This window comes from Ovis canadensis, chromosome 5 (assembly GCF_042477335.2).
Source record: "Ovis canadensis isolate MfBH-ARS-UI-01 breed Bighorn chromosome 5, ARS-UI_OviCan_v2, whole genome shotgun sequence".
Classification (NCBI taxonomy): domain Eukaryota; kingdom Metazoa; phylum Chordata; class Mammalia; order Artiodactyla; family Bovidae; genus Ovis; species Ovis canadensis.
Window position 1 is genome coordinate 100838742 of NC_091249.1, and position 288358 is coordinate 101127099.

The 288358-nt window shown below is 39.7% G+C and overlaps 1 protein-coding gene and 1 long non-coding RNA gene across 26 annotated transcripts; both read right to left on the minus strand.

Annotated features, from left to right (window-relative positions):
* Positions 1–30843: 30843 nt before the first annotated feature.
* On the minus strand, positions 30844–41132 carry LOC138440496 (uncharacterized). Its single transcript, XR_011257056.1, has 2 exons — positions 38182–41132; positions 30844–31543 (listed from the first exon to the last, which is right to left on the minus strand). It is a non-coding gene; the product is annotated as an uncharacterized lncRNA (long non-coding RNA).
* Positions 41133–49115: 7983 nt separating this feature from the next.
* On the minus strand, positions 49116–227395 carry MEF2C (myocyte enhancer factor 2C). Of its 25 annotated transcripts, XM_069590096.1 has the most exons (12): positions 227166–227369; positions 210193–210279; positions 151310–151505; positions 130378–130581; positions 94095–94154; positions 93814–93951; positions 83773–83959; positions 81620–81667; positions 63693–63865; positions 61143–61272; positions 60157–60292; positions 49116–53813 (listed from the first exon to the last, which is right to left on the minus strand). In XM_069590096.1, the coding sequence occupies exons 3-12, from the start codon at positions 151361–151363 to the stop codon at positions 53492–53494; spliced, it is 1452 nt and encodes a 483-aa protein (XP_069446197.1). In that variant the 5' UTR covers positions 151364–151505; positions 210193–210279; positions 227166–227369; the 3' UTR covers positions 49116–53491. The 25 variants fall into 25 exon arrangements, with proteins under 25 accessions (XP_069446197.1, XP_069446180.1, XP_069446181.1 ...); XM_069590079.1 differs by lacking the exon at positions 93814–93951 and having other exon boundaries at positions 49116–53717; positions 94011–94154; positions 227166–227395; XM_069590080.1 differs by lacking the exon at positions 93814–93951 and having other exon boundaries at positions 49116–53717; positions 94011–94154; positions 151310–151502; positions 227166–227374.
* Positions 227396–288358: the final 60963 nt, after the last annotated feature.

Below are 288358 nucleotides of genomic sequence, written 5' to 3' on the forward strand. Positions count from 1 at the left end.
CTTAAGTCAAAACCCCACCAAATGTCAGTTATTTTTAGAATATCTCTTTGCTTTCTATATGTCTGGGTGGGGGTTGGTGAAAGTAGAGAGATGAAATGCATGTATGTCTGTGTGTGTATCACCACATTTGTGTGGATTTGCAAATGAATATAACTATGCTGCCACATTTAACAATTAAATGCATTTTTACAACCCAAGTAACTAGCATTAAAGCCAAGACACTGAACATCTGAGATGCTTCTACAATTAGAAGCTATAGAATATACTGTCTTAAAACAGCATCTTCTGTGGCAATGCCACATAGTCATATCAACTAACTCCAAGACTGGCCCCTTGCCTGTCACATATATTGTAGATCATTTGAGGGCGCCCCAAAGTGAATTTATCCAACATAATGATTATGGACAGTCTGTTCACTAGCTAATTAAATATTTTACCTCTCCATCATCTTTCAAGGTATGAAGAAATAAAAAATACATAGCAAGACTTAACACTGAGCACCTGGTTATTCTGAATATTGCCAAGGTTTATCATATTCATTTCAAAAACTGTATTACTATCTAGGATGTGAGAGAAGTTGAAACAATTGTGCTATTCTAAAGATTCCCAGCAATTTCTGCCACACATTGTTATGTGCAACTGTTAACACCTACATGCTTTTCAAAAAGCTATTTAGCTGAGTTACAGAATACCTTTTTGAAATCTATATTGAAGGATATACTGAATTCATATGGCTTGCCTACTCATTCTCTAATAAATTCCCATTAATGACCAGTAGATTGGGACGTGATTGTCATGCTTGTTTTCTAATCTTTTTATAGGTCTCCAGATGGCTGAAACATGAATTGAAACATCCTGGTTTTCTTGGGAATAAACAATCTCTGCTTAAGTTAAAAGTGGAAAGTTATGATTTTCCACATATTTAGATCAGAATTATGTTATTCCATAAATGCAAATACATCAGGTTTGCCACTAATACGTAGAACACCTCTCTGAATCCTATTCAGACCTCTGCAGAGTATATAAAGAAATTGGCCTATCACTGAAATCCTTTTTTAATATTGAGTTTGTATGATTCTCATGAATGTAAACCACAGTCCACTAATATAGTCAAGACTACCATTTTCCACATACAAGCCATTTAATTTATAGTGATCTGTACAGTTCAGGCCAGGTACTTGACTGGCTTACTTTCTAATAAAAGTGTCCTATTATTTCTTCTGTACACTGAGTTTCTTTTTTATTAGCAGTTAAGGTTATATTTGCATTATCCTTAATATATAATATAGACAGGAATACCTATCAGGAGAAAACTGCACATATGGAAACTTATATATTTCTGGAATTGTTTCTATCACAAGAATTGGGAGATATGCAATACAGTACAGGTCTGCCACCCAGTAAATAATATCCTATTTCTATTTTGTACATCACTTTAATTTATCAAATGTAAAATTTTAAATTACCTTTGGTTGGTTGGATTGTCTATTCATTTTATGCTTCTTTGTAGTCTCATCTGAAAAACAGTCAAGAAAACAAATGATCACAGTTTTATATATATATACACATATATATATAAAATCATGCCTAGATACAGTTTCATTTAAAGTATTGCAATTACCACAATTCCTTAAAATGCCTAGAGATTCCAGAAAACCCCAGTATAATATATCCTGTGCTTCAGCACCCACAGGGTTAAATATGCTAATTTGCATTTAAATGGAGACATGCATGATAATGGCAATGCAAAATATGCAGAATCTGGAGGGGTTTGGGAAATTAATTTTTTTCTTTTATTTTTAGCTTAGAAGAAAGAGGGACTCTTAAGAAACATTTGGGATTTGAACACTGTAACCTGCCATACAAAGGAGGAGGGAGAGTTCTTCCATGCAAGAATTTAAAGATTGGAACAAAGTCATATTTTTTAAATGTTTAAGGCATTGAATTTCCAGGCCTTTCAAACAATGGGAATCCCTGGATAAATATCTAATCCATTAGAAAGATGCAAATAGTTTACTGTAAGGCCACAGCACGGTGAGATGTGCATTCATATCTATGGCTCCTGATTGGCTATTTCCTCCAATAAATCAATGAATAATGTAAAACCTGATTGCTGTAAAGTGGTGGATTTTTAAATTCCCTTCCCCCACCCCCCACAACTCAATATTCAAGAAGTCTTACACTCCCCAATATAGGTGCTTTTCTTTTATGATTTTTCTAAAATGCTTATTGTTATTTTGGAGAGGTGGGGTGGGGCTACTGGTTTTGCAAAATGAAAGTACAGCGCTGGTTCAATTATGCTGACTACGGGAGCTCATCTCTCTAGACAGCGCCCTAATTACTGGTGCCAAGGTGGGGAAGGAGTGTGGCTGGCAGAGGTAGGCACCACCGATAGGAGGAAAGGGGATCCGACGCCACGGTTCTAGGCCCAAGGCAGCCACAGCGTCCAAAGTGACCCCGGCCGTGGCCGTGACTTGACAGGGCCTCCGGACTAACTTCTGATCAATTCCACTGCTGCCCTGACCCCTCAAGACAAGTTCCCCATTCAAATACCGCGGGTACATTTGCAAGAGAAAACGTCTCAGAAGCTAATGCAAATACACTGCCTGGGTTCCCACCGCCCCGGGTTCCCGCAGACAATTCCAAGCCCAGGAAGGGCTCCTTCCTCAGCGAGGTCTGGGCTTGGAGCAAACCGCAGAGACCCGGCTTTCGCTCAGACACCAGAAAAGTCAGAAGCTGAAACGTTCCAAAGTAACCGCGATGGTTGCATTTTGATGACTCTGAACTTGGGATAACCCTGCAAAGCGGCCTCTCGCTTCCCTAAATCCAAAAGGCCCGAGGGAAATGGGAAGTGGAAATCCACCGGTTCTAGTTAGCCACTGTGCCTAAGTTTCCGCCAGAATCCAATCAGACCCTCACTTCATTGCCAGGTAATTGCAACTTTGAGGTGGTTAAAAGAATTATTCAAAACTCGAATCCTGAACCCAGGAACGAAAAAAAAAAATTGCACTTGGCTCTAGGCGTAAGAGGGAAAAGTCCCACTATCGACAACACAAAATTACATACAACATTCCCCTTTCCACGGCGAAAAATTTCCTGGCATTCTTCTTCATTGGACTGGGAGGGGGGCGCGGGGGTGGTCAAGCCACTGCATAATTAAGTCCCGGCTCAGACAACTCACGAGATCAACAGGTTTCGCATCCGAGACACACAATCAATTAGCTAAAGCAAAGCCCCGGACTGGCCCTCGGAGCGGCCCGCAGCGAGGCTCTGCGGGCCCCGCGACTCGCGGGCGAGGCAAGGAGCGCGGGCGCCGGGCCGCGGCAGGCACGCTGGCCCCGCGCCGCCGGCCGAGTTGCCGCCTGCGGGCCGCCGCGATACTCACTCTCTCTCTTGGCTGCGCCAGGCAGTGTTGCCCCCCAATCCAGCTGGGTAGGAATCGAGGCGCCGGCCAGGAGACAAGATCCAGAGTCACAGGGCAGCCGCAGTACGCAAACAGGCTCCTTTCCGCGTCTCCAAAAAAAAGAAAAAAAAATTTTTTTTTCAGACCATCCCTCTCCTTAGCACATTTAAAACTGCCGCTCAATTCCACACGGTGATTCTTGCTTGATTGCGTCTAAAATAGTTTAAACGGATCTTTCCTTGTGGGGGGGAGAGAGAAAGGCGCAAAAGACGAAGAAGGAAAAAAAAGCCAACTTTTCCCCCCCACACCAGGCACTTGCTCCCTGAGCCTCGGAGTGGAGAGTGAAGTGGTGTGTGCGAGGCTCGGCAAGTTTTTGGGGGGGCTGTCCAAGGTCTAGTCCAGCCCCCTCTGCCGAGGAGGACGTGCTCTGAAACTCAACCAATTTCCCCACTGCTTTTGTTACTGATGAACTGAGGCCCTATTGTTCATCCATTGCCACGGTCTTTTTCAGTCCCCACACTACGTTCTGCGTTGCCAGAGATAATGAATTTGCACCCAAACCTCTCATAGTCCCCTCCTGACAGACGGAACAAATTAGAAATGTCTCGTCTGAAGGAGGCAATGGCTACATTTTCCTATTGTAGGAAGCAAAGCACACATTTCTTTGGAAACTTCTTTTGCCTTTCCTACCTTTTATTTCCTTCTCTCTCTTTTTTTTTTTCCTCCAGTTTTTTCCCCCCTCTTGATTTCTTTAGATGCTTCTAAAATGGATAACCCTGTTTTGTTTTCCCAATGCACCATTTACGTAACTTGTGGATCTTTTCTATCTTCCTTCCTTCTTTCCTCTTCTTCTAAGGACTCCTTTGCAATTTTATTTACAAACTTGGAGAATGACCTTTTGACTTGCAGACTTTTTTGTTTAAAGAAAGGTCTTTTGGTTCAAGTCCCCCTTTCCTCCTCCCCCTCTTTTTGTTGTGGACCTTAAATGTGTTTGGCTACAGACAGCAATACATTATAAGGATTTTTATTCTTTAAACTTCAAAGCTATTCAAAAGGTACCAGGGAAGCTCCATAGGGGTTAGCTATTTGAGGGGGAAGAAAGTGTGTGTGTGTGTGTGTGTTCCAGGGAAAGAGGCTGAGAGATGTGGGAGGGTGTGGGTGGGAGTATGCAGGGAGAGAAGGGTGGGAGCCTGGAAGGGAAGGTGGGCTTCCTGAGACTCGAGCCGGGATGCTGTCAGGGGTGTAGGCGCGAGAGGGAGGTGCAAGGAGCCGCCTCACCGAGGGCTGCTTGCACCCCTGGGCCTGTTCGCGCGCCCCGGCCGCCCGCAGCCTGGGCGCGGGGATCTGCGCGCGCGGGCGCCTGTTCCGAGCCTGCGCGCGTGCGACAAGGGGGCGGGAGGGGGGCTGTAAAAATTCAGACGAGTGGCCCGTATGTAAATGTGGCCCAAGGGGGAGCGGGGAGGAGGTAATGAGAACCGCGGGCGCGTAGCCCAGCCGGCGGCCCCCAGCTTTCCCGCCAAGTGCAGCCGGAGGACAGACAGCCATGCGTGTCCTTGGCGGGAGGGCCCCCGCCCGCCGCGCGTGCCCGCCCCCGCGCACACGCACACGCTCCCAGAGCCGGCGTGGGGCCCGGTGGCCACGAGCATGTCAAGAAAACAAAGCTAGGGCTGCGAGAGGTGGAACGAAGAAACGGCAGCCTCGGCGGCCCAGGGCCGGACTAGGAAGCCGGTTCCGCGGCCTCCGGTGCCGCTCCGGCCTCGCCAGCCCGGAACCCAGGCCCTCCGTCCCCGGCACCGTACCGCCCCAGCCCCCGCAGAGGCCGAGGACCATTTCTTAGCGGCCTAGGAGAGGGCGGCGGGCGGAGGCGGGGGCGGATGTGCGCCGGGAGGTGCCGGCGGCCCCCCGCTGGGAGCGCGGGCACGCACCCGCGGGCGCGCGAGGCCGTAGTCTGGAGTCTGAAGGCCTCCCTGCCGCGTTGCCGCTAGCCGCTCCCTCCTCGCGGAGGCCGCCGAGCTCCAAGTGAAAAGTCTACCAGACTAAATCCCGCAAGACTACGCCCCGGCCTGCGGCCACCGACTCGCTCGCACCTCAAGCTCCCCCTCCCCAGACAATGTAAGGGCCTGGCCGTACCGAGACAGCCTTCTCTGATCCACAACACCAACACCCCGCCCCCTTAAGATGGGCGTCACTCGAACTCCAGCCCCGGAGCGCTGGCCTAGATGGCTCCGAAGATAAGTCCCGGAGGTGGCCGTGGAGAGACGCTGGTCTCTCGCTTTTCTGGCTCACAGCGCCTGCCTCGGTGCTCACTAGCCCAAGCACCTCCCCAAAACACACACACACACACACACACACACACACACGACACTCCCATCACATTATAAAACGCACGCTCCAGGCAAGGCTGTTAATGAAGCCAACACGCTTAATGAGTGCACAGGTAAACAGGTACCGAAACGAGAAGCCCCCACCAGTCGGCTGGGCGATTTACCTCTCCCTACTGGAAACACGTGTAGTTTATCGTGTTTTAGGAGTGATTTGCTCTTGTCTGAGGTCTCCCCCTCCTCTTCTTGTGGAAAGAAGCCAAAAAAAAAAAAAAAAATTCATGTTCCATTGTCAGAATCTTCTTTGTGATAAGCTACCCGAACATTGGTTTAAAAGCCTTGGGGAATTTGATTTGGTCTGTTATCTGTTGGTTTGGGTTTGTTGTTTTGGGGGTGTGCTGTTTTTCTGGGGGAAGCAAGAGAACGTGTATTTGGTGGGGCTGGAGGTGTAGGACCAGAGCCTGCGGTGCGGCCTGAAGGCTGGCGAGGCTGGAAGCCGAGCTGTGGAGAAAGAAGGCGGCCGTTCGTCCTCCCCCGGGGCCGACACGCGGGCTCCCCGGGCCCCCTCGGGTCTTGGATCTGCCACCGCCGTGGCCGCCGCCCCGTGCTAGCGGGCTCCGCCGGCCGCCGCTCCGTGTTTTCCCCCATCCCGGCTTCACGTTCAAGGTTTAGCTGCGAGGTCACGTCCATTGACGTCAGCTCCCTGTCTCCCTCTACGTCCGGCTACATTTACATACATCAAGGAAATTAGGGCATTAAAAAAATATGCAAATCCTGCGCGAAGAGGAGCCCGTGCATTCCTGGCGCGATCGCCTTTTATTGAAGCTTTTAATTAAAGGGGCCAGTTGGCGAGCCCCTGAAACAACCGCCAAAACCCCCAAAAGAGAAAAATAAACGCTGTAGCCTTCGGGAACGGTTGTTTCGGCTCCTGTTCTGTGGGCGGCTGAGGACCGCCGGCTGCCCGGCTCGGAGAAGAACAGGTTAGAGGAGGCAGCTCCAGCCCATGCATAATCAGGGCTCCGCGGCGCCTCCATTCTTTCCTCCTCCTCCTCCTCCTCCTCCTCCTCCTCTCCTCCACCTCTCCTCCTCCTCCCACTCCTGTTGGTTCCAGCGTGTATTATTTTTAATACTGATGCATATGTAAAGATATATTTGCATTTTTTTAATTCGTGAAAAGTTCAGGTTTATCGTTTTATTGATTCTCTCCCCCACTTTTTTTTTCTTTTTTGGTTATCTTCTGTCTCTCTGTCTCTCTTGTCCCTTTCTGTCTGTATTTTTTGGCAAGTGTCTGCGGCTTTCTCTTGCTAGATGATATGTACAGTTGCCTTCCTGCTTCTGTTTATTTAAAGCTCCGTATATGCACACCTGTCATGTATGTAATGCCAGCTGCATAACCTCCTGGTTTGGCCATAAAAGAAAAGACACCTTTTTTTTTCCCCCTGACATATCCCCTTGATCGGCTGTACTGCCCATCGCTCAAGGCTCAAAGTTGGATTGTCTAATTAACTTCATATTAGCAAAACAGTTTGGGCCAATGCATTTGACACAATGTATCTATAAAAGAAAGTGACTCCGAAGATGTCTAAAGAATTCTTGTGCTGATTAACTGAGAGGTATAGCATTCACCGCCCTATTGCTTTCTAGCATTTATTGCCCCCCCCCCAAAAAAAAAAAACCTTAAAATGTGTAGAAACAGCTACCGACAGCCTTCTGCAAGGAAGACATTTTCAACCATGTTGTATGTTGTACCTTTTCTGCTTCATTCAGAATTTACTGTTTCATTTTTATCTTAATATGACTGGAAACAAGGCATATTACCTTGATCGAAAAGCATCCTTAGTTCCTGACTTTGGAATGAAAACAAATAAAACAGTTTACTATATTAAGCCAGTTGATTTTTCCTAAAATATACAGGCCTTGAGTTAGATTTCAAGCAGTGGAAGTCTTATTTATAGGGTTGGATTTTTCATTCTGGCAATATGTCTATTCAGCACAATGGCTTCTGAAAAATAATATCTGTATAAAGTCCACTTAAAAAATTTCCCCAAAGCTATCATTTTAAGAAGACTGAATCCATAATTGCATAGCCACAAAGAATAGCAAAAGGCACGCATGCAGCTTATTCAATTAAACAAGTCCGAGTACATGCACAGGTAATTAGTTTTCTTATGAATGACTTACCTGCACAGATACTCAGGGTAAGACTTACCCTCTCCAATGGCTTTCATGTATAAATATTCATATGTGTTTCCACCCATTTTAAACCTACAGTTCTATGCCATCTTTCATGTTAGACTATCCAGCGTCCATTTTAGCACCCTTAATTCTTAAGGTATTTCCAGCCTTACCCCTGGCTGTAGTTTTTCCAAGCCTATACCAAAGTGCTCATATGATATGTCACCCAATAAAAAGTGGTCAGATGGCTACACGTAAAACATTTAAAAACGGAGATGCACTAATCCTTTAGGTTTCTCCTTGCTTTGCCATTTTTAGCAAGATTACGGTTTCCTAAAGTACATTTTCAACACATTTTATGAATAATTGCAGGTATTCCACAACTGGTTGCAGAATTGCCAGTTTCTTGGGGGAGGGGTGGGGGGCACCAGGCTGAGTGAAACAATTCCGCAGGTTAAGTGTCTCTTCGAGTTTGGCTGCAATTCAATCGTGCGCGGCAGTTTGTTCCTACCTGGACTCTGGCACATACCTGCCCGCCTTTATGCAGGGATCAGGACAAACGTATCAGCCACGCCGCAGGGCATACAGTGGCGGTGCATGTATTTAGATGGTGGTAGCAAGGAATGTGTGCATGGAGGGATGTCAGTGCGTGCATCTGTGTACAGATGCGCGCGTGTGTGTGTGCACGCGCGTGCGCGCGCGCGCGCGCTATGTGACAAGGGACACAGAGAGGTACACCTCTTATCTCTGATCTCTCCGTAATCTCCTTTTCTGCTTCTAATCTCCCTTATTGGCGCATGGTAGGAACCTGAAGCCTCTGAACCGTCGCCGTCACTGCCGTGAGCGCGCTGTGGCTTACCCCAGGGGCCGGCGGCTCGGTGGCTCGCTGGTTCGGTGGATGTCGTGGTGAAGGGTGGGTCGCGCCGCTGCCGCTGCCACCGCGGGTCCGGGTGCTCTGTCCCAGCCCGGCAGCGGAGCGCGCGGTGCCGGAGCCCCCTCCCACCCCGCCCTCACCCCCCATCCTCCCCTCCCCTCTGCGCCTCCTCTCCTCCCCGCTCCCCCCCCCCCCGCCCGCCCCGTATTACCATATGGAGGCCGAGTCCTGCGAATCACAGCAGCAGCGGGCGGTATTTGAATAAGCCCCGCAACCTGCACAGACCCCTACTCTGCCGCGGGCAGCGTGCCCAGCACCGAGGGCCAACACTCCGGCCGGTAACCTGTCAGTGGCTGACACCTCCGCAAAGTGCCCCGGGCGCGCGGGAGGGAGGGTCTTGGGCCTCCCACTTGCTACTTTCCTGTTAACTTGGCTGATAGGATCAGACAATAAATAAGGGAGGGGGGAGACAGAGATACACGCGGAAAAATGGGGGGGGGGTGTGTGGAGGGGAAGTGGAGAAGGGAGAGGAAAGAAGAGGCGTTAGGGGGAAGGGGCGAGAGACAGGAGCTGAGAAAAGGGGGGGAGAGCTCAAAGGGTTGAGTGAAAGAGGGAGTAAAATGGGGAGGGAGTGGGAAAACGATGGGAGGGGGAGAGAGGCCCAAATATCCGAATTTGGACTTTCCGAGCTAAAAATACCACCTCACTGAACTTCGCAACCTCCAATTAGACACGTGTCTCCCCCTCCCACGTCACCGAATGATTAATTTACCATCTCAATCAGAAATAATTATTTAGAATTGTATAACAGATCTAGGATTTAACGAAAGGAGCCAATTTGGTGAAACACAGCACAAGGCATGCCATTTAAAGATGATGTTGGCCACCTCACATTAAAATTTTAAGGCTTCCTTTGAAGACTCAGACACTTGCCCAGCCTTGTCTTCTGAGGTGGCGAGAACGAGGCCCAGAGGCAGGAACAAGATGTTTTCCGAAATGTTTTGGACTTTGAGAATTTTTCTTTCTTTCTCTTTGGCATTTCATTGTTACGTTTTTTCTTCTACACGAATCGATTGCGTTTACCAAAATAAATTTTAAAATGTAGACAAAGTGTGGGTCTTTTAAATTTTTTACCGCAATATATCCCCACATCTTAACTGAGGATATGATTTTAAACATTGGTTTAAATACATAGCCAGTTCTATTTTGCATACTAATTCTTTCAATAACTTGACATTCCGAACATAGCGTTTTCAATACGGTTTTCCCCCTCCCTATCTTCAAATCAGAGCAGTGATTTCCCAGTACAAAATGATTGTAATCATAATAAAATCTCCAGTCACCTAGAGGATGTACCCATTGTAAATGTCCCTCTCGGTATTCGGAAGCCAACCCCCCCCCCCACACACACACACCTTGTTTTAACACACATACACACACAAACGCTTCTGATTAATAAACCCTCACGCGGCACACGGAGGCCGAAGGCAAGGAGCCGCAGAATGCCGAGGAAGGGCGCAGAATTCTCAACACTTAGAATTTCAATACAGATTCCAAAGACCTGCTAACTGCTAGGTTTCCGAAGGGGAATAATACTTGGCAAGCAGTGCTTTCGGAGAAGACGAGTACCTCCAAATACTGACTCCTTCCTGGGGCCGGGGAGGGAGGGCGGTCGCAATTACCCCGCATTTCTGCGTACAGACATGCGTTAAAGATGGGTATAGGTAGGGAGCTCACGCATGTGGCCAGGCCCAGGTTTCTTTCTTTTTTCAAGGCGATAAACGGAAACCAATCCACTCGTTCTGTGGCTAGCTCCCACGAAGCTGGGATTTCAAGCCTCTTGTTTATTTTTAAAGCCAGTGGGGAGCCCCAGCTGAAAGCCCGGCCTGGGATTTTCACCAGCGAGGTCCCATTGCACGTGGAAAGAAGAGAAAGGAGGGAGAGCTGGTGGCTTCGAGCCGCTTCCGTCGGGGCCTCGCGTTTCGCCTCCTTCGGAGCCCTCTCTTCTTTCTCTCCCCCGAAGGCGCTCCCTGAGGCCTGCCGGTGTCTCTGCGGTCATGGCCAGGTGAGCGAGCGGAAGGTCCCCGGGAGCGGGACGCAGCGGCCCTCTCCCGGGAGCTCTGGTGGGTCTGTGAACCCGCCCGGCTCGGAAGGCGGAATGGCTCGGGGGTCCAGAGCGGGGCTCCCGGCTCCGGCCAGCAGGGGGACAGCGACACCTACTGGCCGCACGGGCACCGCGTCGGGGCCGTCGGGGCGGCCCTGGGCGGCGGGTACCGGATGGCTTGGACTCCGGAGGCCGAAGACATCGGCGCCCCAGGCTCCGCCCCGCCCTCGAGGCCTCGCCTGTCCCCAGGGGAAGGCAAAGCCTCCGCTTCTAGAGAACCCTAAGGGGTGGGGGGCGTAGGATGCGCCTGCACCCTCGCGAGGGCAAATGAGCCCTTCAGGCGGAGGGTCTTTCTTCTAGGGAACCAGGGGGAACCCGCAGACACATTTGGCCACCGTCTCCCGGTTTTAGGAGACATCCAGGCGAGGCTGGGAGCCCTGACCTCTCCTGGGGTTCATGACCTGGGGCCTCTTCTCCACCGCCCCCGTTTCAGTGCTGACTCAAGATGGTTATCTTTGCAATTAGGAACCAAAGAGCGTTCATTAGCCTCCCTTAAGAAGGGAAACGTACGCGTCAAGAAAACGAACACACGCAGCGGCGGGCTTCAGGCAGGCGGCCCGGGCCGAGCCCGCCTGCCTGCTCGCCAGCTTCGGGGCCCCCCTCCGGCGCATCCTCACAGCCGCCGGCGATGGAGATTTGGTAGCTTTTCTTTACGAATGATCATCTTAATTACACCGGAAGTAAAGGCAAATTGGGGGGTGGCGGGGATATTTTCAAGACCTCCGGGCAGATGTTAGATACATCCTGCTAAATGGGAGTAGGAATGCTTCCAAGCGAATGTTAGCTTCGGTAGGAAAAGGTGGGAGAGGGTGCCAAGGAAAGGCGAGGCCCGAGGAAAACCTAGCCAAGGACGGGGGTGAAAAGAAACCAGATCGGGTATTGCAGATTGCCTTTTTCTCCTTAGTCTTTTTCTGCTCAAAGTAATAGCTATTTCCTCTGTAAAGATGTAGGTGGTCCCACAGTGTGTGGAGGAGGGGGCTATCTCAGGCTCTTGTTGTTCCCCAGATACCTCCGTTTCCCCTTTGAGCTCTAAGACTCACCTGGGCCTGAGAAACGTGAGTGTGATTCAGGTGTTAACTTCCTTAAACAATAAAATATATTCTTTCTCCTAGAAAGATTGGGCTTTTTGAACTGATTTGAATCCTTGAGATGTTTTTCCATTTAACATACTAGTCATTTAAAATTCCAGAATTTTTTTTTTTTTAACGACTTTTCATTTAAAGTTTGAGTTCATCTCGGAAGTTCTTTTCCTTAGCTTTAGATGCTGGTTGAAAATAGGGTGTGAAGTGTTTTGAGAAAAAGGGAAGGAGGGTCTTAGGGCTAAATTTTTGTCTGCATTCTCTACAGTTATAAAAGTTTTGATCATTCTCTTTTGTTTAAATACAATTGGAATCCCTTAGGGCCCCTAAAGGTCAAGAGTTTTAGATCAAGATTTCTGCTTAAAAAAAAAAAACAAAACTATAAAATGTTCATGGGGGCTGTTCTTCAACTTAGTTTTGCAAATATTTTTCTTTTTTAAAAATTTTTCTTCAAGTGTATCTGAACGTGTTCTGATAAGGTATGAATTCACATCCCACAGCAGGCCCTTAGCAGTATGTATGATGTACAAACAAGCCCATATTACTAATAATGAACAAAACAGAGCTATATTCTAATGGCATCTCTGTCAATGAATCCTCTACCCCACTGCATATCAAAGTCAACTTTTTCCTGGTACAATGGAAATCTTCATAGAACAGAAGATGATTACAGAAAAATTAAATTACACTAGGCACACAACAAGAAACTGTGAATCAAACCCATTTCAGAGGTATCTTTGGATACTGAAAGCACCTTGAAAAATGGAGAAGGTGAAAAATTTTCCTAAGAAACATTGTTTCTAGAATGTAGCTTTATTTATAACTTGAAAATCGGATCTAGAATGGCTTCTTATTGTTGTCTGATATTCTTTGGTTTCATTAGCTCTAAATAGTGTTGATTTAAGAAAATAGAAAAATAGAATTAAGTGTCAAAATAGAATTCGCTATACACCTAATCACCTCTGAAGCATAAGCTTGTTAAACCCTATTTAAAGGACTGTTTATTTTGAATAGAAAATTAGGCCAGTGAAATTGTTTCTTATTCACAAGAAATATGGATGTATGCATATTATGATATTACATGTGGCATTACCATAGTATTACATATATGATGAGTATATATAAAACTATATAAGCCATGGATATCCATGAATATTACAGTGGATTGGTACAGTGTGTGTGTGTGAAGTAAAGGTGGAGACAAGGCTTCTCATTCTGTTCAGGTCTTCCTTAATATATCTCTCCTTAAATTAGCAAGTAAATTAAGGGATGAAGACAGGCCAAACTGTCTTTAGACTGTGTCTGTGTTCCTTTGTCACACATGCCCTCCCTCTGGGCTCACTTTGGAGAGTGTGTGTGTGTGTGTGTACTTCCTTTCCTGCTTGTTGAGAAGCAAGAAGGAAGGAAGGGATGCCAGGATGGGATTATTGATCAGAAAGGCACATCATTACATGTAAAATGAGATGGAAATATTTGAAATCCTGCTACATGGTTATCTGGGGTGGGGGACTTGTGTGTGGTAGCAGGCAGGCTGGTGGCATAAATCACTTGGGGAGAGGGGAGAGGCTCCCAGCTCTCGGAGTGGCCTCCCTTTCAGCTTCGGTGAAACCTGCAGGGGCTCAATGACATTTGGCTTCAGGGAGTAGATATTCAAGGACACCTGTGTGCATCTGGTTGGAGACAGGAGTGTGTGTGTGTCTGTGTGTGTGTGTAGGAGGGAGTAGGGACGTCATAAAAAAATTCATTGGAAAAAAATACTGATCCTAAAATTCTACCATATCATCAACTGGAGTCAGGCACCCAGGTCACTAACATGTCCAGGTTCACTCATAGACTGCAGAACAGTATTTCTTTCGATGGTACAATATGGCTTCTTTCGTGTCTTTGGTTCTTTATGGTGCTTCCTTAGAGTGGGGCGAGGCTCTAGCCTCCCCCTCCTCTGTTCTCCATCCCCGAAAACAAACCATTCTACCACTTGAGCCATCTGCCGCAGGTGTAATGGATGGCAGGGGGCCGACCTAACCACACTTCAGTCTCTTCTAGGTCGTCACCGCTCTGCACCAAACAAATGAGTCCTGTTTCGCCACTAGGGTGCCGAGGTGGATGGTGGATGCCGGCCCCCGCCCCTGGCAGCGTTCAGCGCTTAGAAACCAGAGCCAGCTGACAACACACGAAACACACAGGCACAGAGAAAACGCCGAGCCAACGTGCGCTCCCTCCGCCCCCTCCCTCTGTTCTCTGTACCCGTGGAGGACATGAACACAGCCTTTATACATTTTAAAGCCCCTGCGACTTCCTCTGAATTCTTGGTTACTTACGACGGCCTTTCCTACAGCACATAGCCCCTGGTGTGGTGTGTGTGTGTGTGTGTGTGTGTGCGCGCGCGCGCGCGCGCAAATGTGCGTGTGTATTTAAAACGCTTATTGGTAGGTCATCAGCAGCTGATCAGACATAGTAATCCAATAATCTTTTTGAATGCATACAATTTTTCTTTAAAGGTAATTTTTTTTAAAGAAAAAAGGAAATCTCTCGATTTCCTGTCTAAGTCTTGGGGTCCCAGCTTCGGTTCCAGGCAACCACCGAGCTGCGCAGCCTCCGCCTCGCCAAACTTTCCCTTTCCAGGTTTGAGCGAGGCGCAAATGTTCACTTCATGACTGAGCGGGGGGCTGCTTTGCACGCGGGTGTGGGAGAGAGGGGAGCCGCGGGGACGCTCAGATAGGGAGGGGACTCGGGTAGCGGGAACACCCTCCCCCCCCAACCTCTCCCCACATCCCCCGCCACCCTCGCTTGGAACCCTGGCCGGACGCACAGGGGGCCTCGGGGCCGGAGCCGGGAGTCCAGCCTTCCCAGGCACACAGCACCCTTTTGACCCCGGCCCTCTGCTCGGATCCCTGCCCGCCGCACCTCACCCCGCTCGCCTGCTCGCCCCCACCCCCATTTGTATCCGCCTTCGAGTAGCCCCAGGTCACGGAGCCCGTCTCCCGGGCCTGGGCGATGGGCGGAGGCTGGACCCCGCCAGGAATCGAACTCCGCCGTCCCCCGAGTACTCACCTCGAGTAAGGCCCTGGCAAATGCTGGCCCCGAAGCGTCAAGTTTCCTCTCCCAGCCGCTATGCCAGATCCTCCTCCTGCCTGCTGCTCCTCTCCGAAAGCTCGCCTCTCCTTCTCTCCTCTCTCTCCTCTGTCACACACAAGGATTACTTGTGACTTTTAGAGGCAAAAGCTTGCTTATTCAGAGAGGAGAGGGAGGGGAGAGAGAAGGGAGGCGGGAGGGAGGGGAGAGAGGGGGAGACTGAAGTCGAAGGGGGATGGATGGAGGATGGAGAGGGGGTGGGGAATCGGAGGTAGTGAAGGCGTAGGTAGAGGGGGAGGAGGGAGGGGACGGGTAGGGTGGAGTAACCGAAGATGGGCTGGGATGGGACGGCGAGGAATAAATTGCTCCCCACCCAGCTGCAGTGCGACGCCCCCAGCGTCCCGGGGGAGCCGGTACGTCAGATCGCGGCCGGCTTTAGGCGGGGCGGTACAAAAGCGCCGCGGGACCCCCTTCTCGGGCTTCCACCCCGCCCGAGCGAGCGCCGGAGGCCGCTCCACGCTCCAGCGGTCCTCCGCCCGGACCAGGGTGGCTGTCTAAGGGCTCCAACGCTCCACGCAACTTAGATTTCCTTCCTGGGTTCCTGGCCACCCTCGCCCGCGTCTCAGACCAGAACTAAAAGCTCGCGGAGACCCCCGTGCGTCCTTAGCCTCCGGCGCCCACCTTAACCAGAGCCCCTGGGCCGGGCGCGCTCTCCCCGGCGGCTGCCGCACCGCCCAGGCTCGCTCAGCCTCAGTCAGCCCCGCGGCTCTGCTCACATTTGGGGTACCCCCTCAGCTAGTTATGAAGGAGGTGTATGTCTGTGTGTGTGTGTGTGCGTGCGCGCGCGTGTGTGTGCGCAGCGCGCAAGCTCCAGGCTAGAAAGAAGGTGACATCCGGGCACGAAAAAGTAGCTTCGGTCTCCTGCAGCTTAGAGCCCGGCCACCTAGTCCGGTCACATCCAGTACTTGAGATGACAGTCTTCGTCAAGGACCAAGGCAGTAGCTCACTGGATCATTTCAACTGAGTTTCTATACAACAAGGATTGTTTATAATCAGTACTATTAAATACGAAAATAGGCTTAAAAAAAATAAAGAATAGTTGCAGAGAAAGAAGGGGGTCGTTTTAGCAATGGTCAGGAACCAAGTGGTTGAAATGTTTTGTGGTTTGTTTTTTTTTTTTTTTTTTTACAAGAGCATCCATGATGGATAAAGGTGGAAGCTTCAGACTGGTACAAAACCAGTTCATTACGTGACGGGATTTTAAAAATAGGAGCATGCTTTTCGACATAGATGACACGTTAGTTCTCTGTTAACTGCATTAAGCCAGCCCCACGGAACGATTACCCGGCCGCTTTCAATGTGCAAACATGGGTATACTACAGAGGGTGTGCACAAGCGTTTGCAGAACTTTGTACACACACACACACACACACATTTATAAAGAGAAAAACAACACCAGCACCCTAAACTCATAAATACCTATATTTTCTCAAACAACTGTCCCTTAATATGGCAATTTCCCTCTGCATTTCCTTGCTGACCTGTAGATGCAACATTAGAGTTATAGAGTAGGCTACTCGGATCGACATAATTCTGCTTACATTTATCGTGGATGACACGTCATAAAATGCTAGAGGGGGAGGGGAAACCATGAGGGGTGTGGAGATGGCTTTTATTAACAATTATAGTCTCCCCTCGCTGTTTAATTTAAATAATAGAAATGATGTCACGGTAACCATCCTCCTTCTCCCAGTTCAGCGAAACCACTGGGATGGTCTGGTGAACAATGCATTGTACATTTGGTTAGGGGATGATTATTGCTGTAGAGTTATATAGACTCATCCTGTGGCCTTTAAAAAAAATTGCTGAACATTAACTTATTGGAACATTTGGCATGTTTTAGAGACCATTGACCTGCCACATCTTCTTCCAGAATAAGGATTATAAAACGCTGTGCCCACCATACTTGTGTTGGAAAATGAAACAAACGAAGCTGTTCTTTAAAAATTGTTAGTTGTAGGCAAACAAAAATATTTCCCATCATCAAAACGAGCCGGTGTGCAGCCTATTAAACAAGGAGCATATTTTACCAATCCGAAATGCAGTTTAAAAAATTCTTTCAGAGAGCGCCGATAGGAGGGGAAATAGGTAACATGGAGCCTCGTTCCCAGCCTGCACCCGCGGGTCGCTGGCCAGGAGCGCGCACTCGGCGCACAACGGTATCTCGGCCCTTGCGCACCCGCGCAGTTTGGGGCTGGGTTTCCGAGAACCAGTGCAATCTCCGTGGACCGCTACCCGTTTAGAAATGGGTATTCGTAGAAGGGGAACGGTCCAGGCTATAGTACTAGTGGCATGGTGGAGCTAGAACTCTTTTATTATTATTATTATTAAACAATTGCTTAATAATTAAACTGCTCTGGTTATTAAATACCATTTTGCCTCTTTCTCTGAAATTATTAGCCAGAGTTTGCTTCTAATGAGACCTTAAGATTGAGTTCTCTGGAAAAGGGGTGGGCCGCGACAAGGTGTACAGCTTTGAGGTGCAGAACAATTCATGTAAAAGAAAGTAATTGCTTATCTAAGTAAAAGAGGAAAAAAGAAACTTAGGGTTTAAATAAGGTTTATCAGTTTGCAAAACCTTTTTATATCTGAAACAGCGAACTTCATAAATTACACTCCTTTTCCTTTTCACCATATACCACCTCAGAGATTTCCTTTCTTGCTACTAAAATGCCCATGAAGATTTGAATTAGATACCCAGTAGCCCCAGCAATGTCTGGCCTGCCCCTTTTGAAGATTTGGGATTCTTTTTGAGGACTCAAGAAAAACCCCAAATCTGAAACTGGTTTGGTGGTGAGGTGACTTCACTGGGTTTATCAGTCTTTTAAGCACCGCATGATTAGACAGGGAAGGTAACTTGAAAATACAACCTGATTCTAGGCAAAATCATTTTGTCCTCTTGGCTTGAGAACATAGTTTTATCTCCAAGTTCCGCCCAGAAGCAGACGGCTGCATGTCAGGGCTGGTCCCTACCCAGATCACGACAGGATCTTCAGCTGGCAGATGAGATCCAGCAAATGGGATTCACGAAGAAACTCTTGTGCATTAAAAAAGGGGGGGTGGGGTGCTGCTTCCTGATTCTTTTTGCTGAGAGCTCCTGTGATAATAATCAATGGCTTTCACAGCATCAAGGAAAGTAAGAATTCACTACTAAATGGTTTTGAACATAATGTATCTAATGGGGCTAGTTTAAACTGTTTTTAAAAATCCCCCTATAGGTATTACTCTTCTCTCTGCTTATCTTTTACAAAGATTATCTAAAATCTCATTTATAGTCATTGCTGGGGTTGTGCTCCAATTTACAACACAGAGACACAGGGGCACTTTGGGGCTCATGTAAATATCAGTGTCAAGGGGCTGTCCGGTTTACCTGGCAGCTTTAGCTAATAAATGGGAGCTACTCCAGAAAAAGACCTGTTTTCATTTCTGTAGTTGCAACTAAAGTCTTTATGAATGTGAGTTTCTGGCTGAACTCAACAGCCCGGAATTAAAAGAGCTGGGATACATGCCCAAATCTGTAGATAACCACTTGGACACCCAGCCTCTGGCCACTGTCTTCAAGTTACTGTCATAATTTTCCAAGGCTTTGCTTTATAACCTTCATATCACCAGGGCTTCCCTGGTGGCTCAGATGGGAAAAGAATATGTCTGCAATGCGGAAGACCCAGGTTTGATCCCTGAGTCAGGAAGATCTCCTGGATAAGGGAGTGGCTAACCATTCCAGTACTCTTGCCTGGAGAATTCCATGGACGGAGGAGCCTGGCTACAGTCTATGGGGTTGCAAAGGGTCAGACATGACTGAGAGAGTAACACACACACACACACACACACACACACACATACACACACATCACCTTTAATGATATGAATTAGTCCTGTCGGGACTAAACGCACAGATTCAAATTTAGCCTTATAGTTGGTCACTTAAACATTACTCCCTATTTTATCATCCCAAATTCAGCATTTGGCTTTTTGTGTCTCAAACCCTTCCTTAGGTCTCTAAGGGTTCAAACCAGCCCTTAGGATTGAATTCCATGAAGGCAACTATTTGCCATCCACAAGTAAATTGAAGAGTTGGGGAGGGAGCTCAAATTTACCATTCGTAAATTTTCTTTCACTTCTGTCTAATAAAATGGAGGCTGACTGTATTAAATTCCCTCCACAGCTTACCAAAATTGATAATATGTTTTTGTTTTGTTTTGTTTTGTTTTTTAAGTCTAAGAAAGCGTCCCATGCTCTTGCATCTTAGGAAAGGTCGCGAACTGGCTCTTTTCGGATGACTTTTAGAGACCTGTGCCCGCAGTCGATCTCAGGCAAAGCTACCCAGACGAAGGGCGGAGCTCCGTGTCGCCTGCGAAGGTATTTTACCTAGACTCCTCTGCTTTTTGCATCCTAACGCACACTCAGCCACGCTCGCAGGATTGGCAGGCTAATAAAACTCGAAGAGTTTTGGGGTTGAACCCCACAGTTTCTCCCAGAGGGACTTTGGCCAGAGAGACAGCGGGAGCAACCAGCTCCACGCCCCTTGCGCCTGGACTACAGGCCCCCTCGAGGCTGCGGCGGGCGATGTCAGGTGAGCGGCTGGGGAAGGGGGGTGCTGGAGCCTCGTCCCAGCGTCCCCCACCCCCACCCTGGCCTGCCCCGGGCCCCTCTCCCGCAGCGCCTGGACCCGGAAGGCAATTCCTTTCGGTCTTTTCCTGCAAAAAACACCTGCTGCCGCGGATCAAGGACACCTGATACCAGACGTAAACAGAAAAAAGGGAAAAGGGAAAAGAGGAAACCCCACCGTTGTTAATTGCGTTCGGTTGGAATCCCCGCTGCCCGATCCATTACATAACGCCAGCTCAGCGGGACACCTGTGCGGATGCTGGCGCTGGACCCGGTACCGGCGGCGTCTCGGGCCTGGAACGTGGGCTCTGCCGCGCCCGGACAGGAGGCCAGGGGGAAAGGAACGAATTCCGGGCTGGAGGGGCGGCGCCTCGGTCTGGGGGATAGGTAGGGGCTGGGTCCTGGAAGGGAAACTCCAAGGGTGGCTCCCCAGTACATCCCGGACGCGGGGGAAAAAAATCAAAGCTGCGGTTTTGAGGATCCAGCGTCCTCAGGGGACGTCCTACGCCCCTTACTGCTCCAGGCTGGGGTGGGCTCCCTGGGGCGCCTCCTCTGGCCTCATTAGAGGCGAGCTACTCACCTGCTGCGGGGCCCTCACTGGCGGCCCGCGCCCCCCTCCTGGGTACTATTGTTGCCCATCTTGGGGGTCCTCACAGCGGGGCCTGAAAGGATGCACTTTTCCCTTAGGGCGGACAGGGGTTTCATTAATCGGCCATCCTTAAACCAACCCTAGAGAAACCCTATCCCGCAGTGAGGACGCGTCAGGTAACTCTCGTCTACAAATGAGCAGTTTGGGCAAACGGTGGTGAAAGCATTGAATCCTGCCCTCCCAGACACTGGCATGTCCAGGTCTTTGGGGTCTGCACCAATGCCTCCGTGAGAAAAGATCAGTCCCCAAACTGCCTGGATATCCACAATCCTCCTCCTCAGACCTGCTGCTTCCCGGCTAAGGCGAAAGACCACAGACCGTGAAAACTCCTCCGTCAGAACCCGTGTTAATGTTTCCGAGAGTTTTCTACAAAAGAATGACAAGCTCCCCTGGCGGACCCTTCCACCCGCCAGGACACCGTGTCAAAGGAATTTGCGTGGCGGTTTACAAATATCAAGAACTTGGACAGTACTATTGGAATAAATCTGGGCTTCCTTTCTTGCAGTTTTTAGGGATTTAGTTGAGGCCCTGGAGACGTGACTCAGTCTCCCCAGCCCATAGTGAAAAAATGCTTTGGGGGAATTGGTTGGGCTGGGGGGAAAGCTAGACCCCAAGCTCCGCGTGGGTCTTTTTTGAACAAACAAACAAACAAAAAAAACACGCTCACTCAGCATGAAGCAGGGACTTTCCCTGGACGTCGGCCGGCTGCCCCTTCCTCTCGAGTTAAAATTACCAAGATCGATTTCCTTGGGTCTTTCTCAACGCCCTCCCCGCCCCCATCGCCACTCCCGTTTCTGTTTCTTTCTTCTACCAATTTCCAAGACATCTGGACATTTGTGAAGGTACTCTACACCCTAAAAAAATATTCCTTTACATTCGTGTGCACCTAAGACGGTGTAGACCTGGGCCCCTCTCTCCGGTAGTTACCGAGTTGGAGAAATCCGCCCGGAGGCTCTGTGTGCTGGAGGCGCCAGAAGGCGCGCGGCCCAGCCTCCAAAAGCTGGCGCGCAGAGCCGGCCCCGCCGAACCTGCGCTCGCGGAGAACGTTATCCTCACAGCAAATTTTAGCAAAGCCCCACCGAACAAAAGTTAAAGCGTGACGGCACTATACCTTGCCCCGGGTTACTCAGGCGCCTGTCTCCCATTTTGGACATGCTGGACGTGTTGGGTTAGGGGAGGTTTGCTTGGGCTGGGTTTGGATTGCCTATATAAGCCCTGCCGGAGTACTGTACGGAGGAACGCGCCTTGATGGACTCGGGTGTTAATTAACGCGCGGCTAATTTGAGCTCCAGGAGCAGGAGGCGGCCGGCCGCGCGGCGAGCCGCGAGGGGCCAGTGACCTCTAGTGGACACGGCGGGATATGCAGCTCGGGCGAGTCCGCTTGTGAGGCTGGGTGGCAGAGAAAACTTCTGCCGGTGCGGATGCCGGGTCCCTCCGCGGAACCCAGAGACCAGGAGGGACATTAGTCCCCAAATTAAGGGAGAAAAGGCCCTCCGCTAGTGATGTCGAGCGAGCGAGGGTCTTAGCTCTTCTGATGTATCTGAAATCGAAACCCAATGCGGTTTAAGGCGCGCGCGCGCGCGCGCGCACACACACACACACACACACACACACACATTTATTTGCCATCCTTTTCGGCGGGGGAGGGAGAGCCTACAGAAGAGGTTTGAGAAATGGGCTTCAAGAACTTTGGTTCCTAAACCTAGAGGAAAACAAGGGTTTCAAAGCTCCGGGGGTCTTCAGCCAGGCAGGCAAAGGAGCCGAATGTGCTTCTGTAAACAAAGTTCATCAGTCCTCCTATGACCTATTCCTGCGTTTAAGAATAAAAATAAAGAAGACGCTTAGTTGTTTCAACAAGAGAAAAGCAAGAGAATAAATGATGTGTTGAACAGCCCATATGCCTCTGAGTTCACACCCTTCAGGCAAATAAGACAGCACCACACACAAAAAAACGAATAACAGTTAACACACCAGAGCCTTTTCACATAATAAAAATAAAGAAAAGGACCAGGAGGATAAAATGACCTCTTACCCTCCCACCCCCTTCATTTATTTTATCAGTCACTAAACTAATGCAGAAGTTGTTTTGGAAAAGATCGTCAGCGCATTGCGTGCGTCAAAAGCAAACCATAGGCCATAGTTATTCAGACCCAATGTCCCTTTTTCTGAATAAGTAGAATTCTGCATTTTCTCTTTCCCCTTTCCGCGCACACCGCAGCAGGACAGAGAAGCTGGAGAGGTCCCAAGAAAATACGGAGCTCAGGGGTCCCACCGTCTGGCAGTGGCTGAGTTCACCTCGCGGACCACCATGCTGCCCTGGCCCTTCCTGCCGGGTCCTGCCCTGAAGGCATTTGAGGATATTTTTAGTCTCGTTGCCCTCCCCCCACCCCACGCTCCCGACACCCCTCCCCGAGCCACTCTTCGCTCAAGGGCCGAAGCCAGAATTTCGAGCTGCTCGGAGAAGGGACTTGGAGATGACCCCCTCCCCCGCGAGTAGCCTCCGGCAGTTCGCGAGGTCCTCCCTCCCTCTGTGCCAGGCTTTCCATCGGGTACCCCAATCTGTCGTTAAGGACTGGGAGACAGAGATGGGGCACCCGGGGCATTGCCTCTTCCCAAACCCTGACCACAATCCGCTTGGGGCTGGTTTCACACCGCCCGGGATTGAGGCTTTGCGCCTGCAGCGCAGTGGTCGGGGGGGGGCGGGGGCACCCGCACGGACCGCAGCGAGCGCGTCTGGGCCCCCCGTCCGGGGACAGCAGTCCTAGGGAGGGGACGGCGGGGCCAGAGGGACTGTCACTCTTGGACTGTGGGCGAAGGAAGAGCAGCCCTGGGGACTGGGCTGGTGGAGGAGGGTAGAATGATTTCTCCGAACTTTCCCCTTCTCCCCTTTGCGCCTTCGGAAAGGTCCTGGAAGTAAGTCGCCGGGTCCCGAGGCAGGAAGAGCAAGGCCTCTCCCCGCAGGGCTGGGGCCGGCTCTCTGAGGGGCCTCGGGCCATGGGGAAGGGGCTAGCTCAGCTCCTCCAGGGGCGGGAGTTACCACCCCCTCCTTTCTCGGCCAGAGGTGTTGAGGGTCCCCCGCGAATTTGTCCCAGTGAGTGGGACCGTCCAGAGTCGGATGTCAGACCCAGGGTGCAGCAGTAGCTCCCTTCTGTGCAAGGCTGCCAAATCGCAGCGCTGGGGGATGCGGCGGAGGAGGGGTGCTGAGCCCCAACAGGGGAAGAAATGCGTAGTGAAAGGGAACCCGTGAGGGCCGAAGATTTCATTGCAGACCCGAGAGGAAGGCTCGAGAATTGTTAAGTGAAATAAGCATTTTAAGTCGCCAACATAAAACCTATCTTAAAACAAAAATGCAGCAATAACATAATAGATTTTAAGAGAGAAAAGCGAATTGTCGTAGTTTAAGAAATGATCTCTTCAGTCAAGTAACCAGGAAACACAACCAGGCTCCAACTTTTAAACGCCCAGACGTGACCCTCACAGCAAAGGCACTTCTGGCCGTGGGCGTTTGCCTCGACCTCCCTGCCACCTCGCCGCAGGAGTTCCCTGTAACTCCGGGGTAAGAAAAACCCAGCAGTTGGGGAATCAAAGAAAAATAAAAACTCGGCGAGCCCCAAGCAAGGACCGACTCGCGTTCCTGCCCCCAGGCGCTTAACCTGTGTGCCCCCCGGAAGCGGCGCAAGTCACTCTCAGCACCACGTGGGGCGCACAGAGCAGGCGCTGCTGCGGGCTGGCTCGGCAATCGCACACCTGAGGCCGAAGTTGGGGAGCTATGCCTAGCACTCCAAAACGGAGTCCAGCCCGACTTGGGCCCTTGTCAATTTGGGGACTTACCTTTGGCCGCGTAGCAGCCCTTTCACCCCTGCCATTAGAAGCCAAGGGAGCGCTCTCCTCACCGTACCCAAGGGTGCCATCTGCGCCCACCAGGCCCCTAGGGACCCCGCCTCAGGCCCCTAGGGACCCCGCCTTAGGTCCCAAAATGCCAGATTCACCTTTGCCGGGAACGCTCATAGGAGCCTTCCTCAGCCAACTTCTAAGTGGGCGCGGATGAGAAACAGCCTCACTCAGGCTTCTCTTGGAGAGGCCAAACAGCGAGCTTCGGGGGCTTGGCGTCGCCCTGACCCCTTCGCCACCCGGGTAGGGGCGGCGGGGCTGACATCCCGGTTTGCAATATCCTAGCGGCTTGGTAGCTGCTGTCAAAAGGGTCGCCCTCCTCTCAGAACGATTCCGGTGGTGGGTCTTTCCCCGCCCTAAGATTTAGGAAAGAATGGACTTGGATCATCGGCCCTTAGAACCTCTGAGAACTTGGCCAGCGAGTGGCCACCAAGTCACTGCTGGTCCTCCCAGGGTCGCTGGTGGGGATGGAGGGGTTTCAACTCAGGACCACCCGCCCCTCCCCAGCAACCGCGCGCCCTGCTGCCGCCGGGCTGGGAATCGGAGCGACCCATCAGTTTCACGTAGGAAATTTTTAGGGGATGGAGGGGAGGAGGGCAGTGCAAATCTGGAGTCTGAGATAAAGGTGGAGAGGGTGTCGCAGTCTCGGAACATCCGAGGCCTGGAGAGCCCCGAGGCCAAGTAGCAGGTGGGCACCGGGAACCGGGGCCCGGAGACCGCAGCCCCGCTGGCGCTCTGCGCTCGGATGGTGTTGGGAGCTTTCTCCCGGAGCCCGGCTATGAACGCTTTTTTCTTGGCTAGAGTTCTAGATTTTACGTGTGGAGTTGTTTTAAAAAATACGTTTGGACTATTTAAGCTATTCTGTAGATCAAAAAGAATCCGAAAAGACTAGCGGTCTTTTTTTTTTTTTTTTTCCTTCCCTCTGATCCGTTTCCTATTTTTCTTTCTCTGAAATTGCGAAATGTTAGCGTCTCCAGTACTCCTGCCTGGAAAATCCCATGGACGGAGGAGCCTGGTGGGCTGCAGTCCATGGGGTCGCTAAGGGTCGGACAAGACTGAGCAACTTCACTTTGACTTTTCACTTTCATGCATTAGAGAAGGAAATGGCAACCCACTCCAATGTTCTTGCCTGGAGAATCCCAGGGACGGGGGAGCCTGGTGGGCTGCCGTCTATGGGGTCGCACAGAGTTGGACAGGACTGAAGCGACTTTGCTGCAGCAGCAGCGTCTGGGTGGAGGGTAGGGACGAGGAAGGGATGGGAGACTGAGGCATGGGACGCGAGGTTTGGAAGCGTCTTTTTCATTACCGGTTTCACCCTCAACGTCTCTACCCTCAGCGACGACGACCACACGAGTCTATTTTGTAGAGCCTCCGGCAGGTTGGGAAAATCTTGGAACTCAAACCTCAGTTTCTTGGAACTTTTGAATGAGGGAGGCTCCCGAGTGCCTGTCTCGAACTTGAGGCTGGAGGGATGGCACCTTCGGAAACTTCCTGTACCCCTTTAACTCCCAGCCGTGAGGCTGCCACCTCACTGACCCTCCAGCCTCGTCCTGTTTCGTTTCGTCTCCCAGCTCTGGTCAGCCCATCCCTGGAGATGCTCCACCAGAGCCCCCTGAGTGAAGCTCCGCAGTGCGGTTCAGCAACACTTTAGGACTGCTCGGGGAAGACCGAGCTTTGGAATGAGCCTCCAGGTCGACCTGATTCTGGAGCTCGGGTGGGGCGCTGGGGGACTCCGGGCTCTCCCGGGACAAGCGCCCCTGTGTGCGGAGAAAGGCCCGGCGGTTAAGGAGGCCCTGAAGAGCGCCTCTGTGAGCGAGGGCGAGAGATCGACTCCTCCTGGCCTCAGTTTCCCCATCTGCTTTAGGTGAAATTTCAAGCTACTTAACTCTTACAAAAGTGATTCCCTCCACTTGTCCTCCACTAGCACTTGTCCGCTCGCTGCCCCACATCATATCATGATATATTTTTTTTAGGGTGAATTTAAAAGAACTAAAAAACCATGCATGTCAGGATTTATCTGCCCTTACACTTCTGTTGATGGATTTTTTTTTCAACTTAATTTTTATTTCTGTGGATTAAAAAAATATATATCTGGAAAGTAGCTTCTGAGCTAAAATAGTTACCATTTATTTAATAATTTTAAAGCAATAAGAATTGAGCTAAATGCTTTAGCTATTTTCCTCTCATGAAGTCTCACAGCCACCATGTCAGATAGCTTTTTTTCTTCTCTTCCTCCTTCCTTCCGATTTGAAAGTGGCAGTGCAGAGTCATTGACTGAGGAAGGCGCAGGAGCTCGTGAGTGGCAGTTTGAGTGTGCACACATGTACGAGTAGACACATGAGTGGAAGCTCTTAGCAGAGGCCAGCAGGGTTTTCAGATGAGGCCATATTCCTCCAACATTCTCCAGGACCCTCCAACGGTTGGATGGCTCTTGGCACCCACTACAAGGGAAGGCTGTGGTTTAGAAGTAGAAGCTGTGGGTAGCTCAGTGGAACCGACCTCCAGTTCAGAAAGCTTAAAACAGGCTTGTGGTCCCACACCATTCAGTGCTCTTCCCAGGGGCAGATTCAGACCCTGTGTGATGTTAATTCTGGGACTATCCCTTCTTAGTCAGTCCCGCATACCTCTGCCAGGAATGCAGAAAATAAACATTTTGCTACTCTCCCCGGTGGCTTATTTTTAAAATGTGAAGTTAGAATAGTGAAAGACGGAATGGAATGACAAAAAGAGGGAAATCAAGTACCAGAAATAAAGATTATAAAGGAGTAAATCCCTCAAAAGTTGTTGGTAATAATACCAACACAGACAGAAAATTAAGGAATAGTTTAATGAAATGTCAGGCTTTTAAACGTGTTTTCTATTTTATGAGTTTTGATATGGAGAATCTCTGTATTCAATGATTTTTTAAAATTTAGTGTATCTTTGTATTTTATGTATCTCATTTAAGACAAATGAGATAAAATTATATTCATCCTGTACGTCATGACATATGATAATCAGGTGTATTTTAAAAATTTTAAATAAAGGTGTCAAAATATGCATGGAAAGGATTCCTCTAGGGAGATTACGTACTTATTTAAATAAAGTCACTTCTCACAATATATTTGGATTCTTTTTCTTCCCTTCCTTTTCTACTCCTCTATCTTTTTCTCATACTTCTTTTCTTCTTCTCCTTTTCCCCTTCCACTACCAATTATCATTTTGCATTTAGAATCTATTTCTGATACACAGAAAATAAGCCTAATTTTTACTTCCAGTGGTATTTTTGAAAAAATATAACAGAAATATCTTCTGATTTCCAATTTGAATACTATTTCTAACTGCTGCAGATACTCAGAATGATATGTGTAATCTCAAACACAGTCTACAATGGCATTTTTTTTTAAAGATATTGCTTCACAGTTACAATAGACTTACTATTAGGTTAATGTTAAAATAGATGATACTATAATATTTAAAAATTAACATGTTAATGCTTCCATTGTGATGTATTTGGTGCTGCAACCACTTTTATGTTTTTAATTGGAGTATGGTTGCTTTACACTACTGAACAGTGTACAGCCTCTGCTGTACAGCAAAGTAAATCAGCCAGATGTATCCATATAGCCCCTCTTTTTTGGATTTCCTTCCCATTTAGGTCACCACAGAGCACCGAGAAGAGTTCCCTGTGCTATAGGTAGGTTCTCATGAGTTACCTATTTTATATTTAGCAGTGTATGTGTGCCAATCCCAATCTCCTGATTCATCCCACCCCACCTCCCGCTTTCCCCTTGGTGTCCATACGTTTGTTCTCTACATTTATGTCTCAATTTCTGCTTTGCAAATAAGATCATCTAGGCTTCCCTGGTGGCACAGATGGTAAAGAATCCACCTGCAGTGCAGGAGACTTGAGTTTGATCTGTGGGTTGGGAAGATCCCCTGGAAGAGGGCATAGCAACCCATTTCAGTGTCCTTGCCTGGAGAATCCTTATGGACAGAGGAGCCTGGTGGGTTACAGTCCACGGGATCACAAGGAGTTGGACACGACTGAGTGACTAAGCACAGTACTTACTATTTTTCTTGAGTCCACATATGGGTTAATATACAATATTTGTTTTTCTCTTTCTGGTTTCACTCTGTATGAATGTTTCTAGGTGTATTCATGTCTCTCTCTACAATAACACAATTTCATTCCTTCTATGACACAGTAATGTTCCATTATATATATGCACCACATCTTCTTTATCCGTTCCTCTGCTGATGGTCATTTAGGTGCTTCCATGTTCTGGCTATTGTAAATAGTGATGTGCAACCACTCTTAAGGAAATCACAAAGTCTTATGAGACACAATCAGCAGTGGACAGAATCACAACACATAGACAAGGACATTGTAATTTACCATAGCTCTAGGGGAAAACATTCATTTGCTCCGTAGTCTTACATATTCTGGGATTCCTTGATAGCTCTGTTGGTAAAGAATCCACCTGCAATGCAGGAGACCCTGGTTTGATTCCTGGGTTGAGAAGATCCACTGGAGAAGGGCTAGGCTACCCACTCCAGTCTTCTTGGGTTTCCCTTGTAGCTCAGCTGGTAAAGAATCTGCCTGCAATGTGGGAGACCTGGATTTGATCAGTGGGTTGGAAAGATGCCCTGGAGAAGGGAATGACTACCCACTCCAGTATTCTGGTCTGGAGAATTCCATGGACTGTATGCGGTCAGTCCATGGGGTTGCAAAGAGTTGAACATGACTGACTGACTTTCACTTCACTTTACTTACATATTCTATTGTAGCAAAGAAACAATTACACTTTCTTGCAAAAAATACTCTAGAACCGCTATTTAGAATGGCTGAAATTTTGAGTGTAAAGAAACTTTATCTTCATGTATTGAACTTTTCTTACTTTTCTTCTTCATTAGCCAAACTTAGTTTTCCTTTCTTCTAGTCCTTTAGGGTCCCACACTTTGCCTTCCAAGACAACAATTAGATCACATGATAAAATGAATCCATGTTAACGTGTTGATAATGGTAAATGAGTTGACGTTCACATCCTAGGCCGAAGTCCCTTCAAGTTTCCCAGTTCAGAGTTCAATTCTAATCAGTGTACTTGGAGGGAATACTTTTCCTTTTGCCATCTAACTTGGAGTGATGGGTGCCCAGTCAAACCACATAGGCCCTCTTTCCTAAGGCTGGGCTGTCTTCATGCTTAAACTCATCAGTATAATTACAGAGAAAGCCTCCTAGAGAAAGAACTGGAACAGACATCTCTGGAACATAAGACTGTTGTGCCCCAAAATGGCGAAGACGGGATTTGAATTTATATCATTTTCAAGACCAGCTTCTAATTCTCCGGCATTAATTTTAAGAGAGCATTCAATGACAATTTAAATTATTGGACTTGTGTGAGAAAGAAGACTGCTCTTTCCTAAGTTAACACTGCAGTCACCTTTCTGTCCCCCTTGCTCTTAGTCTTCACAGTTGCTGATGGACAAGGAGGCCTGGCGTGCTGTGATTCATGGGGTCACAAAGAGTCAGACACGACTGAGCGACTGGACTGAACTGGACTGAAGCTTGGAATACTGCCTCGAGAAATCAAGATGGCTACATCATTCTTACTGATTCTCAAGAAGCATTCCCAGGTAAAACCTACCCATCAGTCTTTTTCTGTCACATTCATATTTTTAAAAGAATCTATAACCTTTTTCCAGTGGTCATGTATGGATGTGAGAGTTGGACTGTGAAGAAAGCTGAGCGCCGAAGAATTGATGCTTTTGAACTGTGGTGTTGGAGAAGACTCTTGAGAGTCCCTTGGACTGGCAAGGAGATCCAACCAGTCCATTCTAAAGGAGATCAGTCCTGAGTGTTCTTCGGAAGGAATGATGCTAAAGCTGAAACTCCAGTACTTTGGCCACCTCATGCGAAGAGTTGACTCATTGGAAAAGACTCTGATGCTGGGAGGGATTGGGGGCAGGAGGAGAAGGGGACGACCGAGGATGAGATGGCTGGATGGCATCACTGACTTGATAGACGTGAGTCTGAGTGAACTCTGGGAGATGGTGATGGACAGGGAGGCCTGGCGTGCTATGATTCATGGGGAGGCAAAGAGTTGGACACGACTGAGCGACTGAACTGAACTGATGACCTTCTGAAAAAGTGTTGTTTCTCTGTTTATTTGCACTGTTTTCTTTGTCTACTTCCCTAGGCTAGACTATATACTGTAAGAGATCAGAGAATTTGCCTTTTTTACTCATCACATGACAGGCAACTCAGTAAATAGTGAATAAATTATTAAATATGTTTTTCTGCATTTTTAAATATGGTTTTTGGATGTCTCTATCATTGGCCATTCTTCACTATGATATCCACAAAAAATGGGCCTGTTGCTGGTTTGCTTTTTGAATAACACAACAAATTTCCTCACCCGAAACTAAGATGGTGTAGGTGGAGACAGAACCTGGTTTAGAAATTAATGCAGAGATGTAGCTAGTTGGAAAGCATACTTGCTATATAGGCCATGTCTCTAGAAGTCAACTTCATGTTGCAGGTAGATTATACAAACTATCAAGAATATATTAACTGTCATCTACTTGCATTCATTTATTCATAAATTCAGCAAACATCCATAGAATGGCTATTCTAAGGTTGGTGCTACCCATTTCAAAGACAGTTGACATAGTTCCTTCCCTGGCAGGTTAGAGCAGTAACTGGATAGCCACCATTCTTTAACTGCAGGGAAAATGAATTACAGTGCCTCTAGTCCTTTCTCCACTTGATTTCAGTCTCCTCTTCTTTAGACATTGTTTATATCGGGCTCCCCTTGTCCTTCAATCATTTACAGAAAAAGGATCTGATAAAGTTTCATGCAAAAGTTTCATACTGAAGTGTAAAAGACATCCATTGACTGTCTTCTAGGTATGTTTATACTGAATCCAATTAGAAAGGAAAGGGAAAGCTGTCTAATTATGGGCTTTTCAAACCAGAAAGGAAAACGTAGTTATTTTTAAAGCCAGTGTCCTTGAAATATTGCTTACTCTGCTTGTTCGTAAACTTTGAGAACTTAACATTGAACAGCAAAAGGATTTTTTGCTGTAAGATCTAACAGGTAAGTCTTCATGGATGTTTTTAAAACCAATGCTTTTGGAAGAGACTTTGAGTATGCTCCCTCCTTCTTTCCTTTCATCTCCTCCTCTCTCTCCTTTGGATCCTCTTTTCCTCTCGTTCTCACCATCCACATCTTGATCCTCCTCCTCATCTATTTTCGCTGTTTCTTCTGGAAATACAGAAAATATTGTTTAGAAAGTTGCTTCTCCTAAAACAAACAACCCCCACCACAAAATAGACAAATGAGCAAAGGGAAACACTACTGAACTATTTCCATAAATTATCCATGCCAAAGATATATTATGGAGAATTAATAGCTGACTTTACTACATTGACTTGTGATCATTTAATTCAAAATGTCATATAAAAACCCTCTGTGAAGGACAATAAGAGGTGTGGAAACTTTATCACTCAAGAGTGTTTAAAATCGTAACTTTGAACCTTGTCTACCTCCCTTCGGGCTGTTATAACAAAATACCACAGACTGGGTGGCTTATAGACAACAGAAATTTATTTTTCACTATTCTGGAGGCCTAAAAGTCCAAGATCAAGCAGATTCAATATCCGGGGAAGGCTCACTTCCTGGTTCATAGACTGTGATCTTTTCAGCTAATCCCATTCGTGAGAGTTCTGCCCTCATGACCTAATTAGCTCCTGAAGGCATCTCCTCCAAAGGATTAGATTTCAACTATAAATTCTGGGTGGATACAAACAGTCTACAGCAGCCTGTTGCCCTGTCTTTAATAATAATAGCTCTTTAGCTCTTTCCCTTTGAGGGTGATATCATGACCCCTCTCTTTTGGGAAGATTGGAGATAGTCACTTTTCTGTTCCACTAATACCTTTTTCAACCTTATAATAGTATCTCTAACAGCTCTCCTGATGCATTTTATTTTTCAGAACATGAATTGTCAGAGAAGCAGAGTGAAACATCTTTTTGAGCACTGTGGTCAAATTTCAGACATCTCTCCCTCTAGTTTGCCAACAGATTATATTCCTTCGTAGTTGATCTTTCAAAGTCTCCCATGTTATACACGCTAAACCTTTTATGTGTCCAGACATTTGGAGGTCATGTTCTATTCAGGCTTTGAAGGTGAACAAGATGGATAAACTGGGATGGGAGGAGGGTTGGTGTGGGGAGAGAGCCATGTTCAGACCTCAGTCAGCAGTGGCCGTGGAGGAGTTGCTTGTGAGGGACAGGCAATTCTGGGGATCTGTTCAGTTGCTGCCCTCTCTCCTTGGTCCCACTAGGAAACTAGTTAGTATCAACAGCAGTCTGTCCTAAGCCTAGGGACTTGAATTATTCATTAGTCAAGCGTAAATTATCATTTAGAGGCAGGTGACACACATGTTTTCTCGAACAATTATTATCACTAATCATCATTTTCCACAGTAATTTGTATGCTCTCATTATTAGCCCTTGATTTCTATGTAAATCCTTTTCATAAAACTGCCACAAGATGGAAGTTTTTTTTTTTTTTAATTGGCTCTCTTTACCTCTTGATATGTTTCTTGGCATTTTTGCACCCTCATCTGGCACTTGATGGTTGGGTTTTCAGATTAGGCTGACTGTTGACATGCCCAGATAAAACATTCTTTCATTGAGCATATTGCATTTGTAGGGGAAGCCACCTTCCTTCACCTTCTGCCATATTGTACCCACATTTTTTTTACATCAATTGTCCAAACATTGACTCTCACATTTTCCCCTTTTTGATTTTCATTGGGCACCATGTTTGACACTTTAACTACTTTTACTAGTTGTCCATGCCTTGTCACAAAGACCGAAGCTGACACAGGCTTTGCCTAAACAGTTGCCTTGAGTAAGTACATTTGCCATACGGATTTCCCCTTCAAATACTGTAGAGTATCTTGGAGAGTTTCCTGTTTCTTTTTTTTTATTATGGCTATATGATTTCTGGGACTTAAGTACTTGAAAAAAAACTATCTTTCCTTGTAACATTTATTTTATGTTTCCTAGATTCAATTTTTAAATAAGCTTCAGAAAGTGTTCTTGGAATTACTTAGTTTATAACAGCATGGGTCCCTATGGGGTTCATGAGGGAATGATAGAGATTTGCTTATAATTCCACCGGCTTGTGAAGCTCTACCCTGATCTAATATTTATATATGTCTTACCTTTAATATACAAGTCTTACCAGAATGAACCTCATTACACTGGTCAGGGGAGGGACAGATGCTCTAGAAAGGGTCAGTGCCTTTAGTTCCCAGAATGCATGGGTTAAGGCTCATAGACTCAGATCATCTCACTGAAGTTCTGGCTTCCTAACATATCAACTGGGTGACTTTGTGGCAAGTTACTTAACCCCTCTGTGCCTCAGTTTTTCCTCACCAGTAAAAACAGGTTTAGTGACTACACCTATTGCACAAGGTTGTTGTGAGGATTCCCTGAATTGAATGCAAAGCACTTAGTGTCTTGCATTTAGTAAGCACTTGCTAAGTGTCAGTTCTTATTATTACGGTGGCATGAATTTGTTTCTTGGAATAAGAAAGGGTAGAGTCTTGGTGAAATGGGTGCAGAAGTAAGATGGATTCTTTTAATCCCCAGAAGCTGGGTGAGAAGGCCTGAAGTAGAGGCATTCCCTGTAGAGAGCCGGCCTAGGTGGGGGTCTCCAAGAGAAAGGGCTGGGTGGCCCCAGCATCGTGGCAGCATCACTGCTATGTGCGTCGTGCCTGGCCCTTCACAAGTGTTCAGTACAAGTGCTCTGACTAAGGCACTCATGAAGCATTGCCTATTAAAGACTCAGAGGAGATGGAGATTTAATGAAGGGTTTAGTGTGTCTTTGAAAGTGAAAAAAAAGTGTTAGCCGCTCAATTATATCCAACTCTTTGTGACCCCATGGACTGCAGCCCACTAGGCCCCTCTGTCCATGGAATTCTCCAGGAATACTGGAGTGAAGTTGCCATTTCTTTCTCCAGGGGATCTTCCCGCCTCCTGGACTGAACCTGGGTCTCCTGCACTGCAGACAGTCACTTTGCTGTCTGAGCCACCAGAAGCCCCAAAGACATTCTGTGGCCTTAAGAGAGCTATGCTTTTCAGTACTCCTTTTTGGAACCAATGATATGATGACGCATTGCGTATGGACGTCTCTAGTTGGTTTCCTAGGTTAAAATACTATGCTCTCAGCTTTGAGATTTCCAGGCTCTTGCCTGCCACCTTCTTAATGCATTAAGCCTGTATTCTGGCTCATTGTTGAGTCTTGTCATTTTGGTCTGAGATGTAACTGCAGTGCTTCTACATGATCTTGACGGTGTCTTTACATAAAACACAAATTTTCTTAAGGACGAGAAGCAGCTACAAGATTAGTGATACCAAGACTGAAAAGTGAAGGTTTCCTCTTCAAGACCTATCCAAACAGTTGTCTGTGTCACCACACACAGGCATGTGTGCACATACAGACAGAGATACAGGCAGAGGAAAACACGGGGTAACTTTCTACATTGTTATGAAGCTTCCAGAAACACGAAGCCGAGCGGCTCACTATTACACCGAAGCAGAGTAGTGTCACAATACCAGCCTGCCCCTCCTCCTTCTGACATTTCTGCAGGAATAAGAGAGCTCCTGCTGTTCACCCAAGCTCTGAGTGAGAGGAGCATACACTAGGTATGCCTATAGGGATTCACATTCTAAGCTGGGTTAAAATAACTTCTCTGCCTCCGCACGGCAAATTAATTTTTCTGTGTAAACACAACAGAAAAACTCGTCATCCCAAATATGCAGTGTTTCACAGAACCTTAAATCATTTCTATCACAATTTAAAATTCAATTCCAGCATGGGGAATTGGGAAAAAAAAAAAGAAAAAAACTGGAAATAACCAGATAAAACAGAGCCATAAAGACAAAATCTAGACATCTAAACAGAAACAATAGCAACACAATCATTAATATATAGCAGGTGACATTTCCTTAACCTGATGCCTTTGTTTAGGGAAAAAAATGTTATTTAATTGAAGTAAAAGAAAATAACTTGCAGTATTTTGGATACTAAAAAGTCTTGCCTTTGGCAGTTATGTTTCCGTTCTTACTTTGCAGTATATATTTTATCTTTATCCAGAGATCTGCTTTGATGATATTGCTTATGATATGACCCACGTGTTTCAACTACTCCCATCATCCGAAAAACTTGGTTCATTTGGCGGAGGATGGCAGTAAACCAGCCAAGATGTCTAGTTGGATTCCTGTCCAGCGAGACTAGTTGACTTGGCTCTTGGCCACAGCAACAGATGATATTTCTAACTCTTTGTGACGTTCTAGTTTCAAACTGCCTTGACAACAAGGGCTATACTTTAGAAAAAGTATTTTGTTTTCTAAACCACCTCTACTATTGGTGTTCTGCACCCAGGATATAAAATCAATTTGTTTAGTGAAGGGATAACAAAGAGAGCTTCCCAGCCATCTCTCAGCCATGTCTTTTGGTCCCTCCTATTCAAGTCATCATCTTCCTCAATAAAGAAAAAACTTCATGGTCAAAGTCTGCATGAATTTATACTTGGTTACCCGAGAACTTTGTAAAAGTCAGGCCAAACTTTTTATTATGTTGGTTCTATTTCATAAATATATGTATTTGGTAATGGAAGAATAAGAAATTCAGCAGTCCACTGTTGCAAAATCCATAAAATTCACCATTAGAGCATACTGATCTGTAGGAAAAAAATGCAAATGAACACGTGATGACCTGTAATTGCTTCTTTCTCCAATTCCTATTTAAACTTCACGCTGATGTGTAATAACAGTGAACAAAATTATAAATTATCTAGATACTATCTGGTCTTTCAACTTAAGATTATTGAATATTCTAACTTGCTTTGACCACATTTTTTTAGACAACTTAACTCTGGCTTCTTTCTGTTAATCAATATGAATTCTTGTTAGTATGGCAGACATACTATATTTTTTAGAAAAATATTATTAAATTAGCTAGAATTCTCCCAGAAAGTTTCCTGAGAGGACTGTGTATAGTAAGATGTAACATACAGGAGACTGGATTTGTAAGTAGAATATAACTCCTGATACTTACATGATGTAGGTTATGTGTAAAGGGCTAGAAAGGAAGAACATGTTTCCATGGATTATTCATTCGTTTCTTGCAAAACTACATATTCCTCAACTATCTGTTCTTGATTAAGTTTATTTGGAAATTCGGCATAAATTAACTAGGAATGAGATAATATTAGCTACTCAAATAATGGATATGAAAAATGATACTAAGATAATAAAATTAGAAGACTACAAATAAAATGGGAAAATGTGATCTTTCTCCTTTAAAATTCAACTTAATTTTATGTTATTTTCACACATATAAAAGTACTTCCCTGGGGCTCAGAAGTTAAAGCGTCTGCCTGGAATGCGGGAGACCCAGGTTCGATCCATGGGTGGGGAAGATCCCCTGGAGAAGGAAATGACAGCCCACTCCAGTACTCTTGCCTGGAGAATCCCATGGAGGGAAGACCTGGTAGGCTACAGTCCATGGGGTTGCAAAGAGTCGGACACGACTGAGCTACTTCACTTCACTTCACACACATAAAAATAAACACAGTTGTATTAGAAGTCTTGTGTTTTGAGCATCAATGAAAATGTTGTGTCAGTGTACTCTTCTTTGATTGAGCTTAAGTCCGTATGTTTCAAAGACCTTGTTGAAGTTGGAAGATACTATATTTTTTAAATGATATATTAAAAATTGTTTTCAGTATAAAACACTTCAGATGTTAAAAAAGGCAGACAAAATAACAGAAATCATTATTACCATTATCCACATTAGGAAGACCTTATCTTTGGAAGACCTTATTTGCTTAATCTGTCTGTTTATAAAGAAAATAATAAAATGTTAGAAATCAGCTATCCTTCTATCTCCTAATCCCTTTTCTATTCCTTCTTCCCAGAGGTAACTGCTATCCAGAAGTTAGTATGTGTTTCTCCTGTGCAACAAAAAATTATTTTATTACATATTTGTATGTAAAAATTTGTTTTTTCTAAAAAAAAAAGTTAAGATTTTTTTCATGTTATTACATACAAACTAATTGTCCATTGATAGAAGAAACGAAAAACTGTGGTTTATCCTCACTAGGAATTGAATTAGAGATAAAAATGGATAAACTAGATCTGAATGTGTCAACGTACTAAGCTATTTTTAACCAGCTGAAAGAACTCGAGTTATGTAATACTTTATATTACTCATACTATACATTTTTTAATTCAATAAATAATTGTTGAGAGCTAATTCTATGCCAGGTACCATTCTAGCTACTTATGATGCCACAGTGAATAAAGCTGACGTAGCCTTTAGGCTAGATTGCCTCCTAGCACGTGTTATCAGTTAGGTCAGCCTACAGTCACTGTCGGGGGAAAGAAAGGTATCATACTCAGTAATAGTGACAGCAGGGAGGAGCCTAAATTTTCAAAATGTTTCAAATGCTTATTATATCTCTACATGTAGATCTTATTATTTCTATTAACAGATGAGGAAACACCAACCCAGAGCAGTTAAACAATTTTCCACAAAGCTCGTTACTGATCAAGAGGGTGCTCAGATTCATTTGCCTCAACGTTTGTAATCTTTTGACCCTCTCATGTTACTGCTTTAGCCAAGTCCGCAACACTGTAAATGAGACCAGAATGATTTAAGATGTTTCTTAATCCATAATAAGTTATATCTGATTCCTAAAGATTTAAAGTTTTGCATAATAAAAATAGCACAAGACCAAGACTGGACACTCTTTAAAATCTGGATGATAGTTTATAATGAAACGAATGTTGGTGGTTTTGTATTTCTGCCGCATACTTCCTTACCTGCTCACCTTTTTCACACGTAAGTATCTTTACATCCTTTTCTTTGTGTGAAGAAACATTGGGAGGTAATATAAGAACCACTCTTCTGAGTTACCTAGGAAAAATAGAGGAGTTAGAAAGTGACCTTATAATTCAGGCCCCAATACCTACTTTGTAGAATGATGATTTTAAAAGATTTTTTAATTGAAATACAATTGCTTTACAACGGTGTGTTAGTTTGAATGAGGATTTCTTATGCTGTTTCTGCCTGCCCTCCCACATCGACTAGCTGCTTGGCTGTGGTCAGCCTTGTGGTAGTGATAGACAAAAGAAGATAAGCAAAAGCCAAGATGGGGAGTCTTCGGTCTCACTGAGCTGATGTTCTAAGACAGATACCCACGAAGACAAAATCAAGACCCCTTTTCTGCTGTTTCATTGTATCAATCTGATTCATGTTCATGAACTATAGACACATTATTTCCGTGTATGTGTGTATGTGTGTCTATGTCAAGGCATGTGTGTAAGTACCAAACGTTATCAGTTACATGCATGTATTTGGTTAAATACATAAAAACAAAGTTCTTAATACTTCATGAAAAATATTTTATGTTTCAATGGTTTAGGATCTTTTTTTTTTCTTACTAAGTGTTGAGAAGAATGCAATGTCCTCCTACTGGTAGCTCCAGAATAATTAAGCAGATAGGCTTTGCACTTAATTTCGCTAAGTGCACCTCAAAATGCACCCAGGACTTTTATTTTCATTTCCATTGTCCCTTATTTAACCCTCAAGGGATGGGTAGAGGGACGGTCAGTTTTACAGAAAAATGGCTTAATATTACTGGTTGGATTGACAATCACTTTCGGTTCTACACATGCTGCAGCTTCAAATAGCTTCCCCTGGGGAATAACAAATGAAGTCTTTTTTTGGACAGTTTAGATACAAAAGGTAAATATTCTAACTTTCTTATTTTCTTTTATTTTCTGAGGTTCAACATTATATTAAGCATAAGTTGCTAAGAATATTGTATAGGAACCCTGAGTACCAAAATAGTCAAGTCATTTACTGTTCTGGAATACATAATGCTTTCATCCATGAAGCAGTCAATTTATTTGATGTGCACTGTTATATTACATCAGTCTAACATAATCATATTAATTTACCTCTTCCACTTTAGCATGTGTGATCATGATTAAGCTGAAGTTTGCCTCCCTTTATCTATGAATATTGTTAGTATTTGTCAATGAATATTGCGGGAAAAGTAGGTTCCAAATATTTAACAGAAAGAATAATTTTGAGCAGCTTATCTTAATTTGAATTGAAGCTGGATGAAGTATGATTATTTTTAAAATTACACATATATTTAAAAGTCTTTACTGAATTTTTTACAATGTTGCTTCTGCTTTTTATGTTCTGGTTATTTGGCCACGAGGCTTATGGCATCTTAGCTTCCCAGCCAGGGATTGAACCCACACCTCCTGCATTGGAAGGCGAAGTCTTAACCGTGAACCAACAGGAAAGTCCCTGACGTATGATTTTCTCTTACTACACCTCAACAGGAAGCACCGTGGAATGACAGCTCCCACTACTATTTTGTGTAAAATATTCCAAATATCAGATTTCTTTTCACATAGCATTCTTTAAATTGAGATAAAACTGGAGTGAAAAGCACAGATCTTAAATGTGCAGTTAGGTGAATTTTGACCGAGTATACCAATCACCCAGAAAGTCGCTTTGTGCCCCCCACCCACACAGTCAAACCCTGCTCTGATTTCTGTTACCACAGAAAGGTTCTGTCCGTGCTTGGTCTGCATATAAATAGAATCATACAGTGTAATCTCTTTTGTGCTCAGCTTCTTTCATCCAATTTAATCCTTGCAAACATTTTAATGAGTGATGTTTAAATAATTATGATCACAATCAGCACAATATCGGTTACATTCTGGTTTATCTAATAACTAGTTGTATATAATTTTCTAAATTCAGAAGTTCAGTGCATCCTGTCTCATATTTCTTGATTCTATATTTCACAGTAAGTTTCTCTTCTAGTCTCAGATTTTACAAAATGCATTATTAAAGCAGGAAGAAAACTAGTCTTTGGCAAAGTAGGCGAGCTCTCTAGCGCTAGTGTACATGTTCTCTTAATGTTGTCAGTATGTTTAAAGAGGATTCTGGAAAGAATGCATTGTTCAGGAAAAATAAACTGGTTTAAAAATTTTTTTCTTAATAAATGAACTCAGAGGAGAAATACCATCACTAACAGAGAGTTTAGGAGGAGATGTGAAGAAAAATATTTTCCTTTTATCTTAGTAGAACTCTGTGGTAGAGAATATGTTTTTTGATTTGGCCAGATAATTTAACATTTTAAAGGTAAAACTTTTGCATGCAAAGAACATACATAAACCAAGATAGTTAATTTGGAGGACAGGAAAGTGGGGTGGAAAAGTTAGATTATTTTCAGCCTTCTAATTCATACTTGGTAACTTAGCTGGTGAACTGGGAAATACTAGAAAGTATACGCTCCCTGTCATTTCAGTTTATGGTTATATAGGGAGAAGTTAGCAAGGTGACATGTTTTCTGTGTTCTAACACCATTGAGTCAGGTTGGTTGCCTGTTGAGAGCAGCATGGAATGACCACGAGCCAGGTTCAACAGAAATCCAGTCTCGATCCCTTGATTTTGCAGTCTTAAGATCAGATGGCTCAACAGGCTAGACAGATCAATCCTGAAGGTAATCAACCCTGACTGTTCTTGGAAGGACTGATGCTGAAGCTGAAGCTCCAATAATTTGACCACCTGATGTGAAGAGACGACTCACTGGAAAAGACCCTGATGCTGGGAAAGTGAAAGTGAAAGTGAAGTTGCTCAGTTGTGTCTGACTCTTTGCGCACCCATGGACTGTACCTGCCAGGCTCCTCCGTCCATGGGATTTTCCAGGCAAGAGTACTGGAGTGGGTTGCCATTTCCTTCTCCAGGGGATCTTCCGAACCCAGGGATCAAACCCAGGTCTCCTGCACTGCAGGCAGACTTTTTACCGTCTGAGCCATAAGGGAAGCTGGGAAAGATCAAAAGCAAAAGAAGAGGGTGGTAGAGGGTGAGATGGTTAGACAGCATCACCAACTCAATGGACGTGAATTTGAGCAAACTCTGGGAGATAGTGAAGGACAGGAAAGCCTGGTGTGCTTCAGTCCCTGGGGTCACAGAGAGTCAGATACAACTTAGCGACTGAACAACATAATTCTCGATTGGTCTGAGAAAATGAAATTTTATGGGATGAATTCTGAAGTCAGTTTTAAAACTGCAGGTAAGTGGCTGGAAAAAAGGCAACGAAAACCCAGATATTCTTAGGAAATAATATTTGTGATTTAATTATGGGGAGCTTGTGGCTTTAGTATGGCTTTTTGGTTGGCTAGAATAGTCAACAGATAAACAGAATTCTAATTTTTCCTCTTGGACATTCAGCTGAAGATGACAGCTGAAAGTTTCTGCACCCAAACAATCCTAAAGGCAAGTGTACCTGTCCTAACGTTTTGAAAACGGAAACTGAAAAACGCACTGGAATTTTCCAAGGGCCTCTTCAGTGAGTAGTGCTTTCGATAAATCCACTCTGTGTGGCATTTACTTTTGTTGGGAAAGCTTTTTATTTCTTTCTAAACTAAACCTTTTTATTTTTGAATATCAGTAGCACATTCATATAGTTCACACATCGAAACAATATTAAAAAGTCTATGTTGTTAAGTCTGATTCCCACCCTTGTCACTCCTTCCGTCTGAAGGACTTTGAAACTACTTTGTCGGTTTTCTTGTACTATATCCTTCCCGTGTTTCTTTGTGCAGATAGAAGAACATTGATGATTGTCTTTACCTGTCCAATTTTTCTCTGGAATCAGCATACCATATACTGTGCTATTATTGCTTTCTTAATCTAACAACATGTTCTGGAAATTTTCCACATCAGCACATGGAAGTTTTGCTTTATGTTTCCGGTGAGCTCCTGCTGTTGGGCTGTACCATGTAGGCCTGCGAGCTCTGTACTTGCCCAGCCTCAACATCTAAGAAAGAGTCTGGAGTCAGTGACACAGCCATCAGTGGTTTAATGGATGGGGGAGCTCACATGTCTGAAGCAAGGTTCTGGAGCAACACCCCATCTGTGTGGCACTGGGTGGGCACGACATGGCAGCTGTCTTTGCTCCCCAGTGGAAGGGTGGAGTTATCTGCTATGGGGGAAATTGACATCAGGTGGTAACTCATTGGTTACCAAAGAAACCAGCCAAGGAGCATGCTTCTTACTACCCCTTTGATAGGCTCTCAAGGTGGAGATGTTTGAATAAAGATTAAAGCAATCACCAGCTGGGACAGGAGCATGTATGGAGGCATTTACTGACCAGGCTCTACACTATCAGAGAATGACCTTCCCTCTTGACTCAGTGATGTCAGGTGAGCAGAGGTAGGTGAAGCAAGGACTGGTTGAGCAGAGGATGTACAGAGAGCAAGAGAACAGCTGTCTTGAGTGCTGCTGTATTCATTGTGTTGATGTATCACAATTCATTTAACCACTCCTTTGTGGATGGCAACTTCCCAATAGTTTAATCATGAATACTACACATATTGGGCTTCCTTGGTGGTCCAGTGGTTAAGAGTTTGCCTTGTAATGCGAGGGACACCAGTTCGATCCCTGGTCAGGGAAAATCCCACATGCCATGGGGCAACGGAAGCCGTACACTCTAGCTACCAAGCCTGCACGCCTGCAACAGGAGAAGACACTGCACTGAGAAGCCTGTGCACCTTAAGTGGAGAGCAGTCCCTGCTCACTAACTAGAGAAAGCCCACGTGCAGCAACTGAGAACCAGCACAGCCGGAAAGAAAATACACAAAAATTTAAAAATAAATAAATACCAGACACATAATCTTTTGCATTCAAAGAGGTTTGCATTGCCACGCAGGGCTCTTGTAGAGAGAAACGAGTATTCCACATGGAACATTCATGAAATAAATGCTTAAAGGAGGTAATTTTCTTCCTGTAACAATTACCTACAGAGTAGTCTCTGTGTTTTGATATATTTGGCACCACGAGTGGGAAGTTTGGGGATGAATACCTGCAAAGTGTTGCTGTCTCCATAGGTAGAGCGTGTGCTTTCGTCCTCAGCAAAGGGGTATATTAAATTGTTTTTGGGGAAAGAATGTGAGATTCCCAAGAAATAGAAGAGCACATTGTCATCATCATGGGAGAAATCAGAACTTTGTGGACTTCTTTTTACTATTATTTTACAGAATGTTTGTATTTTGAATAACTTTTAGGGTGAGTAAGGATCTTGACCTGTTCAGTGCTTAGCCCCTCAGTTCAGTTCAGTTCAGTTCAGTTCAGTTCAGTTCAGCTGCTCAGTCGTGTACGACTCTTTGTGACCCTATGAATTGCAGCATACCAGGCCTCCCTGTCCATCACCAACTCCAGAGTTCACTCAAACTCACATCCATCGAGTCGGTGATGCCATCCAGCCATCTCATCCTCTGTCATCCCCTTTTCTTCCTGCCCCCAACCTGATGCTCCCAGCATCAGAGTCTTTTCCAGTGAGTTAACTCTTTGAATGAGGTGGCCAAAGTACTGGAGTTTCAGCTTTAGCATCATTCCTTCCAAAGAACACCCAGGACTGATCCCCTTTAGAATGGACTAGTTGGATCTCCTTGCAGTCCAAGGGACTCTCAAGAGTCTTTTCCAACACCACAGTTCAAAAGCATCAATTCTTTGGCACTCAGCTTTCTTCACAGTCCAACTCTCACATCCATACGTGACCACTGGAAAAACCATAGCCTTGACTAGACGGACCTTTGTTGGCAAAGTAATGTCTCTGCTTTTGAATATACTATCTAGGTTGCTCATAACTTTTCTTCCAAGGAGTAAGTGTCTTTTAATTTCATGGCTGCAATCATCATCTGCAGTGATTTTGGAGACCCCCCAAAATAAAGTCTAACAGTGTTTCTACTGCTTCCCCATCTATTTCCAATGAAGTGATGGGACCAGATGCCATGATCTTAGTTTTCTGAATATTGAGCTTTAAGCCAACTCTTTCACTCTCCTCTTTCACTTCCCTCAAGAGGCTTTTTAGTTCCTCTTCACTTTCTGCCATAAAGGTAGTGTTACCTGCTGCTAAGTCACTTCAGTCGTGTCCAACTCTGTGTGACCCCACAGACGGCAGCCCACCAGGCTCCCCCGTCCCTGGGATTCTCCAGGCAAGAACACTGGAGTGGGTTGCCATTTCCTTCTTCAATGCATGAAAGTGAAAAGTGAACGTGAAGTCGCTCAGTCGTGTCCGACCCTCAGTGTCACCTAGGACAGTCTTAATTGGGCCTTGGAGCAACACTGGGACTTAAGTCTTAACTGAGAAAACTGACACTTGGAATTAGTAACTTGACAAATGCTACTTTAGCTTGTGAGGAGCAAAGCTAGTCTGATTCTCAACTGGGGAGACTAGACGACCTCTGGGAAAACAGCATCCAATGTCACTGAGCAGGTAAAACAAGAAAATGAAAGCCAATTTCACTGCAGAGAAGGTTCTCAACATCCACCATAACGAGTCTTGTCCTCATGCAGCAGTGCAGTTTATTTCCTCTGGTTGCCTGACTGTTGCAACCAGCAGGCACCTGTGCTTTCTTTGGGGTGGGGCGAGGGGCGGGGGCGCAAGGGAATTGACCTCGCACAAGAGGAAATAAACTGCACTGGTGCGTGAGGGCAAGACTCCTTAGGACAGATGCTCCTTCCTTTCAGCCTGACCTTTGTTCCAGTTACTAGATTCAAAGGGGACTAAGATTTCTATTTGGCCCAGAGCAGAGATTGGCTGTTAGAGATGGTTGCTTTAGAGCTGAGGTTCTTCCCCAAGTGTAAGCTGATCAAGACTGGGGTTGTGATGGAGCTAAGGATCTGGTAAGGCTATTGCTAAAACCAGAAACCACTTTATGGCCAGAAAATACGAACATTTTCCTACTTGTTTTCCTGACTATCAGTTGTGGTGACCCAAGGATGAAAGAGCAGATAAAACCAAGGAGGGTCTTGGAATACAGGGATGGAAAAACCAGACCCTTATGGTCCTTCCCTCCCCCATGCTGTAACTACTAATGGAACAGTATAACCTGTCTGCCCTCCTACCCCATAGGGAGAAGGTATTTGCCCTACTCTCCCCGCATCCAGTATGCATGCCTCATCCAATCAGCAAATGATCTGCAAGACCTGATCCTGCTCCTTGTACCCTGGGTATGAAAGTGGACTAAGGACCCCTGTTCAATGTTGGTTCTCCCTTGAGCTGGCCTGCTGTTCTAACAGTGTCTCTCACTCTAATAAACTTTACTTCCCTCTCATTCTGTCTCATGTCTGGAAATTCTTTTCCAACTCGCGCCTGGACCACGACATAACTCTCAGGCAGAGGTCCCCCAGGAAAGAGACTGTACCTAGAAGAGGAGAGGTTAAAAGAATAGCCTTATTTTTGATGATGGAGATATCAAATAGACACAGTGGGAATTCAAGGGAAACACACAGTGGGGAAGTGAGCTTGACTTTCCTCTCCCATCCCTGGATCTTGCTTCAGAGTCTGTCTGTAAGGATAACATGTAAAAAGAGACCGTAATAATATGTAAACAAAATGGAAAAAGGACTTCCTCAATTCACAAAGTGAAAACTCAGATGCTCTGTTTTAGGTCGATTTCATGTATCAAATTCAATAACTCTATTCAATCCAGACTCCCAAACATCATTGAAATAAAACGGCCACATCCAAATTGGACCCGTGGGACACAAAGCGTGATCCTCCAGGCTTTGGCTAGGGAGGTTCATGTTTGTGTTCTGCTCCCTTAGGTCTTTTCCAGTCTACAGACACAGACAGTTTCCACCTGGCCTTTCCCTTGACCCTTACCCTGCTAGCCCTTCATGTCTGCTCTCTTAACCACAAATATCGTAGATTAGTTTATGTTTGCTGCCAGAAATTGTTGCAGAGGAGAAGCCAATTCTGACTCCATGCTTCGACTTGCTTTTCGTTGCTTTTGTTATTACAATCATAGAGGATGGCTCGCCTCAGAGAATCCTGCCCTTCTGCCTGCCTGTTGCACTAAAGTGCCTTTGTCAGAAGCCTGTCCACCTATAGATGGCAGGAAGGGAGAAATTAACACAGCCCCTGCCTAAGGTTTCCATTCTAGATGCTTGTAAAATTAAAGGCCTTTTTACTTTGCTTCCTTACCTCCCTCATCTCTGATCTATAAAAGAACCTGGCATCCAGACCCTCAGAAGATGGTTTTTTCAAGGGGCTAGCCTGCCATCTTCTGGGTCAGCCAGCTCGCCTATTACAGTCTTTTCCTTGCCTCAACCCCTTGTCTGATTCATTGGCTTGTTGTTTGGCGAGCAGAGCAAGCTTAGACTCAGTAACAAAAATCTCACATCTGCTAGGCCAGCTCTTGTGGTCTCTCCTCTCTCCCAAACCACTGAGTTATTCTCAGATATCACCCTTCCTTGATTTTCTTCCTCTGGGACCGCAATAAAGCACTGGACACTGTCGAATGCTGATTTTTCTTTTCTTGAAACCTCTTCTTGCCTTGAGAGCACTTTTGGGTTTTCCTTCTAACTACATTTCTTGACCTTGTCCCTTCTCTGTAGGCCTCTCCTCTGCAACATTCCCTTCCAAGCCTACTTCTCCCCTCTCCCTTGCCCTTCCCCTTGACACTCATTCAAAGGCGTAGCCTTCACCATCACCTCCCTGTTAGTATCATCCGAAACTTTACTTTCAGATTAACTGAGATCAAGTCTATACCTACAAAATTCTCATATTCTTCTTGGATATCACTCAAACTCCACAGGCTGGAAACTTGAATTAATTACCTTCCTGGCAAAGCAATGACTTCTCCTTATCCAATTTGAACATTACTGGGCTCCTCAGCATTTAAGCATGAAACTATAAATTCCTTATCCATCATCACTCCTACCATAAACCTGATCATTTGCTCTACTTTAACAATTCCATCTCTTGTAATCTTTCATTTCTAAAATCCTAGACTTCTTAAAATTGCAATTGTATAATTGGACACCCAACCAACTCTTGCAGTGTTGTGGGAGCCTGCCTGCCTCTGTACACAGAGGGGAAGGAGAGAGCAAAGAAAGAGGCAGGCCACTTCAGGCGGGTGGGTGGCAAGTTTACTAAGTAAAGAAACTTACATAGCAGGCTTGTCTTGGGTGGCTGCAATACAAGTGAATCTCTGCACCCGCCCACCAGAACCTTCAAAGGGTTTTTTTTTTTTTTTTTGGCCATGCGGCTTGTGTGATCTTAGTTCCCTGACCAGGGAATGACGCTGGAACCGTGGCAGTGAAAGCACTGAGTCCTAACCACTAGATCACCAGGGAATTCCCTTAAAAGGTTAGATAGAGGCCTTAACTGGGTTCATCAATGTACTGTCCAGATGATCTCAACACCACCTTGCTCTCTCAAGGCTGGATTCTTGAAAACGGCCCCCACTGTGGGCAGAATGTACCTTCCAGGGACAGGGCAGGGGGTGAGGAGCTGCCCGAGTCCACCTCTCTGATCAACTAGTTGTTGTGACCTCTCCACAACCTCCTCCAACACCTACAGATACTATAAACAGGGTGGGCCACCATTCCTGCAAACTTATCTCCTGCTCTCCCATCCCTGTGCCGTGGTCCCTGCTATTTCCTCCTTGTAGGTCGCTCTCGTCCAGTAATTCCCAGGGCTCACTGCAAAGTGAAAATGTCCTTTCTTAAAGAGCAAGGACAAAGTGCCTCTCAAGCTACTACAATTCAAACTTTCCACGTTTGTCTCTGCGAATCGCCTCTGCTCACACCCATGCGCTATCGTCCTAAATGACCTCACTTACAAAACTGAAAGATTATCCAGATGGTGGCCACAGAAGCAAAGTGGAGGGCCACGTGGGACTGCAGAGGTCTTGGGCCCACAAAGCCACCCTGTCCTTCTCCATCCGGGCCTTCCTCCCACCCTACCCATTTTTTGTCTTTTAATCTCCTATTAGGTTCTAAGTTTATTAAGAGCAAGAGCTAATCTTCATTCATTCTGGAATCTGCCACATGAGTTACGCGTGTGCTGTGCTGTGCTGAGTTGTTCAGTTGTGCCTGACTTTATGCAATCCAATGGACTGTAGCCTGCCAGGCTCCTCTGTCCACTTAATTTCCCGGGCAAGAATACCAGGGTGGGTTGCCATGCCCTTCTCCAGCAGATCGTCCCAACTCAGGAATTGAACCTATGGTCTCTTGTATCTCCTGCGCTACAAGCAGGTTCTTTACCCAGGTGAGCCCCCTGGGAAGCCCCAGATTACATATTAATAGTTGCTTAATAAATGTTTGCTGACAATGGATAAAGAGAACAGTTCTAGAGTTGGCTGGCCAGTGCCTCCCTGACTTCCTTTTCAGTTCCTAAATTAATCTCTATGGTGATCTAAGGACATTTCCTGTAGAAATTATAATTAAGTTTCACCAATGGAGATACTTTATGGTTTCTAAAAATGGATGGATCCACTAATTCTCTCAAATACTGAGACAGATGCCTATGTTTCAACCGCTTTGGGTTAAAAACACTTTTCTGATGAAGAAAAATAAGTCTGGAAGTGCTTTAAACATGGGGTTGCCTTGCACAATGACTTTTGGAAAAGTCTGTGTATGTATTGAAGTAATTTATCAAAGATCATCAGGGGACTGATTTGATAACAAGTTCAATCACTTGATGAGAAACCCGAACTTCCCACACTAGGTGTATACCTGCATAACCCCAAGAGCAGAGATCCAATTCACATTCTCCGTCCCTGCAAAATACAAATGCCCTGGCTTTTGAGTATTTTGAGTTGAAGACTAGAAAGCTCACTTGTGCTTGTGGGAAAAGCTGCTTTAAGAAAACAAGAGAAAGTGCGATACATTTCAACAGCCAAACATTAAAAAAAAATGCACCACAGACACTGCATCACTAAGAAAGCCAGTAACTTTACTGAATTGTCTGCAAAATACAAATTATACCTTATTTCCAGCAGGAGAAACTTTTGAAAATTCCCCACTTTTATTCACTACAGACAGCTGAATTAAGTCCCTTGAGATACACAGATGTAGTTTAACTTAGTTATAACATCTTGTCATCTAGTGGCGACAAAGTCCAGCTTATGCCGCTGTGAGCCTCTATTTGAATATTTGTTGCAAATGCTTGTATGCCCTCATTTACAAGCTATTTTAATCACTGTCATTTAATGGAAACAAGTCCCCAGAAAAAGAAAAAGGAGAAAAATGATACAGCAAACCATCTGAAGCAATCCAAGTCCTATGCCTACAGTGACCCAGGGCGGCTTCGTTCAAAGAGAACACTGGTTCTGCATTCAAACCACAATGGGATCCGTCTCTTAGCTGACCTCTCTGAATTAAACTGAGGTATGGATCAATTTGAGGTATGAACAGGGAAGGCAAAATGCAATACTCGATTGTGGAAATAACCAAAATGGACAAATTTAATGTAGAAGATATGTGGCCTGGATTGCTCCACATCTTTGGTTAAAACATATTAAGGAAAGCCTTTAATTACATCTTGTAGTCTGAAGCATTCTAACAGACACCAGTATTCCATCAATCTTCAAAAGATCTGGAGTGGCAGGAAATTAATGCCATATATGTGACGACATCACAGCAGATGGCACGAACGGGAACAGATGAAGTATGCCATGCTTAGGCAACAGCCTTTATTGAGGGTTCAAGTGGCTGCTTCTTTAAAAAAAAAAACACCTTTTTTTTTTTTTGAAAGAAAGAAATACAAAGCATTTACTCTCTGGAAAAACAAACACAAGGATAAAGGGGGTGAAAAAAATGCTATCTCTAAATTAAAAGATGGGTATGTAGGAAAAATAAATACATAAAAGTGTGAGAGGGCAGACATTCTTTTAAAAAGTGTATTGGAATTTTAAAAAATCTTTAGTTAACTTTAAAATGATCTGAGGATGACAGGTATTTTTATATTCATCATTATAAAATGCTAAATTCCACCTTTGGGAAAAAATAAGCCATTTTACTAAAAAACACAATTTTAAAAAAGGTTGAAATGAACAGCCCTCCATGCACCAATGCATACAGGTTGTGCAGCTCGCAGATATTGCATCAGTGTTATCAGTATTTAAGCTTAATATTACCAAAAAATCTTCTAAAATAGGACTAGATATAACAATACTTGTAAGCTGTGTAAAATGCCACTTATGGTTCTTTTACTTGCAATGAAGAATGTTGCCTAAAATGTTGCTCTAGGATGGGTTATGCAAAATAATACTCCCTCAGGGCTCTGCCCTAAACTCCTGAATACAAAGGATTTACCATGATAAAAACCCAAAACCATACTAGCTTTGCAAATACAACAAATGGTAAATTACAGATAAGGGCAAAGATAGCAATGTTTACAGAAAGTGACTCATCACAATCAAAATTGTGCTTCTTCTCATTAAATCATCTTTAAAATATTCTCAGATTATCCCTTTGCCGTCTTGCCACCACTTTCTATGAATTCAGTGGTGGGAACAAGAGATGACTGGCATCCATTCTCAAGTGATTCTGTTCTTTCCATGTTCTTATAAAACTATTGTCAGACCTGCTATGAATAGCCAAGGCTTCTGCTGGTACTTGAGCTTACTTTATCTTCAGCATTTAGAAAATCACTTTTTCTTTGTTGCTGAGGCAAATTGCAGGTTAAAAAAATTAATATGGCTATTTTTTCATATTTTCACATAGTGACCCTTTCCCACCCAGTGGTAAGTTATTGATAAAGTGTTCAGAAATGACAAACAACATTTGTGACGTTTGCATATTTTATACACATCAAGTTGTAAGGATGGATTGTTAAGAATGGGATCAAGTCTATGGTGAGGAGAATGATTTTCCTTAGTTTTTTCCCCTGCGTGTGAATGTGTGTGTTTTTAGGGATGACTTTCTGTTTTTCCTCTGCATAAATGTTTTTCTTTTGTGTTTCATGGATACCTTGAGGAGTGGGATAGATGAAATGGTTGATAGAGTTTTTCTTGTTTGATTTAGTATATAAAAACGTTAGTACAAGGCAGGCTAGCATCCTATATGGATACAACCAAAGGTGCATTGTGGTCTAATTGTGGATTTCAGATCAAGTTAAGAAAAATATAGCCTCGTTAGTAAGGTCTCTTGGCTTTTGCCACCCAGTGGCAGCCTTTTACAAGGAGAAACACATAGCAACTACGCAAGAAAAAGAAAACAATGGATCAGAAATGCCCTACACCTGGTATAGAGTGTCAGTCTTACTGTCTCATCTTCTTTGCTGTGCATGTCAGTGTGTACGATTGGAGATGAATCGACAGATCTTCACATTCCAAGAGAAGGAAAAATCGTTCCTAGACTGAAATCTCTTTTAAACAATATATATCAACTTTTTTTTTTTTATGGCACTCACTTTTTAAAGGGTCTGAAAATTAATCCCTTATAGACGAATATTAGACAAGAGTCATCATTATTAAAAAAAAAAGGGACATAGAGAGGTTCTTTAATGGGATTTCTTGAAATGGCTATTAAATCTCTTTATTGAAGAAAAAATAGATGACATACATGCTTTATGCAGAAGTGACATTTGGGGGTCCTGACACATCGGGATTGTTCAACAGTCCTATATTGCTGACAAGATTGTGGAGGGTCAGTTAAAATAATTAAAAACGGATGACGAAGCAACTATCCCTTTTCCTGCTTCCTTCTTATCTAGCACCCAGTCTTTCACATTTTTCTTCTGTGGGAATTTATAACTCATGCATCAAGCAAACTCCATATCACTTGTTTCTAGGGCTATATTGGCAGGACATGTGCCCCGACACAGCTCTCTATTCTGGGCATATTTCTTAAAAGCATTATCAAATTCTAGGCTGAAAACCAACCAGAAAATTTAGGATACGGGCAAGTTTAGGGTATTTATTCACTTACTGAATTCCAAGATGCTTGGTGAAATGGTGAGATCAGAAAGGGGCCCTGCATTTGATAAAAATGCAAAAACAAAAACAAAAAAATAGCATGAAAGAAACTAATTAGTATATACAATGGAAGTCAGTTGACCCAATAGATTGCTAATGGATTAAAAACAATTTAGGGTGTTGCAATGTGATATGTTCTAATCCCACAGGTTATCCTTTTGACAGCTGACCTTGAACTTATAAAATGTATGCAGAGTCAAAGAAAACAGAAAGAAAATAGTTACTCAAATGTGCAACTGCACAAATATACCCCCCTCCCGCTATTAAGATAACAAAACTTCTGCTATTACCATAATATTATATATATTAGAAAGCTATACACAAGCATGTTAATTTCACAGATTTTTTAAAAGATTCTTAATATTTTATATAATTAGAAATACACATTTCAAAAACAAAACTTCTACAAAGAGAAAACAGTTATCTTGGTTAGCAAAGCATGGAGTTCCTCATGGCTTGGGTAGGGTAGTGCTTTCTATACAAAAAGTCCTTTTTGGTTTTTTTACAGGACTGTTTTAAAATATTAGCGAAGCTATCAAGGGGGAAAAAAACACATTTTGGCTTAAGTAAACTACAAAAAGCCACAAATGCTTTGCAAACTCTGTCTTACCTTTTATATGAAAATAAGCAAAATGTAATGTACATATTTTTATATTTTTATTTAATAAGAGATGCAGACCCAGATTTATTTATTTATTTAATTAAATACGTTAGCCCTCAAACTCCACATTTTTTAAAAATAGGTATGGTCCTCTTTTAATGGTCATCGATCCTTGTTTCATGAGTGCCATACGTCAAGGATGTGCCTGCAGGTTTGTGAGCATTCTCGGGGTGGGTATTAGGTGACCTGGTGTGTTCCTAACGTTTAACCGTGGCCACCCTTTGCCGGGTCTGTCCAAAAACATCTATACACTTTTCTATATGTTGCATAACAGCTGCTCTCTCTTTCAGTAAAGATCTGCCGCTTTTGGCAAATGTTTCCTTTTGTCTATTTACATGTAAATAACGTTGAACCTGCAACATGACACTATCTATTGTAACATACATTTTGCAAAGGAGCACAACAGTGAAAAGAAGTTAGCCTTAAAATCTATTTTGTACAAGTGTTCTGTTGTACAACTCAAGTGCTAAGCTTATCTCAGCATTTCTGTTTATCTTTATACTGTATCACTGAGGCAATTTAAAAGTACTTTTACAAAACAGAGTACCTGACTTTTTTTTTTTTTCCACACACAGCACATATAATGCATATCGACCCCCCTTCCCCATTAAGGTATAGCACACACACACACTGCAAGAAAAAAAAAAAAACTATTAAGTAATAATCTGATCATGTTGCCCATCCTTCAGAGAGTCGCATGCGCTTGACTGAGGGACTTTCCCTTTCGTCCGGCGAAGGTCTGGTGAGTCCAATGGGGGAGTGGAATTCGTTCCGGTGATCCTCTCGGTCGCTGCCGTCGTAGGAACTGCTACAGCTGCTCAAGCTGTCAACAGGAGATCTCCCCGCCTCGTGGCGCGTGTGTTGTGGGTATCTCGAAGGGGTGGTGGTACGGTCTCTAGGAGGAGAAACAGGTTCTGACTTGATGTTGAGGCTTTGAGTAGAAGGCAGGGAGAGATTTGAACTCTGAGATAAATGAGTGCTAGTGCAAGCTCTGTAGGAGGAAAGGAAACCCAGTTACAGATTGAGGAGGCCTGGAGCCCCCAGGAACTCACAATTACATAAAACATCAGCTTAAAGATTTGCAGCGACATCAGAGCATGCCCAGGGGAGGAGAGCCAGGTGCTTGAAAGCACTTGGGGGCATCGCCTTCTTCGAGCGATTGGGATGCTTTTGTTGATTTGCCTGGTAATAATGACTTCGTTTAACTGGTCCAGGCCTCTGAATGATACCTCTAGTCTCCCTAAATGTACAGGTTACAGCTTCAGGAAGCTCTTAACAAGACACCCTGGAAAAAGCATTTTCTATGTCTCTAGAATTTCTCCCCAGACTAGTTCCAAAATATCATCCAAGAGTTAACGATACAGGGTTTAGGTTCTGAATTAAGACTTCTTTGATTCAGTAATACCTGTGTTTGAAAATTACTGTAAATTGCTTACTAGGGATATAAATGTTTCCCTCATTTTAATACACACATTAAGTTGCCTAGTCTTCAGAAAAAGTGAAGAGAATTCAAATTTCAAATAAATAGAATCCATAAAATGCTACCCATAAGCATTTCTGATGAAAAGCTTGGGAGGGGGAAAAATGGGGAAGGAAATTTTCAGTACTGGCTTAAAAACACTCAGACTTCCTACCCCACTAAAACTGTTAAGAGAATCTGACTTTCTTCATGTTTTCTCAGTTACATGGGATGAAAATACTACACACAACTACCTGAATAAAACTATTGCTAGTCTCTCCCTGCTAAAGATACTAAGGAGACCACTCCTCTAATTTATTATTGTCATTAGTTGATGCATGTTGTAAAGAAGGATTTACTGTGGTTTTATGGTGTTTATAACCCTTAATCCCCCTTAATTTCAGGACAGCATAACTTGCCCTTCTTCCAAAATATGGGAGAATTTGATACTTGAGGTTGTGAAGGGAAAAGCATTAAGGCTTTAGGCATAGACTAGCAATCACAATGACTTTGATCAGTATAAACCATAGTAATACTGCTGACATCAATTTTAAGATGCTTGTATTGTTCTTATGTTCTAAGTGGACTGACATTCACGGCTAGAGTCAGTGTTAGTAGCCCATATTGTCAACATGGAGCAGACATCTCTTTTTCAGAGGAGAGTGGAGGTAAAGAATAGTCCATAGACATACCTATTTAAAACAAAGGAGAGCAAACCCACCTATGCATGCAGGTAACTATGTCACTTTCCAATGAAGAGAGTCAGATGGTATTCAGTACTAAAACTGTCATTGTAAGCAGTGAGAAAATGGGTATATATTTCAAAGGAAAAAGAGGAATAACTTGGGGCTTGGTTTTTCGGAGATGTGATTCAGGTTCAAGTTATAAAGAGATACAAAATTAGAAATGAGCTTATCTTTGAGTGATGTTTTATACAAAAGCACCACCTACTGGCAAAGAATTACTTTCCTACTCTTATTAACAGATGAGCTAATGTTGAGATTAACATAAAGGAGAATTGTTTGTTTCCTTAATAAGGCTTGCTTTCCTTTGCTTTTATAATCTTACAGAATCAAAGCAGTCTCAGCATTTGTATCAAGATACCACATGGAGTGTCATTTTCAATCACCTGTTTATACTTTTATTTATTTCTTGCTTTTATTTTATACTGTCTATTAGTATACTAATTCTCTAAGGGTTTTAATTAAATAATCTTTAAATAAAGAAGATATTGAAATGAGGGGAGAGAGCCTGTATTTCAAAAGGATCCATAGTGGTGAACTATTTTATCTTGGTTCAGAGTTACTTAATGATTCATTTTGATGTGAGAGGAAATCATCTTTTGATTTCTGGAAGAAAGAATTTTCCTGGCTCTGGATGAGAAAGACTATTTCACTAAAATTTAATTAAATGCTTCTACTATGAGTCACACAACTGTTTAATGATGAATGTCAATTAAGTGTCTGAAAATAAAGTGGCATATCAATAAATACTTTTGTCTGCCCTCTGACATTTAGATTGTGTCTTCACAGGCAGGGTGACATGAAAAATTAGAAAACAATATTTGGTAAGTTGAACCAGTATAAGCAGTTAATCTCAACAGACTGAGCAAAACATAATTGAAATGATATTTCTTTAACACAGCTTTTGGAAGCGGCTTTTTCTACTTATTCACTCTTCTCCCAAAGTCAGCTGGCTTGTAGAGATTTTGCTATATCTCTTCCTCAAAAAAGATACAATACTTATTGTTTATCCTTTTCTTCAAACAAACAGGCTAGTCTCCAAGATAAGATAAACTTAGTTGGTGGCATTTCATTTGACACTGAAAGCATTTATGAAGCATTTTGAGCAGTTCTGGGGACACTGAATTCACAGTAATGAATTATAAATGATATCTTAGGTTCAGCTTCATTATACTGTGCAATGGGATTCAGAACAGAATGATGTTTAATTGCCTAGTCTCCATTATCAAAGAAGTATGTTCTTGAAAAGAAAAAGGAACATTAACATCACTTAATGAGTACATCAAGGCTGTATATTGTCACCCTGCTTATCTAACTTCTATGCAGAGTACATCATGTGAAATGCCAGGCTGGATGAAGCACAAGCTGGAATCAAGACTGCTGAGAGAAATATCAATAACCTCAGATGTGCAGATGACACCACCCTTATAGCAGAAAGTAAAGAAGAACTAAAGAGCCTCTTAATAAAGGTAAAAGAGGAGAGTGAAAAAGTTGGCTTAAAACTCAACATTCAGAAAACTAAGATCATGGCACGTGGTCCCATCACTTCATGGCAAATAGATGGGGAAATAATGGAAACAGTGAGAGACTTTATTTTTTTGGGCTCCAAAATCACTGCAGATGGTGACTGCAGCCATGAAATTAAAAGACGCTTGTTCCTTGTAAGAAAAGCTATGACCAAGCTAGACAGCATATTAAAAAGCAGAGACATTACTTTGTCAACAAAAGTCCGTCTAGTCAAAGCTATGGCTTTTCCAGCAGTCATGTATGGATGTGAGAGTTGGACTATAAAGAAGCTGAACACCAAAGAATTGATGCTTTTAGACTATGGGGTTGGAGAAGACTCTTGAGAGTCCCCTGGTCTGCAAGGAGATCCAACCAGTCCATCTTAAAGGAAATCAGTCCTGAATATTCATTGGAAGGATTGATGCTGAAGCTGAAACTCCAATACTTTGGCCATGACTCACTGGAAAAAACCCTGATGCTGGGAAAGATTGAAGGCGGGAAGAGAAGGAGATGACAGAGGATTAGATGGTTGGATGGCATCACTGACTCGATGAACATGAGTCTGGGTAGCCTCCAAGAGTTGGTGATGGACAGGGAAGCCTGGTGTGCTACAGTCCATGGGGTCGCAAAGAGTCGGACACGACTGAGTGACTGAACTGAATTGAACATCACTTAGCTATACTAGACTCAGAGATAAGCATGTTGGTCTACTTGTTCTTGAGAATGCAGTTTTGATACAGATACAGATAACTGTGAGATACTTCCTATGTGTGGGTGATGAGGAGGTGCGTGGGAGACAGAAGCCAGATACGCAAGTTCCCACATCTAGCCCTGCTGTAGGATTCCAGCTACTGGAGAGGCCTTCCTTCCAGCTGGGAAAACACCTACCTTCCCCATGGTGTTCAGAAATGAAACATGACTGGAGAGCTTTGTTCAAATTTCTTACTGCCTCCGCCTGGAAATTAGACTATCCCACTGTATTTAACCTAACCCTTTAAAAATCGGCTTAAAGTCATCTCTCAGTGTGTACTGAATACCCACAATGATAAAGCATGATGATGGACATGCTTCTAGAAGATAGGTTGTCTTTGTTAGGTGGTAGGAGAAAAACACCAAAACATTTGAGGGTCATTTTCTCAAATATTAGTATGAGGATGACTTTTGCTAACCCTTGATAGCAAGTTCCTTCTAGTCTGCTCTATCCCTTGTATCTGGTCAGTTTATGCTGTTTTTCCAACTTGCTTAGATAAAATCAGATACTAGAGAGTGCTAACAGTATAGTTTTGAGGATTTAAAGGTATTTCCATGAGCAAAATACGAAGATCTCTTTCACAGTTTAAGTCTGAGAAAGAATCGTGGTGACCCTCTTGGGCTGTGGGGAATATCTGCTTTGGTGGGCTGAAAGATATTTTACTCTGCTTTGAACACTGTATCTACTAGAAAGAATGTGAATTCACCACACAAGTATTTGAGACTAGTTTGGCTTGGGAAAATATCAATTTTTCAAAAAGTGACTGACATTGTAAGGAATAAAGGTAGCTTATATAATTTATTTTACATAAATATTGTAACTTGGGATTTTTTTCTTTTTGAGTTTAAGATTTAATTGTGTGAGCATAGGCTAATCCATCTGAAAGAATCTCCGTTTGAAAACTACTCTGTGTGTGTGTATGAGTGTGCTGGTGGGGGGGATTTGAGGAAGGAAGGAAGGAAGGAAGGAAGGAAGGAAGGAAGGGAGCAGAGAAGAAAGGCAGGCAGGCCAAAATTAGAAGGCCTGGAAGGGGTATCTATTTGAGGGATAAGGGAAGTGATTAAGTGCAATACAAACATATAGACTAAATTCAGAGTCAACTCGTGCACCATGAGAATTGGTGTTGAAAGCAACCGGAACTAAACAAAATGCCCCATCCTTGACTGCTGTAATTCAGTTCCTCACTAGTCCAGGGCTGTCCCTTCTTTCTCATTTACTGAAGCTGCTATTAAGGGCAGCAGAGAATTAGATTCTTCCCATGTAGAATAAAATAAAATAAAATTCTCTTCCCAGAAGCGAATTAAAAAATTGTAAGGTAGTTAAAATACATAAATCCATGTATTGCTATGTAAAAATGCAAATTTTCAGGTGTTACTGAAAACAAAAGAAAGCCATATCAGAGAAAATAATATGACTTTTGACACATAATCTCTAAGGAGAGCTAGTCCTATAATGGATGAATTTTGTGAAAAACTGGAACGGGGACCTTTACTTTTGACAAAAAGCAATAAATGGTGGATTTACTGCTGAACCATAGAAACACAGTGCCGTGTGCATGACTTTAAGAATGCCTGTTGGTACGATGTACTTAGTGGCAATTGCCTGAAAAAGTTACTGCAATACATGTCTATGTGGATAGTTAAACATTTCTAGCAAAATTTAAATGTTATTCTAAAAAGAGATATTGTGTTCTTGATCAATATGTGATATATCTTCAAAGTTAATCTTTCAAGGAAGCAGAGCAACAGTGTCAAGAGAATTTATTTTATTTTTAGGTTAGAGTTTCAACAATAGTAATTAGTGAGGAAAATGCACATAAGCATGTGAAAGCTAGTGGGGCTGGAGAGGGGTAAGAGAAGCTCTGATATCAATCAGTAATTTTTATTCTAATCAGGATTTTATTCTCATTGTCTCCTTAGAATATGAACATAGAACTAGCTAACTATTTTAAACAAATGACTCAGCAGAAGGGTAAAAGTGGGGTAAACAAATAGCATTTTTCTAACATATAAAAATGGGTTATCTTTAAATATTTTATATCCTCCTTGTATTTTCTTTTGAAGATTAACTGAAGTTTTGGAGTTCTTAACCTGAAAGTCAAGTCTTTGGTTCATATTTTAAACTTAAAGATAAAACTAATGGTTTTATAAACAGTATTATTTGTGAATTTAGGGCTTTTTAAGATTTGAACCTTTCCATTGATAAATGACAGGAGTTACTTCTATAATATAGACATATCTCAAAAGTACCACAAGGGGGCAGAAAACAGACACCGTTTGACTTCAGAAAACAACCAAAACTATTTTTATACCCCAATTTAAATAATTAGTGTGTGTGTGTACATATACATATATGTATATTCATACAATATCTATGAATACACAACTATATTATGAGTATATTATAAATATATGAAGTCTGTATATCAGTGGAATAGGTGACCCTCTGAGTAATAGGCTAACTATGCTAATCACATTAAGAACTATGTGGTTTATGCGAAGCAAAAAAGACTCTCAAATAGTGCAAAAATTCAAAGAACTAATAACTGTAAATGTTTTCTTCTGTCCCATGTTAACTATGTGAAAGCTTAACTGAAGAGAACTTTACCACTGAGAGCAGTGGAAACAAATACAGCCTAAAACAACAGGAAAATAAAATGCCCTATTATCACAGAGCTTCCCCTCCTCATAAAGAAGAAAGAAAGTGATATTTAAGCCATGTGAAAGATATTAACCTGATAATTACTTTCAGATTTTGATCAAACAGAAACTCACATCCTCTAAAGGGACATTAGAGCACAAACTTAGAGGTTGCCATTTGTCACTTTAAAAACGCATTTATGAAAGTGTGTTACGAAAGAAGTAATATTGCTTACCCCAGCTGGCTGAGGGCGGACGGTGGCATGTTGTGTAGGTGCTGTTGTTGCCAGCCAGTTACTGACCCAAGATGAAGAGCGCTGGCGGTGTTAAAGCCAGAGAGAGACGACAGGTCTGCACTACTCAGAGAGTACTCTAGAGCAAGGACGAGAGCAGAAGGCAAAAGGATTAATTTGGAAGTTACCAAATGGAGAACAGGATGATCATTTTCAATCTTTAGAATATTCTAGTATTGAATGATACACTTTAAAAAAATTTGGGCAGGGAGGGAGATAAAACATTAGGGACAATTTTAATTCAAAAGAGATATATACTATGCACCAAAAAATTAAGTATTCCATGAAAACTTCAACATAGTACAGGAAGCAATTTCAGTTTATTAGAACTACGATCTGGCATCACAGGCAGGTATCTAGTATTTGATGATCTAGAAACATTTTTTAAACAATCCTGAGAAAGTGAGCTTTCTATTGTTCAGTCACTAAGTTGTGTCTGACTCTGTGATCCCATGGATTGCAACATGCCAGGCTTCCCTGTCCTTCACCGTCTACTAGAGTTTGCTCAAACTCATGTCCATTGAATTGGTGATGGCATCCAATCATCTCATCCTCTGTCCCCGCTTTCTCCTCCAGCCCTCCCATCTTTCCCAGCATCAGGGTCTTTTCCAATGAGTTAGCTCTGGCCGAAGTATTGGAGCTTCAGCTTCAGTATTACATAAAAAAAATAAAATAAAATAACAGCTCATTTTCCTTGAAATTGTTCTTCTATGTTGAATTCAGGTTGGGTTAACAAAACTTTTGGTCACTAAGAAAGAATCATGTGGATATTCACTTTGTCTTAGTAATGAATAGGTAATGGTATAATGATCTGAACACCACAGGTATTAAATAAAGCTTCCTAACAGACTAATAGGTAATATCATTTTCATTTTGCTTTTTAATAGAAAGTATTTAATGTATTATTTGAACATGGCAAAACTACTCACCGGTACCATATGTTGTTGAAATGGCTGATGGATATCCTCCCATCCCTTGTCCTGGTAAAGTAGGAGTTGCTACGGAAACCACTGGGGTAGCCAATGACTGAGCAGACTGGGAGTTATTTATCCTTTGATTCTTTTAAAGTAAATAAAAAGATATTATGGAATAGATTTTTTTAAAACTTAAAAACACTAGATTTCAGTATTAGTTTTGCACATAAAGCGATAAGTTGGTACAAATCTCATGAAATTAATCATTTAACATGTGTCTCTATGAACTCTGCCAACCCTATCATTTACAATCCTTCAAGAGACCAGCTGTTGCCATAGTAACCCATTACATCAGTATCTCCTAGGCAACTGAACTGGTAACAAGTTCCATAGCTTTATTCTGGGTAAAAACAGACTATGTTGAAAACTGATGAAATATGTATACTGTACTTCCATTGTTTCAGGTTTTATTCAAATGCAAATTGGAAAAAATTTAAAATCAACCACGATGGTTTTTATGTTCAGTTGTATATATAGCAAGAGCAGATGGGTAGAGGGTTCATGCCATATTTTGACCAGCAGGTGGTGCTCTGACCACTTTTTTTCAGATTCTTCTAAAACTTCCCTCAAACTAGATGGCAAAACAGCTAACGTGTATATTTAATTCCTTAGAGCAAGGAGATTAAATATTCATATACACTTAAATATCGTGAGAATTTAATTCTTAGAAAAATAAGTATTTTTGTGGCTTTAAATAACTGAGGACATTTGTTTGTTACAACTGTACTGTAAATTAAATCCAAAAATACACTGAAAACATGGCACTTCACTTACAGAGGGTAAAACAGAAAAATAGATAACCTGGTATTTCACCTGTAAGTGATACTTGAAATTATTTCTAAATAATCAATGTTGACACACACTGACTCTCCAAATCTCTCCTTGTTACTGCTGCCACCTCTCCACCTAACAGTTGCTTTGGGTTTTTCCTTGCATGTAGCACTGAAGGGATGCGCCCTCACCACTTACCAAGAGCAGGTCGACATCCTCAGACTGAGAGCATGGGGAAGGAGTTTTATTAATTAGTGTCTGTAAATATTTGTACTTGGGCAAAATCTTTTCAACAAAAGGAAAAGCATCTTCTGACAGGCATGACAGTTTAAACAGCTTTAAAACTCAGACTCTAAAGACAACTCCTTACAAAGATATTCTTTGTTTTCTTTAATGAGCTGTTTGTCTCCAACATGAAGACAATCTATCCAATTTTCAGCACAGGTCAGGGTTTCAACCATTATTATTTCACCACCACATTTTGAGGAAAAAAAAAAAAAAAGATGGTACTTTGAAAGTGCACTTGCTGGAGGAAGGGGGCAACTGCACCTGGCTAGCACTGACAGAGACCTGACCCACAGCTCATGGAATCCCTGGGAAAGCATCAGTTTTAAGGCACTTGGAATCAATCTGCTGATAGAGACAGCCTGCCATGTGTGGCCCAAACTGCTTGGTGATGGCCTGTGGGAGGTTTTATTTATTAGACCCATCCTTTTCCAAAGGGAATGTTGCATATTATGTGAATTTTGGGGGGTTGATATTCAAAATTAATCTGCACTGTGCCATAATAAACTAATCAGCTTGCAGGACCGTTTTACCCTGAAGCTTGCCACAGAGCAGAGAAAGAAAAAAAAAACGTGTTTGCAGAATGATCTAAATTTGTCTACTGAATCTTGGTTTTAAATGTTCTGTCGCTCTTAAGCAAAGCTAATTTGGAGAACAGGGATGTAAGTCTCTTTGTTGTTGAATTTGGGCCCACAGGATTATCTTTACCTTAGTCCTTCAGACCCAGGAGAAGGAAAAATGATAGCTTCCAGGGATATTACTTATATTTCATATTTATTCTTATAAGTGCCACAACTTTTTTTTTGATGGTAAATATAACCTTTGTTCTCAATTGCCTAGAATTTTAAGGCAATTTGTTTTTGAGAGGTAATTACTGGCATTAAACACATATTTGGAAAGGAGAACTGAGGTACTGCACAGGCATGTGATGTATTAAACATTATCACTGCAATATACCTAAGAGAAGAAATGCCAATTAACGGGAGAGAGTTCATTTAGAAATTATGAAAAAGATTTTTCACTGTCAGCACCTTAAGAGCATACTTATTTAGTTCAATCCTGTAAAAATCTTATGAAATACCTCACTCTGTGAGTTTGGTTCTACCAATGGTCAAATCATACATCCCATAAGCAGAGTACTAGGTAATGATTTTTTTTTCTAATTATAAATTGGGGGCCTTAAAAGGGAATGTTTTCTTTGCCCCAGAACAGCAGCCCGATAATGGAGTTTATTAGATGTTGGTTCTTTTTTTTTTTTTCCCATGGAAAAGGGAAAAGCAAACCAGTTACCAGAAATAATAGCTAAATCCAAACAGGGCTGCAGCAACAGCACTGACATGTTGATTTTCTGGGAACATGCAAGTAACCCATCAAGTCAGACAAATACAAAAACAGCAAAACGTATACAAAACACTATTAACATTTATTTAACATGGAATTTCACATTACCACTGATGGCATCGTATTCTTGCTGCCTGGTGGAATAAGAACTCGGAGGTCTGGTTTACGGTTATTCATCCCTAAATTCATGGGGGGAGGAGATTTCGCTTGCATATTCTTGTTCAAGTTACCAGGTGAGACCAGCAGACCTGGTGAGTTTCGGGGATTGCCATACCCGTTCCCTGTTAAAAGAAAACAATGAGAGCACTCAGGAAAAAAAAAATCCGGACTCACAAAATGTTTCTAGAGCATACACTACATGATACGATGAAGAAAGCATTAACAGGATGAAACAGTAACGTACATGGAAAGTTCACAGGATGACTGACAACCTCCTCAGGAGCAACCCAATCAGTTCTTTAATATGCCGCTGAAGGAAGATTAAAAACTCCTAATGAGAAGAAACCTAAGAGACATCAACTTGTCCGGAAGCCAGCATATACTTTTATTTGTCTATTTTTTTCTCTTAGAAAAAAGTTGGGACGAAAGTCAGACAGTCTTTCAGGGCCTAAGAAAAGCACTGAATTGGTCTTGAACTTTAATTGACTAGCTCAGCGGAGGCCTGGCTGGCATGACTCACTCTTTCGGTTCAACGATTTGGGTTTTATTTTGTGTGTCTGTGTGTCCTTAAGCGAGGAAAGGACACACCAGCGAGGCTGTAGTTTCTAGGACATGTGGGAGGCGCAGCAGCCTCTCACACGCTTCGCTCTTCAGTTCCCCTTTTCTCTGAGCGATTTCTCCCGATGGCTCTCGAGGCTCAGTGGACGAACCTGAAGCCCTGCTCTCTTGCTCACGGAGAACTTCAGAAAGCAGGACTCCTTCTCAGAGCTGAAAGGAGAGGGTGAAGCCTCCACTAAAGGGCCGATGCCCAGGGCACGGGAGTAGCCAGCGAGTGGGAACTGTCCTGAAAGGGTTTTCTTGGGTCTCTGATGCTTAGTTCTTCCCTTCCCACTAGCAGACAAACGGCTATCTGAAGGTGCCCATTTTTTCAGAACTCAAAATACACCGGCCCGTGACCGGCAGAGGTGCAGAGGCCGTCGATGCAACCTGAGCTGAACCGGAAGCCCCTGTTTCCTCCACCGTCTCTGACTGGAGGATCGGAGAAACCACCCAGGCCAATTCAACAGCCCTTGCTGGAAACCCAGCCAGCTGTTTTCTGGAGCTCCCTAAAGGAGACAGTCAAACCCCGTTGTTGCTGTCGCCATTATCATTATGGCAAAACCCCAGCCCCTATGACCCCAGGACGAATGATAACTGCTACGCTGTGGGGCAGCAGAGACAAGGCCCCGGTCCTCCAAGGCCCTTGCAGTCCTCTGTGGCAATCTGATATGGACGTGTACGAGACGCACACACCAAGATGGGGCAGCCTGGGGTGAGGTGCCACGGAGGAATCCAGATGAAGGGCTACTGGGTTCCCAGCAGGGAAGAGATTATCCGAACAAGATTCACGGGAGAGGCAAGAACTGACGTGGGTCCTGAAACAACAGAGGAGACAAAAAGATCTCTGGCCTTGTGACCGGGCACTAGGAGAAGGCCACGGTGGCGATTTATAGAGGACGGCCAGAGGCTCTGTGAGGATCCTGGTGAGAAGGGAACCCATGAGAGAAGAAGCAGAGATTCTGAAGGAATATGGAGGGCTGGGCTGTGGAGCTCACTGGAGGTTAGCCTGTGAATTCCAGGCTACGTGTCTTGGTTTTAAATGGTGGAAATGCAGACCCCTGAAGGCTGCAGAGCAGAGGGAACACAGGCCCTTAAGGGGACAGAGGTCTACTAGCACTGGGATATTTTAGGAAGGCCTGATAGTGTGATCCAGTCTGGAAATTTGTGATGACCCGAGCTACGGGGAGGAATTAGGAAGGCAAAGCCTTAGTATATTTCAGGAGATATTTCTGGGCACATCTTTTGAATTAGAATCTATTTGAGGTACACTGTTTTGGCTTTCCAAGTAGCTCAGTGGTAAAGAATCTGCCCACCAATGCAGGAGATGCAGGAGAGGTTTCGATCCCTGGGTCAGGAAGATCCCCTGGAGGAGGCCATGGCACCCCACTCCAGTATTCTTGCTTGTGAAATCCCATGGACAGAGGGGCCTGGCAGGCTACAGTACATGGGGTTGCAAAGAGTCGGACATGACTGAGCATGCACACACAACTTTAATAATGTTTAGAGCATACTGGTTCTTCATATCCCTTTCATTTTACTTGCCTTATTTTATGCATGAATAAACAGGCTGAATGTATAACAAATAACTACAAGATTAAATCTGTCAATTGGATTATGCATAACATTCTCCACCTTACTAGAGGAAAAACCCCACAAAATAAAACAAACAACCCCCTCCTGGCAAAACATATCAAGTATAAAGTAGCTGCTTAAGAAATGTTGGTTGAATTTGTATATAAGCTGCTCTTCTGTAATAAAACTTCAAGAAAATTAGCTATATTCTCTAAAGCCAACTAACAATGCCAAAAGCCAAGAAGAAATTTGCACAATTAATTTGGACGGTTTTCTGTGGCAAAAGTGATTACAAGAAACAAACACATTTACCTTTTTTGGCTAGGAGAAATACAAAGGGTATGTTCACGTAGAAAGACATTTGATAAAACAGAATGCTCAGAGGACTTTTATATTTAATGTGTCTTAGGGCTTTGGTTTTAATTAATAGATTCCATGGGATAAAAACGGAGTGAGAAAACCGAGACAAAGTTTGCACTCTTCTTTCCTGTCAGCCGAAGCTCAGACTGACAGATACGCTGAATGCCTATGTCACTTACCTATTAAGCCTGTGTGAGATCTGGTTTAAATAAACAATCAAATGGAAAATTAGCTGGGTAATTTCAAAAGAAAGGGGGGAAAAAAAAGTCAGTTAAGCAGTGCAATGAAGCTTGAACAGATCAGAAGAAAGTAAAACCCGGGCTTGGTAGATGCCGATACTGGTTTGCATGGAGGAGTTATTTTGCTAAAAGGAAGTAAAACCGCTTTATGAAATGTGTTGTCCTGTGATATGACGAGCACTGGGCCAGTGTGCGAAAATGGAAATGCTGCACGAAGCCTCTGAGAAAAGCTTTTTTTTTTATTAAGAAAAAAATTTTTTTTTCTAGAGTGAATTCTGAGAAATTCCAACAAAGCCTTTTGCCCACATTTTAAACAATGATTTGGGGCAGCAGTAGATGGGGGGCGGGGGGTGGAGATAAAAAGCAAACATATATTTTAGGTTTTCACCTAATAAATGACTTAAAACTTAAAAAAAAAGATTTGAAAAGCATTCTATTTTTCCTCTTGGAATATTTCCTCTTGTTCGGAAATTATGCCATTTTAGAAGATTAGTCACATATTTTAAGGTGTTTACATACTGAAGGTAAAATATTTTGAACCACGATGACACTTCTTAAATTCATATTTTTAGAGCATAAAAGTTATTTTTGAGAACAAATAAATTCTGCCTTTTACCGGTGAATTTCTGCTGTTTTTAGCATATTGTGCCAGCTAGCATTTTGGAGCCATATAATAACCATTTCTGTTTCCAGCCACCAAGTTGTTATTCTTTTGGCATAATATAGATTCAGGAATGTGAGGCTGTGGATCCTAAACCAGTGATATAGAAACCTATCATTTGAAAATCAATGATGAATACATTCGTGTGGTTTACTGCTAAGAAGAGCCTGCATTTAAACCGGCTCGGAAACTGTGGCCTCCTCCTCACTCCGGGCGCTGTGGCCTTCTGTTGAGGCTGGTGTCTTACCTTAAGATAAATTCACCCAACAGAACGGTCTCTTTCAAAGTCAGGGTCGGGAGGTGGGAAATGCTACCCTTCAATAAACTTCTGAGATATAGATTCCACCTTTCTTCATGCTACGTTTGAAAATTACCCTCTGCCTGGGACGATGATCAATTTGGATGGGGCTGCATGCAGATGTCACATTCCCCTGACCACTTAAAAGCACAAAAATTATAAAGCACGAGTGAATGGATTTCCTGATTACAGATTATAAGAAATGAAGAGCAGACCCAACTTTAGAGTTCGCCTGTTTTATAGTTTCATTTGATGAAAAATATTGTTTCACATAAAACAATTTGAGCATTCACAATACAATCTGTATCAAGGATAACAGAATCCACCTCGCTGGGTTACAAATTTCTAAACACTCATATTAAAACTAGTGTAAATATATAGAACTTCAAATGTGGTGTTAGCAGAAAAAAATTTTTTTCTCTCCAGTTAACTTGAAAACACTTGCTCTACTTTTTTTTTTCTTTTAATTGACTCCTATTTTAAGAAGTTGTAAATCCAAAGAACATATTTCTGGCTTATGATGTTGTGAGGAGGACACTTTGCCTTGTTTCACAGAGCTCAACTGAATGTGGAACTCTCTTTGAGCCCGACGTTTGGAAACTTTCTCCTATTTGGATGTTTAGACATTATGAGTCTTTTCACTTCATTTTTTTCCTCCTAGACTTTAAATTATAAATACAAGCATATAAAACTAATCAGCACAAAACAGAAACTAGTTCTCATGGACCAAGGTTAATCTTTTTCATCAGCACTATCTTTTCTGTAGTCACTCAAATCATCATCTTTGACTATTCCCCCCGCCTCTTTCAACTCCATATCCAATTAGTTACCAAATCTTGTCAATTTTTCTTCAAAAAGGCCTCTTTCCATTTTCACTGCCACCATTCTACATTAAGCTTTCACTGCCATCTGACTAGGTCTTTCCATAACCTGCTGTTTGGGGTTCCTGGTCTCTAGTTGAAGGGTTTTTCAGCAGGCCTTACAATGATGGGCTGTAGGAAGATTGCTCCTTGAAGCTGTGTGCAAACTTCCGTGCATATGTGTGATAATAAAGCTAATAAACACTCCCAAGATGTTCTATATAAAAAAATCTTTCTCTAGTGCCGCTTCTCTCAGGCTCCTTTTTCAGGTCACACTTAACTCTAGTGGCTCAGTGCCCTGGCTTGGCTCTCAGAGGGGGACACAGTTTGACCTGCCCTGTATATCTAACCTAACTTCCAATGGCCACGGCCAAGCTCACCATCCTCTGAATACATCTGAGTCTTTGCTCTAGCAGGTCAGTAACTGGCAGTGTTTGACTTCCTGTTTAACTCAAAATTCATTTTTAAGGATCAGCTAAGGCCCAGGGCTCTCATCATACCTTTCAGACAACCTCAGTCCACCTTGAACTCACTCTCCTCCCAAACTCTGTGCAATTAGAGGCTAATACTACACAGAACACTCATCTATTTGTGTTTCAAATCCTCACAAAACACATAGACAGATAATGCTGGAAAAATTAAAATTATTCAGAAACGGCACTACAAGTCAAATTATGAGGGGACATGGGATAAGAACTGAAAATGTAATGTGTAACTCGGTAATTTCAAACATCAAGGTGATGTCCAAGTACACCGCTGAGAGAAACTGCTTATCAACCACATAATATAAAAATCAGAAAATCATGCAAGTGCCCACCTACTAAATTTGTTAACAGAGAGCTAACTGAAGCTTTTTTTTTTCATCTGCTGCACCTGTTAATCATTTCCTAGCACATTACCTTAGTTAAATGTAAGCAGCAGAATCAAATAAAGTAGAACTTCCCCCTAACGAAGAAGAAAACTCGGAGACCCTGGATCTTTTCTTCCACACTGACAAGTGTCTACTGCCACGGGTTGCCTCTATGTCAAGAATTTCAGTAACAAGTTACTCACACAGAACTTTCTACCAAAAGATGGGTTGCATGCTTTCCTAGGAAAAAGAATGGTAGAAGGGTGGCAATTAAGAATGTACTGGATTTTACTAGATGGTTCAGAGACAGGCTTCCTGGAGAGAGGGAATTCATGATAGATCTCAGAGTCATGGCTGTGTTTGAGAAGGATGAGGATTCCTGTGAAGGCGAAATATAGGTCATTTCAGGGGATGCAGTTTTTGGAAGCTGGGAAAGTAGGCTTGGCTAACACAAGTCTCTTGGGTCATGCTAACTTTAATACCGGAGACTTGATACTAAACTTTTACTAAACTTTATACCATAGATAAAGAACAGCCAAAGTTGTTTATGAGTAGGAAGTGGCATCGTTAGCTGTGTGTCGAGAAAAAAGCAAGAGTGGCAGCAGAAAGGAGGCATTAAAGGGTGAGACTGTTGTGAGGGAGCTTAGTTAGGACGCATCTGCCAGGGAGCACATGAGGAATGAGGTCTGAGGGAAGCGGCAGCCTTGCAAGATTTACAAGGCAGATGGGGGATGAGGACAAAGGCGGATTAAGCAGATAAATGCAGTTCCTCGTCATGAGGTCTCCATTAGCGTTTCTTCAACTATACCGCGCCTTGGTTTTTCACACGCTAAGCAATGATTTCATTAGTGTGAGAGAGGCATAAAAGTCATCTGAATCAGAGACTCCCACATACTCTCCCGAGGCAGCCATCACCAACACGACCACGCAATATTAACAACGGCAAGCATTTTAGATGGTATGAATGACCAAGCGCATTAACAACATCATGCACGTAAGCATCATGTACATATCCACAATGCATACCCAGAACAGTACACGCGCCTACGCAGAGTGTTGGCTATTTCACACGGATATAAAGCACCTTTCATCCTCACAACAACAACCCTGTGAGGTGCTAAGAGTATCCTTGGGTTACATAAATAGAAAGCTGAAGAAAAGAAAGATCCCGTAACTTGCCCAACGGCAAACAGCTATCAACTGGTTAAGCCATGGTTTGAACCCAGCAGTGTGTCCAGAGCCCACGCTCTGAAGCACAACCCAGACCTGCTCCTTGGAACGGGGGCATACTCTGAGACTCTGAAAACCCTTCTCTATCCAATCTCACCCTAAAATTCCAGGAACACAAAGGAAGAGAGGAAACAAAGTGGGAGACCAGGGACATGAGACTCAAAGGGACCCCGAAGGGTCTTGCCTGCTGGTCCAGAGGTTAACACGCCATGCTCCCAACGCAGGGGGCCCAGGTCCGATCCCTGGTTGGAGAACTCGATCCCACATGCAGGAACCAAGAGTTTGCCCACCGAAACAAAGATCCCGTGGGCCACAACGAAGACCCGGCAGAGTCCAAATAAAACAAGTATTTTTTAAAAAGGGGCCTCCTAAGTCAGAGGTGATGTGGAACATAGTCAACTTGGGCGTCAAAAATAGCAATTCTGGTTCAAAAGACATTGGACTTACATAAGGGGCAATGTTCCAAACCATATTTCTAGTCTCCTTCTGGATAAATAAATATTTACAAATAGGAAATATTGGGTTTAGCTACACTAAGTGCCAGAGAAGCTGTTTAACTTTCAGTGTGCTATTTTGAGTGGATGATTAACTATGCTTTTAAAGGTAGATTCTGAAATATTTTAGTCAATAATCTTCTCCCCTGTAATAGAGGGTAAAGACGTTTACCTACTGACCATCTATTTAAGAGACCAGCTTCATCATCAAAACCACTCAACATGATAGGAAAATGCCCAGTATCTTATAGTATCCACTATTAGGTATCTGAAAAAGAATTTCTAATATATAGGTTATAGAAATTACTTTGTTTAGTACTTTGTTAATGGCATTTTATTTTTGGGAATTTGAAGCAAACTGCCACAGGAAAACATTAAGTTGAGCGTAGAGCTAAACCTCTGATGTATTGATTTTCTGTTTTTACTTCAGCCAAATGTTTTTCCCACTTAGGTTTCTTTTTTTTTTTTTCTTTCAACAGAACAATTCTGAAAACATTTATGGCATACAATCTTGTTAAACTAAAGATGTTATATATATAAAATAATGTTCACTAAAGTGAAGTGAAGGTTGCTCAGTCGTGTCCGACTCTTTGTGACTCCATGGACTATACAGTCCATGGAATTCTCCAGGTCAGAATACTGCAGTGGGTTAGCCTTTCCCTTCTTCAGGGGATCTTCTCAACCCAAGGATCGAATCTAGGTCTCCCGCATTGCAGGTGAATTCTTTACCAACTGAGTCACAAGGGAAGCCCAAGAATACTGGAGTGGGTAGCCTATCCCTTCTCCAGCAGATCTTCCTGACCCAGGAATCAAACTGGGGTCTCCTGCATTGCAGGCGGATGCTTTACCAACTGGGCTATTAGGGAAGCCCAATAATGTTCACTACTATCAAGTAATTTTACATTTGACCTTTAAAAAGTTTTAAGTTAGTTTCCAATGTCAAGACATTGTTTTGTGTCACAAATAAACCTACGTCTCTTCATCTATTTTAACTGTAAACGGTAAACTGGCTCATATAACCCACTGCTCTACTGTAAGCAACACACCTAAAATAGTTTTTAGTGGGAAAAACTGTGCCCTTCTAGTCTTCAGTCTTACATTCACTTTGCCCTGAATGCTTGAAATGCTGTTAAAAGCAACAGCTACTATAAGTTATCCAGCTGTTGTAAATCACAATCAGGTTTTGTTTTTTTTTTTTTTGAGGAGAAAGGAGATCTTTTTCATGGGATGGCTCTAAGGGAAAAGGCAACCACAAAACATTTAGAGGTCAGAAATCTGGGAATAATGAAAATTTCAATATGCCTACTGCAGAATGGGGGCAAATCAGATTTCTGATTCTTATCCAGCTAAAGACTCCTGATTACAGATTCTTAAAAGTAAAAATCAAGTCTCCACTCTATCTGGGGGTTTCTTAGGGAAACAATATAATAATGCATAATGTCAGACTGAGAAGAAACTCCTGTGAAACCTCAGTGTCTTTTGTGGTGTATTCTTAGAAAAATACCCCAAGAATACACCCAAGCCAAGACTATTCTTGGTTGTACCAGTTGGAGGGCAGCAGACATTTAAAAAGAGACTAGTCTCTTCGGCTTGACTAGGTCACTCTGATGATGAACTAGACCTTCATGAATTTCCCATTGACCCTACTCGTCCTTGATGTTTCTTGGTTCTGTTTAGAATCTTTTGAGAAATTAACAGTCCATCTGCCAACTAGAACTTTAAACATTCAGCACATACAGTAGCCTCTGGATTGTGAGGCAGAAGTAAAGAAATTTTACTGGGTACTAAGTTATTCTTCCAAAGACTGGAGTCTGTGTCATAAAGCAGCTTTGCGTTGGCAGACCACTCTCATTTCTTTCCTGAGAGTCATGTGGGTCAGGCATTCTCGTCCCGATTTTTGACAGATGAGGAAACTGAGGTTCCGGGAGTTTCTAAGGCTTGTCAGTAAGTGGGAGAGCTTTGATTTGAATCCAAAGCACAAGTTGCTTCCACTACATTATTACGAAAGCCAGATGTTTCAGATTTAGAATGCATCCATGAATCTTCCCTTCTCTCAGGATAAAGGCTCCATTTGCAAATAAGAAAAAAGTTGACAATCTGATGTTTCCAGGGCACAAAGACACACAAAATATCGTTCTGTTCTGAGGACTGTCTTACTGAAGGGATAGTTTTTCATTGCACCATAAAAATGAGATGGAACCTTGCTATCTTAAAAAAAAAAGTTCCACTTAACAATGAATGATAGATAGATTTATGACTCACTTAATTGTTCACTTCTTGCGATTTGGGGGCTGTCTCTTTGCTAAAAAATGAGGGGGTGTCTTCATTATTGACACAATTGCTCATTCTTTCAGTCATTTTTCTAAACAAAAATATTGAGACAGTTCAAATTAGAGAGAACGTGACAGAAGAGAAAGAATAATTACTTGTGGTTTTAACATTTACACAACTGCTGCAAACACATCAGAAGATGATAATGTTCGAACGAAACGTGTTGCACTGCACTGCGCTCCCTTTCTGTCTGGGATTTATTAATATCTCCTCTCTACTCCCACCGTCTAGGGTAGGGGCCGTGGCAGGCATCTGTCTTGGTGAAGCCTAGTAGAGCACTACTCATACCCTGCACATTTCATAAATATTACTGGGACTAGATTAAACCGAGCTTTATTTTTTTTTGCTTAGGAAGTCAAGAATATAGATAACTGTAATACTAACAAGAGCCAACATCTTTTAACAAGCACTTACTCTAGGCCAGAAAGTGTGCTCAATGCTGCCGTGTATCAATGATCTCATTTAATTTTCACCACAATCCTGCAACGTGGGGATTCACCGACTTTCCAAGGACAACATCTTCCCTAAAGTAACTTGAACATCACGTATTTTTCTTGGTTATTTTATTATTCTGAATATCTGCCTCTAAAGTATTTTTCCCAAATTACTGCATGAGCAAAACTTTTGCTCCAGGATTTTACAGTTTTCTCCGAGCTGCTTAATACCAAAGGTTTCCTTTACATGATTGTTATGTAAATTAATGTTATCATGTTTGAATAGGGAAATTGACCACAGATTTAGATTTACTATTATTACCATGGGCTGCCCAGGTGGCTCAGTGTTAAAGAATTCGCCTGCCAATTCATGAGACCCAGGAGACTTGGGTTCGATTGATCCCTGGGTCAGGAAGATTCCCCTGGAGGAGGAAATGGCAACCCACTCCAGTATTCTTGCCTGGAAAATCCCACAGACAGAGAAGCCTGGTGGGCTACAGTCCATGGGATCACAAAGAGTAGGATGTGACTGATAATATAATATTACTAGATCATCAAAACCTAATATAGCAGGGATTTTTTTCCCCCCTCTTACAGTACAAATACAACAACTCAGTTCTGTGTCATAACTAGAGATTGTAAGTGGAGTCTAAGGCCAAAAAATTGTGAAAGGAAGGCACAGTGTTTAATAAGACAGTTACCAAATAGATATTATGTTCAGTTACTATAGCTGAAATGGAGCAATAATGAACGAGCTGAGTGAATCCTTAATGGACACATCTGTAGACGACAAATTGAACCTATTTATACAAGGTTTTGGTGCAATACAGTTTCCTTTGTGTGATGCTCAGTTGCTTCAGTCAGGTACAACTCTTTCCAACTCTGTGGACGATAGCCCGCCAGGCTCCTCTGTCCATGGGATTCTCCAGGAAAGAATACTGGAGTGGGTAGCCATTCCCTTCTTCAGGGGATCCTCCCGATCCAGGGATCGAACCTGGGTCCCCTGCATCTCAGGCAGATTCTTTACCTCTGAGCCACAAGGGAAGCCCCTGAGTTTCCTTTCACATAAACTAAAGGAATATATTTGATCTTTCAAATATGAGACTTTCATGCCTGTACACTTAAAACTGAAATTCAAGTGAAACATACTATATAAGCCTAACTAAAATTTAAGACTGGCAAAGGTTTGTCTAAAAACAGCACATTATACTCTTGGCCGAAAGCTTTGAAGCCCCAAAAAGTCCCCAGTAGGTAAAACATTGATTTCCAAGAGGGGTTTTTTTAACCACATCCCTCCATCAGGATCAGCTGTCTATTGATGCAGTTTCATATCACTAATGATTTTGAAAAAAGCTTCTGTATTATCTCCAAATAAAATCTTATGGTGATGCCGAAAGCGGGAAAGAAAGAAACCAACACTATTCGAGGAAAAAAAAAATGCTGAGAGAAAAAAGGTAAGTGTTGACCAAAACAAATAATTTAGGGAGGAAATGTTAACTGCGTGAATCAATATTAAAAAGACCAAAATTTTATTATGAATCACACTCTTAGGTTAAATCAGTGGGATATGAGTGAAGAGACCAATTTTCACATTGCTTTACTGAATATAATAGAAAGGGGATAAACAGGATCCAATTTGCGAGGTCAGAAATCATTGACATACAAAAGGCTCTAAAATCTGCTGAAACACTCTCTGGGGAAGTTACAATTTGAAATTTTGTTTTTCCTTAAGAATTAATTCAAACCCCTACTTTCAAAGGGGCTGAAAGTAGATGGTGTCCTGACTTAGCCTGTAACATCCACTTGTCTTCTCTTCCATCTGCCTCTCTCATTTCAACATGGCCTCTACAGAATGGTGTCAAGGTACCACTTTATCTACAATCTGCCAGGTCTTGTATTTGGGAAGTGGACACTGGTTTTCTTGGCAGTGGCTGATTATCATGTGCTGTAGGTTATCCAACTAGAGGACAGTATTTTTTTTTCTTTTAATAAATCTAGATAACCTTGATTTGGGTTAAAAATATCACTGTCGCTGAATTGCATAGACAGTAATAAAGCAATGCTGTTGGATGTTTATTTATGTTTTGGGTGAACTCCCAAGGTAAAACTGAAAATGCGCTCAGAATTTTTATTCAGAACTGACACTAACATAATACTGCAAAAGAATCCAACTTAGCTTTTATTCACAGGCTGCTTAACAAATTTTTAAAAAGTAATATAAAATTACATTTTTATACCAACAAAAAAGTTTTGTTTGAGAGTAACTAAATGGTAATCTCCTTTTCTTGAATATTGATTCTGAAGTTGTGTTTTGTTAGGCAAAAAAAAGGTAAACTTGTCAAAGCCAATTCTCTTAAACTGAATTTTTAACCACTTCTCATCGATATTTTAAATCATTGAGTAAGAACTGCAGAGTAGTCTACTTGGTAGATAAGAAAGTCAGCCAAGAAAATTTTGATAAGTATTTTCAAAAACAGATAGTTCTAAAGCAATGGTATTGATATAGAATAATTAAACATTGTTATGAACTTTTCCTCTTCTCATTTAGTTCTATTTTATGATATGCTAAATTTTTCTTTTCCAATGCTAAATGAATTACAAAAATGTCATGTTGGTGGATTTTTATGATTATATGATCATAAGACATTACATGTATATGGACCCTAAAGACTTTTGTGTCTTATCCCTAATGTGAGTACTACATTCAGAAGCCCAAAGTATTGCCGAGTGGAGTCTTTTCAGAGTCTGGAAGCCAGGTCTCCTTCCTCAGCCACTGCTCAGTGGTTTATCCACAGCAGCACACTGCCACTACCAAGTCTCCATGTATTTAGCTGATACAAATTAAGCATTCCAGAAGTGACAATGCTTGACAACCAAATGCATAAAATAGTAAACAATTAACAATCAAAATAAGGAAACAGCTGTTAGTTTCTTTTTATATAAAATTATCTCTAATTTACAATAAATGCCAATTAAAATTATTAACCAATATACATAAATATCCTTTGCCTTATTGTCAAATAGCTATGTAGACTGTACAATTCTCCTGACTTTTCAAAGAGATGCCTAAAGGATTTTCTTTCTGCTCCTCGACCACCCCCCCTTTTTAAAAAAAAATCTCAATCAGGAAACAGTACATCCTTGAGCATACTGGTACTTTCAACTCAATAAAAAAGCAATTAGGTCATGAAAACAAAGGGCATCAATAAGAAAATGAATAATCCAACACAAGGCACTGCTGTGCTAACGATTAAACCTAATGAATACAGAAACTCAACTGAACTTGATCTTACACTCATCTGTAAGCACTAAGAGTAGCATGTTAAAAGCTTTAATGTACAGAGATATGACAAAATGTAATTTTAAAAGCAATGACTTTCAATTTTGGCTCTTGAAAGTAAAGGATTAAATAGTGGATGAATAACTGTCAACTGAAACCTACAAATGTCACTATTACTAACGTATCATAATGACTTGGTGCATATTTCTCTTACATCAAGAGTACAACCCCATCCTGTTTCTTCTTTATCACCTCTCACCTTCACGTATGAAAGGACTTCAACTTAAGCAATAAGATGTTCATTATTTCAAGAAGAAACCTGTGATGGTCAGAGGTACTCGCCTATGTTTTATTTTCTGATATATATCAGCCCTTCAGGTTTTCCATTAGGTAAGTTAAAGTTTGTTTCAAACTTTACTGGTTAATAGTGCTCAGCCATTTAATCAATGAATTCATTATTCATTATCTACAGTATCAGAAGATTATGTTATTTCTGTGAATTACAGATCAAGGGTATATATTTTTATATTGAAAATTACATTATTTCTTTGAAGTATTTTTTCTTTTTTCCACATAAACAGTATAAAAAATTTATGTCTAGAAGATCAAATTTTCCTTTATTCGGCTAACACGGACTTACTGAATATCTGCCATGTCCTCGCTCTTGTATCTTGAGCTGGGAATACTAACTGAAGAGACAGTTTGCCCCCAGAGGGAAGTGTCCAGGAGACAGATGCATGACCAGATAATGCAATTACAATGCAAGGAGATAAACAATGTAGGCAAGAGAGGTGCCTAATTCCTTCTGGAAGAGTCAGGAAAGGATTTCCTGAATGGTTGGACTGAATTCTGCAGGATGACAGGCAGTGCTCAGCAGCATGAAGTAGGAGAATGCTAAGAAAGCACACACAAAGGCAAGAAGCTGTGACGCTGTTTAGAAAGTGGAAGCATAATGCAGTTAAGAACACGCACTCTGGAGACAGACTGCCCGGGGTTCTATCCTGGGCCATTACTTAATCTCTCTGTGCCTTAGGTCCCCTGACTATAGAAAGGGCATAATATGGACATCTACATGAAAGGGCTGCTATGTAAATAAAAGTTTTTTTGGTGTGTAAATCACATAGTAAGAGCAATTTAGATGTTTGCTATCATTAGAGCTTGAGTGTGGGGTTCTTGATGGCAGTGGCAGAAAGTAAGAAGTTTGAAGACCAGAGGGTAGGGATGGGCCAGAGATAAGAGCGTGCGAGCATGCTGTTGCTTCAGTAGTGCCTGACTCTTTGTGACCCTATGGACTGTAGCTACCAGGCCCCACTGTCTATGGGATTCTCTAGGCAAGAATATGGAGTGGGTTGCCATGCCCTCCTTCAGAGGATCTTCCCGACCCAGGGATCGAACCCCCCACCTTTTATGTCTCCTGCATTGCAGGCAGATTCTTTACCGCAGAGCCACCAGGAAAGCCCATAGAGATAAGAGGCTCATGGTTAATTCTGAAAGAGCTGGGAAATCACTGCTGGAGTTTAAGCATCTGAATGATAACCTACAATGAGTTTAAGGCTTTGATAAAGACTAATGGGGAGTCTCGGAGAAGGCAATGGCAAGCCACTCCAGTACTCTTGCCCAGCAAATCCCATGGATGGAGGAGCCTGGTGGGCTGCAGTCCACAGGGTTGCTAGGAGTCGGACACGACTGAGCGACTTCACTTTCATGCGTTAGAGAAGGAAATGGCAACCCACTCCAGTGTTCTTGCCTGGAGAATCCCAGGGACGGGGAAGGCTGGTGGGCTACCGTCTCTGGCGTCGCACAGAGTTGGACATGACTGAAGTGACTTAGCAGCAGCAGCAGCAGCAATGGGGAGTCTGGAGTGGGATGCAATGTGAGGTCAGGAAATGAATTAGGGATCTTTGTAAATAGTTCTGGAGTGTTGCTATGAACCTGAACCAGGACAGTGAGATAGGAATGGAGAGAAAGGGGGTAGATTTAGGAAATACCTTGGAGACATTTGGTAAGTTGTTAAGACCTGATGACTCACTGGATGGTGGGATGAGGGACAGGTATAGTGCAGGGAGTGAGTGGATGCAAAAGATGCTATACTTTATGATTGAGCTGAGAGAGAAGGATGCTTACTTCTTTGGTCCCTTGGTTTTAAAGAAACACAATAAATACTGAATTTACTTCCTTTCCTCGTGAGACTATACTCTTTTTGCAAGTTGAGATGAGTAGATACTGAAGAAAATTGGACTGAAAAGGGTTTCCCAGGTGGACGCTAGTGGTAAAGAACCCATCTGCCAATGCAGGAGACAAACAAGATGCGGGTTCAATCCCTGGAAGAAGACACAGCAACCCACTCCAGTATTCTTGCCTGGAGAATCCCCACGGACAGAGAAGCCTGACCGGCCACAGCCCATAAGGTCGCAGAGTTGGACACTACTGAAGCAACTGAGCACGCACAGACTGAAAAATAATTTAACTTAACTGGAGAGTCCTGCCACTTGACCTCAGAGTTTCTAACTTTATCTGAGACCTTGAATTTCAATGACAATATTCAAAATTTGGAAGGTATCTTTTGGCCGTTTTGCTTTAGTTTTCTTTTCTGAAAATGCAGAGACATTCTGACTGGCCTTGTTTCCTTCGGTGTTATGTGATTCTCTGACATCACCACCAATATATTCACTCTGACATTTGATACAGGCTGGTGTGAGCAAGAAGGGGCAGACGGCTGAGTCTGTGGGCAGGACATAGCAGCTAAGCTTAACACTCAGTGGCATCTGCAACAGGTGTTCTGTGGAACCAGAGTTAGAAAGGGCTTCTTCCTCTATTTTTAAAAAGTGGGGAAGTAACTCTTTCATAACTATACAGAAACTGACTGTTATATGCTCACTAAAAGATACAATCATCAATATACAGTATTTATCATCATCAAAGTGGACCAACTGAGTGTTGTTTTTTTTAACTTCCTTCCATTTTTGACGTAGAAGATTCCTGAGTTATGGCGGCAGTCCTGAAGTTGGGGAATGAATTTGCTAAGCCTACAAGATGTTTTTAGTTCAATGACGTGATAGCCTATATGTGGCTAACTTTTATGTTTACAAGATTGAGTGTCTTCTTTCTCCCCAGAGGGCCATTTAACTTAGTGGACTGTCAGGGAATTGACAATGACAGTATAATTGAACAACACTTATTTTCAATATAGAATTCTAACGCATTTTAGCTATTAGGCAGTAACAAGAGGCCACGTCATCAAAGATGAGTACCCGTTCCCCAACTCCACATGCTTTTTCTATTAACTTTCATCACTGTTATTGGCTGTTCTCATGCAAGCAAGCAAACTGATGCATCAAGATACTGAATAAAATATCATAATATCTACACTACTCTTATTTACCTTTTTATTGGACTTTGAGACAACCCAGTTTTCAGCCCCACCACCCCCTCTAGCCATAGTGTCTGGCAGAGACTTGAATCCTTTGGTCTATAATTTTCAGGCTACAAATCCTGATTTTTTTTTTTTTTTTGAGGGGAAAAAAAAGAGCTCTTTGTTTCAATATCCAGCAAAATAGTATATTCAGTCTAATCATTAATCTGACTCTACCTAATCCTGAAAAGCTAGATAAAACAGGAAGTCAGGACCATTGATTCTGTCTGTTAACCCACTAGTTCTTACACTTTTTATTCATTACTTACTGAATTAATGAAGAGCCAATACCAGAAACAAGAAACATGACTCCCAAATGGACATATTTATAAACATGTTTCTATATGCCAATTTTTAATCTTCTTTCTTATAATTAATAGCCTATTATAGTCAAACCTGGCAAAATATTTTAATTTGGCTGTCCACAGATAGTTCAATAAACTTGAATTTTTTTGATATTTCAAACATAACCTTGTGTTATCATGCCTGCCTCCTGCTATTTTAAATGTACAGTATGTTTTACTGCAGGAATTACCATGGTTACTTGTTATGCCAATAGTGAACTGCAGTTAGCATTAGAAAGTATTGTGCTGTCTTACCTCTGCATTGGAAATGACATCGACATCTCAGTAATCACTATAATATGAATTAACACGGGACCCTGGAGAAATGTGACTCTGCGACCAATTGGCCACAATGCAAGAGGTTCTTAAACAGCTGAACTGTATTTAATGTGCTTTTTTGAGAGGTACACTGTGTTTATATTCTCTAAGAACTCATTTTAATCCCAAATGTGGTTTTATTTTAACACTATTGTTGAATGGTTATAATCTCACTCCTTCTTTTTCTTTACATATTCTCCTTTAGAAGTATACAAGTGTTCAGTACTTTGTGTAGAAAGTGATTCGCATTTAACGTGAAATAATTTACAAAGGACGTGACTTGTCAGGTTTGCTAAAGGTACTCTGGCGGCCACCAGAGATGGTACCTAGGATTAAACTGATTTGATCAGAACACCCAATTCTGCTTATGTTGACTAGCTGAAGCTTTATTATGGAAAGGTCTACTTAATAAACAGTCATCGCTGTTACTATCCAATCACTCCTGCTTCATCAAAATGCTTTAGAAATTCTTGGGGCCATTTTCCCATGTGTCTCCCTGATCTCTCAACTGTGGAAAAGATGCGCTTCTGTAGATCACAAAGTACAGGGCTGCTCAACAACGGCGCGCACTCCGGCACTGGGCCTCCACTCACCTGCACTGGTGCCTGCACCGGACGCGAGGTCTCCACCCATCAGACCACCTGTGGGCGAGAGAGGACCATCACAAGCAGCACAGCCAACAGCCCACGGGGCAGCGCGCTGCACCTCTAGCAACTGCAGTACTCTTAGGGTTCTCTCAAGAGTCCTAAATTTCTCAAGTGTTACCTAGGTCAGATGGCTGACATTTGTTTTACTGAGACATGCTGTGCTCAAACACTAAAAATACATTCCATCACTGACATTTTGCAGCATCTTTTTTCCTAAGAAAGATTACCTTTAAAAAAAATCTAGTCAAAAAATCTAGTCTTTGAATGGTCTCTAAATGCTTACTGTATTTTTACATTTAGTTTTCCTAAGATTGCATTTTCTAGAAAGTGAAGAGTAAAGTTTATTATATACTCAAATAACCGTATATCTGATGTTTAATTTTTTGTAAATATATTTTATACAATTAATTCTGTGCAATGCTAATTGCCTAGCACTTTGGTCGTTTCATGAATCTTCTAACAATGAATGACTTCCTTTACTACCTGAATCTTACTAATACAATAAAACAGGCTTTATTGGCCACAAATTTAGAGACATATGTTTATTCGCTGCTAGCTTAAGAAAGCAGGTTAAAATTCAGCAATCTGCATTTATGGGAGTTGGGATGTTTCAAAAAGACACTGAATATAATAATTAGTTTTACTTTTTAAGAAACAAAATTCAGCTAAAAGAACAGAATATCAGTGAGATTATTTTCTAATTGCTATTATTATTTGGTATTGGGTTTGGAATTAGAAGAAAATGTTCATTACATTTTAGGAAAGAGTTTATTATTTCCAACCAAATAAATATTTTGGAAATAAACCATGAGATGTTTTTAAAATAAATGAGCATGAGTTCATCAAATAGGAAATTCAACAGCATTTGAGTATGATCTAAAAGGAATACATATAGTTATTGAAAATGCTTATGATAAATTTCAACATATTCAGAAGTAGGGATAACAGCGTAAGTCCTTTATACATATCTCTCAGATTTAAGATTTATCAAGATTTTTTTAACATGGCTGATTGTATCCTCTACATGAAGTTTCTGTACTAAAAAGTAATATACATTTAATTCTAAGGCAGATATAAGCATTCTGAAGGAAAAATTCTTCTGTGGATAAATTACTTATAATAAAAAGTATGTCTGAGACATATTAAAATTCCCTATTAAGTGCTTTTTAAGAAATAAAATATAAATGTATAATGATTGGCTATACACAATGTAGAAATTCAATTTTGGTGCTTATTTTAGAAATATGAAGGATTTATTCAGTTATATTCAACTCATATTTACTGAGTTCCTACCATGAACCTGACAAAGCAAGAGGACATTCTTTCCTTCAAGGTCCTGTAAGTCCAGCGGGGAAATGGACACATACTCAATACAGTAAATCATACTGTGTATCGCTTGATCTGAATTCTAAGAATGGCTAAACTTTTCCTGAGCAAAGATTTCTTTTCTCTGAGACACTGTGAATTGTATAACCATAAGAATCTCCTGGAAGTATAGACACAAATTTATGGCAGTTATGTATGTCCTTGTGATATGCTCTTATCTTCATTTCTGACTTAGTTTTGTTTTTAATTCAGTTCTTATAAATTATGCTATATCATCACATTTCTTCTCTGCCTTAAGTCCTCTGTGCTATAAGCTACTGGATTGATAAGTAAAAAATTGGCCAAAATGATAAATAACTCAAGGAGATAAATGCAATCAAGGGACACAGGGGAAAAAATCTCATGGGAAAGGTATCTGGCTAGAAGTAAGAGGGAAAATGGCATTTTAGGCAGAGGAGAGGAGAAACAAAAGCATGGAGATAGGATTTTTGGCGTTCTCTTTGAGAAAGTATGCGGTTAAAATATAGCCACCTGAGGAGATGAGTGATAGGCTAAATATATAAACTGCAGATTATGTAAGATTTTGAAAGACAGGCTAACAGGGCTGGGTTTTTATCATTCGGAAGACCTAGATGGGGATGGGTATTAAGAGATGAAGGGACGTAACAAATGGAAAGCTGGAACGCTCAATGTCTTGTAGGTAAAACAGCCTTCTTTGCCAAGGGTAGCTCCTTCCAATGATTTGCCACTGTCGCGTTATTACGAGGACGTACCTGTGTTACCTGCACTTGGAGGTCGATGTGTTACACCAGGAGACATACTATTCCTCTGCAGAGAAGGGTGGGCCAGTGGCAAAAGGTTGGGGTTTCCCAGTGAGCTGACGGGGTTGCTGTATACCAAACTGTTGTGGCTGGACACTGGGATGGAGACTGGCATCTCAAAGTTGGGAGGTGGAACAGCCTGTAGGAGCAAGAAAAACAAGCATGGGTAAGAGAAACGAAGAGAAACACAGCCCAGTACAGAGAGCCTTACTTTTCCAAGAAAAGTTTCAAATTCCAAACTGCTTGGTGTCTAGAAGATCATTAAGAAGAGCTCTCAAGATGTTCAGATCATAAACTGATTTCTTTAATGTGCTTAGAACTGTTTCTCTGCAACTATTAGAAAACGTTTCACTTTTGTTTAAAACAATGCCCCATTTCATTAGACTCCATTGTCTTTGAATTCCATTCTATTAAGTGGTAATTGTTCATTTCTGATATCTGAATCTGGTGCCAGAAATGACTGCAAGATCAAAGGTACAAGACTGTGATGACTTTACAGAGAAAAGGGATTAAAATGCACACTGAGCCTTTGGTTTAATTGCTTATTGAAGCATATTTATGCAGAAGTTTAATGATATAAAATCATCTCCGGGCATGTGAATAGCATATACATTTTAATTATTATATTTAAAAGTCTGTCTTTTGAAAGTAACTCTAAAGATAATCGACATTTTAAGACACAGGGTTCAACAGAGCATGTATCACTCAATAATTCATATTTTAAAATGATAGTTCAGAATATACATCATACTTCACCTTTTGGGATATACTGACATTGACAAATGGCAAGACCTATATCTCCAACAAGAAAGTTGCAAACATTTAGCGACCTGTGTGGATGTCTAATTAGAGTAATTCAGGCCCCAATTATTGATTTTTTGGTATTACGTTGGCAATATAACCCACACATGCTTATTTTTCTGCTTGCATTTGCTAGATAATCATAGTTGAAATATACTCTCCTCCTCCTTTTTTCTTCTAACATTATAAATGAAAATCCTGTTTGAATATATTGCCAGAGGACTCATGGTGTCAGAGTATGAAGCATTCTTAATATAAAATGGATATATATGTGTATGTGTATATGTGTGGATCTAGTATGTACTATTAGGGTTTACATAGAAGATTCCCTCAGGGAGTCTCTAATAACCCACTGTACAAATTTAAATGCATATGTGCCTGTGGCTCAAAGTTTTCTCTTTTTACTATTTTTTTTCTGTAATCCTAACATCACATTTTTTTTCTTTTTATTTCTCATTGATCGGCTGGCCTGCATCACACGTGCTCTGCAGCAGTTCTCTGTTTATCCTGGTGATAATTACAACACTGTCCCCTTTCTCTGCTTCTGCTCTCTTATTCTTTACTTTTCCTATTTTTCTTTTCTTCCCTGATCTGGACATGGCAATACAGAAAAAAACGAATGTGTCATTAACTCTTTTCATTTACATGTCTTTGATCCTTCATTGATTTTGGGGAAATAAAAGTTTAAAAGTGTTATATTAAGACAGATTTTATTAAGCTTTATCTGTAATAAACAGGGTAACAAAAATAATTTTGGATAAACACCATGATATGATTGAATGTGAATGTTTGATAAGACATCAAAGAATGATTATGTTCCCTGACTCCCAAAGCCTTTAGACAACCAAAAAATATTAGTGTATGCTGTAAAATAAATGTCTATAGAGTTAATAAAATACTGCATTCCCTTATTAAAAGGCCAAATAAGAATTACTCTAGCATACTTGAGAAAACAAAGTAACCTTCCAGGACTTCTCCATTTACCCCCGACCTCCTCTCCACTGCCCTGGGCCCAGGAGGCTGATGTACCAGACTGCACCCAGCACATTCCCCTGGCCGTCTGGCTCCACCTGGGCCAATGAAGGCACCAGCAGAAGTACAGAGAGTCAGAGAAGAGAAGTCTGGATATGTTTCCCCTCTTGCTGGGCCAGGGGATGGCAGAGGCTGCCTTCCCCTAGTGAACAGCACACCCCCTTTTTGGTCCTCTTTCCAGTGACATAGATCTTACTGTGCTCTGATAAATTCTCCCTCCTCTTGCTCGTTCAGACCTACCTACGGTAATAGCTTCCAGGTTGGAAGCCCTAATGTACTTCACTGTTTCTTGAATTTACCTGATCGCTCAGTTCGGTTCAGTCGCTCAAGTCGTGTCCGACTCCTTGCGACCCCATGGACTGCAGCATGCCTGATCTCTACTCGTCTGTAAATAGACCCTTTACTAAATTCTCTTCCATTACCCTTCTGAGTTTGCCATCTGTTTCCCACTAGATCCACAGTAGTAACTCTCGATCTAGAATTGTGGTACACTCTGCAGCTGGACTATCTCCTTGGGGGGCATTCTGGACACTTGTGGGTGTCAATGATTGAGCTGGTATTTTCCGGGTTGGTAGATATGCTGTGGTGATGGTTTAGTTGCTCAGTTGTGTCCGACTCTTGCGACCCCATGGACTGTAGCCCGCCAGGCTTCTCTGTCCATGGGATTTTCCAGGCAAGAATACTGGAGGGGGTTGCCATTTCCTTCTCCAAGGGATCTTCCTGACCCTGGGATGGAACCCAGGTCTCCTGCCCTGCAGCCAGATTCTTAACTGACTGAGTTACCAGGGAAACCCCGATATGGTATGCTGTATATCCTATTATATGTGGGGCAGTTGTACACAACAAAGAATTGTCTCTTATCCCATCCCACCTTCAAATGCTCCACTGGACATTCATGTGTATGAAAAACCTTTTTAATAATCATCTGAGTCAGAACTAACTTTGTTCTGCAAACACAAGGTATTTTTAATACACTGAAACACAGATTTTTTTTTTTTAATGCACTGAAATTCCCAGAAATGCAATTACTGTGTATGGCAAGGGAATGTTCCACTTTGTTTGGTAGGGAACTTTGGAAAATCATGTCACCAGTGACAGTTCTGCTCTTGTGACCTGGATTGGAAATCTGGCACACTGCTTTCTCTCAACTCACTCCATTAAAAAAAGTTCTCCTCACCACTTCACTAAAAATGCTCTTGTCATTGTCATGAATAACCTTCAGATTGCTAAATCCAACGGTAACTTCTTAGTTCTCAACAGGGACGCAGTTGATCACTGCTTCTTGATAAACTTCCTCCGCTTCCACAACCCCGGACTTTCCCTCCTATTTCGATAGCTGCTCCTTCTCAGCTTTGGTTTCTGGTTCATCCTCTTCTCCCTGCTCTGAGAATGTAAGAGTGCGTGCTCAGTCGTGTATGAGTCTCCATGACCTGATGGACCATAGTCTCCCAGGCTCTTCTGTCCATGGGATTTTCCAGGCAAGAATACTGGAGTGGGTTACCATGCCCTCCTCCAGGGGGTCCTTCTGACCCAGGGATAGAACCCTATTGCTAGCATTACCTGGGAAACTCGCATGAAAGAGTACCATGGTCCTTTTTCTAGTTCTAGCTTGGATTTCTCTCCTGATTCCAAACTTGCATATTCAGCTACACTCTCAATATTTCTATTTAAGTGTCTGATAAGCATCTCAAAACTAGCCCCAGTCTAGCTCTTCCCATCTTCAGCTGATGGCAGCTCAATGCTTTCCTTTGCACAGAATAAAGTTCTGGAGTCACCCCTGAATCTTCTCTTTCTCCCATACCCCACTTTCAGTCTACCTGGAAACACTATTGGCTTAACTTCCACATATAACCTCCAACCACCTCTCACCTTCCAGTGGCTGATTCTAGCACCACCATCTCTTGCCTTGATCACTGCAGTCACCTGCTCATAGTTACCTGCTTCTATCCTTGCCCTCCCTTTTATTTTCAACCCTGCAATCAGACAGATCCTTTAGAAGCATAAATCAAGTGATGGCCCTTCTCTATTCCAAACCTTGTGTGAACTCTCATCCTAGTTGGAGCAAAGCCCAACATCTCCCAATGTTCCACAGGGTCCCAATTTCAGTTTTCTCCCGGCTCCATTACTGATTTCCTGCCATCCTCTTCTCACCTCCCTCATTCTTGTCTTATTTCTCTGGTTAACTCCATCACTTTCTTCAAATTTCTGCTCAAATCTGGTCTTTTCCATCAAGAACAGACTTGTGGTTGCCAAGGGGGAGAGAGGAAAGGGGAGGGAAGAATTGGGAGTCTGGGATTAGCTGATGCAAAAAAATCATATATATGATGGATAAACAACAAGGTTCACTCTATAGCATGGGCAACTACATTCAACATCCTGTGATAAACCATAATGGAAAAGAATATGAAAAAGAATAGATATATAACTGAGTCACTCTCCTGTGCAGCAGAAGTTAGCACAACATTGTAAATTAACTACCCTTGAATAAAATAAAATTTAAAAAAAGCTAGTCTTCTCAAGGAAGCCCACCCTAATCCTGTTCCTGTTCCCACCCATCTCCTGATGCTTTCTGTTCTTTTATAAGATCAATTAAGACAATGGCCACTTAATGTCCCCTTTCATCAGATGCTAAAGCTCTTTTGCTACGAGGTAATACATAGCCTAGCCCACTTTTTGTTGTATTAATTGAATATTTTCGTTCAAAGAATTTTTAGGAAGATACTATATGAATGTAAAAGTAAGGTTACAACAACTTACTGTGTATTATTTATTGAGCAGGCACTATACCATAAATTATATACACAACATGATTGAAGCTTCCAACACCCCTTCGCTACAGATATAAACCTTCTTTTTCAAATTGGTGAGATTAAGTAAGTGATCCAAGGTCATGTAACAAGTAACTGGGCCTGTTGGTTTTGCTACTAAATGACTGTGCAACACAGTATACATTTTTGGATAGAAATAAAATATTTTGGTCAGAAATCATACTGTGAAGTGAGTATGGGCTGCATGTGAGAAGCTTATTATTTATGAACCAGGAACATAACAGACTAAACGGGTTCTTATGGGACAAGGCTGAACACCATCTTAGGGTGTGTGCTTATGCCTACTGATGCCAGGGTGGGATGAGGGCTTGGGAAAAAATACACCTTAAAGAGTCCTCTTGTTCAAATTTACTCAGATTTCATATTTTAAAGCTCTCTTTTGCTTAAAAATGTTTTACTCTGTATTCACTATTACTACTTATAAATGTTTAACTGGATACCTACGGACCCCACTATAAGACTACTTCTCCCCTGAATATTCTGCAGAATATTGACTGTGTCTCAGTAGAGAACAAAGCCAATACCTTCCCCCACCCCGTGATTATTTGCATATCCAAAATAGAGTGGATGGTTAATAATCAATTAATGAATTCTGAACCACTCTACTAACCGATTTGCTAAGTCTCTCTACTCCTTTCTACCTCTGACCATCATCCCCAAATCATTCAGTTTCCAGGATTCTGGGCTATAAACAATTTGATAAGAGTTATTATAAAACTCTCTTGTGATTGGCTAGACAGAAGTCAGATATAATTCTGATATTAGCATGCATGAATGCTAAGTTGATTCAGTTGTGTCCAACTCTTTGTGACTCCATGGACTGTAGCCCACCAAGCTCCTCTGTCCATGGGATTCTCCAGCAAGAATACTGGAGTGGGTTGCCATGCCTTCCTCCAGGGCATCATTCCAAACCTAGGGATCGAACCCGCATCTCTTATGATTCCTGCATTGGCAGGTGGGTTCTTTATCACTAGTGTCATCTTTCAGGAAGTCAAGCATACGTCAAAAATTCACAATTCATAAAACATGGTAACATCCATTGCAGTTCAGCTTTTGCTTTGTTTCCTTATCTGCATCAGGAACTGGCTAAATAATTTTGAAATCACATTATAAGCTTAAATTTGAACACCATGAGAAGCTGTCTCAGAGAACCAGAAAGAACATCAGCCTTTATATCAGAAATCTTAGTTCCAGGTAGTGTAATAAACTGCAACTTAAGCACGCAAGTCATTTAATCTCCCTTGATCCTATGTGGGACCTGAAGCAGCTGTATCCAGAAAAGAGACCCATCAACTCTAGATGCTTTAGGAAATGGTTATAACAATGCACCCATGTTTACAAGAAATTGGCATTTTTTATTTTCCTTTTCAACTTTTCAAAATTAAGAAAATTGAAAGCATCTAGGTACTTCCCTGGGGGTCTGGTGGCTAGGACTCCACACTCCCAGTGCAGGGGGCCCAGGTCTGATCCCTGATCAGTGAAGCAGAGCCCACCCGCCATAACTAAATATCCTGTGTGCCGCTAGGATGAGCCAGCACAGCCAAAACAAAAAAACAGCATCTAAATTTAAAAATTTTTTGTCAAACAATGAGAGCCAAGAAGTCATTAAAGACTCCAAACTTGCAAAGATTTCAGGGGCAGGCTCCAAATTTTAGAATCCCCCAAGAAAGGAAAGAAGAGAGAATTCTGGGTGATTAAATAAGATGATATAAGTAGGACTGGCTGTATAATTTGCAGGGCTCTGGGCAAAATGAAAATGTGGGGCCCTTTAAAAAATTGCTAAGAATTTCAAGATGGGGACAGTGCAGCACTTTAGCAGGCGTGGACCAGGGGAGCAGGGCCCCGTGCAACTGTACAGGTCACACACCCACGCTGCGGGCCCTGGCTTTAGGGATACAGGCATGAGAGCTAAAACGTTTTTAGTTTATATCCCTGAACAAATGGATCATGGTTACTAAAGTGAGTCACTGCGGTCAGAAAGGTATCTGAACTCTTAATCCAAAACCCATGATTTCCCAAACTTACCGCAAGGAAAAGTCCAATAAAATATTTTTAATAAAATCTTTTTAGTTAATAGGCCTTTTTTTCATTTAATGGGAATGACTGAACAGAATTCTTTTTTGGGGCCACAGCTGACACTCTCACTTATGAACAATCAGGACCAGCCTGCTGAGAACTAGCAGAGAAAGGAATCACACAATGCTGATGACTAGTGACTACACTTGGTGGGTGTGTATGCTGTTGCTTCAGTCGTGTCTGACTCTTGGTGAACCCCTGGACTATACCCCATGGACTGCAGACCGCCAGGATCCTCTGTCCATGGGATTCTCCAGGCAAGAATACTGGAATGGGTTGCCATGCCCTCCTCCAGGGGATCTTCCTGACCCAGGGATCGAACCCCAGTCTCCTGCATTGAAGGCGGATTCTTTACCCACTGAACCACCAGGGAAGCCCAGTGACCTTGCTTGCTGGTATCCAAACCCCTTCCAGGCTGCCCCACGACTGTGGCCGGTGCTCGCCACCCCCTCTGCCTGCAGCTCCTTACAATGTCTGCACCCATGGGCATTCCCATGGTCCTCTCTCAAGCACCTGCTTCCCCACCTCGAAGCTACGGAAGCTGAATTCAGTATAAAAACAGAGGTCATCAGGTGGCCAACCTCTCAACTTCCCTCTCCCGGCTGCTACTCTGACTACATCTGCGAATCCTTCTGGCTCCCAGCCCATCCCCCCTCCTTGAGAAGCTTCACCATTTTATCCTCATTTTATCTACACGTCCAATCTTTTCCTTCTTTAAGTGTTCCTCCTCGGCATATAAGTCACCTCAAGTACTTTTTCTACCCCCTCCTTGATCCTAGTTACAGTCTTCTTTCTCACTCTTCACAGTTCATTATTTGAAGAAAACACATCCACACTCTCCCATTTCCACTTCCTCCCTTCCTGGTCCCTCTCAACCAGTCTTGCACTTGCCCTCTCCTCCCTTCAGCCCATTTCCTAATTCCTGGTTCCTCAAATGGAGCTGTTTTTTTTTCTCGCTGTGAAGCCCAGCATGAACCGTGGCAAACCCCACACGAGGAAATGCTGGTCGACAGGATTCCAAATCAGCCATGAATGATTTCATGTCATTGAGGAATATGGGCAAAAATGAGATGGTACCAACAGGTGACTGCGATATTAAATTCTCGATTTGAGAAGGGAAAACTCTTCAACCTGGGTCTCTGGAATAGAAAAACACCCTTGTAATGTTTTTAGAGAGGCAGAGACACTCTCTCCATACAAAGGGCAGAGTGTCCTTGCCCTGCTGTAAATGTTTTAGCAGCTGTGGAAACTTTCAACAAAATTTACTTCCAGCAACTAAACGCGATGTGCGAAAACTGGGCTTTTCATCGTGGAGACTGAAGCACTTACTAAAGAAGCGGGGCCTTGGAGGCACAGCCTGGAGCTGTATGGCTCCTTCTCACAGCTCTGCCTGTGAGCTCTAATGTGGTTTTCCATCCCCTGCCGCACGCCACTGCACCTCTTAAGAAATCATGTATCCTGATTTTGAACTCTTTGCACGACAGGATGAAATATGGTGAGGGAACCCAGGTATGCATTACACCTCTTTCCCCCTAGAGCACAGGGGAAATGATCCAATGTGCAAACATGGGCATCCTCCCAGATCTCTGGGGGTTAAAGCTCCACACACACACGGAGAGTGACTGCCAGTTCTACACACATGCCCCTTTCCTCACCGTGCCGGGCATTCCTCCTGAGACACCTAATGTGCTTCACCTTAAAATCTTAACATTCACAAACGCGCCCAGCAGCTCTCAACTAGGGTATTATATAGTGAGAGAAACTCAGGCCATAGGAACTAAAACTTGGCCCAAAGGAGCTCCTTCTTTCCTTCTGCTGGGCAATAAAATCCTAGGAGATTTCACTTAAGAATTCTGGCTGCAGCAAGTATGCATTGCTGCCTCTGATAGGAAATGTTTCATTTGACCAAACACCCACTGTGGAAATGCTGTATGTGGTACTCGGTCTTATGAAACCTTTAAGAGTTTACAGCAGTTAGCTTTCCTTCATGATAGAGAGAATTAATAATTCTGATTCAACAAAAGATTTCCTGTGGACATTATTTCATTTAACAAAAGCAGCAGATATCTCTTTATGAGGACATGAAGTTTAACAAGCATACATTTTATAAAGAAGTTTTAAGGGTTCAGTATAATCCAACACGATCTGATCATGCACCTACTATGTGTAAAGCATTCATTTATCTTGTGAGTGTCATTGTGGGTTTGGCCTGGAGCTTTTGTCCTCAGATATCTGCACTTGTAATTGCTGAGGCCTGTTTTCACTACAGTCTCTCTCAATCCTCAGGTTTCAGATGTTTCCCTAACTTAGAGAAAGTGTACTTTTTTGAGAAAGGAATTAACTACCTACTGAGGAGCCTGTATACAGCGAAGGTTCAGACACGAACATTCATTATTCAGAAAGTATGTGAACCTCAAGTTGTAACACTTTATGTCACAAAATGAACATCACGTGATTGATGACAGAATAAAAGGTATGTACTTTCCCCCTCTATAATATGTGGGCAAACAAAATAATACATGCAGAGTTATTTCTCTTAAATATCTGGCAAGGCATATGATTGATTGTTAGGAATTTTTTGACTTGGTTAAGACAAAATTTAGCCAAATGTTAAAGCATGGAAAATGTTGATGTAGGCAAAGCGAATATTCTGATAAAGCTGTAACATCACCCCAGCACACAAACATGTTGAAATCTTACCGTTAGGCGGCCATGCACTCTGCTTCCCTGCAGCGAGCATTAGCTTTAACCCTTCAGTGCTGCTGCTGAGTTTCATGTTTAGGGAGAGGGTGGAAGCTTCACTCAGGAACAAGCGTTTACTTGGGTGATGAGCTGATGAGCGGCAGTTTACGCGAGAGAATGGCCGTCTCACCCGTGTATCTCATCTCAGTTAAAATATATCTATTTTATAGTCAATCCTCGTTCAGAAGGAGACTCTCATATTCGCGAATGCCTGGTGATTGGTGTGGACTGTGTGTTTAAGAGATTGTGTAAATTCTGGGTGGGTCACGAAGATCTTTCTCTTCCTCCAGTGAACTTGCTACCTCCGAATGAACTTCTGAATGGCACATCGTTTCGATGACATAACTTCAGCAACCCTGAGGGTTTGCTTTCCAAGTGAACGGCCCTTGGAATGAGATGGCTATTTTCTGGGTTTGCCTTTGCAGCGTTGCTGAGAGAAAGCCCTCACTGAAAGGGTTAAGGGATGTTACTGCAGCAGTTATCAGCAGACCAGCCATCTACCTTTGGTACTTACAGGAATTTTATGGCTCTTGATCATATTATCAAATTCTTCATTAATTTTTTTGTATTTTTCTTCAGTGCGTGGGGTGAGTGCATAAGAGGAGTCGGGGTCGGGGCTTTCACAGCCTTTGTTCTCTTTCTTGTTCAAGGCCTGCCAGGTTCAGAGAAATATCAAGAGTAAAAAAAATGAAGGGTGTTTTGAGTACTTACACACAATCTTTGCCTGCTGATCATTAGATCAATATCTTCGTTAATTTTCCTGTACTTGTCCTCAGACTCAGGGCTGTGACCTACTGAATCGTCTGCATCAGGATCTGGGCTGTCACAGCCATTAAGGCCCTTCTTTCTCAACGTCTGAAATACATAATTTGGAAAGTTCAAACCTAGACAAAGGCTGTAAAAGACATTCAGGGGTGTCATAGACGTTCAAGCTTGCCAGTATTTTAGGTTATTACATGGGCTATATTACATGAGGGTAAAGAAACTGTAGAGAGAAAAGTGAGTCATTTCAACAGCGCACTCATTACTACTCAAGAAGAAAAAGTAAAAGGGAAATATTCCTTCTGAAACCAAATTCAACGAACAAAAGATGGGATGAGGGTCGAAGTTCCATGATTTGGAATGCATACGTGCTTCCAATATCTAGGGAGAGACAATCACAGAAGAATACAAGGGGGCAAATTGCAACACTATTTTCCCACAGAAAAATCAGAAGTTAGGGCATTACACAATGATTTCTGAAAATGTGATCTTGACAAAAGCAGAAATGGTGGAAAGAGATCCCCGGTTGGAGTTGAACATAATGATTGGCACTAAAAGCGTCCTGCACTCCACCTTTGGATACGCACTTGACAGCGAAAGGCGGTAAGAGAATTCAGCTAACATTCTCCCGAAGAACCCATTAAGAATGTTTAGACACTGTGATCAAAAGGAGAATCCCTTCATTTACTCTGGTTAGAGTTCTGTATGTGAAAATTTGTACTAAAAGGGATAATACTGAGAAGTTGTCTGCCTGAACAGAGGCTGAAAGAAAAGTCGACACAGCTGAGCAGAGAGCTTCATTAGGAAGGAAGAAGTGTGTGTTAGTCGCTCAGTCGTGTCCAACTCTTTGCGACCCCGTGGACCGTAGCCCGCCAGGCTTCACTCTCCGTGGGATTTTCCAGGCAAGAATACTGGAGTGGGTGGCAGAGGATCTTCCTGACCCAGGGATCAAACTCAGGTCTCCTGCATTGCAGGCAGATTTTTTACCATCTGAGCCACCGGGGAAGCCCTAGGGTTTCATTATCATGAGCTAAGTAAGGAAGTCAAGGAACACTGCGGAGAGGCAACCAAGCCAAGAACTACCAAACTAGCACAAGCTCCTCCTGCTGCAGCTCAGGAGGATCACCCTGCGACTGCCTCCTGACACACCAAAGTGAAAACTCAGTGCCTCGTCTCCAACCTCCTGAATGTACGTCTGCTCTAGTCTCAGCTGTCACAGAAGGATAAATACTCATATAACGCTATAACAGGAAAAGTATGAGGCAGGAGTCCTGAGTTTTCACTTTTCTTTTTAAAAAATTGATGGTTGTCAACTTAATTGGACACAATCCGAATTTACAGAGAGAGTTACGTTTTTAGAGATTATAAAACTTCTGATTAATCAATCACACAGCTTGCCATGTACACTGTTAACAGACTAGCAACTTCTCTGAATTTTTCCAGTACTACCAAATCGTTTCTAAAGAGCTGTGTACCTAAGTGCCTCTCATTCATGGAAAGTTCAGCAGAGCTCATCTTTATTAAAGATCAAATTCACATACAAATAGAGCAAGAGCTGCGACATCAAGCTAAGGAATTCAAAACTGAGATAACACTCCATTTTTAATTCATGCAATTGGGGAAAATAAATAAAACAACATGAGTTAAAAAGGGGGTGTTAGTCTTAAAAATTTAAACTCCTTGGCTCTTATTGATGTGTAATACAAATGTAGTGCTTTAAAAATTAGTTTGAGGCAATAAAGATATTCACTTAAAATCAAACTGAGAGCTACCATTTTGAATACATCTATGATACACTGCGGCTCTGTAAATATTTATTAATGTTACAGTGATATAATATAACAAACATATGGTTATAGCTTATTATGTGGTAAAATGTTTGAATATTAAAATGAATATTTTGACACATGATGATAAAATGTACATTTACAATCTTGGGGAATTTATAATTGGTGGGGCCACCTGTCCCCCTATCATGGATCTACAGCTATCAGTTTTTACCCAGAATAAGTACTTTCAGAGGGTTCCTACAATAATACCATTGAGGATGTCACAATATATTAGAATAATAACCTCATTTGCTAACTTAACTTCCTATATTTTAAACTCTTTCATTGGCATTATCTCAATTGCAAAAACATGCTTCCCTGTGATGACTATTTGTATTATGATGTGGTTCCACTTTGATCTTTACATGCCCTTGAGCTTTTAAGAATAATTTCTGAGTGTCTTGCATCACACTCCATGGATTTTTCATAAAAATTCTCTTATGCAGAAAAAATATGTAAGATCAAGTACATATTATCTGATTTTTAAAAAAATTTATCTACTGATATATCTCTAAGGCATGTTAGGAATATTCTTATATAAACCCCTAAAATCTTATCTTTTATAACATTAATCTGTAGTCTTATCTAGATGGTAGAATTTTCCATGTACACCCAAATCTTTTACCCAACAAATCTTCTTGTGAAAACTATAGTTGTTTTGATGTGCAGATTTTTGACAACAGAACGCAAGGGTTAGGAGAGGCCTATCAACTGTCATTACAATCCATCTGGCACGTACATGTGTGCTAAATATTCTTACAAAGCTTTCCGGGGTAGATATTCTATTTGGTTTATGAAAATTCAAACATCAATTACACTTTATTGAAAGATCTCCACAAACATTAACTCATTATCTCTCACAAATCTTCCGTGAAGATTTTAAGGAAACCTGATGCCAGGTCTCAGGCCAGCAGAGCCCAGCATGACGACCCCCCAATGCCTCCTGACAGGGCACCAAGGGGCCACCATGCCTCGCTGAGGCTTTCCCACACTTGTGAAGTGTAAAGTGAGAGCTGTGGAATAGATCTCTCCCACTTACACAGAGCTACAGCAGTGGACTGGACACTGAAAATACTAGGTAGAATTTTTAAAAATTAGGCTGTGGGAAATATTAAAGTATAAAAATATGGCTAAAATATTGATACGTCTTAGATGTCAAATTTTAGACCAAGTGGGAATGCTTGTTGTTCAACAAAACACTTCTCAGTTTATAGATTAAAAAATGAATTAGATCAATAGCTCCTTTATACCTGAAGAATTAAAAAAACAAGTGGCATGAAGTCACATAGGAAATGGAAGTGATGGGATTAAGACAGAAACAGCGGTTCCTTTGCTCCCTGTAAATGTTTCTTGTATCTGACTATCTCGTCCTACAATGAATATCACCACTATTAAAGTAACAAAATATCTCTACCATTTACTTTTTATTTTTAAAATTTTATATTTTATTTGTAATGGTATGTTAGTTTCAGGTGTACAGTAAAGTGATTTAGTTATACATATACAAGTATCTATTCATTTTCAGGTTTGTCTCTACCATTTAAAAGCACTTACAGTCTTATTTCAAGTTAAATTGTGTTATTTTAAAAAAAAGTGCATTTTGAGATATACAAACACAAAACCCAAGACCATATTAATATTGAGTTCCAAATTCCCATAACCACATAACCAGAACGTTGAAAAAATTGTTCAAAAATATTATTCTCGGCTGAGAGCTTGTAAAACACATTTCTGCCAAGAACAAATGATTACAGTGGAATTATAAAGCTCTGAAAATGGAAGGAATGGCACAAACTTTACCATAGTTTGAATGTGAAACCTTAAGAGTAGTCTTATCCTTATTATATCAAAAATCGACAGCTGCTTAATGATCACAAAAAAGCTGCTATTAGATTCAGCCAAATCTGTTATTATCGTAGTAATAAATAGTTGCTATTAACTAAAGGGATTACTAAATGGATAAATAAGCATTATTCCTTATCGTCTTTTTCTAGGAAGATCAAAATTTCTGTTGCTGGCCTTTGAAAGCATCTCTGATCTTTTATAAACGCGACTGGTCAGGTAAGGCAGGCGCTTATATCATTATTCTTTCACAGGGGCTAGAAGTCCTGTATGTATTAGTATATATTGTTAGTGTCTCTTGGCTATGTTTTGAAAAGATTTATTCCGTATGTCAAGAGAAGGCAAGGTATCTACTGAAACCACCAGCATCTCTGGCTACACATCTGAAGAAACTTCCCTCAGAGAACTCTGTAAATCTGGAGTCAGCCTTCCATGTGAGGGTGACACTGTGGGGTAGGTCAAGTGACTGCACAGGCTTCTGGGATGTTTTCACCAGGCAGTGACTGTCATGCAGTGAGCTGAGAAAAGCCTTTTCTTAAGAGAAGTAATCAGATTGACAGAAGGTGATACACTCCAAACAATGTGCAGACAGGTAATGCAAAACCACGTGGACTCTCCCCTCCCAGATAGGTGGACATATGGACCCTGCATTCTTACATTTGTTCGCTGGGAAAACTTGAAATACATAAAGCTGACGGGGATAGCTGACAGGTGCTTCAACAATTCTAATGAAAGAGATGTATGTCTTTATGTATGACCAGATTCTATGTCATTACTGAAAGGAATATAAATGAAAAAGAATGCCACATGGAGCTCTCATGTCTTATCTTAGGCATTATATTATCAACTAGAAATATTCCTTTGTATACAGTGGTTAAAACTGGCTCCCCTTTCTTAATTATTTCTTGTTAGTAGAAAAGAAATAACTAAACTATTGGCTTTTTTTATTATATGCAAACAGTATATTTTATGTTGATGCTATTTAAGTAAAATTCAGCTTTTGTCAGAGACCCACCATCACAGATTAAAAGCTTCCCATCATTCAATTTCTTTCCACGTCTGCAGTCTTAGTCCTCAAGAATGCGTATTTCCATCATCTTTCTTTTTCTGTGCCTCCCCATTTCAGAGCAGAAATTTCACATCTCCTTGTTAAAAACCCTAAACCTCCCAAGTTATTAATTGTTGCTGAAATTCAAACAATCATCCTTGCTTGCACAGCTAACTTTACCCTTCAAAGGGTTGATGTGTCAAGAACACACACAGGAATGGTTACCATTAGTTCAGTGAATGTCTTGTTCACACAATAGTCAAGGAAAAAAAAACACATCAACTTCGGAAAAATAGCTTCCGTTTCTCTGATAGTAAATCATTTTTGTGCTTGTCTGTCACAGTTTTATGAAGACAAGCGTCTGCTCTTCACAAGCTGAAAAATCTTTAGAAAGCAGTGAGTCCACACAGGCACAGGAGGTGCCGTTGAAATGGAGACTGCCCACCAATGAAGTTTCTGAGTGTGGTTCACGAATAACCCTTCCACCCTGGTGCTAATGCTTATGACCCTGCTACTTCCAGGCCCTTCAGTATCCGTGGAGTGGATGCTGCCCTAAGGACTGTGCTCTGTGACTCACGTCATTTAAAAAACATTCAGTGAATAATTCCTGAGAACCTTCCATATGCCAGATACTGTTTTGTGCACTTGTTTTTTTTTTTTTTAAGAGAAGTAGGCAATACAAATTCAAACCAAAAAGCTCTGACTCAACCTATAATACTCTGTTTTTTGGTGATTTCTAGCACAAATCACTTGGAGAAGGCAATGGCACCCCACTGCAGTACTCTTGCCTGGAAAATTCCATGGACGGAGGAGCCTGGTAGGCTGTGTAGTCCATGGGGTCGCTAAGAGTCGGACACGACTCAGCGACTTCACTTTCGCTTTTCACTTTCATGTATTGGAGAAGGAAATGGCAACCCACTCCAGTGTTCTTGCCTGGAGAATCCCAGGAACGGGGGAGCCTAGTGGGCTGCTGTCTATGGGGTCGCACAGAGTCGGACACGACTGAAGCGACTTAGCAGCAGCAGCACAAATCACTTAGGCTGGGGGAAGATCAAGTGCCAAGAAATTCCTCCACAGGTTTTAATAATCAAAACTGTAAGCATTGTCTCTACTCTCGCTCCTTGTTCCATAGTTCTTCTTTGTTCTTAATATAGAAATGAAAAGGCACATTAAAATACTGTGAATTCAGTACAATCGGTAGGTAGACTTTAATTAGACAAGCAAATCATAGCTAGTATAGAGTAGGAAAAAATTAAATTTTACCCCAAATTATCCATTTGTGGTAAAAATTTTCATGAAAAATCAAAAATATAAACCTTAATAACAGTGCATTTCTCTAGGTTATTAATGCTGATTCTAACCAGATATTAACGCCTACTGGGGAAAGGCTGGGGAGAGATGGGGTATTTCATTGTTTTTGCTTTTATTCCTTCCCTCAAAAGATAATCTTAACATCGGACTGGAAATTTTTTTCACTGAATACTTTTCCATCTTTAAATAGTGGAAGTAAAAATTGAAGATATGAAGATTTTTAATGTACAAAACATAAAGAAACATCCACCCACTTCTCCTAGTGGCCACAAATGATTTCATATAAATATTTCGAGGGTGATAGTTCCTCGTACTGATACTCTAATGCTGACCAAGGGCTCCCTGGCCCTTTCTCATGCCTTCTAGAAGGGAGGATAATGCTGTATAAACACTGGCCTTTCACATTTCTTGTCTTGGCTCAGCTGGGCTCACCAACTGGAATGTCCCCAAGGAGTATTTGCTTCCTGGATGCAGACAGTCCTCCTCCAAGGCAGAGCTGACACAATCTTGTCCTCTCTGTAGACTTCTCTGATCACTGGGGCTGAATTAATTTCTCCCTAATTCATGCACTCATTTATTGTATACATTTTTTTCTATGCGCTTTTATCACAAGTTATTATTTATGTGTTTGTCTCTATTGCTAAATTGCTCAGTCATTATAGCACCTTTCTTTATTTACTTTGGAAGTTGCAATATAGAACAGTCTGATACTCTGGAGGTGCTCAATAAATGCTCGCAGAATGAACAGAACACATATTTCCACTTCAGTGTTAATGTGTGCAGAGGTTTCATGGCTGGACAGAGGCTACTGTGCTGGCTGAAGGTAAAGACGGTAGGGGGATCTGGACCTCCTGACACATATTACCAAGTGCCATCATGTCAGGCGTTGTCTATGGTCCTCTGGACGCAAGGATGCTTTTTCTGAATATGAGACTAAGACAATCTGTTTATATGTTTTATTTACATGTTTTTCTTCGCTAGAGTGAACTCCTGGAGGTCAGGGATCATTTACTAGTCATCTTGTAACACTAGGACTTAGCACAAGGTCTGCCGTGTAGAAGCTTAATAAATGTTTGCAGCATTGACAGACTGGATGGATGGATGGACAGAACAGGAAAAGGTGTTGACATGCTCAGTGCAGGATTTTTGCAGCTGCAGTTTCTTTCTTCACATTTTATATTATTATTTCACACTGTTAAAACTCAGTTATTATTTCAGTCTTTCCAAGTAACTGTTATGAAGTGACTATTTTCTGAAATGGTCTGCTTTTAACTTAGAAAGCAATGCAGTACAGGCATAATTTGTACGAGGAATGAAACTGGTTATAAGTCACGAGGAGATTTATATCATTAAACACTTACAGTGTGGTGTATTGGTCTACATATGGAACATCAGAAAAACGAAGTATTTGTGAAATCTTTAAGGGCAAAAAGCCATAAGTACGTAATCTCAGTGATGAAATGAATAGGAGAGAAAAAGGGGCACAGAATTCAGCGCACGAGAAGAAACAAGGGAGTTGTATTTTAGGCAGCATGTATAAGGTTAGAAAAGGAAAAGCAGAAAGCTTAAAGAACAGCGAACTTCTGGGAATGTGAGTCAGATACTATAAATCTGAAGTGAGCATGTTTCAAAATTCTTGGGCCAAGTTCATCTCTTCCCCATTCCTGGACGCTGCTCCATGTCCTCGCCGGCTTTGACATCGGTCTTACTCTGGGCCAATCTTAGCCTGGAGGATTCATGGAAAATCAGGGTGATTCTAGGGCCAAATGATTCAGGCTTCCTCAGGATTGATCAGTGGTTTCAAGTTTCTAATGAACGTCTCTTCCACCACAACTCCTTTGGAACCTGGCTAGGCATGGGTCAGGAGGCTGGCCTAGAACACGATGGAGATGAGGAAGTTTGGCAGGAAATGTCTCCTGACATCTGAATCCAGGAGCGATCTGAAGTGAAATATGAAACTGGGAACATTTTAATATACAGTGACTAAAATGCATGCTAAAGTGTGCAGTTAATCCTAATAATCTCTTATAAAGCAAGTTTAGAAAATAAAGGCTGGAATATAAAATAAAAAAGCTGAAATACAAAGGATCAAACTGTAGGTGAGTTTGAAAAATGGAGGATGCTAGTGATTTCTTAAATAAGGAAGGAAAAGATACGGCAGAATTATAAATTAAACAAAGGTTGAGAAAGAGCAGAGAAGAGCACAGGCACAAAGATCAGGAAGCAGGATTTTCGAAAGTATGAAATATGAATGCAACTCATCTACTAACCTTTTTGGACTATGGCATTTTACTTGCAAATAGGTTACAGGGGCATAAAAGCAGATACTGGGGGCATTGATTCTTTAAAAATAACATGTTGAAGCATCATTTATAAACCATTAATGACTTATTTTAACAAAAGAAGATGTATATATTATCTTGAGTAACGACAGTAAGGTCAAATCATTATTTTTGTTTCTCTGTAGGCTCTTATCTAGTAAATGCCTTTTTATTCAAGTTGGGCCAAGGCGTGATTAGTCATTTGAAATGGGAGTAGTCTTCACTGCCTTATTTATCAGTCAGCTCAGGACTGTACTTAGTCATCATACTTCCTCATTTCTGTAGAGTTCCCATGCTCTCCGCTACATCATGTATTTTTCCACTTACATTTTTGCTTCCAACATCTCCTTTTATCCATCCCCCTCCCGACTTTCCTTTCCTAGGAAACACCACACTTAGTTGTTCAAGCTGGAGACCCAGATCACCCTAGATTCCACCATCTCTTGCCTCAGCTATCGTTGTTTTTTTCTATTTGGTCTCCTATCCTGAATCTGTCTGTTCCCTGACCCACTTTCTGGTCAATCATTTTTCCTTCTTTTGGCAAGGTCTGATTACAAGGCAAGTCTACCTGTTCTTATAAACCATGGCAGCTCCTATAACGTTCAAGCTGCTGTTGCTGCTGCTAAGTCGCTTCAGTCGTGTCCGACTCTGTGCGACCCCATAGATGGAAGCCCACCAGGGTCCCCCATCCCTGGAATTCTCCAGGCAAGAACACTGGAGTGGGTTGCCATTTCCTTCTCCAATGCATGAAAGTGAAAAGTGAAAGGGAAGTCGCTCAGTCGTGTCTGACTCTTTGCGGCCCCATGGACTACAGCCCACCAGGCTCCTCCGTCCATGGAATTTTCCAGGCAAGAGTACTGCAGTGAGGTGCCATTGCCTTCTCCATGTTCAAGCTGGAGACCCTGAAATCACCCTAGATTCCACCATCTCTTGACTCAACTATCTTTTTTTTTTTTTTTTTTCTACTTGGTCCGCCATCCTGAGACTGTTTGTTGCCTGACCCACTTTCTGGTCAATCATTTTTCCTTCTTTTGGCAAGGTCTTATTACCAGGCAAGTCTACCTGTTCTCATACACCATGGCAGTTCCCACCAGCCTGACCTACGAGTTTTCACTGCAAACCCTCCGCCTGCCTCTCCAGCACTATCTCCTCTCTCCTCCCCCAGCCCTCCGGGTTTTGCCAAGGGGGAACTTCTCAACATTTCCCAAGCTGGGTAGGCCTCTTAATAATACTGTTTTGATATGTGTCATTCATTCTTGTCTGGAATAGCCTTGTTCACTCCTCCCCTCTGCTACACAAACCACAGTCATCTCAGGACATCTACTGCCTAAGGCATCCCATGCTCTGTGAGGCTTCTTCCTAGTTCTCCCAGGCACTTAGAGATTCCCATCTCTGTACCTCTAGTCCCTTGGGCAGCAAGGGGATCAAACAGGTCAATCCTAAAGGAAATCAACCCTGAATATTCATTGGAAGGACTGATGCTGAAGCTCCAATACTTTGGCCACCTCATGTGAAGAGCTCACTCATTGGAAAAGACTTGATGCTGGGAAAGAATGAGGGCAGGAGAAGGGGACGACAGAGGATGAGATGCTTGGATGGCATCACTGACTCAATGGACATGAATTTGAGCCAACTCCAGGAGATAGTGAAGGACAGGGAAGGCTGGTGTTCTGCAGTCCGTGGGGTCATGAAGAGTCGGACAGGACTGAGTGACTAAACTTCAAGAAAGCCCCTAAGACCCTAAATTTTTTGTATTTTCCTATAATACGTGGTGTTTCAGATTATAATCTCTTTTGCCACATTGGCCTCACTACTTGATACTGAGTCTGTTAGGGCTGAGTATTTCTGATGCCTGACAGAGGGTCTGATTAATATATGTGGGGTCAATGTATGTTCTCAGCAACTGTTCATCGGATGAATGAATAAGCAAACAAACTTGACGGTCATCCTTTCTAACGGTGACAGACTAACTGAAATGAGTTGGGTGGTCTCCTAAGGTGACGGTGTTATTTATTTAATAAGATCAAGTAAGTCAAAATTCAAGGTGCACGAGTTCTGGTCAGTTAAAGCAATCTCTGTAATTACTTCACGACTGTAGCACAGCACATCCTGTGGGAATCAGAGGGAACAGTGGAAGCAACATAAAATACTGTAAATGGGACCCGAAGGGCTGAGGCTCTTTTGTGGTTAGAACTGCTGAGTCCGAAGCATCACGGGCTGCTCCTTTTCACAAAAGACGCTCTTGCGTCTTCCGGCTGTTGGTGCTTTAAGTCACCACCAACGGGACACAAATGCAGTGGGAACCAAAGGTACTGCGAGAGGTGCTTTTGTGCACTCCCTTCTCTGCTTCCCCTCAGAAACAAGGCACTGCATCTGAAGTAAGCTGAAGAATCGTCGGCAGTTGGGATCTACAGTTTAGCACTAGCTTATCAGAAAAGCAGAAAGTTCTGGAACACATAAAAGGCAACACAAAATAACGCAAGATAAAGTGACTTGAGGTTGACATCTGATCGACTCAAGTTCTGACGATTTTGATCACACCTAAGAATGGTACCTGAGGCAGCCAAACCTCACTTTTGAGACAGTCAGGCACTCCCAGATGAAGGGTGATGTTGCTTCTTTCCCTCGCATCACCCTCGCACCCTGAGCCTCTGCCAGGCTGCAGAGAGGAAAGTGCTCCAGTGGGCTTGGCCCTGCCCCACTCTCTGTTGGGCTGGCCCTTGGTCAGATGGGGAAACCCTCTCTTTGCCATTCAATCTCACTGCTGTATTAACAGTTGCCATGTCTTCGGTCACAGGCTGGCCCAACACTCACCAATAACAGACTTTTCAGTCTGGGATATCACTGAAAATACTGTTTGTTTGGTTTTTTTTCTTCTATTCCTCAACTTATTAAATTGCGGGGAGAGAGATTTTCAAGTACCAATTCTGGATTGTGAATATAGATTTTATTTATTGATGATATCCTTACCTTCTTCCTATGATACCTGACATTCAAACTTACTTTCCTAATTAATTTCTCTCTCTTCCCAATATCTCCAGTGAGTGACAATAAGCCATTCTCTACTGAAACCTCTCAATTGAAAAGTTTTGATTTTGGTTATTCTATAGAGTTTGGACAGCCACGCTAGAAAAGGGTCTCTTACACTCCACCTTCCCAGCCAGCATACCCTGGGAAGAAGAATCTGAGTGCTAACTCTGAGAGTTTTGCCTGGATCGGTGGTATGCCATCCGAGAGACTAGTATTAATTACTGTGTTAGCACTCGTGGCTCAAGACATGTACTGGTCTGACTTGACAAAATGAGGAAGAGCGTTACAGGGACTGTAACACACGAGGCCCAGCAACTGTGACTGCCAGGCAAGGGGCGAGTCTCAGTGTGTTAGAACAAACCTCCATGAGAGCAGAAACTTTTTTTTTAACCTCTGTATCCACAGCAACTTGAATGTGCCCAGCACATGGATAACACCCAGTAAATATTGTCGTTAAAAGAATAACAGAATCCAAGGCTGCAGCGCCAGAGGTTCTTATTTAAGATGGAATCACAATGGGATCTAAAAACACACAAGCAGCAGCTGTGAGGTCTGTGTTCAGGGCGTGAGCTGCTTTCATCCCTACCAACCACTCTCTCTAACGCCATACATGAATTTAAATTATAAAAGGGAAGAATCATGAACTACAGGGTTAATGGAATTAATATGTCTCTCTTTTATGCTTCCTCAGAACTCTGTAACTAATATTTATTTTCTAATGTTCTTGTCTTTATTTTTGTTTTATTTCATTTTCTACACTGTAAGATTCTTATAGACAGGAAGTGCCTCTTGAAAGCTTTTCTTTTCTACCGACCAACTCGTGTGGTAGACAGCACAAAGTTTCAAGAAATTCATTAGCTCTTCTGGATGGGGGTCATATATGAGAATACCTCAAAGGAGAGCCTGGTCACTTACAATAAGAAGGTTCAGAAAGACTGGGCTTCCCTGGTGGCTCAGATGGTAAAGAATCTGCCTGCAATGCAGAAGACCTGGTTCATCCCTGGGTCTCATTCTGGAGAAGAGAATGGCTACCGACTCCAGTATTCTTGCCTGGAGAATTCCATGGACAGAGGAGTCTGCCGGGTTGCAGTCTATGGGGTTGCAAAGAGTTGGACATGACTGAGTGACTAACACTTTCACTTTCAGAAAGATTAAGCAAAAGCTATTGAGGATCCAAGTTTTCCACTTCCATTTCCTTTAAAACTGACCCTTCTTGCTCTCCTTTCAACAATAGTAATGTGTGTGAGGTCTGTCCAAGGCTAGCAACCTTGGTCTCTAGCCTTACTCTTATGACTTGCCTTTTTCAACGTAGAATCCGCTGGATCTTGGTTAACGCAGTATTAATCTTTTCCTGGGTTGATATACTTTCTGCTTAACAGAGAGTGCCCAAAATATAACGGATGGGATGGTCACTGGCCAGGGACTGGGCTGCTTAAACCAGTGGTGGGAGAACGCCATGGGACTTGTTAGTCCCAGTGTGCGGCCGGGAAAGCAGGGTGTATTCCCAAGTGAATGACCGGCACTGGTGGCTGGCAGTCAAGACGCAGGAAGTTTAAAGGCTCCTTATATGTTTCCAAGCAGACTTGGTTTCACTGAATGTTAGGTTTACAGGATGCTGTCAAATGGTCAGGGGACAAATCTCCACCCGCACGCACAGCAGGCATGAAGCAAATCCCGCAGACCAAACCTCCCAGTGCACAGCAGCACACTTTCCAAGCCCCTTCCTTTGTTTTCCGCACGAGTTTATTTTGGTTTATACCTCTTATCTCTCTCACCACATTAAAAAGTACTTGTGGGGAAGGGAAGCGTCTAATCTATTCATCTTCTACAGCTGTTATGTCATTACCACAAACCGAATACGTGGATTGGTGATAAGTGGTGGATTTTACATTCAATTACCCTGGGTAGGTGTCTGATGGAAGAAAGTTTGGTAAAATTGTTATTCTCAGTAATTAAGGAGCTTCAGGTAGATGAAAAGTGCTTAAAAATAAAAGCACTTCAAAATCCTCAGGCAGTTGCTACACGAATACCATTCGGTGTGCTCAGTCTGTCTCTTTGTGACCCTCTAGACTGTAGCCCACCATGCTCCTCTGTCCATTGGGTTCTCCAGGCAAGAATACTGGAGTGGGCTGCCATTCCCTCCTCCAAGGGATCTTTCAGATCCAGGTATCGAACTCATGTCTCCTGTGTCTCCTACACTGCAGGCAGATTCTTTACCGCTGAGCTGCTGGCAAACCCTCTGACACCATTCTAGTCTCTTTAACTCGCCCACCTGGTAGCCCCATCATGGTTCTTTCTGCCAGGCCACTGCAAGCCCACCTCAGCGTCCACACAAGACTGGATTCTGGGAGGGCAGGACTGTGTCTGTTTTCTGGGAATCCCTAGGACCAAGCAGAGTACCTGGCACCTAGAAATTTTGCTTTCCTAACAATATAATTATTTCCAGGTGGTGCCAGCAAAATAATCAGAGTATCTACAGAACAGACATCAAAAATGCCAGTAGCATTTCAGAGGTTGGACCCTTTGTCCAACTTTCTGCAGGGACGTGCCCTCTAGTTTCCTGGCTCATTTGTTACTGGGGGTTGCTATCTCCTGGACTCATACTGTAGTTCCTGCTATTCAACGGTTTTGACATGAAGGGTCCTTCTCATTAGTGTAGACTATTATGAATTGAAGGTAATGATTAGAAATAAATAGGCCATAGGGCATCTACAAATGGATTCTGAAAATAACTAATACACAATTCATTGTGGCAAACTGGGATCTTTTCTTCTGGACTGAACATTTACAAATAAAATATAATTCATGAGAAATGTTTTAGAAAGTCTAGCATTATTATCAAGGGCTGATAAAAGCCTATATAGGATGCCACCTTATCATTTTATGTGCAAATTAAACTTGCTGTAAATTTATGTGGCCAAATTAAATTAATGAAAATCAAACTCATTTCAACTCACTTTTATTATGCTATGAATATTATTTACATATGAACCTGTGTCCCCATAACCTTGGACTGACCTGTAGTTCATAAAAATCACATTTCCCATGATGTCATATATGACACAGGTAAGTAACAGTCTTAGGTTTTGTATCCAGTTACCGTGGATTTCACACGATGCTACAAAAGCTGGAGAGACAGTATTGAGAAATGAAAACCAGCAAGGCACGGAGAGTTAAGTATTTAATGGAAGTAATGACAAGAATGAGTGAGTATGAATAGGTGTCAGAAAATTCTGATACATCCTGGGAGAAGAGGGAGGGAAGGGCATGAAAATAAGTGGAAGACACAAGCTGAAGGTGTTGTGAAAGAGAGAGGGAAAAAATAATCAAGTGAGCACGTCAAGTGATCCCTTGGTATGTGAGCTGGCCTCTCCCGGTGTGTGGGCTCAGCACTTCGTGATCTAACATAAAGCTCCATCATGGGCCATCAGCACTTTGACTCATCCTGATACCCAACCCTGGCAGTGGCTCAGCACCTGTTGTCTAATTTGGAGAAGCCACCTGGCAGCTGCCAGCCCTGCAGACGGCTCCGTCCTCTGGCCCCAGACGGCCTTCTCTGGCCAGTCTGTGTGGCCTTGGGCTCCAGGCCCCCGTGGGGGGAGCTGCCTGCTTTTGCAGCCAGGATGGTTTTAATAATTTCAGCCATTATCACTGGAAATGTACTGTAACCTGATTTTTATGTTTGGTGTTTCAACTTCTGTAACTGATGATTTCTCAGTGAGTCTGTTGGTTGAGTGGTGAACTCCGATTTTTCATTTGTGCAATAGTTTCTTCCATATTATTCATTAGGTAATTATAAAAACAACATTTCCCCTTCTATGGCATGAAGAGGAAATTAAACCAGTCTTCCCACACTATCAAAATATTAACCTTCCCCTTAGTTGAATCTGTTCCTCACCAATAAAACCTACCATTTATTGAGCATATACTGTGTGCCAGGGACTGAGCCTGTAGCTTGGCATGGATCTGTTTTTTAATTCTCACAGCCACTCTTCCACGACTGTCATTCTACAGATGAAGAAAAGAGAAGGGCCAGGTGGTCCAAGAACTTGCCGAAGTCCACCAAGTGAGTTAGTGGCAGAACCAAGTTAACCAGCTCAGTCAGGCATAAGCTCCAGAATTAGCTTTCTTAGTGGCACCCCACTCCAGTACTCTTGCCTGGAAAATCCCATGGATGGAGGAGCCTGGTAGGCTGCAGTCCATGGGGTGGCTAAGAGTCGGATACAACTGAGCGACTTCACTTTCACTTTTCACTTTCATGCACTGGAGAAGGAAATGGCAACCCACTCCAGTGTTCTTGCCTGGAGAATCCCAGGGATGGGGGACCCTGGTGGGCTGCCGTCTATGGAGTCGCATAGAGTCAGACACGACTGAGCGACTTAGCAGCAGCTATCTCAGGATGCTGCTTCTGCAAACCTGTCCCCTTGATAAAGGCTACCTAAATTATGCCTATGTTTTCTTTTTTTATTCTTTTTCTTTCTGGCTGGGCTGTCTTCTTTGGTGCATGCCGGTTTTCTCTAGTTGCCATGAGTGGGGGCTTCTCTCTAACTGTGGTACTTGGGTTTCTCATTGCAGTAGCTTCTCTTGTTGTGAAACACAGGCTCTAGACACAGGCTTCAGGAGTTGAAGCACGTGGGCTCAGGAGCTTTGGCCCACAGGCTCAGTTGCCCAGCAGCATGTGGAGTCTTCAAGGGCCAGGGATTGAACCTGTGTCCCCTGCACTGGTGGGCAGATTCTTAACTACTGGACCACTGGGGATGTCTGCCTATGTTTTTCTTGAACACTTACTCTTAGGTGAAATTAAGTGCGTGACAAATCTCATTTTCCCATAAAGGGATATATTTGCAATAGAATTCATTTTCTGATGAATAATAACTAAAATGCTTTCCTTGTTGTTCTGTTGTACTATCCACTGAAGAGAGGGGAAGCTCTCAATAATATCAATATTTTATTTTGGATGCAGCTACACAGTTAAAATTAAGGGGAGATTATTGAAAACCTAAGGAAAGAAAGGTGGTTTAATTTTTTTGACCTCTACACTTTTAAGATGAGGAAGGAAGTCCTTTGCAATAACATTTTGACTGTATTTACCTGGGTAAATAAAGTGTAGGTTTGCTGCAATTATTAAAACAATATTTTGCAAGAAATTTATGTCTCTGTTTTTAAGGAAAAAAGGTTGCTTTGTAATTTTTGGTGCCTATATTATATTACTTAGATTCACAATCTAACCGCTCAGCTCTTCACTTTAATTTGCTTGAGTAGATAAGTGATGCCAAGTCTGGTAACTACAAGATGACATTTTTGCTGCGTTTCAGGAGAGGAGGGTAGGGAAAAGAAAAGAAATGTATGCTCTTTATGGAGACAACTATTGTTTTTCTCTGGGCAAAGCTATAGGATCAAGGAGAAATCTTTCATGCGTTATGAAAACAACTTATTTTAAAATGGGTACATAAGCTCTTTCCTTGCCTTTGTTTTCAAAACGATACTGATAACACTGTCGCTTTACAGGCCGGATGGGAGGAAAAGTAAAAGGAATGACAGTAAAACTTCCCATTTTTTTCCCAGCAGTTAGGAAGACAGAGCAAGAAGCGAGATCTTCTTAAGTGAAAATTTCCCAAAGTCCCAAGGAAAAGGGGAAAACTACAGGAGAGTTTCAAGAACCACAAGACTTGGGCTTTGCATCTTGTCAGAAAATCCGCAGTGTTAGTAAAAGCCTGGGGAAAGGCTGGCACAGACCTGACTCAGCAGAGAAATGCCACCCACAGTCACCGACACTGCTTCCGCAGTGGCTTAGCTGCCCTGTTTTCTCTGGAGGGTTCCCCAGCCCGGCCAACCCACACACGTCTCTCGGATGGGAAACTGGACTTTTTGAAAAGTGAAATTAAACAAAGTTGTATAACATTTAAAAGAAGTTTACAATTATGATACTTGGCTTTTTACACGGGCTTAAAGTCAATTTTCTGTTGAATAAATAATATTAACCACACAGTAACCACCTAATCATTTAAAAATGCCTCGAACAGCCATCACCATCATTCTGAATAGACTCCCACTTCTTTTTAAAGTCCACTGTAAAAGATGAGGGGAAACAGTATCATTAAAAGAGCAAGCAAAACAGAGTCCACGTCTGTTTCCATGAGGTCATGTGCACAACTGACTACTGGTCAGAGGACTCCAGTCTATACCGAGATGGGGTGTGAAGTCAAAGCGAGTGGCTGGGAGAAGTGAGAACCCCCTCCCACTTCAACCTTTTATACTACTTTATTGTTGCAGCCAGAGGGACAGATAGAAATCAGTGAAAATTCTGTTGATCAGACACAGGAAACAGGACACAAGAAGATGCAAGTTATATAACCAAGTTTACCTGCTGGAAAAATTGTCAGTTTCACGTGAACTGAGTGTACATGTGTATGTATCTGTGTGTGTGTGTGTGTGTGCCCACGCACGTGCACATGCATACTATACCATGAAGCTAAGGATTTCGAAAGGATCTTCAGAATTACTTCTGGGTAGATGTATTTCTGCATAGCTGTTTTCATCTTTTTGCCCCCAGAAGGAAATACTTCACTTTCAGAATTTAGGTTCCACAATTTTTTTGGTTGTTTTATTTTAGGACATTTGCAAACTGAATGATGGTGTCTAGTGGAAAACCAATTTCTTTCCCTAATCATAATATAGCAAATAGTTTGCTGTCATATAATTTACTAATTTTTTTCTCTAATATAAAATCTCCCATATTTGTAGGAACTCAATCATGGAAAGCAATGAAATATTTCTCCTTTTTTTCTAATATTGATCAGCAAGTGCTTTGATCTCAGTAACTAGATGTCAGGTGTAGAGTCCAGACCTATAAAATTTGTTGCACCTCCTATAGGAAATATTAGGGCTCTGATGGTTGTCTATCCTTAAATCACAATTCATCTTTGCTAGGTCTTCAGAGCGCAAAGTAGGTGTGGTTCAGAGGAGTGTCAAAGGAACATCAGTGGTTCAGAAGCGAATATCCTTTCCCCAGTAGCGATATACATTGTGGGTATGTGACTGGAATATTTAAAACACCTGTTCACTTGGAACTAAGCCAAATGTGTAATGTGTTAGCGTGCTTGGCTCACTTCCAAGAGCATGTATCATTACTGCCATCAAAATACTGAGGGAGTCAGGGCAAAGATACAAAGCTAGAAGCGATGTAAGAAAGATATATTTTATTGTTAACAGTACTATCACATTAAACACTGTTGGCTGGCTAGTATTTTAATGAAATCAATTATTTGTTTTTGTGTCAGAAAAGAAACCAGCAGTGTATGGAATTTCTTGTCTTAGATTTGCTAATTACTTTCCTTACCTTAAAATCTTAATCAAGCTCTCTCCCACTCTCCCTCCCTCCCCCACCCTCTCTCTTTTCACTGTGTTCTTCCCTGGATACATGGTAGTTTGACCCCCGTGGACTACACAGCCTGCCAATCTTCTTTGTCCATGGAATTCTCCAGGCAAAATACTGGAGTGGGTAAGCATTCCCTTCTCCAGGGGATCTTCCCAACCCAGGATCAAACCGGGCTCTCCTGCACTGCAGGTGGATTCTTCACCAAGACAGCCACCACGGAAGCCCGCAAAAGGAACACCAGGGGACAAATTCTATCCTAACTCTATTTGCCAGAGCTCACCAACAAACCTGGGGTCAGCTCCTCCATGGGACAGGGTTCAACCTAGTTTTAAAATTTCTGTTTTGACCTTCGTTAATAGAGTTATTTGTGATTCCTAGTTTTTAACCCCTCTCTACCTTTTCCTTAGTTTAAAATCTGTATAGTAAATATTTTATCTCTGAAGAATTTCATGACTTCATGACCCAAGAAAATACTTATACATGTATTATATGTACCAATTTAGAAATACGACATTTTGTTTGAACGTAATCACAAGATATACTGAAGATTTCAATGTCCAAGGTGTGAATGTGTGTGTGTGTGTGTATGTGTGTGAGCAAGAGAGAGAGAGAGAGAAAAGTTAGAAAACATTGTCTATGTTTACACATACAGGAGGAAGGAGCAGAAGGAAAGGAAATAACATGTTTAGAGGCGTCATGTGCCCAACATGTGCTAATGGCTATATATGTACTTTGTACAAGCTAATGTGCACAAAAAGACCAAAAGTGAGAGTTACCATCCCAATTTTACCGCTTATGAAGCTAAGTATCAGCAGAGATTAAGACACTTGCCCAAGAGCATGGAGTTTATGAAAGTGGAAGAAACCAGATTTGTCTGACTCTCTAGAACTTGCTTCTGCCCCTTCCCCCACACCATCTGCGGCCTAACAAACCATAATGGAAAAGAATCTATATATATATTATATACATATATAAGTAATGTCTATATGTCTCATATACCATACATCATAAATTAGCATGACATTGTAAGTCAATTATACTTCAATTAATATCCAAAAAAAATGGCTGAGCTTTTAGATTACAGGCGTGCAAGTCTAAGGGTAAAGTTTTTACACTTGGCAGTATTGTATCCAGAATCCTGGCCTGTTCACGTGGTCATTCAAAGTGCACACACTGCATTGCGCGTGTCTGTTAGTCGTCCTGTGGTGTCCAGCTCTTTGTGACTCCCTGGACTGTAGCCCGCCAGGCTCCTCTGTCCACGGAATTCTCCAGGCAAGAGTACTGGAGTGGGTGGCCATTCCCTTCTCCAGGGGATCTTCCTGACCCAGGGATTGAACCTGGGTCTCCTGTACTGTAGGGAGATTCTTTACCATCTGAGTCATTGGGCAAGTCCACATACTTCATTAAGAACATCAAAATTTACAGATTTTGATTTCTTCAATTTAATGTAGAGAAGCTTATACAGTTTAAATATGCTTGCTGAGGTCTTTATAATTTGTTTCTTTAAGATATTACATCTGACATTTCGTCTTTAGTCAGAGAAATAAATGCATGTGCATATTATCAGTGCAAACTGAAATTACATGCATATTTCAAAAACAACTTTTTATGTTATAATCATAGCTGTTCACAGGATGGCATAAATGGCTTAAAATATATAAGTATAATGAAAGGTTTTAGGCTTTATAGGATGTACACATATACATGTTGCTTGTAAAAATTAAAATGTTTTGGCACATCTACATTTTACAATTATATTACTTCTATCTGGTTGTCATTTTGTTATTCTTCTGCTTGAGACCATACAGTATCGTTCTTATACCTTCCGTATTATACCTGATTCTGCACCAAACATTTAGAGCTCTTATCTGTTTCCTCCTCTTCCTCATTGCCCTTGCCATTTTTCCTACTGCTCCTTCTCTCTGTGAACTTTCAATTCTTAAAACTAATTCTTAAACTAGTATTTTTCAGGCCCTTGCTCCTTTCTTCTTGTGAATCTTTGCATAACCTTTTGAAAGGTTCGTCTCGATCCGCTTCATCAATTCACAACCATCTCTCTGCATTTCAATTGTTTGAGCTAAAAAGACATCACCTATCATGACTACCATTTCTAGCTTTTAAAATATTCTTTCTATAGTTGTTACTTGATTACAAGGTATCATCATCATAAACCTTACTATGTGCCAGACCCTGTTCTATGCATTTAAAAAATATTCAATCATTTAACTTCATAATAGCTATATACTAGGTACTATTATTAAACCCCATTTAGAAAGGGGAAAAATAAAGAGGAAGAACACTGAAGTGATTTGTCCAGGGACACACAACTGGTAAGCAGTAGGGAGGGACACAAATGGGTAGTTCAGCTCCCCTTTGGGAACTGGGGCTCCCAAACACTGTTACGCTGCCTCCGCCAATATCTCATAATGCCTGTTAGGCCATTTTGTCCTGTTGATTCACATATGTATTTTCTACCTTAGCTGGACTGTAAGTTTTGTGAGGTCACAGATGGAAGCTTCCCAACTTGTATCTCTCCTGGCATCACTATAAAGGTCTATATATTCTAGAAATTCAATAATTACTGCTAGAATAAAAATATCTACAGATAAAAGTGGAAGTAAACATCTAAAATACACATATTGGAAGCCCACTTGTAAAGTTGGAGGTAAAATGAAATTAAAACCTTGCACATATTTGATAACAACATAAATCTAATGTCATTGCTTATCACTAATAAAATGGCCATATTAACTTCTTTGCTACATTTAATAGCTTTCAGCTGTCATTATAAGCATTTGATGCACAGAATAAATACACCTCGTGTTTAAACCATTCTGCTTGTGTTATTTGGCCTTCTATTATAAATAATGCTGTAGATATTTCAAATCTCCAACCAGTAGAAAGTAGTCAAATCAATATTGGCTACGTAATACATAAAGAATGGATGCAAATTTTATAGCAAAGAGATTAATTATTAATTTATATCTGCTTACTGTAACAAAAATTCATTGTTAGCTTTTTCTGAAGTTTAACAATGCTTCAGCCAAGATGGATAAATTATATATGAAAACAACATTATTTAAAGTAAAAATGCTAATAAAACAATTATATTATTTAATATTTATGAATGTCATACAATGTTGTATGTAGTAATTCATGCACTGTTCTTCTCATACGATACGCTAGCATGGCTATTATAGCTCATATCACTATTATTGAGCAATATTAAAATGATTTTTTAGCAATTAAAATAGCAATATTTTCCATATTATAAAGGTTTTGCTGAAAAGTCAGAAGTACATATATTATTAGAGGTTAATTATTTCTAAAACGGAATGTATCCTGCATAGCACAAATGACTCAACAATGAAAATTTTGTTCAAAAAGTGTGCATATAAAAGGCTTTGTCCCTGGAATGCAGCTCTAAGTGGCTCACTATCTAGGTTGAAAATGGCTATGCAGGGTTGTATGTCCTATTTTTCCATGCCTGCACTAAAGATACAATATGGGAATTCAGCTTGGTAATTACTAATACACCACACAGACACAATTACACCCTGTATGAGGCATGAAGGAATCACTTGTGGTCTGCATCCATTACAAAGAGCAGTAGGGGGCCACCAGGCAAGACGACAAAATGCTTTACAAGACGGAAGGAGACCAGAGGAGTTGATGTACATAGATACAAGGACCTTGATTCTTCTAGCAATGATTTAAGTCTCTTTCCATCAATTATCGTCCTTTGTCTCAAGAGTCTTATCACCAGCAGCACTACAGGAACTGGGCATAACAATGCTCAGACCCGTATAACCCCATGAACTGTGCTGACATTTCCACACCCTGTTGCTATGTTTGACCTGGTTATTCAGATTACTTAAGCAAAACAAAAAGAGAGAGAGAAAAAGCGTTACAATTGCAAAACTGGTGTCTGTATTTTTTTTTTTAAGGCTTACTCAGAATTCCGTTTCTCTAAACTGAAAGCCATCCTACCTTCAAAATGTTCCTTCTCAAAGTAGTTTCTACTCCCTTTATAAAATTAAAAGTGAAAATACACTTGGATGCAAAGCATAGTTGTAAGAACAGAGACTAAATACTGGTATATCAAGCGGTTACATACGTAACAAGAGAATTCTACGTCCAAGGGAGCTAAACTAAAATAAGTCAGCCGCTCTTTTTAGCTACAATGAGTCACAGGAATAATTTTCTTTCTGCGAAACTCTTGAAAGTTTCGAGTTTAATTGCAAGCAGTAAGCGGTTTTTATTATAACAGTTTCCTCCTGATTATTACACAATATACATTATTTTACAATACTTTCATTTAAGATGCGTTTTTGAAATACATGTTATAATTATGGATTTTTAAGACCTTAGGAAAGTTAGTTATGGCAGTTGGTCAGATTTCTGTGAAACAAAGCCTTGTCTTTTAGAAAATGTTTACAACCTATGAGAAAAAAACTGTGTCCTGGGGCTAAAATGTTTATTGGCACCTAGAAGTCTGAAGGGAGACTCAGGCCTGCGGTTTTTGGAGGGTACTTTATCATCGCTGCATTCTCAAAGGTTTCTCTGAATGAATAGAACTGGATTACTCAGCCTTCTATTCCACGCCTATTCCTCTCCATTTTCCTTGGCACGAACTAGAGCCAGGCTATTTTTAGTTAGGCAGTTTTCTATTTTTAGACAACTACCAGTTAGAAGACATTTGTTCGGAAAAAATTTAAACACACACACACACACACACACACACAAAGGGAGGAGGGAAAGAAGCTTCTCTTCACATATTGTAAAGCAGCCTTCAACCTGTAACTCCAGGCATTTCAGCTGCTTTCAATCTTGGAAAAATAAAGAAAAATTCAGAGTTCAGGGTTTTAAAAATAAACCTTCCCTCTGGCAAACAGACCAAAATACAACAAGCTGTTACTATGTGAAACAGCGGACTACAAAAACAAAGAACATTCTCCAATGATTGAACTGCGGGAAAGGTTGGAGAACTATTAGGTTATACGAATGTTACACAGGCATGTAACAATTTTCCAGCCTCTCAGCCAGATGGAGGGTGTTTTAGAAATTAGGGAGCGGGTAGAGGGATCCTCATCTGTACAGTTAAGATGCGGATGTCCGATACAACCTGAAAGTTTCCATTCTTAACACCAGAGACCCTTGTGTCAAACTTAAAGGTAATTATATTCACTGCATTTTTCAAACATTTGTATTCTATAGAATTTCCCTAAAAATCATAACCACATGTTTACAGAGAAACGACATACTAAAAACAAAATTCCGGTGCCAATGGGAAACAAAATTAAAGCCTGCTTCATGTACACATAGATGTGTGTGTGTGTACGCATCTGTATATCTCTAAATCATGACCTGTATTAGTCTTGCTTTTACTTTACATGGGGGAAAAATGACTTGCAGACTGGCTCAGCCTATCAACTTACTCTACTTATCTTTCAAAGTTGTGTTTTCCCCTCTAACCCACCATGAGATGGATGTTTTCATGGGCTCACAACTGAAATTACTTTCTTCTCCTTCAGTTAGCCTGCTGTGCCCTAAGTCTTTTCAAGGTTCAGACTGGTGGACAGGATAGTCACCGGCGCATCACCAGTAACTAGCACAAACTTTAGCGCCTGATCTCCATGTTCATGTGTATCTGCTGAATGAGGGAACAAATATTGCGCATGCTGTGTCCACAACGGCATACCGACCCGGATGATCACAGTCACGTTTCCTATGCACTCAGCACAATGCCTCGCACGTAGGGAACACTCCACAAATGCTTGTGGAAAAAACATCAATTCACTAGCCTTTATTAGTGGCAACCCACTCCAGTACTCTTGCCTGGAAAATCCCACGGGCAGAGAAGCCTGGTAGACTACAGTCCATGGGATTGCAGAGAGTCGGACACAACTGAGCAACTTCACTTTCATTTTTAATTTATTTAAGTGCTATCATTATTTATGTAAGAATGTGATATTTATTAAGGCATTCTCCGATGGCTCAGTGGGTCAAGAATCTGCCTGTAATGCAGGAGACGCAATTTTGATCCCTGGGTCGGGAAAATCCCCTGGATAAGGAAATGGCAATCCACTCCAGTATCCTTGCCTGGGAAACCCATGGACAGAGGAGGCTGGTGGGCTACATGTTTAAGGGGTCAAAACTGAGTGACTAAGCACACACAACTATTAATAGAAAATGCTATATAATTATTCTCAATATAAAAAACTGCTGCTTCTCTGTCTTTTGGTAAAACACCTTAAATTTTCTGAACTTTTCCCTTGATGTTGAAAATAAAAACATCTTACCTAACTTAAGGGCTTTCCTCGAAGCTAAGTGGGTAAAGAACCTGCCTGCAATGCAGGAGACCTGGGTTCGAACCCTGGGTCAGGAAGATCCTCTGGAGAAGGAAATGGTAACCCACTCCAGTTTTCTTGCCTGGAGAATCCCATGGACAGAGGAGCCTGGTGGGCTATACTCCGCAGGGTCACAAAGAGTCGTTTAGCTTCTAAACCACCACCTAACTTAACAGTTGACAGTGGGCTCTGACATCTTTTACAGCCATGATCATCCCATCAGCCCTGTGAGCCAGGATGGGTCAGGGTGGACCAACTTAGAACGTTGAACAAGTCAGCCCAGGTTATAGAACTAATAATGTGTGGTGTTGCCATAACCAGAACTAATCTCTCTCCAAATCTGTGGGGCTTTAAAAGTTCCTTCCTACAAGTAAAATTTAAAGGAGAACTCTCACGATAATGCTTCCAACAACATTCTTTAGGAAGATTGCCCTGCAGCTTTCTTTTTCCCCATGTGAAATTAATTCAGAACTACCACCTTTCAGGAGAACCTAGTCGGGAAGCCTGGGGAGAAGATAAAATTCCCCGCATACCTAATTAGGAAACCTGAGCCTGGTACACATGCGCATTCCCTTTCTGGTGGAAAAGCTTAGAGCTTAGGGTTGACCTGGTTTGTTTCTGTCCTTTCCTGCCCCTTCCTCCGTTTTTCTTTCTTCCTCAGGGTAATTTCAACTTCAGTGTTCCCTCCATCCTCTCATCTTGATCCACAGAATCCCACTTACTTTAACAAATATGCCATTCCTGGGAGTATGATGCAGCTTTCCTGATTGATTCTCCCTGCCCTGGCACAGACCCTAACACCCAGTAGGGATGCAACCAATGCCTGCCGTGGGAATGAAAGATGGAATGGCTGGTGCAACCTCTCCAGCTCACAGGTCCCTTATTATGTTGTATCCATCAACCATCACGCTAGTTACCTCATCAACAAGAGTGCTGGGTTTGCCAGTTTCATTCTTACACCAGGGCTGCTGAGTAGAAGGTTTCTGGGGTGACGAACATTTCTGGACCCATCCTGACCAATGGAAGCCACTAGTCACATGTCACTATGAGGCACTTGAAATGTGGTCAGTTAGACTGAAGAACTAAACTTTTGAGTTTATTAATTTCAATTAATTAAAATGTTAATAGCCACCTGTAGTCATTTCATTTCATCTGAAACCTGGCTGTATTATCCAAAGAGAATTCACATGACAGAAATGACTGACTGTGTCAGGCCACAAGTGCTAAAATATGTTACTTATTTACAAATGTGTACAGGTATTAAAAGACGCTTACTCCTTAGAAGGAAAGTTATGACCAACCTAGATAGCACATTCAAAAGCAGAGACATTACTTTGCCAACAAAGGTCCGTCTAATCAAGGCTATGGTTTTTCCAGTGGTCATGTATGGATGTGAGAGTTGGACTGTGAAGGCTGAGCGCCGAAGAATTGATGCTTTTGAATTGTGGTGTTGGAGAAGACTCTTGAGAGTCCCTTGGACTGCAAGGAGATCCAACCAGTCCATTCTGAAGGAGATCAGTCCTGGGTATTCTTTGCAAGGACTGATGATGAAGCTGAAACTCCAGTACTTTGGCCACCTCATGTGAAGAGCTGACTCATTGGAAAAGACTCTGATGCTGGGACGGATTGGGGGCAGCAGAAGGGGACAACGGAGGATGAGATGGCTGGATGGCATCACTGACTCGATGGACGTGAGTCTGAGTGAACTCCGGGAGACGGTGATGGACAGGGAGGCCTGGCGTGCTGCGATTCATTGGGTCCCAAAGAGTTGGACACGACTGAGCGACTGAACTGAACTGAAAGAAGCATTTGTGTGGTATATCAAAAAATAAAGTTTTAAATTCAGAAATTCTTGAATAAGAGTTACTATTATTCATTTGTATATAAGGGTTTTTGTAAAAATATTTTATCAGATGTGAGGGGAAAAAACCAAATACCCACTTTAGAATTTACTGTTTACAGCGTTTCTTATCCTAAAACAGTAGCTCTAAATAGTTACTGAGTTTATTTACTAAAACATAAAGATAAGAGATTTAATTGATATGAAGAGGCTTTCAGAATCTAATTAACCTCCCAGCTAGTCATTAACTCTATGACCTTTAGAAATAATTGACAGGGATTTTTTTTTTTTTTCTTATTGAAAACTTCCATTAGGTGGCTAAACTTCGGGATCACACAGAACACACTAAATGCCGTTGAGACGTGACTGGATAACATGCCAAACAGCTATTAGTAAAATGAGATATATTCCCAATAAGATAATCTACCCACCCAATCTGTTGCATCCATATGCAGCATTTGCCTAATTATAGTGCTTTTAATGATGGAGTCTGGAGTCTTTTTCCAGAATGTCCTATGAATTATTTTGATCATGAGGGTAATGAGGAATGTATAGCTGCCACCACTCTCTGTACCCACTGCTAACCACTGACATCATACTTGCCTGCCGAGTCTGGTCTTGAACTCAGAATCTTCCTTGACACTTGCTCTTGGGAGCCACTAGCAACTGATGGGCACGCATAGGGAGGGGCCAGGAGATGCAGTGCTCACTTCACTGTGTAATAACAGGCCTTTTATATTGTGCTTCCAAAAGTGTAACATGCTTGCTTCCAAGAGTTAATTTAACCATATATCAGTTAAAAACAAATTTTTTTTATGGTATGAAAAATGTTCACAAATGTACTTTCAAACTCCACACTAGAGAAAATAGATATTTGGAAAGGCTCTGGTGCCTTGGTACTCAGTTTGGTTCACAGACTAGCAGCATCAGTTATCATCTGGGAGCTTGTTGGAAATACAGACTCTTGGGCCCTGCCCTGTGCTCACTGAATCAGAATCAGCCTTTAAGCAAGATCTCCCCAGTGATTCAGACTGGGCCGGAGGCATTTTGTCTGAGACCCTCCGATCTCTCTTGTTAGATCCTGGCTGAAGTACCACCATTGCTTCTCTTTTTCCCAGGAATCTACATATATTGGTCTGAAAGTCTTTTACTTTCCACCAGGGCTACAAGAAATATCTCTACATTGTCCACATGCCTTTTTTTCCCCCTTATATAAAGTGATGAAAGTGGAAGTTGCTCAGTCGTGTCTGACTCTTTGTGACCCCAGAGACTACACAGTCCATGGAATTCTCCAGACCAGAATACTGCAGTGGGTAGCCGTTCCCTTCTCCAGGGGATCGTCCCAACCCAGGGATGCAAGTCTCCCACATTGCAGGCAGATTCTTTACCAGCTGAGGCACAAGGGAAGCCCAAGAATACCGGAGTGGGTAGCCTATCCCTTCTCCAGTGGATCTTCCCAACCCAGGAATTGAACTGGGGTCTCCTGCATTGCAGACGGATTCTTTACCAACTGAGTGATGAGGGAAGCAACAGCCTTTATCCATCTCTGGTTCTCTTGAAAGAGTTTCACCCTTTATTATTATTAGAACATATCTGACGTCAATGAAGAAAATCTGGTAACTTTTAATATTTATACCATAATGATCATCAGTAAGTTGTTTATATATATATATATTTTATATATATACATAAGTATATATACACAGGTATAGATGTATCTGAATATATGCATACATATATATATATCCATGCACACACGCTCAGTCGCTCAGTTGTGGCCAACTCTTTGCGACCCTGTGGACTGTAGCCCACCAGGCTCCTCTGTCAATGGAATTTTCCAGACAAAAATACTGGAGTGATGTGCCATTTCCTTCTCCAGGGGATCTTCCTGACCTAGGGATTGAACCCATGTCTCCTGCATCTCCTGTACTGACAGGCAGATTCTTTACCACTGAGCCACCTGGAAAGCCTGATATATATGTACATATATATATAATATTTATTAAATGTCTACAATATGCCATACATTGAGCTGGCAGTTGAAATTATAAATAAAACATCATCATGTCCTTCAGAGAAAGGAAGTAGGCTTATAATAATAGTTCTTAAAAATGCAGTGAGGCAGTTGAAATAATAAACATCCTTTGATTAAAGACTCACCATCTTTTATTCTGATTCTAGGCAGGACTCTGAAATTGTTCCTAAAGCTTCACTTTTGAGTATTTCATAGCCATATACTTAGTACCAACCCTAAGGAAATAAGGATATTCTACTCTTTGATATCTTATTTGATATGTTTTAAAACCAAATAATGTTACGTTTACCTAAGGACTGTAAATGGCTAGAATGCAACAGTTGGTTCAAATGTGCAGTCCAACACCAAGCTGTAGGTGTCATGAACTCTGTAAATGTCATTAAATGTTGATAATGATGATTCAGGCTAAAAAATGTTTCCCCCTTTCACTTTCAGATATTGAGGGAAAAAAACCATGAAGACTTTGGTTTGTTCCAATTCAAGGTGATTCATGTAAAATAATAAGGATAAAATGGTGATGGTTAATAATTATAAAGCAGTTTCACTACTGACAAAAGGCTGTATTTTGAAACCTATTGTCTTTTCTGCTCCTACTATTATTAAATAATTTTCTGTTGACTCTGTTAGTACTAAGCCATTAGAGCTGTGTAACGAGAGATGAGAGGTAATGTGTTATTGCCTTGTGCATATAACTTGAGTAATCTAACATGCACTTTATTTGTTCAACAGTGATTTTCTTAATAAATGACATGTGAAGCAGCTTTTCATGTTTATAAAATATATGCAAATTAAGCAAGTGCATTATTTTTAAAAAGGAATGGATTTTCAAATTTTATATACAGAAATTCATTGTGGATTGATGAGAAATATGAATATATTTTAGACCTGTTTCTTTTAGACTTTGGGGAACAAATATAAATTTGATTTACAGAGACAAACAAAAGTCTTTTAAAGATATATAAACAAAACCAAACATTACAACTTAGGAAAAATATGCAAAACGTTTTCTTTTACTGTTTTTAACAAAATAACTTTTTTCTTGTTTTCCTTAGAATACTCAACACTGAAGGTTTAAATCTTTATGGAATATACTAATCCTTCAATTTTCAATACTATCTATCTAAAAGCAATTATATATTTAGTTTAACAGAGGACAAGGCAGAATTACTGAGCTACTCGCAGTAAGAACTATTTTAATTATAATTCACAGTAATCTAAGAAGAATTTTTAATGTAGCTCAAAAATATTACTTCTCTAAGTTTCTGGAAAAAACCTGCTTTTCTGAAGAAATTAATTACTAATTATAAAGTTAAATACTAGCCTATGCTGCTTCAAGTAAGTTTAAAAATAGTAACAAGGAAGACCTACCATCCTTCCGTTCACAAGCTTCACACTTAAAAAAACAGCATGCATTACCTCGTTCACGTGGCTAGTGCTCCCTGTCAGCCTGGACAACTCAAAAGAACTTTCGAACCAGACGGTAAGCTTACTGATTGACTCTGCGGTTACTGGTGTGGGGGCAAAATGTGCTTTCAGTTTTACGATGAGTGTGTAATTCCAGACTGGTGTCTCTCAAAGTGAACATTTATGCTTTGGATTCTAAAATCTCAAGGCTACACAGTTCTTCACCTCTGAAATGCACTGTTCTAATTTCACATTGAACAATTAATCCTGGTGTCGATTTGAAAACACAATTAGTTAAATGCCTCCTTTTTCAGATTTCAGTCTAGACCAGTGCTGTCCCACAGAACTTTCTCGATATCACTGTATTCTACATCTTCCCTTGCCCCATTTGCCAGTCACTAGCCACACATGGCCAGTGGCTACTGTATTAGATGGTACGGATCTAGATCACTGTAGTTTTTGACAGTGCTTTGATGAAATTTATAAAATTTTAGTGAACTGTTTCATTGGAACTATAAAAACATTTTTATACTTTAAACAAGTAACATTATGCTATATGGCAATCCCATGGCTATATCCTGTTATAACTGTCTTCCCCTGTTTATTTTTTCTACAGATATATGCTGATGGCCTAACACTCTCTCAACCTCACATTAAGCCCTGGAGATGTGATGGAAGACAAAATGTGCCCTGCCTTCCAGAAGTTAAAAAATCTAGCGTGGAACAAGCAATTGGACAATAGCTTCAACAGTGCTTTGATAGAGAAAACAGAACATATTAGAGTCCTATATTATAATATAGGAAAAACAATAAGCATAAGTTACAGAGCATCTCCAGGATATTTCCAAAAGTATAAGCTGGGGCCTGACCTGAAGGAAGGCTAAATAAAAGCCAAGCAAAGGCTGAGTAAGGAATGTTGAAGACAAAACAAACAGGGCTTGGAGAAGCTGAAGGATGTAAGCATCTTTAGATGGCTTGAGTATAGGATGAGAACTGGGTGAGGGGGTGGCTGAGGAAAATAACAAAAGGTGAGGCTAGAGAAGAGAATTACAGAGGCTAGATCACACATGACCTTGTGAGCAATCTTGACCAAGAGACCTTGAGGGGCCTTGGTTACGTTCATATCTCCATGCATTCCATGGCACATAGCACATGGCAGGAATTCAGCCAATCTTTGTTCAGTGAATGCAAGAAAGAATGAAAATTCAACAAATGATCAAACATATAAGTGAATGTTCTTTTTCTTTTAGAAAAAGTATGTGTCACATATACCTATGAAGCATATATATTTTTCATGTATCTATATTTTTATAAGAATAAAATTGAAACCTATTTAATTGGGTTATATAAGGGAAGCTCATGTAAAAAGAGACATATTTTGATATGTTATATCTACTCCTGACTTTTGTAATACGGTTTGTAAAGTCCAATTCCACTATTGGCTGAATTTGCTTTTCAACAAAAATTGTTCTAAATTTTTATCAACTATGTAAAGGTAGTTAACTTATTGATAACCTCCAGGAGCACTGTGGAATACTAAAGTGTATTAGCTATTTTAAGGCCTTTGCAGACCCAATTCAGGCCTTAATTATTACTGTGCAAGGAGATATTTTGCTAGAACTGTCTTTAAATCCAAAAACAGCAATCGGGTAACAGAAAATAAAATTTCATGTAAATATCATCTCTCATTCTCCCCTTTCTTTTTGCCCACCTCACTCGAATGCTCCCTCTCTCACCCACACACAGACTCTCTTCTTCTCATCCTCGCACCTCAAAAAGAAAAGCCAGTAATCTTCTCCCGAGAGAGCTGTGAATCAGAGGTCCTTTCTGCAGGGGTTACATCCATCTTTCTGATTTCCCAGGGAGCGGCACGGGTTCTTATGTTTTATCCCATGGCCACACAGAGTCACTTAGTCACTAGCCCAGACTAGATGAGCAGCTCAAACAGAATTACTGAGTCACTGAGAGGTGAGAGGTTCCCTCCTGGCCAGGTGCTAAGTGATGCTCCCAAGTGGGTTTTGTGGTTAGAAAACATGCGCTGGATATGAGGTAGCCTGTCTGGGACTTCTGTCTCTCCAAGGATCACCTAGAATGATCTGGTGATCAACAACCTGTTTGAAGTTTAGTTGAACTGTTTAGCTGAAGCCTTCCTTTCAGCAGTTTGTATTACTTTAATGAGATTATTGCTCCTTTGCCCTCTGACTGTTCCCAAGCTAATTTTTGTCTGTTTCATATCCTTAACACGAATGCCTGTCTCCTGGTTCAGAAGTCCTTGAGCGGTGCTGAACGTAAGCCGGTGCCTGCTAAATCCTTGCTGAGTGAAGAAATGGCTCTACAGGCTTACAGCATGTCCCCTGGGACCTGAGATCTTCAGTTCATCCTGAAGCGCTCAGCTCCACGTCTCCTTCCCCAGCATCAACTGTGGGAGTCGGCAGGCAGCCAAGAGAACCAAGAGTGCGCTAGACAGGCGCAAGGGGATGAAGGAAGCAGTTTCTGAATACCATCAGAGTCTCCACTGAATTTCCACAGCCTCACAAGCTACCATTTTGGGTAAATACCTAGTATACTTGTCATAGAGTTAAATAAGATGGACTTTCTTCAAAGGAAGTGTTTTTAATACAATAATTGTTTTTTTTCCCCTACCCAGTAGATTAAAAACTTAACACATTTACAAAATCTGGCATATTTATATATTGTATCTAAACAGATATTCAAGCTGCATTATAATATAATAATAAAAAAACCCTGATCCCAGTCTATTAAGTCTTTGTAAGTCTTTGTGCCATTGTAACAGTAGTGCTAATTATCAAGCAAAGACATGATAATTACAAAGAGCTTTTTTGCTAAAAGAAGGAATCTCTTTCAACACCCACGTGCTGCACAATTTCCTATGACCCTGTAACACTACTCTGGTATGGCCCAGAAATTTGTATTTCAGGCTGAATACTGGGAATCGTGTTATTCCTCTCTCTTCGCCAATCTTTTTTTTTCTTGTGAGTAAACTGTTTTCAGAGGGTTAAGGGAGAGCGGTAATGGTCCAAATGGGAAATATAAAACTAATGACCCTTCATGAAACATATTATGCTCCTCATTAAACTTTCTCAGTTAAGTGTATTCCATTAAATTAAAATAAATAGGATTTAAAATTTTACCCAGGAGTAGTAAACTATCCTAACTTTCAACTTTGTGTTAGATCTATTCTAAGAATAGATTTCTCAAGTCCCTGATGCATCACAGGTTCTTAGCCTGCAACATGCAGAGGTCTTCAAACTTTGTGTGTGTAAGAATTACTTTGGGAAACTTACTACAAATGCAGCTTCCCACCGAGATCCCTTCATCTTCACCAAGGATCTCAGGCACACTGACTTCAGTGAAATGCACTTTGAAAAGTACTCTGTATTTTTCTGGTATACACTTTGTCAAGTTTAGGGATCCCACTTGACTGCTTTCTGCATCATCTCAGTTATTACTACAGTGTGGGAAAGCCAAATGGTGAAGACTGTTGTGATTCAGGTAGTAGAGCAGGCCAGTCCTGAATCATGATAGACTTATATGTGATTTTCAGAGAATCAAAGCATTTCTAATTTCGATCTAGGAGCCTCAGAATGTCTTTTTGAGAGATTCAGAGCTTTAATCTATTGATGTTAAGGGCAACATAATGATGGAATTGCTACTCTACTCTATTTTTGCTTTTTTAAAGAATTACATTGTACAAAACTTTCAAATTCACTGTCCTCCTTTTTGAGAAGAGAAAACTTCAGACCTGAGAAGTAGCCAGTTTGTCATCCAGTAAGACTGTGCAAGGCAAGGCCTCAAGTGCAAGCCCTTTGACTTTCAACTCAGTGTTCTTCTCATGACCATGAAGAAGTCTGGTTGAGGCACCCATCTGTCCCAGAATATGAAAATCTCTAGAGTATGTGAAGTTTTAACTCTCCTTTAAACCACAGAGTATATTCCTGAGCAAAGCCCACAGAAGATAATTTTATAGATTATTTTTAATTTTTATTTTTACTTTATTTTACTTTACAATACTGTATTGGTTTTGCCATACATTGATATGAATCTACCACGGGAATTTATAGACTTTTAAACTCCTAAGAAAACAAATCTAAAAAGTCAAATTTTCACCTAGATTAATACAGTTCAACTGCATTTCCCACCATATGAAGGACAGGAGCAGTTCAAGTTTGATGACAAATTCCAATTCAATTTTTTGCTGTTGCTCTGCAATGTTTATTGTAATGCTTTTGGTAATGAAGTGGAGTTTTGAGTATAGAGTTTCGTCTTCAGAACTCACGTTAACTGTGTGTCAATGTATACAAGCATGCATGTGAAAGCACTTTCACATGTGAAAACACTTATGAGGTTTGACAACTGTTAATATTTATGTATTTTCACACTTATATCTGTGCATGAATAAAATGCTATCTGAAATACATACTAGGTAATTTAATAAATGATCTTAAATTTCAAGATCAAGGCAAGCCCGCAATTAAAATCATCGGTCAGTGAAACACTAAATGTGTAGTAATGCAAATCTGAAAGTATTTTAAAATACACATATTAGACAAGGATGACTCAAGAAGGATGAGATTAATAATTTGACAAGATGCCTGATTCCTAGCAAGGAGCAGATTCACAGAGTCCCTACTACCATACCACTCTCACTCTCTCCTTATCATCTACTTTTGTTTCTCTGAAATTATTTGCTTGGTCTTATTAGGCAAAAAATTTAAAAAAAAATTTAAAAACTTTCAAGTGAAAGTAAAGAAATGAGAATTAATCTTAGACAATTATAACAGGTAAAGAGAAGATGGATGTAAGAGGCAGATTAATTTGATCAGGATTAGAACTACATTTTTTCATAATATGGAACCACTTAAAGCAATGGCAAGAATAACTTGTATTCTGGTAGACTGATTCTGAATACACACTTCTGAAACATTTATTTTCTCTTAATTCTGGAAAAGCAGTCATAATCAAGGAATCCATGAGGAGAAAGACAGGAGGATAAAATAGATGGGGACATCTTATGTCTGAATAATGGGGATATATACTTCATTATACCTATTCCCTTTTGGTTTATTATTCATTGCTTACGAAGGGTACTATAAGGCAATAACATTTAAATAGCATACATGTGGGAAACATTTAAAATTGTATGGCAATGTTACTTATGGTAAAAGATAAGAAATATTTTTGAGTTTCAACATGGTGCTTATTTATTTTTGGCACAATGGAACCATGTTTTAAATCTAACTTTGATAAAACACCAAGTGACATTTAGAAATTCATTTTCATCAGATTTCTGATTGCACGTGTATCAATAGCGCTATATGATTTGGGGGAAAAAAACACTTCTGGGAGAATAACTGTCTTTACTCTTTCAGCAAGAATACATTAGGAAGAATGAATTAGAAAAAGAGACATAAAGCGAAAAACAAATGAAAAGTTACAGTGAGCTCACTTTAATTTTTTTCTTTGACTATGCTGCCAAAGCATAAACTTAAAAGAAACCATGAGAAGTATATACTTTAGTATATACTTCAAAGCAATCATGAGAAGTCACCTAAGATGTGGGTGAGCTGTCCCCGTAGCCACACTTCCCATTTCTGGTGGCCTGACACTGGGGTGGACAAGGACGACTCAAGAAGGACGAGATTAATAATTTGACAAGATGCCTGATTCCTAGCAAGGAGCAGATTCACGGAGTCCCTACTATCATGCCAGTCTCACTTTGCATTTTGAGAGAGAGAGAGAGGGTGGAGTAAGAATCGGGGCAATCACTCTGAGTACACCTGCGGGCATATAAACATTTTAGGAAAAGGAAGTCGTGCTTGTGTGGAGGCAGGGAGGAGAGGAGGGAAGGTCTGCACGCAAGCCCCGCCACCTGAGTTTGGGGTTCACCAGGCGCGAGTGCACGCTCACCTCCACGATGTCCGAGTTCGTCCGGCTCTCGTGCGGCTCGTTGTACTCCGTGTACTTGAGCAGCACCTTGTCCATGTCCGTGCTGGCGTACTGGAACAGCTTGTTGGTGCTGTTGAAAATGATTAGCGCGATCTCACAGTCACACAGCACGCTCAGCTCGTATGCCTTCTTCATCAACCCAAATTTCCTCTTCGTAAACGTCACCTGAAAGAAAGCAAGCAGGCAGGTTTTTTTTTTTAAAAGAAAAAGCACTCCTTGAAAAACAAAACAGTACTTTTTCCCCTTTGTAACACCAAGTGTGTCGTGATCAGAGCCCTTGGCACTAACGCGTTTGGAAAGAAAGCAAAGAGATCTAAAACCAATTTCTGCTTAGAATTGCAATTTCTAGCTTGCTGCTGAATGCAGAAACTGTAAATGCCAGATTTTGTGTAGGGTGTTATAATGATGGTGACCTGGGACCTGTTTTGTTGAACAATTCAAGATTTTTTTTAAAAAGTCAATTTCAGCAATGTTAGCATACTTCTTAATTATAAATCTGGAGCTTGTATTTTGGCTACTCGAAGACTGGACATGACATTATGGACATAGTATTTTAGATCTGTGTTCAAAACTCCTCAAAATTGTTTAGTCTCATGCCGTTTAACTGAAAACACTTGAAGGGATCCTACTGTACTTTTTCAGACAGAGTAATATTCTGTTTTCTAGAAATCCAGCAGGGAGTTGGGAAGAGCTTTAACCATAATACTGTTAGGTCTTGGTTTCACTCTTCTGTGTCCCCTACTTGCTCTCCCAAGTCAGAAATTCTATTGTTATCTTTGCCTTTCTCTTCTTTTACTCCAATCTATTACCAAATCCCGTAATTTCTTTCCTCAAAATGCTTCTCAGGTTCCCGCTTCCTCGTCTATTTCCCAGGCGTCTTTATCATTCCCGTCTTTATCAGCTTCCTGTCCTAGGCAATCTTCCTGTCTGAAACCATCCCCTCCTCATTTCATCCTAATCTTCAAAACCTCACTCGTCACTGCCTTTTCTTCCTGATGAGTCGGCTACAGGAGCTCCTCTGGCTTCAAACACTTCCACCTGCCAATGCTACCAACTATAAACGTGCATGTCCCTGCTCCCAATTTCAGTCTTGAGTAAACTGCACTTGGCCCCCCCAAAACCATGAACTTTCTTAAGTATAAGCCTGTATACTTTGTGGTCCAGTGTTTCCTGGCAGGTTTTTGTAGAACAGTATTTCTATAAAATTCTCCTTAAGACCACAGTTCAATAAGTGTAGGAAATGAGGCACAGTGGTATATTAAGGGCTGAGCAACTTTTAAAAACTTCAACCTGCTTTCCAAACTTACTGTTGACAGAATGTTTATTTCTTTGCTTATTTATTTTGAGGAACACTTGCTGTCATTCTTCAGAACAAGGCTTCTAAAGTATCTAGCCGGGGAAATCCTGACTGACTGACTGACTGAATTATTATTATCAAAGGTGAGGCTCAAAATTTCCCCCTTCATCTTCAAATCCAACGTATCTTGCAGAGGTCAGTTCAGTTTTATCTACTACTTCAGTTCAGTTCAGTTCAGTTCAGTTCAGTCGTTCAGTCGTGTCCGACTCTTTGCAACCCAATGAATCGCAGCACAGCAGGCCTCCCTGTCCATCAACATCTCCTGGAGTTCACTCAGACTCAAGTCCATCGAGTCAGTGATGCCATCCAGCCATCTCATCCTCTGTCGTCCCCTTCCCCTCCTGCCCCCAATCCCTCCCAGCATCAGTCTTTTCCAATGAGTCGACTCTTCACATGAGGTGGCCAAAGTATTGGAGTTTCAGCTTTAGCATCATTCCTTCCAAAGAAATCCCAGGGCTGATTTCCTTCAGAATGGACTGGTTGGATCTCCTTGCAGTGCAAGGGACTCTCAAGAATCTTCTCCAACACCACAGTTCAAAAGCATCAATTCTTCGGCGCTCAGCCTTCTTCACAGTCCAACTCTCACACCCATACATGACCACAGGAAAAACCACAGCCTTGACTAGACAGACCTTTGTTGGCAAAGTCATGTGTCTGCTTTTCAATATGCTATCTAGGTTGGTCAAAACTTTCCTTCCAAGGAGTAAGCGTCTTTTAATTTCATGCTTGCAATCACCACCTGCAGTGATTTTGGAGCCGAAAAAAATAAAGTCTGACAGTGTTTCCATCTATTTCCCATGAAGTGATGGGACTGGATGCCATGATCTTCGTTTTCTGAATGTTGAGCTTTAAGCCAACGTTTTTACTCTCCTCTTTCACTCTCATCAAGAGGCTTTTTAGTTCCTCTTCACTTTCTGCCATAAGGGTGATGTTATCTGCATATCTGAGGTTATTGGTATTTCTCCCGGCAATCTTGATTCCAGCTTGTGTTTCTTCCAGTCCAGGGTTTCTCATGATGTACTCTGCATAGAAGTTAAATAAGCAGGGTAACAATATACAGCCTTGATGTACCCCTTTTCCTATTTGGAACCAGTCTGTTGTTCCATGTGCGGTTCTAACTGTTGCTTCCTAACCTGCATATAGGTTTCTCAAGAGGCAGGTCAGGTGGTTTGGTATTCCCATCTCTTTCAGAATGTTCCACAGTTTATTGTGATCCACACAGTCAAAGGCTTTGGCATAGTCAATAAAGCAGAAATAGATGTTTTTCTGGAACTCTCTTGCTTTTTCGATGATCCAGCGAATGTTGGCAATTTGATCTCTGGTTCCTCTGTGTTTTCTTTCTTTTTTTAATTTTAGTTTTTTATTTTTTAAATTTTAAAATCTTTAATTCTTACATGCATTCCCAAACATGAACCCCCCTCCCACCTCCCTCCCCATAACAACTTTCTGGGTCATCCCCATGCACCAGCCCCAAGCATGCTGCATCCTGCGTCAGACATAGACTGGCGATTCAATTCACATGATAGTATACATGTTAGAATGTCATTCTCCCAAATCATCCCACCCTCTCCCTCTCCCTCTGAGTCCAAAAGTCCGTTATACACATCTGTGTCTCTTTCCCTGTCTTGCATACAGGGTCGTCATTGCCATCTTCCTAAATTCCATATATATGTGTTAGTATACTGTATTGGTGTTTTTCTTTCTGGCTTACTTTACTCTGTATAATCGGCTCCAGTTTCATCCATCTCATCAGAACTGATTCAAATGAATTCTTTTTAACGGCTGAGTAATACTCCATTGTGTATATGTACCACAGCTTTCTTATCCATTCATCTGCTGATGGACATCTAGGTTGTTTCCATGTCCTGGCTTGAACATCTGGAAGTTCACGGTTCACATATTGCTAAAGCCTGGCTTGGAGAATTTTGAGCATGACTTTACTAGTGTGTGAGATGAGTGCAATTGTGCAGTAGTTTGAGCATTCTTTGGCATTGCCTTTCTTTGGGATTGGAATGAAAACTGACCTTTTCCAGTCCTGTGGCCACTGCTGAATTTTCCACATTTGCTGGCATATTGAGTGCAGCAATTTCACAGCCTCATCTTTACCTACTTGCTTGTAATTCCAAAATCTAGAGTCCTACTCCTTATCTGTCTCCAGAAACCCAATGGATGTCCTCCACTCCTGTGCCTATCTACAAGTCTTAGGAATGTCATACTCCCGAAGCCCAAATTTCATCTTCAACCTCGAATCTGCTCTCCTTCCTGGGTCCCCGATCTCATTGTAAACTCAGTCACCCAAACTAGAGACCACCGACTGGAGTGCGAACACCCCTCATCCCACACTCCTAAATCAATGTGTTGACAGAAGTGTGGACTAGCAGACAGAAAATCTGACTTCCTGGTCTCCTCACTGCCCTCTCCCCCTTTTGTTAATACTTGTTTTACCTATCACCTTTTATTTTTTGTTATAGTTCTGACATTTTATAACTTCTATGACTTTCTGGGTGATCACTGGCTTAATGTCTGTCTTCCACTATGCTGCACATTCTACAAGAGCATGTACAAGAGCTCTATTTTGCCCACTACTGTATCCCCAGTGCCTAGAACAGCAGACATATGGGCACAGGGTAAAGATCTACTGTCTAAAAAAGGAAATAGGAAAAACTATTTTGCTGTTTTTTAGAAATATCAAAGTGATATATGTTATATAAAACTGTGGAGACCTCCCTGGCTGCCCAGTGTTTAATGCCCATTTGCCATTCAATGCAGGGGGTGTGGGTTTGATCCCCGGTCAGGGAGGTAAGATCCCACATGTCACGGGGCCAAAAAACCCAAACATAAGACAGAAGCAATACTGTAATACATTCAGTAAAGATTTTAAAAACAGCCCACATCAAAAAAAAATCTTGAAAAAAGTTTGAAAAAAAATACTGTGATAGCTTTCCCTACCAAATTTTCATTTAGCAACTCATAAATGGAACTTTAAAAAGATAAACCTATACTTTAAAAATGATTATAGTCTGATATCACGTCTGCATGGAAGGCAGCATGACAGAAAGAGAACATGGGGTATGGCTTCAGGGGATCCTAGATTTTAAAGCAGATCTTCTATTTATTAATTTGATTTTTCTCCGAGTTTGACTTTTCATTTATAAAATGGTGATAGCACCTACTCTTGGGGTTGCTGAGAGGATTATATAAAATAACATATGTACAATATTCAGTTCAGTTAAGCTTTGCATTTAAAGTAGAAGCTCAATAAATCTGTTTTTATCCCTTTCTTGGTTGACTTATAGGAAATGAACTTACAAAATATACCTGTCTTAGTGGCTCAGAGTCTACTGATGAAGATTATCTGAAGATCTTACTGCAGTCTTCCAGATAGAAAGCTAAAACGGAACTATGGAATCTCCACTGATCATTCTTTGGAAAATACAGCATTTAGGTATTTACCAGCTGACATCAGCTAGTCAAAATCTACTAATATACATTATTTATGCTTCAACTTGGATAATTTTTCTTTGTAATATCTGCCAATGTCTCACCTTCTATTTTGTGTTTATTGACTGCCTTACTAAAAAGTACTTCAAATAAAATACAGCTATTGTTTTCATATCTGATTATCATATTACTTTAGAAGCTTTTTTTATTCTGGTTCATTCAGATGAGTCATGATTAGGGATGAGCTAAATAAAGACTATCTTTTGGAATGGATAACAATCACTACTATTAATTATATAGATTTATACAAAATATCTTTTAATAATTCTCTTAGATGCAGTTTAGTTATGCAGACATACTTGCACACTGGTATTTGTTTAGTGAAATAGGTTACAGAGGCATTCAGTGCAGAAGGCACTGACCCAAAATACTTTCATATATCTAAAACCACTTTTAATCAGACTTTCATGACCACAAACTGTAGGTGGAATGTCTCAATACAGTATGGTTTCTGTCGTACTCAAACCTCAGAATTTAGCACGTTACAACACTCACCATCAAAGTACATTTCGGCACAGAAATATCATTAAAGCCACTATTTGTGTTTACTTTTAGGTACTCTTCAACATTTGTGTAACCAAATAGGCTGCTGGATAATGCATATTTATTTAATAATACCTGTCAAAAAAGTCAGTGCACGTAGCTTCTTTTCATTAAAACTGCAGACTGAAATGATGATAACTGCATTAAAGCATTTAAGAAAATATCTTCAAAATCTACTCTTAATTGTGCTAAATTTAATTCTGTATTATGTTCATATTCTTCATAGCATACTCAAAATGTATTTTATAATGCTTTTTCTCATTGTTCACAGTTAGATAAAATTGTTTTTCAGCATTAAGCTTTCTTAAGAGAACTGGGATATTACTCTTCATTTAAAATATGCCACTCAATGACAAAGATTGCAATTCAGAGCTTTTACACTTAAATATAATAATGTATTGTAATGATTACATTTTTCATAACTTGAGAATAGTTTGTAATGGGGACAAGTCCATTTCTACTTCAATAACATATTCGAACCTTAGGTGACATGGAAAACTGTTTTTACAGTAGTTAGGCAAAGAGATGCTCTTTTCCAGCATGACATCAATCAAGGTGCACCAAGAAGAGAATAAAACCAATACTGTTTAAGTGGGCACTGAATTTACATTCAATTTTCAAAATCAAAGAGACTTCACATGTAACATACATATGGAAAGCAAGACGACTCTGTAAACATTGAGCATTTTATGTTTCTTTTTCTTTACCTCTTGAAACAAAGCCCCAAATGTAATAATGATGAGGTTTTATTAAGACATTTCAGTATTAAGTTGTATGTTAGCCTGGGGTTTTAAATCCTAGCCTAAGGGCAGGGATCACACATCTCATGCTGACAATCACTCTAGAACTTATAAGGTATGAATCAGGGCTTGAAATTAGAATTTTAAATTGAGAAAAGGCACATTAATTATGGAAGTTTTGACAAACCTTTATGATGAGACTTATTCTAATACTGCAGAGTTGACTGGTTGTCTGAGTTTGCCTCTGCTGAAGACCCCATGTCTGGCCTCACAAAGACTGACCAATAGATACTCAATGAACGAATGGATTTTGGAATGGTGTTTTAAACTCTGAATGTCGCAATAAAATTTTCCACTAAAAGTAGATACTTTTAAAAACTTGTGTTTTTAATATATTATTTTTTCCTGAAGTAAGAAAAAAATAATTCAAAAAGTTCAGAAAAAAGTGGACTCACTTTTGCCCTCATGACTCACCATGAAAGACAGACAAATGTGAAGGTAAAAACTAAATTTTATAATCACAGGAAACAAAAGTGAAGCGGGAGGATGTAAGAGTTCAAATGATTGCATTCAATTGAGCAAAAATTTATTGAACTTTCTAATGAGTTCAGATTTTTAAAGAACATGCATTTGGGAAAGTGTTTCATGAAATCCTCATCACAATACTATTGATTTGAGATTAGATGGTAGCATTTAAATATGAATTAATTAACCAGTGTTAAGTTTAAAGACAGTCTCTTGCAATGGCCTATGGAGTTTTCAGTAACTTTCCTGCCTGAGGCACCATTTTTATCATTGGTGTAGAGGAAGATGTAGCCAGCATGTTTAGCAAATCTGCATACAAGGCAAGCCCGGGTGATAACCCAATAGATGGTAGAGTCTCTATCCATATATAGCTCCCTCTACACACTGGAAAGCTGGGTCACAAATAAGATAACAGAGAGAAGGTTAAAGACTTCATTTGTATTAAAAAAAAACAGAATTATGTAATCTCAGGTTGGAGGAAAACTAACGTGATAGCTGATTATGGGAAAAGGCTTTAAAGTTATAGTGTTTCACAGTGGGAATTAATTATCCTAATGATCTCTTTGTTAGTCAGCACTAACTAATCTTTATATTCAGCTCTGAGAATTTTAATACGACATTAACGATACCGACAAAATCAGAGCATCTATAGGATGGCAAACAAGTCTGAGAATAATTTTGCAGGAGAAATCATTGAGGGAATCTGGAATGTTTAAGCCAGAAATGCCAAACACTTTCCAAGATCTGCAGACTTCGTGGCCATGTGAAGAGGCAGATGAGTTATTCTGTCTTATTCTGTAGAGCAGAGTTAGCAAGCACTGCTGAAAATCATCGAGGTTCAACATAAAGGGAAACCTAGTGATGAGACCTGTCCAGCAGAGGACCTAGCCTCACGAAGTTAAGAAGCAGTTCTTTCCTGAATATGTTCAAGTAGGGCTGCGTATCAAGGAAGGTGTAGAAGGTGTTCCTGAATTAAACAAGAAGCTGGACTAGAGATCTTTAAAATATTTATTCCAGATTTTAGATGTTCAGATTCTATGCCTAGGTAGCACAGACCTTTGGGTGAAGGGGAAGTTTAGAGTGAATGAAATATGATTTCCAACAAGAATCTATTTCTGAAATTTCATTCTGTAGAATGCTTTATATTTTGGTCACTCAATCTCATCAATACATTACCATGCTGCTGCTGCTGCTGCTGCTAAGTTGCTTCAGTAGTGCCCAACTCTGTGTGACCCCATAGACAGCAGCCCACCAGGCTCCTCCGTCCCTGGGATTCTCCAGGCAAGAACACCGGAGTAGGTTGCCATTTCCTTCTCCAATGCATGAAAGTGAAAAGTGAAAGTGAAGTCGTGTCCAACTCTTAGTGACCCCATGGCTGCAGCCTACCAGGCTCCTCCATCCATGGGATTTTCCAGGCAAGAGTACTGGAGTGGGGTGCTGTTGCCTTCTCCGATACATTACCGTAATCACTTCTAACTTTCATATTCCAAGAAATAAAACTAGATCACTTTCTTTCTGCAGTTAGAAGAGATATAAAAAAGACTCTAAAGAACTGGAGTGGACAGTATTAAATTATATATAGCACAGAAAAACAACTGTCCAGATGGATAAAATAACAAATTCACGTTGTTAAAATATTTTGAAAGAAGCAGTATCTATACATTGTTACTGAGGCTCTGTGGTGTGGAAGCAAAAACATGGGAACTGAAAATCAAGTCTAAGCTCTGCCATGTATGATCCGTGTGTCCTTGGCCTTGGGTAAATTGTTTAACTTATCAGTCTCCTGGTATCCTCATCTGTAAAATGAAGGTAATAACAGGAGTACGTAAAGGCTGTATATTGTCACTCTGCTTATTTAACTTCTATGCGGAGTACATCATGAGAAACGCTGGACTGGAAGAAGCACAAGCTGGAAACAAGAGTGCTGGGAGAAATATCAATAACTTCAGATATGCAGATGACATCACCCTTATGGCAGAAAGTGAAGAGGAACTAAAATGCCTCTTGATGAGAGTGAAAGAGGAGAGCGAAAAAGTTGGCTTAAAGCTCAACATTCAGAAAACGAACATCATGGCATCCAGTCCCATCACTTCATGGGAAATAGACGGGGAAACAGTGGAAACACTGTCAGACTTTAATTTTTTGGGCTCCAAAATCATTGCAGATGGCAACTGCAGCCATGAAATTAAAAGACGCTTACTTCTTGGAAGAAAAGTTATGACCAACCTAGATAGCATATTGAAAAGCAGAGACATTACTTTGCCAACAAAGGTCTGTCTAGTCAAGGCTATGGCTTTTCCAGTGGTCATGTATGGATGTGAGAGTTGGACTGTGAAGAAGGCTGAGCGCTGAAGAATTGATGCATTTGAACTGTGGTGTTAGAGAAGACTCTTGAGAGTCCCTTGCACTGCAAGGAGATCCAACCAGTCCATTCTGATAGAGATCAGCCCTGGGATTTCTTTGGGAGGAATGATGCTAAAGCTGAAACTCCAATACTTTGGCTACCTCATGTGAAGAGTTGACTCATTGGAAAAGACTCTGATGCTGGGAGGGATTGGGGGAAGGAGGAAAAGGGGACAACAGAGGATGAGATGGCTGGATGGCATCACTGACTCGATGGACGTGAGTCTGAGTGAACTCCGGGAGATGGTGATGAACAGGAAGGCCTGGCGTGCTGCGATTCATGGGGTCGCAAAGAGTCGGACACGACTGAGCGAGTGAACTGAACTGAACAGGTATCCTACAGAGTTATGATGAGAGTTAAACTAAAGAACACACAAGTGTCAGTGATGTGCTGACATGATACAAGGTAGATAATATTTTTTTTTCTGAAGTGTGAGGCTCAGTCACTTCTTGTTATAAACTGTAAAAGACTACTCTCCTAAGATCTGCTAGCTTGTTTCACCATCATCATGCTTAAGAGTTTCTTTCTCAACTAAACCTCCAGCTTCACTTGGAGGCTGGAACAGCTCCAGTCTGCTCTTGCAAGCTGAAGTCCCAGAACATTGCTTTGCTCAATATTTGTTGAATGAATGAATGGATAGATGGATGGGATAATTACTCATTTTTTTTTTTTTTTTGTAATTCAAAATGAATCTCTATGCAAGCCCAAACTATGCTAATAGGAAGTTTGCCGCTGAGGGAGAAAATTTCACAGTTATTTTTCCTTCTTTTTGTCACACTGGCTTACAGTTTACTGTAAGTATGTTTTTAAACATACGTTTGGTAAAAATGAATAGGAGAAAAACTGGATTGGGTCTGCTTTTTGGTGAAACTGGAGCATATTTTTTTTATAACTGTTTTTAGATAAGAGTGTTGACTTTGGTGACTTTTTTCTAAGAAGTTCAAAGACTTTATAAGCTATCTTGCTACATCTGACAGCATCTCTTTGAAGTTATCATTTGGCACAGTTTATCATCCCCATTTCTCAGATGATACTGCAAAGAAAGGCATGGATTGCCTTATTCCAGGGTCACAAAACTAGTCCTTGATGAACCAGAAATAGAGACCTCTTCACACAACATCCATCTTTCTTCCCATTAGTTGGCGTTTCTACCCTTTTTGAGATAACAGTGCATTTTAGGGGCTGAAAGTCAGCACAGCGTGGACCTCAACAGCCACTCATCAAGCATTGTACAAGTACAGCAAGAACTGTCAGCAATTCTGAGGAATAGAAGCATCAGAGTAGTGGCACAACTTATTAATTAGTATAAGGATAGCTTTCCAGGCTAAAGTAAAAAAAAAAAAATTTAAACTAAAATACTAACACTGAGAAGTTGGTTTCTAGGTTCTGACAATAAACCAAAGCTCCTTCTGTGTGGACTCCACAGCCACCTCTGTCCTCAGACCTCCAGACAGGACCGCCAAAGCCAGTGAGAACCACACGTATGCACTAGCGGGCACACACTTGTTCTATATTTATGGATGTTTATTTAAATTTCACAAAATGAGAAGCATTTTGGTTGGTAGCAAATACAAGCCTGTTTACGGCCGGAATAAAAGAGGTGGGTCTCTGATTTACTCACAATGTAAATAACAAGTTCTAAAACAGAGGACAAGTCCTGTGTCATTTCCTACAGGGCAGGGAAATTAGACGACTGGGTAACAGAAAGGGCATTTAATAATGAGTCTCCACGCCACACGCAGGCCTCGGTTCACCCTCCCAATCCTGGCTCCATTCATAAACTCACCTCAGGAGAACTTTCCTGCCACATTTTAACGGTGAGAGTCCTTGCACCTTATAGGCAAGAATAAATGAAAGGAAAAAGACCTTCGGAAAAAGCAGCTATTCACATTTATGAAAATAATGGAGACCTAACTCTAAATGACTTCAGATGTATTACCAAGGGGAGCAAGGGTGACTTTATCTATGGATCTCCAGTGTTTCTTCCCACCAATCAGAATTTTTCATACTGATCTTAATTGAACCGCTCAATGAGTGGAGGACTTTTTACTTATTTCAACTCATAAAGTAATAGTAGTTTCATAGTTTGGGACTAATAAACCCAGCTACTTTTATTTTCAAAGTTTTGAGGTTTTATCAGGTTTTGTTTTGTTTTTCCCAAAAAGAGCCACTATGAATACAACTGTCATCTTACGAAAATATTTTAGATCCACCCCTCCTCACCCACAGCCTAGAGAATCTCTCCGCTTCCTCCCAGTTAAGGAAATGGAGTGACTAATGAGGAATGAGATGGGCAGTTGGCGGATACAATGCGCTCTCTAATCCAGAGAGCATCTAGGTCTTTCTCTGTGTTTAAAGGGTTAGCGATGGAGTCAAGAGTCTGCCACGACAATCTTTAATTGAAAAAAAAAAAAAAAGGGAAATGCCCTCTTAAATGCTCTTTTTTCTTCCCCCGGCTTGTTCCTGACAGTAAGTAATGGTGTGACTGTTCTAAAGTCTTCCTCTTCAATTTTATTTTGTTTAATTCAGTCTGTCATTAGAAAGGCTTGCGAGCTTTGGGCCTGATGATTACTTTCGGTGGGAGGAAGTGGGGCCACTGCAGACTTGTGTTCTAGACAAGCGCTCCTTTATACAATGACGGGGCCTGCCACCATAAATGAAAGGCTCTTTAAAGAGCAGAGAGGGACTCTTTTAAGCAGAGTGCTACCATGTGCTTGTAACCCTCCAGCATAACTTGCGAGGATGAGACAGCAGTGTGTTCTGCTGCAAAGGGGACTATTGTCCTCGTTAGCCTCCAGCAAATTGAGCCCCGTTTCGCTGCAATGCAGTAGGATTTCCAAAGGGTTGCAGGCAATCCTTCCTAAAATTCTGAACGCCATGAAAGGATTAAAATAGGGGGGCTCAGTGTATGGAATTTAGAACTCTCCAGACCCCCTCACCCTAAGTCAACACCCCAACCCTCAGAACGGGCCTTTAAATCTTGTGCCTTGCATGCTATTTTGAGGAAGTGTAATAAAAGCAAGGGTTAAACTTGAGTATCTATTAGCAAATGCAGAGTCTGAGTTTTAAAACTTGTCATGGCTGATTTCTGATATGTTTATATACATGAGGACAAGGAAGACGATAAGCTATAATGATTACACTTAGGATTTAAAAGATTGCATTGTGGTCCACTTTCAAGCTTCAGAATGTTTTGGATTTTAAAAAGAGACTAGATATAATGCAATATGTTTTACATTTTTTAATACATGCTCTTGAGGTCTGCTTCGTTTCTTAAGAGGCTGATTTACATTCTAAATTCAATCTGCAGATGCAGTCATGAAACAAATGCTTATTTCTCTTTATCTTGTATACATGAAACATATCATTTGAGTCTGAAAAGAATCAAATAAACCAGATTAATATTTTGGGGTCAAAAACATGTTTACTAGTTTAACAAAGCCAGAATGTACCTAAGGTAAAGGTCAAAGACTACTTCATTCCCCGCTGAGCGAATGCTCAGGAAGCACATTTGTCTATGTTTCCTGTCATAACAGGAAGAGCATAACTTCTTCCTTTCCACAATGGCTTCAGTTTTACCTCCCAACTCCAATATTTTCTCCCTCAGGGCCTTCCAAATCAATCCTTGGAAGACAGAAGGCAGGAGGCTGTCTCCGTTGTAGTTTCCAAACAGTTACATTTGTTGAAATGTTATTTAAATGTTAGTGATGTCTTAAGCTGAGCTGTTCCAACTTAAAATTAAAAGTCAAATATCTAAACATTTAGAGTGGTTCTCTTATTCCTATTAGTGGTCCAACATATTTCAAAAGAAACACAAATACATATTCCATATTATGGAATTTCATTTACTTTAACTATCTTGTTATTTTTTCCCCCCTTTCAAACAAAGTCATTATTCTTGGTGGGGGCGGGGGTTCCACCTGTCTTCAGTAAGACTATCTGGGATGTAAGCTTTAAAAATACTTTTACTATAATAATTTTCGAAGGAGCTCATTTTAAATGAATAAATTACAATCTTAAAGGAAGTCTAGACTGCAAAGTACAAGGCTTTTGAAACAATTAGCAACATGTTCTTTAATCTACAGTTTGGAAGAAACTTCTTCGTTTATGACGTATATATGGTCTATTTATAATGTTAATATTTTTAGTGCTGGTTTCTCAGTAATATAATGTCACAGAAAGTTTGTGCATTTGCAGAGCACAGGGACATTTGCAGCACACAGAATGATGTGTGCATGAACTCAGAGGTGGAAGGTGCCATTCAGTGCCAACTTGCTACCCAGAGTGAGTGAAACACGATAAATATAAGCACTGAAATTTTTTTATAGTTTTAAATGGAAATTGTATGAGATACACAAATTAGAACTGAAACAGCAAAAGTCTTGAAGCCCTCAAGTTCAGAGCTTAGTTCTTAAATCCAGAGATAGAATTCAAGAGTAGACAGTTACCCTTTTCCTTATGAACATTTTGAGCTCTCTTGGACTTCTCACTAAAGTAAAAACTAATGAGTGGTTACATGGCAGTTCAGATAATATCTTTTTGGCAATAAAGAAACAGATCTAGCTAGAAAAGTGTAAAATGTCCCATACCACATGGAATGTACAGAAAATGTGCTGTGTACTATCTCTGGGATTCGTCCACAGAGCTGGGCGATCATTTGTGAATTGTTTTCAAACTGACAGGAACAGAACAGAAAGGAATGGCTTGATGTCACAGCTGTTAAACATACATCTGAGCTCTTTGGTTACACTTGCTTTGATTTGGAATCTTGCAGAAGTAGTTTGTCACTTTTCCCTTCTGGCTTTCTTTTTCAGTCTCTCACCAGTTAATTTCAACTCTCTGATAAAATTTCAACTCTTCCTCTTGGTGATTTTATGAATAACAAAAGAGTGATTTAATTTATATGCATGGGGAACCCCTGAGCAGGCATGCACAGGCTGCGTAAAAATACCTTGCAATCGAATTCTGAGGTGCACTGCTGGGTCCTAATGCATTGCCATGATATATCCTACTTTTATGTACTGACTCATTTTATAAAATCAGTTTAATGAAAAAATTTAATATGAATTTAGCAGTGACCTGTTAAATGGTATTGAGGGAAAAGTGGTATCATCATCACCATCATGAGTTATTTCCAGGTTTATTCTGGATTTAGAGATTTAAAAAAACAATACTTTGGCACTGATTGAACTTTTGAATCACTTAATTTGAAAAAAAGGTTCCAGATATTCACCATCTAACATGGATAATGCTTCTTTTGTATTTAAAGCTTAGTTTCCTCTCAAATAATTTGTATTTGCTTGACATGCATACAAGCAACTGACAAGCCTGGAAGTTCTGTTTGTGAAGATGATAGAAGAAAAGTGTGCTTGGATGACTCTCTTCTAACTCTTGGCTTAGAATTTGTAAAAAAAAAAAATTTTCTTGAAGCAATTTATTTGTATTTCTATGTTATCCAATTCCTCACATTTAAAGATTGAATCTATCTCAACTTCAATAAATTTTATATTAGGTTAGTAGGCTGCAACTCTCAAGTTTAGTACCGTAATTAGCCTTTTTATTCCCTGATATTCTGGATATTACCTTGAAAGAACATTACAGTAAAAATTCCATTGAAAATTTTAGTTAAAATTTTAAGAACCTAAAATAGAGAAAAACTAGGAAAATTAAGGAGTAAAACTTCGTTTTTTAAAAAAGAGTCATTTGAGAAAATCAATGCACCTCTTTTTTTTTTCAGTTTAGTTTAGAAAATATCAGGTTTAGTTTAAAAACCTCAGTACGTAGAAATTGTCAGAGACTGCATCTACACCGAACATATTTCTTTAGTTTTTTTTTTTCTGAGCCCACTTAAAATAATCATAAGTCATGTACGGAAATGAAGATAGGGACATAAGAAAAGGGAAAAAGTTACAAAATGTAACAGCTATGACTAATCCCCTTTAGTCATAAGGGGATTCTCCTGGAATTCTATTAGCAGGAGAATGTTGCTAATTGTCTTTAATTTGTGCTCCAGATATTGCACTGATAATTACCTGAAATTTTGTTTGCTGGCAAAAACTGTTATTGTGCCAGGTGTGATGGAAGAAAAGAATTTAAGACATTTAATAATCTTTATGCCTTAACTTACTATATTAGGTCGTAACTGGGTTCTTTGGCAAATATTTCTCTCTGGTAGTTACTCAAATATGTAAATATCTTCTTTAGAACAAGTCATACAAATAAATTTGGGTGTGTGTCTCTCCTATCCTCTCAAAGTGGAAAAGCTGAAATTTTTAAATACAAACACATTAAGTAAACAGGTTTAGGTTAAGCATGCCTGATTTTCATATATCCTTTTTCTTGATGTAACAGATATAACAGATTTCTAAGTATATTCTGTTTGCAGAAAGAGTCACATGAGGACAAAACTCATTTAAAAATCTGGCTGTTTCAGAAGCACAGTAACAACTGGTACCATATGAAGGAGGCTAAGATTATTGCCTAATTGATGAAGGTAACTCACAGGTAAGAACAAAAAATGCAGGTGGAGAGACTTGAAATTGTAGTGTGAGAATAAGCTGCAAGCTAGACGTGATAAAAATGGTGACAAGTAGTTCAGAATAATTTGGTCAGGAACATACATTTGAAAGTAAGTCCCACAAGCATGAGAAATTGGGAAATTACTTCTCCCCATCCTTGGCACGAGCCCTGCCCTACAAATGTTCTGTGTGATTTTTCTTCCTGCTCACTAGCCATCCTCTGCCATCCTGGCTCTTGCTTAGAAATGATTCTCTTGCCACTTGTTAGCTTCCAAAGGCTCCTTTGTGCCCCAACTCTACTCTGTTTCGGGCTCCCCTGCTGGCACAGTGGTAAAAGAATCTGCCTGTCTGTGCAAGAGAAGCAAGAGACTCAGGTTTGATCCCTAGGTTGGAAAGGACCAACCCACTCTAGTATTCATGCCTGGAAAATCCCATGAACAGAGGAGCTTGGTGGGCCATGGGGTCACAAAGAGTTGTAAGCATGCATACCTGCTCTACTGTGTTCCACTTTTCCTTCCATCTCCCTGATACCCTTTCAAGTGGGTAACAATCCACTTGAAGGTTCAGGCTCCATTCTTTAGGGTGCTACACAGCACAGGAGTTGTTTTGACAGAAATCACATTATCTATAATAACTAATGGTTCAAAGACCTCGAGTCTTAACAGGGATAACTAATAGGTAAATTTCTCAGGCACTCATCACACACTAGGTGCTTTACATTTATCCCCCAGTTTAATTATTTCAACGACCCAATGAAGCAGGTACTATTTTTCAATCTTCCCTTCTGCTGATGAGGGAAGCAAGGTTCAGAGGGGTCAAGTTACTTGCTGGAGGGTCACACAGCTAGTAGCAGGCAGAACTCGGGCCTGAGCAAGGTTTATGTGTCTCTAAAAAACTATGCTCTTCACCATGATATGCTGGATGCAGGATGATGTATGTAGTGGGAGAAAGTGATGACATAAACCTATGCTCTAAGCCATTATCTTATACAGAACGCATGACGTAACTGAAAAACAGCTTACTTTGTTTTTGAATCCGAAAGATTTGGGCTCAAATCCTGGCCACCTCCCAGTGTTAACTCTCTGACTTCAAAGCTCTGCATGATCTGGGCCCTGCCTAGCATTTAAACCTGTTCTCTCATCTCTCTAAAGTTACACACAGGAGGCTCAAGTAAGTTCCTTGGGGCATTCCGTCGACTCCTCAGCCAGCTCTTCCCTTTCTCAAGGAGCTTTGCAAACACTGTTCCCTCTGGAATGCTGTCTCCTGCCGAACTCTGAAACATCTCTTTGCTCCCATCTTTCAGCGTTTCCTTAGGGAAGCCTTTCTCCCACCCCCAACCTAAATAAAGCACCTCCTGTTATTCTTTCATAGCATTTGGGTAGTTTCATTCATAACACATGTGAACCAAATTTTTGTTATAAATTTGCATATCTCACGTCTGGTTCATCTGACTAGGCCCACAGGCCAATCCTGTCTGCCTCCTGTTTTTGCCAGTAAAGTTTTATTCAAACATAGACACATTAAAATTCATGTACGTGTTGTCCTTTGCCACTTTCACTCCAAGGGTAGAACTGAGCATCCAAGACAGAGATTGCGTGGTTCACAAGGTCAAAAATATTTGCTCTCTGGACCTTTACAGAACCAGGCTGCTGACTTCTACAGCAGACAATAAGCTGAGTAAGATTCAATTGGCTTATCACTGAGCACTTCATGTTAGGCAGGTTGCAAACAAATGATATTTGCTGACTTAATAAATAAATGAATTATTCAGCTGTAAATGGAATTAATGAGGATTAAATGGAATATGTAGTTCTTGGTACATGTAGCTACTTTCAAAGTATTTGAAAACTTCTGGGAGACAAATTGACAATTCATGATTTTAGTTTTATATAGTAGCTTAAGAAATCACCTTGTTTAGGTTAGAGATTGAGAAATTAGTGCTTTTCATAAACTTGGAGACTCTGGAAAATTAAAAAAAAACAAGCTGTTACTTTTTCCCTCCCCTAAACTATTTTATATATATAATCAGAGTTCCTGAATTTTAGCTGTTGCCTACTGCCATAATGAAAAATAAAGTAAGGGCAAAATTCAATTTAAACAGTCAGCCGCTCTGTTTTCCCACAGTTTTATTTCTTAATGATATACAACTTATCACATCAGCTCTGTAATATTTCATTTCACACTTTAAGCCAGTATTTCTTATTCTGTAAAAACACACCCTGTTCTGTATAGCCAAATAAACACCTGTGACGGCAGGGCAGGCTTTTACTGCTTTTGAGAAAAGATGACAGTGAGCTATTGTATGAGGTTCTATTAAGGAGTCTACAGTGGGGGGAAGCTTCCAAAAGGGCAAAGCAGTGAATGCTTTTCTTTTCAACATCTGAACATGCACTTTAAAGGGAGCCTAGGTTAGGGGTGTCTCCTCACTTTGGATGACACGCTGTTGCAGATTTGCTGGTGCTGATTATTAGAAGTGACCTACATCTTCTAGGCTCTCTCCCAAACAGCTCTTACGATCACTCTCGCAGTAGACGAGAGACACGCAGATGACTATTTTTAAGTAAGATGGCTGTTTAAGATTGTCAATAGCCATTGACAATAATCACTGAAATATACTGAAACATGGAAGTTTTCAATATTACTAATTCTATTTAAGAGTACTGAATCACAAGGCCAACTGAACCTAAAGACTGAAGAAAAGACGGTGTATGTATGTGCTCGTGTGCTTAGTCATGTCTGGATGTCTGGCTCTTTGCCACCCCATGGACTGCAGTCTACCAGGCTCCTTGTCCATGGGATTTTCCAGGCAAGAAGACTGGAGTGGGTTGCCATTTCCTTCTCCAGGGGATCTTCCCGACCCAGGGATCAAACCCGTGTCTCCTTGTGTTGCAGATGGATTCCTGACCTTCTGAGCCATCAGGAAGGTCCTAAGTAAAGACCACCCAGATCCTACATTCTATAGAATAAAAGCAAGGAATTAGTCTTCAGGATTAAAAAAGATAAGACTAATTAAACTGAAATTAAATACATTTTATTCTCTTAAAAGTTATCATGACTTCTAATATTGGTGAGAGTGATAGCAACTGTAGATGCAGCTATATTTAAATTATGAAGAAACGGTCACTTGTAGCTCAACAGTTAGTGTTTTAACATTCTTGCATGCTTATATGAGCTTTGTATTTCTTTATAAAGCATAATGAAAACTCATGACTTCAACCTGCAAAAACTTTCTTTTGTCTTTGTAAGCAGAAAGAAGATCCTATAAATTTCATGAACTCCCATATTACCTGGTATTATTAATAAAGTGTAGATGCTAATTCATATATATTTTTGACTGTCCCCCAAATAGGTGCTAGCCCAAACAGTAAGGTCTAAACAGTTAGTGGTATATGATGTTCAATACTTCAGTCTTAATTTCAATTTCAAGCTATAAATCAATTAAAAATACTGTGGGTTTTTTTTCATATTGACAGAATTATTGCTTTTTGGCTTGACCCATAGCAATAAACAATGTTTAGGAAAATACTGAAGGAACCCATCATAAATCTTAGCATTATTCGTCCTTTAGCTCAATTTTCACCAAAAATAGTTCAAGTCATATGTACCTTAAACACAGTAATTTAAAGGAGTATTAACCTGAAAATCTCAAAAGTTTCTTTATCACTTAATGGCATACTGGCTTTGACGGTATAAATAACAACTTGCATTCATTATAATTTACACAAGAAGCAATAAAAAGTTTTAAAGCACAAATAAGTTCTAGTCTCACTTGAAGGTCCAAGAAGACAGAAAGGCACAGCAGGGAAGAAAGAACATTTTTATCTGGGGGAAATTACAGTATGGCAGGGCTTCCCAAAGGCTGTCCTCTTAGCTTTCAATGGGCAACAGGCAAGACACTCTCCTCCCCCAGGGTGGAAGAACGTCTGTTCTGTAGGTTCCATTATCCACTGCAGTGGTTGGAATCTGGCAGTACTGTCTCTTAGAACTGGTATCTGTTATTGGTTGCATCCATCCTAATGTTAATTTAACATTAACAAACCACCCAACTATTCTTTTTTTTGAAGAAAAACAACAAATTTATTAATATTTCTGTATTCAAAGGGGGTTTCCCTGGTGGCACAAACAGTAAAGAATCTGCCTGTAATGCAGGAGACCCAGGTTCTATCCCTGGGTCAGGAAGATCCCCTGGAGAACGGAATGGCTACCCACTCCAGTGTTCTTGTCTGAATTCCATGGACAGAGGAGCCTGGCGGGCTATAGTCCACGGGGTCACAAAGAGTCAGACATGACTGAGCGAATGACGAATACATTGACACTAATCACAGGGGCTCACAGAAAAGAAATGAAACTCAAAGAAGCAGTTAGACATTGGAGCTCTTTTTAACAAAGGAAAGATGGTTGGAGCTTCAAGGGATGATAAATCATGGGGAAGTGATTAGGAGATACATGGGAAACCAATGGAAAATATGGGTCACTTTAGTAAAAGCTGTTTAAATGCAGCTCCATCTTGGCTATGCAGCTAGTCTTACTTCGCCTAACTAAATGTGCTCTCCCCAAGCGTGAAGAAAAATAGAGTCAAATCACAAATATTCATAATATACAAGTCTTTGCTGAATAGAGCACTTGGATGCATAAAGTCTTTACCATAGATTAATTGTATCATAAAGGTATCACTGGAGTTCTAAAAGCAAATTATAACATCAGGTGCCTCTAAGGTTTATAAAACTCAAGGGTTTAAAGGAAATGGTATGGATTAACTGATGGTTCTTGCCTGTATGTTTGAAGGTGCTAATATTTTGTGGGGGCATCTTCTTTGTTGTTGTTAGCACAATGTTAAATATTTTGAATGTATTTCAAAGTCTCTTTCACTGTGAACAGAATGAAAACTATTTTTATATAGGATATTTAGCCCATATTATAAACCTTTAGGTGGAGGACCACAAAAGGCCTCATTCCCACGAATCTAAGAATATCTTTATTTGGTGATGTGTGCAGTAGAGCAATATTATGCTTATTAACTCAATTATTAAGCTATTTATGTTACACAAATGCAGCTCTTATTTAAAATTAATGTTGAAGTAGAAGGTGAATAATCATGACTATGTAAAGTATATTTTTTACCCACAGGATGATTTTTACCCTGTACATATAAGAGAATATTAGCACTTAGACCACATTTAACTCACTAAATCTTTTCTTAATGGATAAGCTCAAAATGCTTTCAATACCCTTAATGTATCTGGGAGGAAAAATGTAATAAACGGTCCATGTAAATAATAATACCAAAAAAGTTTACCCCACTCACCTGTCTGTTACGTTCATCCATAATCCTCGTAATCTGAATCTTTTTTCTCCCCATAGTCCCCGTCTTTCTTCTCTCTCTCGTCCCTGAAATTATGTATTTTTTCCTTCCTTTTCTTTCTCTTTCCTGTTTCCTCCAAACAAATCTCCTTCTTCAGCACTTGCGCTGCTCAGTTCCCAAATTCCTGCATTCGTTCCTGCTGAACAAAAGACAGAGATCAAGCACTACTTTAATAGCAAGCCACTTTCACAAGAACTGTCACATTCTATTTTTTTTTTAATTCTGTGGAACTAAACAAATCAAATGAACAGAAAATAAGTATTTATTAAAAGTACATGATATATCACACGCAGGAGCATATCAAGTAGAAATGGTTTGTTTTTATAATTAAAAGACTCTTGTAAGTAATTTAACGTCATTTAAATGATGAAAACTATTCTTTAAAGCCCAACACTTGAAATATATCTTTTGCAAAGAGTTTCTTAGTATTTTTTTTAATGAAATTAGGTGACTATTTTTACCCTTCTGTTATGAAAAATTACCTAAATCAGAGAGTTAATGAACCTTTATGTACCTGTGTATGCTAAGTAGGGCAGCTAATTCATTTCTGAAGGGAAAACAATCTCATGTTTTGACAGCAGAGGTGATAACGTCCCTCGTTATGCAAATAGGATGGACTATTATGAAAGCACTATTTGATATATGTAAATGTCAACTAATTTAAATCTAAATCTTTTAATCTTACTTTTAAAAAGTCACTGTAATGGGAACACTGTAAAAATAATGTGGGATATTTAATCTTCCATAACAAGCAGCTATCAGCTGTGAGATCTTTTCCTTTTGAAAGCCCTTAAGCTATATCTTGAATACAAGAATCAGAAAAGATAATCATTCACAGAAAAGAAAGAAATGGTGCAAAAATTAGAGTATTATTCCATTTATGACTATAAGCTGTCAGTCCCCTATTTTTAAATATTTTAAGAAGACATATGATATCTTTTTGGATAGTAAGATACAAAATTATATACTGGATATCTTAGGCCATGAAATAAAATGAGAGAAGTGATCATTGATAATGTAAGATAAGTCCAGAGAATCCAGGGTATTGCAAGTATTCTTCTTTGTTTAAATTATATCTGAAAATATTTGAGTGAAAGTGAATTGCTGTGAAATGTGGAAGTTAAAAAAAAAGGCATTCCACAAATGGCTTCTTAATTTGCAAGCAACAGCTTCAATCATTTTATCCCTTCTTCCCTCAAAGAATGCAAATACTTAACATGTTGCTCAGAGTTTCCCTGTTTATTTTAGTTGGTGTCTGACAACCGACCTGATAAATTCCCACATGTATTATGTAACATTAAGCCCATGTCCTGGCTATTTAATAGATTATTTGGCTCCAATTCAAAGTTATTGGAACAGGAATTGGAACTGTTGCACACTTGGTCTGATCACATTAGCTGTCTTTTGATTTCTTTAATTTAATTTCTAAATTCTTTATCACCTTGAATAAATTTTTTTAAAGTTTTCTGTGATTATCTAATTGCAGAAGCTATTATGATATAATTAGTTCTGGTGGATTAAGTGCTGCTTAAATACTAAGACTATCCATTCTCTTTTTCCCAATGCCTTCTATGAAACTACAGCTCAGTTCTGCCTCTGAGAATATATATATATATATATGTTGAGTAATTTCACGACCACACAGAGCTCATCAAAATGATTACTCCAGCAGTAATTTTGAATGTTGGAAGTAGTTCAAAGTTTTAGAGTTATATAAATAACACACATTTGGACAGACAGGAAAAAATTAGCTACAAGATAGATTAAAAATTACATTAAAATATGAAAAATCCACAAAGAACAACTGCATATTCACTATTGCCAAACACTGTCCATCTATCTATTTTTAGAGTCAGTCTAAAATATCACTCAACTGGACAATTTTCCTGTGTTTCCTACAGTCTTACCTTAGAAGCAAGCAGCACGTTAGAATGGTATTTCCCATGCATGTGCAAGACCCCAAAGAGACAAGCAGGCTTCCTCGGTCACAGAAATGCCAACCCATGAATCCACAGCAAATGCATATGGGACAATTTCCTTTCTTTCATTGAGCTGAGGCCGGTGGCACTATCGGCTTACAGGACTATGCCTGCCTAAGCGCTTATTCACTTTAAGGTGGAAGGTCAGGGTGAACAGATTAGAGAGTGGAACGAGGCGGGGAAGATGAGAACCTCTGCAGATCCTGATTTCAAAATACAAATAACCAAACGAGTAGAGAAACATCCCTGGAGAAGAGTCTCCTCAAAGGACAGAGCTCCTGATGAATCAAACTTAGGAGAGTTCTTCCATCTCACCACCCCATATTTCACAACTTTGAAACAAGGGACATTTCTTAAAAAGAGCAGAGCAAGGAATTTTTTTTTTTTTAATCCTTAAACATAATGGGATATATTTTGCCAGAAAGAAATGGTTTGTATCAATATGTATAAATATATAAAATAGCTGATTAAAAATGACATTAAATATACTTTCCTTTGTGAAATATACAAGGTAGAGAGAATGTAAGGTTAAATTTTAATAGCATTCAAATATCTTACTTCCCATAAAGATGAATATGTCTTGAAGGGTGCTGCTTTTTGAACATTTCTGAAATGCAAAATTTGATATGATTAAGTACATATGCAGGAGCAGATGTGGTGATGATGAGACTGTTTTCATGAAGTAAAATGTGCTTTGGACTATTCGGCTTAAAGACTATTTGATTATGGGTCACCATGTTTCAAAGTTGTCAGTAAAAATTCAAAGAGTTAGGAAGGTCAATAACAGCTCAGTAGCTGTTTTCCTAGCATAACTATTTTTTCAACCTGATTTTTACACAAAAATTATTCTGCAAAGTTGGTTTCAAGAGTTAGTTTCTAGAAGGCCTAGAGAGGCTGAAAAAGAGATTACATAATCTCATTAATCTGAAAAATTGCTTTGTATGTATATGAAGAAAAGGATATAACCGCTAAACTACATGTAGTAGTATTCGAGTTACACTGAGAACTTTCATTATGTACAATCAACCATAAGCTTAAAATAATTCCAGCAGCCTTGCCGCTACTTCTTTCCACATAAAAGAAGAATTCTTGGAAAATGACAGAGCTACAGAGAAACAATCAGTAATTTAAAAAAAAACAACAGCCTACCATAGTTACACTCTATACTACAGTCTTCTGCATTTTTTTTTTCTTTTTGCCAACCTAAATATAAGAAAAATAAAATCAGGCTGCTTACTAAAAAAAAGGGGAACTTCATTATGGCAGGCTTCTGTTCACTTTGAGTTTGGCATAAGCAGACAGATGAAGGCAAAGTGGTTTGAGACCCAAGGAGAGAAGGATTTCTTGTGGACAGATGCTAAAGCTCCTTCACCCACCCGGGACTCTCGCATTTACAAACCAGTTCCCTTGAGTGACACACACCTCCTCCCCCTTCCCCCCTCTTTCTTGCTCTCTTCCTCTCTCCCTCCCTCCCACAAATCCCTCCCAGTAACACAGAAGAATCTTGACAGAATGGCAGGAAACACGCACAGGCTGGTCAGGGAAGGATATGATGTCAGCAACCACGAACAATAAAAGGTGTAAAGGTGCTTCCTTCCCTAAACTGTTCCAGAAGTGTAAAATGGGAACCAAAACTCTTCACTTCCTTCTCTGAGCAGAACTGTCTGAGGGTGCTGGGCTGCACACCCCACACAGGGAGGCCTTTGAGAGGTTCAGATAAGGGCCAAGCAGAGAACTCCAGACATGGGACATTTCTGACTCCTATTTTTAAGACACCTGAGGAAAAAAAAAATCCATTTCAGCTCTAGGTTAGTATTCTGTCTGACTGCTGGAAGAAATAAAAATAAGAAGACAAATAAGTTCATTTTGGTGAAGTAGGAGATACACAGCAATAACCATTTACCACGCCTCACCAAAATCATCTTAACACAGCTCATGCAGCCATATAACCTTAATTCACTCCCTCGAGGCACATGAAGAATTCTATACAGGCGAAGAGCCAAATGGATACATTATTTATTTATTTTTTTTGGTAAAAAACAGAATCATGAAAATTGTGAAAAAAAAAAATCAGTGTTTGTTGGAAAATACACAGATTACTTCTTTGCCTCCATTTAGGAAAAAAAAAAAAAGATATACTGGATGGTGGTGGGGAGAGGAAAGCGATACCTAAGTTACTGAAATTTTCAAATTAAGTTTTTCAATTTTAAGTTTTCCAAGAGATACCTAAGTTATTTCCAATTTTCTTAACAAGAATTCAGATTAAGAATCAAAGTAACTAACAAACTTTCAGTATATAGTGAAACTATTTATTTTAATCTCATCACTATTAGGCTCTTTCTAACATGGAAATGGCAGTCTACCATAAGATTTCTGTAGGAAGAAAACCACAAATCAAGTGGATCTGAGTCATCTTCAGATTTCAATCATCTTCCCACAACACTTTGATTTAGAAATTAAACATAACCTTCAGTTTTATGTTTTGATCTTAGAGTGAGACTGCCATGCCACATTAAAAGATGTGGGAAGAAATTAATTCTCTGCTGCTAAACTTATCTTTGCAAAACATGTATTTTGCTACAATAAGCACAGTACAATCACTTAAATAAAAACAGCCTATGAATAATGATAAAACATTTAAAAATGTGATGTCAGTTTGCAATGAAGAATTCTGTTTTTCTTTTACTCACATTAGCAAATAACTTTTTCACTGATGCACATTTTAACTGACATTAGCATCTTCATAAAACGTTTTGTAATAACTCAAGGTTGAAAACCGAGCATGCTACATCATACAAGAAATTATACGGTTAAATAAATACAAGCTGGTTACTTAGCAAAGGACAAAAATGAACATAAGCCCAGTTGCTTCAAGCCTTGTATTACTAATTCAAACAATTAAATGATGCATTATTATTTTAAGTGGAAAACTTCGCTCATTATGCTGCATCTAGATACATTTAACTTTCTGCTTTATGATGTATTTGAAAGACATATGAGGCCTTTAATTATATTCTGGTTAAAAGGAACAAGTAGAACTTTCACTTTTTTCTCTTAAGAAGTATTCTGAATTTCAAAAATGTTAGTCACTCGGTTGCATTCAACTCTCTGCAACTCCACGGACTGTAGCCTGGCAGGCTCCTCTGCCCATGGAATTCTCCAGGCAAGAATACTGGAGTGGGTAGCCATTTCCTCCTCCAGGGGATCTTCCAGATCGAGGAGCTCCCAAAGATATTATAATAATTATTAATCGTATTGTTAGACAACTGTGTGATATCTTATGAGTTAAGGAATATTCCCTTGGTCTTGAAAGTTATTCCATTTCTAAGTTTACCATGTATTATATAGAATGCTATATTACCCTAGGTATGAATGAAAGCTGACCTCATTCTGAAGACACATAACAAAGGCATCCTCTTAAGGATAATAAATTTACCCATTCTTCTCCACCGGCTAAGTACCATCATGCCAAACTAAAGTTACTTTTTTGATTTATTCCAAGTTAATATGATTAATTTTGAGTCATTTTCAAAACAGTAACATAATGTCACACATACAGATAATAAATAATGTCAACTGTCTTTCAGTTCCTCACACCCGCCATGCTCCTTCCTACCACCGGGCCTTTGCATATGCAATTCCTTCTGCCTGGAATGTTCCTCCCTCTCCTCTGTGCCTCCTTAACTTCTTCCCTTCCTTACTGACTCAGTGCCTGTTTAACCTCCCAGAAAGCACTCCACACTCCTGATCACATCAAATGCTCCTATGAGGACTCAGAGCGCCGTGCCTTCCTTTGGTACATGTCATAATAGAAATTCTGTCTGCTGACTTCCACAACATCTGTGGGCCAAGTCTGGCTTGCCTGACTTTTGCATCCTCAGTTTCTACCCCAGTGCCAAGCGTACAGTGGGAGCTAATAACTATTGGTTGATTAATGAATTAATTCATCAAGATTTTTATCTCTCAGGTCTTTATCACTATTTTTAATGACTACTAAGAACATTTTTCATTTATACATGAAGAAGACTGATAATCACACTTAATCTTTCATTGTATTTATATGGCATCTCATATATAGGATAAGAGATTGTGAGAAGTGGAGGCTGATTACAGACTAATAATTTAATCACTTGGAACCACTGTTTGTTCCCCCTGCCTTACAAAACAGTTGGGAAAGACTTCTTCATCTTTAGGATAGTGTAATCATTAAATGTAGTACGGTAGGTGAGGGCTAGGTCCAAAGTAGGACTGAGAACGTGGCTTACTACTTCTAAGACTGCTTCAGTTTTGAGGCAAATTGAGTTATGCACAATAAGGTTATCAAGTGAACCGTGTAGTCTTTACGTATACCATGAAGACCTCACTTTGCAGAGATGATGATGGGCAACTTCTGAAGGTAATACCTCATTTACCCATTAGCAATAATCATTATATGAAGAAAAATTTACAGTGTTATAAAAATTAAGAAGTTTCTCATAAGTATCAGTCATGGAAGAGCTTCAGGCTGCAAAAGTGGAAATAACTAGGGAAATATATCAATTTTCCCAATGACCACGGCTGCTGAAAACTCTACATTAATGTTTCTAGTCCTACTTTAATATCTTTCCCCAAGGACAAAAGGAGATGAAATGTATGTCAGAAATATAATAAGGCTAAAAAAGAACTCATTTTGAAAACCCCTGCAATTAATTTAGTAAGTGGGCCTAACCTGCCATTATCACTGATATAAATCATTTTATTTACACAAAACTAGAATTTAAGAGACAGAAATCTTTAAACAACTGTATTTCATTATAAACAATTTAATAAACACAAGGGAAGCACAGCTTCCCTGTCATGATCATCCATGCTATATTTTGCCTTGGACATATTTTTCACAGTGGAGCTTAAACAGTATTCTCCAATCCCATGCTAAAATAAACTCCGAATGGTCTAAAGATGTCAAAAGCCTTGTGCTATCCAACCACACCATAGTTTTTAGTCTTTCCGCATCATACTGAGTAATTAAGTCAGGGTTCCATCAAGTCTTTGGTTTCCTGATTTTTCACAACAGCAAGTCCACCTTGCTTTCTTCTAAAGGCCATTTAGTGATGGGGCAGGGCTCACCACCAACACAGATCCAGCCCTGTCCTCATCACAAAGCAAGAGCTACCAAGCATCACAGAGTGTGTTCTGTTCCCCAGCTGTAACCGCTCCAAAAGCACATGCATCTGGATGTCCTGTTGCTGTTATTGAACACAGCAAGTTAAGCACTGTATGACACCAATATCAGCAAAACAAAAGTGTTAGCCTTCAAAGCACACCAGGCTTGAAATGGGGGATGTGCTATTATAAATTTTCATCTTGTTATGATAAAAATCTGAATTCTTTTGAAAAAATCTTATTCAATTTTCTTAATCTTTAATACATCATATTTCATTATTAAAATGTAAATATTCAACAATTTTTTTTCCTCAAAAGCCTATGTGTATTAGACAGATTTTCACCCTTACTAATCCATTTGCATGCGTGTGTGTGTTTGTGCAGAGGGAATATTTTCCCACAAAATTGCAACAAATAGAAAAAACACATTTTAGTTTTTCATAATATGTGTGTAAATAACGAGTGCATTTTAAGACACCTGCGTAGTCCTGAGTATTATCACTAATAAATGATCATAATACTATTAGGATTGTGATATAAATGGTTAAAAGGACATTCTAAGTAAAGGCTAAGTAATAAAATAATAATCTGTATTCAAATGTTACGTTACATGATAGAAACTTACGTTCTTGAAAATGATTTGCCTCTGTTGTTATTTACTTTACCAATTTATTAACATTTTAAAAATGACCTTGGAATGAGAAGAAATACTACTGTCTTCCTGCCAATGGTTTTGTTCTACATTAAGAAGAATATGCTTGATAAATCATCTGCTATTTACATTCACTGAATGTCATTTACTTTTGTCTCTAGCTAAACTTTAGAAATGTAAAGTGTTTACACAGAAACCTTCTACGATAATTTACATAATATTCAAAATACCATAATCATATCTCAAGTCAAAATACAGATATTTGATATTACTATTATATATGGCTCAACATGGAAGCCCGTGATTCATCAATTTTTCTGTTTCTTTTCATCTCCTTTACAGCATCCTAATCAACCTAATTAAGGCTTTGTTCATCTGAAACCTCTGATGACAATTTGTTTAACTCTGTCCCACTGTGGTCTTCTTATAAGGAGAATTAAATCTGATCTTCTGACAGCAATCATTAAATGATCCCAACTGGCCCCAATTAAGCCACATGGCTCACGGGCTTCCATACAGTCAAGTGTCAAGTTCCCTGTTTCATTTACACATCATTCTTTACCTTGGTTTATTTTCTTAAAGCCAATTAACTATATGTGTCTTATCATGTGGAACTACAATAAATTTCCTATGTCCACTAGCTCAAGACAGGGCACCTCTTGACTCCAGAGTCACACTGAAACATCACGTGTGACTCCAACATCACGTGTGACTCCTGAAGACTTTCTCTCTAGCCGTAGTGCTATTAATGAAAAATAAAACTTTATATTTATTTACTCAGGATGAAATTGATGCATGTGTACCTTCTCAAGGTAATGCGCATGTTTAAATGGTTCTGGTGAACATAAATCAATAGTAATTTTTCATTTGGCTTATTTACAAGGCTCTTTTAATAGAGCAGTACCTGCATTTAGTTAAGTTTAACATTCCTTTAAAAAAAAATTTGAAATGATCTCTTTAAGACCCTCTAAAACAGCAGTACCAAAGTAAGACTTCTGAAGTTAACCTTTCTTACCCTTAATTTCTGCTCTAATTTTTCCACATATGCTCAAATCCAAGTTCTGTAATGATGTTCCCAGGCCTTCCTACGTGTGCAGGTAGCCTCAGGATTTAGAGCTCATTGACTGTGTGTTACTCCTGGGAAACGGCTGATTAAAAACAGCCTCTTGAGGAGTAGCTCCTATTCACATCTGGCTCATCTTATTCTAAACTCTAATACCTATGTGGAAATTTGACCCCAAGCTTTGGCTTTGGAGAACCTCAGTTTACAGACCCTTTACCTTAGGTGGCAAGGCAGAAACAGAGAGAAATTAATCCCAGTATGACTGGTGTTTGACAGTTTCTGAAGGCCTTAATCATTGACCTGACTACTTTCCTCTGAATATAAACAAATGCACTATATTTTTATATCTAGTCTAACAATAGCTATCAGTGATCATCTGCTGGTTTCTGATGCAGGCTGTCACAGTTCTCAGAGTAGATGGATTAGAACATATCTGCTCATCCTAATCATATATAAAAACTGACATTAGGACAGACGACTGGAATGGATGTTATGCATCTCATAGGACATTAACCTTGATGGAACATGTAATTCTTTTTATCTCTGACCAACAGATGTGACTACAAAGAAAAAGGAAAATACAATGGAATCTTTAGCATACTGATGTTTGGGAACACCTAGAAACAAACAAAAAAGTATGTGCATTTTCTTTATGATAATTAAATATACACTTGGTCAGCTACTCAATAAGTCACTATTCTTTTCCTCAAAAGAGCAAAATTCAAAATATACATTACAAAACGCTGATGAATTAGAAAACACTTACCAGCCTCACAACTGACTGACTCTTCTACAAAATGTCTAACAAATGTATTAAAATGTTAGTAAAGCAAAACAGACGCTGGGTGCTGTATTATGAAATATTTCTCACTGTATTATAGTAATCTCCAATAAGATTTGATGTTAATTTTAGAGCATGCTTCTGCTAAAAAGGGCAAACCCTGCAACAGATTTAGTACAAAGAAGCTGAAAATATCCTGTGGAAAAAAAAATCTGTAGCAAAATCAGCCAGCCCAAATCCTGCCATTACTCAGCACTGCAGTGACGTGCGGATGTTTGTAGTGGTTTGAGGAGCTAGCAGGGGTGGAAACTCTACATACTCGACTCCAACATGATTGCAATTGAACCTCATCAAAGTAAGAGCTCATAATTTGTCACAGAAAACAGCCAATTAACATATGTTAGAAAAAGGCTTCATAAAGATAATATATGATTAAAGCCCCAGTGCAGCTGTTGAAAATCAAAAGTATGCATTTAAAAAAGAAATCCCAGCCTGAGCTTCCGTATGGTTAAACTGATAATGGCTACTATGATTTTTTTTTAAGTTGAAAAATATAATTACAGTGCTTCTCCTAAGTTTGGGGTTATGGCAAGGGAGAACTGGGTACTGCAGCCCTATTTACTATGCCTTACTTAGTTCTATAAATAGTTGAAGCTCTTGCCAAAACTCTGTAGTTACTTTGTTATAGTGCTATTTTAAACACAGACCTTCATTGTGAGCTAAATGGCCTTCAGGATGCACTTTGTAGTTGGAGCATTCCTCTCAAAACTATATCCTCCCTTTATCTGTGTAAAACTCCAGGACAAGAGGACTCTACATGACTGCCCTGTTGACTACAAAACACACCAGGGCTGTGTAACACACAAGTTTTAATACATCGGAACTTTTGTCAGGGCTGGTGGTCAGGAAGGGTGACAGTCAAATGTCAGAAATGAGATTAAGGTGCACGAAGGCAGTGCAGATCCTTTTACAGGACACGAGGCAGGCGATCTGAACCAGCTTTGGAGCAGATGAACTATATGAAATTATATGTGGTGTGTGCTCACCATAGAATTTAAACTAAACTCTAGCTTGGACCACACGGCCAATCAAATCCTGGCTAAGCTAATGTCATCGGAGGCCGTGAGCCAAAATCATGCTGTTTAATATTACACATATCAATGAAAAAAGTCTGATCAACAGTCACGGAGATATAAATATGTCAAGCATTATACTTGGTGCCAGAGACGCCAGGGTGAACCAAACAAAGGTTCCGGTCATCATGAAACTGAGACTTTAAGGGAGACAGGGGACTTGTATAATGATTGCAGATAGAAAAATGATACAGAGAAACCACCACAGCAGAGCAGGCTAGGCAAGGGGTGACGACATAGGAAAGGGGCCCAGGTGGTTAGTGCTGTCAGGGAAGGGTTATTTGAAAAGATGACATCCGAGGCGAGCTGTAAACAACGGATGGAGCAAGGCAGTATTTGGGGGGTGAACATTCCGGCACCCCACCCATCACTGGTGGTACAAATTTGGCCAGTTCAGTTTCATAAACCTCAGCTGCCTCAGCTAGAGAATGGGAATAATAACGCATATATTTTATAAGGAGGTTATGAGGCTCAGGGAAAATAATAGATCCACATTCATTTGCAAAAATTCAGTTAGATGCAATTCAGTTTCTTGACTACCCTGTGTAAACTTGTTTTCTTCACTTTAACATGATTTAATATTATGGAAATTATAAATACTTTGAAACAGGGAGAATATAGTATAATGCAAAACATTTCTAAGTTTATATTAGTTGACTCTAACAGTGTATCTTCCCTTGAGATGTGGCTGTTTCATTTAAGTAATTAATGCCCATTGGTTGAAATATCAATAAGTCTTGGGGATATAAGTTCACTTTGCATTGCTAAACATAGATAATACCATGGGCAGTCTGACAAATACAACACAAAATTTCTGCAAATATAAAATAAGAATTATATTTTTTAACCTGTATTTTTAAAACTCTTTTAGAAATAAACAACTTTACAACATTACTAATGTAACTGAATCACTGTTTTAGGTTGACTTATTTCCTCTCTCATAGGGCCCAACTCCTAAGCAATCAGCACAGTTTTGATTAAGATCTGAGATAATGCCAGTGTCTCACTGTATGGGAAATATTCACACATCTTTGGACACAAGCATCCAATGAGAGTAAGCTAGGTAGCCTCAAGCCAAAGAGATTAATTTCCTACTTAGAAGGAACAGACAAACTGAACCATCTACAACTTTTTAAAGCATTTTTAAGAGGAAAAATACAAAATTTAAGCATTGCAAATTCTAATAAATAGGAAATTAGAGTGAAGGACAATAGACACGTTGATTTTAAAAGTTGTAAAATATAAATGTCCATTAAAAGAGTATAGAATTTTAAGTAAGGGGAAGGGTCAAAATTTCCTATTCAAGGAAACTTAATTTAAGGAAAAGTGGACATACATTTTAAATTCTCTCTCCTCTGTCATTTTTTTTGGCGGGGGGAGTGGTATAAATTTGATCCTTTATTCCATCATTTTGCTCTTATGTCCTGTTTGGTGAACATAATTTATGCTAAAGTTGTATAATTTACCAAGAAGCCTAAATGAACACTCATCTGTTTTCATACTGATCAAATACCCTGAAAATCTGGAAGTTTTTTTTTTAAGTCAAGCTGCTTTTTTTCTTTCCTAAATAAATCACAGTATAGACAATTTTTTTTTTTAAATAAAAACTAGCACAGCGTCTTCTTTTATGCCCGGTGCCAACCAATACTTCACATTGCACACTCACGTCCCTCCCCATCTTGTCCAGTGATCTGTGGAGGATGCTTCTCTCCCTTCAAAACTCGAGTCATAACTGCACACAAAGCAGGCACATAAATACGAATTTCTTCCCTCTGTGTGCCCCACTTGATTTTTCATTTCATCGCCTCTCTTTATCTCTCTTTCTACATGCTTAGAACTGAGGGGATATGGAAAGTGAAACTGTCAAAGAGCTAGGAATAGAGGTGTTTTCAGACGAACAGAATGTTTCCTTCCTAAGATGCGGGCAGGACAGGCAAGCAAGCTGCACAGGGCGGGGGGGCTGCCGGCCAGGGAGAGCGGAGTCGGGTCCCAGGCCCAAGGCCTGGCGGGTGGCTCCTTATCTCAGCACGTCTACACATTCCGTCCCAGGCTCTTCTCAAGGAAAGCCCATGTCATCCTTGGCAGATAATACTACATGGAAAGTATTACAGTACTTCCCCTGTAACAGACCATGCTATGACACATGAGAAGTTACTGACACAGGCAGCTTTTCATCCCGATTCTCTAAACCTTAGGCTCTGTTACAAAAAGCACCCAAGGGTGGAAGCAAGCTCATGACTCTCCTTAGTAATCCCAAAGTGGATTCCAAAGATCACTGGTTTCTGAGGATGCCAACAAGTGATTCCCCACCCTACAGCGCACCCCCCCGCCACAGTAAGTTAGAAGATGAAAAAAATCAGGAAAATAGATTTCTCTGCTATAGGACTTTTCATATTCCTTAATGTGTGTGACATCAGAATCTGGAGTATTCCCAAATTTATCAGGAATATCCCTTGGGAAATAACTAGCTTTAAAGAAAGGAACAGGCTTCTTTCCTGTGAACACAAATGCTCTAAAACAACACTTAGCTCGGTGACTGGCTCAAAGAAAAACCCAACAGTACTGCTGAATAACAGCTGATAGGAACAAACTATTCTTTTAGCTCGACAAAGGAACACAAATGTAACATCAGGTGCAGAAAACTTTTTTAAAGTAAAAATATTAATAAAATATTTGGTAATTAGTGTAACTTGTGTCCAAAGGCCAAAGCACTGAAAGGCAGTAAAGTACATTGTGCTGCTGCTGCTGCTAAGTCACTTCAGTCGTGTCTAACTCTGTGCGACCCCATAGACGGCAGCCCACCAGGCTCCGCCGTCCCTGGGATTCTCCAGGCAAGAACACTGGAGTGGGTTGCCATTTCCTTCTCCAATGCATGAAAATGAAAAGTGAAAGTGAGGTCGCTCAGTCGTGTCCAACTCTTTGCGACCCCATGGACTGTAGCCTTCCAGGCTTTTCCATCCATGGGATTTTCCAGGCAAGAGTACTGGAGTGGGATGCCATCGCCTTTTCCAAAGTGCATTGTGAAGAAAGCTCCATTTGGAATTGGACTCTAATGTGGGTTCTGTTACCCACGAGTTGTAGGTCTTTGGGTTGGTCAACTCTGTTGAGTCTCGTTTTCCTTAGATATATAAAGGGAGCTGGGTTCAGTTTCTAAAGCCCCCTGTGAAGTTAAATGGTATAAATTCAATAAAGTTGTAAGACAAAATGAAGTCAGAATGCTTTAGAGAAACAATTAAGCTGACAAAAATGTTTAGTTGCCTGGTAAATATAATCTCTTTTTCAAATTTTTTTTTTTTTTTTTTGCCTTGAAAAGTTGGTTCACCTCAGTCTCAAGCAAAATAAGCAGTTAAGATCAAGGTTACATTATGTACTTTGGACTGCTAACTATATTTAGAAATTTACTAAATGTAAGTTATAAAATATCATGGCACTAAAAACATTACATCTATTGACTCTAACCCTCACAGCAGCCTATGAGGCAGGAACTATTACCATTTCCCTTTGACAGGAAAAAAAAAAAAAAAAAAGAAGACTGGAGGACAGACAAGTTAAATCACTTGCCCAGGGTCACAGAGCTGGTGTTAGAGCTATAATTTGAATGCCTGCAAACCTAGTCCTAGACTTAGTAATTGAACCACACCCTCTGCTACTCCTCTACGATGCAAGGTAATATTCAAAAAGAGTACCTTAAATTTAAAACTATACACAGAAAACAAGATGTTTAGAGGGATTTCGTGGAATCTAAGAAATACTTTTAAACTCAGTGTTCTTTAACGTATCTAACATTTTCTTACCCTTGATGGCAAAAAGAGAGTTTACTTCACTGTGCTCCCAGGGGAACAGAGTGAAACTTGAGCTAGATACTTTCCATTAAAATGTCAGTATTTACTGGGTGATCAGCACCAACGGTTTTCTCCCCCTTCCTTTCCACAAATGAATGTGGTGGCTCATAAGAGAAAGCAGGTGAGTGTGTGTGAATCAGCATATATTCATCTTGACTCCTGGTAAAAACCATCAAAACAGGTGTCTTCCTGAAGATGGGTCAGGGGATCAACCTCATTTATGGTAAGATGAGAATTGCAGAGAAGTATTACAGACAACTTATCGCCAGGCTTGGGGTACTCATCTTGCAGTCCTTCAAAGTATCTCGAGTAGGTTTCTAACCTGGATCTAACTAAGCCTGGCAAAACCCTGTCATTATCTTTTCCCCACCCTCTTTCTCTTCCTCCTCTTTCTCTTCCTTCTTCTCCTCCGTCTTCTCCAATTATGGTCTACTACAATATCCCTCTACAGGCAGAAGAGTCTCCACTTTAGGATTTTATTTATTTATTTATTTTTTTGTTTTCTCATTTTCTCTCTCTTTTTTTTAATTTTTATTTTTATTATTATTTTTTTTAATTTAAAATCTTTAATTTTTACATGCGTTCCCAAACATGAACTTTAGGATTTTATACATTTACCTACTGATTTAGAATTCTTTGTGTTGGAGACCTCTGGATATAACTGCAATGCAAACTCTTGGAATATATTCTTTTTAGAAGTAATTTTATGGCTATCAAGTTTATAAGACACACAACTAATATAATACACAAATTAACTGCACAAAAACAGTTGACAGTATTGGCAATCTATTTAAGAGAGCTGGAAGAAAAATCACACACCAGTGTGTTACACAAGTTCACATCGTTTTTCCCCTCGAAGTATCACATAGCTTGTTCTATCAGAGCTACAGTGCATGACAGCACATGCCGATGTAGTAAGTTTGTATATTTTGGGCAGGTATCAGCCTTTTCTCCTACTTTCATAGGTAGAAATCTGTGGTATAGATAAAGGCACGTAGGTCTTCATTTATGTACTTACACACGTTCACTGTACCAGCTGATGAGTACCGTGGGTCAGAGCCACTCAAAAACTCCTCAAGCATTATATCCAAGTCTGAATTCAATTTAAGATGCTGGGCAGGTGACTGTAAAGTGAATGCTCAAAATGGCTACCCATGTATCCCAGGCGCTTTGAGAGAGCTTGTGGTAAACAGGAAACCTCTGAGATTTCTAACTTAGCAAGAAAGGACCTATTGGCAAATACTGCCTTTCACAGTGAAGACACCTCTGGAACAAGTTTTACGTTGGTGTCACTCATGCCTGTGGGTGGATCCAATACTAAGAGATTTGAGAAGCGGTGGGGGAGCACACTGGTCATCAAGAAAGTAATGAACAGACCAAGTCAATATCTGGGCACATTCCTCAGGATTCCAACATTCGAAGTTATAGATAAGTGTCCATCTGTTATAGCTTAATGAACTGGAAAACAAAGAAAAATGGCACAGTCTCTCCCCAGTTCCTTTGACAAAATATAGTTAAGATGAATATTTAATTAACTGCTTCTCTAAATTTAATATGGAGAATTTCAGGATGGGCCTGGACATTTCACTTGCCTTAAAATGCCTCTTTATGAGACAGATAAATTTTGCTACGTTAAAAAAGATCAAAAAATGTCTTTTTTGGGGGGGGGTATAAACACATATCTACATTTCCATTCAGCCAAGGTAAGAGCAGAAATGCCGGCTATTAATAGCGGCAGGGGCCATGCAAGGTCATATCACTTTTCCCTCCTTCAGATAATACTATACCCAAATTATTTCATAAAGATTCCACCTCTCCTATTTTTAAGGCCTTCCGGAAAAAGGAGCAACATAACCTTCCTCAGTGACCTATTTTGATACCTCACAACTCTCACTCTCAGGAAATTCTTACTTATAGCTAATCCCTCACGGAATACTTTATGTCCAGGCCTGTTCTACCTCTGTACAGAGAACGGCACTGGATGGTCACATCTTTGTGTCATGGGCTTTAAGCCTGCGGACTGAATTACACCTATTTCTGCTGTTCTTTTTCACCCAGCCTTGTGGCTCTTCATTTCAAGTCATACCTTAGTTCTGGAGTCCAAAAATACACAGAGTACTAAAAAAAGGCTCTTGTATACTCCTATCAGATACATATTTTTAATTATCCACACACTGCATGAGTTTTAAAGTAAATGTTTACCTTCTCATTTATTCCAATTTTGCATTTTTTCCCTTGCCAGATTTGCTTCCAGCCAACTCTTCCACATTTTACATTTAAAGAATTTATTTTCTTTCTCCTGGTATTCATGATTTCTGACCACTTCTCCAGTTTTACCAAGGTCATGCTGAGTTCTGATCTCATCTTTGAAGAATCAGACCTCAAAAAGTCTCTTTACACAAGACTCTATAAATTAAAGGAACAATTTATTTATTTCACTATTCCTTTAGCTACCATTCAAATCTGTGTGGTTTTGAGAATATTTTCTCAATTTAAGGACAAGGATGTCATACAGAACAAAATCAAAAGCCTTGGAGAGTTGAGATTATACCTATCCTTCTTCACACTCAGACAGTTAAACCATACTGACATGACCAGTTTTAATACTGACACCCAGGGTGTTACAGGATATATAACAAATGTGTAACAAATCATTGCAATGTTTTTCCTTGTATATTTTTAAGTCTGCAAAGAGAGTAAAGATGGTTCTCTGGTTCATCCGTTTTTTTTAATGTCATCACTGTAATGGTTATCTTCTAGTCTTTATTTAAAAATCCTTAAGAACAGTAGCTTGTGGCCCTGCAATGGCATTATGTTACAAGAATTCCTGCTACTAAGATTATTTTAGGCTTTAGTGAGACTTGCCCAGTAGTTCCATGAAATTTGCTTTGTTATTTTATATCACTTGATTGCTTAGGTCCTAAGTACATGTTACATTTCACATATGTGGCTAAAAGCATGAGGTCATTTTACTGCTTAATAAAGGAAAAAATAAAGCACAGAAACATTTACTTCATTCCTTCATTCAACTTTTTTTTTTTTTTTTTTGCAGTAACTACTATGTTCCAAGCACTATTCTAAGAGATCTATCAAGGGGTAAAACGGAGAAAAATTCATGCCTTCATGGAACTTAAAATATTCCTGATATTATCTATATTTACTTTCCCCTCCACATGAAATATGGCCTTTTTATCCTTGTTGTTTTTGGTTAAAGTGAATAAATTTGTAAATATCATATCTTAATTTTGACTCCCCTTACTAAAGTTTAAGCTTTCACTATTTCTTAGAACTTTCACTTTCATATTATCAAAAAATTTTTTTCTCAGAATACTTCTTTATTCCCATTCCTCATAAGGTTTTTCTTTAGCCAACCAGACATTCTTCTCCCTTTTTAAATGTTTGTGATACAAGATGAAGTAGTCTTTGACTACTTGGGCAATCCTCTATCCTATATACTAAATTTTCTAAAAATACCTTTTAAACAGTTCCATGTCCTCTGAAGATCTGTTTCATTAAATTCATCTTTATTGTTAATTTCTTTAGCTCTTTAATTCCTGCTTATGACTAGACTTTAAATTAGTATGAATCTTTGGTCAATCAGCCAAGTTAATGAATAATATTGTCTTTGCTTTGCTGAAAGAGAAATAAATTCTAAAACATTAAGAAAGCCAACTAATTTTCATATTTCCTGATTATACGTCTGGTTAAGGTTTGACTGGAATATTTAGATATTTCTATTATACTAGGAGAGTCTCTTGGACTGAAAGATCAAACCAGTCAATTCTAAAGGAAATCAACCCTGATTTCATTGGAACAACTGATGCTGAAGCTCCAATACTTTGGCCACTGGTTACGAAGGGCTGACTCATTGGAAAAGACCCTGATGCTGAAAAGATTGAAGGCAGGAGAAGGGGACAACAGAATATGAGATGGTTGGATGGCATAACCGAGTTTGAGCCAACTCCAAGAGATGGTAAAGGACAGGGAAGATCCTCACTGGCATGCTGCAGTCCATGGGGTTGCAGAGTCGAACATGACTAAGCGACTCAACAACAAATCGTACTAGGATGATAAGTGACTCCCTACTGTATAATGAAAGACAGTAGATTAGAAATGAAGTACAACTACAGGCATCAACTGTATGGAAAAAATAAAAGATACACAGTAAGAAAAATTCTTCCCTGAGAGTTCATGGATACAGTTCAGTTCAGTTCAGTTGCTCAGTCGTATCCAACTCTTAGCAAGCAGTACACCAGGCTTCCTTGTCTGTCACCAACTCCCGGAGCTTACTCAAACTCGTGCCCATTGAGTTGGTGATGCCATCCAAACATCTCATCCTCTGTCATACCCTTCTCCTCCTGCCTTCAATCATCCCAGCATCAGGGTCTTTCCCAGTGAGTCGGTTCTTCGCTTCAGGTGGCCAAAGTATTGGAGCTTCAGCATTAGTCCTTCCAAAGAATATTCAGGATTGATTTCCTTCAGAATGGACTGGTTGGATCTCCTTGTTGCCCAAGGGGCTCTCAAAAGTATTCACCAACACCACAGTTCAAAAGCATCAGTTCTTCGGCTCTCAGCTTTCTTTATAGTCCAACTCTCACATCCATATATGACTACTGGAAAAACCAAAGGTTTAACTAGATGGACCTTTGTTGGCAAAGTAATGTCTCTGCTTTTTAATATGCTGTCTAGGTGGGTCATAACTCTTCTTCTATGGATACAGTATCAGCAATCAAAATAACAGTAAATAAAGAAGTGGGAGATCCTATGAAGATTCTTTGTCAAAATTTTAGTTTTCATTAAGTATGTTGAAAAGATTCTCAGGAAAACAGTCAGATAAGGGAGCACATATCTCTTCTGTGTGGCTAGATGTATGCCAATACGCCAGCTTCATAGGTAAATTTTCCACATATTTATGAGCTTAAATAATAACAGTTTTTGAAAGATGTTAATCTATATTCAGTTTTCAAAGGCTTTTGAAGGAGAGCAACTCTTCTTTGCTAGAAGCCTTCAAATCAGGATGGACACCATCCTGTATATATTTTTCTTAAGTTAAACAGTGTTAATGCAAACACTCCATAGGGTAGCCTCCCCACTCTGAACTGGAGAGGGTACCTGATGCTCACCACAGCCATCTACCCACAGAAACTTGTGCCTCTCCTCCAATTCTGTTCTAGAAGGAGGAGAGTGTGGAGTACGATACAGAGACGGGCACATCACTGATTGATAGACAGCTGGGAGATAAACAGACTGAGTTACTCTGAAAGATCCTAATACCTGGCGTGGTGTTGCCTTGTCTCTCATAACACGTCCCCTAATTCACTTTTTTTAAATGCAAGGCCTTTGCAAAATGTCTCTTTAGATTTCTTCTGTGTTTTGTTTCTTTTTTTTAAATCACGTCATAAAAAGCATTTCTATTTAGGTCTGTTTATCCATTAGCCATTTGCCTTTCCCTAAAACTTTAACACGCCAACTCAATGGACATAAGTTTGAGTAAACTCCCAGAGTTGGTGATGGACAGGGAGGCCTGGCGTTCTGTAGATCATGGGGTCACAAAGAGTCGGATATGACTGAGTGACTGAACTGAACCGAAAACTTTAACTGTATTCTATGCTTAAATTACCCAAACACAGACTACGTTCCATCACTTAAAATATTTTCAAATATTTTGTGTGTGTATGTGCTATTTAAGTTTTATTTTTAAAAATCAATGGTAAAACAATAAATTGTGGGAATTAAGTTTAAAAAAACCCCAAATCTATCTCTAAAATATCTATTGAGACATTGTGCAAAAGTCAGACAGACCAATTACTAAGTAGACAATGTATGCTACACAATCACATTTAAATTAAGTTTTTAATATTTCTGAAATTCAATTTTTGTATTTCATTCCATTTTTCCTAATACAAAGTTTCTCTACAAGAAAGTGAGAGGCACTGTCTGGATGATACACACGTCTCTTTCATTTTTAATGAAAGATTTTATGATCTATTGAAACTAGTATCTATGGCTTTCTTTACTCCAGAACATTATCATGTTAGGAGATTCTATTTCAGATTGGAAACATGGAAGGAAAATAAAGATCTAAACAGTAAAATTCGAAGCTTTGGCAATAGAATTTTAATTAGGGTTTGATAGTTTATTCCTGTGAAACAATTTTTAATCATGCTAATAATAGTGATAGTTCATTGAACGAACATGTTCCAGGAATATTATTTCTATTATTTCAACTGAACCTTATATTGGATAAGTGTATACTATCATGACTATGCTTCATATTACATTTCTGATTCAGAAAAAAAATCAAGGCACTGAAAAAATATAAAACCTGCCCAACTTTACCCCATAAGTAAGTAGCAAAACTGGGTTAAGGTAAGAGAGCCTAACTCGAGATTCCAAGCTTGTATTCCTCTACCATATGCCTCATGTGTTAGGCGGCCTTACAAAACTCTAATGAAATATCTTAATCATCTAGTTTTAAAATTTTATATATGAAGGGCCAAAATCAGTTGACAGTAAAATAAATAAAATCCAGTATATTCATGATCTGAGCTTTTATCTAAAAATGAACCTCAAAATTTGATTCCCCCAGAATAGAGAAGGGTGTTTCATTTTCTCTTTGACTTTGCCACGTCATCCTTTGAAACTAGATTAACATACTTGTACCTTAAATATAATACACCAAAAATACTAAGTAACTTTAACTTTTTTACTGCTTGAAATTATGCTTCTTTTTTCTTTGAACTTAATGTACTTCTATTGCAATATTTCAAGAACAACTCTTTTCCCCCATGGTTAAGATTTTAAATAATGTTATAATGCCAGCAACCGTTTACTTATAAATTATAGCCAGAGATAAGATACCTCTAATTTTCCATTTGGTGGATTCCTGGGTAACATAAACATAATAAGGAATTCTGATTATATAGATCAACTTGACAGGAAATTGGAAATAGGTGCTAAAGGTTAAATTTACAGGTACACTGATGAGAAATGCAGGATACTGTAATCTATTGAACATGCCTTCCCTAATAAATTTCCAAGTCCTTCTTATCAAATGATTCTTAACTGTTCTCTGTTTGAAAATAATTTACCTTTTGCACTATAAATGCCTCATTGATTGAAAACAGCTTTCTAATGCTGTACATGTATGTGAAACTCAAAAATAAAATGACCAATGAATTTGCTTTAATTGCAGAAATTAACTAATTTCCTTTCAAAAGTTAAACTAGAATCAAAATTATGAATACTGAACACCAAACAGAAACTGTCAGATCCTCCACTGTCAATGGCCCCTTTCAATGCTGTTGTCAACAGCTGGTTCAAATGGCCAGAAGACCCCAGACACAATGCAGGAAGGAATCGTTCGTAAATGGATCCACATTTGTGGAAAAAAATGCTCTTCCTTTACAGTCACTGCTCATTTCCTGCACTGAAATGTGACGTAGGAGTAAATGTAAGATACTATAACCTGCTTCGAGGCTTTTTACCAAGCCCAAACTCCATTTTGTGAAGCTTCTTATATGTTATAGGCATTTTAGTACAGACAATTACTAAATATGAGATTACAGTGGCAGCAGAATGTTTTAATAAGATTACAACTTTAGTATTTGCTGTGACATTTTCCATTAATTTACCTGAATCTTTTATGTACCACAGTTCCCTTCTTATGTGACCACCTACCCTGAAGTAGGAAGAAATAAGTAGTGATGTACTCGGAATTTCTTTTGCAAAATCTAAGAAGTTATGATAGAAATACATGCTTTATATTACACAACTCAAATATTTCCAATATTTGTGGTTGCAAGGTAACGATAATAACAATGGTGCTGAGTCTTTTTATAAAATACACAGAAATTTGTCAACAGTGAGTTTTCAACCTGTATCTTCTCTATGGGTTTTCTGCTTTTTAGAACTTTGGTTATGAGTGGTATAATAAAATTTGACTATAGATTTACACTTATAATAAAAACTCATGTACACCCATGGAGGATTCATGTCAATGTATGGCAAAACAAATACAGTATTGTAAAGCAAAATAAAGTATAAATAAAAATTTAAAAAAAAGTGCTACCAATATATAATAGTTCCCTATAACAATGGAAAAATGACAGCAACAATGTTTTAGATAAACTGTCATTTCAGAGAGCAAAGGGATAAAGAAAATCATTAAGAGATCACTTAAAAAATGTATTTGTTAGGATAAAAGAAAACTAAAGTGTACAATTCCAAAGGGTCTTCTCTTTGTGCTTAACATGGTAGAAATATCATTCAAACAGTTTATCCCTGCAAGGAGATTACCTGTAATTCTGCCAAGGTCACTGCCAAGTTGTATTAATGGCCATGTTCAGTACATGTCAGTCACATGAGTTAGAGCTGCCTTCTTCTTCTTTTCCTCCTGCATAATGACCTCCCTCTTAATGCACACTGACAAATTGAGGTGAGTGAATATGTTTTTCCAAAATATAGATGGAAGAGTTCCATTCCTCCAACTCTCCTTTTTTAATTGTACCAAACATGTGAAGTGTAAAGTCTGGCAGGAAAGAGGTTTTAAATATTCTATTGCGAAAATTGAACCATTTTTGAAAATGGCACTCTGAGTCTTAGAGGGAATTATTTGTGGTTGCAAGGTGAATTTTCTTTCAAATGCACATTTGCTTACATCGCAGCAAAAGCATACAATATTTTTCAAGTGTAGGAATGACATTTTTTTAAACACAGAGTTAGTAACAGAATGATTTAGTGTTCAATAGTTAAGCCCTATTGCAGATTTGTAATTTTCATTTATCAATATTATTCATCATTTACAGAAGAAATGTGAGAGTGTAGGCATAGTGGCTTCTGAATACATCTACTGACTAGAGTGCAGCAGCAGACATATTTATGTACTTAGAGTAAAAATAGATGAACACATCTCCTTTACAGGGCTTACATTTAAATAGAATAAATCACACCCTCAAAGAATAAATGATATTCTAGTATGTTATAATAAGACCTGCTTGTAAGAGACATCTCTATTAAAAATTTACCACTTCAGTCCTGGAATACCAATTTAGTCCTGGTCTTGAGATTAGCAATATATTAAAAATATCTGGGGAATTAGCAATTTCAATTCTCAATTTAATATGAGAACTTGGCACTGATTTCTTTGTTTCACTTACATACTTTAATTCATCAAAACATTATTGAAATAATTGGGAAAGAAAGAAGTCATGAAGAAGCACTCCCCTGCTTACATCAGCTGACCTGAACAATATTTTAAAACTATATTTAGAAAAAGATAAAAAGAGCTGAGAACAGCAAGAATTCTCCATGCCAACTTCCTCTATTACCACTTTTATTTTTTTCATTTAGTAACTCATCTATAAAACAATGACTTTAAAAAAAGAGAGAATAATTTCAGGACCTCTGGAAAGAATTTTAATAGTCTGATAAGATACATAATTAGTTATAAGACTAAATAAGACACCAATCTATAAGCTTTCATATAAGATTACTATTTCCAATTTGTTTATCTCATTTATATTTGCACAATTTTTGGTAATGACTTGGGTCACAAATGTGTTACAAAGAAGTTTCTCAAAATTGAAACTGAATACAAACAACTATTATTTAAATTATAAAAATTGGATTTAAATCTATAGCTCTTATAAAGTACCTGAGTAAAAACTGGCAATATACAGAGTACAAATAAATTCCATTCTGCAAACTTACAATTATAACTAGTAATTGGGCACAGGGTAGTATAACTAAAATTCATACACAATATTTTAGCTGAAATTTATAATCTGACACAATAACTTTTACAAAGATGATGCAGAATAATTTCCTATTAAAAAAAATTCCCCAAAGGCACATTGCAGAGGAGGCAGTAGAGAGAATCTGCATGATTTAATAACCTAGTAATAATCTGTATCTGAAAGTCCAAAGCTATAGAGGCTGAAAACTGTTTAGTAGAAAATCACGAACCTACTTCCAGCAGTTTGTCTGAATGCGTTCAACTCCCTAGTTATACAACATCTCTAACTTTGTAGAGTACTAGTAAACCTTATACGGATAAAAATCATCTCCTTTAAGATAAAAATTCACATTTTCACACACTGATGTCTTTCTACACAGAAATAATAGCAGGCTTCCCTGGTGGCTCAGAGGTCAAAGCATCTGCCTGGAATGCAGGAGACTCGGGTTCGATCCCTGGGTTGGGAAGATCCCCTGGAGAAGGAAATGGCAACTCACTCCAGTACTTTTGCCTTGAAAATCCCATGGAGGGAGGAGCCTGGTGGGCTACAGTCCATGGGGTCACAAAGAGTCGGACACGACTGAGCAACTGGTAACAGGTAATAATATGGTAAGTATTTTATATGTAATATTTAATTCTTTTGTAATTATTTTAGACACATTAAGGTAATAAACTGAGACACATTTCAAAAACTTTAAGTAGTAGAACTTGGCACTGCACAATGTTAACTAGCTGTTTTCAACTTTGGTAAGCATTAAAAAAAAAAAAGTCATGAATTTATCCCCAGTGATGAATGGGGTGCACTGATGAAAAAGAATACAGTTTAGATTTTGGTCAAAAATTGACACACTTGAGGATAAAATTCTGTTTACTAATGACACTGTTCTCTGTGAAAGAGTTGGTTAAAAGATTCCCTCTGTCCATGGACTGATTATTTAGAGTTACACTGGGCCTGTGTGGCACTATTTTGGTTTCTCAGACGGAAACAAAAATTCTTCAGTATTTCTGAAAAGAATATGGTGGTGCTAAGCACTTTAAAGTATTTTTAATTTACTTGTTTCTAGTTAATTTGAAAATAAATGACATTCATAAATTCATAAGCTTCAACTGTCTAAATCTTAAGAAATCACATATCTCAATGCCAGCCCCACGTAATTTTGGTTATTCTATTGAATGCTATGGTAAATCTTTCTTGTTTACAAGTATTGAGAAACCAGTTTCTTTAAAAAAAAAAAAAAAGTCACACAGACATAATAAAATAAACTGAAAACATGTGATATGTGGCTAATACAAAATGTCATCCAAGGTTTAATATCTACAATAAAGGTTTCAATATATTTATCCATTCGATTTGTGTCTAAACATTCAACTTCATTTCAAAGAGATTAATGGCTGACCCTATTAAAGTTCAGTTTTCTCTGATGTTTCAGGGAAATGAATCTGAAAATTCCTTCGGGAAATTATCGGTTGTTAATCAATATTTCAAAACTCATAAACTTCCAGGAATTGGTAAACCTGGTATTCCCCAGGTCTATTTCAAATTTAATAATATGAATTGAAACTATTAACATTTCACTACAAGAATTAAAAAACAACTTTGTAAAGGTAAATCAAGCAGTAAATCTGCCTTTAATGACTTTAATTTGTAGGATGATGTAGGTAACTATAAAATCTATGTCCTAGACCAGTCCTCAAAAAGCAAAACCTAAAAATCTTCCAATGAAAAATTTCTTGAATATAAAAAATTTAAAAAGGATAATGATCATTGACCCTTGTGTCCTGAATTGTTCTACTTACATGTATTAATTCATGTAATCCTCAAAACAATCTTACAGTAATGCATTATCGCATCAACTTCACACTTGAGGAAACTTGGACAAAGCAGACTTCTCTTGCACAAGGTGAGCGGCGGGTCTGGGGTTGGAGCCCCATACCCAATATGACTCCAGCATCCACCCTTTATGTCACGCTACAAAGAATTCAATACTTTAATAAAATCTGGTGTCTTACTTTGACTGCTTTAAGAGCACATGGATGGTAACTGCCAAAGAAGACAAGAGAACGGAAGAATTTAGAGCTGGAGTAGATGCCTGCAGGCCATTGCTCTCCAGCACTGTCATGATGTTCAGAACGCCCTTCATTTTAATACGGAGCCAGGAGAAACCTCTAGTCTCACGTATTGACTTTGACTTTGGCAATTCCTTTGACAACATTCCTACATAGATATGTACATATGTGTGTGTTTCTGTATAACATATATCATTAAGAACTTATACATATTGAATTTTTAAATGAAGAATGTATCTTTTCAATTTAAACCTTGCTCTGCTTAATTATTAGAATAATGCTAAGTCTTTGCTTTATCTTCCTGTAAATATCCACACATTTTGATATCAATCAACCTGTCTTACAAGTACTGGATATAGATTTAATGAATTTACTCAATGAACACCTACCTGCTAAAATTTGACAGATTTTTTCTACTAACATTAAGCTTCTACATGCTAACATCTATAAACTATCAATGTAAATTTCACATTCTGTCTGACCAGCTAGCTAACTTAAGGTGCAAAAAGTCAATATTTTGTGATATATACTTCTCTTATATTTTTAAATTAAAATAACATTCATTTATATAGTTGTGTGAATAGACTATAATTATTTATCCTAGGTATCTGAAACTATGAAATCTATTCTCAGCATCTCAAAAAGATTAAAGGATTCTAACTGTACTAAAATGCACTGGGGTAATTATTATTTGCACACGTGTGTCTGTGTGTGCTCAGTGTTGTACGACTCTCACGACACCAAAGACTGGGATCTGCTAGGCTCCTTCATCCATGGAATTTCTCAGGCAAGAACACAAATGGGTTGTCATTTCCTACTCCAGGGGATCTTCCCGACCCAGGGATCGAAATCACATCTCCAGCATCACTGCGCAGGCAGGAGGATTCTTCATCACTGAGCCACCTGGCAAGCCAACTATTACTTGAAGATTTTATAATGCAACCAATACAATCAGACTCAATCTGTAGGGGCTTTATATATCTAGAATGAAAACTATCAAACTGTATTATATTTTAGGTTGCAACATCTCCAAAATGACAAAAGGAAATTTAAATGACTAAAAGAAATAATTCAGAGTCCTTTATATTCCTTAGCAGTATAGTTGCTAATAAAAGGTTATTAGTATCTACTTAGATATTATAGTATGATTAAAGAATTTTAGAACTATATATTGAAGTGTATATTCAATATTCATTACCAATAGAATCAAACTTTATATTTTCAAAAATTACATCCTTTTACTATACATCTTGTACCAATTTTATACAACTAAAACATTAATTTTAAAGCTAGTTCTACTAACAAATATCAGGAAAAATACATATCTCAAAGTACCAGTGGTAGAGATGCAAGTTGGGATGAGGATAGTACATGAATCAAACACAATGAGAGAAGAATCAGAAGAGTGAGAATCGTACTCTAAAGTCAATTTCTATAAAAGAACATTTAAGACAATGTTCAACTTATGTAAACATGGCTTTCTGGCTGCATTAACCATCATTTGAAATAAGTGACTATACGATAAGAAGATGATTTTAGTAAGGGTTTTTATCATAATTATTCTATTTTCCAAGTGATCATGAAAATGATACATACGCGGCTCTTAAGAACGCAGTGTTAAAATGTGGCTCTAGCTAGGGTGGGTACCTAATGGATAATGAAGTCTAGACTGGACTTGTACACTCTTGAACAAAAGTCACTTATCAAACAGCTGTGTACACCTGTTAGCCAAATACCTTCCATTAGGACAACTGAGAAGAAATGTTCTGTAGCCACACAATGCTTAGACACTCAATAAACTTAAAACAATGGTTAGTCTCTATACTTAAATGAATACAGGCAATTAGAAATTGTCTGAATAGATGAAAACCATGCAAAATATCACTTCTGGATAATAATATCACTGAAACAAATGTATCATGAGATTGCTGAAGAAGAGTAAAACTTCGTGATTTGACAATCATTTTGTTTTTCTTATTCCCTTCATATAGTGATGCTAAGTAACTAGCAGTGAAATAAGTAAAATGTTTGAATCAGCTTTTATTAAGTGTTGACTTAATGCATTTACAAAAAATACAAAACCCTTTCCAAAGTACTTGGCTCTTCATATATTTATGGAATAAGAGATCAACCTAGGCAGACGTATATCACAAAACAAAAAGATTCCAACTTACATGAATCAATTGGATAAAACGTAAACTCCAAACAGAACCAGCTATGTGAGTGGAGTGACCCACTGTGGCGTGGTTTACTCTCTGAAGTGGCTCCAGGAAGGAAGATGAGCAGCAGACTGGGAGGCAAGCTGGAAGGGTGTCAGCCCCAGTGCTATCCTTGCTAACAAGCCTGAAAGTCTGTTGTTAGTCACGCAGTCCTGTCCGACTCTTTGCAACCCCATGGACTGCAGCCCATCAGGCTCCTCTGTCCACGCAATTCTCCAGGCAAGAACACTGGAGTGGGTAGCTATTCCCTCCTCCAGGGGATCTTCCTGACCCAGGGTCTGAACTCACATCTCCTGCATTGCAGGCAGATTCTTTACAGTCTGAGCCACCAGGGAGGCAACAAACCTGAAGAACTGACACAAATTTATAAAAGAGCTTTGGAATTCTTTCTCAGTATTATATATTTTTTAATCACCATTATTAACTTTTGAGACTCTCTGAGACGGAAAGAGTCTTGATAAATGCTACAGAGAATATGTCAAGAAACATTTAAAAATATCTCTCACATTCAAGCTTATTTTCTTAAATAATCTGAAAATATTTTTATCTCCCCAAACGACTTTACTTTTTAGAAAAGAATCATTGAAGTTTTCAGGACAGTACTACATAAAGTAATAGGATGATACTTTTCTTTTTAATAATTGTGGATACTCTTCCTTTATTTTTCACAGTTTTTTTCCCCAATTCAGAAGAATAAAATATCTAGTTGCATTGCTAAGCAGAGTAATTTAAAAGGCAGTGAATAAAATAATGTACTTCGTGTTACATGAATTTTCTCTTCCTTCATATTCCTGCAATTTGAATTATGTACAAATTATGGTCCAACTCTAGATGGTTCAGAGAAAAATCTGAAAGGGTTTTAAAAGCCATGAAGTTAATAAACACCACTAACAAAAACTTTTGAGTTAAATATATGGAGTACTGATTTTAGACTCATAAAATTATGCAGCAAGGTACTCTCTATTGAGTTAACAAATTTAGGCATTTTCTGATCATGAAATCCATTCTGCAAAATGTCTAATTCAAATAAACCAAATGCATAATCTCCACTTTGCTGCAGGTGCAAATCACCTCATGACCAGGACTTAGAAGAGAGTCTAAATTCAAGTCCCACCAAATTTTTCCTCAATTTAAGTCAATTCACGCAGACTACCCATCTACAATATGTTTGCGGAACCTTCTCAGTCATATCAGGGGAGCCCAAATGAATAAGACTCCACAAACATTATTATTCAGAAGGAAGTGAGTAGAAGAATTCATTTGCTCATTTAATAAGTCTCTATTAACCAGATGCTTGGCAGGGTCTAGATTTTGGGCACATGGGCAATTAAACTCAAATCTGGCCTTGGACATTCCTGGAGGAAGCAATCCAGTAAATTTATCAGGGATTATGGAAGGCAGCAGAGTACAGCTGATAAGGCACAAGAGTCGCTGGTAGCTCAGAGGGTAAAAAATCTGCCTGCAACGCAACAGACCTGGGTTTGATCCCTGTGTTGAGAATATCCCCTGAAGAAGGGAATGGCAACCCACTCCAGTATTCTTGCCTGGAGAATCCCATGGACAGGCAAGCCTGGTGGGCTACAGTCCATGGGGTTGCAAAGAGTCAGACACAACCGAGCAATGTTCGCTTTTCACACACTGGAGCCTAAATGCCAGTGTCCTAATACTAGGCTAGTCAAGTCCTTCTTGACACACTCGTCCAGGTGCATATGCTCGCTACTTGTCTTCAGTCTTCTTCTTGTTCAGCTACCTCTTGGGAAATTCTCTTACTTGTATATTCCACATTGTTAGCTAAAGATAACTAATAAACATTTGAGAGTGATGCTTATTACATATCTGAACAGAAAAAACTATTCTAAAAAGCTATTATATACTAAGAATACTTGTAAAGGTCTCCCGAGGAAGGTGGTGGTGGGAATTCTGCACTTTAAAGGAACATTGTGTACGATTCTGAGGTCTGTATGTACTAGACTGCATTGTGAAACGTAGAAATTATTTTCACAAAAATTCCATCTGCCTCATCAGGGAAAGACTGAAGGCAAAAGAAGAGAGTGGCAGAGGATGAGATTGTTAGACAGCCTCACTGACACAACGCACATGAATTTGAGCAAACTCCGTGAGATGGTGGAAGACAGGGAAGCTTGGTGAGCTGCAGTCCATGGGGTCACAAGGAGTCAGACATGACTGAGTGACTGAACAACATCAGAGCCTGCTTTGGCTAAGCATTACTGGTGAAGGAAAGTTTGCACAGTCCAATTCAGCTATTTGTATTACAACACCTGTACGGAGTTTAAAAAATTTTCTGTAAGTATACAATGGGTTTCTGTGGGCTCCTGTGAGAAGTTAACCATGTAAAGACTGTTTCTAGGAAAAATAAATTATCTGTTTCCAATTATAAAAAATATTGGGGGACCAAAGTATTCATAAGTGGGGGATCTGACTGTATCATTGGGTGCATAGTAGCACACTCGAGTCTACACTCAAAAGGCAAGCATACAGTGACAAGATACTTTCAAGATCTTCCTTTAAGATCAAATTCAATAGTTTCCTCCTCTGTGAAATATTTCTAGCATCCTCATACAATACCCATTGGGCCTTTTATTCCCTGCGTTATCAGACAGTAGAACCAGCAGGCCAGAAAAATCAAAGGGAATGTAGTTTCACACATGAAAGTTCCTACATTAATTCAAGAATGCAAGAATGCTAGATTAGAAGAATATTTCCTTTTTCAATCTCCTGGATAATATCCCAGTTTGTAACTCTGTGTGTGTGTGTGTGCGCGTGCACACACACCCACGTGCATGCTCAGTTGTGTCTGTCTCTTTGCTGCTCCATGGACTGCCAGGCTCCTCTGTCCATGGAATTTTCCAGGCAAGAATACCGGAGTTGGTGGCCATGCCCTCCTCCAAGAAGATCTTCCCAGCCCAGAGAGCCCAGATCTTCCTGAACCCGCATCTCTTGTGTCTCCTGCATTGGCTGGTGGATTCTTTACCACTGTGCCATCAATTAACCAGTTCATAATAGAATATTAAATATTCACTGCTAGCTCATCCTAGGAGATGTCAATAATTTGGGAACTAGACTGATACAGCTAATTGTACACATTGAGAAGTTATTCTGGAAGAGAAAAACTTTTTTTCGTAGGTATGACTTACATGTAAAGCTAATGGCAGCAAAGACCGCAGCTGCTAATATACTTGTTCATTTAGGAACAAGTCCAAAACTCCTGAGTCTTTTTTTTTTTGGGGGGGGGGGCGGTGGGATGAATTCATTACTGTTCAACAAAAGGCAGACCTTAGTTTTTTTCTTTGAGAACATAACAGACACATGGGATACTATAACAGACATTCACATGTTCCTTATACAACTCAATAAAGTTCTCTAGTGCATTCCACAATAAAAAATTTTAAATCTTATAGGCCTTATCACTTTATTAAATACTTGCTCTGAGTAGGAAAGAGTATAAATTTCCTTTATGTAATGGAAATAAGCTATATTTTTATGGCCAGTTCAACAGTCAAATAATGAACAGAAACACCCATGAAGTGCTATGTTCTGCAGGTAGGAAAAAAGCAGCAGTTTCTTTTACATAATGGAAATATATTGCATTTTACAGCAGATTCAACATTCTAATAATGATAAGTGCCAATGAAATGAATGAAGTGCCTTCTAATTTTCTTCCACGTCCCTCAAGGCTGGAAAAAGAACAATCCTGCCACTTCTGTGAACAGGTGAATACATGAATGAAACTATTACTTTGTAGGTTTCTTTTTTTTAATGGCAAGGTAGTTCTTTGGCACGCTATTCCTAATTACCAGGAAGCTGTACCTGCAGGCCACAATGTTGGGTTTGTCCATTCCCCGTTGCCTTTAACATTTTCCCCTTCTAGAATCATAAAACAAAATGAACTGGGTTTTGTTGCTTTGTTGGGTTTTTTTAAAACTGTAAATTTTTTCACCTTAACAAATGCCGTATTCCAGAGCCTACCTTTCAGACACAATCTTAGGTCATGTCTGTGTGCCAAAAGCAGCCACTGGGTTCGGTCAGACTCTGTCTGCAGGGCTGCCCTGCCCAGCAGAGCCCCGCAGCCATGATCTGGAAGCATTAGCCCCACCACGTGCGTGACATTAAGAAGATCCACAGCAATCCTGCAAGACTACATTTTAAGGAGAGCTTCCAATTTGCTGTGGTTGGCATGACCTAATTTTGGCTCGAAAGGTACATTTTTCTCCCCTCTGGGTTTTACTGACTACACATTGGAGAGAAAAAAAAATTATGTTCTTAAAGGGATTCTTACTCTTCCTTTTCTTAAGGAAATTTAGGGAATTTAACAACTGTTGGCCTCTGGCTAACACGCGAACTAAAGTCTTTTTCCAGCTTCGCCTACATCTTGACCCCTCGTGCCAAATATTTCACGCAGTCTATTTATAAAGTTCATCACTTCCCCTGTTACTTCATCTTTAGAAATGCCAATAATTTACAAACTGGAATGATGCAGCTGGTCTTACAAACTGGTAAAAGGAAGATTCTACGGAAGACATAATTTCCCTTTGTATAACTTCAGAAATCAATTTATTTTCTTCTCAACTTTATAGCTAGAAGGGAGGTAATGCTAATATTCCTATTACTTAGCTCACCGTAGTGTTTACAGATGATTCAAAGTTCTAAAGATTTTGAATGCTGACAGTAGTTCTTAACCCTATCTGCACATCTGAATTTCTTGAGATACTTTCAAAAATGACTGATCTCTAGACCCATCCCAGACCAATGAAACTGGAACTGTTGGAGCTGATTCCACAGCACTGTTATTTTTTAAAAGCTCTCCAAGAATTCGAATGTAAAGTCAGATCTGAAGTCTATTCCATTAAAATCTCTTAGAAATATAGCATCTTATTACAGGTATGTTGTAGCATTATTTAGTTTGGGTATATATGTTCCTAAAATTTACTAGCCTATTTATGAGCTGACTGCCATGAAAACACTTCTCAGTTATTGAATGATGTGAGAAAAAAAGCTCATCTGGATAACCTCGCCGACTCTCAACAGATTTGTAAGTTGCAATCATAGAAAGCTCTGGCTTCCTGAGATAAAACAGCACTGATAAGTATGTCGCTCTTCTGGAAAACCAGCATCAAGAGCTTCGAGGACTTAAAAGTCGCTTGTTTTCATTTGGATCATACTGATTTTTTGGAGAGTTTCCAGTTGCACTAAAAAAATAAACTCACCTTATGATATTTACTGACTTGTAAATCTCTAATAATATGCTAATTGAATTCAATGCTGCGTATTTAACTTACTCAAAGTGATAATTTTCTAACTGTATGTGTGGTATTAATGCATTATCCATCTAAGACCAAATTCAGTTCATTTTATGACTTCCAGAAAAATCAGTCCATTAGATCAAAGTACCTGGTCTTTCATAACTAATTTAATTCTCTACTCTAGTCACTGGGATATGATTAATGAAATACTGCATTTCAGTTTCCCCTCTTTCCTCACAATATGAAGCTGGACTTACAAAGGATCTGGTTTGTGGAAATAACATGGTCTGGGAGCTGAAATGAAAAGTTTGTTTACAGACTTGGAAGTTTATTCCATTATATAATTAAGACCACCATCTAACTCCCTTATATAAAATTGGATGTGGCTCATTTTACAGTAAAGCTTTCTATGAAAAAACGCAACATTTTCCTATGGAACTTGTGGAACCAATACATTTATTTCCTCTGCATGTCTTGCCTTTACTGTCTTTCGAAGCTGAGCGTGTGTGTTGTATGTTTGTTTGGCAATATAGAAAGAACAAGTCCAGTTTCTTGGATTCTATATATCTTATAAGACATGGCTTGCAATGTCTTACAAGTGTATCCTCTTCTTTCAGAGGACCCTTAATAGAGTAATTTTAAAGTATACAATAGGTTTCCCTGGTGGCTCAGTCGGTAAAGAATCTGCCTGCAATGCAGAAGACTTGGGTTCTATCTCTGGGTCAGGAAGATCCCCTGGAGAAGGAAAGGGCAACCCACTCCAGTGTTCTTGCCTGGAGAATCCCATGGACCGTGGAGCCTGGTGGGCTACAGTCTGTGGGAGTCGAAAGAGTCGAACATGACTTAGTGACTAAACCACCACCACCACCACCAAAGTACATCATGTTTTTAAATAAGGTTATGACATCCCTAAAGTCCTTTTATTTATCTATTTAAAAAAGTTTTTTTTTAGAACAAGGGAAAAAAAAGAGAGAAAGACCATGTGAAGTTTTTTTCTAAAATTATTTTTTGTAGGAGATAAAAATTGCGTCTCCAATATGAAGTATTCCTGGTAGCATCTCACTGTTGGTATTCTCCCTCATTCATACCCTGTTCTACATCCCTGTCCAAACAGTGAATTGCAGAGGAGGACTTGGATCAGGCTGTCCTTCCTTTCAGCTGTGTCTAGGAAACAGGGCCTGAGTGGGAAGAGAGGAAGAGCGAACCCCCAAGTCACCTCGAGGTCTGTAACAGGGAGGTTTTCTGTCATACCAGAGAATGGAGAGGGGCTTGGGGATTAGCTAGACTCTTCCCACGTCCAGCACCATTCTCGCAGCTTCACTGAAAGAAAGTGAAAGTGAAGTCGCTTAGTCATGTCCAACTCTTTGCGACCCCTCGGACTGTAGCCTACCAGGCTCCTCCTTCCATGGGAATTCCCAGGCAAGAGTACCGGAGTGGGTTGCCATTTCCTTCTCCAGGGTATCTTCCCGACCCAGGGATCGAACCCGGGTCTTCCGCATTGCAGACAGATGCTTTACCCTCTGAGCCACCAGGGAAGCTTCATTAGATGTTACCAATTTCAGAAGAGACTTAAGTCTTGGGCAAGGCCTGGGCAACCTCTCCCGAAGGGCGGCAAGGTTGAGAACATGGCAGGCCGTTAAAAAAAAAAAGAAAACTTCTAAAAGTCTGTGACATTTTTGGTGATGAACTGCCTTTTCCAGAATACTGCCAGGATTTGACTCATCATTTACCACTCACTTTAGGTGTCCTTTCTTCTACTGAAGACTGACCTGACCAGTCATCTCCCGCAAAAGTTGAACATTAACCATTTTACCTTCAACATACCCGCAGGACACTGGTGATCATATTACATTCACAATTGCACCTGCAAGTTCATCTCCCTTGCCAGACTGAATTCCTCGGGGACAGAGAAGACTCCATCTTTCATTTTTTCATCCTTAACACCTTGCAAGCCATTTCCCTTTAAACACTTGGTGAATGAGCTGACTGATTAATAAATTCTGAGTTGATGTCCAAGAGGAAGTGTTAGGGAATAGCAGTAGACATTTTACGGGCAGAACCAAAGACAGTTTTCAAATTATAAGCTTGTTCATTTAAATTTCAGAATGCACGGAGTTGTATGACTAAGTTCAAAATTCGAATGTTTCTTCTAAATAGTGGTTCTCACCCAGACTTCACATTAAAATCACCCAGGCAGCTTTGAGAAACAGCAATGCCAAAAGAGCAGGCTGATTTCATCCAAATCTGGAAGTGGATGGGCATGAGCAGTTTTTTAAAGCCCTCATACAGTCACGATTGAGAACTACTGCTCTAAACTAACTGTATGCAGGAAACCAAAGTTTCATACCTCTGACCTTGTCACTTAACATATACCCAAGATCAATTACAGCTCACAAATTTGTATGGAGTCTGTGTGAAACAGTTAGTTGATTTTAGTCCTTCAATGATCACAGCTTTTAAAAAAAGGCTTTCAAAAGGCAATATTAACTACATCATAATCCTCTTCCAGAAACATTACTGGTAATCATTTATCATTTATAGAATTAGCCAATAGCTATGATTCCTCCCCAGTCTTTGAGTAATCCAGGCCTGCTTAGTGAATTCTTACTTCCTCTGCATTTAGAATAGTTGTTCTTGTGTATGGACATTCAATATAAATCTGGTGTTTTATGGAGTCTTAGAGTGTGCTCTACAATTGGAAAGCTCCAAGAAGGGAATTCAAACAACTACAGTCAAAATCACATTAGGAAGGATACTGACTAGTTGTTTTGTTTGAAAGATAAGAATGCATATAGCGTTACCAGTATGCTTACTATTGTGTAAAGCACACAAAACTGCCCCTGCCAGTGGGCACCTCAAAGTGACATGGAGGCCATTTATCACTATGGCCAATTAATTCCAAATTACATACCTAATTCCCAAATCTTCAAGTCATATTTCTAATAAAAGCATTGTTAAATACAGAGAACAAAGACTATTTTGGAGTTTGCATGGTAATCCAAATACGCATTTGATTCTCTTTAACAGCAAAATAAAGCGAACCAAATGCTGTTACTAAAATTTACTGTGGAAATTTGTCAAGGAATCCATGACGTAAAGATACGGCAGTTACTAATTTTGAAGTTCAGAGTGTATACATTTGGTAATTCAGAAGTATCTGAATCCTGTCTGACCTCTGACCTGTCTCTCTCCTCACTTCAAGAGTGTGGTAATGCTTTTATGAAAAAACAAGAAAAGTTATTAGAAGAAAGAAATTTTATATTTTTCATAGTAAAATTCTAAAAGTGATCCTTCTCCTTTTTCAAAAGGCCTTTTACTGAATATAGAACTATTCAATTAAAAACAAAGCCATGCATTTGGTGAATAAATGATGTAACATTTTCTAGTTCTCAAATATAATGCAAATTGTTCTAACTTGTCAGCATTTCAAATCTTTCCGGTTTTAATGTTTTGTTGTCTCTCTTTTTTAACTACAAAGAGAATATTACAAGGTGTGCCTGAATTAAAAATTCTCTACAATATGCACCTGTACGAGTTAAATTAACTACCGAAACACATTTAATATCCGTGTATAAACTGTTACACAGCTTTCACTCTTATATTAAAATTTTGTAAATTCCTACAATTCCTTACCCACTAAGGGTTAAAAAAAAGGTTAAAAATTAAAGCAGTTTAAAAAGTGAGAGGCAAACTGTACATCACTAGATGGAGATGACATAAAATCAGTTGTTCACATTTCAGTTAAAGGTAATACTCTAACTGGAAAAATCCATTTTCACAGATAATAATAAGCTGCTGCTTGTGAAAAGAAACTCTATTGAACAGTTAATATATATATTTTCCTTTCCAGGGTAACAATATAGAACTGTATCATAGACCAAGAATTAATTCATTTGTCTTTAAAAAGAGAAATATCACCACGCCAACATATCACACAAACATGGGTATAACATGTCATTCTGGGGTTACCGAACACTTTTCCCCATGATGCCACACAAAATTAAGTTTCTATAATTGAGTCATTTCCATTTTCTTATCTCATTGCTAAGAGAATGTATGTGAGACTTTGACTTAGTGGGTAAGAGAGTGGACTCGAGACTGTCGGTTTGAAGCCCTAGCTCTGCCATTAACAAAGTAGATCCCTGTTAGGCAAGTTGTTTACATTATTTCTACCTCAGTTTTTTCATCTATAAAATGGGGATAATAACAGTGCCTGTATCGTTTGGTTTTGAGGAAAAAATGAGTTAGTGCTTGTTAATGCTCAAGCTCTTAAACCAGTGCCCAAATATACAGTAAGCTCTTCAAGAAAGTTAGCTGTGGGAATAGCTGTAATTAATAATACTTTCAAATGAATAATACATGCTTTTGACACATGTCATAAAAGTTACTGAGAATTATTAGAGACATCTTGAGTAGTGATGCTGAATAGAAGTATTTAAAAGTGGAATTCCTAACTCATAGTTGAAAGTATCAATTATATTTATAGAAGATCGGTCTTACTTCCAGCCACCAAGCCAGCAAGAACTGAAAACCAACTGGTCAACATATGTTGATGCAGATGGAAAAAAGCTACAACTGTCTTTAAATTCCCCAAAGAAAGCTGGTGGAGAGCCCTTCTGGTCACTGCAGTCCAACCTATCATTACCCGTGCAGTGAGACTCTTTGATGGGTTTCTTGTCTATGAATAATACATATTTTGGGGACAGCTTTACAAAAATAATCTTTCTTTGCTCCAAAAAGACCTATGACTAAGCAAATGCAAAGAAAGAATTACCTCCCAACCACAAGGCAGGGTGGTACTCATGTTGGAAATTGAGGCAATTGGCAAAATCCAAAAGTATTTTTGAGATAAACTGGTCCCATAGTTTATATTCTAGAGAACCAGGAGAGTTTCAAGCTTCAAAATGATTCTTCCCTTAATTGTTAAAAATAAAATTGGGGAAAAATTTTAATTGTTTCTGTGTAAGGAATTATTAGATAAAAGAGCTTATCTTTTTTTTTTTTTTTAATGTGGACCATTTCTAAACTCTTTAGTTTTGGCCAGGAGGCATGTGGGATCTCTGCTCCCTGGCCCACTCCCCCTGCACGACAAGGTGAAGAAGGCTTAATTGCTGGACCGCCAGGAAAGTCCCTAAGAGAGCCTATCTTTTTAGAAGACCTGGTATTCTATATACTAAGTATTTCACAATGCAAACCATCCTTGCAAATATTCTTTAAGTTCTGTGAATATCGCTAAGAGGAGAGAGCTTTTTTTTTCCCCAATGAAATTTAAGTTTGTATTTACACTCTGAATGGTAAGCAGAGGATTTTAAAGATTAGTCATTCATGATAAGCATGATTAAGTTTGCCTATGAAGTTTTGTCTCTAAATGATCTGTGCATTCAAACTGTAGCAAAAGAAAAGATTCTGGTTGTTCTCCCAATCCTGGGACTCCTCCCCCAGTATCAGCAGTAGTCAGTTGGTGAGGTCAAGTCTACCATCTTGTAATACAAAATGACGTATACTCTCTGTTCTCTTTCAGCCCCACTGCCGAGGGCTTTGAGGGGACAAGTAAGAGACTCTTACATCTTATGGGGTTTGACCAAATATTCTTTTCAGTTCACTGGCTGCGATTCCTGGTATAGAATAGGCTTCTTAAGCCAAGAGCAAACATTGAGGATTACCAAAACTAAACAATTCAAGTACTACAGGCTAATTAAAAACTAAAGTTATCCGACACATACTGTCATAAATAAACGAAAACTTTGGCTAGAAAAAGTAAGCTCCAGAACTGACCTCTGTCACACATCTTAAATACATGCGCCCTGCTCCCATTATCAAAAATGTAACAAAATCAATTCATAGACATGTATATACTACTGTATTTCAAATTTAACCACCAAGGACTTTCCTTTCTTTAGCTATTAAGAAAACTTACTATAACAATCATTTGATACAACTCTAGAAAGATAATTTAGCAATTAATCTACATCATGTGACAAGAGAGCCAGTGCATGCCAAGAAAATGATTTTCTTGCTAAAATCTGTGAAGCTGTTTGAAGAAGGTCTCTATATGTGGCAGTGTTATCAGTTGTGTAATCAGAAAAAAGTTCTGACATAAACTGTATCTTAAAATATATTTCATGAATTTTCTTTATGCAGAAACCTAATAACTAGTTTTCCTATATAAATAAACATGCTGCTGCTGCTGGTTAGTCGCTTCAGTCGAGTCCAACTCTGTGTGACCCCATGGACTGTAGCCTGCCAGGCTCCTCTGTCCGTGGAATTCTCCAGGCAAGAATAATGGGATGGGTTGCCCTACCCTTCTCCAGGGGATTTTCCCAACCCAGGGATTGAACCCGGGTCTCCTGCACTGCAGGCAGATTCTTTACCACTGAGCTATGAGGGAAGCCCACAAATATAATTAATGCTTAATTTGTATAAGTGATTATTCATTAATGATCTTCATTTTAGTTCATACGAATTACAACGTTGATTAAAAAATTTTTAATTTACCAAACTCTGAGTTGATCTTCATATCAAAAATTATTTTAAAAATCTAAAATTAGCACTTAAGTACATTTGAAACCCTTCAGTTCTGGGAGATAACTGAAGTACCATGATCTGTACACAAAAGTAAATGTGTATCCATTATCTATCCACATGTGCATATATATGCAATATGTACTGACTACTCATGAACCTCAAATTCTGCTAACTTATTGAGTTCATTTTTTTTTCAGGAATAAATACACGTTTCCATTGCTCAATTTTTCTTTACTTGTACATAAAACCAGAGAAATTGTTTTATATGGAGAAGACAGCAAAACTCTGAATATTTGTTTAGAATATTTGATAGGGACAGAGACACTTTAACAAATAAAAATTAACTTCAGAAATATTTACCTATTACACTTTTAAAACGTGGATATCTATGAAGGAAAAAAATGTTACAATACTTTGAGAGTACAGATTATCAAAGGTCGTTATACAGAATAAAGATGTATTTGATAGTTCAACTGTTTTTGATTTAACTTAATAGTATCAAAGACTTAAGGAAATCAACATTATCTATCAAGTCAAATAATGATACTAAACAGTATGTCACGATATTTTAAAAAATAAAGCCTTGATCTGAGTAGGAGAGTATGCTTGTTGTTAGTATATGTAATTTAATGATTGTACGATAAATTCTATAATTAGAAATTTGATTTTTCATAAAAACCTTTGGTCTATTTTAAACATTCCTATGAAAACCTACTCTAAAATTTAAATACAATACATTTTGTTCATCATCATAGATGTTTGTGAACTTTTAAAATTTTATTTTTAATAGAAAGTAAATATTTGGCCAAAAATATGTTTGGAAGAAAGCTTTTGGTCTCTGAATATTATAAAAGTTTCTTAGAAATCTCTTAAAGGCTGAGTACAATAAAACTAGGGCAATGCATATATTCTCAGTTACTCTTAAAAAAAAACCTGTAAAAGTGACTATAGTGGCATGTTCTGACACATTCTTTTCATAAACCGAACCCTGTTAGTGACAGCAGAACAGATTGTGTGCATCTGCTGGGAATGAGCCAGATGACAGTGGAAAAACGCACATGGATACCTTGGCACAGCAAATAAAAAATGGAGAAAAAAAAGACCTGGAAGAGAAAGTGCTCAACTTTAATTGAAACATTCTTTCCAACATGATGAACTTCATCCAACCTCCTCTTGTAGCCTGTCAATTTAACATGTAAGAATGTGTTTTAAAAGGGTCCTTTGTAAGTTAGAGCTGTTTTGTCCTCTCCTTGTACTAAATTTTTTTTACTAAACTTTTCAGTTTGCATCAGAGTACAGCCAATTAACAATGTTGTGATAGATTTAGGTGGACAGCAAAGTGCTATCTATTCTCCCCCAAACTCTCCTCCCATCCAGGCTGCTACATAACATGGAGCAGAGTTCCTTGACCTTGCAATAAATATTGACTCAAGTTTTGGATTATTTCTTCAAATTATGGCAAATCTAATAAGCATCTGGGTAGAAAAACAGGCCAAACCACTCTACCACAGTCTGGTAAGAGAATGCTAAACTTCTAAAACCCTTTCAGGTTCAAATCAAATTTTAAATAATCTGGGTTAAGTTCTGAATTATATGGCTATTATACTGCCAAGTGCTAAATATACCACAATTCAAATATTCTGCAAACGTGACTATTGTATATGCTGCTTGCACTCAATAGTGCTACAATATTTGATTTTATGCTGATCAACCACAATATTGTTTAAACAGTTGGCTCAATAGCACTAAAGAGGTCCATATATAAAAACCAATGTGCTTCTATAAATCATATCAGTAAGTTCTCTTGGATGCTCTGATTACAATGAACATTTATTCTATACAGTATACAATGCAAATTTTAAACTAGAGACGAAGTTGTTTAATAGATCAGTAGTCTGACTGAAGCAGCTGCAGTCAAAAAAAAAAATCTGGTGATTAACAGCCATTTTCCAGTAATCATAACCCTGGAAAGGGCTACTGAGCAGGGGGAGGGGGTGCAGATGGGAGTAATTCTCTAAGCCCATGTGCCTTAGAGGGCGCCATCATCTTCACGCAGACTTATTATTACTGTTATTATTATTTTTAAATTAAAGCTTTTAGAGGCATCCTTGATTGCAGAGTTGGGAGCTGTCCATGCTGTTCTACCATAGGGAAGTCCACTCTGCAAGGATTCCTTGCAATGAGCACCCTTTATCCAGGCCTTAAAACAGGGCCAGAAAAGAAAGCGGAAATGTAAGGTGCACACTGGAGGGGTGCTATTCAAGAGCATGAGAATAATTTCAAGTAGTTGCAACTCCACAGGCTGCCTAAACAGGGCAAGCCTCATCAACACTACCTGTCACCCAAAATATTTTTTTTTTGGGAAATTAAGTGAATATAAAAGCGGAACAAAAAAGGGGTAGGCAGACTCTGAGACTAGATTTATTCCCATTTTCATCCACATCTTACCTCAGTTTGTTTGTTTGTGTTATCAAAAGGTATAATCCTCAGGTAAACTTCTGTATTTTCTGTATTACTTTGTATTTCTTCTTACATAAAGAAAAATGCTTAAATTAAGTTCATTTTTCCATCATCTCAAAGTTGATAAACTATGACTACAATCAATAATGCCTCTAAAAAGGGATACATAAAAGGGGAAAAAGGACAATAGAGGTGCTTTTTATTTATTTTTTAACTCTTTCAATAAAATATGTTTTATCTTTACAAGTGAGCAAAATTTACTAATTTATTCAACAAATCTCGATAGAATACCTAATTATATGCAAGAGTGATTGTGAAGGAATAGAAAGATGAGTAAAATGACACTCAGTCTTCACAAATTAATTTATCTCTACAGACAGTCAAAATTATGTAATAAGAAAAATAAAGAATACTAATAAATCCTTCGAAAGTGGTTCATACTAATGCTAAGAGAAAAAAACCCTTCAGAATTCTCGGTGATGCTGTTTTCACTATTAAAATAATGTAACAACTCTTATGTATCTCAAATACTTCCTCTAAAATGAATTTTTATTAAAACTAAGCATTAATCTATCTGGAATTCAGAACTTCCAATAAACAGCTTATAAAACTCATAGATGAAATTATTTGGTTTCTTTGGTTACATTTCTGGTTCTAAAAATAATGTGATATTTATTAATAACACCTGATCTGTGAAAGATTTTGATTTTCTCGAAGTATATTGTACTGAGTGATCATTAGCAGTCACCTCATGTAACATCAGAATTAGAGAGTTGACCTGAAAGTGACCCAATTTTAATGGTATGAAAGTATCATTGACAAAAAGTTCAAAATAATGATTCCCACCAAGCATTTCTAAATGCTCATCATTGGCAGGAAGATAAAATGATTAAAATATAGTGTAGTGCTGCGATAATAATTCAGGCTTCCCTGATGGCTTAGCGGTAAAGAATCCGCCTGGCAATGCAGGAGATGTAGGTTTGACCCCTTGGTCGGGAATATCCTCTGGAGAAGGAAATGGCAACCCACTCCAGTATTCTTGCCTGGGAAATCCATGGACAGAGGAGCCTGGCAGGCTTCAGTCCATCGGGTTGTAGAAAGAGTTGGACACAACTTAGCGACTAAAACATAATAACTTACTAATTACTGATCACTTACATTCCCTTTTTATATGTATTATCCTGTTTAATCATTACAACTTTAAGAGATGGGTGGTATTATTATTCCCATTTTACAGATGCTGAAGACAATGCTTTCTGATGGTTAAATAATCTACCTACAGCCAGTATCCAGTAAATGGAAGACTGGATTTTGAACCCAGTTTGATCTTCGCTTTTAACCATTACTGTCTATTGCTTATGGGTCTGTTTGTCTAATAGCATACATATGTAAAATTAAAGAAACTATATTAAGTATAACAATGTGGTCTTCAAACTCTACGTCTGAAAATCAATCTGATTTTCTCTTGCATTCATCCTTATCCTCTCATACTTTCTGTTTCTCATTCTCTTTGCATTTTTTTCAACCCATCTTTTCCTCTACACACACACACACACACACACACACACACACACACACACCACATCCTTTGGAGTTCTGACCCAGCACCTCAATGAACATAATCAAGGCCTAAATTTGGTTCAACTAGTCCAATAACTAAACCATCTCCTCAGACTTCCTAACACTATGCATTTTTGCCGGGGATGCACCATGCTGACTCTAAAGCTGTCAGTGCTTCCTTACAAAGACACCATTCTGTAGTCTTTGCTGCTTTCAGGTCGGTGTCTGGAGCTCTTTCGTGACATGGCATTGGGCTGCGATGAGCCACATCAATCTCTCAAGTGTCAGAAGATAAGTTAACACCTGAAACAATTCTGTGATCTCACATGCATAGTGAAAACAAAATAAAAGTGCACTTGCTTTCCCACAATACCAATATTCTGAAGCAAGAAGAGAACTCAGGAGAGAAACAAAAAACAACAAAAACTAAAAAAAGAACGTCAAGAATTCTTTGATTTTTAAGCTAAAACATGAGCGAAGTCAAAAATTATCACCTGGCGCTCAGGCTAACTCAAGAAGGATCAAATAGTCCTAGAAGGGACACTGGCCATTCATTTCAACCAAAAGACCATATGGAAACAAGCAATGGTTCTGAGTATCCTACCTGGCCCTTTACAAATCTATTAATGTCATCGTGAAATTTTCTTTTTGTGTTTTCTAAGGGGGAGAAACACTCAACGGTGACAGAAAAGAAACATGTAGCCAAAATTATTTCCTTAACCTACAACCTAGACAGATGCTAGGTTAAAAGTGATCTTCTAATAAAAAATAGAAATGATTTTGTTCATCTTCATTTAGTTAAGAAAAGTAACCCTGATGAAAGTAGGTCTGGCCTTCCACCTTCTACAAATATATTTAACTGTTATAAAAGAAGGGTGAAAAGACCAACTTTCTCAACCACCAAACCTTTACTTTAAGACCCTCTGACACTTAAGTCTTCCCAAATGTGAACAGAAATAAGGCAGCTTTAAAACAGTACATGCTAATTTACTCATTAACTGTTTAAAAAATTTTTATTTCTTGCCCAGTGAATTACCTACTTTAAGAACCTCCAAGAGATTAATGCCTTATCAGGCATAGTTTTGTAATATTTAAATAGTAAGACAATCTATTTTCTATTAAAAATTTATCCAGGGCACATATTGAACAACTGAAACTTTACAGTGTGGCTAACAATATTTATTGAGCGGTGATGATTCAAATTATACTATGGTTAGGGAGAATTCCAAGAAGATAAAGAAATCTTGTACCATATCCTAAATGAAAGCATAATTTTAAAGGTTGAATCTGAATTTTTAAATTAGAATATCTAATTTTATACAAAATAAATATAAAACATTATTGACTCCTATGTATATTAACATATGTAAAAAAAGTTTAACATTTTTTCCTCTTGTTAATAGGGTTTGAAAGTGTGCCAGGTGTAGGGCTCTTACTCATTACACCAAGGAAAGCCATTGTGATCATACTCTCACAAGTTTCCTTTAAAAGTCCATGTTGTGTTAATTTCTTAACACTCTATTAGCAAATACTTACATCTACAGAAAACAGTTTCTTAATATTCAAGCATAATTAAAATTATCTTTCGTATGTGTTTTAGTTTAAGGAGAAATAAAATTATGTTTAACTATTGGTCTGATGTAGTAAATTTTATACAGGCAATTAATAACTGGTTTAGTGGGTTAATGAATAAACTAACATGTATATGCTATTTGTATACTGTGAAATCAATAATCTAGTTTAAAAATAAAGTTGGAACAAATATTTATTACACAGTAATACTTTCTACTTAAGGCTTTCACTTTGTACTTCTACAACAGAAGGCCAGTTTTAGAAAGGTGTGCTGGCAATAATTTGACTCCACTTCACACAAATCAGAATTCTACTACAGATTAAAAGGAGCCATGGCAGCTAGAAATTATTTTTTAATAGGATTTTTAAAAATCATGTTGCTAATGGTTGAAAATGTAACTGGTAATTAAAGAATGGTTTTAACAATTTTTTTTTTTACTATATTTTACAAGGAGAAGTATGAGCTTTCACACTACAATTTCAAATGCAAAGAATATTAATGCAGATATTTAGAAACTGATGTATTTTGCATGGTAATAAATACACTACCCACAACACACCTTTCAAATAAAAAACATAAACCAAATCTGAAAACTAAAGCCCGTATTTTCTCTCTTTGTATTTTGACCTCGTAATCATTAAAAGTGTGAGTGTTTATCAATAAAAGCAACTGAAGTGCCACATATTGTGGTAGAACATTGCTATTTCCCCGAGATAAGTACAAAAACCACTCAATGTTAATTTGCATCACAAAATGACCTAACATATCTGGAATATAATGCACAAGCTTCATTGAAAAGATATCATTATATTTTTCTCAGCAAAACAAAAAGAAAAAATACAGACATCTGATTGGGCCTATGTGTGCTGGAGGAGGGGAGGGTGAGGAAGAGGGCTCATTTTCTATCTTACACCTATTGTTTTAGGCATTCTGAAGTGCTCTAGGGGAAGCAAAAAGAAACATGCTGAATTCACTTTGCAGTTAATGTCTCAGTGATTTAAGAGGCAGAGTTTTCAAGTTAAAGAAGGGAAATGTTATGCTTTTCCTTTCCCAGAGCGAGTGCCCAGGAAGAAGGCCCTCTGGTCCTTAGCCTACGCAAGGGGAAAAAAGGACATTATTTGGGGCTGAAATCACTCAGAGACAGAAAAGGGGAAGTTTAAGATGTGCGCTGTGTCTGGTCTGCAGCCAGGAAGTTTTCATTTTGTAGCTCTGCTGCCAGTACCTGCCCTGCATATTCAGAAATAAAAATACACCAGAACTCTACCTCAGAAACTGTGGATGCTACAAAGAATTAAAAGAGTTTATTTTTCTTTCTTTATCCTGAGTGTAATTACTGTTTTTAAAAAGAAAAGAGCTGAAACTATAGTAACTGGAGGGTTTTTTTTTTCCCCTCCCTTTTAAAACTCCTCAAACTACCTTCCCACAAAGCCATTTAAGTTAAATGGTACATTTACAGACTCACCTACATGAAAGATATAACTTAAAACATCTGCTTAGACACATACGTTCTGTTCAGATATAAAGAATGTGGCCAGAAAGCTGAAAAATATAGGGCCATTATATTCTTAAAATGTGTGTCCTTCTGTGTGTGCGTGTGTTCATTCATTAAAGAGATTTTTGACTGCAATTAGGTAGTCGGTCCTATGAAGGTTTCCTTGTGTGACCATGATTTCTAAAAATAAAATGCTCCAGTGAATATTTCTGCTAAATAATCACATCTTCAAAAATTACTTTAAAGAAACCCCAATCCCTCATGTTACATTAAGCAATAATACCAGCTTCCATAATAAGCCTTGGTTGTATACCTCACGCATGGTCAATAATTAATTAGAAGGTTAAAAAAAGTCATGTTTACTCTATTAAGTAGGAGACTAATTTCCTTATCTGTCCCCACTAATTCACGCTCATGAATCTATTTCCTAATTTTGCAAATAAATAAGCATATCTAAAGCCAAAGCTGCCTATTTTCAGGGTTCCAGGAAAGATGCATTCTCGTGCTATCATTCTAACTTGCTGAAAGAATCACAGACGTGTGAAAAAGTGAGAGGGATAGTCGTTAGCTGTTTTTAAAAATACACTTCACATTCTATCAAGACCATTATCTATCGCTTTTTATATCCAATATGCTAGAGATCCATGGTATCTAAGAACAATTTATATGAATTCTTCATGTGCATCTTATCTATGACAACAAGATACAAGAGGAAAACCAGACCACACTCAGGCTAGTCTTTTGGAAAAAGCAGGTTCTCACCAGGGACTGCTTCAGAGATCAGTATCTCCAGTCTCTAGAAACAAGTTCAAGGTATTTAAATCATTACTAGAAGATTTGTATTGTCATATCACATGAATCGCAACCACTTGCAGGATGAACACCACTGTTCCATTCATTTCAAACTTACAGCATTAAGAATTAATAAAGTCTCTATAACATCTGCATTATTAAAGAGTAATGATTTCTGCAGAAATCTGCCTGTAATAGGTTTACTGTTTCTATCGCTTGTAAGATCACCGATTTCCTTTATAATGTCCTCAGAAAACAATCTTCATGTATACTTTAAACTTTGTTTCCAACTGGCTATATTTAAAAAATAAATACAGAGATTTAACTAAAGCAATATAATGACAATGTACAAGAATGCTTTACGGTGAGGACAAATGAATGCTACTCATATTACCACCTCACACCCAAATATTTATATAACAGGTATCATATAATTTCCATATTTAGTAGGAATATGACTTTCCTTTTTGTAGTTAATGTTAAAATAAATCCAAAGAAATGTTAGATAATACTATATTGGATAATCTTTTTTCTAATGATATTCTTTGTTACAGAATTTTCCATAATTATTTTTCTTGCACAGACAAAAAGTATTGATGCTATCCACTTATTCTTAAGAGAGGTCGTGAAAGGGTGCTTTTAGCTCTTTCTTTCTTTATGCCTCAACATATCTGTAAAATAGTCACTACTGAGATCTTGTTTTAAGCAAGATTAATTCCAGTGGGCTTTATAGAAGTTAATATCAAGAGAACAAAATTTTCATAGACTATTTTTCAGCACAGACTTTTTTTCAGTGTGAGAGAGGTTATCAACAAGAATTGCTTTTAAGAAAAACCTGACAGTTTCCTTTGCTCGCTAACTATAGCAAATGATTAGAAATTATTTTCTTTCTCATGCTGTTATTCACTTACATACTTGCTTCAATTCTCCAAGGGAAGAAATGTGGCTCTTGTGGGAAAGGTCCACCCCTTTCTACATGTTTGCTTCCTTGAACGAAAGGAACACACCCCCTAACATTCTTTGAAATGTGTCCAATATGCAAAGAATTGGAATAGCACTGTATTACTGACCAAACCAGAAAATCTTAAATGAGAGTCAAATATTGTTAAAATGCGTGTGTTTGGGGACAACTAAACGATGCATACAGAGGTAACAGAAATGAACTCTGTTCAGCCTCTGCCTAGTGTCTATGTTTGGACACTCAGAACACTTGTTAAGTGTTAATGGAAGAAACCTGGGAGTGTTTCTGTGCACCTGTGTGCATATGACAACTCAGGAGGAGGTCCATAAATGTTACAGGTTTCTGAGTGCAGCCTTTGAACTTAAGACCCATTAGAAGAATGGTTCCTCTCTTTCATAAATTCTTTAAGGAAAAAATATCCAGAAACTGAAATATCCATCCTTCATAAGTGGAATCAGAAAGTTGTCTGAAATCATGTAAGTGCATGAATATTGAAAGGCTATGCTCACTCTCCTCATGACAGAAAACTCATACCAAAGTTGGTATCCTCCAGCTTGTGCATTTGACAATTTTTTTGGTCATGAAAATTGTCCTCTAACAAGTTTTCCTTCTCCTATGTAGAAGCCAATGTTCCAAGAGTAAGTTATTCCTATTCTTATTTTCCAATAATGTGATAGACTTCATATTTGTAGGTATCTATACCTTTATCTTTACTTTATATTTTCCGAAACCCTCTTTTCTAATTCCACTTTTACACAGAAATTTGCAAGTGTAAAGACACCGAGTGAGCAAAATTGTATATCTTTTCAAAGATATTCAGTATTTAAATGGTTAGTCCTTTTGCAGTTTGTTCATCAGGCATTTGCTGATGAACTCAGCTATATAATTTTCAGGCCTACAAAATGGAAGCTCTGCTACTATGCCTATGTTTTATCACTTGGAATAAGAGTGAATATAAACAGTGAGTATATGAACTGGAGCTGATGGTAATAAACTTATTAAAACTTAGTAAGATATTGTTATGGTCAAAGAAAACCTGCTAGTGTGTACCACAAATCCATTCAGATGAAACATCTCATTCACTGGAATTTCCTATCTTATTATAACAATGCACAGAAAATTAAACACATAAATATTAATTTTATGTATCACAGAAGATGTAGGCAATGAAAATGCAATGTTTACATTTATGGGTGACTCATTAGTGTTTTATTGTGTGAAACACTAGGAGGCATCAGTTGGGTAAAAAAGGACTTCAATTTTTAAAGAAGAAAGAAATTACTGTAGAGTTGGATGCATAAAAAGTAGGGGTTTTCAAAATGTTATTATGTAAACCAAAACTTTTTCTCTGAAATAAACTCTGAAAACAACGCATTTTGTTGTAAAGAATGACCTTTATAAAATATTCATGAAATAGATATACTTTGACCAAGAAACATCTATGAAGATCTATTTCAAATATATAAATTCATTAACTATGTAATTTCACATTTTTGTGAGGAATATATCTGGTAACAGAATAACATAATGGCTATTGACTACCATGCATTTTCTGCTCGGTTATTCAATACCGTGAGTGTATGTTTTATTTCTGGCAAATTCTGTTTTGTGCTCTCTACAATGCCTCAGAAAATGTCTACTGAAATTAAACCTTAGAGTAATAATTGCTTCACATAAGCATCCAGAATTTGCCGTCTGTTCCAAAAGAAGTGATGGAACTTAAAATGAAAGCAATGAGGATGTATATATAAAGTACATGTTTTTCTTTATTTCACTATTGAAAGCCTGACGTTTGAAAACTGAGTTTTCTACTGTTTGAATGGCTCTTCATAATGATAAAGCAACAGGGTCGTGGTATACTTATCTAGCAATCATTTGAAATTGGAGTGTCTTGCCATTCCTCAACAATCAGCTTTTATCTTTGACCTATCAAAATAACATGTGAACTGCGTAATCCGCCTTTTGTAAGGTGCACAGACTCTGTTGTTGCTCCTGGTTTTGTGAATCGCCTCTGTAATCTGGTTTGATTTCCTAAAGATGACAGATCTCGGTGAACAGTCAGGCTTTACTGAGTGCAGGGCAGTCCACGCGCCCATGAGATTAAGGTACAGTGCTGAGGACGGGATCTTAATCACCTACCCTTCCACATGCAGCACACAGACAGCACCAGTGATTAAATCTTTTCATTGTGCCCAGGCAATCACTGTATTCATAAAATGAATATGTGCATTTTTATAAGTTTTAGATATTAATTTGCGTGGTGTTTTCTCAGAGGATGTGCTTTGGGAAAAAAAAAAAGTAGAACTTTATTAATAGTCTTTTTAAAGTCCTCTCTGTGATCCTTAATTGCATATGAAATTCTTCCATGTAATTCTGAATCATGTCTCTGAAGCCAGGGTTCTCTATTTAATAACTCTTTTTTTGTTGTTGTTATGAAGTACAAGTGTCGCTGCACAGATATTTCCCCATTTTTGTCACTTTCTGAGATTTCATACACTCAAAATATACCGCATGTGGAGTTGGGAAATAAAACCACAAAATATACTACAATAAACAGAAGAAAGTTTTGAAATATAATGTTAACAAATGCCAAGGAGTTATTTAACTCAGTTGTTTTATAAAAGAAGTTTAAACACAATAAATCATTCATTGAAAAGATATAGTTGTAGTGTTATGCAGTTTATTGATCTGGTAAAGTGAGGGCCAAGGAAGAAACTCATAGACATCTGAAAAATATAAAACATGATGCTTTTCCAGGATTCAATTTTGAATCTTTAGATAGTCCTTCTGCCTCTTGGAATGGACCATTTCCCCTAGATTTTGAAAACTGAATATGTTTACAAAGAAGAAAAGAGGCAAGGTACAGTAAAGTTCTTGTTATTTAAATTTCATGTGTTTAATTTTAATATGTTTTTGTTCTGAAGAGTTCACATATATGATTGCATACTTTTAAAGTATGAACAGCTCTGGAAAGCTCAAAAATTGACTTATTATTATAAAGTGCTCATTTGTTATTAAAAACTAAGAAACAAATTAAAATTTAATAAAAGTTACATCTTTAATATTGTCTTTCACTATATTCTACAGCAATCAGAATGTAATTAATGAATGAGGTAAAACACTGTCTTTAGTAAGAAGTCTGGAAAATATGCCACAAATACTTCAAAGCTGCGTGAATTACATTAGTAAAAAACAGTAGATTTTTATAAAGTTCAGTAAAATCCGAAGGAAAAATAACTACCAACTATTGTCTCCTTAACTTGGCCAGGGGACCATATTTTAAACTAACACTGAGTTTAAAGTATGTTTTGATGAAAACTTTTAGGATTGAGTTAGAAGTCTAATACATAGCCAAATATACTTTCCTACAAATAGAATGAGATACTTGATTTTAGAGATTTGTTTTCCCTCTTGAGATAAGACATTAGATAGGTACATCTCATTTTATCTGTCAAGTTCTGAATCTACTTGCTTTAGAACTACCTCTTTATCTTGATAAATAATTTCTTGCACACACTGGAAGACAATAATATGGTTTATTAACTGCACGATATTCAACCAAAACTGCCTGTGCCATATTGGCACATACTGAATGTTCTCAAAGACTGGCCAAGACTGATATTATTTTATAAATTAAATGTTTTAGTTTCAAATTAGAGGTTGTAAATCTCTTTAAAGCTAAAATTAGTATGCAATAAAGAGGTTAAATGGGGTTCACAGGTGGTCACATTTCCATGTCTTACCAAGTCCCTAGGGATCAGAGTTATTATATTCTATATAAACATCTTTGCAACCACAATTGTATTGCAAGGTGTCAGTGAAAAAAAGGCTGGTCACTCTTTTTGACTGGTATAATGAGGTAGCTAGAGTTCCTTTCATAGCACTTAGAAAATACATGCAGTCACTAACCATTTCACAAGACAGTTACTATTAGAGTTAGGATCAGATTCACAATAGTAAAATGCACTTTGTGTCAAAGCAATTCTCCACTGAGGACTGGTTAGAGAACTGGCAGAAAGCCTGATTCTACTTATTATACTGTCAGCATTTACATATAAAGGAATTTTATACAAAAGACACACATTCCTAAAATGTGAAGAAAAAGGGCTTTTCCCCAAAATGGTAACTACTGGACCTAGACTAGTCAGACATGTTTCAGACATACAATTTCCTTTAAGAATAACTAGCCATATTCTGGGAAGGATATAACACTACTATTATATTTAAATACTTGCATAATATTTAATAATACAACAAACAATGTGCCACAGCTGTATATACTTCCTTTGTGCCAAACTTTATCACTGAGTTTGGTAACTTTCAGCCAAAGTCCAAACAGATGGCAATTTCAGTGACTTAACCTTATTTGTTTTTACACAGCTATGTATCTGACTTGACCTAAAGAGCAGTGATATATACTGAAGTCTCAACAAGAACTGTGAAATGTGTAGACTACCATGGCCACTGAATCACATTTTGTCCACATTAGCCCCCATCAAGACAGCACTTTGGTAATGGAAGGAGATGCACAAAGGTATACTCTGACAGACAGCCATGCTTTAGCTCAAACTAATCCCAAGATTTAGTGGCTCAGAAGCATAACCCAGAGCAAATCAGAGTCTCTGGTGGGACTCACAGGAGCATCTTTTTATGGTGAACTGCCGGCTAAATATTAAGGCATGTACTTCAAGGTCACAGAACATTCTGTGAAATACTAAAGTCCACCAGGCTCCACATGCTCCACCATAGCAAACATGCTAATGACGTGCACTAACTTCATGAAACTTTAAACACACCAATGTGACAAGAACAAGTCAGGAGTGATTTCAGCAACTGATAGCAAACAGATAGGACTATCCAAAAAGTTACTTTTAGCCACACACAAGAAAATCATGGCACCTAAGGGAAAAAAATGCACAACAAGCCTCAACTTCAACCTTCAAAACGGCACAGCGGTAGACCCAGTGCCGTGGAATATACTGATGCAGATTTCAGAGACAATACCCCGGCTATTTCTATTTCCTGGAGAAATGTCAGAGGTACTTACATGAAGGAAGAACCGATCAGATTAGTCCTTGGGATATTTTCCTTTTTCTTAAGAGAGAGAGAAAGAGAGAGAGAAAAAAAAAAAAAACACGACAACAGTAATCTTTACTTCGTCCAGCCTTGAAGTGCTTCTCCACCTGATTCAAACATGCAGTCACGGCGACCCACACAGAACCTTCAAAGTCAATCCAATAGCAGCCCGAAGATGTCTGGGTGTACGCGTGTGCTCAAGTGTCTGACTGCGAGCAGAGCGAGCAGAGCTGGAGAAACGATGTGTGTGTGTGCGCGCGCGCGCGCGTGAGCGCGCGAAAGGAGCGCGAGCGCGGGGGAGGCACGCGCAGGGCCGAGCGCGCGCGCGCCGAGGCCGCTCGGAGGAGTGAGGGGAGGAGGAGGAGGAGGAGGGAGGAGGAAGGGGAGGAGGAGGAGGAGAAAGTGGCTCTCGGCGGCCCGCCGGATTAAAAGTAACCAGACTCGTCCAGAAAACTGCGTCCAGGAAGGAAGTGACAGAAGACGAATGGGAAAAGGAGAGTCCGCTCACAGCCTTTGAAACATCGCGTCAAAAAGGCGAGGGGCGGAGGGAGTGGAAGGATATTGGGAGGGGAGGCGGGGGTGGTGGAGAAAAAGGAGCGCACGGCTTGGGGTTCTAAGAGGCCCATCACATGAAGCGCCTCTTGCCTTCTCTTCCTTTATTTTATTTTGCCCTTGCCTTTGCGCGCGCTGCCTTTTTTTCCCCTCTCCCTCCCTCACAATCCCAAACCGTTGACTCCCTCTCTCTCGCCTCGCGAGCTGGAGAAATCATCAGTTTCACTCTTGCAAAAGGGGGGCGGGACCAGACCTCGGAGCAATTTTTTTTTTTAAATAAAACAAACATCCAGCAGTTCCCTCCTCACCCCTCCAGTCTCAACTAGATTGATAAATTACTCCACTACACTACTTTAATTATGTATATGGTATGCAGAATAAATCACTGAACATCAGTACCTCAATCAAGCACTTTTAAATGATAATTGCATCTTGGGTGAATCAATCTTTCCATTCCTGACATTTTGCTAATTTTAGTTTTACGGTGGGGTAATGGCACATGCCATACGCAAACCTAATGACAATCCTTTATTGCTCCAGCTGAAGACGACACCGCGAGCGGTGGCTCCCGGCTCTCACTCTTTCCCGACGCCGCCGAGGACGCTCAGAGAGCCGAGTCTCCGGCTGCGGCGCGCCGCTCGCTTCCCAGGGGGACGCGGCGAGCCAGCCAGCGGGAAAGTCCTTCTAAAGTCGGGATCTTTCCTCTGACCAATAGGAGCGCGACCCTAATAGTTGCTCTTGTGACTTCCCCCGCCCCGCTCCCCGTTTGGAGACGCGTTAACCACTTCATTCTTCCACTGGTCTGAGCGCTCCTCCGTGACTCACGCGTAAAAAGCTCCGGTCCAGGATGCCTGCACCACTCGATTCCAGCGCGCGGTTTTCCTCCACGCCCTGAATACGCGGGGTTTCGGCCCCGAGAGGTTGGAGTGGCTAGAAAGGGGGCCGAAACGCTTCTCAACTGGTAGTAATGTACAAAATGATAAACGCATGACCGGCATTTGAAATCTTGACTTCATCTCGGGGCCATGAACTTTCTAATCAGGTTGGAAATATTTACCGAGGCGGCAGCATCCCGGGAGGTTCCCCCCGCCCCCCACCTCCCACAATCTCTCTTCCACACCTTAGACGGGATTTTCTCCAAGGCATTAACATGTAAACTAACCAACTTCCCAAATGCATTAGGCTTCCCTATCGGATAGCTGATGACTTCACTTATCCTGAAGAGTTTCAGCTGCACAGGAAGCAGCAATAGAGACTGATAAGGAAGATACTTGTGCTAAGGTTTAAGCACAGCAAACACTTTTCCTTATCAAAAAAAAAAAAAAGGGTTAATATTCAAGATTTAGGAAAGGTTACTAGAATTGAGCACCTCCTCTCCCTAGCTAATTACACCACGCCCAATTAAGCCAAAGATAAAATATGCCAACTAGTCCACAAACCATGAAAAGATCAGATTACACGCCAGTAGAACTATGGACTATATAAAATGTTTAAACCAAATTAAAAAATCTTAATATCGTGAAAAGAATGGAAAATACATTGGGGAAATTAAAATGTGGATGTACAAGAGTACACAATAACAGTATACTGAAATATCTAGCTAATTAAAGATATTTCTTCACTTAAAAAAAAATTCCTTTCAGCACTGTGTGTTTAACCCAATGACTAGATGCATTTCCCCTTAAGTTCTGCACTGAGCCTCTAGTCTATTTTAATACGTGAGGGCAGTGTGAATCAGAAAGCCTCCTGCTTCATTGTAGGGCTATTTGATCTGTGTAGCTTTTCTCACAACAGTGGGTTCAACATTTAGGTGTCTGCCCCAGGGCTTCACTTGAAAGGGGAAGGTTGATTTTACAGGCAAGTACAACTAGCTCATCACCGTTATGACTATCAACCCAGATAAGATGAATCTTTTGCTATTATTACAGGAGAGCATGGCAAACTGTCACAAAGCAAAACCCACCTGAAATACTATTATTTCTTGCAGATTAATACCTACAATATATTTGTTGGCCTGTTTGTTTTTCATCTGGTGAGTTTGTTACTACCATGAATTTATTTTGATAATATGGCAGATATAATCTATACCAGGTTTTAATATAAGGTACAACTTCTAAAAAAATCCAAAAATATAAAGGTGCATTGACATTTTTGAGTATTAAGGTATGTCTATATATAGTGGTAAAAGGAAATTAATTTTTCCAGATTCACAAATGTCCTGACAAAACAAATTATTTGTAGGAACATTTGTGTATTGCATGATGTCTGAAATTAATGTAATGAAGTGTACCAGCTTATTTTATAGGAGCAAATAGACATAGGCAATAGATGACTTTTACCACAGTACACTTTAGTTTTAGTTTATTTTCCTTAAAAAAGAAACTATTTTTACCTTTTAATGTTTTAAAGAATTATTTAATAACATTGTAACAAACCCCAAACTATCAACAATAATATAAGCATTCAAAAGTAGGTATAACCCCACATTGCGGATAATTTGAAAATAAGATCTGGATTGATCTTATTTGAAAATAAGATCTGGAAAATAAGACCACAATTGGCCTTTTAAAATATAGAATATTCCCCTCAGCAGATTTAGCTTCTTAATTATGTGTGACCCCAGTTAATATTAGCATGAGTTTCCTTCCCATGAGCCTTTACAGTTGAAGTGGAACAGAAGAGGTTGTGCAGAAATACACAATGGAAGAAAGCCATCTGAGATTTAAAATTATTTACTGGTAATCCACAGAGTGGTTAATCCAAGGCGTGCTTTGTGTTCATCTTCAAATGCTTCTGAATTTTTTTACCAAAATCATCCTCATTCTCGCCACCAAATGGTACTTTGCTAGGATCAAAATATTTTCTGGTGCAGGGAAGAGTCTGTTCTACGTGTTAACAGGCCTGGATTCTCTGGTTCAAGGTTTGCACCTAACTAATGAGTGTGTCCTTTCTGGGCTTCAGTTTGCTTACACATTAAATGACTTCTCCAATCTATTCCAATTCTGTGATTGGAAAGTAGAAAATTCTTATATTCTTTAAGCGAACTGAAAGCTAGTGGCCTATCCTATTACATAAAAGGTGATGAGACTTCCTATAAGAGAAAATGATGTTTGGGATTGAGGTACTATTTAAACCAGCTCACTCCCTCTCCCCGGTGACCAAATATTTCTTTTAAAATAAGTATCATTAAGTGCTGTATTAAAAATGTAAATATATATTGTTTTTTTTCCCCAAAGAATAACTGTTTAGCAATATATTTAAATAAAGTGCCACAGAAGGTACAGAAAGCATGACCCTCAGGATTTAATTCTAGGGAAAGCTCATTTCTAATTTCTGGTCAGGGTTGCATATCATCTTACTCCACCCTCCATTCCTTATTAATTTCCTACATTAAATCAGCAGTCTACCTGTACTCTGGGGTCTGCCTGCTTTTAAGCTTGGCCTACGCTGGGTGTAGCTCTTGAAGTGAGCTTTAAAAAATTATCCTAAAGTAAGCTGGGTGGTTGCCACAGCAACCCACCCTAAAATGAAGAGAGTCTATAGATTAATCTACCCCTCAATATTATTCAACTGTGTAGTATCTGTTCTTCAGCCAGAATACTTTCAACACAAACATGATTAACACAGAAGTTCAGATATAAAAAGTAGCAGGACAGAAATTCTAAGCACATAAAAAATGTTATATCTTTTTTATAGTTACAGTAGATATGACATACATAACTTCCCCTGAAATGGATTCATTGTAAAACAGACTTGTAAAGGTATGCCCTGAAAGGTGACATGAGAGCTTTAAACAAAATGCTATGGTATTGCTATATAATAGATCACATAATGGTTATATAACACGCATCACTTTTATACATGTTTACAATATAAGTACCTAATGACCAAGAGTTTGGTGGTTTCACCTTTATGAATTAACTTTGTGATGGATGATAATAACAAATGTTAAGCACTTACCACATACACATACAGTCATTTGCCTTCCATTCTTCACTTCATCTCTTCATAGAAGTTACTTCACAGTTTGCAGCTCTTCTTTGGCACCTTAAAAATGCAAAAGTACAAGGTAAATAATTTCTAAAAAATGTTAAAAATGTTGATATTAAAATACATTCAAATTAATTTATTTGAAACTTCTAATCTGAAGAAACATTAATGTTAATTCTAATTTTAAACCAAATGAATGTGTATTGAATATAAAATAATTAAAATGACCGTTAATTGTGACAGTACTTATAACCTTTAACATAAATAGTTCCAAATAGATAAATTTTAAAAATTCTTTAGGTACGGCTTTAGTTCATTGCATGGTATATACACCATATGGACTGCTTGTGATTGAGAAAATCTGCAATATAAAAAGGATTTGTTATTCCAAGCCAAGGTTTAATCATATCCTTTATCTCATATTTAAAAATCCAATATTTATCTTTATTTTAATATTTAATGAAGAATTACAAGGAAAAAAGTCAAATCCATCATATTCCAAGCTAACAAAATTTGTCAGGTTGGGATACTGAAGTTGCAACTAAAGTTGCTAAAAGGGCTTATTTTATATCCTTATAGGCCAATTTTAATACTTTGGGATTAATGATGTGAATTTAGTACACAGTGAATTCTATTACCAATAGTACTCAATCCTTCCAGTGTTTACCTGTACTGAGCTCAGACAAGGGCTCATGTATTCTAGTCTGTGAAGCCAGCTTTCAATGACTTTGAGCACACAAATGACCTTTCCCTTGGCCTCAGAATGGGTCTGGTCTTCCCAACTGTGGCACAATGAAGGTCAATGACCATTTTCCCATTTGTATTAGCAAGAAGATATTTTGTAGTCTAGAGTCATTAAGATTTATAAAGCCTCTAGATTTGGGTTGACATCCTTAAGATTGATTTTTATTTTTAAGTTGCTTCACAGTCAAGGAGAAATGAAGAATTTTGACCACTTTTATTTCAGAAGTGTTAGCTCAGTTTAGTCTTTTAGACTCAAGTCCATAGTGAGTTAGTCTCAACTTGGTAGTCAGTACCCGGTGACCTGGCGAATTCCCTTTCTTCAGCTCTGCTTGGTTTTTACAGTCTATTAAGTAGGAATCATAATACACATCTCCCAGGGCCTTTTCACCTTACAGAAATGCAATCTCCATGAAATAATGTCTGAAAGATATGTTAAGGCTTTTAAAAATGCCACTACAATTATGATACATTTCTTCCTTTTCCTGGCTCAGTATGCCCAAATAAGGCTTGATCACAAATTTGCTTGCGAATGTGTAGTTCATTAAAAAAGTATCCATATGCATGGCTAAATTTAATAGACTTTACCTTTTACTTACAAAATTGTTAAATGTTCTTCGGAACATTGATTCTATTCCATTTCTTGAAATATCACAGAAACCTTCAATTCAAAGAATGGATTTTCACACTTCCCCTTTTAACTTTTTTTTTTTTTTCTTCTAGATACCCGTGTGCCCTTTAATTTTAAAAAGATCTTTACCGGGGGTAGGGATGGGGGTGAAAAATACCGCCCTGCGTTTTTGGTGCCCACTTCTTTGTCTGGGGAATGGCATGAAGGGGACTGATATCCGGTACCCAAGAGCCCCTTTTAAAGACCCAGACCGGGGACGCCTCTGGTTTCAGCAGCTCCCTCCGCTGAGTTATTGATTGCAGGCAGCAGCAGTCCCTCAGGTTGATTTGTGTGGAAAGTGAATCCTCGCTGGATAGGCGTTCAGCAGAGGCGCCGCAGCCGCAAAGCCAGCCAATTATTGCCGGTCTTCCCCTCCAACCCCGCGCTCACTACCTACACACTCCTTGCTGTGGCAGTCTCCACTTCCCCCCTACCCACGATCCACCCCCCCCTCCCCGCGCGGACGGAGCCGAGGGGGCGGGGAGGGGGGGCTCCCTCCCCGGGAGCGTTTCTAGAGCTCGGAGGCAGCTCGCAGGGGGTGAGTGCGCCACGTGCGAGCGCCCCGGGCGAGGAGGAGGCGGGCTCGGGCCCTTCTGGGGGCCTGCTGGGCCTGGGCGCGCGAAGGGGGAGCTCGGCGGGGCGTGCATCGGGTGGCGTCTAACAGCGGGCCCGTCGGGGCTGGTTGGGGGGAGGAGTTGGGGAGGGGGACAGGCAGAGGGCCGGTGGCTGGGCGAGGAGGCCGCGGTTCGGGCTCCGGGAATGGAGGAGGACGCAGACGCTGGTGGGGTGGGTTTTGCAATCGCGGGTGAAGCGTGGCGGCGTCAGCAGAGTTGCCCTGCTGGTCTGGGATGGGGACCTGAAGGATATTTACCCTGGGTGGGCGAGGGACAGCCCCGCAGACTTTTCGGGGCGTGCTCCGAGCCCGGCACTGGGCGACCCAACCCACGCACGTGCACAAAGCGCTGGCACGCGGTCGGCGGCGCCGGCGGCCGGAGCGCTCCAACCCTGGGCGAGCCCGGGAGAGCGACCGCGTGGTGCGCGCCGGTCGGGCCGCCGCCCGGTTCCCGCGCCAGCCCCGCCTGCTTTCTCACCTGGCTTGTAGGCAGGAAAAGGACGGGGTCCGGAGCTGGATTTTTTTTTTTTTTAAGCTCACGTTCTCGGGGGTCCAAAGGACCGTTTTAAAGGATGAACAACCAACCATTGGCTTTAGCAGAGAAGCTGCCTCAGTGGATGCGTTCGCATCTTGGCTAGAGAAAGGCCACCAGCTAGCTACAAGGAGAAATGGGATACGAGGGAGAAAACGCACACACAAAACCCCCCAAATGTTCTTCCCCCTTTCTTCTCTCTTTACTGGTTTGCACGTGAGAACCGTGCGGGGATCGCTTGGCTAATTATCATCACGAAATGGAAATGCCTGTGCTGTGTTTTGATCTGTCCGTGGAGCTCTGGGAAGATAACGTGCTCCAAAGTCATGGTGGAGTGTCTGGCTGTATCAATCAAAGGTGTAGAATGTTTATCTTGTCACGCCCTTGAAGCTATAAGCGGCTACCAGTATGGCAGCCCCTGGCGCATGGGGTTCTTTCAGTTAATTAAACTTAAATACAATTTAAAATCAGCTCTTCAGATACACTGGTCACATTTTGGGTGCTCACTAGTGGCTACCCTACTTGACTGCCAGAGGTTGACCGTTTCCATCAGTACCTAAAGTTCTGTTGGAATGTGCTGCTGTAGAGTTTTAAGTGAATATTGGTAAAAGAAGGGAGCTGCTTTATGACACAAGTCAGATTTTAGGACACTTTTGGCATTTGTGTTTCTTGACTAGTGTGAAAAGTTGTAAAGTCAGAGTTTCAGTATCTTCCTGCTGAAAGAGGTCTTAGGAAACACTTAACACAGTAGTTTTTTACAGAGGAGGGAAGTTAGATGTGTCCCCCCAAATCATGACATCAATTTGGAAAGAAGATAAGGTCACCTGACAAGGTATAGTACACTTTCTGCCAGACCAGGCCCATTGCCTGGAGTTGGTGAGGCAAATTAACTCTACAGAAAGGTGACCTGATTGAAGATTTTAGACACGAATACCCTTTTACAAGAGAAAAATATTTCTAAGTATTGTTCCAAGAAGAAATTCCATTTAATAAAAGATTAAGTGTGTGAGAATAAGTAGGGAATAACACTATCTCTCAAACTAAAAATGTATTATTGGCAGTGTCATGGATTACATATGATGCTTTTTGAAAGAGACTAATTGGTATAACATTGTGCTTAGTTGTACTTAAAAATTCTGAGGAAATGGAATTATCTTCTTAAAGTAATAGCTAAAAGTACTCTTAAGGTCAGGGAAGAAGGTATGACAAAGTGAGAATTGTTAGCAAAGAATAATCTTTCTCAAATTCGATGAGGGTATTATCAAATACATTGATTATGTCTTAGACTCGTATCAATAGCATGGCATTTGAATTGAAGTGTATGTAACATGAATAAAACTTAATTACAAATTATAGTATTTGAGAGATGGAAGACAAAGCATCATACAGATTTAGAGGCAAAGCACAAACTTTCTAACTTCAATGCTTTGGTTGGTTGGTTTTGCCATGATTATCCCCTGTGTTTCTTACTGTTATTTCAGGGTGAAATGTTGGTATTAATTTTGGTCGTTTATGGTAATTAGCTTTTAAGTTAAGCTGACTCATTTGAAAAGACCCTGATATTGGTAAAGATTGAAGGCAGGAGGAGAAGGGGACGACAGAGGATGAGAGGGTTAGATGGCATCACCGGCTCAATGGATCTGAGTTTGGGTAAACTCCAGGAGTTGGTGATAGACAGGGAGGCCTGGCGTGCTGTGGTTCATGGGGTCTCAAAGAATCAGACACGACTGAGCAGCTAAACTGAAGGACCCCTAAGATTTCAGTTGAGTGCTTGTGAGTGATAGCTAATTTTAAAAAAATAACAAAATGTTTTTTAAAGCTTGAATTTCTCCTGAGCTGATGTGTATTTGAATTGTTGTCTTACTTCTTTTATTAATTTACGATTTGCATGTGGTTCATGGTAGAAAGCGTTCTTCCTAGTCTCCTGAAATCTGATAGCCTAAGAGAAAATCTTGTAAATTCTTTAAGTGCTTGCAGTGTGCTAGAAACTTCAACCTGTCCATGGCTGACTAGTGAAAAGGCTAGCCTGGCTAGGGAAAATATATGTGACCAAAAGAGAGTTGGCTCTATCCTATGGGAACTGTATAGTTATGCACAACTTATTGAACTACCCTTTGCCTCAGTTTCCTCATGGATAAACTATAAAAGAGAAAGTGCTACCCTCAAAACTTTGTTATGAGCATTCAGCAAGAAGTTCAGTATGAAGCATAGAGTTGGGAAAGTGGTCAACTACAGTAAAAGTTAGCCATTCTTATTCTCCAGCAAAGAATTTCTACTTCTCCACCATTGAGTTTCATTTTCACACATACCAGGTAGTCGCGCTAGAAAAAGTTGGAGAAGTCGCTTGTCAGAAGGCTGGGGATTAGTTCTGGATGAGCTCTGTTTGTGAATTTTGCCTTCAAGAGATAGAGATCTCTTTAATCCTAAAAGTTCCTGATGCTATAGGTGGCTTTATTTCCCTTTCACAGGCATCCTGAGAGATGCTTCCTTATGCTTGTTAGCTGCTTGGTTGTTGAAAAGGCACTGGAAACTCCAAGTCCATCCTCTGTTCACCCTGGTTGACCTTTTTATGCTATTGTCAGCCAAGAAAACATTGATATCTTTGGTCTCCCACTAGCTTGAATTCTTCAGGGCAGAGCCTGCTCAGATTATCTCCTGAGGTCATTCCAAATGTCTGATGGCCATCTATGGCAGCAGGGCTGGGTGGAGGCCTGCCGGAAAGGAGGAGCCTGTGGAATGTCTAATGGTGCCTTCTGTTCAAGTAGAAGAACTACTCGAAGTTGTTCCCTGTTGGGCTCATGATCAACTTTACAGCTATATCTAGGAGACTGTTTGCCACTTCTTGAAAAACATGAACCATAGCATTTTGCATTTTTGTTTGCTTAATAAAGTCCCACTTGGGATGTGTCTGATTCCTATTGATGTCATGATAGGTGTAAATATGGACTACAGGAAAAAAACAGACTAAAGATCATTAATAAACAGTTTATATCTGGTGTTCATGTTAGCTGTCCTCATCAAGAACACCAAGTTAAGAGGAAAGATTCTTGAAAGGAGAGAATAAAGCTACCACATTACCTTGTTTTCTTTCTCTAGATAATTTTCCAAATGATGGTTTTTTACTTAGCTGAAAACTTAAAAAATTATTTCTAAAATATTTCGTTTATGTTAAATTTTCAAACCAAACCAAACAATATAAAATTGTAGTTTTTTTTCCAGAAGGCAAGATCATGCATAAATATATATGTTTGCAATACTCACTAGATTTAAAAACAAAAAGATACATAATTATATCTATGTTTCAGTTTACTAGAGAGAGAATTAATTTGCGTTATTTGGGATGCAGTCTGTCTATTTTGGCATATGATGAGAACTGAAAGTAAAATGCAATAAAACTTTGAAATATAAGTTAGTGATTAAAACCAGTTTGTTTTTACCAGTGGATACTAGTTCATTGAGGCTCACTAATTCCTTGGTGGCTCAATGGTAAAGAATCTGCCTGCCAGTGCAAGAAACACGCGTTCAGTCCCTGGGTCTGGAAGATCCCCTGGAGGAGGAAATGGCAACCCACTCCAGTATTCTTGCCTGGGAAATCCCGTGCACATAGGAGCCTGACAGGCTACAGAGTTGCAGAAAGAGTTGGACATGACTTAGTTACTGAATAACAACTAGTTTGTTGAGTCAAAGATCAAAACGAAAGAGGTCTAATATCTTATTGAAAAATTTAAAAATGAATTTGTAGCTAAATATTTCTATATCAATAATATTCAGATTTGTAATATAAATGTATTTGTAGTATATGTACAAAAATATTACTATCTTTTTAGAATGTGGGTGGGGCTTCCCTGATAGCTCAGTTGGTAAAGAATCCACCCACAATGCAGGAGACCCTGGTTGCATCTCTGGGTTGGGAAGATCCCCTGGAGAAGGGAAAGGCTACCCACTCCAGTATTCTGGCCTGGAGAATTCCATGGACTGTGTAGTCCATAGGATCTCGAAGAGTTGGACACGACTGAGAGACTTTCACTTAGAATGTGGGTTGAAATAAGTAAGTTCACAGTGCATAATGACCATTCACTACTTATCAGTGATGGATCAATACTGAATTAACTCCTTAATAAACTTTTTCTTTTTATCCAGATAACAGTCTCTTAGAAGGTACTACTATTCTCCCATTTTATACATGTTTAAAACTAAAGCTTAGAGAGGTAACGTTACCTGCCTCAAGTCACAGACAAGTGCCAGACAAAGGACGTGGAACTGTGTTGATTTGTTTCCAACAGATGTCCTTAGCTGCAGTGCTTACTGCTTCATTATACTCATAAACCTTTGCTCACTTATAGGGATGATGAGAGCGGGGCATGATATAATTGACACTTTTTCCCAACCAGAAAATATTTTACAAATATGTATCTAACCCTGTGTCATCCTCTTCAAGATAGATGCCTTAGGAGGTTATTTGCTTATTTCAGTGATGAAGGCTCAACAGAAATATCCTTAGGAATTTGCTCTGCAGTCTTAACAGTCTGATTGTTAGCAAATCATTATCATTAAGGATGAATTTGTTGCTGAAACTAAATCCAAACCAAATGTAATGAACAAGGTGCTTGATAGAAACTATGATGTGATTATAAAGCAGCAGGTTATTTGATATATGATATTGGTGTCCTAAATTGATGCTAATTGCAGATACAAAAGGGAAATTTCAAGGGTGTCCCTTGTATAAATGTGGTATAGCCTTTAAGGAGGCATTTTGGTGAGTAACACTCATGAAAGGTCTGATCATTTTTTAAAAAGTCAGCTTCACTAATGAAAAGTTGTGCATCATTGTATGAACATTATGGGAAATACCTTTTCGGAGAATGTACAACAGACAGGAAAGGGTAAATCAGAGACCCTGGGTTAGAATCCAGCCTCAGACACTGACTAACCGTCTGACCTTAATTTTCTAAATGTCCTTGTTGTAAAATGGGGAAAGTGACGGGAACTTCCTGGATGAGAAGAGGGAATTTTGCTGACAAGAGTACATGAAATTGTATTTCCGTAGCCACTTAGTGCTTGGCATATAGAAAATGCTCAATAAATGTTAGCTGTCATTATACTGTTCACTTTCAAGGGCTATCCATATTCCTGAAAAACATCTCAGTGTCCGTTATCTTAAAATTTTAGAAGACCACTTCTTTTCTATCAGCTTCCATGTTCCAAAGCAGTTTTATTTCATATTAGAAATAAATATAGAGCCTATTTGGGCTTCCCAGGTGGCACTAGTGATAAAGAACCTGCTTCCAATGCAGGAGACATAAGAAATGTGGGGTTCAGTTGCTGGGTGGGAAAGATCCCATGGAGGAGGGAATGGCAACCCCCTCCACTATTCTTGTCTGGAGAATCCCATGGACAGAGGAGACTGGCAGGCTGCAGTGCATGGGGTTAGAAAGAGTTCGACACAACTGAAGTGACTCAGCACACATGCATAAAACATATTTGTGACCATATGTTGATCAAACCAATATACATTATAGCAAGAAGTCTCATGTTTTGGGATGACCAATTTATATTATCCTTATCAGTGTTCCATGTAATATTCTTCTCGGAGACTTTTATTTTGTATTCATACTTGACTTTAGCAGACTTATGGAGATAGTTATATTTCCATTTGCCCAGAGTAAAGCTACATCAGGCTTCCCTCATAGCTTAGTTGGTAAAGAATCTGCCTGCAATGCTGGAGACCTGGGTTCGATTCCTAGGTCAGGAAGATCCCCTGGAGAAGGAAATGGCAATCCACTCCAGTATTCTTGCCTGGAGAATCCCATGGGCAGAGGAGCCTGGTGGCTACAGTCTGTGAGGTCGCAAGAGTTGGACACGACTTAGCAACTAAACCACCACCACCACCACCACGAAGGTTACATCAGAATAATCAGACATCTTCTAAATTGCTTATTGATGACATGATCTTTCTCTGCAATTTAAGGAAACTTAGCATAAATATATAGAATATTATGCTATTAAGTATAGCATAATACTACTATATTTATTATAGATATGCTTCCTGTTCAAGCTGAATTTTTCAGTCCTTTCAGATCAATACTCTCTGCGCGGTGTAGGCAATTGGTGAGGCGTCTGAGACTTGTCTCTGTCTCCCGCTTCCCTCTACTCACCTTCAGCCTGTCCTCCTTTGCCCCTGACATGCTCCGCTCACCCAGCAGCACTGCTTAAAATCAGTAATAGCTCTTTATTGAGCGCCCCTATCTCCTCACAACCTCTCCCTGATGTGACCCACAAGGTCCTTTCCTTTCCTTAGAAGCCTCCGGGATTCTCCTGGCCTCTGTTCTACCAGAGGAGCCAGGCACTCCAACCCCACGCCCTCGGTGATGCAGTAACAATGTGTTGCTACTCCTTTCAATGAACGTCTCTTCCAGAGTTTTCTGCAAAGGGTTCAAAATCCAAAGGAGTATCCATGATGACTGCGATTCCACAGATGCACTGCCGTGTTGGTCTGGAGATGCTTTGGGGAAGAGACTCTGAGTACATCTCCCATTTGTTTGCTGACAGAGACGTGTCCTGGGTGCAGGTCAGCGGGCAGCCTGGCTCTCACTTGAGGAAGAAATTTTACTGTTTTTGAAAAGGTTGGAATTGAAAAACACGTTGTCTGTCAGCAGAATATCCTGATGCTTGGGAATTTGTCTGCTTACAATTTAGAATAAAAAAAGCAGCGCTCTCTGGTTCCTGCTGTTCTGGTCACCTCTTCCATCCCCTTTGCACGCGGTTGCTGCGTGTGCCGTGGGCACAGCCTACTCTGTCGTCCTTGGTCTCACCCTGTGTGCGCTCCCTTTTGTTCCCACTCCAACAGCTCCCAGAGGTGTAATTAGTGAGTATTCTTCCAGGAGCATCTTGAAGGAGATATAAGAACCCCATGTTAAGAATAGTGCTGCTTCCTAGATGGAAGGAAGAATTTGGTAGGGTTGGGGAGAAGTACAAGGATGGAGGGGAAAATGCATTCTGCCCTTTCTCTCCTCTACGAAATCCCTGATAAAGCCTCTTCCTATGTGCAGAGGTGGGCATGTAAATTAAATATTTCTCAACCTTGTATAGCACTAAACCTGTAAACATGGAGCATCCATATCAGATCAGATCACTTTATTCAGAAACAAAATATTCCAAGTAAAAGATTTTAACACTACTTAAAGTGGGCACTAAGAAGCATTCTACAATTTTTGTGTTCCTTTTGTCTCCTTTAAAAATGACTAAATAGCCAATCGATAGATATACTCCCATTTTAAAAATTTCCTTCCCTTTCTCTCTTTCCTTTTGTCTTTCCTTCATCTTTTCTGCTCCATCTTTTTATTTTCAGCTGTTTGTTTTTTATTTTCAGTTGCAAACTCACTAAAGTGCCCTACCATGGCTGGCTATTAATCAGATTTCTTTCATTGCTTAGGAAACCTGCATTTTTTGTTTCAGAACCATAGGATTTCATTAATAATATTTTCTATTTATCTGAATCACTCCAAAATAAAATACTGCTAACAAAGCTGCTTATTTCCTAAACAACCTGTGATGTATACTATAGGCAATATGGTCATAGAAGAATTTCTATGATTATTTTATTAATCACTATAATTGCTCTTTGATTACAATGATGATTAACTCACAGCAAATAAATCACATGCTTATCTTATTTATCTAGTATTTGTGAAGGATTTGTGTTCATCCATCCACACGTCCTCACCTCATTCTTATGTAGCTGTGAGGTTCTAGTTTGTGTAGCCTATGGCAACAAAAATGACTCACACACAGGAGAATAAAGCTTGTGGTTTCCTTACATTATAGCTAGGCTGTAACCTCTTAAACTTCCTAGGTCAGTGATGATTAACTGAGTAGTCCAAAACTTGAATGTCTGTGCCTACATATTTATAATAACCACCGTCTGTGCTGTTGTTTATGACTTTCCTGAAGAGTCAGTTCAAGCCATTTTTCATATTTCAAGCTATACTATCAAATGCCTGAAACTTAAGTAGAACTTGAGAATGACTTTTGGCTTATTCACTAGTATTGGGTAAATTTCATCATTTGCCAATGCACATAAAAATAATTAAACTTTTTAAGCACATTATATCAGATAGTAAATAACAATGGGTGTGTAACATCTGTACCTGTTTCCCTATGTTCATTTTGATCGTTCAGGTCTTGAGATCCCTAAGTTCTAGTTTTCTTGTTACCATAGAGCAGAAGAATTGACCATCTTTAAGAAGAGAAGGCTGTGGTAGGGACTGAACAGTTTAGTGCAGAGAACAGCTTAGCAGAATGCCCAGATATCTGGGCCCCACCTCAGGCCCGCTGGGCCTCAGTCACAGGAATCAGCATTTTAACCGATTCCTCCAGTGTCTCTTACGTACAATTTGTTTGCAAGCTGCTGCTTGAATGTGCGTGTGTGCTCAGTTACATCTGCCTCTTTGTAACCCCATGGGCTGTAGCCCGCCAGGCTCCTCTGTCCATGAAATCTTCCGGCAAGAATATTGGAGTGGGCTGTAGCCCGCCAGGCTCCTCTGTCCATGAAATCTTCCAGGCAAGAATATTGGAGTGGGTTGCCATTTCATTCTGCAGGGACTGCTTGAATGTAGGGGTGAGAATAAAATCTGCCAAGTCCTAATCCTATAACCTTTCCTTTCCTCTATTATTCATTCCTGGCCTCCCAACTTCTCTTAAGTTTTATGAAACTTTCTAAGTCAGTGAATGCCTTTCAAAATAGTAAGAATGAGAATTCAAAATGGTACAGATTTTTTCCATCACCTGTCTTGGTTCATATTATAAACAAACGAAAAAAGCATGCCACATGTATTCTACCCATGGTAGTTAGAAAACTGGTTGAGCCATATGTGGACCTAATTCTCCTAAGTTTCTGTACACTTCATCTTCACTTATTGAAGGGGAAGTGCTTATTTTTCTTGGGTGGAATATGTTCCTGGGATCCCAGAATCTCAGCAAAACCAGGAAAATGAGTTCTGGCTCCAGGAACCTCTACCTTTAGTGACAACTGGCCGGCAAACACATGCCTGCTTCAGTGACCACCAGCTGCTATAAGCCCAGATTCCCTACGCCCAGGGCCAGTGTTGTTCTTGATCATGTAAGAAATGTGAATTTTCCCGAAAGCAGCTTTCAATCAATACAGATGTCCCTCACTTCCTCCTAATTACCTCTGTCTGCTGAGCCATCAGGAGAAACCTTTACAACATGGGCTTCTGAGGCCACACAGGGATCCACATTCCCAGGCTTTTAACCTCTCTCCATACCCAGCTGCTGCCATTAGCCTCTCTTGGACACAGATATTTTTAACACTTCAGATTAGGGGGGGCCTCTACCACGCCTGTTTCTTGTACCAGTGTTTTTCTGACACAAACAGACATATCCATGTGCTGGCTTATATATATTTTTTTTCCATTAAAAAAAGTCTTCCTGTTGTATAGCACAGGGAACTATTACTTCAATAAAAAAAAAGAGAATAGGAAAAAAAGTGTCCCAATTTAATAAACTGTAAATGTTAAATGAACATTAAGTCCTTTGTGTCAACTCAGGCCTATGAACACACTGAAAAATTCAAAGTTATGTGCGATAATATCATCCCTGTAAGACTTTGCTTGTTTTGTTACCAGAGTACCCAAGTGGGAAAAATATAGCCAACTGAACAGTAGTGTATTACAAAATGATTTCGTTTTGTCTGCTGATTTCATAGGTTAATACTGGTGTTTTAATTATTTGGAATGCTGACATTGTGGACTACTTACAGCAATAGGGAGAGGGCAGGGCAAGCCGTTGCCAACAGGAACCCACCAATATGGCCTAGAATCCTTTTGGGACGTGCAACAGAGGAAACCCCTTCTGTTTAAAAACTAAAACTTCCTTTCCTGTGATTTACACATAGCCCAGGGAAGAGTCTCATCCATTCCAATTGCAAAATTACTAAGCAGTGAAACAGAGACAGCTCAGCTGCCTGCTTCTGCTCTGGTGGACAACAGTCTTCAGCTCTAAGGAGAAAACATTTATGATCCTTCAAAGGCAGACGAGGGACAATTTCACCCTCACTAACAGCCCTTTGAGATGCAGGGGAATGATTGAATTCATTTGAAAGTCTTGTGATTTTGCATATTTTGCTTTGACACCGCTGTCTTTCCCAATTCTTAGGAATGGATATTATTTACTGATTATTTTGCTTGCAATTGATTTGCATACTGTTATTGCCTATTGTTAAATGGTTTGCTGATTAATGACTAATGTTGATTTGGACTAAATGTAATAGAATAAGCAAATTCATTTGTAAATTTAGATATATAATTTAGTTGCTAAATGGTATCGTAGAGCTGTTGGAGATTATTTTAGACTAATTCCTTGCAGGAATACCCTGTCCACAATTTCCTCCCATATCTGATATCAATGTTTTAAGTACCCCCCATCCCCAACTCCTTTTAAAAAGTATTCATTTCCATGTTTGGATTTTAAAGCAGACACTTCTCAAAGGCAAATATTTCTCCAAAGCCAGGGTTAACATAATTTTTTTGACATTTAGAACATGGTAGATATATTCTAAACAATTTCTATTCTGAAGGATCAGAAAGCATTTGACTATATCCTCATGTCCCTGAATCAGTGTATTGTGCAGCATAATAAAAACTCATAGCAATATGACTTTTTATTAATATAATTATATGAATAAATATAAAACACTCATGTTAATACAGGATTATTGAGTTATAGAATTTCTTAGCTGTTAGAAAACAGTTGCTGATGAGGCCTCTAGGGTTCAGAGAAGTTTAGTAATTAACACACATACGCACACACCATCTAGTCAGTTATATGAACCGTTTAATATATTCTTCTCTTGACTATTCTATTATACATATGCTTATACTTTGGTATATTTGGTATTTTTAATTACCTCCTAATACATAAGAAATTGTCAACCTGAACTTTTCATTTCTACATTCATCTTCTCAACATTTATGCTGCCAAAATGCTGCCATTGATTATATTTTACTTCTGCTGTTTCATAAGCACCATACACATTTACAGTTTAGAAATCAATTTAAATAATAAAGAGAATGTAAAAAAGAATTTATACCATAGATATTTTAATGTGTTTATGCTATTTCATTAAACTACATGTTAATATCCTCTGATAAAACTGTATCTCTCTAGTAAGGTATTAAATTTGGTAACTGAAAATGGTTCTCCAAAGGAATATAAGTCACATTAATTTTTCATGTATACTTTTTTAACTTATAGTTTGAGAGTCTGCGTGTTTAAGTCTAACAGAAGAAAACAAAAATCACTGGATATGAAGTTATGAGACAGACCCAAATCTACATCTACATCCTCAGGTTGGTGACCTTGGATAAATTTCATTTTTGTGCTTCTGTTTCATTTTCTTTAAAATAAGTAGTTGAAAGCTTCAAAGACTCTTTCAAAGATTTCGTGAGCTGAAAAGAAGATTGATTGAAAGAAATGCGTGGCCATTATTACCTAGCTGCTCAGTTTATTCATGGACACATACTTGTTACATACATCTGAAGTTTCCTTAAGGAAATGAACTCTGTGGATGTGCTACTTGGCCATTGAGAGAAGTGGAATAAATAAGAAAAAGAAGGGGGAACAAGTTAGTGATAAAGGAGCCATGGTAAGCAGTTAAAATGATTCCTCTTTCACTTCTTTATATCTACAGACTAGTTATCCCTATTGGAAAACCTACTGGCACCAGGTAATATCAAGAGGGATGAGTAATATGTAATTTTTATCTTTACTGGGTTACATTTGGCACACAGACAGTTGACAGCTGTCAGTCAGGTGGCTGGTCAATGAGGAGATACATATGAAGCTGCCAAAGTATTTTTGTTTCTTTAAATACTTACAAGTAAACCATTTTAGCTGGAAACTTCTTTGTCCTGTAATTAAATAGATTGATATTCGGAATATGACTTATTGAAGTTATTTGCTTGGAGAACCAAGATTTTCCCTATGACCATATAAGGTAAACAAAATGTTTTACAAATGTCTTTCTGAAAGGGGAAAATAATTATTTTTTCTCCACTAAAAACTGTCCTTAAGATACAAAGATACATTTCAAATAATGCTTAAAGTGCATGTATTTTAAAATTAAAGTTTTAGGGCATATATGAGTCGTTGCAACTTTAAGCCAAGTTTCTGACTAAGACTGATTAAAAGAAACCATCCCCATACATTGTGGGGAGGCATAGGTATTTTTCTGACATGAAAGTTGAAGGTTTATCAGAAAGGACAAACATGTAGTTGCATATTGAACTAGGAGTTAAAACTTTTTCTCATAATTAAAATAATTCATCATAGAATTTTAGACTTAAGCCAATAATTTAGGGCAGGGTTAAAATGATAAATTTTAGTTATATAGAAATATTTGGGCTATACCTAACAATGTTTCTCATAGGTTCAGTCACACTTAAATAATTCACTAAAGTCATAAATAAAAAATAATCTGGAAGAAGTTTTTGGGTTGCTTATACTTAGTGTTAATGACAAATATTACTATAATTATAGCCAATTGTACTGCATATAAAAGTTTAATAAATACAGTTCTGAAGTTGACTTAAAAATATATGTTCAGTTTTGCAGTAGTCATCTTTCAAATTGAGCCCTTTCTTTCGAATATAAGATTTAAGAGACTAGATTAAAACAAAAGTTATCAAATGCATGGAGTGCATATTCATTCTTTAAGAGGCTAATGAAGTTATCTAAAATTTTCAGTGACCATGGTTACTCAGGTGCCAAAATCAATATGATGAAGTTGATAAAATATTACATGAAAAGAGCAGTTTGAAATCACAAGAAATACATGAAGTTTTAAAAAAATAAGATGCACTTTACTTTTATGAACCACATTCTACATGTGATAATTTATAATGAAAATCAGATCTGAGTTTTGAGATTTCAAAATATTGTTTCATTAAAGTATAGATAAGATTATGCTTTAAAAACATTATTTTTTTTGGTAGGGTGAATAATTTCTGGTAATTTTTTAAACCACACATATTTTATAATTAAACAGCAATTAAATTAATTTGAAAGAGAATGACACATATAAATTTGTAACATACCTGTGTCATCATTGATCTGAAAATTGTTTTACATATAGTGGTCATTAAAAAATATCAGACCTTGTTATTTTCCCACTACGTGACAATGTGTTAAGCATATAGATTGAAAATTATTTATGGGATCATCAGAGTAAAACAGTTGTCTTACAGTATTAATTTATACTGGTAGGAGCATTTCTCTTAAGCACCACCAGTTCTACCCCCCACAGCCCAGAAAATTGATTTTATGCATAATAATTTATAGCATTCTTGATAAATGTATGCTGCACATCTTTAACGTTCATTAGTCCATGTTGCTTGCAAATATGGAATTTGGTTATTAAAGTGGTTTCATATGTTTACTATGTATAGTCCCTAGCTTTAAGCTCCTGACTTGCTTAAATAAATGTTTTCAATTTGCTATAATACAACAATTTGTAGAGAAATGCTGTGAAGCATAGTTAAAAGAATGAGTCCTTGAAATAGAATCACTTTTTAAAAATATGTCCTAACATGTGGTCTCATTTTTCCATATTTTGCATTAATTAAGATCCTATTCTGAAAAAAATATTTTTGCCTAAACTTTTGAATTCACAAAGTAAAAATACCAAGTATATAAAAGTGCTAATTTTGGAAATTAGTGACGTAAAAACATGCTTTAGTAGTGTATTGTTTATTCTGAAGACTTTCCTCTAAAGAAACTCTTAGTAATGAGAAAATGTTGCCACTTCTATTTGTTAAATATTCTGTGCAATACATGTTTTAAAAATTCATTAAAAATAAAATTAATTTCATATTCTCTCTAATCATATTCCTGTCACATGCATGCATAAAATATTCTAGCCCATGAAACTTTTGAAAAGAGCATGTACCATTTCACATTTTAGTTTGGAGATTTATTGAAAAATAACATTTTATTTAGAATGAATAGATTATGACAGAGTTAGATTAAAAGGCGTCGAAATGATATTTATGTATTTATTTGAATAGTCTAGTATCATATATATAATTAATTCTTCATCTTTCAGATACTGAAGAGAGTAATGAGTGAGAAGAACATTAAAAATATAAAGTATTTTCTTTAAAGAAAAAAAACTTTGTTCTTTCCTCTAAAAAACTGTCAAAGGGTAACAGCCCTACTTTCTACGCCAGGAAAACCCACTGTTGAGTTAGTTGGCTCTGATTCCAATGGTCTCATCAGCTTTCTGAACGTAGGTACCTCAGCAGTGCCTCTTCCAAGATAACAAAATGAACTTTTAGAGATTAAAAAAATACATTTTGGCAATTGAAACTCACCAGCGCCTTTCTGCTTCTCCAGGAAGTTGTACCCGTCAGCACCTGCTGAGGGCTTTGTTGTCCAAACTCTGACAGGTAAAAAAATTCCTGTAGAATAAAGCCAGACCAGCTGGCTTTGAAGAGAAACCCCCCAGTTTGGGCTGCGTTTGTCTCCTCTCCTTTTCTATGAAGACCCAGGCTTTCCCCCCTTGATCGTCAAGCCGTAAGATGCGTGATCCCTGTGCACAAGTGTCTGGCAGGCCGAGGTGCACCTGCTCCTGTCACTCTGGAGTAAATTTAGCTATAAAGGTATCACTGACAACCAGACCTTTGTCAGAGCTGGCAAAAGAACACAGAAGTGCTGCCCTCCCCTCCCCCCCTTCCAAGCCCCTTCGCTGCTCGTTCAAATGGAAAATGTCAAATCGGAAGTCTATCCAAAAATCATTCCTGAAAAAATGAGATTGCTTTCATATGGTAAAAAGTAAGTTTCCTTATTTCACATAGACTTCAAAATTACATTTCCAAGAATAATCTTGGAACAAGACGAGTTTTTGTTCAATTAATTGTGGCTGGAAACTTTTTAATGGAAACCTAGCACACACTTACTTCATTTCGGGTTATTAAATTGCGTGAAGCGTTCAAGTTAGTTGCCATTCTTTGCTGTAGCTCATTTGTTCTTTTCGATCCAAAGAACTATTAGACGGTTAAAACTCATCACATAGGAGGGATTAATCATGCTCCCAAAATTAGAAAACATGTAGTTCTGAGAGACTGAATGTCAAAATTGTATACTCATAGTGCTTAAATGATTGGGACTCGAGGATCCCACTACAATATTTAAAATGGCAGCTAAGGAAACCCTGAAGTGTTTAGGAGCAGGCTAAAGCTAGAGTTCTCTTACTCTTTGATTACGGTAAGGACGTTTATCCTTTATGTGAATTTTTTAGATTCACTTCTTTATTGATGCTTCAAGAACAGTTCTTTTTGAAGGAAAAGAAAGAGTCAGGCCATGTTCATTGATACATCTGACGTCAATATAGTAGTCAAGATATATAAAGCAGCCCAAGGAATAATGTGCTTAGCCATGGCGTTCAGAGTTTCTGCTTTAATAATTATGATTCCTTCAGTGGTGTTAAAAAGAATTGTGCAAAGTACCTGTCCTCCTGTATTATGCTGTTTACAAGGGTTGGGTGTGACGAGAAAAATAAATCTAGGTCAAAATCAAAAGTGCTTTGTAAAATAAACAAAGTTCTTATTTACTTACTATGTATAAACAGCCACTCACCAAGCCTCATTTCTCCACAGGGCACCACTTTCAGATAAAAACATAGACCTGAATGGCATCATCCAGTATCCAAGGAAACCATGTAAGTACCTCTCTCACTGTGTACTTCTCTTATTCAGAGTTTAAAAGCTTAGCTGAGTACTGAATAAGTGAGTGTTTTTATTTAATAATTATATGGGAGGCACTTTTTAGGAGCTTGCTAAAAAGAAACAGGTCCTTGATTGTTATGTGTATCATAACAAAACCATTATGTTTTGATCATATTTCGTAAAATTATGTGTTTAGTCACAACCTCGCCATCAATTCTCATTCTTAGGTACAAAACAGCTACTCAAAGTCCTAATGAATTGAGAGTTTCCAACTTTTCAAAACCCATTGGTGTCTGAGAGACAATATTTCAGAGGCCTTCTGCCAGGAGTAGTTACCTAATTGTAATAAGACTTAAGTTTTAAAAATTAAGAAAAATGACTTGGAAAATTGGTATTTTGTTGGTAAACATTTGTAGCAGTTTATTTGGTTTTAGACTTGCTTGGGAAGTGTGCAAAGGAGCAAAGAGATGTTGAGTATTTAAATGACCCAAAGAATCTTGAAAGCAAGTGTAATTTCCAAAATACAAAAATCTATTTGCAGAATGGTTTGAGAGGTTGGCGTAGCATTTTTATTCTTCCTTTTTGCCCCCAGGCTAAGGCATATTCTGTGGCTAATTTTAAGGTGCTAAGTAATTTTTTAGGAACTATGGAATCTTCTATGGAAATTTAGTTTCACAACAACGTGCTGTTCTAAAGGTTCATTTCTAAAATAATTGGATTATTCTATCAAGTCCTATCTATTTCTTTACCTGGACTTTATTATGTTTTTCATATATTACCTTTCTACTTTTAAAATCAGACTATTTTTAATACTAAGTGATTATTCATTACACTTTACTTTTTGATGAAAATACTTAAAAGTATTTTTCTTAAAAGGAGCTCATGTAATTACAGACCTCCTTTCTTACCATGTGGATCAACTACATGGTTTAACCAGTCTTTTAAACACAGATGTATTACTTCTCTCAAGGTTTTCAGGAGTTGTGTTTAAAAGCAGCTGGTTTAGCCCTGTGATTTGGGAGCTTTTCATATTATTTGTATTTACTTTTGTTACTGTTATATTTCTGTCTTTGCTCTGACACATGGTTCACTGCTAAGCATGAGTAACAGAGATGATCTCACTAACATTTTTCTCCACTAAATTAGACATACCCTTCACCTGGTCGGAAAACCTGGCTAGGCTGTGAGGTTTTTGTTTAATGCTACTTATGAACTTCACTAGTGTGGAGTTGGAGGCCTGAAGTACTGCGCTATCCATCAACTAGGAACACCTTGCCACAAAACACAGGCCAGGCTATCACTGGGTAAACCTTGAAGCAGGGCAAGGTTAGAGCAGATCGTTATAAAGAAAGAAAAATGCAAATTGAAAGGGAAAACTAGCTGATGTTATAATTCCTTATCTAGAGGAAATGGAATTTTTAAAAATTCCATTCTCCGTGTCACAAGAGGAAAAAGAAAATCTACACCACAGTGCTTATGGCACAACTTTAACTTAGTTACATTATAATGTGGATTTTCCAGGAAAATCATTTTAATTTGAGAGGTTTAATTCAACCTCCTATTCCAAAGGAAAAATGACTTAACAGAAATAAATTGGTCTGTGCATATCAGTTCATCAGTAGCGGTCTCTCTAACAAAGACCCTCATTATTCAGTAGAAACTTTCTGTGATGATCGTCGTGTTCTCTATTTGCACTGTCCAGTATGGTAACCAGCAGCCGTATGTGTCTGTTGAGCACTTGAAACATGGCTTGTGCAATGGAGAAGCTGAATTTTAGGTTTTATGTAATTTTAATTACTTTAAATTTAGATAGGCCATATGTGACTAGTGGCTACTGTACTATATTTTGCTTAATCAGAAATTAAAATACCCTCTTGCAAAGAATTTTTAAACCTTTTTAATCCTTTGGTATTCTATCATATAATGTCATTTTTATATTTGCTTTAATATTTGAATTATCATTGTAGTAAGATTTTTATAACTTTTCCAGAGATAAACATTTTTAATAATATTGATGGGAAGACATTATAACATTGTTTTCTAAGCCCAGAGTAGCAGCTTTTAAAATAAGGAAAACACTTTAATGAAAGTTCTAAATGTTATTTAGTTGCTCAGTCCTGTCCGATTCTTTGTGACCCCATGGACTGCAGCACACCAGGCTTCCCTGTCCTTCACTATCTCCCAGAGTTGGCTCAAACTCATGTCCATAGAGTTGGTGATGCCATCCACCATCTCATCCTCTGTCCCCTTCTCCTCCTGTCTTCAGTCTTTCCCAGCATCAGGGTCTTTTCCAGTGGGTCAACACTTCGCATCTGGTGGCCAAAGTATTAGAATTTCAGCTTCAGCCTCAGTCCTTCAGATTAATATTCATGGTTGATTTCCTTTAGGATTGACTGGTTTGGTCTCTTTACTGTCCAAGGAACTCTCAAGAGTCTTCTTCAGCACCACAGTTCAAAAGCATCAATTCTTCAGTGCTCAGCCTTCCTTATGGTCCTTCTTTATATCAATACATGACCCCTAGAAAAACCACAACTTTGACTATATGGACCTTTGTTGGCAAAGTGATGTTTTTGCTTTTTAGTACACTATCTAGACTTGTCATAACTTTCCTTTCAAGGAGCAAGCATCTTTTAATTTCATGGCTGCAGTCACCTTCTGCAGTAATTTTGGAGCCTAAGAAAATAAACTCTGTCACTGTTTCCATTTTTTCCCTATCTATTTGCCATGAAATGATGGAACCGGATGCCCTGATCTTAGTGTTTTGAATGTTGAGTTTTAAATCAGTTTTTTCACTCTCTCTTTCACCATCATCAAGAGGCTCTTTAGTTCTTCTTCTATTTCTGCCATTAGAGTGTTATCTGTATATCTGAGGTTACTGATATTTCTCCTGGCAATCTTGATTTCACCTTGTGATTCTACCAGCCTGGCATTTTGCATGATGTACTCTGCATATAAGTTAAATAAGCAGGGTGACCATATATAGCCTTAATGTACTCCTTTTCCAATTGTGAACCAGTCTGTGGTTCCATGTCTGGTTCTGACTGTTGCTTTTTGACCTGCATGCAGGTTTCTCAGGAGGCAGGTAAGATGGTGTGGTATTCCCACCTCTTTAAGAATTTTCCAGTTTTTGTGATCCACACAGCCAAAGGCTTTGGCATAGTCAATAGAGCAGAAGTAGATGTTTTCCTGGAACGCTCTTGCTTTTTCAGTGATCCAAGCAATTTGATCTCTGGATCCTCTGCCTTTTCTAAATCCAGCTTGTACATCTGAAAGTTCTTGGATCATGTATTACTGAAGCTAGTAGCATGGAGGATTTTGAACATTACCTTGCTAGCATGTGAAATTATATGCACAATTGTATGGTAGTTTGAACATTCTTTGGCATTGCCCTTCTTTGGGATTGGAATGAAAACTGACCTTTTCCAGTCCTGTGGTCACTGCTGAGTTTCCAAATTTGCTGTCATATCGAATGCGGCACTTTAACAGCATCACCTTTTAGGATTTGAAATAGCACAGCTGGAATTCCATCACCTCTACTATCTTTGCTGGTAGTAATGCTTCCTAAGGCCCACTTGACTTCACACCCCAGGATGTCTGGCTCTAGGTGAGTGACCACACCATCGTGATTATCCGGATGACTAAGACCTTTCTTGAGTAGTTCTTCCGTGCATTCTTGCCGTTCTCTTCTTAATCTCTTCTGCTTCTGTGATCCCTGTTGTTTCTGTCCTTTATTGTGCCCATCTTTGCATGAAATGTTTCCGTGCTTTCTCTAATTTTCTTAAAGAATCTCTAGTCTTTCCCATTGTGTTGTTTTCCTCAATTTCTCAGCATTGTTTACTTAAGAAGGCCTTCTTGTCTCTCCTTGCTTTTGTTTGGAGCTCTGCATTCAGTCGGGTATATCTTTCCCTTTCTCCCTTTGCTTTGAAGAATTCACTTACAATTTCTGCAATACATCCTTGCATGTACTTCCCAAAGTGTAGCCAACCTACACAATCCTCACTGGTCTTGATCCCACAAAGTTGATTTTGCTTCCAAAGCACGCATCAGGTTTTAAATCCACTTGCAGGGCCTTTTCAGACATTTAGTGAAAATGAACATCCAGATGCATGATGATATTTTAAAAATAGTACTTGTACAGTGGTATTATAGATAGAATGATTACCTAAAATACTAAGAATTTAAACTTACATTGATTTTTTAAAAAAATCAGTAAACCAACTCATTTCTTGCATATATGTAGCATATTGGTTATTTGTAGGCTATTGACTGTGAGGAATTGTTTTAAAACAGAAGATATAGCCCTCATCCTCTTAGGAGTTCCATTTATTGGAGCTGAACGTATCCTTTTGGAGGGTGGGATTCAGATAAGGTAAAAGAGAGGAGATTTCTTTTGGCAGAAAACCTTGGACAAGCTACTCAAAGTATTCGTCCTACTGTCAAAAAAGAAAAAAAAAAAAGGAATGAAAGAAAAAGTTTCTAGATAATACATACTCTCCTGTAACAAATTGTTTGACTTGAGAAAAGAATCTTGGACATCTCCAAAGATTCCTTTCCTCTCACCTCAGAACCCAGAAACTGCAAAGCGTGAGCAGCAAGTGGAGTTGTTAAGCAAACAGTAAACACGGGAATGGCCAAACTGAATGGAATGAGCTGTGCTGCAGGGATGCTGTGGGGAGGATGGCAGTCACATGCTTTAGCAGACTTCTCATAACACCTCCCGTTATTAAAAGAACGGGAAGAAGTAACAACCACATGCATAGACCCAGTTTTCTGGTCTCCTTTGATGTCTTTTGGTGTCTTAGATTAGGTAGTCAACCAGTTGTATGCTGTTAGGTCTTCAGAGAGAAGGTTTATCCTTGCTTAAAAGCCAGTGTTCTGTCTGTGTAGAGATGACGTGGTCCTCCATGAGGAGGTCCGACATAAGTCTTCAGTCTCCTTATAAAATGTCATCTCTGATATCTCTGTGTCTGAGAAATTGTTTTCATTTGCACTGTGACCTCTGAGCCCTTAGTTACCACCTCAACTGTGTACTTTTTTGGTATGTTTTCAAGTTTATTTACCTAATTTCTTATATGAAGGTTCCAAATGTATTTAAAAGTAGAGAGAAGGGTATAAACTTGTGTACAGTTACACCTACCTTCAAGAACTATTGTCTCATAGCCATCTTTGTTTCCTCATATCCCTATTACCACCTCTCATCCCATCCCAAATTATTTTGAAGCCAATGCCAGACATGACATCATCTCATCCTTTAATTTTTCAGTAGCTAGCTTGAAAAGATTAGAACTTTTTTTGTAAACAGAGAAAATGAACCACATCTAAAAACTAAACCACACAGAAAAAGTCAATATTTCTTATTGTTATCAAGTAGGTACAATCAATATTCAGATTTTCTCAGTGGTCTCAAGAATTTTTATAATTACTTTTTACTGTTTGAAACAGAATACATATAAGATCCATGTATTGCAATTGGTTGATATTTCTCTTCTCTTTTAATGTGTAGGTCTCCCACCTCTATTTATTTTTCCTTATTTGTTGAGAAAACTGAATAGTGCTTGTAGAGCCTTCCATAGTTAGTATTTGCTGATGCATTCCTTTGGAGTTGTTTATAAGATCCTCTGTCCCATGTCTTTCCTCTTAGTTGGTAATTAAAACTAGGACCTTGACCAGGTTCATTTGGAGAAGGCTGAGCAAAAGCTATTGGTTCTCTCTCTGTATGAGATGTTAGCAGGTATTGATCATCGCTCAGATCCATTTATTCCTCAGAGCTAAGGAATAACCAGCCGTGGGTAGCTTCCTCACACATTTGCTCAGATCAGCACTCTGCTGAACTCGCGAGTGGGACTCTGCAGGTTTTAGGAGCGTTCTCTGTGCAGCAGCTCTTTGCCGCGTGCTCTGGCCTGGGAACTGTAGCCACCTTGTTCTTCAGTGCCTTCAGCTGTTTCCTCAATTTGGGGGTTTGTGTCCCTTGAATTACCATTTCTCTGCCACTTCTAAGAAACCCTCAAGACACTAAGCAGGGAAATTATGAGATTCACCTCCTTGGCTTCCCATCTCTCAGAGATCACTGTTCTTCATTCTCTGATGTCCAGTGTCTTAAAAATCATTGTTTCATATATGTTTTCAGTTTGATGGTCGTTGTTGTTTTAGGAAGGAGGGTCCATCCAGCCCTTCTTAGTCCATCTTGGCTGGATAGGAAGTCTCTGCAATTGTTTCTTTAAATTGTTTGTCTAAAAAAGTTTAACCATAGCTTATTAATTCCAGGGCTTCTCTTGTGGCTCAACTGGTAAAGAATCTGCCTGCAATGCAGGAGACCTGGTTTTGATCCCTAGGTTGGGAAGATCCCCTGGAGAAGGGAAAGGCTACCCACTCCAGTATTCTGTCCTAGAGAATTCTGTGAACTGTGTAGTCCATGGGGTCGCAAAGAGTCAGACACGACTGAGCGACTTTCATTATTAATTCAAACACCATCTTAACATGAAGCTCAATATTTAAAGCAAAGTGAAAAATGTTGGAATTGAAGTGCGCCTGTGTGTGTACTTTGGAACACTGCTGAAGTCTTTAAACTGCCAGTGCAACCTCCAGGATCTCTTGCTGACATTTTCCCTCCCAATTAATTATGCTTTTTTCCATAAGATGAGCCTTGTTTTATTTCCTGCCATTTAGAAGCAATTTTGTAGTTCTTTTATTCATTCCTTCAGCAAATATTTTGAGTGCCTACTATGTATTATATAAAGTGTGGGAGATCCAGTGAGGAATACAATTCAACCTATCCCCTTAACAATCTTGCCATTTATTTTCACACTAAAGCTTATACCTGGATATTCATAACAGCTTTATTAGTTAATAGCCCCAAACTGGAAATACCTAAATATCCAAATAGATGAATGGTTATATGGACAGTGATCTATCCATAGTGTGAAATACTACTTAGCAATAATGAGTGATGCTGTACTGTTAAGGGCAACAACTTGGATGAACCTCAAGGAACTTGTGTTGAATGGAGAGTTTATCTTAACAGATAATTATTGCTTGTTTGCATTAATATATCAGTTCATAAAAACATAATTGTAGAGATGGAGGACAGATTAGTGGTTGCCAGGGGTGAGAGGGCAGAGGAGGGAGTAGGTGTGGAAGTGAAAGGGCAGTGCTGGGAATCTGTGGTAATTGCAATGTAGTGTCTTGATTATGGTAGTGGTTACTCAAAGCTACACGTGTGGTAAAGTTACATACAGCTACACACGCATGCACACATACACACAAATAAATTTCTGTATAACTGGTGAAATCTGAATACGCTTTGTGGATTATAGCAATGTTAACTACCTGGTTCTGCTATTGTAGTTGGGCTTCCCTGGTGTGGGTCAGATGGTAAAAAATCTGCCTGCAATGTGGGAGACCCGGGTTTGATCATTGAGTAGGGAAGGATCCCCTGGATAAAGGAATGGCAACCCACTTCAGTATTCTTGCCCAGAAAATTCCATGGACAGAGGAGCCTGGTGGGCTACAGTTCATAGGGTCGCAGCTGTTGTAGTTATGCAAGATTTTAACCCCTGGGGACAGGGGCTGGGGAAGGGACAGTTCTTTGCACCTTGTTGTGAATTTTTCAGTCAGTTCAGTCGCTCAGTCATGTCCGACTCTTTGCAACCCCCTGTATCGCAGCACACCAGGCCTCCCTGTCCATCACCAACTCCTGGAGTTTACTCAGACTCATGTCCATCGAGTTGGTGATGCCATCCAGCCATCTATCTGAATTTTTAGTTATTGCAAAATCATATGATTTTTCTTAAAAGGGCTTCCCTCATAGCTCAGTTGGTAAAGAATCTGCCTGCAATGCAGGAGGCCCTGATTCGATTCCTGGGTCGGGAAGATCCGCTGGGGAAGGGATAGGCTACCCACTCCAGTATTCTTGGGCTTCCCTTGAGGCTCAGCTGGTAAAGAATCTGCCTGCAATGCAGAGGCCTGGGTTCAATCCGTGGGTTGGAAAGATCCCCTGGAGAAGGGAAAGGCTACCCACTCCAGTATTCTGGCCTGGAGAATTCCATGGACCGTATAGTCCATGGGGTTGCAAAGAGTCGGACATGACTGAGCAACTTTCACTTTCACTTTCCTTAAAAATCTTACAACTTCGTGGAAGATACAAGGAATGAAATATCTAGTTACAATACATCGTAATAATACTCAGTTAATGGGAAGTGCTATGGGGTTTGTGTTTGGAGGAATACCTTATTCTCAAGTCCAGAGGCAATGTTTCTACTGCTCCCTCGTCTCCTGCAACTTCCCAGTCAGGCCCTACTTCTAACTGTGTGCGTGCTCAGTCACAGCCATGTCTGACTCTTTGCTGCCCCGTGGACTGTGTACTGCCAGGCTCCTCTCTTCATGGAGTTTTCCAGGCAAGAATACTGGAGTGGGTTGCCACTTTCCACTCCAGGGGATCTTCCTGACTCGGATTGAGCCCACATCTCGTGTGTCTCCTGCACTGGCAGGTGGATTCTTTACCATTGTGCCATCAGGGAAGTCATTTCTAACTGAGGGACATGTGTAAGTGCTAAGGGACTTGCAGGCGGCTTGTGAGTAACCTTCCTCCACCCTCACCACACAGAGTGATGTGCCGTACTCGTTAAGACCTCAGCAAAATATCTTCACCATACAAGGCAAACATTTTATAAGATTGAGCGTGTATAAAGTAACAGGAATCTCATGTTCTCACGGCATGTTCAAATGGAAGTTCAAAACCTATTCCAGATTTAAATATCAATGAGTTTTGGATTACGCACAGCTTTGGCTCAGATATCTGAGACCCTGTTCTGCCATCAACCCCCATCAGCTAAAGCTTGAGTCTGACCTGTTTAGAAATAGCTTTTGTGTTTGATGATGAACACAGAGCTGCAGTGGGTTTTGTACATAAGTTGTTACTTGTTACTATAGTGTATTTTAAATCAGTGACAGATTGTCACATATTTTGCGTTTTCAAAAGTTATAAATGTTTTTACCCCTTGAAACTAAGTAGAATGTATATGTTATTTCTGATACGTTGGGGGGTATATTTTGGGTTTACTCCTATTTAATAGGAAGCACTAGAAAAGCCACTCAGTGTCAGTTTATACTCTTGTCACATTGTGACAACTCAGTTGTCTTAGAATTTTTGCCAGGATATGCCTGTATCTCACAGATCCATGACGAGGTGGGCTTACAATGTATGAGCTAGAAATATTATGGTATTATTTGTTGCTGTTACTGTACCAGAAACTCACCCCTTTTCTCTCAGTGTGAGAAAGACCTCCCTGGAAGTGCTCTTGGACTAAGGAAGGTGTCTGAGTCTGTGCCTGTGTGTGTTACAGGAATATTCACTGGGTAGCAAACATCCGTAGACTTTTTAATCCAATCTGAGTTTCCCTGAAATAGGGTCTCAAGGTGTATAGATAGGTAGCTTTGTCTATGAACATAGCAGCCAATATGAAATTGCCTACATCTACTTTGTGAAACTCACACTTAGTTCTGTATTTTGAACTCATTCTTCTTTTTTTTAAAAAAAAGAATTGATGAAGCAGTGGGGTTTTGATCCATCTTTTTTTCCAATTTTCCTAAGATAGAAATAACACATTTTTGAGTTAACAGGTCATTTATTATTGATCAGATCCTGAGATTTTTTTTTTTAATTTTTTTTGTGGTAGCCAATTGTGTACTACTTTTTGGCATTTAATTAATTTTGATTTTCTGAAATAAAAACCTGTTATTTGTGTGCTAAATCCTTTAAAACCGTTTAAGAAAACAGACAAGACTACGTCAATAGTACAGCTGAATATTTCTTTCCTGTTTTCCGGTAATCTGTGCCAACTGGATGGTCCTGATTTTTATATAACCATGATCTTTTCTGTATCCTACCCTATCTCTGTATATCTTAGAAAATTATTACTAATTCTTATTTATTTCTTTAAAATGTACTTATAAGGACTCTTATGGTTGTATAACATTCCACATGTTACCTGCTTTTCCTGCAACCTTAAGATTCTACCATGTTAGTCTGGTTCTATAATACTATTAAATAATATTATAAGCATTTTTCTTGGAGAGGAATAGGGATTAACAGGAAGCAGTGGCTTTTTCATAGATTTGGGAAGCTCTGAAATGTTTTTTTCTAGGCAGCTTAAATATCCTTGAAACATTAATTTTGGAATAAGAGTTGCATAAGCACCAGTGTAATTCCTCCACTTTATAAAGAGAGGCACCGCTACCATCTGCCTTCCTTGCCCTGCGCGTGCCTGAACAAAATTGAGCTGAATGTACTGGCTCCCACCTGTACCCAAGCCCGTCAGTGCCTGGACCAAACCCAACGACAATAGGAAGCATATTTAGAGCCTTTGACTATTTCTCCCTCAGTGGGTACATCTGGTGCCCAACAACAGCTGCTAGTCTCACTGCTCATTCCCAGCTCAAATCTTTGTAGTCCGGTGGATCCTGGAGGCCCTGACTCTGAACCTAGCCCTAAGGGGCCCACCTGGCTTCCTGGTTACAGAAATTATCCCCTTTTCTTTCTTTCCAGGTCTAGGTCTCTGCTAGTTCTTCTTGGATATTTGGATGCTGTCTCTTCACTTCCCACTGTAGTGTCTTACAGAATATGATCAGATCTGAAATGACCACTCCTCACCTGATTTCTAGGTATCCAGGTAGTGGCTCCTTTCTCTGCCTGATTTGATACCAAGTTACTGGACTGTAGTCCATAGGGGTCTCAAAGGGTCAGATACGACCAAAGTGACTTAGCACGCAGCACGCGAGCACCCACAGCTGCAGATGACTTCAGCACTTGCTGTACCCTTTGAATATTATGCCTGTCTATCTCACTGACCCTTGGGGGGCAGCCTTGGATGAGGCCAGTGCTGCATTTATGATCCCAAATGTGAGAACTGGCCTGGTATTGCCAAACATCTATTCTGCCTCACACCTGTAACTGGGAGAAGGACCACCGGCATCATGTGTCTCTGGAGAGTGGCCTCTCACTGATAATACCGTAGTCAGAGGCTCACTCGCTTTCTTTCCTTTTTTTCCCCGTGTTTATTTATTTATTTTATTTGGCTGCATCGGGTCTTAGTTGTGGCACATGGGATCTTCCTCTGCAGTGCACAGACTCTAATTGTGGTGCAGGTTTAGTTTGAGATCTTAGTTCCCCGACCAAGGATTGAACCCTCGTCCCCTGCATTGCAAGGAAGACTCTTAACTTACTGGACCACCAGAGATGTCCCTCACTCACTTTCTTGGCTATTTAACTCTTCCTAGTTCCAGAAGCTTTTTCATAACTTAACAATAAGATGATTACCATAAAGAATGGAACTAAGGCAAGTAAGATATAAGTGGTAGGATTAAACTGAACCAGAAAATCTAGTCCCTGCTGCAAAATAGCCTGGAGTTGAGTAACTTGACTTTTTAGACTTAAGCTTTCTGCCAGTCAGATAAAAAGGGAGGCGTAAAATTGATACATTTTGGGGAAGAATGCATTTTCATTATATAAAATTTTTGTATCTGATTATCATATTAAAATGCTGGTGCATGCTGCTGAATTTTAATCCTTCCTTTCTAGCATGATATACTTAAAAAAATCATTCTTCTTCAGAATGCCTTTAGATGAGCACTGTTCAGTAACTTTCTAGTATCCACAGTATAAAGTGCAGAGATACATGTGAAAAGAATGATATACATATGCTGCTCAATATATTAAAAAATATTGTTATCTCAACAGATAATAACTATAAAGTTTTCAGTAGATTTTCTTTTGTAAGTAAGTCTTTCAAGTCCAGTATATACTTTACACTTACAGCATTAACTCGGTTTGGGCTGGTCATAGTCAAGTACTCACTAGCCACTTGTGGGTTGGTGGGGTAATGGTAGAAGGGGCTAGTCTTTGTTGTAATATCCTTGTGATAATTTCAGTCTTGGGATTTGCCAAGTTTCATCAGGAACCTTGTGAGGCAAATTCTTCAGTGTTCCTTGTACTGAGTGATCATTAATCTGGAAGTTATTCTTTTATGTGGCCAAAACAAATTGATAAGAAGAACAAATAAAGTCAGTCATTATTCAAGAAAGTGAATAACATGCTTTGAATACTTACGGACCCTTACTTTCAATCCCTCATCACTAGTGAATGTGCTAATTTATGTTATCTGGAAGATTCTCTTGATCGATTTGTATGCCACCTGTTTCCTTAAGACTTCCATGATTTCAAGAGCTTTCTCTTCTAGCGTTCCAGCAGGGATTAGTCGGTATTTTTTCAATGATATTCATGGCCTTTTGCTTGGCATACAGTTTCTGGTTAATTTCTTTGTTAGCCCCTGGTGGAGAACTGAGACTTGTTGACTATCCTCCTCTCCTTCCATTTGCGGCGTGGAGTAAAGTGTGCTCAGTAATTCTTTTTTTTTTTTTTTACTTACTTGTTTGCATTACTATTTTATTTTATTTTTTTCTTTCCTGTTTTTGTTTTTTTTTAATTTTTTTATTTTTTTTTCATTTTTTAAATTTTAATATCTTTAATTCTTACATGCGTTCCCAAACATGAACCCCCCTCCCACCTCCCTCCCCATAACATCTCTCTGGGTCATCCCCATGCACCAGCCCCAAGCATGCTGCATCCTGCATCAGACATAGACTGGCAATTCAATTCTTACATAATAGTATACATGTTAGAATGTCATTCTCCCAAATCATCCCACCCTCTTGTTGAATGAGTGCACATGTGTCTTCTCCTCTGGCTTATGGTCTGGAAATCAGGGACATGCTTTTGCCTCCTCTGTGTATTTGTAGCATAGTGTGGGGAATGTACTTGATGCTTGATGAATTCTTGCTGACTGGACCCAGGACTCATCATTGGCCTTCCTAGTGTTGGTCCAAAACTGTATCCTCGAACTGTTAAATTACATTCCCTGAAAAGAAAATCATTGTTTTCATTTGGAGGAAGAAATACAAACACACATCACCAGCTTTCCTTGCTGATTCATAACTGACTCTATGAAAAAGGAAAGAATTAATGGAGACACTAACTTTAGTTGAATGCCAGTGAAGTATAATATATAGTTTTTGCCAGAAGGAAAAGTAGGGCTCTTCTTAAAATTTATTTTTAATTTGAGTAGAACTCTCATTGTAGGTGCTAAGCATTATGATGAAAAAAATCTAGTCTGTGCATATTTGAGTCATTCATTCTTTCATCTGTTAGACACTGAACACCTGTTATAATTAAGAAATTATGTTAGGCACAGGGGATAAAAACCAAAACATTCTGACCCTCAGGTTGCTCCCATTTTAGTCGGCAAACCAGAACACTCCAAAGATCTTTTTAAACCATTTTAAAATGTAGAGCAAGCTAGCTACTAATGGGAAAAAGATTCAGTAAATCTAATTTTCACTCTGTTTTTCCTTCAGTGGTATTGGCTAATAAGTATTTTTAGAATAAATGTGTATATAGTGGTTTGTTTTTTAAGACGTTACATTATTTGGCATTTATTATATTTTATTTATTTCTTTGATTGATTAATTGCACCTTAGCATTCTAGAACAGATTTTACAGATTTTGACATATGATTAAATAGCATAAAGCATAACTAATGTGGTTTTTAGTTGCATGCTATGTATTAAAGCATAAAATTTAAACACACACTTCATCGGGAATTTTTGCAGTTACAGTGAATTGGAAAGATTTAGATACTGGAACTCTCCCCCACTGCTCCATGCCTTAAGGGAGGGGCAAGAATTTTATAATTAAGATTATTATAGAAGAGTATCCTGACATAACTGATTGACTTTAGTGATGTGCCTTGAAAGTTCAAATTCAAGGTGTGCACTTATTTCAGTCAGCTGATTCTGAATGTTTAAATAAGAAATACTATTTCTGGGTATTCTGAATAACTCGTTGTACATTTATTCCTAATAGTGAGCATTTGGACTAATGATGGATTACTAATGAGCATGTAAATGTACCACCTGATTACATTAATATATGATCTTTCATGACGAGGTCTGAAATGAACCTTTCTAATATGTCTTTCTTTTCCCCAGATAGGCACTGTGGTGTATACTGAGCAGGACCGAGACAAGGGTGTTTTTCTTAAGAGCCACTGATTTAGTCAATTATCAAAAATCATATTATAATAAATGCTGTTCTAAGAATTTTGATTAACCTTTAAATAAATGTTACTTTGAAAAAAAAAAACCCTGCCAAATGTGTTAATAATAAATTGTGAAGTGGTAGTAATTGCAAGTATGCCTTTATAGATAATACAGTTAATTGATACCACCCTCTCAAACATATATAGCACATCAGCTGCTATGAGGCAGTGTGATAGTGATGGTGTCTATGGCGTTTTTGATGCATTAAGGATGATATGAGCAAAATGGAAACAGAGTGCTCATCAGGGTCATTCTCTCATGGACATCTGATGCCCACGGTCAAGTAAATTTTTAATGACACATAGTCACTACACACCTTTCAGCCTTCTGAAGAGGTAAGTGTGCATTGATCTGTCCTAATTAGCCTTGCAGAGTACTTCAGACATTCTTGCATGAACACTATTATTTAATAAAATGGGGGCTTTTTTTTTTTTTTTTCCCCACAAGCTCAGCACTTGCGCCTTGGATGGCTGTCCTGTTGCTGGTTTTTTTTTTTTTTTTAAACTCGTCTTAACGTTCATTCTTGTCTTTTGTCTAGCAATGTAGTATCAATGCAGCTGCATAAAAAAGTAAGCAAAATTAAGGAATGGTTCTGATTTTGAAGGTTTGTTGCTATGATAAGATACCCATAAAGCACACATCCGTTCCTTTCCTAATGTATAGGGTGTTGACTGCATAAAATCACTTCAAAAGACATTAAGGATATACAGGCAATTCTGTTGAGGTGTGCAGTGGGCTGCTTTTATGTTTGGCAATAAAGGTGGCCCTGGAAAATCTGATTTGCAAAATAAAAGGTAGCCAAAGTAATTTGCAGTTGTTCTAGATCGAAACTTTAGGGACATCTTCTTTTTAAAAGGAGTTTACTTTTCCTTGGAGTTTGGAGTCTGTAAACAAGAATCCTGAGTTTGCTTAGTATTGGAGTCAGTCAGTTCAGTTCAGTTCAGTCGCTCAGTCATGTCCAACTCTTTGCAACCCCATGAATCGCAGCATGCCAGGCCTCCCTGTCCATCACCAACTCCCGGAGTTCACTCAAGCATTGTCTATTACTACCTCATAGGATTTAAAGGTAGGGGAAGTTCTAATGTAGATGCTTCTTACGCTTGTGGTGGTATTTGGTTCCAAATGACCTATCCCAGGGATAAAGTCTGCAGTCAGAACTTCTTCAGTCAGAAGCATGAATATCACTTGGTAGATGTGGTTCACTGGTTATTGGATTATTTTTTCTTAAGAGAATGGAATAAGAGTAGGCTCCTATTGAGCTGTAGGGCTGGTCATTGATGACAATGTTTGGAGTTGCCCTCGTCTGCCAGGAAATCAGGCATCTCTTCCTGCTGTTTCATGACCACAGAGTTGGTTATCAGACACCTCAAATGCCTCCTTTACCTGTTTGCTGAAACCTGGAGTTGCACAGAGATGAAAATTTGAGGGTTTTACAAATATCCCTTGAAATGTTAACACTTTGTATAAGCCATACCCATAGAACTCAGAGTGAGTGAACTTACCAGCTCTTTCTGGAGAACAGGATTTTGACAGTGGGGTGGCTAAAAAAAATGAGGACACTGAGTAGCAAGGGTATAAGAGGAAGTGCCTTGTGAGCATAGTAGGGGCAAGATCAAAGGCTAGATGGGAGGAGGATTAGAACAGAAGAGGACAAGATTTGCGTTGTCTACCCTATAGGAAAGGTCTGAAAATGTCATACTTTCTAATTACAGTTTTAAAGCACTTTTAAAAAATCCTAGTTTAAAATTGGATTTGTTTTCAGTTTTCTTAGGTATAAAATTTATGATGTCATTGCTGTCACGTGTTTTCTTTGAATTACTTAGTTTAGGTATTTCAGTTCAGTTGCTCAGTCGTGTCCGACTCTTTGCGACCCCATGGACTGCAGCACGCCAGGCCTCCCTGTCCATCACCTACTCCCAGGGTTTACTCAAACTCATGTCCATTGAGTTGGTGATGCCATCCTCATCCTCTGTCGTCCCCTTTGCCTCCCGCCTTCAGTCTTTCCCAGCATCAGGGTCTTTTCAAATGAGTCAGTTCTTTGCACCAGGTGGCCAAAGTATTGGAGTTTCAGCTTCAATATCAGGTATTTAAGAAGCATTTATTGAATAACTGCTATGGGCTAGATAGTATGTTGGAGGCTAAGGAAAAAAGATGGATCTCATCTGTAATGTTCCTGTCAGTTACTATGCTTTAGACTATAGGTAACAGAAAACCCAACTTCAAATGGCTTTAGGCATAAGAAAATTTGTTGGCCCCACCACTGAAAGTCCAGAGGTAGGGTGGAATTCAGGACCATTCTAATCTAGTAGTTTTGAATTAGTTTTCCTTTCATTCTTTCTCCTTACCTTCTTGGTGAATCAGCTTCATCAGGGGCTAGTAGCAAGACAGCTATCAAGCAAGAGGGGCTACTTCTGAGTCTTTCTAGAAGAGTTAGAAAGGCTTTTCCAAGAGCTTCAAAGAAACCTTGTCTTAGATTTTATTAGCTCCAAGAGGCCAAGCCTTTGCAGGCAATTACAGGACTGGTGGTTATAGCTGTATATGGGTTTGGTGGGAGCATTGGTGGGTGGGGAGTGTGGGAGGATTTTCATTCTAGATTGATGGAGATGAGGGATTCAGGAAAGGATTCCTTGAAGAGATGCTGCCCAAACTAAATCCAGGAGGATGAGAAGGAACAAGGCGGTGGAGAGGGTATGCAGGAAATGAGGGACATGGGTGCTAAGACATAGAAGTGAAGAGTACATTGTACAAAAGCAACTCCCTTATTCATTCCTCACGTCTCAGCTTCACCTTATCTTGCTGGAGAGGTTTAACCGAGCCTTGTGTGGTCCCCTCCTTCCCTGTACTAAGCCCATCTTAACCACTCACCACGCTTCACTGTTATTTGTTCACTGCCTATTCTTCTCTACTAGACTCTGTGAGGGCAGAGTCCATGCCTGTCTAACTGCACGTCTATTCCTGGTGCCTAGCATGTTGCCTGGCATCGTAGGGAGCTAGTAAGTGCTTGTTAAACGTACAAATGAATCAGTGGTCTGTTATTCTTTTATTAAGGGCTTCCCAGTTGGTGCTAGTGGTAAAGAACCCGCCTGCCAATGCAGGAGATGGTAAGAGACACAGGTTCGATCCCTGTGTCGGGAAGTAATCTACTCCTTATTCTTGCCTGGAGAATCCTATGGACAGAGGAGCCTGGAGGGCTACAGTCCATAGGATCACAAAAAATCAGATGCGACTGAAGCAACTTAGCATGCACACACATATTCTTTTATTAAATGACAGAATTTGGACCTCTTAATTTCTGCATTGATAAGAATGGTAATAACATTTATGGTCCTGATTAGGCTTCTTATAAATAGTCATGAAATGTGGGCGGTGAAGTCTTGTGGATTCTGAGGAGTTTTTTGACTCTGATATGATGAACTAGTCTGGATAGGATTTTTCTCAAGCATACTTATGCATATCTATACACTGTATAGTTCCAAAATAGGACGAGACCATAAAAGTCAATGAGACTCATGTGTTGGATGAGTCTTTGTCTATTGGAATGCTGTCTTTCCTCATCACATTCTGAAAAGGTAAACCCATATGATAAAATTCCAGCTCCGGTGACTTTATGATGTTTCTTTTAGTTTTATGATTTTAGAAGCTTCTAATTAAATGATTAATATAAGATTTTATTGATATTAACCAGAAATTACCTTTCTGTCTGTTCTTTAATGTGTAATATACTAGTAGTGGACCATGGAGTTGGGGAAAGATTTTGCTGGATTCTACTATACTGCATTTTCCATTTGAAGTTTTAAAGTAAGCTTCATATATTGAAATAAATTAATGAAAAGATGCTTTTGGATGGAATGGTATATAGTACTTGCTGCTCATTGTCATCAGTATTATAATTTATAAATCTAAAGCACCAACTATGGAAAATCTGAAATGTTTAACTTGGAGAAAAAGAATATAATAATAATACATAATAATATTGATATCTCATATTGAAATCTAACCCCAGTTCTATTGGTGATGTTAAGGATTTTTTGCAGTGGGCTAGTGAGTCTCTGAAGATCTCTATGGAAAATTTTAGATGTTTTCCCAGAGTATGTCACAAGTCTGTTTTGTGTAGTCTTTCTAAATACTTTCAAATGGACCCTGCAAGTTTGAAGTCTCTTAATTTAATGAATTCCTTACGATACCAACTAGACAGGATTGTTTTATTGATTAAGACCTCTTTAAAAAGTTTATTTAGCTTTTTCTAAGTTATAAAAACTGTCTTAAACATGGAAACCACTGTTCCATTAATTATAAATAATTTTTACACATTTTCACCCAACCTGTAATATATTTCAGAAAGTTCCCATTAGAAGACATTTTTGAGCAGTTCATGGAATTATAACCCCAAATTTCTGCTTTCTGGAAGAAATTACTTTGGGGGAAATTAATAACAATAAGAATTGCAAAAATGCTCCCGCTTAATGCCTTATTTAGTGTTATCATCAGAGATAACATTTTCCTTTATATAAATATCACATTCCTATCATAAGTTCTTCATTGTTAGGAAAAATTAGCTTTTTAAAGTACATTATGGTTCTACAGTTATATGTAAGAAATAGAAAGAACTGTGTAATTAATGGACACTGCAAATGATTTATAAGTTTCCCATGTAATTGTGACAGGTGAACACATATTCTCTAATTGAGGGAAGCAAAGGAGATGAATAACCTTCTCTATCACGAAGTATGGTTGGTTGGGACATCCTCTGCTTTGAGACCCTGGGAAGGAAAAGAAAATAACCTTTGTTGAGAAGTTTTTTAGAGGTTCTGCTGTTTGGGGTAGACCAACAGGACTGGTGGGCTTCCCCCGTGGCTCAGTGGTAAAGAATCATCCTGCAAAGCAGGAGCGGCAGGTTTGATCCCTGGGTTGGGAAGATCCCCTGGAGGAAGGCATGGCAGCCCACTCTGGTATTCTTGCCTGGAGAATTCCATGGGCAGAGGAGCCTGGCAGACTACAGTACATAGGGTCACAAAGAGTTGGACACGACTAGAGTGACTTTGTGGAGGAGGCAGTGGCACACCACTTCAGTACTCTTGCCTGGAATATCCCATGGACGGAGGAGCCTGGTAGGCTACAGTCCATGGGGTCGCCAAGAGTCGGACACGACTGAGCGACTTCTCTTTGACTTTTCACTTTCATGCATTGGAGAAGGAAATGGCAACCCACTCCAGTGTTCTTGCCTGGAGAATCCCAGGAACGAGGGAGCCTGGTGGGCTGCCGTCTATGGGGTCGCACGGAGTCGGACACGACTGAAGCGGCTTAGCAGCAGCAGCAGAGTGACTTTGTATGCACGCATGCAAATCTTTGGTAGAAATTTTTGGATAGTATCTGGCCCGTGTTTCCCCTTCTACTGAGAAGAAGACTGGGCTTATTGAAGTTAAGCCACTTGCCCAGGTCCTTGCATGGCGAATGAGCCTGCAGAGGAGCCTGGGCTACTACTGGTGTCCCCTGCCCTCAGACTTACAGATGTGCTTTGCACAGTGTCAGGCTGCTCTCTTGGACTCTTCAATGTGAAAGAAACTTAACCACATGTGAGAAGCAAAATCCTTTTGCATGAATTCATTAATAAAAATATTACGGTGGTTTTGCAGTTTCACAGAGTGGAGCTTTACTGACTTCAGAAAGTGAAGGAGTTAAGCTCCCCAAATACTAAATGAAATCTACTCATAATTTTTTAAAAAAGCAAAACTTATTTAGGAAACTTTCCCTAAGTTTGCAGAAGCCCAGGCTCCTCTTGGAAAGAAAGCAGGTTGAGGCTGTGGAAACTCAGCTGTGCGTTGTGTTTTCCTCCTCCGAGAGCTTGGGAGATTGGCATTACTCCGCAGCAGTGTCACAGCCCGCAGTCATTTAATGCCTCTTCTTGTGAGGCCAAGATTCCACGCCCAAGTGCATTTAGTAGGTCAGTACAGTAATTTTAAATGTCTTTCTTTCAATCTTTTGCCATCTTCAATTATACCTTTCCACCCTACTATTTGTGTAATTTTCTTCTGTCTGAAGTCTCTTTACTGTTGTTCTCTATTGCACAGCATGACAAATTACCCATCAAGCCATATCTTTTCAGCCCAGAAATGCGCAGTAACACGGAGTCATGGCATTATCGCATGTTGTGCACTTTATTTCCTCACAGTTCATTCAAGTGTGTCACTTTATTTTCCTGGCTTCCTTTTGTCATCACGGAGATTAACCATTTTATCCTTCCTAAACTTTAGAAACAATTAGAATTTCATTATAGTGGGAGCTGAGAGTGAATGCTTGCTCAGTACTATATGGAGTATACTTTTCATATTATCAGTGGCAAAATTAAAGCCATGAATCCTGAGTCCTTTTCGAAGGAGAGACTTCAGAGGTTATTATACAGCTGAGTAACCCTGGCTCTGTACAAGAGAATTATTTGAGCCTGTGGCCACCAAACACATTAACTGTAAGAAACCATTTAGCCTGACATTGAGTACCTGATTCTTCTGTTCTCCTGCGAATTATGAAACTCTCGGGGGCCCATGTGTTCTGTACACAAAACCTTTTTTTCCTCTTAGCTTTGGCTAACTACCAGTAGTGTACAGTGTGCAATGAGATACAATAGACATTGCAAGTATGTGTTAGAAAATCAATTGGTATTGATGCCGTATTCAGCAGGGCTGCAGCTGGTATGTAGACACATCACTGGAGATGGTGATTAAGATCATATTCAAAAGCATTCAGAAAAACCCACAGCGTTTAGATCACTGTTCAGATAGATTGCTGTTTTATTGGGACAGGCGAGTTGGACAGCTCGTGGTACTCCTAGATGGTTCTAAGATGTTTTTTAACTTAATATATTTTATATGTTACATTTGTATTTTAAATATTATATTTATAGTATACAGGGTAGTGGTTGTTGGTAAGCCAACAAACAACAAGTTCAAAGTTCTTTGGCCATAGCCAGCTTCCAGCCTGCCAGATAATAAATACAAGCTGCTCTAGGGAGAGGGTGGGAGGAGGAAAAGGGTGTGGTTACAGTGTGGCTTTAGTCTGAAAACACACCTCCCGAGTTGGTTGAGAGGGCAAGGGGAAGAGAGAGACAGAGGAGAGAGGGAAGGAGGGAGGGAGAGGTGGCGAGAACAAAAATGAATATGAGGTAGTCTGGAGGGGAAAAGCCACAGCAAAAGCCAGGAAGGATCGTGGTATGGCAAAGGAGGTTCTCAGGACTTAAATACGTGGAACAGTGGGAACAGTAGTGAGGTTCCCTACCCAGGGATTTCCTACCCATGAACAAGTAATTAGCTAAAAACATTAGCTATATATTTCATTTAGGAGAACTTTAGGATGAAAGAAACTTGAACTACAAAGGGTGGTTGCTTTCATGAAACTCATTTTCTACTCTAGATCCACGTTTTCCTGTGAACACCTTTAGGTTGTACTAAAAATGGAGTGATTGAAATCTCAACCTCATATATAATTTTCAATTTTAACTGTTTTGAAAAATAGTGAATAAGCTGGAGGTTTAAAATAAAATTTGGTATGGCAGTCTTGTCTTTGTACCTCTGCATTATCTTTGACACTCAGCTAAGCTCTAGTCTAGAAGTATCAAAGCCCAGCTAGAAGATGGAAGAAGGAAACCAGAACCAGGGAATGTATCTTTTAGAAACAGTGACCACAAAAAAGGCAAGCTATTGATATTATTGTTAAGGTTGGGATTTCATGAAGGTAAGCTGCTATTGGGAGAGGAAAGACTTAATACTTTAAGACAGTAGTTTTTTAAACAATAAAACTCATCAAGCCTTACCATATGTGATTTTTAACTAGCAGCCAGTAAAAAGAAAAGAAAAAGAGGGAAGAGTGAGCGATTTCTAGGGAATGAGAGAGGAGATAACGAACAATTAAAAACTCGAGAGAACTTCCTAGCTTTCAAAATACCTTTAAATGTATTTTTCCATGTTAATCACAAGCTACCTACAGATAAAATAGGAGAGAAATTATTAAAGCCTTTTTAAGAAATAGAGAAAATGAGACTCAATAGAAAAGAGAGTTACTCAAAGTCACATAAGGAGGTGGACAAAGCAGTACTGCTAGAACTGAGCTCTCTAGAACTCGGCTGTGCAGTTTGGTAGCTACTAGCCACGGGGGCTGTTGAGCCCTTGAAAGGTGCCAAGTCCTGTTTGAGATGTGCTGCTCGTATAAAATACACACCAGATTTCTAAAAGCTACTACAGAGAAACAGGAATATTCTACACAACCTTATGGACATATGGGACTTCTCAGGTGACTTAGCATTAAAGAACCTGCCTGCCAGTGCAGGAGGTGAGAGTTTGATCCCTGGGTCTGGAAGATCCCCTGGAGAAGGGAATGGCAATCCACTGCGGTATTCTTGCCTGGAGAATCCCATGGACAGAGGAGACTGGTGGGTTGCAGTCTTCGGGGTTGCAAAGAGTGGGACACAACTTAGCGACTAAACAACAACAACAAAAAATGGATATATTGGGTTAAATAAAAATATTATGGAAATTCATTCATTTGTTTCTATTTATTTTTTAATATGGCTACTGGAAAATTTTAAATTACTTCTGTGACTTGCATTATATTCCTCTTGCTACTCTGGGCACCTCATCTAGGACTTTCCAGAAAAATAAAGGGAAGAAAGAAAAGGAGGGAGAACTGGGTATTATAGAGTGTGAAGCATTCATTCTCCAACTGTGTCTCAGTTTTATTTATCAATTCAATTCAAAAAGTCACTGAGTACCTAATATTTACAAAAGTGATTCTAGGCGATATATTGAGCACATTTTGAGGAGAGGAGAAATGAATCATAATGGGGAGAGACCGTCTTTTCTGGAATTCTTTAACCAGTTAGTGGAAGAAGCATACAAAGGATTCTCTGATTAGATTTGATCAGATCTCTTCTAAACGAACCGAAGCAGTGTAGAGGTGCAGAGCCCGAAGATTTTCCTGGCTGGGTGGGGACCTTGGTCTCACCCACCCAAGGGCATTTGATGGCAGGTGCAGGAAGGGGGTATGCCGTCTGTCATATGGCCTATCCAAGCGGAGTCCACCCACATGGGGGAGGACCTTGGCCGAGGACAAACGTGGGAAGCACATTAAGGAAGAGCTATATGAAAAACGCAGCTAGGGTAGGAATAAAGGAAATGTTGAAAAACTAATGAACCATAAGATCTCCGTAATCATCTCTTAATAGGCACATTGTTGAATAACACCGGTGTGCACTAGGTTAGTTATAACTTGTTATATCCGATTTCATGAGCTGCATGGCAGTGCACACCTCATTCAGGAGGAAAGGACTGAACCCACTGTTGTCACTTAGAACACACCCCAGTAATTACTGCTACAGATTCCCGTCTCTAAAATATTAATATTTTTACAGGAACCGTTTTCAAGACCTGAAGTGCAATAAGGGAAAATTGAACGACTCTTGCCGTTTTTCAAGGTTTGAGCGGAAGGGGGGAAAAAGAGACTTCTGTGATTATTTTAAATGAAATTCCACTTTAAAACTTCTCAATCTATTTGAAATCTGTCATTTTAAAATTAATAACTGTTTTCCCTTAACGCAGTCTGTGTAAAGAAACCGAATCCACTTCTGAGCGTTTCTCCTGCCTTCCCAGATACATGGAAATTCACTACTGTTGCTGACAAACAAAATGCCACAAGATTTGTCATACAAATCACATTATAAGAGGTTCCAAAAACTTGACAACGTTGACAGTTGTTTTCAGCAAATGGCTGCTTTACTCTGTACTGTCAATGTTGATGTCCTTGTGCACGTGTAAAAGAGCAATGTGATTAAGGCAAGCTTGTCCACGCTATATCTGAGCCAAGTTTTCCGTCTCCGCGTGGCACTGCAAGATTGCTCAGCTGTTGCAGATAAGGCAGGAATAGCTAGCAGATTTCTGCCATTTAAAAAAAAAAAAAACATTCTCTGGGCATGCATTTCTGTAGGAATTTACCAACATCTGCTGCTGACCTAAGTTTTCTATAGAAGTGGCATATTTAATTTATATAAGTAATTCACAATGGTGTGGGTCAAGCCTGATTTCCTTTGGATATAATGAGTTGTGTTCACCAAGAAGAGACGAGTTGACGTTTAATAACATGTACATTCTCTAAATTGTCATTGTAGTCTCAGCCCTCACACTTTCTTGGCCCATCTTACATTTATTTTCTGTGTGTTCTCTAAATTATATTTCAGCAGGAAACTTTTTAGAAAGAATAAAGAGCTGAGAGATTTTGGTGATTCCACAGAAGGCCTACATTTCACACTTATCTTTTTTTTTTATAGGCTCTCTGAAAATGTTTGATTTTTGGAAGCTAATTTATTCTGGGAGAATTTTGTAGTTGTATTTTAGCATGACTTAAAATTGTCATATGTGCAGTCCTCAAAAGAACATACAGGATTTAGGTATTTCCCATTGTCAAGATAACTTTTGACTTTGGACATGATTTATTTACCATTTTGTTGACCATGGCTCAGTTTTGAAATTTACTGTATGCCTGTTGATACAATTTTAATTCAGTTTCTTTTAAAATGTGAATGCTCTTCAGGTAAAAATACAAAACTTAACTCAGTCCTGGCGGTTCAAACCTGTCTTGTAATGCATTTGCTATTTGATTCATCTATTCTTATTCTTGGTCACCTTCTAGTACAGCTGCATGCTTTAACTGTCTGACTGGTCTTTGAAAATCTTAAACCACATTCTTTGGAACAGTTGCTTCATGTTGGTTGAAATTCTCTGTGGCACTTTTTTCCATTCGCAGGAGCCAACAGCCACCATAGCAGACACATAGTTTCCAAGAACTTAGGCATGGTTCATGATTCCTGAATCTCAACAATTTCATGTAGAAACTGCAATACCATTTACAGTGTGTAAAATCTTTGTGCTTTAAAATTTTTTAAAGGTATACATTAATAGTGCAATGTTAAATTAGCATACATCATTTTAAAATATTTTCATTCTTACAGTTAGCAAAGGGACACAATTTTAAAACCCACTATTAAAATTAATCCAATTAACCGAATGAGTAATTAGCTAAAGATATGAGTGAAAAGTTAATTTTAGGAAAAATTTAGGATGAAAAGTGACTTGAACTAGAAAGGATAGTGGCTTTCATAAAACACCTCTGTATTTTCTAATCTAGATTCACGTTTTCCCATGAACACCTTTGGGTTGTACTAAAAATATAACAATCTAAAGTTCAAATTTTAAGTCCCAAATTACTACCTTTCAGGTCCAATGAGGCATCTAAAAAATGGGTCAAGGTAACAATGCATAATTTGAAAAGTTAACAAAAAGTTGCTAATGGAATAAAATGAAAGTCAATATAATTGTGATAACCTTTAACACCTGTCTTATTTCTGTTGTCAATTAAACATTTTAGGAAACATATTCTTGTGGAAAATTTGCCACAGTTAGCATCTTTATTTTCATGTAGTCAAGGGGTGAGACAGGAGAAATTTCCCATAGAGTGTTTAGATCCTCTGATTAAAATCTGACCAACTCTAGTCAGTGTTTAGATCCATTGGACCAAAACAGCATGAGTGGTTTATTAAAAAGTTGAGTAAATAAAGAGAAGCAAGATGTGTATGAATAGATAAAGGCATGCAGGCAGGAAAAACATGGCTCTTTTTTCCTACAGATTTTCATGCATTTTTTTTTGTAAAATTTCATCACCATTTTATTGATGATGACTTTTTGTACTTGAATAATGATACGTCATTTATGAGATTTATGACATTCTGGTCTTAGCCTCTTCCTTAGTTTTGATTTTGTGTGTAAGTCCAGAAGTGCATAATCCGTCTGTAACTCAGATCTTCTCACTACCAATATCTTCCCAAGACTCTGATTCAATCCAGTTGTAGATATGTTATTGATAGACAAAAGCAAAGGGTGAGGAAAATAACTAGTTACTAGTTACTAGTGTATACAGTGTAAAAAGAAACACGTACAGTCACATTCTTTAGTGCACAATTTGAGTTCATCTCCTGACACAATTGTTGTCAGGAGAGAAGTGAAGATAAGTTGTTCCTTAGGGACTTTTGTGAGATATCAAAAATATATCATGTAGGTATCTCAAACAATTGTATTTCTCCTTACCCTATCACTCCTGAAGGCCATAAAACTCCTCTTTGCAAGGTGACCAGCTTTTACTGGTGGATGAAGGATGATGTGACTGCTTCTCATTTGCTTCTGAACTTTCTCATGATACTGAGAATTTCATGAGACAAAAGTAATGTTATCAATCATGCTATAAATACTTATATGAAAGTTTTATTATGTTTTTCTGGGGTGTGCAAGATGAAATTCCTTTTACTGAACATTTTGAGTGTTCGGAAATATTTTACTGGTGGGTTTTATTCTGTGTCATTTGGGTTTGCTACAGAATATCAGCCAGGGTTTGGGGATGAAAGTAATGTAAGAATAAATGGTCACTGGAGAACTGGAGAAGCTTTCTCTCCAGGGCTACTCTGCTCTGGCTATATTTTTGAGAAGGGTAGTATGCAAAGACTTGTAACGGTGGGGAGGACAGAGGGTTACTAAATACATCACAAAGTTTAAAATGGTATGTTTTGTTTTTCTGATGGATTATCAATTGTGATTAAAAGCTACCATGACCTACTGTCACTCCCTAGGATAAATCTAGATTCTTCTGTGTGGCACAGAAAGACTCCATGCGCCATCAACTTTTCAGACTCTTCTGTATAGCCTCTTCATAGCTATAGCAAGCTAAGAATGGCTGAATATTACCATGTTCTGACCATATCTGGAGTGTCTTCCACCAGGAAACCATTTCAGTTTCCCCACCTTTGGAACATGTATTTACTTTCAAGATAGGGTTCAAATGACATCTTCTTGATGAAACTTTCCTTGACCACCCAAGAAAGGCATGAGGTCCTTCTGTTTTGTGTTTATTTTAGCATTTATTCATAGTGCATCATCCTGTACAGGATTTGAAGGTATCTTTATCCCTCAGGCTAGACTGTTGAGTCTTTTGAACGTAAGGATTATATCATGTCCATTTTTGTATTCCTTTGATCTTGCATAGTACCAGGCCTATGGTAGATGCCATTTAACTATTTGTTGATGGTGATGTAGCTTTGTGTAGTATTTGTGTCCCAGCCTCCAACCATTAGTGTGAGTTCACCTATCATCAGAATCTCGCAGGTACCAGACGTGTTGAGAAATCTATCTACAAATGAAATGCTCTCCATACATATCACTGATGTTCAAGAGCCCTTAAGGATTCATTTACCTTAAATAATAAGTTTATTTTATGTGCACTTCATTTTGTGGAGCCAGCATCATTGCTTTTAGTATAACACTTCATATAGAAACACTAATTTAGATACATTACAACTCATAAAGATGTAACAGAACCACATGCTACCATTTTTATTTGAAGGTATTCACTGCAGCTCAGAACAAAAGCTGGTAGAGAAAATTAACTCTAAAACCTGAAATACTAATACTTCACATAGCAACTGGTCAGTTTTAACCATTCAGACCATAGCTAGGAATTAAGAAATAATCAAAAGGGCATAGAAATGCAAAGGAAATAAGTTCCCAGTGTCAATTATGGTAGAAGAGCTCCTCATTCTTATGAGGGCTACTCATTCTTATGTTCCAGTTCTAACAAGCTTTTGTTTGTTCACATGCCTTTAGGAGATTCGAAGGGGCAAATTACTCAACTTTGGGATGATTGAACCTGAAGATTCAGGTAAATGAAAGAAACGAGAAATGCCAGCTGATAATCTGATTCTCGAATGTCAGAGAAAGCAACGTTAAAAAAAATGGAAGATGAAAAGACAGTTATCTGTAGGACATTTCAGTATAGTTCTGGATAATCTTGCCTCACCTCTGTAGAGGGCCAGTCTTTTCTACTCTCTCCTATCTGTTTCTCTTTTTCTGTTCTAAGGTCTTTTGCCCTATTTTTGTTTGGCTAGATACACACCATTTAATTTTCCTAAACCTCATTGTGAGGGCCTTTAGAGATGAGCACACGTTTAAGCACAGGTTGAATATGTGAGCTAAACACCTGGGTACTTCACTACCAATCCCCTGCTCCCCAGATTCCCCCTTTTTATCTCCCCCTGTAGAAAAACTTCTGCTTCTGAATCCCTGTGGCTCCTACTAGTTCTTCATGGAGCTCCTACTACGTGCCTGGTCTTCACCTGACTTCTCCGTGTGCCCACTCCTTAGAAGCCTTCAGTGCCTGTCAGAGTAGTGGTTTGCCTGGTCTCAGGGCATGGCCTTCCACTGCTGACTAATTCTGGAAAAATTGACTGGAAGTTCAAGGTAACTATGAAGTTCAAGATAACTTTGAAGCAACTCTTGATTTTGTAGCTGACTCACTGGAAACCTCTCCAGTGAGAGCAGCAATGGGTTTAGGAGGTCAGGGGAGCAGTAAAGGTTGTTGCAGAAACAATGCAGTTTTCACAGCCCACTCCAGTATTCTTGCCTGGAGAATCCCATGGACAGAGGAGCCTGGGGGGCTACAGTCCACAGGGTCACAAAGAGTCAGACACGACTGAACCATTGACCACATTGTCTGTTAGACCATGAACTACATGGAGACCATCTTCCCCATCCAAAGATGCTTCTCCTCTAACAGCTTCCCTGTTGTGAGTTTCTTTGCTTGTCTTGCTGGCTGTTACAAACCTCCACAGACAGAATTCTTCAGCATGGATGTGCGCTTCTGTCCTACTACGCCACCCGAGTGAAGCACATGTTTGTGTAGCACTGCTTTGCTGACTATGAATTTTGAACTACTAGTGTTAACCACCTTCCACTTAGTGATAATTTACTGTTCTTATTTTATTTCACGCTTGTGTTTTAGATCAAGTTCTTATGGTACAATTTAGGCGCTTTTATGTGCATTCCTGCTTGCTTAGATAAAATTACAACACATGGCTTAATTAGTAAGATGCGTATGTTCTTGAGGGAAGACATACTTCCCACCGATCTCTTTTCCCATTCCCAGCAAATTGCATCATGAAAATGTTTTGGAGAAGAAACGGTGCCTTTCCCTGAGTGGTATTTATTATTAGTTAGCAGTTCTACAAAGTGAATGACTAATAAATGGGTAATTCTAACAAAACTTTCCTATTTATCTTGGTTGCAAATATCATCACCATAATCGTGTAACTTTCACCCTAAGGACTGTCATGTGTATGTGACTAGATGGCTATCCCTGAGGACAAATTTGAAGCCCTTTGTGAACTAAAGATTGTTCGTCAATAATTATCATTATTCGTCAATAGTGAAAATTCTTCTAGTCATTTCTTGAGGTCTTGAGACCTTGTAGTCTTCAGTTGAAATACCTGTTGCAAGATTAACGTACTAAACAGCTACAGTTTAATTGAAATCATTGATCAGTTTGGTGAATATAGGCCTAAGGAAATAAAATACAGAGGTGGCTGCCTGGAAGAGAACAAAAGGTGGAGAGAAGGGTTCTAAAAGTAGGAGCTGGAAGCTCTGAATTTTTCTATTATTCATTCATTATCTACGTTCTAAAAATCACTAAACCCTAGTTATATAATTAATCTACTGAATCATGTTGGAGTTATCTCTAATTTTTTTTAATAGGAGCTATATTTTCTGAGTCCTTTATTTGAACTTATATATTCATTAACTTTTTAAATTATAGAGATGTTATGGTTTCTTTAACTCTTTTGTTAGTCCATGAAAATAGCTATTTTCCTCACCAGTGACCTCTAAAGTTCCCTTCAGTCCTAACTTCCTGTGATCTTTCCTGGTAATTTTTCCTTAGGGAATTTCTCAGGATGTTTGGTTCTGGTTCTCATTGGGTAGTGGAGCCAAGTTGATTTCTTATCTCTCTGAGGTTGTCAGTTTGGGTGCAGTCTTGATGGAGGCAGCTGATCCCACCAAGATAACCATTCAGTAAAATTTTGGCATGAACCTGTCATTTCTTAACTATATTTGGCTTATCATATGGCATTGTACATAGACTTTTCTTGCCTTTCTCACACTTATACCTTTAAGAGGGATTTATAATGCACTCACTGATGGTTTCCTGTTGTGCTTCTTAAAACACAACACACCCTTGTGTTAGTAAATACACTGCCCAGAACTAGGAAGACTGGAGATTTCAAATTTTAATCAGAATTTCTCTGTTGGCTGGACAGCTTCCTGAACTTTTAGAAAAGTGGAAATTCAATATTTAAGGTGAAAAAATTTTTAATTTTGAAATATTTGCAGGAAAATTTGGTTTACTTTGTAAAAGTTATTTATTTCATTGCATGAATTAAAAGTATGTCATAAATAATAGGTATTTTGTCATACTTTTTTATTGATTTAAATGAAAAGGATATGATTAAGAAATCAACCCATCAGATTTGAGATATATCAAGAAACTTGCATCTATTAAACCTTTAATAATTGTAGTAGAATGGAAGAGAAAAAAGGTGTTAGTAAATGAATACTTTATGTGTAAAATTACTGGTAAGACTAGTGGATTCTAATCAATAAAATCTTCATAAAGATTTTCTAACAAATGAGCATTTACTGGATAACTATATAATTGATATAGTCAGCATGACTTTATAACATTCAAGGAAAACTGTCAGTGATATAAGAAATTGTGGATATTTACTTTTGTTATAATAAGTGAACAGAATCTGCTGTTTTGCAGAATTAATGGTTATGTATTAAAAAAAAAGTCACAAATATTGTCCGTTGAGGCAAATGTTGGCGCTCTTAACTGAAATTAAAAATGTTTCAGTACAAACTCCTTTCTGTGGGTCTGCCGCTTTAACTTTACGGTGAAAATCAGTAAGAAAGTGTAATTTCTTTCACAGACAGTAAGTTTGAACAGCACTTGCTCAGACTGCGGTGAGCGCACAAGCAGCTTGTTTTGCAGTCGTGCACCAGGGGTGCAGATTGCCTGCAAGGAAGACAGGGAGCAAGTTTTCAAAGAAGTGAGCTTTCGCTTACTGTGACTTAGCTGACTCACTCAGTCATAGGGGATAATTTCACTGTGACCATTGAGATTTCTGCTATTTTCCTTCTGGGAGAAGGAATAGATGGGTTTATTTTAAGTACTGGGCAAAGGGATCGTTAGTGGGAATTCTGCACGAAACGACCCAAGATGTGAGTGGACAGGAATCATTCATATTCTTAAGATAAGTTACTTCAAAATATGAGTATAATTACCCTTGAAATGTTTTTTTTTTTTTTTAAGTTTTTTCCTTAGAAGGTGAAGGAAACACTTACAATAATGACTGGGGTGAGTGGTATTTTTAGGTCAGAATTGTCTGGCAGTCCTTCTTTTCATCTTCAAATAAACAGATGACCGTGTATGTAAAATAACCATTATATATGCTGAAGTATTTTAAATCTGCCTCTCATGTCTGGCGTGCTCCTCACATCACCTGCAGAGATCAGGGCTGCTGCCCTCAAGTTCCTGCTTTGCTTGCATGTCCACAGAAGGCAGAGAAGACTTCTTCATGTGTTCTTGCCTTCCCGTCGAGAAACTCACCTCCAGCTAATGAATGCAGAGAGACAGGCCTGTCCTGTGCCAAGGTGGTGTGCAGACGGCGCAGGATCCTCTGGGGCCCCACTGGCAGCTCTCAGAGCATTCCTGGGTTTACGGCCCCCAGAATATCTTGGGCAGCGCTTGTTTCCCAGCTCTGACCTGTTGCTAAGAGTCAAGCCTCTACGTAAAAAGGAGCACCCCATTTTCACGGGGGCCACTCAGCAGAGCATGTGGCCACGAATTTTGCCTCTTCTGTGTCCACAGTGCTTGCTTGGGTTTACTCTCCAGAAAAACGCATCAATACATTTGCAGCTGGTGGGGATACTGCTTTTTTATTGCCCATTGTGGAATGCATACCAAATAAAAACCACCACAATGTGTTAAGAGGCAATCCCGTATGCTTTTCAGGTTACTCAGATGTTGCAACACACATAACCAGCCATCAATATAAGAAATTCTCCTCTAACCTGTTAGCATATTACAGTCTGTGAGTTTTCAGCTCAGGGAATGGCACTCATTTCTCTCTCTGTCCCATTCAGAACAAATTCTCCTTTATTGCATTTAGAATAGTGTAACTGAAAGGCAGTAAGGAAAGGAAATATCACAGAGTGGTTCACATTACGCTGAATTTTATTGTAGTCTGACATTGTGAGTGAACCTTTGGAATCCTTGAAGGCAGCACAGAGGCAAAACCTGGTTCTAACAGACTGGAGAAAAATATTCTGACATAGTGATAAGTGGGGGTAACTTCTAGAAATCATGACTTGAAAATATTTTCTGAACAAGTGGGATTTCTGTTGTCCCAATTCACAGAATTATCATTAGAGCAGCCTGCCATTGGCTAGAACTACTAATTTTTTCCCCTTCATTTTTTAACATGAAAAGTGATCTACAACTCCTCCAAATTCCCACTAAAAAGTGCTTGTCTTCTATTATCTGCCAATTCTGTCCCTCAATGATTATGATTATGATTATTTCCGAAGTATTAGACTTTAGGTACTACGAGAGTATTCATTTTAATCTGTTTATTTTCCAGTTGTAAAATGGACACGTGTGAAAAAGCAAAAGTGTTAGTTGCTCAGTTATGCAACCCCATGGACTATAGCCCACCAGGCTCCTCTGTCCATGGGATTCTCCAGGCAAGAAAACTAGAGTGGGTAGCCATTCCCTTCTCTATAGAGAATCTTCCCATATGAAATTTATTTATTTGTTTTATAAAAAGCAACAAATCATTAGCTCCGTCATTCTCTGCTCTTGAAACATATGGTGTTGGATATTCTTTAGGTTTGAATCAGTTTGGAGAACTACCATAGATTTATTTTTCAACTATTATGGGAATTTTGGTGAGAACAAGAAAGGCCCATCAACATGGGGTCCTTTCCCTTGAATCTTATGGTTCAAATTAGAAACAAGCTTAATTAATATGACTGACACGTTAGAGCCACGCATTTTTACAGGATGTCAGGAAAAGAATCTCCCCCTTTACTAACACAAACTGTTTTTCCCTCTCTCCTCCATTACTAGCACTGCCATGTCCCTGATCTTCACTTTTCCCCAGTTAACCTCTTGTGTTGTTGTGCCTGGCACATAGTAGGTGCAGGGTAAATATTTGTGTGTGTGTGAATGAATGAAGGAAGGATGTTCAGGACACAAGAGCTTCTTGGTTCCCTTGAGTCAGCAAGGCTCTTACCAGCGTTCGGTGTATAAACTGGATGTGTTGTTGACGACTTTCTTTGCTCTTTGTGTGCACAAGCTAAGAATAAACCGCACTGGAAGGAGGGAGGGCTTCATTCATGGGAGGATTACACCATCATAAACTCACCAAAGTGTAGCACACAGAGCCAGTGATCACAGAAGAGAGGCAACCCAGGCCCCATCATTAAATATAGAAGCCTGTCTTCACTGGTTTCATCCAAACAGACTCCCTGTATTTTGGAAATTTCCACCACACTTCCTTTTGAGTTGCTTCTTTTTTCAAGATACCAAGGCTGATGCTTTATAAAAGCGGACTTAGTCAGGGAAGCTGGTGAAACGATGCTGTACAGATTCCCTTATCCCCCCAAGGAGACTGTGGCGTTGATGCTTCTTGGCTGACTTTTACGTCCCTGACAACTTTCTATATTCTGGTTAAGATTTGGGGGTTTCTTTTCTAAAAAAAGTGGTCTTTCCTAAGTGAAAGCACCTCGTGGAATAGAGCGCTCAGTTTGCACTCAAGACGACAAGCAGGGTAGAAACTCTAATGTTTCAGGAGTCGGAGTTGCATTACTAAATAATTTCTCTTTCTCTGGACCAAATGATAGCTATAATGTCTCAGATCTGTGTCTTTAGTTGAACACCAGCCATGTAGAGAAACTCAGGCAGAAGTTGCAAAGTTATTTGTGGTTTACCAGAAAGGTTTCACACACAAAGGCTCAATATTTTTTCCTTTTACTAGCGAATCATTTTGTATGTATGTGTGTGTGTATGAGTGTTAAGTACCATCTTATTCTTGGTTATTTAAAGTATGCAGCATGTAATCTTTCATATAATAATGAAAATATTTAAAATATTTTCATTGATTTAAAATAGTATTTTGTACAATGTTTTTATTGTTTTAAAATAAACACTAAAAATATTTTTTAAATAGTTTATTAAGTAATCTTGAGTGTTACTAAGAATTCACTAAAGTAACAAAATAGTGAGAATAATGGTGAAGTTTCAGCAAAGGGAGAAACGTGTTCCCGGTGTTGAGGTGAGAAGGTGATAATCAGACTGTGTGGAATCACAGTACTCTGACCTATTTTCCCGTCTCTGAGTAAGATCCTGTGTCCATTTGGCTTATTTTAAAGATTCTGTAATGCCTCATACTAGTTTAAGAGAGCTTGAATATGTTTCTATTCCTTGTTCCCCCAAAAAGCCAAACATACTCGTGGTATGAAGGGAAAATGGAATCCTATAATATGTGGAAGTTATTTGTAAGCTGTAAGCTAGTGTTCAAATATGAGGTGGCATTAGAGAAGTCTAAGACATAAATTAGCCTCAAAACTTAAATGCTTATTAAGGAGAAATTTATTTGGTCGTCAACTCAAATTTCAGGTGTATATGTATTTCTTGACTTTACAAAATAGTGTCGAGGTGGTCAGGATTTGCTGCAGTAAGTCCTGACCTGACTACTGAGCTTTTGGCAACTTAAGCTCTTTGGCAGAAAATGTAATTGCAAAACTTCTAGGAAATTTCTATAGTAGATTTTTTATCTGGAGTCATATCAATGATTATTTCGTGTAAATTAACAAATTTAGATATCTTTTTCTATCTCAGAGCAGATTGGAAGGGAGAAGGTGAAATGATATTAGATACATCGTCTATGAGAGAAGCAACAGCAGTGATATCTTAAAGGAGAACCTGGAATTTACGGAGAAAGCAACCAACTTTAGGGACAAACATTGTATAATAATGTTTAGGAACAAAAATTGTATAGTACAATATGGAGCTTCACAATGATGACATAAGACAAAAAAATTTAAATTGTGTATTCTAAAAGATTTTTTTCTGCCATAAGAGAAAAACTTATGGCAGAAAGCGAAGAAGAACTAAAGGGCCTCTTGAAAGTGAAGGAGGAGAGTGAAAACGTTGGCTTAAAGCTCAACATTCAGAAAACGAAGATCATGGCATCTGGTCCCATCACTTCATGGCAAATAGATGAGGAAACAATGAAAACAGTGACAGATTTTATTTTCTTGGGCTCCAAAATCACTGCAAATGGTGACAGCAGCCATGAAATTAAAAGACACTTGCTCCTTGGAAGAAAAGTTATGACCAACCTAGACAGCATATTAAGAAGCAGAGGCATTACTTTGTTGACAAAGGTCCATCTAGTCAAAGCTATAGTTTTTCCAGTAGTCATGTATGGATGTGAAACTTGGACCATAAAGAACGCTGAGCACTGAAGAATTGATGCTTTTGAACTATGGTGTTGGAGAAGACTCTTGAGAGTCCCTTGGGCAACAAGGAGATCCAACCAGTCCACCCTAAAGGAAATCAGTCCTGAATATTCACTGGACTGATGCTGAAGCTGAAACTTCAATACTTTTGCTACCTGATGCAATGAACCAACTTGTTGGAAAAGACCTTGATGCTGGGAAAGGTTGAATGCAGGAGGAGAAGGGGACTACAGAGGATGAGATGGTTGGATGGCATCACCAACTCAATGGACATGAGTTTGAGTAAACTCTGGGAGTTGGTGATGGACAGGGAGGCCTGGCGTGCTGCAGTCCTTGGGGTTGCAAAGAGTTGTACACGACTGAGTGACTGAACTGAACTGAACTGAAAAGATATTTTTTATGGAGGCAAGAGCATTTAGAAAACATTTTAGAAATTATTTAATAAAAATGGTTACAACTTAAGTGTTTTAGTTTATATTCTCAAGAAATATTTATTCAGAAAATTAACATCTGGGAGTGAGTGGTCATTCACTTAGTTGCGTCTGACTCTTTGCGACCCTGTGGACTGTAGCCTGCCAGGCTCCTCTGTCCATGGGATTTCCCCAGGCAAGAATACTAGACTGGGTTCCAAGATCCATTCCTCCAGGGGATCTTCCTGACCCAGAGATCAAACCTGTTTCTCTGTGTCTCCTGCATTGGCAAGTGGGTTCTTTACTACCAGCTGCACCCGGGAAGCATCATCTGGGACCATCTCGTTAATGACGTGGTTCTGTATTTAGAATTGAAGTCCGTTGCCATCACCTCTCTCAAAAGGTGACCTTTTTTTCTCTTGAGCCAGCCCTCTAAGACTTAATTCTCAGAAGTTTTGATACAAATAAAAAAAATTCTTTGGTAGATTGTAATGTCTTCTTTTTTTTTAAACTGAAATACAGTTGATTTACAATATTATATTAGTTTCAGGTGTACAGCATAATTTAATAGGTTGTACTATAGCAGGTTGTAATATAACAGTCTTGAAAAGCACGAGAATAGGCATCTGGAATATCTAGAAAACAGTTCAATAAAATGTACAGTCTTCTACTCTTTCTTTGATGCTGATACATTCACTATTACCTTGATGTAAATCATGCAGGTAAATCTAGGCAGGTAAAATTAGACTGACACGACTGCCGCTAAAAATTGGCATCTGAACACTGAGTTTGGAGATCCTGCGGACGTGACAATAAGAACCCATTTTGGGGTTTTTGATATTATTTTGAAAAAATAATTCAATATGTAAATCATGTTTTTTAGTAAATGCTTCATTTTATGCCTTCCATGTAACAACCACCCTGTTAAGGAAAGTGGTTTTTTTTTTTTTTTCAGTGTTAAAGGTTCAGAAGGGAACTAGAGTTAGTCTGCAGAGGCCCCTAGCCTCTCATTATGCTATTGTTTGACCAGGAAGACTTGCTTATTCTCTGCCCCCCTCCCCCGATGCACCAATCATTTGCATCCGGGAAAACTACCTTCACCATCAAATTACTCCTGAAAATAAAATAATGCCACTAACATGCAGAGCTGTAGGCGGCTAGGAGGAGAGGGCTGAAAATGAGGCGCACATGGCTTCCTCCATTTCCTTTCCTCAGGTCCGGACCTGGATTGTCAGGTGCCAATTAGCTATAAATGGGTTTCCCTGGTGGCTCAGATGGTAAAGAAGCTGCCCACAATGAGGGAGACATGGGTTCGATCCCTGGGTTGGGAAGTTATAAAGCACCTTGATTTAAACCAGTTCATTTTCTGCTTTGGGATTAGAAATTTATTTTCAGTGAAGGTCCTCGTCACAAAACTCTTATTTTTTCCCCTAATGTTCTATTTATCTATTTATTTGGCTGTGTCTGGTCTTACTTGCAGTACACAGGATCTTTTCCTGTGGAGTATGGACTCCCTGGGTTGGGAAGATCCCCTGGAGAAGGGAAAGGCTACCCACTCCAGTATTCTGGCCTGGAGAATTCCATGGACAGTCCATGGGGTTGCAAAGAGTCAGAAAGTCTGAAAGTCAGAAAGACTGAAAGTCGCTCACTGTGGACTCTCTAGTTGAGGTGCGTGGGCTCAGTAGTTGGCACGCGTGGGTCTAGTTGCTCTGCAGCATGTGGGATCGTAGTTCCCCAACCAGGGATTGAACCTGTGTCCCCTGCATTGGAAGGTGGGTTCTTGGCCACTGGACCAGCAGGGACATCCCAAACTCAGTTGTATTATAGCAAAAATTTGATCCATGAAGCATGTTGTAAGGAGAGGCTACCTGATCCTGAAACAACGCTAGACCACCACTGATTCAGTTCCACAATTTTGTCGTCTTAATCGGCTCTTCAGAGTAGCCAATCACCAATCCGACCAACTATGTGGAAACTGGCCATCGAGATGCCTGACTCTAACAAACTGGTGCTGTTACTCCGTGTTACCCAGCCTGGCCTTAGAGACTGAAGGCCAAAAGGCATGTTGAGTTTTTATGGTAAAAAAGTGCATGAGGAGGGCAACTACATACTAGCTTACCCTCCCAGTTTGACCCCTGTCCTTGGGTTTTTATTGCCTGAACTGGCACCAAAGAAACTCCTTGAAAATAACACATTCCTTGTCCATTCAGTGGTTAATGATGCTTAAAAAAAAATCACAGTTTGTGACTGTGACCTAAATTATGCCAGAAGCTGTAAAACCATGGTTTCTTTAAATTCAAATATGACCCACATGCTTTAAAACCACTACACTGACCCTATAGTACTGTTGCTGAGTATGCGTGTCCACACACACACACTCACACACAAAACACTTGGCATTAAATGACTCGGTACAAGAAATGGTATGTTTCAGATTTCCATGTTGAAGAAAAGGCTCATGAAAGAGATGTAAGTGAGCTTTAAGCCAAACATTTGTTTGGCTTTGCTGCAGCAGGCTGCAGGAATGTAAACTTTTTTTTTTTTTTTTTCAATGACTTCAGCTCCTAATTTGAAAGCTAGGATTTTTAGGAGTGAGCAAGAGACTATATTTGGCCAAAAAATTCTGCTGGCTTGACTTAGCCACTCTGCACATTCAAAACAATACTTCTTTATCAAAAAAACAATAGTCTGTTTTATTCACAGCACATGTAGAAGTTGGAACATCGACTAAATTCCACTTTCTTCTCTCGCAGTGTGTCTGTAACCAGCTAATGAGCTGCAACAGAGCCTGGCCTTCATTTTCAGCAAATTAAGTTCATCCCTCACAGGAATTGTGGTCTGGCTGTGGCACCGCTCCTAGGTACGGGTGGGACTTGTTTCTTCAACCAGTTGCAGGTCGGGCACATGGGTACGTGCTGTTGCACCACACAACAAAATCTTCTCTATAATAACCAGTCTAAGTAGCCTTTTACCCCTCCAAAGTAGATCCCATTTAATTTACTTTGTGTTTATAGCACTCCCTCCCAAACCGCATCATTGGCACAGACTGATATTTATACAGCTTTTTATTTTAAACTATTTATTTAGAGTTGAGACTTCAGTAGCGCTCCCTGTCAGATTCATTGACCGTGCTTAAATTCAGGATACTGCAAATGTAAATTGGGAAGAGTGATGTGTGTTTTGGGGATTCATTTCTCCAGCGAGCAGACACCCACACAACTCTCACTGAAGTGAAGGGAGGTTAGATGTGTGGATAAAGTTTTGTGATACAGATGGCTGGTGGGAAACTTCCCACTGATGGGAGGTTTTAAAAAAAAAATTGCTCTTGCCTATTGTGTCCCATGTTTCTTCAACAATAGAGTTGATCAGACAAACAGTTATGTAACATGGATCTAAAAATTCCTGGTTCAGAAGTATCAGTGTCATTAGGGATCTTTTTTCATACATAGTATAGAGTTTCATTACTCAATTATTCTAATGGAAGCCTTTTCCATTAGGATAAAATATAATAATTAGAATAGGTACTTGCCACAGAAGGAAGGGAAAATAAATTTCTTGATTATGTATCTGACCTCTGCTTTGGGGCCTTTTACCAAAGTTATGTTTTTCTTAAATCAGACTTTTCAGTTTTGTAACTTTTAAAGTGAGGAAAGGATGTAAATTTCAAATCACCATTGAACTACATAAAATATAGTGGCATATGATCAGGTTGTTTTATTCATGGTGGACATTTCATACTATTAATGATATTGAACCTTCATTTTCTATGAGGCTCTGTAAATTGTTCTTAAATTCCCTACTATTTAGTGATCTGAAAATACAAATAAAATCTTGCTCACACCTTTGATCCTTTTTTACTCTCTTCTTTTGGTGAACTCCAATTTGATTTCAAGTCCTGGCTTATATATTCTCTTCTTCATATATTGTGAAAATATATGAAAAACATATGAAAATATATGAACATATATGATAAACATCTTCTCAAAGAAAAATGTAGCTGAATTGCAGTGGGATCATTTTTTAAGGTATTATCCAGTGCCCCTGTCTCCTCGTATTTCCCATATCCCCTACTCTTCCTCTGCGTTCTGGAAGCTAGGCTGCTTCAGGAAAAGAGACAAAAAGGAAAACAAGTGACCATAAAGGAGTCAATCTCTTTGTCTTTGTAACTTAAAATTAAGGTCCCAATTTAGAAAATAGACTTGAAAGAATAAGGGGTTAGCTTCTGTTGTGCTCTCCTCAGCCAAGGGAAGGTAGAGATTTCATGGATTCCAGAAAGAGAAGAGTTGAGATAGGAGAAAGGGAAGTTAGATGCTGGTGGGAGCTGGTGAAGTCTTGCTTCTAGAATAAGGAGGATGTCCCCAACTCTTCCCCATCAGCTCAAGTACCTGTGGCTTTCTCACAGTGTCCTGTGTAGAGGGATGATACAGTGAGGATGGGATTTCTCAACCCCACTTTGCATTCTGGACTCCCTGGTACTTTTTAAGCCTCCTGGAGTTAGAGGCAACCCAGGGGAGACGGGTTAGAGGAGATCTTATTTCTATCACTGTGTTAGTGTGGGCTTGAAATAAAATAGAAATTGTTATGGAAAAAGAAATAAAATAATGTTGTTTTGCATGTCTGAGTTTGGCGGCCCGAGGTTTGTATGCGTCAAAGAAAGGAATTATGCCGTTACGCTCCTTTGTCAGAGTATGTGACGTGTAGTACGTACGCAAGGAACAGTTGGTAACAGAATGAAACGATATTAGAGATCCGGGAGCTGCATGCCAACTGCTCCCTATCTTTGATCTGGTTTCTCTGTTGGGTCAGGGAAGGAAAAAAAAAAAAAAAAAAGTCTTATTTTGGCCTGTTGCAGGCCAGCTTGGCCTGTTTACTCCTGTGGTTTCCCAAATTCCCAAACAATGCGACATCGCCCGAAATTGCACTTCAGGGCATCCTGGAGCATTTCTGCTGCCCACCCTTCCTGCAGGGAGTCCACTTCAGCTCCCCGTGTGCCCGCTGCTGTGATTGCTCGCTGTCACCGAGCCGCTACACGCATCCACCCCAGGGGAGCTAAGTGGGACCACATCAGTGCTGAGGAACTGGCTGTCTTCCAGCCCTGCGCTGTGGGTCATTCTGTCGTATGCTTTGGTGAGGTCTATTTTCTCCATGGCCTTTCAGTAGGGAGAGGGGCCTGGGATAGGGCAGAGCCCAGAAAATAGCAACAGAATGCCCAGTGTGGGTGGAAAGCCTCCCCTTTCCTCTTGAGGAGAGGAGATCCGATGAGAGGACGTTCCACTTAGACATTCCCTTCTGGGCTAAATTTTCCTCCGCTTTTTTGTTTTTTGTTGTTTGCGGCGCCTGTAAACCAGATGGGCTATCCATTGACATACTGAGTTGTGTAGGATGAGGGGGCTGTCCTGTGCCCTCCTTCAGCCCTCGGAAAGATGTCTGCTCTCTCCCTCGTGCCCTGTTCAGACCTCAGTATCCCTGGCTTGTGAGTCCTGCTGTGCGATCCACGAGGGTCTCAAACACTTTCAAACTTTAGTGCGTGAGCTGATGACTTTTACATAGAAGGCTGACATGCGTGAGAAACCGTGAACTGCCCTCCTCCACTCCTACTTCTCTCCTTTTTTCCGGATATTTTTGGTTGTTGTTTAGCTGCTGAGTCGTGTCCAACTCTTCTGTGACCCTATGGACTGTAGCCCACCAGGCTCCTCTGTCTATGGCATTTTTTAAAGCAAGAATACTAGAGTGGGTTGCTGTCTTCCTCCAGGGGATCTTCCCGATCCCGGGATTGAACCCGTGTCTCCTGCTTGGCAGGTGGATTCTTTACCACTGAGCCACCCAAGAAGCCTCTATTTTTGGTCACAAGAGGGAAAAACTCAACTCAGGCTGGCTCGACAAGAGTGAACAGGCCTCTTTAGTGAAAGGTGGTGTAATGTAGGTGGCTTCATTTCCTCAAGAAAACGGTACTTTTCTTTCTTACTTGGCTTCTCAGAGCTTCCCTCATGGTCACAGGATGACCAGCTGACACCGGGGCTACCTGTTTTCCTGTTTGTGTCCCGCAGAGACATAGGAGCATCTCAGGGACCGCCTTTCCTAGAAGAGCCCTCCGCAAATTGTCCTGAAGTCATATCTGCCCAGTTCTGAAACGCACATCTTACACAGGCAGCATGTCACTCTCCTCCCTCTTCAGTTATCCCCTCTCCCATCTATTTGGTTAAAGTAGATAAAAGGAAATGAGGTCAGTATAACACATCAGAATGGGCCTGGATGAGGCTGCATGAAGAATATACTCTCAGTGACACAGGCTCCAGCTGCTTGCAATTAATCACTCTCACTTAATTAATCAATCAATTGAAGCTGATTGGAGCTGTGAAAAGAGTTTAGCAAAGCTGTGTTCAAGCTCTGACATTGCTGTTTACTGGATGTGGAATCCTGGTCAGTTTGTTTCACCTCTGAGAAATCCAGTTTTCTTGTGAGTATCAAATGAGAAGCTCGTAAAAGGTCACTGATCACTCCTGTGTTCTCCACATGCCAGTTATTATTGTGGGTGTACTTGTTACTCTTTTTTCCTATTTTACATAAGGAGCTGGGTCTTCATTGTAAGAGTCATTTCCCATTCTGTACTGAAAGGTTTTGAAGCATATCATTCATTCAGAAATGAAAGTTTATGGACAGTTTGAAAGGAGCAAAGCAGTGTGCCAGATGCTAGGAATATGGTGTGTCTATATATAAATATGAGTATTGATTATCTCTACAGACAAAGTTAATATAAAATGATATAGAAAAATGAGTTGCATCTTTCAGAGCATATCTGAAAATTTATTAATTTTTTCTCCTTAAGTAAGTAAGTGAGTGAAGTCCCTCAGTTGTGTCCAACTCTTTGCGACCCGGTGGATTGTAGCCTACCAGGCTCCTCCGTCCATGGGATTCTCCAGGAAAGAATATTGGGTTGCCATTTCCTTCTCCAGGGGATCTTCCCGACCCAGGGATCGAACCCAGGTCTCCTGCATTGCAGGCAGACGCTTTAACCTCTGAGCCACCAGGGAAGCCCTACCACCTCTTATTTAGTAACTTTTCCCACTTTATTTTTTTTTCCTCATTTGAGTGAAGAAAAGAGAATTCAGTCACCTGAGGATTTAAGTCAACTAGATTCCAATTGATTGAGTTTCCGTTATTTATGTATTATGTTGAAAATTATATGCTAGGTATTGATTTATAGATAATGTTGTAATGTAACATGTATTCATAATACCTCACTTTTTTTAAAAATTAGAATTTTTCGGCACTTCTTTAGAAAATCTTATTCCATCCTCCACCTTGGACACTCAGTTGTGTATGACTCTCCTGGCAAGGATACAGGAGTGGGTTGCCATTTTCTCTGCCAGGGGATCTTCCTGACCTAGGGAATGAAGCTGCATCTCATATGACTCCTGCATTAGCAGGTGGATTCTTTACCACTTGAGTCATGTGAAACATGAATATTAACTGTAATGTAAATTGTTTTAAAATTTTGAGTTCATGGCCATCAAAACAATATCTGTCTTTCCTCATGAACTGCCAAAAAGTTCAGTGTTAAATGGAGACCGTAGCTGAAAAATGGTCTATTAGATTATTGTAATATTTCTCTATGCCAAAGCTTTTGACTGTGTGGATCATAATAAACTGTGGAAAATTCTGAAAGAGATGGGAATACCAGACCACCTGACCTGCCTCTTGAGAAATCTGGATGCCAGTCGGGAAGCAACAGTGAGAACTGGACATGGAACAACAGACTGGTTCCAAATAGGAAAAGGAGTACATCAAGGCCGTATATTGTCACCCTGCTTATTTAACTTCTATGCAGAGTACATCATGAGAAACGCTGGGCTGGAAGAAACACAAGCTGGAATCAAGGTTGCCAGGAGAAATATCAATAACCTCAGATATGCAGATAATACCACCCTTATGGCAGAAAGTGAAGAGGAACTAAAAAGCCTCTTAATGAAAGTGAAAGTGGAGAGTGAAAAAGTTGGCTTAAAGCTCAACATTCAGAAAACGAAGATCATGGCATCTGGCCCCATCACTTCATGGGAAATAGATGGGGAAACAGAAGAAACAGTGCCAGACTTTATTTTTTTGGGCTCCAAAATCACTGCAGATGGTGATTGCAGCCATGAAATTAAAAGACTCTTACTCTTTGGAAGGAAAGTTATGACCAACCTAGACAGCATATTGAAAAGCAGAGACATTACTTTGCCAACAAAGGTCCATCTAGTCAAGGCTATGGTTTTTCCAGTGGTCATGTATGGATGTGAGAGTTGGACTATGAAGAAAGCTGAACACTGAAGAATTGATGCTTTTGAACTGTGGTGTTGGAGAAGACTCTTGGGAGTCCCTTGGACTGCAAGGAGATCCAACCAGTCCATTCTAAAGGAGATCAGCCCTGGGTATTCTTTGGAAGGAATGATGCTAAAGCTGAAACTCCAGTACTTTGGCCACCTCATGTGAAGAGTTGACTCATTGGAAAAGACTCTGATGCTGGGAGGGATTGGGGGCAGGAGGAGAGGGGGATGACAGAGGATGAGATGGCTGGATGGCATCACTGACTCGATGGACATGAGTCTGAGTGAATTCTGGGAGTTGGTGATGGACAGGGTGGCCTGGCGTGCTGTGATTCATGGGGTCGCAAAGAGTCAGACACGACTGAGCGACTGAACTGAACTGAACTGAATATTTCTCGTTACTCCTTTTGTTTCATCTTTATTTGATCTAATTTTAATTGATTCATGTTCTGTATTTCAACGTTTTGTTGTTGTTGTTTAGTCGCTAAATCATGTCCAACTCTTTTGCACCCCCATGGACTGTAGCCTGCCAGGCTCCTCTGTCCGTTGCATTTCCCAGTCACGAATACTGGAGTGGATTGCTATTTCCTTCTCCAGGGGATCTTCCCAACCCAGGGACAGAACCCATATCTCCTGCTTTGGCAGGTGAATTCTTTACCACTGAGCCACCAGAGAAGCCCTTCAACATTTTAAGTTTGTTTTTTATGGAGGTTAAAAGCAAAAAAAAAAAGAAAGTGAAAGATCTGGAGGGAAGGAGAAAAGCAGGGATGAAAGAAAAATAGAGAGGGTCTTGGAGAGAGGAGTGAGCAGCTGAGAACTCAAATGAGAGGTAAGCAACAGTTTGCAAATGAGAGAGAATCAAACAAGAGACAGGTTGTTGCTTAGAAGGTACAGGTGCCAAAAAGAAGAAATGAGATCTCAACTGAAGGTCACGGCATTGAGAAAGAACTATTTCAGGTGAAGAACAAAGAATCCGTGCCAACTTAGTGACTAGAGTTTGGAAATCATGGTAATGGAAAGTGGAACGGCAGTGATGCTGAAGGTTTAAACCTGGCTGATCTCAGAAATGGTATGAAGATGGGGAGGGAGGAGGGGAAGGAGAGACCTGGGCCTGACTCGGTGCTAGCCAGTTTACAGAAAGCCCTTCACAGCACATGCATTATCATATTTCATTCCCAAAATAACCATGCCAGGTATTAGTATTCCCTTCTTACAGATGAATAAACTAAGAAAGAGCAAGTTCTTTTTCTTTGTTTTTAAACTGGTAGTTCTGACTAATACATACACAGAAAAACCAAGCGGAAACCCAAATGGTTATTTGGTCGGTTTGATTAACATAGTCATTTGGTGGGGACAATTCAGGTCAAAAAAGGATCACCCCAGGCTTCTCACCAAAGACCGTGTTGAGATCTTGTATGTGTGTACAAGAATGTGTGTCTGGAGAGGGAATTATTTTTACTACAGAAACTTACTTCTTTGTGTTGGTTATGTAACATTGACTTCACTCACATAGCAACTTGGATGCACTTAGGAAATGTTGCTCCATTATTTTGTCTATAACTACTCTGGCTCTCATAGAAATTTAAAGTCCTATGAAGTTTAAAATTCAGGCCAGTCCAATAATTAAAACCATCCCCTAGGTAATGGTGCTGTTTTAGGGAAACATGCTCAGTCCCCTAGATTTCCCACCCTTCTGTCCCTCTCAGTGGTGGAGCGGTAGGGGAGAGCGTCTTTGTGGGTGGAGTCTCCTGTCCCTCTGGATTTCAGGGGAATGTCCTTTGTCTGAGGACTTCTCAGGTGGCTCTAGTGGTAAAGAGCCTGCCTGCCAATGCAGGGGATGCTAGAGACGTGGGATCGATTCCTGGGTCTGGAAGATCCCCTGGAGAAGGAAATGGCCAATAGATGAGCTCCTCGGGGTTTGATGTGGGGTGGGCCTGGGATGAGAGGGGCAGGTTCATTCTAGAGTCAGATATGGGATTTGAGAGTGCCTTTCCCTTGGGCTTTCCACACTTTACCACTCAGAAGAGTGAAGCCAGAATGCGCAATTGGGCAACACTCTCAGATTGCCTTCCACACTCCACCATTCTCAGAAATATAGGAAGTGGGCTTTTGCCCCCTTTTCTCTTTGTCCTAAGCCCTTCTACCATAAAGTAACCTGCCGCATAGCCTGGAGGGTTCATAGGTGGAAGGTATACTCTCTTCAAAACAAAAGTTCTGTGATTGAAGCCTCCAGGCTTAGTCCTTGGAATGTTAAATAGGGACTAAAAGATTTTGGCACATCTGTTTACTTTCCACAAAGCCTTGCTCTCAAATTAAATTCTTGTGCTCTCCTGTTATAGGGCAGTAAGTTTTCACTCTGCCTAGGAGGTGAGAGACTGCAAAGAAACATGATTTAGGGGATCCCATGAAATATATTGATTTAATATTTGCAAAATACTATCCATGGTACAGTTACATAGACACAGTCAAAAGTCCTAAAATCTGGGTAGCTGCACGTGCAGTTTGTGCTGTCTGCATATGTGCTAAGTCACTTCCATGCAACTCTGTGCGACCCTATGGACGGTAGCCTGTCAGGCTCCTCTGTCCATGGGATTCTGCAGGCAAAAATCCTGGAGTGGGTTGCCATTTCCTTCTCCATGTTGCACTGTCTAGTTTCTGGTAAAATTAACATGAGAATCACTTTCTGATCCATTTTGTCTAGCAAGTAGGAAAGGTGGAGAGCCGATTTCATTGTGAGATAAAAATGGATAAAACTGGTAGAGTATATTTAGAAGACAGCCTATAAAAAATAGCTACTGTGACAAAAAACAGGCAAACACTTCTTTTATCAATAAATAAGGAATTAACAAAAAAGGTGACTTTTACAGTGTAACGTTCCTAAGCTGTTTTTAAACTGGCATTTTTAGGAATTGTTTTCTAAGTGTTTTGTCAGGAAAAAAAGTGTCAGTAAATTTTATTTTATGAATGCTGCAATTTAGAGTTCTGTTTTACATGATGGCAAAATAAACTCACTTCTATACTTATTTCTCATTAGATTTTAGTATTTGTAGCAGGCCTTGTCAAATAGAGGTGAAAATTAAATTATGATAACCTGAAAAGTGTACCTCGGAAATCGTGTGAATTCTTTAACAAAGGCTCTGTGTTTGCTGTATTCAAAGGAATATTTCCTTCGTGGTGCAAAATGATAATTAGAAGTATTGAATTAGATATTTGTAGGAGAATAGTGGAAATTACCCACTGTTGCACTGCATTGTATTTTTTAGCTTTGGTATTCTATTCTAATTATAAGCGAAAATTTCTCCCAAATTCATCATAAAAAGAAACACGTATAATGACTACAGTTCCTAAAATAATCTCTGAAATTGTGAATACATTTATTTGTGTTAATGTGAGGTTTACAGTTTAATTTAGATGATAGTGCTGTGGATTGTTTTTCTGAATAATTTCATTTAAGGACAGTTTGTAAGAATAAATAAAACCAAAAGTAATTATAATGTGAACCCTTCTCTTCTCTCCTGTATCTATGAAACGGCCTAGGTCCAGAATCTTTTTCTTTTTTGTGCTTGTCAAATTGCAATGTTTAAAAGTTTTTCATTCAAATATACATATATAAAATTACACATAATGGATGAAGAATTATGGCAGTGCTCTTTATTTCCTCCTCTTCAATAGTTAGATGCATATCTATCACTTACATGAAAGTGTAGAACTCTAATTGCTTTCATCTTGTTTCCTGAGAAATGCCAGTTTCTCTTTTTGACTTACGAACTTAGAAACAGAGACGTAATGTAATATTCTTACCCATGTCCTATTCCTATAGGTTTTTTTTTCCCTGCCGTTTTTGGTGACTTAATCATAAAAATGAAAATTTAAAGGTGATTTCAAAAGTTGTCTTCCTCTGCACGGGGAACTTAGGCAGCATCCCTGGAATACAATTTGGCTTGAGGAAGTGATACATATTTTAATACAGGGCAGAGGAAGATGCATGGTTATATATGATGCTTATGATCACTTTAATTTCAGGACTGTGATTTGTCATGATTTCCAGAAATATTTTTTATTTTTGGAAAAGGAGATTTGTTGACTATGCGTACTTTAGTACTAAATTACTGCTTTTAATGGAATGTATGTCTTAAACCTGAACATTCTGACAACCAAGCTGGGGCATTGATGACATTCTTTAGCTCTCCTTGTCCTCTGTGAGGTAATATACAATTTAGTTTCAAGACTAGTTATGTATCATTGTCAAAAGCTTTTTCTTAAATATACGAAGAAAAATATATTTTCAAATATTTATACCTTCACTGTGTAAAGTTTTATCTGAAAAGCAACACTAGCATGAAAATGTGAAAATGAAGATTTCTCTTTTTAAAAATGCATTATTCTTTTGGTGGCCTAAGATTTTTAACATGATTTTTAATTTGTCTCAAGGCCTGTGGAAAGAGATTGGCTTTCTAGAATGTACATGGTTGAGCATCGTACAGAAATAAATATCTCCCCCTTGGAATTTAAATTGTATCTAGTAGTACTATTTTTATACCTCTTACTAGGAAACGAAATACCTCTAAATTTAGTGCTTTGGAATTTTATTTCCACTAAAAATTTCTTCAGATATGTGAGCACCATAGTAACAGCTTTGCAAGCTGATTCTTCATTACAGTTCCCCGATAAGAGCTTCACTCAAGACAGTTCCTCTGGGATGACTGAGACTAAAAATCAATTCTGATAACATTAGAACAAATTTAAAGATGGAAAAAAAAAAACAATCAGAGCAGCATGCATGCTGTGAATAAACAGAGCTTCCTTTTCTTATTTTTTTTTTCACTCAAAAGCTAAAATGTATTTTTTTCCAAAAGTTTTTATTTCTTGTATTATTTGATATCTAGGTAGGATTTATACACCTTTGGAAAAATAATTCTTTTACCAGAGATATGAAAGATTCAGCTGAACTTATTTGTGGCATAGATAAATGTCTTTTGTATGCTTTATAATCAAACATTTTGGCAAAACCTACAGGTAAGTAATATGGAGTGAGAAAAGATGAATGCAGTGAATCTATTTGAATAAAAAGTTAATAATCAATTCATTATTTTTGAGAAAATCATTGCATTTTAAAAACCGTGTAGTACACTAGACTGAGCTCTGATCATCTTAGAAAGAAGTCTGTCAAAATAAATCAGGTTGATAACTGATTAGCAGAACTTGTAGTCTGTCATTTTTAAATATGTGCCCAATTTCTTCACATAAATCTTACCTTTAAAATCTTCAAGGGGAAAATTTATTTTGGGCACATTGGCCATGAATATCAGTTGACATTTATACAGTGCACAGAATTTATACTGTGGGTTAGGATGTCGGCCATAATTCTAGGCTGATAGTTTGTAAAGGGAAGATTCCATTTTGTACTGTTTATAAAATGTTACTCTGCAGTTCCATGCTCCAAGACTAACAAAGTCTCTCCAAGTATAGTCAGGCACTGCAGTTTAACTTATTGCATTCATTAAACTAGGCTTAGATTGTCCTAATTATATGTTATCAACAATTAAGAAATGGATCACATGCCACAGACTGGCTAAAACATTCTGTATTCTTGGCCGGATGCCAGTGGAGGTGCCAAGTTCCATTCTACCTTGTCATCAGCTGCATCTCTGCTTTTGCAGTACAAGCAGCAGCTGTGCTAGACAAAATAATCTAAATTCTCACATGTACTTTTCCTTTAGGAAACAGCTCACACTGAATTGCATTTCTGGTGTGAATAGTACTACACCTGAGTGAGTTTGCCCTGAAAAAGGATTTTATGCAAATATAATTTGTAACTGATATAATCTTTCATGACTTTCAAATACATTTGTCCTATCAAAATAATGGTCTTATGTTTCATGCTGAAATTATTACCAAATGGATTCTGTGGGTAGCAAAGTACTCTTTGCTCGTTCAGCAATGATTTTCCTATACCTCAAATTACATAATTTTATAGGTGCTCTGTTTCAAAGGAAAACAATCTTTATTGATCCAGGCAGTCAGAATTAATCATGGATCTCTGATCTCAAAACTCCTGGCAAAATCCTTTTATTCAGAACATTCATGTGCCAGACGCTCAACACTTCACAAATCCTTGTGGGATGATGGGTTTTTCAAACAGTCTGATTGTTCAATCTAGTGTGGCTTCTGGAAGTGGAGATTCAGCAAGGCTTTTCCCTGAGTGGAGGCAGGCCCAGCCAATTTTATGGAGAGCTAAATTTGACCTAGCTTTTGCTTCCAATTGTCATCTTTGTTCTTGGTAAGGTTAAAAAAAAGAAATGGATGTTGGATGTTGTTCTCCTTTCCACATGTTTGATAGAGGGTAGATCTTGGAGTAGCAGGTATATTTCATCAGAAGCCGAGGGTAATGGTGCCAGGATACCATGCTTGGTATTTAAATTCCAGCAGCCTAAGGTCCTGTGGTCCTTGATTGGATCCTGGAATAGACAATCTTGGAAAGCTAGCCCCTATGAGAACTGACTTTCAGGTTCACCACAGAGCTTACATTTGAGTTGACATGTATTTTCAAGTTCCCAATTTACTTGATTAATAAAAGCTTTACTGTCTTCTACATGAATCAAGCTGGAGGGGTCATGGTAAATTCTCAGTTAGAACAAGAAGATATCAAGAGATCCAGCCAAGGTCTGTAATTTACATAGAACTTGTCCTCTGCCATTTTATAATGGCACCTGCTGAGTCATTGCTTACTGGGCAGAAACTTTTCAAATTTTACTTCATACTAGGAAATCCTTTACAATTCACAGAAACATGCCAAGAAATTCTTTTGCCAAAACCAACTTCCTGGAATAATTTCTTTTGATTTCACAGAAGATTGTCCCTTTTTTTTCCCCCTATAATAGATGATCTTTCTAGAGATTCAGATGCATGCTCTCAGAGGAGAATCTGTTCTATTACTGAATCTAATCTATTCAGTAATCCAATCTGATTACTATATTAGCCTTCTCTGCTCAAGAGCCAACCCGTCTAATAGTCTCAGTATCCATATGCATCTTCTCTCGTCTTCTTCAGTTCAGTTCAGTCACTCAGTCACGTCCAGCTCTTTGCCACCCCGTGGACTTCAGCATGCCAGGCTTCCCTGTCTATCACCAGCTCCCGGAGCTTACTGAAACTCATGTCGATTGAGGGGGTGATGCCATCCAGCCATCTCATCCTCTGCTATCCCCTTCTCCTCCTGCCCTCAATCTTTCCCAGCATCAGGGTCTTTTCAAATTTATCAGTTCTTTGCATCAGGGGGCCAGAGTATTGGAGTTTCAGCTTCAGCATCAGTCCCTCCAGTGAATAGTCAGGACTTATTCTTGGTTTAGTACTAGGCACCAGGCTGTAATATAAGAAGTGCACATCTAAACAACATTCAGTTTTTTTTTTTCTGCCCCGGGCGACAGTCTTGGAGAAGCAACGGGCTTGCTTGCCTTAGTCTTCCCAGCCTCCCTGACACAAAGAGCTGTGTCTGCCCAGAGTCTGCTAGATGGCTGAGGCTCTCATCTGATGGGCTTTCTGTCCGTATAAGCTATTGTCTAGGTGTGTCTTTCACTCATGATTTTTTGACCCTTTGAGGAGGTACTCCACTATGTTCTGTAATTTTTTTTTTTTATTCATTAAAATTCCCTCTATTCCGGCGCTCAGGGCCAGTGCACTGGGATGACCCTGAGGGATGGGATGGGGAGGGACGTGGGAGAAGGGGTTCAGGATGAGGGACACATGTACACCCATGGCTGATTCATGTCGATGTATGGCAAAAACCACTACACTATTGTAAAGTAATTAGCCTTCAATTAAAATAAATTAATTAAAATTCCCTCTGTGCTTCAAACTTACTTTCCTTCTCATTGTTTGTTAGAAATAACTTTTTTTTTCCTCCCATGCTTCTTTATTATCTATTGCTCTTCTTGCATCTTTTCTTTTTGAAACAGACTCTGGTTTTCCTTTGTTGATATTTTTCTCCGTTACTCTCTTTCATGTTACCATTTAGGCTGAGGCTAAATTGCTGGGCCAGCTGCTCTCTTTGACCTGCTCTAGACTTTGCTGACCACATCACCAACTGGCAGGGTGTGGTGCCTTGAGGTCTTCCAGGGGACATGCTTCCAAATGGAAATAATGGAGTAACATTTCTGAGTTATAATTTATGCTCAGCATGAGAGAATCCCAGTCATCTTAAGCATTTTAAAGCACATTCACTATATTACTGAAATGCATATTAAAATTCTGAATCTTAAAATCAGTGTACCCCATATTGAAACTGTATGTCAACACCTGATTTGATAATGGTCATGTGTTAATAACAGGAGCAGAAAGAAGCCCTAAGGAGTCATCTAGTATATTCGTCTTCTAGGAGGCTATTCTTCATAGAAGACTGTCTTGTCTTTTCTTTAAAAATGCAAAAGAATTTTTATTACATTCTTGTCTATTGTTTTATGATGTGTACAGCTTACTGAATTATTTGAGATAAATCCTGTTCTTTCACTTGTTTACTCTTTCACAAACTCATAGGCTCACAAACATACACCCATGCTTACAAAGATAGGAAAAATAGGTTTTTTGGTTCATTTGCATCTTGAGGGGGGAACTTGTTTTCCTATCAGAGGAGTAGAGGGTAGTTTGGTTTTGCTTCAAAATACTTAGGACTAGAACTAAAGTACACTTGGTTATTGTTGAGAAAGATGTTTTTTTAATTCAAGAGCCCAATTGGGCATTTTCACCACTTCCATTTTTTTCTACTTCATCACAAGCATCTCTTCAGCTGCTGTGCAGTAAAAATGTGTGCAAGTGGTGTCTGGTACTTCCACGGAGGAAGCCAGACTGCTGTGGGGAATGCGTGGGACAAAGGGAGGCCCTTTATGCTCTGTAGCCAGCAGGACAAATCACTGAAATCCTCTTAGATATTAGAGGGGAATATCCTGAGCTATTCTGAAATCTCAAAAGGACTAACAAAGTTCATTCCATTTGTCATTGAAATGTGACAGTGATATAGAACAAAACCTTTCCGCAGTGGGGGCTGGCTGCACCGAATTCCTTTTGCAACAAGGAAATTAGGTCACAAGAAATTTAGGTCAACACCTTACAGAAATGCCCCTATGCCTGAAAGGAGCCAGGAGAACTTACACCGTCACAAACAGAAAGGTTATTATTTTTATATTTAATTTGAAAAATGGTACCTTCCAAAGCTTAGGGTGATATAAACTCAGTTATGATTCAGCAAAGAAAATTACCTCGTGCATCACTGCACTGCTCCTGCTAAATCAAGGGGCGATCCTGAAGCGCTTCTAACCAAGCCCAGCCTGGCCGACCTGGTTTAATCATGCAATTCAAGAAATATTTATCAAGCCTTCATTATGTGCAATGAACCTATTAGAAAATTTAAAGGTTATGAAGATTAATAAGCACCCTATTCCCACCAACTCCGTCTTTGCCATTAAGAAGCTTGATGCTTAAGGAGGAGGAGAAGGTTAGGGAGTAAATGAAAGTGCAATATAACCTATAATTCTTTAATTCACTTATCATACGGTAAATGAGTATCTACTGTGTGCCAAAAACTGGGGAAAGTGATGTACAAGAGTTAAAGCAAAATGACTCTGGTTGGAGAGAAGAAAGAGATAAGGTCAGTTTGGCATGGGTGTGTTTGTGTGTGTGCAGGCTCAGTCATGTCTGACTGTTTGTGACCCCGTGGATTGTAGCCAGCCACGGTCCCCTGTCCATGGAATTTTCCAGACATAAATACTGGAGTGGGTTGCCATTTCGTTCTCCAGGGGATCTTTCTGACCCAGGGATTGGACCTGTGTCTCTTACATTGTCAGGCAGGTTCTTTACTACTGAGCCACCTGGGAAGCCCCTTGGCATGGGTAGGAAGGAATAATTTCTTGAAAAAAGGGCATTTTAAATGAACTTAAATGGGTGTCATTTCAATAGATGGTGATCTGTCAGAGGTGCCTGAGTGGAAGTACTGGGAAGAAGGGCACAGGCCAGGGTGCCTGGAGGAGGGAAACAAGTGGAAGCCATGGTGGAGAGCTTCAGGAGCAGGCAGAGGATGTGCAGAGACAAAAATGGGGGAGGAAAAAATGTGTTGTATCTGGGCAACAGCTAATGGTCCATTTGGACAATTCTGAGCATAGAACACAGTACAATTCACCCTGAACAATGTGGAGGTTAGGCATACCAGCTTTCCACACAGTGGAAAATCTGCCCATGACTTTATAGTTAGCCCTTGGTAGACACAGTTCTGGGCTTCCCTGGTGGTTCTGATGGTAAGGAATCTGCCTGCAGTGCAGGAGACCGGGGTTTGATCCCTGCATGGTGAAGGTCCCCTGGAGAAAGGAATGGAAATCCACTCCAGTATTCTTGCCTGGGGAATCCCATGGACAGAGGAGCGTGGCAGGCTACAGTCCATGGGGCCACAGAGAGTTGGACACAACTAAGCGACTAACACACACACACACATACACACACACACACACACACACACACACACAGTTCTGCATCTGAGGATTCAAACAGCTAGGGGTTGCTTAGTACCGTAGGGTTTATTGAGAGGAATCCGCGTGTAAGTGGACCCATGCATTTCAAAACCATGTTGTTCATGGGTTAACTGTAGTTAGAAAAGGTGAATAGGAATCCTTTGGAGACACACCTTGGGAGCCAGACAAAGGAGTGGCATGCATAGGGTGAGCCATCCCACAGCCGTGGACTCTGGTGACTTGGATGGCCCTTCTGATCCATGAGATGGCTGAGGAAAGTCTAGCAATATTAAGCCATAAGTCTTGAGCCATTGTTCTAGAATGTCTCTAGATATTAAGTTACTTGATCAACATCTATACTACGAATGTAGACTATGTATTTTCTAAAAGAAACAAGAGGAACTTTACTACATCCAATTTTTACCTCAAATCTAATTTGGTGTTTGGCCAGTTTAAATAAATGAATGAGAAATATAAAAAAATGAGCCTGGTTTTTATTTTCATTGGTTATGTGACCACCTTCTCACTACATACATCAGTTAGCAAAGTCTGCTTTCAGCGGTGGAAATTTCATTATCACATCTAATTCTGGTTTGGTAGCACATTAAACTTTCAAACAGTTAATGACTCTGGTTTTCTTTCTGTTCAGCTTTACCTTTCATAAAAGCACCAGCATGAGGAAAGAAATGACAGTAAGACTGAATTATGAACTTTAAAAAATTGAGAACAAGTAACTGCTTGTCCTCCAAAGGCTGCTCTCTCTGTTCTTGATTACCTGTCTGCGATAGGTCAGTGGTGAGCGCTGCATGCCTGCAATAATGGTTGTAGCAGACAGGCAGGTGAGGGACCCAGAGGGAGCCCGTTTCTCTTAGGCTCCGGTTAACACAGAGGCTACCCAAACTCTGCACAGTAAAATGGCTTATTTCCTAGACTTACTTCCAGTATCTTCAGTAGGTCTTGCATTACAAATGCAAAACAGCATTTGTAATGAAGGATGGATTAGTTTCCTAATGGCATATCTAGAAGTTCTTTCAAAATTGATGAATAGCTACCTTCTGAATGAGGCTTTGATCCCAGAAATCTGCTTTGTGTGTATGTAGAGGGGTGAGGTGGAGAGAGAGGTTGTACACATGTGTATATGTAAATATATACGTGTATGTTTACCTGTAGATGAGATGTCTATAAGATGAGATGTCTCTGTGTGCACTCTGATATTTATACACCCTCACACATGTGGAATTTAGATGTTGATGGGAATATCTGGAAGAAAGAGATAAACAAAAAGTAATTGATCTCTTATGGTATTTTCTCCATTGAGGGTAGGTACTAATGTTCTTCCATTTTAGATGAGTTTGAGGCTCAGAGCAGTTAAGCAAATGACGAATTAGGCAATGTGCCCTGCCCCGCCCCCCCCCCCAAAAAAAACTGGAAAAGATTGGGCTCCTCACCTGGGCCTGCCTGAGCTCCACCGCCCAGATCACACACTTACTGTCTTCCTGTTTGTCCTCCTCTCTCCCTGCCTTCCTCTCATCCTTCCCCTGTCCGGTCTTTTATTGAAGAGTCAAATGGTTCACAAGGGAAATACCATTAAGTCAGTAAAAATGACTTGAACCCATTAGAAAAGATATCATATAGCCAAAGAAAAGACCAAAATGAGAGAACACAATGAGGCTAGAGGCAAGTTTAGCCACAAAGATGACCCTAATCTTTTTAGCAACCCTTCAGTTCACCACTAGTGGCTTAGAAGAATCTAATCAATAGCGTCACGGTTTTATCCAGCTTGGTCTTTATGACATCCTTTGGTTACAAGTTTCAGGTGATCTGGCTTTAATTTCTCACTTTATCGTTATCACCTTCTAGGTAGATGTGTGCTTGGTGTCTACACAGATGCTTGGACACAGAGAAGCAAGATATTAGAGATGGGATCAGAAACTGTCACCACTAAGGAATACTGTCACCGCTAAGGAATACCACACTGTCCAGTATGGGGGCTGATCAGAGAGACTGTTCATGTAAGACTGAATCTTACAAGCAGTGATGCCACAGGCATGCCTATGGGAGCGTCCCCATGCATGCACATGTCTCACAATACCCTGCCCTGTCTCTTTCTCTTTTCTTTGTCATCATTTGTTTTTCATTCTCACTGCTTTTCATAAAAAAGCCTTTCTGCATACCTAGCAATTGTTTCACAATTCTGCAGTTTTCATCTAGACCTTTACACATTCTGAGAATGGAGTGCTTGCGTGAGGAACATAGTAATCACAAATGAATGCCATTCTGTGTCTTGGTTGGATGGGATGACTCACAAAGCTGAGTGCTTTTAAGCACTTGCAGACTCAAGACTGGCTGTGTGAAAGTGTTAGTTGCTCTGTCCTGTCCTTTGCGACCCCATGGACTGTAGCCTGCCAGGCTCCTCTGGCCGTGGAAATTCTCCAGGCCAGAATACTGGAGTGGGTTGCCATTCCCTTCTCCAGGGAAATCCTCCCAACCCAGAGATCGAACCTGAGTCTTCCGCACTGCAGGCAGATTCTTTACTATCTGAGCCACCGGGGAAGCTATAGGGAGTAGCAAACAACTGTGTCAGTGTGAGGCCTGACACAGACTCCAGAAGTTGTCAGGCTTAGTTTATAAAGAAACTAAGTTTTCTTTAGTTAGTTTTTAAGAAACGAAGTTTTTAAGAAACAAAGTTTTATAGTAAGTTTTCTTTATTTAGTTTTTAGTTTATAAAGAAAAAAGTGGACTTCAGGTTAATTTTGTGTGATTGTTTGTAATAGTGTTCCAAGAGAATATGGTAAGATAATTTTTTGACTTGTCTGCCTTCCTCTATGTACTCCATAGGGAATAATAATCATGGAAAAATTACTTTTTCCTTTTTATTAAATACAATTTAATAGAAACTTGCTGTTTAGAAAAACTACTAAATATAAATTTGATTGGCCTGATTTGCTTTTACAGAAATACTGTCAATCCAATTGAACTGAAAGAGATTAGAATATTCTTACACGCACTCTGAACCTAAGATTCTCCAGTAAATCAGTCAGGCTCCATATGCAAACTAGGTCACAGATAACAAGGTAGCAATTAAAATGCCTGCATCAATTATTTGGTTAAGTTATTTCCTAATATTTCACTCTGTAGGATATTTTATATAGGACCCCCATTTCATACTCTGTTTTAAAGAGAAAACTATTTTTTAACATTAAAAAAAAGCTATTTATAGAATCATTTAAAATATGATGAATGGAAAAAGAGTACTCGTTAAAAAAGAGGTGGGGGGAATTACCAGAGAACTCTCATTTAGAAATCTCTTCAACTAAATTATAGTTGATGTGGTAAAGAACAAATTTAATATGTTGCTTACAGAATATAATTTGGAACATTCTAGTTTTCCTTATCTCTGTTCTAGGAAATACGCTTCTTCCAAGAGTTGATTTCTTGCTGCATTTTGCATCAGAGCTTTTCCCATTGTTGTATCTTCCTTTCGTAAGCCTAGATTAACCTATTAATTTAAAAAGCCATATCTTTCACAATGTGCTAGGAAACCAAGCCTGAGCAACCAGAGCCTTGCACAAACAATTTTATTGAGTGTGTTCTGTTTATTTGCCCTACTTGCTCCTGATAATTAAATTCTTATACCTCTCCCCGAAGACAACCTGTATACTTTGAATTGTGCATAGGGTAACTCCCATATGTTAAAATGGGTTGTTCACACCATTTCCAGTATTATCAAATCTCCTTGTCCCCTTTGGGAACCACTTTTTGTGAGCTTATGGTCATCTGTTTGGGTGTAGGATGGAAGACAAAAGAGAAAGGTTTCAAACTACATTAAAGAGCTGAGTGAGATACCACTGGTTCAGCATATATCCTCATTTCCCGGGGTTCACTGGCATATATTTTCTGAAAAGGAAGTATTATTGGAAAGAACATTCTGCCAGATCCTGTGCTTCATGCTGGAACATACAGATTTGGCTCTGGCCCTTGGGAAGTTCATTTCCTTTTGGGAAAGAGAAGGCATATGTAGATCACCATGATCCGAGGTGGGAGTGGGGATGGTGGTATGTGCATTGTGGAGCCAGCAAAGGGTATGCTCCTCGCCTGGCCGTACGGGGAGTGGGCAGAGTCAGGGACAGCTTTCTGCTTGAGACCACACTGAGTCTTAAAGGCTGAGCTGCAGTCATCTGGGTTAGAGGAGGGCAGAATTGATAAGTGGGGGATGGAAGGGCCTCCTCCTTGAGGTGGGGGAGGAGATCAAAGGAAAAGGAAAAGAAGAAAGGGGAACTCTAAGCAAGTGGTAGAAGTATGTTCTTCTTTCACTACATAAAATTCTTCCATTTGAGAAAGAATTCAGTGAATATTGAAAAGTTAAGAAGTACCAGTTAGATCCCTTGGCTTTTCCCCCCCTTTTCCTTTGAAAAATGAGAGCATGGGCTAGAGTATCATCAAGATTTCAAATTATAGTACACACATACACACACAGGCAGGAATATTATTCAGTCATAAAAAGGAAATCCTATTATTTGCAGCATCATGGATGGACCTTGAAGACATTATACTAAGTGAAATAAATCAGAGAAAGACAAATATAATTTCACATATATTTGGCATCTAAAGCAGAACAAAACAATCTCGCCCCCACCCACAAAACTCACAATAAAAGGAAACAGGTTTGTGGCTATCAGAGGCAGGGGGTGGATGGGAGGGGGATTAGGGGAAGGTGGTCCAAAGGTCCAAACTTTCAGTTATAAGATAAATAAGTGCTTGGAGTCTTCCCTGTTAGCTTAGCGGTAAAGAATCTGCCTGCCAGTGCCAGAGACACAGGTTCAGTCCCTGATCTGGGAAGATCCCACATGACACAGAGAAACCGAGGTCAAGCACTGCAACTCCTGAGCCGATGCTCTCCAGTCCAGAAACTGCAACTGCTGAGCCCATGGCTACAAGTACTGATGCCTGCTTGCCCTAGGGCCCGTGCTCCACAACCAGAAAAGTCACTGCCGTGAGAAATCCATGCACGGCATCTAGAGAAAAGCCTGCACAGCCGTACAT

Coding starts and splice junctions, on each gene's coding strand:
- MEF2C (XM_069590096.1), bottom strand. CDS start 151,363: ATGGGGAGAAAAAAGATTCAGATTACGAGGATTATGGATGAACGTAAC. Junction 81,668..83,772: donor TCCAAGTGCAGGTAACACAG/GTACGTCCTCGT, acceptor TCTCGCCCACAG/GTGGTCTGATGGGTGGAGAC. Junction 61,273..63,692: donor AGAATACGATGCCATCAGTG/GTAATGTGAAAT, acceptor TTACTTTAAAAG/AATCAAAGGATAAATAACTC.